Source organism: Nipponia nippon, unplaced genomic scaffold (genome assembly GCF_047370975.1).
Source record: "Nipponia nippon isolate SJK-2023a ecotype South Korea unplaced genomic scaffold, ASM4737097v1 scaffold_22, whole genome shotgun sequence".
Lineage (NCBI taxonomy): Eukaryota > Metazoa > Chordata > Aves > Pelecaniformes > Threskiornithidae > Nipponia > Nipponia nippon.
In genome coordinates this window covers 64,785-309,127 of record NW_028262339.1, presented here as the reverse complement: position 1 = coordinate 309,127, position 244,343 = coordinate 64,785, and the positions used below count along the sequence as shown (strand labels likewise).

General features: G+C 48.5%; 1 protein-coding gene across 3 annotated transcripts; it reads left to right on the top strand.

The window, feature by feature from the left end:
• The first annotated feature begins 37,259 nt into the window (after positions 1 to 37,259).
• ZBTB7C (zinc finger and BTB domain containing 7C) lies at positions 37,260 to 215,731 on the top strand. 3 transcript variants are annotated; one of them, XM_087760369.1, is made up of 3 exons: positions 37,260 to 37,383; positions 206,559 to 207,758; positions 213,161 to 215,731. In XM_087760369.1, exons 2-3 carry the CDS (start codon positions 206,575 to 206,577, stop codon positions 213,795 to 213,797), a joined length of 1,821 nt encoding a protein of 606 aa, XP_087616495.1. In that variant the 5' UTR covers positions 37,260 to 37,383; positions 206,559 to 206,574; the 3' UTR covers positions 213,798 to 215,731. The 3 variants fall into 3 exon arrangements, with proteins under 3 accessions (XP_087616495.1, XP_087616496.1, XP_087616494.1); XM_087760370.1 differs by lacking the exon at positions 37,260 to 37,383 and adding an exon at positions 135,169 to 135,197; XM_087760368.1 differs by lacking the exon at positions 37,260 to 37,383 and adding an exon at positions 166,807 to 166,903.
• Positions 215,732 to 244,343: the final 28,612 nt, after the last annotated feature.

The window sequence follows — 244,343 nt, the reverse complement described above, 5'->3', positions numbered from 1 at the left end:
AATTATTAATCCGAGCACCAATAGCATCGCTCCAGTGAAGGCTGAGCTGCCGTGCAGAGCTCACCAGGGCAGACAACGGCTCTGCCCGCATCCTGTTTCCCTGGCTCATCTCCTCCTGCAGCCCCCCTGCATCCCCTCCAGCCCCCCAAGCCCCTAAGCCGAGAGTCCCCAGGACCAGGATTTCCCAGGGATGCTCCTGGTGTATGAGAGCAAGGTTGAGGGAAAAAAAAGGTAGGATCTGTTCTTGCATTAATGAGCATTTTTTTAAATGCCAGTGCGATTGGGATTGTCAACTTTAACTTGATAACAGTTCATCTCAGCTACTTATTAATAGCAAATCTCCCTCTTTGGATAACACCGGTCTGTGGGAGTGATATTAATGGTGTGAATGTGCTGGCATGTGTAAAGTCCTGCTCCTGGGTGGGCACATCAGGTCCTGGCCCTGAGTGGTGGGACCTCTCCAAGCATCCCGCTCCTGCTCCAGCCCGCTCAAGGCATCCCTGACCTTGTGACATCATTGCAAAATGCCACCAGGCGCTCGCTTCCATCCTTGCTGGAAGGAGGTGGGTGGCAGGGCTGGGGACTGGGTGCTTTGGTTCAGGAGCCCAGATGGGTGCTGGATTAGGGCACACAACTTCCAACTGGAGATTTTGGGGCGGGGAAATGACCCTTCCCACGGAGCGTGGTGTCTGTGGGAGCGTGGGAGGGAGCTGGATTCATTCCTCTATAGGTGGGGGGCGGATTTGGACTGGGATGACAGCAGGGTGACTAAAGGGAAACCCAGGGAACGTGGCACGTGGGACGGGGCAGGGTATGCTGCCTGTGCTGGGCAGCATCAGCCTAGGACTCGGGAAAAGGTGCCATCTCTGACATCTCACTCCCACCCTCGCATGGGTTTGAAGCTCCACGGCCACACTGGTCATGGCATTCGTTATTAACCTGTCCAAGCAGGAAGAAAGAAATTGCAGCTTTAAAGTAGCTGTGGACTTTCTCCAGGAGCTGGCGTGGCTCCAGGTCCAAAGAGCAAAGTGGAGCTGCTGGTCTCATCCCCATCTGGGTGCAACCCTGCTCCCCTCCAGCTTGGTGCCTCAGCCCCTCCGATGTGCATGCTCAGCGGCTCGGCCTCCTCCTTTTGTCCCTGCTTCTGGCTTCATTCTGTTGGAGGGAAACTGGGAAAGGAGAGGATTTCCACTTAAAAGAAAAAAAAAAAAAGAGGAGTTGTGAAAAGCCGGGGATGGAGGAAGGAATGGAAACATCCTTCTTTCAAGGAAAAGATGCTGTGGCTGCTGTTCTGGTTACCATATGCCAGGTAATAACACAAGATGACTCAGTGCTTGGGAAATTAAATTAGCTTTTTATTAAAAGCATGTATTTAGGGAGGTTGTGAGGCATCAGGGGAGTTCCTCCATTGCCGTAGCAGAGGGAATCAAGGCAGGCTGCCTGGCTCCTTATGCTGGCAAGCACAGAGTCCACAGGATGCTGGGAACCATGCGGACAGGCTTGTATCCTGCCTCAGCATCCTCCCAGGGTTGCTCCTGGGACAGCGCTCAGCACCTCTGAGAAGACGTTAAGAACCTCCCTCAGCTCTCTCCCAATTCAGTGGGAACTGGTGGATCTCTGCCAGTGGGAAATGCTCCAGCCTCAAGATTTTTGTCCCAGGAAAATAGCAAGAGACGGAAAGAGCAGCTGGGGACGCAAAGATATTTGAGAGCATAAACTGCAACCAAAAAGATGCCGTGCCAAACTCTGCCCTCACCCTGGCAATACCCTTTAAAATGGCTTAGCAATGATGGGAACCTGCTGCTTCAAAGCGGAAATATAGAATATTTACAAAGTACCTTGCTCATAGCTGCGGTGTGCTGGTAGTTTGGCCCTCCCTTGCTAGCTTGGAGCAAATCTTGGCTTCGCAGAGTGTAGCTGAAGGCAAAATTCAATGTACTGTGTTCTGCACAAACTATATATCCCCTGTGTGGAAAGCTCAGTTATACATACAGATAGGTACTGAAAAAATAAACTAAAGAAGAAGGGAATTCCTTTCTTCTCCCCAGGTATTTCTGGCATAGGTGGGATGATGGGGATGTCTCCCAGGATGGAGACACAGGGATGCCCTCAGCAGGTTTCTAAGAAGTGACCATCAAAATGCCACCGTGGTCACTAAGTGCTTAGATGCTCCATCAGAGACTCCTACAGGAAAAGAAACCCTTAAAATAGTTGGGTCAACAATCTTCCTGCCAGAGTCAGACAGATCATTATTCTGGCCAGGCTGCAGTTGAGTGGAAAGCAAATAGACCTCCTTTAAAAAAACAAATAATAGACCTACTGTAGAAGCAAAGACTGGAGACAGACAAGGTCTTTATTCCTGTCCTGACAGAGCCTGAGCAACAGCTCTGCCCTCCTTCCCGAGCGTGGAGATGTCTGTCCGTGCCTGGGGGGCTGGCAGCGTTGGACGCGGGGCTCCAGCGGTACCTCCTCCACCCAAATCTTATGGGGTGAGATAGCCTGGCTGGAAAGCTAGAGAGAAACTGCAGTGATGGGACGTGAATGTGGCCAGCCAGGACATTTGTGGCAAAAGAGACGGCATGAAGCTGTCAAGACTCTCTCCTATATATGTATAAATCAAATTTCAGAGCAGGGTACCCACAGGTGAAGCAATGCTTTGCTATGGTAAGAGGAGAAGCTGGTTTTGAAACACCAAGTGTGGGGAAAGGCTCCTTCCCCCACTTCTCAGTTATTTTTAGAAGGGCATTTGTATCCAGCGCAGCGATCAGTGCCAAGGCTGTTTTCAAGTCAAGGCTAAATTCACCGGTATTCGGTGGAGGTCTGGAACAGGATGGGTCCGGGCTCTTGGAGAGCTGGGCTTATGAAGACTGTTTTGCTGTAGATGGGTTGAAATCCAGCTCTGATGCCGCTTTCCATACTGCAGATGAGAAGATGCAACTCAGAACATTTGGATTTTCTCCTTGACCTTCCATGTTGCTTAAAATAATATCCCTAATTTCCCATATTTCACATAACTCAGCTGCATAATGGGGCTACCTGGACATAATTCATGACTTTCCTCCCCTGATTCAAAGCTACCTCTTTGGATTAAAGAGGTCTTAGAAATGCAAAGTATGATTACCTAGGTAAGAACAAATTGCCAATTTAAAGGATTGCCTCTGTTCTAGCCCTGAGGAAACACATGGGCATTTGCAAAGGTCAAGCTGCAGAGGAGGCCAAGCCGAGAGCTGGCAGAGGCATCGCAAGGACTGGGGATGTGTGATGAAGGGGGTCGGTCTCTTCTCCCTAGTAATGAGTGATAGGACGAGAGGGAACGGCCTCAAGCTGCGCCAGGGGAGGTTTAGGTTGGATATTAGGAAAAACTTCTTCACAGAGAGGGTGGTCAAGCATTGGCACAGGCTGCCCAGGGCAGGGGTTGAGTCCCCATCCCTGGAGGTATTTAAAGAACGGGTAGATGTGGTGCTCGAGGACATGGAATAGTGATGGACTTGGCAGTGATAGGTTACTGGTTGGACTTGATGATCTTAAGGGTCTTTTCCAACCTTAACGATTCTATGATTCTATGATTCTATGATTCTATGAAGGATGTCCTTCCATCTGTCCAAGGCAGATCTTGTCAGGTGCCTCCTCAGGGTGACTGAAAGCATCTCTGACAAGGACATCAATGACTCTGGGTTTGCTGGAGAACAAATTCAAATTAACCATTGACAAGTGCATTTTGCAGAGACATGGCTGGCCAGGAAATATTCCAGTAACCCAGAAATATGCCTCTCTTCCCCTGCTTGCAAATGGGATTTCTTTCCATAATCCCTTATTGTGGATATTAATTGCATCAGAGGATTGTGATGCTGCTTATAGGGGTGCAGCGGGAGGGAATCGCTAATTGGTGGGGTGGGAGAACAAGGAGGGGAATTTCACTGGTGTTAGGGTGAGGGATGTGGAAAATCCAGGGTGCTGGATGGAGGATGACAGCAAAGCACTCTTCCAGTTTGACTCTCTGGAGAGACCTTATTGCAGCCTTTCAATACTTAAAGGGGCCTTAGAAGAAAGATGGGGACAGACTTTTTAGCAGGGCCTGTAGCAATAGGACAAGGGGTAATGGTTTTAAACTAAAGGAGGGTAGATTCAGACTAGATATAAGGAAGAAATTGTTTACAATGAGGGTGGTGAAACACTGGAACGGGTTGCCCAGAGAGGTGGTAGATGCCCCACCCCTGGAAACATTCAAGGACAGGCTGGATGGGGCTCTGAGCAACCTGATCTAGTTGCAGATGTCCCTGCTCATTGCAGGGGGGTTGGACTAGATGACCTTTAAAGGTCTCTTCCAACCCAAACCATTCTATGACTCTATGATTCTATGACTTGGCCATTTCATCACTCAGTATTATATTTTGTACAGGCAATTTTATTGACACCGTTGATTTTTAAGCAAACTATAGCCCTAAAAGACTACCTGGAATGAAGTAGTAGCAAGAGGACGACTAAAGGATGGTTCTGGAGGAAAGCCATGCTTTAGGCAAGCTGGAGATCTAGCACTCTGGTCCTGGGAATACTTTTCATCAGAAACAAGGCTGAAGAGAGAAGGCTGGGCAGCACACCGAGCTGTGATGGCTGCACCATATGAGCTGGCTCTACCAGAGACAGGGCCGGTACTGCCGTGGGGCTGGTAGCCCAACCCTTGGCTGGAGAGGGGTGGAAGTCAGCATGACTCAATGGGCTTGGATGACCTGGGCTCTGCCACTGGTGATGACAGATGAAAGCCTTCAGTTCTCGGCTTCAGTTTTCTTTCCCTGAAATGGGTACAGCTCTACTTATCCTGTTGGTAAAGTACTTTGTGAGTCAGCTTTCACCAGGTGTAAATCACCAACAGCATTTGTAGAGCTGCCAGCAGCCCCGGGTTAGCAAGGACTGAGAAGGACAGTCTTTGAACATCTGTCTCTGGTCCTCAGGACAAAGTCCTAGGAGAAAATCTTCCTCTTTGGGAAAATGAGAAGTGTCTCAGGGTGTTACAGTCTTGTGCCTCATCTCCTTCAGGGTGGTGGCAGCTTCTTTGCCTGACCTGGGGTTACTCCAGGATCTGGTGGGGAAGAGCATGGAGCCCACCAAGGAGACTTTCACCACACGCCTGCTCGCACCAGCAGCCCAGCTTCTTGCTTCTCCTGCTCCTGGGAGCCCACATCCTCTGCAGTCACCTTCCTGCACCCTCTGTTATCTCCCACGCATCTTCTAATAGTGCCTTTCCTGGCCCTGACTCACCTGCTGGTATGGAGATCCTCCCTTTCCCCCAGAATCCTCTCTCATCTCCGCCTACCAGCAGAGCCACCGTAAACAGGAAGGAGGCTTGCCAGCAAACAGCACTCCAGCACCATTTAAGATGGGATCATGCTTAGCTGAGCTTGGAAAATAAGTATACTTTTGTCAAATAAGTATAGTTTGTGTATCATGTGAAAGGGAGAAACCATCAGAAACCATTCCTTCAAGGGGGAGGACTTACACACCTACCTCCACCAAGGAGATGTGATGTCTCAGAGCACCTGAGTCTTTCATCCTCTTTTTCCCACTGGGCATCTCCACACTATGAAACTATAGTTCTTAAGCACATAATAAAACCCTACTCTGAACAAGGCAACTTGTGGTTTCCACATGCCAGCAGGTCAGGCTGAGCAATGATAAGAGCCCAGGATTTATCCTTGGTCTGCTAATAAACTAAACAAGCTTATCTTCACACAGGCTTTGCTTCTTATCACATCACTTTGGTAAAAATACACTTGGCTGAAGTCCTCCCCTCCCTTCTCCAGGAGCTGCCAAGGGCTGGTACCCCAGTTTAAACCCCTTTGCCTTCCCAGTAAGGTGACTGAGGAGGAAAGGGAAACATTTTTATTCCCTGCTTACTGCAAAAGGTGTTAGAAGAAAAGGGCTTGACACGCTTCTGCTTTTGATAGGGGAAAAAAAGAGATAACTATCAAATTACAAACATGCAGGGCATATGGCAGGTATTTTATCATTCTGTGGCCTTCAGGAATCAGAGCAGGGCAGAGTTATATTAACCATGCTGGGACAGAAATATATACATGTTATAGATATCTTCATATATACACATTTCCCACAGCATTCTCCTGGAGAAGCTGGCTGCTCACGGCTTGGATAAGGGCACTCTGCGCTGGGTAAAAAACTGGCTGGATGGCCGAGCCCAGAGAGTGGTGGTGAACGGAGTCAAATCCAGTTGGCGGCCAGTCACGAGTGGTGTTCCCCAGGGCTCAGTATTGGGGCCGGTCCTGTTCAATATCTTTATCCATGATCTGGATGAGGGGATTGAGTGCACCCTCAGTAAGTTTGCAGATGACACCAAGTTGGGTGGAAGTGTTGATCTGCTGGAGGGTAGGAAGGCCCTACAGAGGGACCTGGACAGGCTGGATCGATGGGCCGGGACCAACTGCATGAGATTCAACAAGGCTAAGTGCCGGGTCCTGCCCTTGGGTCACAACAACCCCATGCAACACTACAGGCTTGGGGAGGAGTGGCTGGAGAGCTGCCCAGCAGAAAAGGACCTGGGGGTGCTGGCTGACAGCCGCCTGAACATGAGCCAGCAGTGTGCTCAGGTGGCCAAGAGGGCCAATGGCATCCTGGCTTGTATCAGGAATAGTGTGGCCAGCAGGACCAGGGAGGTGATAGTGTCCCTGTACTCGGCCCTGGTGAGGCCGCACCTCGAGTACTGTGTTCAGTTTTGGGCCCCTCACTACAAGAAGGACATCGAAGTGCTGGAGAGTGTCCAAAGAAGGGCAACAAAGTTGGTGAAGTGTCTAGAGCACAAGTCTTATGAGGAGCAGCTGAGGGAGCTGGGGTTGTTTAGTCTGGAGAAGAGGAGGCTGAGGGGAGACCTTATTGCTCTCTACAGCTCCCTGAAAGGAGGTTGTAGCGAGGTGGGGGTTGGTCTCTTCTCCCTAGTAACAAGGGATAGGATGAGAGGAAATGGCCTCAAGCTGCGCCAGGGGAAGTTTAGGTTGGATATTAGGAGAAACTTCTTCACTGAAAGGGTAGTCACGCATTGGAACAGGCTGCCCAGGGAAGTGGTTGAGTCTCCATCCCTGGAGGTATTTAAAAGAAGGGTAGACGTAGTGCTCGAGGACATGGTTTAGTGGTGGACTTGGCAGTGCTAGGTTAGCGGTTGGACTCGATGATCTTAAGGGTCTTTTTCAACCTTAATGATTCTATAGGACAGCACGTACACGAGATGGAAATTTGCAGCTGCTGAATAACCAACAACGTGAAGGTACCTATTGACCTGCTCAACATAAGTTAGTTATCCCCTCTAGGACAGGCACTGGTTAAAGATGTGGCTGTTTGAGAGCAAAAGTTCTATTTATTTGCCCCAAAATACACAGTGCACAAAGTCTGAAATAACAGAAATAATGAAAGATCTTCTCACCTGGGTCCGACCAACATTTTTCTCCCCCGTGAGCTGGAGTGTGTTCCTGCAGCTCAGGCACTGAAGGACCAGAGGGGCTGGGGGAGCCTCCTGCCTCCCCATCACCCCTGGGTGCTGCTGGCCACCCACCCCATCCTCCAGTGGCTTGGCATCACCCTGCCATCAGGTTGTCTGACGCATATTAATTTGTTTTCCAAACAAAGCAACACTTCCTGGCCAACAGCCTCCTTCCCCCTCTTACCATCCTTCACTGCTCTCGCCAGAGGTATCTCACCTGTCACCTTTCTTTTTTCCTAGCTCTGCCCCCAAAAGCCTCATTTGACCCCCACACCACGACTAACACGTAGAAAGGAAACTGAGGCATTTACAACAACCATTAAAAAGCAGTACCTGAGGTTCCCTGCATCTCCAGGGTGGTGGGTAGCTTTTGCTCCAGAGCCTCAGCAGTTCATAAACATATCATGCTTTAGCTAAATCAGGTTGTTTTTACCCAAATCTCCTCAAACCATCCCATTGTGCTGACTGGAGGAGACAGGAGGAGCTCTGTTCCTGGGGAATGGCTTCCAAGATGCTGGGCTGGGACTTCCCAGGAACACGAGGATCACCAGGAGCCTTCATCTCCTGCTACTCCTTCCTCATCAGTCTCCCCCCATCAGCCAAGGACAACGGATGAGCTCCAGGTGCCTGATGGCAAATCCATCAATCCCAAGGCTTTCTCACCCTTGAAATTAATACCCAAGAAGGATGCACTCATCCCTTCTCCCCTCTCCTGCATCTCCCTCCATCACCAGCACCTCTGAGTTGCCTATTTCCTAAGTTTCTGGTAAGAAAAAGACAGCTGAAGGACCATTGCCATAAGAGAGCTGCAAATCAAATCATATCCACAACTGCTCGTAGGATGTTTGGACTCGCACAGTGGCAAAATATTTTATTGGGTTTCCCAGTTTAGACAAGAAGCCAGCTCCTCCTTGCTGGGAAGGGACATGTTTCTCCAGGACATCCCTCGTGGGGGGACGTGTGTGCGGGGGTGGGAGCACTGAACACTGAACCCCAGTTTGCTACAGGCTCTCAAATTGCCCATGCTTCTTCCTAAAAAAATCATCCAAATGCTATAAAAAAGAGGCAAGCTTTTTCAGAGCTTTGGCTGTGAAATAAACTTGCTTTTCTATTATGTCACTATAGCACGATGGTGCCCTAACCCAGCTGGGGACCCCTGGGGAGGGATGGTCCCACAGCACCCTGTGTACCAGGACTGGACCGTTTTCCCCAAGGATGGGACACAAGGAGCTGTTTTCCTATGTTTCCTCCCCACGCTGAGTGAGGAAATCCCCTTTGTTTCAGAAGTGACAGTAAAATCTGGGAAGATGCTGAGTTCATCTCACCTTAGCTTTGCTCCTATGAATAAATATTAGTAGGTCTTTAGAGCCAGACCAAGAATGAACAGGCTCAGCCCTTCAGTCAGCAGTTATTCCAGTGTCCCCTCTTCTTCTACTGCTGAAATAAAATGTTTAATTTAACTTAATTTCTAAATTATCCTAATTAAAAAGGGCTAGCAACACAATTAAGTGCACTCTACAGAGAGAAACCGCTTTCTTGAAAGGAAAGTAATCATGAAAGACCTGCTTTTGGACTCCAGATAATATAATTTCCAGCAGATAATGTTTAATTTCTGTATAATAAACCCCTGGTCCCCAGCTGGGGTCCATTCACACGGGCTGAAGTGCAGACAGTTATAGCAATAGTAGGCTCAAACCTTGGTTAGCATCTTTCAGGTCCTGGAGCTGAGAAAAACCTTATTGATTAGAAGTCCATGAAGTTTGCAAGGCGCTTCTAGCCATTTGGAGAAGCAGAGTATTGCCAAGCACCTCAAAATCCTCAGCATCTTCTGGAAAACCATGAGATTTTGGATTCTAGAATAGAATAGTTCACTTGGAAGGGACCTACAATGATCATCTTGTCCAACTTCTCTCCTGCCCAAGTTCTGAGCATTTATGGGGCCCTTGGCAATTGCACCAAGTAAAATCCTTTCTTAATTATATATTTGATCCATTTCTGGATTCTAGCAAGATGTTGGAAAAGGCATCAGATGTTGCCAGAGTCATGCTACAAATCACAGGAGAGCAAGGTGATGGGAAATGATTTTCTCCAGTTTTAAAGAAAAAAAAAGCCTGGTCACCTCTCCCAAGTGACGTATTTTCCTAGGAGGGATTGGACTTCAGAAAGGGCTGAACTTTGCTATAAAGATAGCCCTGAATAAATCTCCTTCTATTCATTCTGTCCAGGACACAGCAATTATAACTGATGAGAAATGATCGAGAAATACAAGGATGCATGGCAGGACATGAAAGATGGACAAATTTAGTTGCAAGCATTTAACAGCAAAGGTAATTAAGGGCGTGGGACCTGGGGCTGTGGTAGATTTCTCATCAGCTGGAGCCTTTCATCTAAGTCGTTTCTTTTTGTGTATTTAATAGAAGCTTCTAAAATAGTGTGCTAGGGCTTAAACAAAACAGTGAGCATTGTATGGGGATTACTGGGTGCGGTCCTTTGGGCTGTGTAAGAGAGGGCATCAGAGGAGACCATCCCTCCTGGCCTTGAGCTCAGCAAGTCTATTCCTGCTCGCCTTGGGAAATATCCACATGCAGACATCGCCTCAGAAATCCTGAATAAATTATTTGGGTGTGCTGGGATGCAAAGGGAAGCATCAAACCTTGTGGCATCCCTAGCTGTGACGAGGCTGTGACCACCCTGGAAGGGCACTGGCCAACTGAGGGCACCAGGGAGAAAACACATGAAGGGAAATAACTCTATCTGGAGAGACAAGAGTTTTGGTTTTTCATAGATTTGAGTTTGTATGAATTAAACGGGCTCTTTGCAAAGGATTTATCCATCAGCCAGATCTCAGGCACTGGGAGTACCAACATCCCTCGCAGTGCTGCAAGCCTGAAGACCAGATAACGTATCTGATGGCCCCAAGTAGCTAAGATACTTCCAACATATATAAGGAGGTTTCTGTTTTCCATCTTCAGCATTAAATCATTGTTTGTGCATGCCTTTACCTTCTGCTGCATGACTCTCATGGTGTCAGAGGGTTTGGCAGAGGTGTTGATAAACCACATCCACATAATATATGGGAATATAGTCTTCCCCATAATAATGGGAATATATAATTCCCCATAATATATGGGAATTGTGGGAGGATATCTCAGAGCAGCAAAGGTCCTTTGTGTCACTGGGGGCACAATACCTCCACCAAGGACCAGATTGAGGAGCTCCTCCTTGGTCCCACTGCACTCCTTAACTACCTCCACGTCAAGCACGTGTCCTTCAGAGCCACAGCCCCATCTTTCCCCATCCCCTTCCTTCCTCTTAACATCAGAACCTATTTGAGACAAGAGTGGGGATTTGGCTGCCTCTCCTGCCCCAGCAGCACCACATCCAACACCACATCCAACGGCAGCTCCAGCTTTGAACTCCGGCGCAGACAAAGCAGGCATCAGCCTTCGAAACCGCCGCCCTGGGCTCCTGTTGCAGTTCATGGCAGGTAAAAGGTGGCGACAAAGTTTACATAAAGCGTAGTTAAATCAGAGCTGGGTTTCTGCCCCTAAGCCGTCGACCGCAGCAGCTGATATTTCGTTGGCTTTCTGTAGGTTTCATTCAATGGTTGGTCACACAGAGAACAAATTATAGGAATGCTTGCGACCACAGTGAGAATAGGTTCTCACTACCGTGACCCTGATATACCAGTAGCCTCCTCTTCCCAGCCCTTTTCCCACATCTGAGCATTTGCCAGCATTTGCCAAGCCCCAGAGCAACCTGAGTCAGGTCCTGAACAAGCACCAAGAGGAAAGGAGTTGTCTTGTTTCCCTGCGGCTGTAGTGCACAGCTTGTTCCAGCCTTGGATGTTTACTGCTCGTGAGATGGAGGTGTTTGCTGACATGGATTATTCCCATTCACCGTCTGGCCTGAGGACACCCAGGCAGAAATACAATTCTTGGTGCACTCACCCGAGTGTTCAAAAAACTAACCTGGAGCCACATTTCTCCATGAATGCTACTGAAGCACACAATTTATTAGACCATTTCTATTATACCATTTCTCTTAGACCATTAGACCATATCCCTTAGAGACCCTCACCCTCAGCATCCCCAGCCATGCAGTAACATACAGTACCACATCCCTGCCTGGTACCCTTTTCTCACACAGATGTTCTTCCCATCACTCCCATGCCCGTCCTCTCTCCGACTGAAGTCCTCTAGCAGTGGTGAAGTGCGGAGTGGACATCAGGACATTTTTCTTTTGGATTTGGGAGGGCAGGGAGATAAATCTCATTTTGGAAAAAAAGAGGGTTTGTTTTGTATTATTTTGCAGGCAAGTCAGCATAACGAATAGAAAAGGCTCTATTTAAGTGCCCAAACACAGGTGTCTTATGCCAGCTGAGACACCCTAAGACATCTGCATGGGCACATGGGTGACACAGGAGCTCCAATACCCTCCTGGACCATCAGTGGGGGAGCTGGGAGACCTCAGAGCTTCCCAGGTGGATATCTGTGTTCTTGCAGCTGAACCAGCTCTAAAACACCTTGGCTCTGTAGAACAAAACCAAACTGTACAAGCCCAGAACAGATGTCTGGGCACACCATAAACTGAGGAAACATTGGAAAGTCATGCTCAATCCACATTGAGGTGTGCACTTTCCCTCTCCACCCTCATCTATTGCAGCCCCCCTGCTTTTCCTCCTGTCTCCACCACTCATCCTTTCTGCACTCAATGATGGAGGGAGGAAAGAGGTCTCCGTGTTGTAGGTGCCAAACCCATCCCTGCACAACACAGCCCTGGGCAGGGCAAGAAGCCCTCCTTAGGAGATGCCCAAGCTCTAATTTGGGCATCCCGGGTCCACGCGGGGGTTGGTGGAGAGAAGCAGGCTCCTCCTTTGGCAGGAATGAGACTCTCCCTGCAGAGACCTGGGACACGATTAGATGCCTACGAACCTCCTCTGTTGTTTGCCTGCCATGAAGCTCCCTGCCCCTTTGACCTCATCAAGCTTTAGGATTTGAGACACACCAAGTCAGCTGAATCCTTTCACATGTATCAGGAATAGTGTGGCCAGCAGGACCAGGGAGGTGATAGTGCCCCTGTACTCGGCCCTGGTGAGGCTGCACCTCGAGTACTGTGTTCAGTTTTGGGCCCCTCACTACAAGAAGGACATTGAGGTGCTGGAGCGTGTCCAAAGAAGGGCAACGAAGTTGGTGAAGTGTCTAGAGAACAGGTCATATGAGGAGTGGCTGAGGGAGCTGGGGTTGTTTAGTCTGGAGAAGAGGAGGCTGAGGGGAGACCTTATTGCTCTCTACAACTCCCTGAAAGGAGGTTGTAGCGAGGTGGGGGTTGGTCTCTTCTCCCTAGTAACAAGTGATAGGACGAGAGGAAATGGTCTCAAGCTGCGCCAGGGGAAGTTTAGGTTGGATATTAGGAAGAACTTCTTCACTGAAAGGGTAGTCAGGCACTGGAACAGGCTGCCCAGGGAAGTGGTTGAGTCTCCATCCCTGGAGGTATTTAAAAGAAGGGTAGATGTGGTGCTCAAGGACATGGTTTAGTGGTGGACTTGGCAGTGCTAGGTTAACGGTTGGACTTGGTGATCTTAAGGGTCTTTTCCAACCTTAATGATTCTATGATTCTATGATTCTACATCCCAAATGCCCAGACCCCCTGATTATGTTAACAGCAGCACTATTGCACAGTCATTTCCAAATGCTTTACAGTCAGATCAAGCCCAAAGCCCAAAGCCCAAGGTTTATTGTTTACCCTACCTACAAGTTAGGGGGACAGAAAATCAGGAAAGGGAAAAACAGAAAAAACAAGCTTCAATATTCAGGTTCTTAACACTGAGTAGTTAAGAGAGTGGGAAGAAGCATATTTTATTTTAAGTAAAAAGTCTATGCTTCTCCATGAGTATGTCCTTGAACAGAAGACGGGATTAAAAATGCAATTAAATGTAGAATTAATATACCTATATATGAGATAATATTTAATGCATACGCTAGATATAACAAAAAAAGATCACCAAGCAAACTGGTGCCTTCGGGAGAGGTTGCCGTTAGCTACTACACTGAACTGGATGATCTCTTCTTTGAATGATCTTGAATGATCACATCCTTTGGGAATTCAGAACAAGCAGATCTCATGCTCAACCCTCTCAGTCTTGAATTAAAAACAATGCTGCGTTTTCCTGCTTTTTTAGCTCTCAAATTGTTTCCTTGCTGAAGGCAGGCACGTGTTCTCTCTGTCTGCTAAGGAAGCCACTGCCATCAGACCTGGGTGCTTCAAACCCTGGCCTGGGGCTGAGCCAGCTCAGGTCCAGGCTTTTGCACCAATTTCCGCAGCAAACACGCTCTGCAGTCAGCCTGGCTAGAGCAGGAATTGTTCTCGAGCGCTGAGTTTAGCGATGAATGGGGTTCACCCTGGCCATAAACTGCTGCTCGTGCCTGCGTATGGGGATGTCACCTCTTGGCAAGAGCCTGGCTGCTATCTGCCAGCTCAGAAAGGCTGGTTTGAGGTGGCATTCAGAGATAAGATGAGGTCTACCTGCTCCCCCAAGCCACAGTGCCCCTCATCCTGCCTCAGAGCTGCTAACGGTCATGATGATGCCCCAGCCAGGACAGCCTTCATCCTCCGGGTCCTCCTGGGCAAACCCAGCCCAGACACAGCATGTGCTCTGGACATGGGTAGGCAGAGGAGGAGAGCTGCCTACTTCATGGGTAGGATCATCGACAGGATCTATGCAAGACAAGAAAAACAGCTGCTACATCAGTGTTTTTGGTATTTGATACCATCTGAGCAGAGCCTTTGGGTACCTTGCAGCACACACGTGCAGTTGTGCACCTCACGGTCATCACCAGGTCTTCAACACCACATCACACACCACAAAGCCCATCTCTGTGCCCTGCACCAGTTATTCCATCTCAGTCTTTGTAATAGATGGGTTGGAAACGGGCTTGTGGCTTGTGTCTGGTGCATCTGTAGCCTGGTGTTCTCCTGTCCCTGTACTCCTGCATCCCAGCAGCCCCCCATGCTGATGCTCCACATCCTGGTGCTCCTGCATCTCTGTAATCCCCCCCCATTCCAGTGTTCCTGCATCCCGGTGTGCTTGCATCCCGGTACTTTCCCCCATCCTGGTGCTCCCCCATCCTGGTACACCCCATCCCAGTGTTCCTGCATCCTGGTGCTGTTGCACCCCAGTACCTTCCTGCATCCTGGTACCCGCCCCATGCTGGTCCCCATCCCAGTACCCCCCTCCCCCATCTCGATATCCCACATTCCAGTGCTCCTCAGCCCAGCACTCCCATCCCGGTGCTCCCATTCTAGTGCCCCCATCCCAGTACCCTCATCCCAGTGCTCTCATCCCAGTACCCGCATCCCAGTACCCATATCCCAGTATCCCCATCCCGGTGCTCCTCAGTCCAGCACTCCTATCCCGGTGCTCCCATCCCAGTACCCCCATCCCGGTGCTCCCATCCTGGTGCTCCCACCCCAGTACCTGCATCCCAGTAGCCCCATCCTGATATCCCACATCCCGGCGCTCCTCAGTCTGGCACTCCCATCCCAGCACCCCCATCCCGGTACCCCCATCCCGGCACCCCCATCCCAGTACCCCCATCCCAGTACCCCCATCCCGATATCCCACATCCCATTGCTCCTCAGCCCTGCACTCCCATCCCAGTGCCCCCATCCCAGTACCCCCATCCCGGCACCCCCATCCCAGTACCCCCATCCCAGTACCCCCATCCCGATATCCCACATCCCATTGCTCCTCAGCCCTGCACTCCCATCCCAGTGCCCCCATCCCAGTACCCCCATCCCGGTACCCCTGTCCCGGCGCCCCCATCCCAGCACCCCTATCCCAGTACCCCCATCCCGCCCCCCCCCCCACCCTCCGCCCCCTCCCGGCGCTTCCGCCCCCCGCCCCGCCCCGCCCCGCCCCTCCCGGCAGCGGCGGGCTGTGACACTGCGGCGCCTGCTGGTGGCGGCCGGCGCGGACTGCGGGCAGCGCCTCTGCCTGCACTCACCTGAACCCCTGCCTGCACCCCTACCGAATCCCCTGCCTGCACCCACCTGAGCCCCTGCCTGCACCCCCACGATGCAGCCCTGCCGGCACCCCCCCACCAGCTTCCCCTTCCAGCCAGGCCTCACACACGGCATGTGGGGCCCGGGGGGGCCCTCACCTGCCACCCTGCCTGCACACCCATGGCTCCCACTTGCAGCGAGATGACACGGGGTGGGCCCTTCCCACCTCAACCCACACGGGGCATCTCCCAAACCGTCTTCTACAGCGTCATGAGGGATGGTGCAGAGGGGCCAGGCAGTGTTAGGGAGCATCCCATGGAAAGGGATGAGAGCAGGAGGGATGCTGAGGGTGGTGGGGATGGGAGCTCAGCAGGTGGGTCTGTGGGGAAGGACCACATCCATGAGCTACTAAGGTGCATGTAAGCCCTCGCACACTGCAGGTCCCACCCACCACATCTCCTCTGCCCCGCAGAGCACTGAGGGAGCCCAAACAGCCACATCCCAGGAGGCATCATGCTGTGCTTTCGACGGCTGTGGGAAGGCCAGCAACCGCCCCATGAGCTGCCGTGAGGGACCATCTGGGACAGGCTGTCTCCTTGCATTTCATTATCCACCGCTTTCCCCGACTGCCCGCAGCCCCTTGGGCTCAGCATCTGCCTTGCTCCCAAACCAGATGCGTGAAATCTGCTCTTGCAGCCCTTTCTTCAGGCCACCCGTCCCTCCCTGCCCATGGTCTTGCACAAGATGAAGTTTTTCCCTTGCACCAGCGAGGAGGGACGGTGTGTTCCTGGCCATCCCCAAGGATGTCCCTTCCCCCGGTGACCCACCACAGGGCCCCACGGCTGTGACAAGCAAGCGGGTCCCCTTGCCACCTCAGTGTCAGACCATCCTGGCAGGGTTCATACACAATCAGAGGAAGGTTTTAAGATTTCTTGCTTGGAGCTTTATCAGGCAGCTCTACTTTGGGGAAAAGTTTAGGAAAAGAAATGGTCGGCAGGGAAAAAGCACTGGCTGATGACGGAGATGGGGACATCAGAAAAGCCCATAGTACCTGCTCCCGTCCCAGCTACCATGCATGGCAGGTTGGATTTACCACCGTTTGTCGGCTGGGCTGGATGTGCCAGCTGCTAAGGGTGCTCCTGTGCTGCCGAGGTGTTCACCACTGAGATTTCAGTGCCCAGGCAGGGTCCAGAGCTGAGTGCTCCCACCTAGAGCAGTCTGGGGAATGTTTCCCCTGCCCAAAGGCATCCTGAGGCTGAAAATATCCTTATGAGATCCCTCCAAGTGTAACTGTGGTCAGACCCACTCCAGACCTGGTGTCAGCCTGGCTGCAAGCTCTGCAGCAAGCTCTGCCCCCGCCATGGGGACAGGTATCATCTCCTAACCCTAACCCTTTAGGGATGGAGACTGCTTGGGGAAATGCTGCCAGGAACAGCACGGTAAGAAACGACCTAGCTTCCAGAAGCCAGGAGTTAAAGGTGTGAATTGGATGCAGCTCCCAACCCAATTTATTCTAACCACCCCTTCCTCTAGGAATACAGCTCAGGGCCTTCCTGAAGCCAGGGAAGAGGTAACTGGGGCTGCAGCTTATTTCAAATAATGACAATTTTAAAGTACAGGACTGCCAGCAAGGTAAGAACTGGACTCAGGCATGAAGGTCTGGTGGGACACTAGGAAGTTCTTCCATACACAGGAGAAAGTCCAGGGCTGTGTCTACGCAGAGCTGGCCTCCCTGCCGGAGCAGCTGGCCATGTCCCAGTGATGCAGCTCTGTACCGGGAAGGATCTGGCCCGGGAGATCTCTCCTGAGTTCCTGTGCATCCACCCAGCAACCCAAAAGCACAAGGGCCTTTGATTTTAAGATCGGGACCTTGCCTCTGCCTGTGACTGATGAAGCTTGCTCAGCACCGGCTGGTGGTCTGCTGGGTGCTGACAGGGTGGGTGGTACACAGGCTGCTCTGCTTGGCCCAGATGCCCTTTCAATGGCCATGGTGCCACACAGAGGGTAGCATTTGGTGGCATTGAAGTGACAACTAGCAGTTGGCGATGGCACAGTTGAGAGCCTCTGGGTAAGGATTAAAAGACAAACAAATAAAACAGATGTCGCTGTGGGAGTCTACTATAGGCCACCCAGCCAGGATGATGACACGGATGAGTTATTCTTTAAGGAACTAAAGGATGCTTCCAAGTCATCTGCCCTTGTCCTTATGGGGGACTTCAACTTGCCAGATGTCAACTGGGAATACCACACAGCTGGTACAAGCAGGTCCAGAAGATTCTTAAAGCATCTGGATGATACCTTCTTGGTACAAGTACTAAGAGAACCGACCAGGAAAGGTGCCTTCCTCGACTTGCTGCTTACTAACAGAGAGGGTCTCGTGGGTGACATGGCGATTGGTGGCTGTCTTGGCCACAGCAACCATGAAGCAGACAAGTTTAAAATCTATGGTACCAGGAGGAAAACTGCCAGCAAGACCTCAACTCTGGATATGAGGAAAGCTGACTTGAGGCTGCTCAGGGAACTACTTAGTAAGGTCCCCTGGGAAAAAGCTTTTGAAGGTGCTGGGGTCCATCAGTGCTGGTCACTTTTTAAGTACAACCTCCTAAGAGCACAGGAACAGGCAATTCCAAAATGTTGGAGGTCAAGCAGGCGAGGCAGAAGGCCGGCTTGGCTGAGTAGGGATCTTATGCTAGAACTAAGACAAAAAAAGAAAATGTATGACCAGTGGAAGCAAGGTCAGGCGACATGGGAGGACTACAGGGATGCTGTTCGCCACTGTAGAGAGGAAATACGCACGGCCAAAGCTCAACTAGAGCTGAAGCTGGCCACTACTGTGAGGGACAATAAAGAGGGCTTTTTAAAATATGTTAATAGCAAAAGGCAGGCGAAAAATAACATTGGCCCATTACTTGACAAGCATGGTCACCTCACAAACAGGGACATAGACAAAGCAGAGACGTTTAATGCTTTCTTCGCCTCGGTCTTCAACACCGATGATGGGCTCTGGGGGTCCCAGAGCCCTGGGCTAGAGAACCATGACTGCGAGAACGACAAACTCCCAACCAGCCCCAAACTTGTACGGGATTTGCTGCTCCAGCTGGATCCCTATAAGTCAATGGGGCCCGATGGGATTCATCCGAGGGTACTGAAAGAGCTGGCTGATGTCATAGCGAGACCTCTCTCAATGATTTTTTCAATGCTCTTGGGAATCTGGGGAGGTCCCAGTTGACTGGAAGCTGGCAAACATTGTCCCAGTCTTCAAGAAGGGCAACAGGGATGACCCCGGTAACTACAGGCCTGTCAGTCTCACCACTGTGCCTGGCAAAATCATTTTGAGTTATTGAAAAACACCTGAAAGACAACGCAGTCATTGGCCCCAGCCAGCACGGGTTCAGCTATCACCATAAGCTCTCTGTGTAGATACAGTTTATGTCTCCACTGATAGCAGTCAATCAGTCTAAAAAAAGGCTCTTTTTCTTGCTCCCCTGCCCCAGCTGTAGGAACACAGCAGCCAGGGTCGCACCCTGGCTGTGCCCTGGCACTGAAACCCAAAAGCCTCGTCCCTTCCTTAACACTTTGCTCCAGGTGCCCACATCCGTAAGGACCTCCTGGCCCTGCACGGAGGACGCGGGCTCCCATCCTTCTCAGCGACTTGCTGGCTTGACAGACAGGATTTAACCTCCCCTCTAGACCCTTCAGAAATGCTTCCCTGTCTTTGCTTGCCAGGGAGCTGCTCCCCGGGGAAGGCTGCAGCCCCCTGCCCCGTGCTGTGGTTGTGCAGGTGGCCACACAGGGGTGCCAGAGACTGCCTGTCTGCAGCCATCCATCCCTCCGCCAGGCACCAAACCCATCACAGGCAGCGCTCTCCTCCTGCTGCAGCCCAACAAACTGTCCCTTCACCATCCTGGAGTCTGCAGACCCTTTGGATCCTGCAAGCTGTAACAGCCATGCATGCAACGCTGCTCACAACATCAGAGTTATGGTCTGCTGCGAGTCTCACCAACCATTTTCAGTGCAGAGAAGGACAGGGAGTACTAGGATCCCCTACAATAGCCCATGGTAGTTGCAAGTCAGCCCTTCAGTAATCCAGGAATAAGGAAAGAATAATGCTGAATGCTGTTTACCCAAGTTCTGTCCCTTTGGAGTAACATTTCACTGATGTGCTATCAGCAGGCATTAAGTATTTGCAGGTAAAAAGAGTTATATAGGGCTTAGAGCAAGTCATAAGGCGCAACCTGTGGTTTTGAGGAAATCCTCAGCCCCAAACCCTGATCTTCAGGGAGGCCTGGGGATGACCAGAACATTTTTTTTGGTCTTCTATGAGGAGTTACAAATCTCTTTCATCAAGTCCCATGAAAGAAGAGTTAACCAGTCCCTGGGATGAAGCTCATTTCAAAGCGTGCATTACAAATGTAGGCTGGAGATCCCCCAGCCGCAAGGGTGGTGCGTTTCGTGCAGCTGAGAGATGCTGCAGGATTCAGCAGACCCACATGTGCTGCTTGTTGTATGCATTCTGCATCCTGGCAGATGCTCTGTCTTTACTCAAAGAACTTGCTGGATGCTCCTTGGGCTCTGCTTGCTTGCCTTCCTCTCTGCTTCCTTTCCCCTGAAAGCTTTGGAGGAAGAAACATTTCCTGGACTGCATTTATTAAAATATACCAATTTTAATGAGCATTTGGGATGCCCAGTTGCTGCTGCAGTGAGTGTGTAGCTGGCCAAACACGTTTGAGCAGAGTCATTGCATAAGGCACCTCGCAAAGGAAAGGAAAAGCAGAGTCAGCTGAAGGAGCTCAAGATAGGGGAGAACAGATGTAACAGCTGGATGAACAAGGAGGGCTTGCTCAGAGGCAATGACAGGGGTGTTTTTATAAGCTAAATATGCGTCTACAAATCACAGAACTCCTGCCAGTACCTTGACCTCTTGTGTTAATGACAAGGCAGGATCTGCAGGCAATTAAATAAGGAGGCAGACTGAAGCGCTGCCAAATCACCCAAATTTATCGTAAGTCACATAAAAACGTTACTTAGGGCCCTGCTGCAGGGATTTAGAGCATTGCGTCTCCTCTTCCTTTTAGAAACACCCCCTCACCCAAAAAACAGTTAGATTTCTAGCCCTCCTAAAAGGTGGGGGAGAAGAGGATTGGAGGAACCTGGAAAATATGAACCAACTTTAACCTCACAGTTCAAAAAAAACCCAGAGAGGAAAGGAGACTTGGAAGAGTTGGGGGGGTAGGGCTGACTCATGGTATTTGAATGCTTGGGGTTGGCAGCGCTGCCTGTGGCATTTCTGTTCAAGTCCAGCCTATGAAATCCTGGAAGTTTTGCACAATCCTGTTAGATGATTTCTACACCAAAACTATGCTTCAGTTCGGAGAGTCCGCCCAGTCCTGCTCCGACTGTGGCTTGTGAAATTGATTTTTCAACCTCTGTTCAGGGACTGAGTGGGAGGATAACTGAAGGCTAACATCCCTGCCATTACCCTTGTCCTCCAGCCAGCGTTGGAGACCCAGAGCAGTGTGCTGGAGTACGGTTTTGGCACTGAACATGAACAGCCAGTTTTCTAGCACACCAGCAGCTCCAAAGGCCACGCAGTTATTTCAGGCACAGTCTGACTTGGGGACAAATCCACAGAAAGTTTCTGTCCCTCCCAGCACTTGTGGCACATTAATAACAACTAACTTCTTCACGTGATGGAGGAAAGCCTGTGGGTTTCACAAGGGCAGGAAGAGGCGTGCTCTTCTGCCTAGATCTCCCAATGCCGGCAGTGCAAGAGGGCAGGAATGAGATGCAGACACCCCAGTGGGATGAGCACCTCCATCCTGATGCTCAGGCACTAAGCTCACTTGCAAAGCCTTGGACCAAGGCTAAGATTATGCCAAGACTGGACCCCTGAGCACCAGGTTTGGAGATCTCTGCACTGTGCAGTTAGGGCAGGGTACCAGAGCTGCCAGCTGGGACCATCAGGAGGAGGTGGAGGCACCAGTCAGCGGGAGCAAGATGAGCTGGGGAGAAGGAAGAAATCAGTGAGCGCAGGCTAGCTATCTGCGTAGGGGATGGCTCAGAGCCAGCTGATTAGATCTGGAGACGCAGGTCTTGTAACGCTACTGTCTGAGTTGTTTTGCTGACCCAAGGCAGCTAAAAATAAAGGCAAGTAGACAAAACATCACCTGCTCTACTGACAAAGCACATATTGGTAACTAAGGGTGGCCTTAGAGAAGCAGATTAGTGTGGCACAGATGGATTCTCTGCAGCCTGCCCAATGCTTGTCCTGCGGCCAAGCACTTCCATAACACTGTTCTGCCTTATCCATGTGTCAGGGTCCTCCCCTGACAGCTTTCCCCTTGCTGGGGCACTGAAAAGGTCTTTCTTTTCTAGCTAGAGCCTTATTTCCACCTAAGGCATAAGTGTATCTTTGGGAGTCCTAACCCTTTGCCAGCTTGAAATAATATATCTAATAGCTTTAGAGGGGGAGACAGAGGAGGGGCAGAAGATGGAGTTTCTTTAAGAAGGTAAGTTTAACTCCCACCCCACCTTCTGCCTCACCATAAATGAATAATCATGGGAAAACACATCACTACAGAGCACCAGGATGCTCCCAGCATCCTTTCAAACACCACATTTATCAGGGTTAAGTGAGACCCCGGCACAGCTCTCAGTCACTGAGCCTCGAAAGATGGAGAGGTAATTTATCACAACCTGCTCCTTCTTCCCCCAGACTTTGCCCTTCACCTGCTCTCAGGGGAGCACAGGGCTCTCCACTATCTCACTGCAGAAATGGGGAAGCTGCCCGAGCCTTAAGGGGCTCCTGAACGCCACTGAAAGCCAACAAGAGTAAAACCTCCCTCTGCTTTTTTTGCCAGGCTCATAAACTGGCCTCTGCTGAGCCTTGTCCTCTACCAGAGCAGCCTGCCTCTTTCCTTGCTGTCTCAAATTATGCATCTCTTCTTTATTCCTCTCTCTTTTTGCTCCTCCTGGGTCTCCTCCTCCAGTCCAGGGCTGCAATTAAAAGTCCAGGTCTCTTCTGTTTCCCATGGGGAGAGTCGCGGAGAGTCACCCCTGCCAGAGGAGGGATTTCAAACCTTCATCTGTGATGTGTCTCACCTCCAGTCCTCGGCCTTGCCTAAACTTTCCCAGCCCTTTCTTGTGGCTAGGAGGAGAGCTCTTCTTAGGATGCATCAAGAGACTTGGGTAAATCTGGAATGCAGGTGCCATTTCCAGCAGTGTATGTTTCCCTGGAGCATTTGGCTGCTTCCTAATGGGAAAATTGTCTGCTAGGATGAATCCAAGGGCTCAAAGCTCTGAGCTCTTTGAAAAACATTATGCCCGAGTCTACCATTTGAGGCAGGTAAGTAACACAGTTTGGGTTGGTTTTTTTTGGTAGAAAAATAAACAGAGCTACAAAGATCCTGAGCTACACAACAGAGCCATGGCAAAATTTTAGATATCTCCCAGGCTTCTTGTTTCTGTCATCCTTTCCCATTTCTTTCTGTTGCACTACAGAAATGCTGTACGCAGATGGAATACAGCTCGCATGAAAGATCCTGTGTATAATATCTTCATGCTGCACACCAGCACTCGCCAATGTGACCTTGGTTAAAACTGGAAGCCATCCCAGATCTTTCTCCTTCACTAATATATTTAGAAGCCTCTGCTGAGCCTGGTAGAGCAGCACTAACCTGCGCACTCACAGGGTGTCAGAATAAATGTGCTGTGATATATAGCTTAGGAATCACAAGGCTACAGTAGAGCAGCAGGCGTGGAATTGGACTGGGTGTGAGGATCCAAGAGTCATCATCTGGACCTTGGGTAACAGTTCACTGAGAAACAAATGATGTACTGCCCATCCCAGAGGCTGGCCAGGAATGCATATGCTGGGTTTGAGGGAGTCTAATGTACTCTGCTGGTGGGAACTGCTCAGACACCTTTCTGAGTTGTACATGCTGATGCTCAGGTTTTTGAAGCCTTGCTGAGACGAATGCCAGGATTAGCCTCTCTTGTGCACTTCCCAAATCCCTTTGCCACTAGAGTGAAATATCTTGGCAGGGGATATTTCTCTTTTGGGAGTGTGAGAGCTGGGAGCAGCAAGCAGGGAGCTTGCTGGGGGAGGTCTTCCCACCCTGGCTGTTCTGGAAGTGCCTGATAATAGTTATGAGTTATTACACTTCAGATTATCAGGACTCAAGGGAAACCTTCAGGTGACAGACACAAGGACTGCCACCACCTCCTGCCAAGACAGATAAATCTGTGTATCACCTTCCTAACCCTTGCTCAGGGAAGTGCCATCTGAAAAGACAGCAGCTTCTCTCACCTAGTTCTCCAGCCCGGCCTGGTGCAACCACCATTTGAACAGGAACATACAGGTGTGATATACTGATACATGCAGGGTAACTATGTTTAAAATAAGGAAGCTGAGAGCACAGGCATAGCTACATAGAGAAGCTTAATGATATCCTGCCACAGCTGAGTAGGTGTAACTGTCCTTATGCATGAGCGAAGCCCACAACAAGCGTCAGGTATTTCAGCCTACTAACTAGTGGTCACTAATGGGAGGGATATAGGTGTAGAGTATATACATAGAAAGCACAGTTCTGCTGGTGAATGGTAACTGGTGTATTTCAACATTCAATCCTTTTGACTATCAGAGACGCACAAGCTTAAAATCAGTTGGGGTGCTGTCTCCTTGTAGAGCCTCACTGATGCCTGCAAAGAACTCTACCTGTAGGCATTGGTGGCATGATTACTTATGGATAAGCTTGGAGGACTCCTCCATAAATAGGGTCTGGCTGGGTGATTGTGGATCACTGAGACAAATTCATTTCTAGCCCATATGAAGTAGGTTCACAAAGGGCTTTTTGTACATGGTGATTTATTGGTGATGAGAGGTATCAGCCTGGTCCAGGCTATATGGAGTTGTATTTGCTGTGTTCACCCATGCTGTGTGTAACAGCACGGAGCACCTCCTCGGTGCTGGTCACAAAGTGATGGTATTCAGGGGCAATGCAGACTTTTACACGCTTCAACTAGTCTTGAAGAACCACCTCAAAGCTCAAGGTGTTCAATTTCCATGCTGGTTTTGTCCCTTGGCCTTTTTCCCAGCAGTATTATCTCCAAACCCAAACCACTTAGCATGTTATTAGTCTGTTCCTGGCTGTGTTGAACCAGCCACCAAGCCCTCTCAGGCACCTGGCAATTGGTACCCGTGCTTATCTGATTGCTGCTATCCACTGGCTGGTTTTATCTGGTCTTCTACTTGCATCTTATCATCGACATCCAACAAAGAACTTGCAGAGCTGTTTGCACTGCACCCAGCAGATCCCTGGCTGAGATCTGCTTGCATTGAGGTAATGTTACATCCAACTGCAGTGAAGCAGGACTGAGAAAGTGACAGCAGCGATAATGTGCTTTACAATGAGTCATTAATAAAGAGAAAAGTGCTCAGAGGTGACAAAGTTCCTATTAAGCTTAACAGCATTAGGCCTGTTTAGTTAAGTTTAGGAGATAATTGCTGTAGTGACATCTTCACATTTCTAAAGTGTAAAAACAACAGTTCCTTTTTGCAAATGTTAAGACATTTCTCTTGGAAAAGAGAAGGGAGGAAGGAACGAATGAATATCAGCTTGAGGAAATGAAGGCACATGCATCACTGAAGAAAAAAATGAGGGTTTTAGCTTGGAGCACATTTAAAAATAGAAATAGGGAAAAAAAATCCAGAGATCTTCTCTGTATGAGGTTGTGTTCCTGCTGGAAGAAAGGGCTGCTCACTGCAGTCAGCCCTGCTTGGGAGTGGTTTGGTACCTCTGCTGCAGAGATAACTCTCCTGAGCATGTTATCAGGCATTGGAAACCTCCAAGGTCACAGCTGCCAGCCCAGGCACCCTGTTAATGCCTGGTTATGGTCTTGAAGGACCTTTTCATGGAAGCTTAAACTGATGGAAGGTGTTGCTGCTGCGGTCCCACCCATGGCCATACGCCAGTCAGAGATGAGAAGTCATGTAGTGAGTCAGAAGATAAATTGGTCCAAAAAAAAGAATCACTTAAACACCATAGAATCATAGAATGGTTTGGGTTGGAAGGGACCTTAAAGATCATCTAGTTCCAACCCCCCTCGCCACGGGCAGGGACACCTTCCACTAGACCAGGTTGCTCAAAGCCCCGTCCAACCTGGCCTTGAACACTTCCAGGGAGGGAGCATCCACAACTCTGGGCAACCTGTTCCGGTGTCTCACCACCCTCACAGTAAAGAATTTCTTCCTAATATCTAAGAATTTCTTCCTAATATCTAATCTAAATCTACCCTCTTTCAGTTTAAAACTGTTACCCCTCATCCTGTCACTATACTCCCTGACAAAAAGTCCCTCCCTATCTTTCCTGTAGGCCCTCTTTAAGAACTGGAAGGCTGCTATAAGGTCTCCCTTAGAATATTTATGCCAAGCCAACCCACCAGACACTTAGCTCAGGGTTGTCCTAGCCAACTACTTACCTCTCCCCACCTTCTACCCCACTGTGTTCCTCCTAGGACATCTCCTGCACCTCCTGGCTTCAGGTGGCCCAGATATTTCCCTGGCCTGAAGAAGGCCCGAGAGCTCGTCTAGTTTTTCTGACTCTACCAGTTGGCCTAATAAAAGATAGCATCTCTCCACACACACCACTGACTTCAAGGACACCTTGCATGTAGCTGGTTCTGCCCAAGATAACCTATCACTCCTCCGTCTTTGCGCTTATCTGTGGGAACAGGGTGTGTGCAGCGGGAGCCTCGCCTGGGTCTCTGGGTTTCCCTCCCTCTTCTGCACCTGAATGTGCTTATTGTTTGTGTGTCTTTGTCTGTTGGAGGGGAAGAAGGAGGCCTTAAATGAATTGGGTTAAACAAGTTTTTCAGCTGCATGCAGGTTAGGAGAGGCCACAAGAACCACAGCCCTTTGAAGTCAGGCTGCTCCTTTTCTTTTTCACGGGCTGTTTTTTAATTCTGACAGTGAGTGATACTTCCTCAGATGGAGATCAATTCACTGAACACAAGAACAAAGGCTCTCTAAACACACCACTAAGGGCTCGCATTGCAATGACATATCATTGATGGAAGGCCAGGAGGCAGCTCCAGCTAAATCATGTTTATAATAAGGGCAAACCTTTCCTCCAGGACCTTTCACACTAAAAAACCCAGGAACTGGGCAAAAATGAGGGCATCTCTCCATTCCTAAGGAAGGAATCTGCCATCAACAGATGTTAGTTTTATCACTTGTATTTACATGTCAAGGTGGCAGGTACTTTTGAAACGCCTGGCCATGTTGATGATGTTTAATCCATGAGAAGACTTAGGGCCCAAGGTCCACAGCTAAGATATGTGGTCTCCAGACTTCACTGATCCCTAGGCAGTGATGCTAAGGAGGCCACTGTGGACCTGGAAACTCCACGCTCATCTCTCCTCATTAGTCTTGGTTTAACTTTCTGGTTTCCTTTGGGTACAAAGAAGGTCCTTGGGCAGAGTCTGCGGAGCTATGCAGAGTTTTCTGTTTAACTTAAACAGCCTTAAGAGCAGGGACTGGGTCTTCCCCTTCTAGATAGATGCCTAGGCAATGAGCTGTAAACTCACATGTTCTCTCTGTCTCTCTCTCTCCACCAGTTAATTATTTTATACAAAACAGAGAAAGAAGCTGAACAAGCCCCACTCCAGAATAACTTGCCAGGTGGCTCATCTCTTCGAAGCTGGGAAGGGGTCTTCAAGGCCTCCTCAAGCATTTCCAGACGGATGCGCTAACCCATGGGTTATTGAGTAAAAAGGCACAGCTTCTCCATGGCACTATTTTGCAAAAAAGGATTAGCTTGTACATTAATCTGCAGGAGGTGGTCCAGCACAGACCCCTCGGAGGAAGACTGCACCTCCTTGCTGCCTCTTAGTCACCTCCTCCCCGTGGTCCCATCATCCCCATGGTCTCATCCTCTCCTCCCAGCCAGCTAAGGCAGCTCACACGAGCAGCCACTCAGGCCGTGACTCCGTGATCAGCTAAGCACACATCCAGACCTGGTCTCAGGATTAGATTTGCCCACTGTCTTTGCTGCAAACACTCAAGCTCAGCCTAAGATGACATTAGGCTGATCTCTGAAGCTCTTCCCCTTGTGGTACAGATGTAGCCCAGCTTTGCTCATGCAGACTATCTCACTCAGGACTGAGGGTCTCCTACAGATGTGGTGCAGCAATGCCGAGTTCTCTTCTAAAACATTTTCATGTATGCAAATGAGGCTCTGCAGTCATATCTTGACACAGGCTGAAGAGTTGGCATCACAAAACTAGGATTTCTTCCAAACCGCCACTGGGCCTCCCTATGGACGTTTTGGAAATGCCAGGACTCTTCCTTAGGGTTTTTAAAGAGCCTTTCTGGGATGAATAACAGAACCTGCAGAAAGGTTAGCATCAAAATAGCTGTGGAGCAAGAGCATCTATAGGGGACGCATAGCCAGGGGTTCAGTGTCACTGAATCCGTACAGCTGTCCTATGGCTAATGTAAAAGTCTGTATTCTGAAAAGGTCAAAAAGGCAATTAAAGAGACAAAAGACCAGCCCTTTCCAGTACTGAAGCAGATGCTCAGCCAAAACATTTGCCTGTAAGATTGTATTTCCTTAAGGTTTATTTACCATTAAGTGTTTTTAGGGATGGGATCATAAAGATAACGAACTGAACGACAAGTATAGTCAGGATTCCTTCACAAATTATTCCCGTTGGGTTAGACAAGCATTTGAAAAGCAAAATGCTTCGTTATGATTTTACAACAGGGGACCCTGAGCTTGTCCCTGGCAGCTCATCTCCGCTTTAACTGGCTGGTGGAGCCAGGTAACCTGCTGGGTTAAGGGAAAGCCGAGCCAAGTAGCCGCACTGAACCAGCAGTGGGATGATTTGCAAGGATCCCTTGCAGCAATGCCAGCTTAAAAAATTTCTTCTCTCCCCACCCTGACTGCTCACTACATCACCCTGTGCTCTTCCGTTGTCCTGGCACTAAAGCAGATCAGCGAACTCATCCAGGTTAAAAATAAAGAGTGAGGGGTTTTGGGGTGAGGTCTGGTGCCAAAAACCAGTTTCAATTAAATTACCTAAATTTTCAAATGTGGTCGTGTTTGAAAATGTTATTTTTAATCTTGTTTTGCAATGAGAGTTCTTTTGTTTTCCCTAGGACATTTACTAGTAACTAATAAAATATGCTGATTTCCAACTAAATTTAACATTTTGCTAAATTTATTGTTATTTTGTTAGGAGGGTATGCGATCAAAGCGGAGATTGTAGAATATTCATCACCAGAGATGAAAAATGGGCCAGAAATCACAGCTAACCTTGTCTTGGGTGTAGGGAACATATGAGATGAACAGCCGAGGTCCCTCCCATCTCTGTTTTGCTATGAGTCTAGGACAGAAACACCTGTTTAGGTCACCATATAAATGAATACCCATTTTTTGAATTTTAAAACAGATATTTTACATTATAGATGTTGCGCATGTATTTACTCATTTGTACCAAATCACAGAATTTAATGGAATTTAACTAAAATGCAGTGGACAAATGAATTATTAATGAGTTTATTCAAATTTATTCCCATGGACCTGGGACCTGAAACCCGTGCCCCAGCAAGCAGTTTGTAGAGGGCCACCCTGTTTTGAAGGATGAGAGTCAAACAGCATGGACGTGGGTTGCTCCCAGCCAGAGCTCTCAGGGATGAAGCGTAAATGTGTTGGATAAAGAGGGAAACATCAGTTTGTTTAAAACCAACTCAAATGAAGAAAGTCCTGTTGTTGGTGACCTGACTTGACAGATGTATGTAGTGACCAGAAACAAGATTTTTAGAACTAATGGCTTTTCACACTTCATTTTTTTTTATTCCTGGAGGATTAAAACACACTTTGCTGCTTATTTCAACAGCCAATTCTTTTCTGAGTCCTGGATGAAGAAGTCATTGAGCTGAGCTAGGCAAGAAAATGGAAATTAAGTAAATAAATAGTCTCCCTGCATCCGTGGAAAAGTAGGCTTCTGTCAAAAGCTGCGGTAGTTCCTCAAGAAACCAGGGCTTCATGTGCTTTGCCTTGACTGTGACTGATCCACTGATCTGGTAGCATTTGCAAATTTCGTAATTAAGGAAATTTAATAGAGTGTGATAAGCCTAGGATTTTCAAGAAGTTGTAATCCTTTATTTTTAAAGGTGTACGCAACTTAAATACAAAAAGCTGCTCTAAGTAAAAACCATTAAAAGAGATTTTTTTTGGTCTCCATCCTGCTGGCTTACTGCATCTCAAGTAGGAAATGGGGATGTCTGATCTGTGTGCAGGGGAGGTCGAAGTCCAGGGGGAAAAATGAGGCTTGTTCTGCTCCCTGACCCGGATCTTGGGTCCCTGGCCAAGCTCTGGAGCCCTCTGGGAAAGGGTGGCTGAACATATCCACCACCTTCCCATGGTGTACTCATCCAGACAGCCTGGCTGAACAGAGAACCCAAGAAAGTTAGTGCTGAGCCAAGCAGCAGGAATGGCATGTCTCAGGACAACCTGCGTGCAGCACAAACATCAAGGGCTCAATTCAGCAGCTTAAACGTAGGTCTCCAATGCCATGTGAGACGCTCTAGGTACTGAGACGGAGCCTGGGGGGCATGACACAGGGCTCACAGGAGACATGTCATGGAGTGGTGGCTGAAGGCAAGGCCAGAGATGGCCTCAAACATCTCATCTAACACAGGAGACCCTCGTTTAGGCAACCCAGAGGCCCATGGGCCTGAGCTACAGCCACGCTCCTCTCCAGTGAGGATGGGAGCCATGCGGGTCATGAGACTCCAGGTGTTGTGCCCATTCCAGTTCACTCTTCCCCTTGCAGGGCAAACTGTCCTGAAACCTGAAAGACTTCCAAGCAAAGCAGCTAGATGGAGCCAACAGAGAACCCCCCAGACCTCTCAGCTAGAGCAGAGCTCGCCTGGCTCCTGCCTCATCCACCACCCAGACCCAGGGGCAGGGATGCATCCAGGGCAGCAGGGGCTGGGCAGGGTATAGGGCTGAGGCTCTTTGTTCCCAGATACCACGTGATGCCTCAAAATACTTGGCACTGTGGGGGAACACGGGCTTGCATTCGCAAAGCTTGGAGCACGGAGAGAGTAGTCATCCTAGTCTCTGCCTTCCTCTCCTCCCCATCACGGAGATGCCATTCAATCAACTCAGGCTACTTAGAATCATAGAATCGTTAAGGTTGGAATAGACCCTTAAGATCACCAAGTCCAACCGTTAACCTAGCACTGCCAAGTCCACCACTAAACCATGTCCTCGAGCACCACATCTACCCTTCTTTTAAATACCTCCAGGGATGGAGACTCAACCACTTCCCTGGGCAGCCTGTTCCAATGCCTGACTACCCTTTCAGTGAAGAAGTTCTTCCTAATATCCAACCTAAACTTCCCCTGGCGCAGCTTGAGCCCATTTCTTCTCATCCTATCCCTTGTTACTAGGGAGAAGAGACCGACCCCCACCTCGCTACAACCTCCTTTCAGGGACTTATAGAGAGCAATAAGGTCTCCCCTCAGCCTCCTCTTCTCCAGACTAAACAACCCCAGCTCCCTCAGCCGCTCCTCATAAGACTTGTGCTCTAGACCCTTCACCAGCTTCATTGCCCTTCTTTGGACATGCTCCAGCACCTCAATGACCTTCTTGTAGGGAGGGGCCCAAAACTGAACACAGTACTCGAGGTGCAGCCTCACCAGGGCCGAATACAGGGGCACTATCACCTCCCTGGTCCTGCTGGCCACACTATTCCTGATACAAGCCAGGATGCCATTGGCCTTCTTGGCCACCTGAGCACACTGCTGGCTCATACTCAGCCAGCTGTCAACCAGCAACCCCAGGTCCTTTTCTGCTGGGCAGCTCTCCAGCCACTCCTCCCCAAGCCTGTAGCGTTGCATGGGGTTGTTGTGACCCAAGGGCAGGACCCGGCACTTAGCCTTCTTGAATCTCATACAGTTGGTCCCGGCCCATCGATCCAGCCTGTCCAAGTCCCTCTGTAGGGCCTTCCTACCCTCCAGCAGATCAACACTTCCACCCAACTTGGTGTCACCTGCAAACTTCCTGAGGGTGCACTCGATCCCCTCATCCAGATCATGGATAAAGATATTGAACAGAACTGGTCCCAACACTGAGCCCTGGGGAACACTACTCTTGACCGGCCGCCAACTGGATTGGACTCCATTCACCACCACTGTCTGGGCTCAGCCATTCAGCCAGTTTTTTACCCAGCGCAGAGTGCACTTATCCAAGCCATGAGCAGCCAGCTTCTCCAGGAGAATGCTGTGGGAGAGTGTCAAAGGCCTTACTAAAGTCCAAGTAGACAACATCCACAGCCTTCCCCTCATCCACTAAGCAGCTCACCTTGTCATAGAAGGAGACCAGGTTAGTCAAGCAGGACCTCCCTTTCATAAACCCATGCTGGCTGAAAAAAACTGCAGCCGGACAGAGGCCTTATATACTTCATACAAGCAAATTAAATTGATGGGCCCCTTCTGCCTCTCTACTGCCTTCTTCCCCCACATCTGTATTTCTTGATTGTACCTGCTAATGGCAGCTTTTGCTACACCCAGGGAAGGCCAGTAACAAGCCCATCTGAGGAACTGGCACCCATCCCTTTGTGTGGATGAGCTTGAGAGGGACTCTCGGCAGAGTTGTGCTACGCTCTTTTTCTCCTGCAGGCAAAATCCTCATTCCCAAAGTAAGCTGCAGCCAATTTACCCTGGCCCAGAGCCTGGGAACAAGAGACTATTGCTAAACTCAGACAGCCTCTTGAACTAGGGATGCTGTTCCGTGCCATTTCCCCCAAAGGCAGTTTGTGTCAACGCCTCCACTCAATTACCTTGCCTCCACTGGATGGCAAAAGTGCCTTTTTGGCATCTGGTTTGCAGCGTTGTAAAGGAAGACAATCTTCTTGCCAGGACAAGAGGCAGGCAGATGCTATCTGCGCTCGAGTCCACAGGGCATGCTGTGGGGCTGTGTCCAGACACCCAGTGCAAGCTTTAGATGTCAGAGGCAGGGTGCCGGGAGGAGCAGCCCAGAGCTCCAGTCAGCTTGCCCTGCATCTCTGCAACGCCACGCTGCCGGGTGGCAAACGCTCCCATGGACACCCCAGATCAGTCAGCGCATCTCCATCACATGACAGCTGAAAGTCCCCTAGACATGCTCCTGAGGCATCCCTGCTTTCCCTCAGAAATTTCCCCTGGGATGACAGCATGGCAACCAAACTCTGAATCTCTTACTGCCGTCCCTGTAGCAGCTATGAGAAGAAACTCTCCCTGCATGGGAAGGCTGCTTAGCTCAGGAGGCGACCCAGTGTTGAGGGCACCTGCCCTCCCTGTCCCTACCACCAAGGAGCAGTGTTCCTGGAGGTGCAGGGAGAGGGTGCCTGGTCCTGTACCTCTCACAGGAGCTTCTTCATCATTATTCTTTCTAGGCCAGCTTGTGTTATCCCTCTCATAAAGAGATCTCCAACAGCACCTATCCATTTCTGACCCCATCCCAACACCTCCGAACCCCTCTGCTCTTCCCAGCTTTCCTCACTTCCCCAGCTCTTATTTCCAGTGCTGGAAGCAGCCATTTCATACTCAAGCCTTTGCGGACCTGGGCTGGAGCATGCCTGCTGCAGCCAGTCCTCGGAGAACAGAGCTGTTAATCTGTGATTGGATCTGTTGAGCACACGCAAACCATGATTTGCAGAGCTTATAACTAATTAAAAATTAAACAAACTTTCCTGGAAGTGGCAAATGGCACTTTTTGACAGCAGGACCAAATTTCATGCTCTTTCTTCAGTACATGGAGGCTTTTCTCTCTTACAGCAGTTCCATGGAATTATTTATTTTCAAAATCTGGGCAAAACACCATGCTTTCCCCTCATTCTTGGAAATGGTCAAAATAGTTTGGCTGAAACTTTCCAGAGAACTTCAGCCTAAGGCAGACATAGAATCATAGAATCGTTAAGGTTGGAAAAGACCCTTAAGATCATCGAGTCCAACCCTTAACCTATCACTGCCAAGTCCACCACTAAACCATGTCCCTAAACATCATGTCTACCTGTCTTTTAAATACCTCCAGGGATGGAGACTCAACCACTTCCCTGGGCAGCCTGTTCCAGTGCCTGACTACCCTTTCGGTGAAGAAGTTTTTCCTAATATCCAACCTAAATCTCCCCTGGTGCAACTTGAGGCCATTTCCTCTTGTCCTATCGCTTGTTACTAGGGAGAAGAGACCGACCCCCACCTCGCTACAACCTCCTTTCAGGTAGTCTGGCATGGAAAAATTTTTGCCCAAACAATTACAGTTTGACAAAACTATAAGCTGAATTAATAGTGCCTGAAGTGCTGGGCTCTGTTGTGCTGATAACTCTGGATATGCTAGGAATTTGCACTGGCCACGGGCATGGTCTGTAAACACGGTGAAGCTTTAGGGTCTTCTGCTCGAGGGGAAGGTAGGGGAGAGCATAGCCACGAGAGGGAGTGCAATTCCTTATTCTCACCATGCGGCACAGCCCCGCTGCTGCTAACGACACCAGCCCTCTGGCTATAAGCTGTGTTCCAGCTGTGGATGGGTTCTGGTGCAGGCCCTGTGCTGTGGCGAGTCTCTCCCAGTAAGAATTACGAAGAAAATGATGAAGCACTACAGTATGCTTGTGTCGCGACTAACAAACGGCCCACCCACAATGCCAGGTTATTTCAACATCACGCATTTTTTTTCTGAAACCAAAAACAGGAGGTGAAAAGTTACAAGCAGATTCAAAGAGGTCTCAGTGCTGGATCTCAGGAATTTGGGTCTGAACACGTGAATGGATCCTAAAAAGGACATGGAGCACAGCATGACTGTCCCACCTCCTTGCAGCACCAAAAGAAGAAGGAAGAGCAGGCCCTGATCTTAAATGGCCACTTGATAGCCAGCGGTAGAATTCAATCTGCAAAGATCCTGGCCTCCCCGAAGACACTAGAAAGACGATGGGCTAGCTCGGGGGAATCAGGCCCCCACGCCATGGTTCCCAACCCAAGTACCTCTATGTGAACACTGGGTTCAGTCTCATTTTCAAAGTGACCAACTCAATGAGGTCAGAACTGCAATGGACTTTTTGCTCCACGGGGGATATAGAGGAGATTGTGCAGGGGACCTATTTGTATCCAAGCAACACCGCAATTGCTGTGTGTTCCACGCATGTTTTATTCACTCAGGGCTCAGGCCAAATCTGAAACACACCATCAAATGTGACCAAGTTATTGTAATATAACAAGTTATGGCCCATGAGCTGGGCTGCTAAATCGTTCCTGTGTGTGCTCATGACCTGTCCATGTGGTGAAGGAAGATGCGTCAGCTGAACTTGCCATGAATGTGTTTTAAACCACATGTTTTTCTTCAGAACCAGAGCATGTTAAGAGCTTATACAAGGTCAGCAGCTCCAAGACAGGTTGGTAACTTAGGCTGCTGGGGTAACAGTCAACAGGAGAGGTTTGAGACAATGCACTTTATCTCGCAATTTGGGTTGTCTTCTAGTACACACCAGGACAGTCACAGCAGCTCAGCTAACCTATGAAGCCACCATATTTCAGCTGTATTGGTTCAGGAACCTAATGCCCCTGAGCCTTGACAGACACAGGCAGGGAAATTTTGCAGGTGCTGGACTAGCCACAAGAGGGGGATCACAGTGAATGCAAGAGATGCTGAAAACTGGAAAACATACTGGAGCCCCAGACTTCCGAGTACCTTCAGGGGCTCCTATGGAGAGCTTCTATAGCTGGACCGTATCCTTCCTCTGGATGGAAAAGGGCTGCTGGTCCTTCATGGCTGCCCACCCCTTGCATCCTTCCTCTCCAAAACCAGATGATACAGAGGACTCACAGTTTTATCATGCGAAAGCTCTCTGTGGTTCTTTGGGTGATATCCCCAAATCCTGCCTCCGCTTCCTGTTGGGAACACACATTCCTGCATCAGCGGAGAAAAAATCTTTCCTTTAAATCTAAAAATGCACTAGTAATGAAGGATTTCCATTGAAATTGGTGAGTTTTGACTAAGTAACGCATTCAGAGTCAGATCCCAGGCTGGATCAGCAGTTAGCAATGGTTATACTTGGCCTTAGAGCAGAGATCCCAGGCTGAATCGGAGCATCGCTGTGCCAGGGTCCTCCACCTGAAACAGATGGACTGCAGAACAACGTACCCTAAAGGAACAGCTTGAAATGGTGTTTCATTGAAAACATTTGATGAAAGTTTGCTGCATCCACCACAGAAATCCTGGAAAATAGTGTGCAAATATGTTGGAAATGTTCTAAACGCCCATGGGGAGGACACTCCCCCCCCGAATAGCTGACATTGAGGGTGAAGACTCAAATACTTAAGAGTTTAAGCTGACAATGTTCTTCCATGACTCAGCATTGTGCCGACTGCACTCAGGGATCTGGTGGGAAAGCACGGAAGCTTGATGATGGGGTAGGCTGCCAGATGAAATAAAAACAAATTGTGATTTTGGCTAGATCTGACTTAAAAAAAAAAAAATCAAAAATCCCAAATCCCCAAAACAACAGCCTGCCAAAGAAAACAACCATCAAAAAAAACCTGCTGTCAGGACCTCGATATTTTTCCCTTTGGAATACCAGTTTTGGGACCAAGTTGATTAAATGTATAAAGGAGGCTTCTTGCTCTCCTAATTTCATGGAGTGAGCCGGATTTAGGTGCATTCTTTGCCTACTTTCTCTGCAAGTCACATTTTATTCCCTCATAGCCCAACCCTTAAGAGGCTGAGGAGTGATATGGGATCATCCCCAGGTTTTGCCAGGTTGGCTTCAGGGATGATGTCGGTATAACAAAACATGGGGCAGGTGGCACCCTAAGCTTGTGATACGCATGAACACGGAAACTGATCCTTTCAGGAAGTTTTTTTTTTTTCTCAGAAGAAAAACTTTTATCTTAAATCCCCTTTCCCAGCGCACTGGAGAACGCGGGCAGACAGGGACAATTAGGAAGGGGATGCAGAGAGGATCCAGACCTGCTAGATCCCCAGGAAAGTGGGGGCAATGCCATTAGATGTACTCCACTCCACCATGCTCTTGCCTGCGAGTGGGACCTGGGGGTCTCGCAGCAGGATGACGATGCTGGAGCAGCGCTGCCGCTCTGTATTTTGGTTTGGTTTTTTTTTTCCCCATCTAAGGGTTTACTCGGCTGGAATTATCTAATAGTCCAGGACACGACAGCTCGCTGCAGCTTTTCTCCAGAGGGCATTGCATTTGCACAGTCAGCCCTGCAAACCTCCTCAGCGGCCCGTGAAGGCCGGTGACCGGTGGCAGGGGGGCTGAAGGTGGACGCCTGGGAGCTCCCGCTTCCCAACAGCACCGGCTTCCCCAAACTCTGCCCGTTTGCTGTGCCAGGGCCTGATGCCAGCCCGCAGTCCAGCTACCCCCCGCTCCCTCAGGCACAGCCGCGGCGGGGCTGAGGGGATCGTGCCTCCACGTCCCGCCCGTGCCCCGCGGGACCCCACTCGCGTTGGTGACTGTTATTCCCCCTCAGAGAGACCTTGAGGGCCGTGAGGGAAAGGCGGGCGGCGCTCCCCTCAGGCGGCCGCCGGCCCCACCCCTCCGCCCCGATTGGCTGAGCCGCCCGTCCGCCGCGGTTTGTTTGGTCGCGTGGAACTGTCAAGCCCGCCGCGGCGGGGCGGGGGGGAGGGGCGTCCTCCCTCCCTGCCGGTCCCACGTGGCAGCGCGCGGCGCCCGACGGGGCGGGCGCGACGGCGGAACCCCCCTCACCCCCCCTTGCGACGGGGCGGGTGGGCGAGCAAGCGAGCCGCGCTGAGGGAAGGGAGCGGGCTACCGACATCCGGGCCCTTCGCTCGCCGCCGCCGGGAGACGCCGCCAGGACGGGGCGGGCTGCCGGTACGCAGGTGGGTCCGCGTCCCTGTCGTGTTCTCCCCCCACCACAACCCCATTCCACAGCCGCCGCCTCCCCCGCGTCGCTGCCACTGCCCCGTCCCGCCCGGTCCCGTTCCACTGGCGGGGGCGATGCTCCCCCTCCGCTCCGCGCCGCCGGGGCTCCCTCCCTTTTAATTTCGTTTTAGACGGTAAGTTCTTGTTATTTTATTTAAGAGAAAGAACGCCCCATTTCCTCCTGCCCGGCCCCATCGGAATTCCCGTACCGGGGGGTGGAACGGGGCTCGGGGTCCCCCGTCTGGTGACCACGGGGGTGCCCCGGCGGGACGTGTCCCCCCACCCCAGCGCCCTCCTCCGCGCCCCGCGTGGACCCTCCTGCGTGGGGAGGCGGTGGCGGCAGCCTCCCCTCCCTCCCTCCCCGGGACCGGGGTGAAGGTGCCCGGTTCTCCCGGCGGGGTCGCGGCACCGGTGAGTCCCCGAGCTGCGGCAGCATCACGCAGAGGCAGAACCGCTGTCACCGTCACTCCTGGCTTCCAGGTCTGCTATTTCCCCCCTTTCTTTTTGTTGAATAATAATTATTAATAATTTTTTGTTGATTAATAATTATTAATAATTTTTTTGAAATTTTTTTTTTTTGTATTGTGGCAAAACTTTTGCTGGAGTTGCTGCTGCCTGTGGTACCTTGTGCTGCAGCCGACGTGATCCTGAGCGCTGCCAAGCGCACACTGACTTATAGGATCAGCTTTTACTTGTAATTAAGGATAAGATGTGGGGGGTGACCCCATCACAGCCCATCCCTTCTCCTCTGCACCTTGCACCGAGGCAGGGACCCAGTGGCTCAGGACCCCCCTGGTGCTGGGGAGTCTTTGGTGGGTTTTTATTCCGGTTATTTATCCGGCTGCTGCCTGAGCCCATGTAAACTCGGAGGTGGTTGCGGCTTGTGCACGGGGTTAGGGTGGCAGCTCGGGCGAGGTGTTGTCCCCACTGATGCTGAAGGGCTTCACACTGTATCACCCTGCCACTTAGGTTTGCCTGGCGCAGGATCCCTCCCCGAATAATCCTGTGTCCTGCCTCTCCAGCAGCGGTACCGAGCCTCGGCGATGCGGTACATCTGCTGGTGTATTCTCCCACTGCGGGCAGGAGCGGGGCTGGCTGCCCTCTGAGGGGGCTGCTTGGAGGAGGGGGACCTGAGGGTCTGCTTGTGTGCCCCTGGCCGTGGTGCCCAGGGGACCAGTGGGCCTGGTGGTGAGCATTCCTGGGATGGGCTCAGCCTGGGTGTGGGGAATGTGGGGCAAGAATCCCTGGGACGTGCTCAGCGTGGAGCGAGCATCCCCGGGATGCACTCAGCCCGGGTGTGGGGAGCATGGGGTGAGCATCCCAGCCAGCGTGGGTGCTTTGCCACCTCCTGCGCTGCTGGCAGCCGTCCTAGCATCCCCAAAGGTCCCCGCTGTCCCCCGGCCGCACATGGTGTGCAGCAGGAGGGGGAGCTCGCACCGTGCGGACTAAACAGGACGGCGAGCTGTGCGGGACAGGGGACAGGCCCAGCCTGTGCAGGGTCCCGGAAGCCCCCCTCTGCCCCGGGCAAGGGGAACCCCCTCCTCTGAACCCCCCTTTCCGCCAGCCCTCGCCGCAGCTCCGGCGGTGAATTTCCTCCGAGCCCTCCTACCCGTATTGTGCTATTGATTGCTGAGCTGAACTTCCTCCTGAAATCATTAAAGCTTAAAAAATTGATGGCACAACAGAGCCCTTTATTAGCTACATAACTTTTCTGGCTTGCTTTCTTTCTTCTTCTTTTTTTTTTTTTTTTTTTTTTAATCAACACAAAAGGGCAGAGCCTGAGCTCAGATTTGTGTCTTGTGTCCGGTTTCCCGCGAGAGCCAGGCAGCATGCCCTCCTCCACCCCAGTTACTCATCAGCACAGCCATGCTGGGCTATTTAATAGGAAAAAAGGCAAAGAAGGAATCAATGTGTGCAGGTTTTTTCTTTTCTTTTAACCTCAGCCTCCTTTCTTTGCAGCCTGCAGATAGGTCTATTTATTTCTGCTCTTATAAATAAAAATATTTGAATGGGGACTGTAATATTTTATTCCCTGTCATGCCCATCCTTTGGTCTAACGGCAACTGAGTTCTTGCTCGGTATTAACTTACCATTTTAGTAACAATTGAGTTTTCCTGAAGGGAATCCCTCCGGGCTGGCCATTACCGTGTCATTGTATAACACAGCAGAAAGATGGATTACCTAGATGGATCTCCTCCAGCGTGACTTCTCCAAGTGACAGACTTCAGCTAATTCATCCCTGCTCCCATTGCAATCGTCACCCATTGGGGTGGGTTTTATAGCTTCTAGGAAATATTTGCAGTATCTCCTGGCATGCAGTTGTAAATGCAGGCGCTGATTTTCCAGGGGGACTGTTGGCAGCATCCTGCTTCATGCAAAGCCCCAGCTCCTGGAGTCAAGTCAACCCCTATGAGTTCTCCTTTAGCGGAGAAATATGAAGTTTTTACTTTTTTTGGTTATTCAGAGAGGTTTTGAAGTGTGCTTGAGTGCGTCTGGAAAGATAAGAAAGAAGGAGGCAAAAAAAATGTACATTTATATATGTGTGTGTGTACGGGAATAAAATAAATCACGCTATTTTGAAGCCAGTATAACATTTTGTGCAAGGATCCCTTAGCGGTCCTGTGCCGGAGCAGGGACCGAAAGTCACGTAGAGGGGACACTGCCTTGCTGCGTGGCCTTGGGCCAGTCATTTATCTTCTCTGCTGCAGTGTCGGTATCTCAGGAGCCTGGCTGCCGGCGCTGCCTGCGTTTTCTGCTAGCCCTGTCTCAATGCTGCATGCTATCCCCCTCCTCCTCACCATAATTTTCATGTGGCTCTTGCACCCCGTTATTTTTAGGGTGCTGCATCAGGGTGGAAACCCTTGGGTGCAAAGCATGCCCCCCAAATGCTTCCTTCCTAGGACAGGAGCAATAGGTGCATCCCTCCGTGCTCCCTGTTTTTCAGAACATCAGCTTGGTTCTGGGTAATGCTGACCGCCCTGCATGCCCCCCGTTTGTCATCACTACAGAATATTGCACACTACTGCCAAAAATGGTGAAGCTATAAAACAAGAATAGCTCAGAGGGGTTTATATTTGCAGATGACACCAAGCTGAGTGGTACAGTCGACACGCCTGAGGGACAGGATGCCATCCAGAGGGACCTGGACAGGCTGGAGAAGTGGGCCTGTGTGAACCTCATGAGGTTCAACAAGGCCAAGTGCAAGGTCCTGCACCTGGGTCGGGGCAATCCCCAGTATCAGTACAGGCTGGGGGATGAAGGGATTGAGAGCAGCCCTGCAGAGAAGGACTTGGGGGTACTGATAGATGAAAAGCTGGACATGAGCCGGCAATGTGCTCTCGCAGCCCAGAAAGCCAACTGTATCCTGGGCAGCATCAAAAGAAGCATGGCCAGCAGGTCGAGGGAGGTGATTCTCCCCCTCTACTCTGCTCTGGTGAGACCCCACCTGGAGTCCTGTGTCCAGCTCTGGGGTCCTCAGCACAGGAAGGACATGGACCTGTTGGAGCAGATCCAGAGGAGGCCACAAAACTGATCAGAGGGATGGAACACCTCTGCTATGAGGAAAGGCTGAGAGAGTTGGGGTTGTTCAGCCTGGAGAAGAGAAGGCTGCGGGGAGACCTTATTCTGGCCTTTCAGTACTTAAAGGGGGCTTAGAAGAAAGATGGGGACAGACTTTTTAGTAGGGCCTGTAGTAACAGGACAAGGAGTAATGGTTTTAAACTAAAGGAGGGTAGATTCAGACTAGATATAAGGAAGAAATGTTTTACGATGAGGGTGGTGAAATAGTGGAATGGGTTGCCCAGAGAGGTGGTAGGTGCCCCATCCCTGGAAACATTCAAGGTCAGGTTGGACGGGGCTCTGAGCAACCTGATCTAGTTGCAGATGTCCCTGCTCATTGCAGGGGTGGTGAACTTTCTTATAAGCCCCCTTTAAGTACTGAAAGGCTGCAATAAGGTCTCTCTGGAGCCTTCTCTTCTCCAGGCTGAACAAGCCCAGCTCTCTCAGCCTGTCCTCATAGGAGAGGTGTTCCATCCCTCTGATCATTTTTGTGGCCCTCCTCTGGACCCGCTCCAACAGGTCCATGTCTGTCCTGTGCTGGGGACCCCAGAGCTGGACGCAGGACTCCAGGTGGGGTATCACCAGAGCAGAGTAGAGGGGCAATTATGCCGTATCGAAAGAGTCTGAGTTTGCCCTGACCGGGGCTTTGCAATTTCCAGAACCAGGTGCCTGAAGACATATTTAGGCATCTAAATCTGTGTGAAGCCCTTCTCCTTCCTGGCTCACCCAGAGCATTCCTGCTGTCCCAGCCGCTGTCCCACCGCAGTGGCATGCTCTCCTCAGCAGTGAGGACTCTGCATTCTCTTCTCCTGCCACGCTCCAGAAGCTTATACGATTTTTTTGGCGCTTTTCCCTGAAGTCATTATTCTGGGTAATATGGTTTGTTTGTTTATGCTTTTTGGTTTTAATCATACTTTTTTTTTTTTTAATTTGTGTCTGGAAAGCTCCAGGGCTTCCTTTCCCCTCCCCGCTCCCAGATGGTAGCCTATAAAAAAAAAAGGAAATATTAGAATAAAAAAGGAAATAGTTCGGTTTTGTAATGAATGAAGTTTGGCTTTTCCAGAGAGGATGTGGGAGAGAAAAAGGCGGGGGGGGGAAAGTGGCAGGTGCGTTTGCAGGGAAGGGTGTGCTCTGCCGTGTATTTTAAGCTCTGCTGGGTCTGTGCCACTCGCTTTACAGCGCTCTGGTGAAAAGGGATCTGGGTCTCGCTGTGCTTTTAATCTCACCGTGACCAGCTTGAAGAAACAACCCTCCCCGGTCTTATGAATCTGTTTCATTTATTTAATTAGATCTTAGTTCTCCGTGGTCATCGTTGGGAGGAGGTACGTTGGCTTATTTACCTAAGCTGGTTGGTCTGAAAGGGTTTGCATTTTTTTTTGGAGGAGGAGGAAGGAGGAGGCGGGTGGGGAGCGGTGGGGCTTGCCAGGCTGCTGGTTTCCTCTTCAGTGGATCTCCAGGAGCAAAGGGAGTTGTTATAAGAGCGGGGCTCAGAAGAAAGACTTCAAAGGGTGAGATGACGCTGCCTGTTCCTGGTCGCAAGGAGAACCGGGAGCCAGCTCTGCCTCCGTTGCAGATGGTGGTGCAATTCCCAGGACCAGGCTCTTGGCACACCCCAGTGGGAGGTCCAGTTGGGACCTCAGTTGGGCACACAGTTGGGAGGTCCAGCCCATCCTGGTGACACCTTGGATGCTGTGGCTCGGGGTGGCAGCAGCTTGCTGTTACCCGTGGCCGTGGTGGTTGTCCACACTCATGGTCCTTCATGCAGTGGGACAAACATCTGGCACAGGTAGAGGAGGTGACACAGGGCCTGGCCACAGATGTGGAGTTAGCCCAAATCCTCATGGGTGCATGTGGGCCACATCAGCCTGCTTTTGGGCATCATGTTGGCTTCATCAAGGTCAAGCGTGTTGGAGGTCCGCACCTTGCCAGACCAGAGCTGGGATATTGCAAATCCACCCACTGCTTCTGCATGGCTCACCAGCAGCAGGGCTTGCACGCTGCCTCGGGGCACAGAGAAGAGGAGTGGTATGGGCTGATAGCATCTCATCTTGCCGTCTATACAAACCAGTGCTGGAGCACGTGCTGGGTGTGCTTGTCGTTCCTACAGGGAAGCAGGTCTCTGGGGCAGGTAGGGAAGCTGTCCCAGGTAGTATAGCTTTATCTGAGTCTGGCTTCGCAGAGAAATGAGCTGATGGCCTTTAGTTGCTCTTGTCATGACTAGGTGTTTTGGTGGGACACGCATCTCAGTATGAAAGGTCTGTCAGAGACTCCTTGCTCTGCCTGAGATGGGGCTTCTGTGGTCCTCTTCTGGTTAAATGCTTAGATGGGTGCTCTGGGGACTGGGGTTCTCCTTCTGTTCATTTTACTGGGGTTTTCCTTGGGATTTGGGGACATCATCTGGTTCCACCTCCTGTCCCCACCTATGAAACACCAGCCGTGATGCTTCCTTTTCTCCTGTGTGGTCTATAGAGCCAGCGCTGTCTTTTGCTGCTGCTGTCAGGCTGCATATCGATAGCATGGCCTCAGTCATGGTTGGCACCTGAATGAATTACTGCAATACAAATAAATAAGAAAAAAAAAATAGTATTTGCAAGAGCGACGGCTTGGAGATCTAACGTTTATGCAGGGCCATTCATCAGAAATGACACCCAAATGTTCTATAAACTCTCACATGTACATAAAGCATCGCTCCCAGGCTTCAAGACAGCATCAACTGTTTAATATCAAAACTACACCAGGGTTCAGGACCCGAAATGAAGAAGTACTGCCTTCACTTGGAACTGCAGGGAAAATTTGGGTCCACAAATAGGGTGAACCCTATCGGAAACTGTCCAGGACACCTCCTATGAACATGATGTGAACATTTTATTTATGTCTTCCAGTAGGGAAAACCAGCAGCTTCATGGCTTATCTGAAAATTGTCACTTCTGCCAGCCAAGCACCCCCAAGAGGAACATGGGTCCTTTTAGGTTGTGGGGTGAACGATGCCCTAGAAAGTCCTAAGTAACCTCACAGAGTACTGATTTGCTGAGAAAAGTGGTGTCTCCCAGCCTGTTGTGGTTACTTCTTGCAGATTTCGGGTCTAGTGCAGATGAGATTCACCAGTCTGCAAGATGGCCTTTGGCCCTGTAGGACCTCTTGGGCTCTGTTCCTGGTGGAAGGGGCCTTTCCAATGCTATCTGAACCTTCTCATTGCATCATTTTTAACAACACGCAGCAGAGGAGGAGGTTGGGAGGGAGGAGAAAAGTTTACTTCTTGCCCTCTTTTTTCAGTTTAATCCAAAAATTATTTATTTTTTTATTTATTGGCTCAGGCCTTCTTTCTCCAGGCTTTGCCTAGCGTAAGACCTGAAGATTTGCATGCTTGATCAAATCTGATGGGAGTAACCAAATCAGCATTAGCAAATGTATGGACCTCAAGCTAATTGGCAGGTGGTAAACTCCATGACTGCAATGAAGATGAGCCCTTCTGTAGAGCATGTTGTACCTTGGCACAGGGACACGAGTAAGAAGCCATTGGCAACTTTTAAATATAAATCCCTTTGGGGGATTTATTTTTAGGTTGCCTTGCTCTGTGATGAACACACGATCAAAGTAAAACCAGAAAAGGGTGGGCAGGAGCGCAGTGACCTCAGCTAGGTCAGCAACGAGCTTGAAGTTAAAGTCCAGAAGATTCACCAAAATTGGTGACTGTTTGCAGCTTGAGAATTAAGTTCCAGAAGTCAATCATGGTAACACCGAGAGGGATGTGAGAGAAAACATTCAAGGTATTCATTGTTGCTTTTAAGCATCTTGATTGTCAATTAAATAGAGGAGAAGAGAAACATGACTGATGATAGTCGCTGAAGTTGCTCAGCAGGGATTTGCAGGCAGCGTTGTTATTGCATTGCTGTCTGCTGGCAGTGCTCCACTTGTCAGCCTTGCCTTTATAAACTGTCCTTTTTTGAATGTTTGCAGCTTGGAGTTTATTTTTGGGGCTGAAATTTGATATTGGGGACCTTGGTCTTCTCTTCAGCCCAAAGGCACCAGGCATTGGTGCGGACCTGGTGTTGGTTGGTGCCCTGGATTGACTAAATTAATTCCTAATATTCTGGTTTAGCACCTTTTTTCTTTTCCCCAAGAAGACAAACACTTCTTGGCCAGCCTGTTGAGAAGCATAAAGATGCCATGTGAAATTGTAAGCGGGAAACAAGCAGCAGGGTTTCTTTAACGATCACCATTTCAAAAGATAAGGCTATAAATGACCCCTTTGATACTGTGCAATTAATATGACGATGCAGGAATTTACTGGGTTCAGGTTGTAAATTTAAAGTGACCAATACTAATAACAGGCTTCACAAAATAAACATCAACTTGTAAATTAATTTAGTGTCAGTTTACAAGTAACTCATTGTATGATTCCTCTTCAAAATATGAAAAAGAGGGTGTTAACCTCATTTTTTGTGACGTTGATACAACTTGAGTATCCCACTTCAGCAGCTTTGTCTGTACGTGTGCGTACATACTCCTGCAGCATCGCCTGTGTTATTTTTTGATGCCTTTTTTTATGTCTTCTATTATGGACCGAGCTCGCAACACTTCTAAGTGTGAGTGATTTTATTCGCCTGGCTAAGCCATTGATTTCAGGAGCAGACCTTCTCCGGGGCTGTGCATGCGGGGTTATTTTAAGACCGTTATCTTTATCAGGTTTTGAATTGTAAAGAAATGCCTGGCCATCCTTGTAAAATACCTGTTTGTTCTTGGTTTGAGCATGCAATCCCAGCTGAAAGCAAGAGGTAGAAAAACTATCACATTAAAACACAGCATGTTTTAAACGTTCATCGGTCTAGGGAGAAGCAGGGAGGAGGAGGAGGATGTCTTCACAGCAGTTGCTGATGTAGCTTCGGAGCTGACCTTATTTATACCAACAGCTAACTGCAGACCTGGGACTTCTTTAGACACATCACAGCCCTGGCTGTGGATGAGCTTACAGTGGTGGCATCTTGGGGCTGGTGATGCTGAGGTGCTTTTCACACCGTGATCCGCATTGGACCCAGACCACTTCCCCGGGATGTGCTTGCTGCAGAGCTGGGAAAAAAAAACAAACATGCAATATTGGAGCTATTTGTCCTGTGGCCAAGCTGAACTGCAGGATCGCTTGGTTTTTGGGGGGTGGAATAGAGGAAAAAGGCACTTATAATTTTGAAACAGGAGCGATTGGGGAGGATGCTGCTGTGCCAAGTGCTGAGCCTCCCTTCCTCGAGCAGCTGTGGATGAGTGTGCCATTGGGATGCTCCTCTTCTGGGAGGTGTAGCTCAAAGGCAGGCGAAGGCGTTAAAAAGAAATAAATAAATCACATCCCCCCGCCAAAAAAAAAATCAGAGGAGGAAATTAAAATCACTTTCCAGTCTTGAGCAAGTTTCCTCTGTTTTGGCAAGAGCTGGCACAGAATCAGAGGGGAAATCTGCTGTAACTTTCCATTGCTGCTGCCCAGAGGTGCCAGATAAAAGGGACCCAGGTGTGGGGAGCAAGGGTAGGGGATTGGGGTGCTGGTGGCAGGATTTTTGGGATATAATGCTCCCCTTCACCCCACCCTGCATGAGGTGGTGATGCCTTCCTTGGCGAGATGAGTAGGGGCACCTTCACAGGTGGTCCTGCTGCATGACTGTCCTTCATGAGATGGACCTCGGGGGCCTGATTTCGGGTGGAGGAGCGGCCGGTGGGTGTGGGGGGGTTAACCACCGTGCGGTGTCGAGCCTCCTCTCCCCCACCTCACCTGGTGGTCTCCCTGCCGCTGCAATTTTGGCCCTGGTCCCTATTGTCTGTCACCGGTGCCTCCTAGTTGCTTGGCAACCCTGGTGCTGTCAATGGGACTTAGTCATTCCCCGGTGCTCCTGTCCTCCTCCTCCTCAGGAATAGGAAAATGCTGCACAGCCAAGGGGGTCCGGCATGGTCACACTCCCCTGTTGGCCCCTGGTTTCCCCAAAATGGGTGTCACGGCTTGCTGGGCTCCTCTCTCCGTGATGAACTCCAGTCACCAGAGGCCAAGAAGCTCTGCCTGGAAGAGTGGCTGCTTGTCGTTGGGGTTCCCAGCCCCAGGAGAGGACCTGGGGAAGCGTGAGGAGCAGGGTCGAGCCCACTCTCCTGCTCTGTTACCTCAAATCCCTGCAGCCCACCTGGTCCCACAGGGATGGCTTGAAACCAGGCTTGTTGGGAGGCTTTTTTCCTTCATTATTTCTTCCCTGGCTGGGCTCTGCCAGGTTGCATCTAGAGGAGTTTGAAGAAACGTTCTGCCTCCAAGTCGGTGAGGGTGGCTGGTCCTCCCCGATACCCTCTCAGTTCTCAGTGCACGTGTGCTGTGGATGAGTACTAAAAGCATTTCCATTGCACCTTTTAACTGGATGTGCCAAATGTTGTATAAACTTCCAGGCAGGCTGCCGACATGCTTGTGTAGGGATGGGATGGGTTCTCCATCATCTTTAGTTCAGGATCGGGTGTCTTCCTGAAAAACGTGCTTTAGCTCCAGTGTCACACGTGGCCCTTATGAGGCTCTGCTCTTTGGGTTGAGGTGAGGTTAGGTCATCTCAGAGGTCCCTTATAGATAAAATCCTGTGAATTAGTTGAAAGCTGTTTGGGATCAGTGAATGTTTTTAGCCCGTACTTGTGATGGAAGCCCACAGAGGAGCTGGAGGATGATCTTGAGGCTGGGAGCAGAACTTGGAGACAGCCCATCAGCTGGACCACTTATCAAACCAGGACATCGCTCCCTGATGAGGCCTGAATTTAGAAATGGCATGCATGCAAGAAGGGAATCTAATTGGCCAATTGCATACTAATTCATAGTAATTACACATGCAAATTAGCTGCATAATTTTGCATTCATTTTGTGCAGGCATTTATGCGCAGCGTTTCCTGCAAAATGCTGGGATGGTTTTGTGCCAGCTGTGGTCCTGGATGGGGACATGCTGGTGATCCTGGTGGCAGGAGAGATCAAGGGTGTGACATGCTCAGGCATGAGAAGGAATCCATTTTTCCATGGGATTTCCAGAGCTGCGTGCTTCCCTGCCCCTGGAAAACTGCTTCACCTTCAGCTCGGTTCATTTGATGGTTGTGGGGGAGCGCAGACATGCAGGAGGGGCATCCCTGTTCCAGGAGATGCTGCTTATTTTCTTTTTTTCATATAAAAAAAAGAATTCTTTCATTCTTTCTTTTCATATAAAAATAAATGAACTAATGACCAAAGGGGCTTTTTTATTTTGTTCTTTAGAAAGCACTTAGACTTTTTAATCTTTGCCGAGTGTGTCATGGCTGGAATCTGCATAGACCTGTGCCTGCTTCATTCCTGCCTGCTTTGCCTGTCTGAAGAAGTCACATTAGATGCGGTTTGCTGCCTCTGCTATCCAGAACCACCGTTATTGCTTCACGCTCCAGAGCCTGATCTGGGATGTAAATCTCAAGTCTCTGTTTTGCCTTTCAGTTCATTGCATCCCGAAGCTTGTGCCTTTACAAGGGCTGTCCTAATGATCTCCAAAAATGTTTCCTAATCTCTGTCTCCATCTGTCTACTTAATAGCTGTGTGTATTGATGGTGGGCAATGAAGATGTTTTGATATTCATCTAGCATGTCCAGGTTACCATGTAAGGAGGAACATCAGGGTTTTCTTTGGCAGGCAGTCCCAAATAAACACCAAGAACATTTTTAGCCACATCACACCACCATATATTAGGTATATGTTGCAGTTTGGTTTATGTTTTACATATATTACAGGTATACTTCGGGAATGCAGGTTGCTTGGTCATATTTAGAGCGTATCTATGGGGGTTTCAGGAGGAATGGGAAGCAGTTCATCTGCACCTCCTCTAAAATAATCTAAAAATGGAGTGCTGTATGTAATAGAGCTGTAGTTGTGATTTTTTTACGATCATCTCTGTTGGAGCCCAGTATGCCTGGAAACTATAAAATAAAAAGTAGTCCCAGTTTTCCACGGCTGCAAATCGCCCATGTTCTTTTCACATGTTGCAACAATTTGTACTTTAAAGGCACCATTTTAGTAAAGCTTTATATTGCATCTCCTGCATTTTAGACTTACATAGTTTTGCAAGAGATAATTGCTTGTTTGAGAGACAAAAAGCTAATTTTGCCTAGGGCTCTATTCTTTTTCGTAACAAAGTTGATCCTCGTTGGGAAGCATCTTGCAAGTAGTGAGTGTTTGGATGAGTCTGGAGGGGAGCGAATGGGTGGACGACGTGCAGGTGTGGCTTGTCAAAAAAAACACAAACCATTTTTCTGCTGCGCTGGATACCACTGCTGAACACCTTTTCCTTGTGTGCTCTGCTTCATTTGATGCTCCAACGTGAGCTCCTGGGGATGGGGACATCTTTGTGGGTTTTGGTAACTCCCATGGTGGGTTCAGCATGCAATGTGCGTCCCCAAAATATTTGCAGTTGCACTTCTCTTTTGCTCTTAAGCTATTTTTGTTAGTATTAGGGGTTGGTTTTATGTGGTTCCAAATATGCAAACGTTCAGACAGGGCAATCTGAAGCAGGCGGCTCCACGCAGCCTTTCAGTGCTTCCCCAGGGCTCCCTGCATTGCACTGGCCCTGGGGCTGGTGGTGCCTTGGGTGGCTGAGGTGGCTGATGAGTGTCTGGTGACTCAGGTCCCGGGGGACACCCAGATGACTGAGATGACCCAGAGGGCTAAATCTTCTCCCCTTGCTGTTCCCCGTGCTCAGGGATGTCCTCTCCTGCTCCACCATCTTGGCCACCTCTCCATCACATCGGCCTTGTGCTGTGGAGCTTCCGCAGAGTCCACCGCCAGGATGATCCTCTCCCCAGCTGCCCATGGGGTCTCCTCCTCCCTCCCCATAGCCAAAGCTCACCTCCAGGTCAGATCCTTCAACAGCTGAGCAAGAGGAGGCTCTGCTGCAGGCACGGCAGGTTGGCTGGCCAGCTACATGTATAGGTTATCAATAATAATTCATTAGGAACGTAAAGGAGGTGGCATATCTGCATGAAGCAGCTTTTCTCCACGGATGAGGGAATGATGCTGGCGGGAGGATTGTGGTAGTTGGCTTTGGTGTGCGATTGGGTTTGGGAAGGGGGCTGTGCCGGTGCCCCTGCTTGCTGCTGTTTTCTGGAGGGACAGTGGTCAGGTTTTGCTCTTCGTTGGAGCTGGAGATGCTCGAGATGAGTCTTCAGGGAGGGCAAAAGGAAAAGGGAATCCTCCTTAATCCAGGCTGAGCACTGCAGAGCCCCATGGGGGAGGTTTGCAGCCCCTCTCGGTTGAGATCTGATCCACATGGAAGTGGCAGACCTTCCATCTTTACCTGGGGTTCACTTCGCTGAGACATACTCAGTAAGGTGACCTTGTGCAGGCTGAGACGCCTGCACCCTTTCTGACTATTCTGCCTCTAGTCTTGGTTCGCAAAAGGGCTGTAGTTCACTGAGGCTCAGCCAGACCTGACACAGGCACCAAAAGCAATCCCCAAGCCACATGCTTGCTCCCAGCCCACCCTCCACTTTGCCGGTGGAGGTGGGGGCAGTGGCAGGCTTGCGCATGAACCCTGCAGAAACAGATGCAATGGAAAAAAGCCAGACCATTTCCATCACGCAACCCACTGCCCAGTTTTGCAAAGCTCACAGCCTTCCAGTTTATATTAAACTAAGGGTGGGGTTGGAGATCTGGCTTTATTTTTTGTCATTCTGATGTGAAAATTTAAAAGCCCTTATTTGAAAGAGGAGCAAAGGTGGAAGCTTTGGGTTTCAGGAGGTGCCCGGTTTTAGGTGTACCTGCAGGGCGTCTTGCTCTCCTGCAGGCATCCTCCATGATCAGGAAAGGTTGCTCGGGCATAGCATTGCTGTAGTTATCGCGGCTCCCGTGGATGTAGCCGTATTAGCTGGAGTCCTGTTAACAGGGAGCTGCCACCGTGCGAGGTAGCCATGCATAGCTGTACGCGTCCCCAGATTGCTGGGTGGCTCTGAGACCTGGGGATGGGATGTGGGTCAGTGGGATGCAAGAGTGTGGTCTCTCTTTTCTGCAAGATGGAGGGAGAGCCCCATCCTGTGTCAAGGAGCTGAGATAAAAATGCCTTAAAGAGGAGCAAGCTCTGACATGCGAAAGAAGAAAAATGTGATTTAGACGTGTCTGCTGCAATTGATAATTTTTTCTTTGCAGCTTCTAGCACTGAGGGCGCCAGCCAGTCCAGGGGTGGGCAGAGGGTTTTATGGCTGGAGAAGGCAGAGGAGCACTGGTATCTGTAGAGGGAGAGCAGACCTTGAGCTGGGCTCAGCACTGCTTTGGGCTGAAGGGATGCTGTGATGTTTGGCACCAGCTGAAGATGGACTTTTTAGACTAGTTATCCTCAGGGTATTCAGGCCCCTGAGCTGGGAGATGGAGATAGGAAGCAGAATAAAGCCCCAATAATCGAAGAGGTAACAGTTAGCAACCTGCTCCTCCACCTGGATGCCCACAAGTCTATGGGGCCAGATGGGATCCACCCGAGGATACTGAGGGAACTGGTAGAAGTGCTCGCCAAGCCACTTTCCATCATTTACCAGCAGTCCTGGTCAACCGGGGAGGTCCCAGCTGACTGGAAGTTAGCAAACGTGACGCCCCTCTACAAGAAGGGTCGGAAGGAGGATCCGGGGAACTACAGGCCTGTCAGCCTGACCTCGGTGCTGGGGAAGGTTATGGAGCAGATCATCTTGAGCGCCATCATGCAGCACGTGTGGGACAACCAGGGGATCAGGCCCAGCCAGCGTGGGTTCATGAAGGGAAGGTCCTGCTTGACCAACCTGATCTCCTTCTATGACAAGGTGACCTGCTTGGTGGATGAGGGGAAGGCTGTGGATGTTGTCTACTTGGACTTTAGTAAGGCCTTTGACACTGTCTCCCACAGCATTCTCCTGGAGAAGCTGGCTGCTCACGGCTTGGATAAGTGCACTCTCCGCTGGGTAAAAAACTGGCTGAATGGCTGAGCTCAGAGAGTGGTGGTGAATGGAGTCAAATCCAGTTGGCAGCCAGTCACGAGTGGTGTTCCCCAGGGCTCAGTATTGGGACCAGTTCTGTTCAATATCTTCATTGATGATCTGGATGAGGGGATGGAGTGCACCCTCAGTAAGTTTGCAGATGACACCAAGTTGGGTGGAAGTGTTGATCTGCCTGAAGGTAGGAAGGCCCTACAGAGGGATCTGGACAGGCTGGATCGATGGGCCGGGGCCAACTGCATGAGATTCAACAAGGCTAAGTGCTGGGTCCTGCCCTTGGGTCACAACAACTCTATGCAATGCTACAGGCTGGGGGACGAGTGGCTGGAGAGCTGCCTGGCAGAAAAGGACCTGGGGGTGCTGGTTGACAGCTGCCTGAACATGAGCCAGCAGTGTGCCCAGGTGGCCAAGAAGGCCAATGGCATCCTGGCCTGTATCAGGAATAGTGTGGTCAGCAGGACTAGGGAGGTGATAGTGCCCCTGTATTCGGCCCTGGTGAGGCTGCACCTCGAGTACTGTGTTCAGTTTTGGGCCCCTCACTACAAGAAAGACATTGAGATGGAGGAGCATGTCCAAAGAAGGGCAACAAAGTTGGTGAAGGGTCTAGAGCACAAGTCTTATGAGGAGCAGCTGAGGGAGGTGGGGTTGGTTAGTTTGGAGAAGAGGAGGCTGAGGGGAGACCTTATTGCTCTCTACAACTCCCTGAAAGGAGGTGGGGGTTGGTCTCTTCTCCCAGGTAGCAAGCAACAGGACGAGAGGAAATGGGCTCAAGTTGTGCCTGGGGAGATTTAGATTGGATATTAGGAAAAATTTCTTCACGGAGAGAGTGGTTAGGCATTGGAACAGACTGCCCAGGGAAGTGGTGCAATGACAGTCCCTGGAAGTATTCAAAAAAATGTGTGAATGTGGTGCTTAGGGACATGGTTTAGAGGTGGACCAGGCAGTTAGGTTAACAGTTAGACTCGATGATCTCAGAGGTCTTTTCCAACCTTAATGATCCTATGATTCTATGACTTGGTGGCTTCCCTTCTGTGCCCAGTACTTGGCAGGGTGTGCTCATGGTCTTGGACAAAGCCTGGGAAGCAGTGATCGGTTCTGTCTTCTAGGTCTGGGCAGCTCTGCTCACCCAGGAGGTCCCATGCATGGGGAGAGTGCCCTGGATGGGGGTGCCCTGTGTCTCCAGGCAAAACCAAATGTCTGCGTGCAGCTCTTTCTGCACCCTGGTGTCTTTTCTCCACTATAAGCTTTGAGTACCTGGACAGAGGCTGGACCAAGCCTTGGATGGCAACTAAATTTAAGCAGGAGATTTTTGAGTCGCAGTGTGATGAGTAGAGAGCCAGGGAGTCATCCTAGGCTCAGCAGAGACCTTTTCACCCTGTTCAGCCTAATTGTCCTCGCTGTCCCTCCAACTCCTTCATTAGTACAGAGGAACATCAGTTGGGGTTGCCTTCCTGTCTGATATGGGTGCTTCTGCTGGCAAGTTGACTTTAGGTTATCGGCTTTTTTGAAGTCCTCTTGAAGTCACACCAGAGTGGATCTGTCCCACAATATTCACTCTTCCCTGACTCCTGCACTCCCCAGTCCATCTTTTGGCTTAATCTAGCCTGATGCCTTTTGAATTGCCCATGGGATGTAGGAGGAATGGAACCATAGAATCATAGAATATCCTGAGTTGGAAGGGACCCACAAGGATCATCGAGTCCCGCTCCTGTTGGACACAAGGAGAACTTGTGTCTATGGACAGTTGTTTAGTTGGGGTTCCTCTGGGGTTTTGTTTTTAATAAGATCTACCATCCAGCAGCAATAGAGATTTTGGGTTCCTTTCAGGGTGGGCTTCTTACCTTAATTTATAAGAAAATGGCATTTGTGCTTTGCTTGTTTTCATTATGCCTGAAGAGAGGAGTGAAACGTGGCCCAGGCATGGAGATAGTTTTGGGTGAGGAATAAAGCGTGAGCTCTGTTACAGAGGAAGATGTGATGGGTGAGATACCAAAACAATAGGAAAAAGAAAGATGTGGGAAGAACGTGTGATACCACGGGATGGGGCTTGAAAGGGTGGTTGGGCATTTGGGAGATGGCTCGTGAGCTGCAGGTGAAGGATCTGACCTGGAGATGGCTGGAGGATGAGCCTCAGCTGTGGGCAGGAGGCAAGGGGATCATCCTGGTGATGGACTCTGGGGAAACCCCACAGCATGGGGTTGATGTGATGGAGGGGTGCCTGAGCTGGAGGAGCAGGAGAGGACATCCCTGCGCATGGGGCACAGCAGAGGTAAGAGTGGACCTCATGGCCAGTGTTGGGGCATTGGAAAACACCATGTTTTCAAGCTTTTCTTTGGAATGATGATAGTGAAAAGTTTTTAAGACTTTATTTTTTGGGTGAGCACAGCTGGGACTCTGCTGTAATCACAGCCCTTTGGGAGACGGGTCTTGGGGAGAACCACCAGCATGGGTACCATGGCTGGTGTGCTTGGTGGCACCTTGCGCAAGGGCAGCGTGAGCAGGGCTGGAGGACGCTGCCTGCTTCTCCCTGCTCACAGCATTTCCCTGGCAGCTTGCTGCACGGAGCAGCAGAGCGGGGCGTTCCTGTGCACTGACTTTGCCAGCCAGCAAAACCCAGCACTGGGTGGCTTTGTGGCCATGATTCGTCGTTAAAAAGCAACAAGCAGGGAGAAACCTGGGGAGCATAAAAGTACAAGCCTGGTGTTAAACCAAACCAGATGCTGCTCAGGCCATGATGCCCCATGGTCCATAGGAGTGAGGACGTGGAGGCAGTCGCCCGTAGCCTGCATGGGGGCAGTGGGGAGGGGAGGGAGCGGCGCAAGCCAGAATAATCCCTTTTTGGGTTTTTTTTTTGGAGCATTTCTGTCTCACCCCAGACTAAAGCAGGATACTGCAGTGTGTCATTTCATCCCTGGCAGCTATTCAGTATGGCACTGTGTGGGCTCCGCCACCCCCTCCCCTGCCCTGGGCACAGATTGCTCCTTGTTCCAGTTGTCTATACTACCCAGGGTTTCCTTTTCAAGTTTTCTCACACCCTTTTATAGCTGTGCAGAAGAAAGCTTTAAAGCCACACAACTAAGGAACCGAGTAGGCAGGAGGGATATCTTTAAAAACTGTGCATGTTTCTCTGCAGAGCCGCGGTGATGGAGATGGGCTGGGTGAGCTCTGGTGCTGCCCTGCACAAAGGCGATCAGGTTCAGCCCTTAAATAAGCTCCTGTCTCATAGCCAAGAGGGCAGCTGCTCATGCATGCTGTGTATCGATGAGTCTTTAAAAATGAGAGCAGCTGCATTTTTAGGTCCCAGTCCAGGCACAGAGGCAGACTGTAAGGACTGGATCCTGAGTGGGATGAATCTGAGCTGGAGAGCACTGGTTGCCCTTGCTGGAGAGCTGGCTCGGTGAGGTGGCCCTGATGGTGAAAGCATCAAATATGGTGGTGTCTCCTACATTTTGGGGATGAGGGAGAAATCCAGATTTCCTGATCCAGGCACAGAATCAGCATTAGGCTGTCCTGCTTTCTGTTTTTCTTGAGCTGATTTGCAGCTCATTTCACCAAGGAACCATCCCATGGGCAGGACCTTTTGCTGTCAGCAGTTTGCTTAGGTGGCAATTAAAACAGGTGACCTAGAGGAAAGCAACAATTCATTACAGCCCTCATTTAGCATGCGATGAAATGCGCCGCATACCTTGTCTTTTGGTCAATAAGTTGTATATTGCACAGAAAAAGTGCACAAGTCAATGTCTTTACATCAAATGAAGGCTTCCTGCAGACTCATTTTTGCTGGAGTCTCTTGGCCTGGATGCCAGATTGCCGCTCAAATGATGGGGAGTGGTATTGTTAAACAGTAACTGGTTACTGAATTATTTAGCTGCACAATTCCTGTAGCAGCAGCACTACCAGTGAACATTGAACTTGCAATTGTCTCAGCTGGGAAACAAATACAGGGTGCTGCAAACTCAGTGGAGCCCGGAGGCAGAATAATTCTGTAGAGGCTGTGCTTTAAAAAGAAGGTTTATGGTTATTTTGTCGATGACTGCCTCATGCAGTGGGAAGTGTATGCTAATCGCTTATTGGCTGCTGCCTTTTAATTTGTAAGCTGAATTCTGCTGCTTTTCTAAGGAAAAGGGAATATTAATCCATTGCAGGTTTCCCAAATTAAAGGCCAGCATCTCCCTGCACCTTCTGAATTCAGCAGTGTTTGCTGCAGATGCAGTTGAGTTGTAACTCATGGGCTCCTGACCTGGGTCCCTGGAGGAGACAGGCTAATTCACAAAGCAACCTAACTTAGCAAACAGAAAACCCCAACCAAAACAGTTGCTATGTCCCCCAAAGCCTTGTTGCAGCAGCTTGCAGCTGGTTGAAGACCACCAGCTCTTTCCACGCACGGTTCGAGACCAGGTGTTGCAGTGGCGATGCTCTTCTTGCACTAACCTAGAGCAGAACCTCACCACCCACAACTCTCTCCCCAGTTTTCAGCTTGGCCATCGCTGAAAGTCCTCTGCCTTTGAGGTGCACCTAGAAAACCCACCAGCAGATACTGTACTGGCAGAAAACCCACTCTCGGTTATATTTGCCTGCAAGTTGCAGCCAGCAGAGCCAGGCAGGAGGCTTTGCACACTGGTGCCTCTTAGTACAAACTCCACCACGAGTGAAGCCCTTCACTTGGAGCAGTTCCAGTTCCTCCCCTGCCAGGCAGTTTCTTCTGTCCCTTTGGTGTCTGTGTGAGTAGGAGTATCTAAGAACTACCTGGTGACTCTTCAGGGTTTGCTTTGAATTGCCCTGTGATCTGGCAGCTTAAACTCTCATTTCTCTCATGTAGGTGCTGCCTGTGTTCTCAATGTGGTGCTCAGGAAGGATGGCATGACCCTGATTCAATGTGTTAGAGGCTCTTCTCTAAATTATTTTGCTTTTGTGGATGGAGGTCGAGTGGGGGGTGGGAAAAGGAGGTGCAGGCTGTTTGCAGGGGCTTGTTCTCAAGCTCCTTGTCCCAGCAGTGCCTGGTGTTTGCTGTGGGATGGGCTGTTCCCTCACCGCTTTGTTATTTGAGTTTGTTTAGCACTGAGGAATTGGGAGGTTCCCCTAATTTAGGGATGGAGGCTGCGATACTGGCCATGGAACACCCCGGAGCAGCAGTGGGTCTCCATGAGCATCCCCAGGGACCAGCAGCTGAAGCTTTCCCATCTCACCATGTAGGCACGACTGCTGGTAGATGCTCTGTTGACTTTTCCAATCACAGTTTGATTATTGCTATTAATCAGTTATTGACTTGCCCCGGTGCCTGGCACACCCAGCACTGGAACAGGGCTCTGCTTTGCTACATGGGGCATAAATATTCTGCTGAAATGTCCCAAAGAGCTGATTTTTCTACTGCCTTGCTCCCATCCGGTCCCACGGCAGGAGGTTTGATGCTCACCAGTCCAGCCCTGCTTTGCTTTTCCTCGCCTTCATGCAATTCTGTTGATGCTGTGTAACCGACAGCAGGATCCAACCCTGTGATTCAGACCTTCCCATAGATGCATAGATTAATCTTCCTAATGGAAGCTGGGCCTGTGACAGCTGTGACTTTCAAACCTCTGTCTGTCTCAGTACCAAATAAACCAGGGAGATCTGGAAGGCTTGTAACTTCCTGAGCAAGTGATATATAAAGCAAAATAGTTATAATTAACTTCAAAGCATGAAACAGTCTGTCTTTCAAGAAAAAAAAAAAATTCCTCCCTAGGCTTGGGTTGAAAATGAGTGGTTTTTGATGTCACATTAGCTGTGCCTTTAAAAAAAAGAAGGTATTTTTTTAATTCTGAATTGTAATAGGTAACTGATAATGAAGTTCTCCCTTTCATAGGAACAGTGTGGTTCTGTCACTGGGGCGAGCTGCTTGAAGCCTGCGTGTTTGGAAACAGGGTGGTGGTTGTGTAAATCAGCATGCGGTCACTTAATTAAACACAATCAAGGCTTTGTGGGTCTCTGAAGACTGCAGCATCGAGCAATGGCCAGAGGGGGCAGCAGGGCTGCTGCTGGTGCAGGGGATGGAGATGGAGCCTTTTGCACAGTTCCTGTATCTATACGTGACCTGCCTTGTAGCTGATAGAGGCGAGCATGGTATGTGTGTATGGAGATCATGGGAAGACCATAAAGAGCTTTAGACCTTGCCCATCTCCCCATATGGATTTTTAGGAGCGCTGCATGGACCCCATGCATGCACCCCAAGCTTGAAGGATCTGGCTGTTGCTTTCCAAGCACCATCTGGCAGCTCCAGCTTTGCTGCCCCACTGTCTCCTTCCTGCACGGAAACGCTGGGTGAGGAGTTTCTTCCGAAACAAACCCCACGTTGGCAAGGCGGCCCCGTCTCCGTTTCATGCATCCTTGCCTTCGGCGTGGGGACGGAGCTTGCATCCCAGGAAAATAATACATATCCAGGAGGCCAAGACAAACATTGTCTGCCTACTTTTTTTTATGACTTCTTGTTCCTCCCAGCCATCAACACTATCCCCTTAATAAAGGACGTTTTGATCTCTGTAGGGGATTTCCTTACTTCTCATGGTTAAAGCTAAGGCAGTTGGCAAGGGGAAGACCTGGAGAGACCGGGGGCTCCTGCTCTCTGCAGCCCTTTTCATGGCAAATTTTAATTTAGATCCTCATTCCAGTTCAGAACTGGGGTTGATGAGCAGGTTTTAAACTGAAAGAGAGTAGATTTAGATTAGATATTAGGAAGAAATTCTTTACTGTGAGGGTGGTAAGACACTGGAACAGGTTGCCCAGAGAAATTGTGAATGCCCCATCCCTCGAAGTGTTCAAGGCCAGGTTGGATGGGGCTTTGAGCAACCTGGTCTAGTAGAAGGTATCCCTGCCCATGGCAGGGGGGTTGGAACCAGATGATCTTTAAGGTCCCTTCCAGCCTGTGATCCTATGAAAAGGACTGTTAGATTTTAGTGGGAAATGTAGGCAGTGCATTTTGATGAAAGGCGAGATGCTCCAGCTGATAGTGATCTCCCCCAGGACTAACCCAGCGGCTGGTCTCATCCTGGTGACTTCAAGTGCAGATGGTGGCCCCCACCACCCCCAGGGCCCTTTGAAAACCCTACCAGGAACATTGGGTAGGTGCAAATAATTCAGTCCAACACTTGGGACAACAGCATTAACACTCTACTTGAAGCCCCAACTCCTGGCATCAGATGCTGGCGTGGGTTGTCTGCTTTGGCTGGTGGAGTGAAGGGGAGAGCAGGACGCACTTCTGCGTTCATGGTTTGAAGGAGAAGCTCATAAACTTGTCTGTCATGCAGACTTAGAGGCAAAGAAGTAATTTGTTTAAGCCATGGGAATTTTTTTTTGGAAACTGCCAGAGGGATTTTGAACCTCCAGGGCTTGCAGTTCCAAGTGTGACAATTAAAAGTTTGGGGTATTTAGTGAACTCTGCATAGCTGTTTTTCCTCTTTCATAGTTCCATCATACCTTCTAATTAATTCCCTTTAATTGCTTATAATTTCCTTTCCTCTTTATTTCTCCCTCTCTATAACTAGTGCTGTCATCCTTTTAGTTTGCCTTTCATGTTGGAGACTCTCTATTTTATTTTGTTTCACTCACATTGTGTCTTGCAGCTATTCCATTCCTGGAAAGCTCTGTCTCCGGAGATAAAATCTAAGTGGATTCAGAGAACCTAAAAGGATCGCATGCTTCATGGCTTTCTCTTTAGTAATATAGGAGATACACAGAACATAATAAAAGATCCATCCTCCTTTGAAAAGGGCCATTTTCCATCACCTGTATTTTTGTGGTACTGTCACGCCATGGATGCTCTTAGTCACCGGTGACAAGATAAAGAGCTTCCCAGTATCTAATGCTGGCGGGTGTCTGAGGCTGAAACGGGCTCTTAGGATGACACACCGTCTGGCTGTATTTTGATTTACTCGCCGCCGCTGCTCTGCCTGCTTTACCCAGCAGCCCCCCCAGATTCCCACTGCTGGGACAGCCGGCATGGGGGCTGGCAGCTTGCTGGCAGCCGTGATCCCTGCCTGGATGGAGGGGATACAGGGAGGATGGCAGGGTGCTGTTTTCAACCAGATAAGGATCTAGCTTGTTATTAAAATTTTGACATTTGTCTCTGATAGCTCTTGGGTTTTATGTGCAGTAAAGGGCACGGTGCATTTTGATTGAGGTACTTTCTAGCCCAGTCAAAAAAACAAAAAATAAAAGCAAGCGAAACTGCTGACAAATGCTCAGAAGAGTCCTAGAGACTTGGATCCAGCCCTTCTTTGCCTCAGTCTTTAATAGTTAGACTAGTTATCCTCAGGGTATTCAGGCCCCTGAGCTGGGAGATGGAGATAGGAAGCAGAATGAAGCCCCAATAATCGAAGAGGTAACAGTTAGCAACCTGCTCCTCCACCTGGATGCCCACAAGTCTATGGGGCCAGATGGGATCCACCCGAGGATACTGAGGGAACTGGTAGAAGTGCTCGCCAAGCCACTTTCCATCATTTACCAGCAGTCCTGGTCAACCGGGGAGGTCCCAGCTGACTGGAAGTTAGCAAACGTGACACCCATCTACAAGAAGGGCCGGAAGGAGGATCTGGGGAACTACAGGCCTGTCAGCCTGACCTCGGTGCTGGGGAAGGTTATGGAGCAGATCATCTTGAGCGCCATCATGCAGCACGTGTGGGACAACCAGGGGATCAGGCCCAGCCAGCGTGGGTTCATGAAGGGAAGGTCCTGCTTGACCAACCTGATCTCCTTCTATGACAAGGTGACCTGCTTGGTGGATGAGGGGAAGGCTGTGGATGTTGTCTACTTGGACTTTAGTAAGGCCTTTGACACTGTCTCCCACAGCATTCTCCTGGAGAAGCTGGCTGCTCACGGCTTGGATAAGTGCACTCTCCGCTGGGTAAAAAACTGGCTGAATGGCTGAGCCCAGAGAGTGGTGGTGAATGGAGTCAAATCCAGTTGGCAGCCAGTCACGAGTAGTGTTCCCCAGGGCTCAGTATTGGGACCAGTTCTGTTCAATATCTTCATTGATGATCTGGATGAGGGGATGGAGTGCACCCTCAGTAAGTTTGCAGATGACACCAAGTTGGGTGGAAGTGTTGATCTGCCTGAAGGTAGGAAGGCCCTACAGAGGGATCTGGACAGGCTGGATCGATGGGCCGGGGCCAACTGCATGAGATTCAACAAGGCTAAGTGCTGGGTCCTGCCCTTGGGTCACAACAACCCCATGCAATGCTACAGGCTGGGGGACGAGTGGCTGGAGAGCTGCCCGGCAGAAAAGGACCTGGGGGTGCTGGTTGACAGCTGCCTGAACATGAGCCAGCAGTGTGCTCAGGTGGCCAAGAAGGCCAATGGCATCCTGGCCTGTATCAGGAATAGTGTGTCCAGCAGGACTAGGGAGGTGATAGTGCCCCTGTATTCGGCCCTGGTGAGGCTGCACCTCGAGTACTGTGTTCAGTTTTGGGCCCCTCACTCCAAGAAGGACATTGAGGTGCTGGAGCGTGTCCAAAGAAAGGCAACAAAGCTGGTGAAGGGTCTAGAGCACAAGTCTTATGAGGAGCAGCTGAGGGAGGTGGGGTTGTTTAGTTTGGAGAAGAGGAGGCTGAGGGGAGACCTTATTGCTCTCTACAACTCCCTGAAAGGAGGTGGGGGTTGGTCTCTTCTCCCAGGTAGCAAGCAACAGGACGAGAGGAAATGGGCTCAAGTTGTGCCTGGGGAGATTTAGATTGGATATTAGGAAAAATTTCTTCACGGAGAGAGTGGTTAGGCATTGGAACAGACTGCCCAGGGAAGTGGTGCAATGACAGTCCCTGGAAGTATTCAAAAAAATGTGTGAATGTGGTGCTTAGGGACATGGTTTAGAGGTGGACCAGGCAGTTAGGTTAAGAGGTTGGACTCTGATCTCAGAGGTCCTTTCCAACCTTAACGATTCTGATTCCTCCCAGCTGCTGAAGGTTTTAAGTTTCCAGTGCTATTTTTTAATTTTCTCCAAGGACTGCGGGAGCAAGCAATGCCCTGAGTACAGAGCTATGTTTCTACTAGGCTATGGTGGTGCTCAGCATCAGGCTCTTTAGCAAAGGTGTTGGCTGGACACCATCTACCCAACAGAGCTAACTGAAGTGGTGGGGGCTTCCTCTGTTCTTTGGAGGAAAAAAATGGCCAGCAGCATCTAATCCCATCTGGAATTGGCCCAATTCCCTACTTTATATTGTAATGCTGGTAAAGCCCTGGAGGAGTTAAAGCTGGGATCACGAGGAGTGTGGCTGGGAGTCAGCTGGGGACTTTGGTGGTGGGGAGTAGAAGGTAGTGCGGAGCAGCAAGGGCTGTCCTGGCTGCTGCAAGTTGGAGATGTGCACCTACGTTAGGGTTGGGTTCTGGGACAGTGTTTCAGAGGCTGGTGGAGAAACTTCTTTGGGCTAATCCAGATGCTGGAACGGAAAGAAACAGCTGAGTTTGGGTGGAAACCATGATAGTGGAGTGAGCAGCGGGAGGAACGCAGTCCTGGGACTTCAGGGTGCCAAGAAGAGTAGTGCTAGATACAAATTCATCTTCTGCCACCAAAAAGGCTGACTCATGCTGCCTTGGAAGTTTAGTATGGATTTTTATTATTATCCTACTAGCAGTCTGAATAGTAGTAGTACTAGTAATTTAGCCTTGCAGGGTCCACAGCCAGTCCTCCCTGAGCCAGTAGCCTGTTCTGGTGGGTAGTCGTCACAGTGAGATGCTGGAGCAGAGCAGGTGGGAGATGTTGAGGGCTGATCCGTGGGCTGCAGGGTCTGGTTTTGGAAAACCTAGCAGGTTGAAGTCCCCTTTTATAGGGTAGTGCAGGGCTGTTTAGGAGGTCTTAGTGAACTGCCTGTCTTTGACAGGGGAGAAGTATTACAGCAAATACTGCTCTGTCCAGGTGGGATCAAGCTATGGCCAGGAGTTGGTGACAGCCAGGTTAGCCCTGGGGCTGTCCCCGCTGTCTAGGAGCCCTGCACTGAAGTGGCTGTGGGCCAGGCAGTCACCAAGATGTAATATTTTGCAATGAGCTGATCTGAGCACTCTGCGCCTTTGCATTTGTGGATGAATCATCTTGGCGAGAGCCGAGAGTCAGTGATCTCTGGAGGCGCTGAGATGGCAGCAGTGCAGGTTGCTGGCAGCCCCAGGCTGAGGGCAGTCGTGGGGGACTCTCCTTGTCCCCATTCTGTCTGGGCATGTCCTTGTGGCTGAAGCTGGGGCTGAGATCAGGGGCGACTGAGGGAGAGCAGCTGGCTGCAGACTTGGCCCCTGGCCCCAAGTGCAGCATCTTTTTCTTGGGATTTTGGGGAATCATAGAATCATAGAATGCTTTGGGATGGAAGGGACCTTTAAAGGTCATCTAGTCCAAACCCCCTGCAAGGAGCAGGGACATCTGCAACTAGATCAGGTTGCTCAGAGCCCCCTCCAACCTGACCCTGAATGTTTCCAGGGATGGGGCATCTACCTGTTCCAGTGTTTCACCACCCTCATCGTAAACAATTTCTTCCTTATATCTAGTCTGAATCTACCTCTTTTAGTTTAAAACCATTACCCCTTGTCCTATTGCTATTGGCCCTGCTAAAAAGTCTGTCCCCATCTTTCTTCTAAGCCCCCTTTAAGTACTGAAAGGCCAGAATAAGGTCTCCCCTCAGCCTTCTCTTCTCCAGGCTGAACAAGCCCAGCTCTCTCAGCCTGTCCTCATAGGAGAGGTGTTCCATCCCTCTGATCATTTTTGATCCCTCCTCTGGACCCGCTCCAACAGGTCCAGGCAGCAGGACCTGGAAATCCTTCTCCAGGGTGTGGTGGGGAGATGCATGTCTCCTCTTCGGCATCTCTGCAAAAAAAGGCATCACAAGAAAGTTTTGGGGAGCCAACCGTGGACTACCACCCATCCAAGAGCTTGGCAGACCCTCCATCACCCCTGAGCGAGATAGGGTGCTTTATTTCCTCGGTAGGAACCAGGTCAACTTCTCGGCCAAGCATCCCTCGGCGCTGTGCTCCCGACTCTTCCCGCTCACATCTTAATAGCTGTAAAGATCGAGGTTGCCAAGGTCTTCCTGTTGCTATAATGAGATTAGATAGGGCAGAGCACTGCATTCCCTCTGCCGAGGGGAGAAAACACTCCCATCCCTTCCCTGGGCTTCACCAGCAACCTTTTTTTCCTCCACCAGCAGCCACTAATTGCACCTGAAAGACACGCTACGTATTTCATCAAAATTAATATTTCATAGCCTTTAAAAAAAAATTATCAAGGCATTTTCTCCTGGAATCAACTTAAGAGACTCTCCGGCTGGAATGAGTTTACAGCGCTAACTGTGAAGTTAAAATATTTATCTTCATAAACACATCACTCGAGTCATACTCTTCCTCACGGGGTAATTAGCAAGAGGCATGTTAGTCCAATCAGCAGGTGCCTGGGAGACACAGATTTGCCTTTTGCTTCTGGGTGTGGTGAGGAGATGATTTATTAAATGAATTTGAGAGCTGCAAGTCTGGCCAGACCTTTGAGTCAAACCGCTGTAGGAAAAAAAACCACCAGCCGGAGCGTTTGCAGGCAGAAGATGGGGCACAGTTGTTTCAGTACGGTCGATGATTTGCTGATGTGGAGGCGTCTTTCCCAAAAACTCCCGAGGATGTAGAGCGACTGACCCGGGGACCATCGGATTGCAGGAGGTAGCTTTTATTCTCATTTTCTTAGTTTTTATTTTAACTTCCGTAGTTTTTATTTTAATTTTCTTAGTTTTTATTGTCATTTTCTTGGTGCGCCTGGGGACTTGGGTTGGTTTATATAAGAATTCGTGGGAGATTTCCCTGAATATAGGAGCACACAGCTTGGGGGATGGCATGTTGTCGTCCCCCTCCGCCTCCTTTTTTGTGTTTGAAATGTTATTTTTGAGGCCATAAAGTTTAACCCTCTATAGTCTGGTACCAAATGGGCTGTGAAGAGGGATCTGTGTGATCTACTGTGTGCGTGTGGGATGGAGGGTTTAGGTAATGGTATGATTTTTGGACTTGAGGCTGTATTTTGTGTGTATTGGGTGCTAGTACCCCAGGACGTGGAGTGGGGTGAAGGACACGTGTTCTCAGTGTCTTCTGGACGTGTTGCTGCAGGGTGCATATCCCAAAGCTCACATCTTTGTTGGGGGGCCAGAGGTGTTCGTGTCCGTAAACCTCTCCAGTCTTGAGACTGGTGAAGAACGTGCAAGAGAAGAGCTAGTGGTGGCCCCGTAGCCTAGGAGAAGGTCCTTGGCTGGTGGCGGTGGTAGCCTGGTGAAGATTGTTCAAGCTGAAGGTCTGTCGCTGTGTTTTTCTCTCTGAAATCCCCTTCTGCTGCCGGGGCCCCCATCAATCGCTTATGCAAACCACACAAGCAATGGCACACGACCTGACTGAGATCATTCCAGGGTCTTGCACCCCGAGTCGATGCGTGGGGCTCACCATTTGCTGCAGCTTGGGAAAGCTGGAGTGGGATTTGCAGGAGAGGTGTCTGATGTCTGCCAAGTTTCTCAGGTTCAGAGCAGAGAAGTGGAAAATGCAGGTGATGCCTGGTTTGTGGCCTGGGAAGGGTCTGGTTTTCCATTCTCTGAGCAGATAGATGCATTCTTAGTGAGAGTTGAGATACATTAGTCTTCCTCTCCAACAGAAAACTTAAATTTTTAGTAAAAATTTAGAAAATGGATCTCCTGAGCAGCATTGCAAGTTATGCAAAGAGAACTGTTATCGGAGATCCAGTTTTCTGTAGGAAACCAGTTCTTAATGGATATTTTCTGATGGGTCCCAATTTGTGCTGCTGTTGACGCTTGCCTGCTGTCTGGCCTTGTCTCCTTGACTCACCATCTGCTGAACTTCTCCCAGATGTGCAGAGGCTTACAGCCAGAGGGGGTTGTCAGAAGATCTTTCCCTTAGTTTGTTTGCAGGATTTGCTGTAGCAAACATTGCTCAATGTTGATTGCCTGGTCTGCTCTACTTAAGCAAACTCATATCTTGATGCTCTCCTTGCACTCACCACTGCTCTTCACTCACGGTCAGGCTGGGAAGCACTGGCTGGTGTTCTCCACGTACTGTCTTCACAGGTTTTTCCTTAGCTCTGTCATGACTTAATCTGATCATCATTCAGCGGTGATGGCTAAATGGCACGGAGTGTGCTCAGCGCTAATCACTTGCAGGAGATGTATTCAAAGGTTACATCCTGGTGGTAAATGTCATGCCCTGTGCAGTTCAATCAGGGCTGATATTTATGTGATCGTGCTCTACCGTGGCGGGTGGAGAGCTCTCCTCCCAGGAAAACCCAGGTATTTTGGTGGCAGCAGGATCTAACTCCCATTTCTGGGAAGTTTTATTGGTTTCTTCCCTGCCCTGTTCCGGCAGATGGTTTTTGCTGCCATTGGGGTTGCAGCTGCTACAACAACCATCCTTGGTTTACAGAAACGCGGACATTTTGAAGGAGCAGCAGCTTTTGCTTCACCATGGTATGGTCAAGAGAGTGAAGCGTGACATGGTAGCATCACGGTTAGTGCCCCAGATAGGCAGGGGGAGGCTGGACCTGGCCAGGAGGATGGTTTCTGGTTCAAGTCCTGCATCTTTTCGATATAAAACGGCGGGGGGACTCCCCAGTATGTGCTCTCTGTCTGGCTTCTGTGCCGGTGGAGGAGCTTGGTGGAGGTGTGGTCATGCATGTGGAGGGGACCGGGTAGAGCCTTGGCCCTGGCATGAAACCCACCCATGGGCATCCAGGGGAGAAAATCTCTTTCCTGAAAGCCACGCGAGCTAAAGGGCATGATTGCCCACAGTGGAGTGGGTTTATTATGCGTTTCAGCGAGAAGAATGTTTTGGGATTGAATGAAACTTGGTATAAGATGCTCTCAGGGGTTTCCAGGGATGTGCAAAACTTACTGAGATTTTTAGGGAAGGACCAAGGGTGCAGGAAGGGAGGGATCAGAGTGGGCTGGGGAAGAACACGCAAGGGAAAATAGAGGGAAAAGGGGATAAAAGCATTTTCCCTGGATGTGGGGATAAGGAGGGAGGGTCACAGCTGGGGTGAAGACTAGATCTGATGTCTGGGGAGGGCGTACTGGAGGCTGGATATCAGGAAACTAGCAGAGATGATGAAGAGGAGGTTGATGGTGGACTGGCAGTGGGAATGGAAAGGAAAGTAGCAGCAACAGGCTGCAAGGGAGCAATTGCATAGGGTGCTCTTAAACTACCACAGAGACCTTTGAGTGTGGGGCATGTCACACCTAGAGTATTTAATCGTGCTTACAGCTGATGAGCTACTTGATAAGCTTTTTTCATACTGCATGACAGAGAGGGAATGAGTGTGAGCAAGATGCTTGGCCCTCATCCGTGCCAAGGGGCAGCAGTTGGCTGGTCCACCAGCACATAGGTACCAGCCACGATGAAACAATCCATATGTTGCTGCTGCATGGGGAATGTGGAAAAGAGCTGGGATATGGTGGGAGAGCAGGGATAGAGGGGAGGATATGCTCCTAACTGCCTTCGGGATCATAGGGGGCACTTGGAGCTGCTCTTGGTTATTCAGGTGTCCAGTTTTTTGGTGTTGTGGCCAGCCCTGATGGCTGTGGTGCTCATCTCCCGCTTCCCCAGCAATGCCAGAAGACACGCATTATGTATGGCCGCTAAAACTCTCACCCTGTTGCTTCTGATTACAGAGAAATTACAGGTTACTGGGCCAGACTGTGCAGCCGGTGATGTCTGTGGGGCTTTGATGCCCTGAGCAAAATTCAGTCAATGATGCATTACTAAGTGCAGGTGCTCGGCAGCAGCCTGACCTCAGCCCCGGAGCTCCTGGTTTATCCAAAGCCTGGATTTCACAGGGAATTTGCAAGCCCCAAGACTTCCCTCAAATCACAAATCATTTGCATAATTTTTTTTTTTTATTTTTTTTTTTGTCCTCCAAAGCTTTGGGCAAGGCATGTGTTTTGGGTGCTGTTTCCCATGACTCAGAAGATAACTAGCAGTTGGCTGTGCTCACCTGGTTTGCTTGCTAAAAATGAATGGAGAGCAGTTCAGGAGTTTGTTTCCTGCAGACAGCTTCTATTTCAGTCAAGTTCGTCTCTCATTATGGACTGTCAAACCTCAGAAATTCCTAACTGCCTGTCCACTCTCTAATTTTTATTTTATTTTTTTTTAAATAGAAAAGGAACATAGCCCTCTTTTAGTAGAAAGCCAGAAATATTCATAAGAGCAGGTGGATTTTGGAGGACTCATCATGTACAGCAGATGAGGATGTGTGCCCGGGTAGCGATGCAAACTTGGTGAGCAGCCCAATTTTTGGCAGTAGACGGTAAGCACTGACAAGTCCCATCATGGGTGCATTAAAACATAGACCTCCAGCTCCGCAGACCTCCCTTGGGTCATTTGTTCTGTTATGTCGTACTGGGAATGTCGTGAAGAGGACGACTGTCTTTTTGCTACATTTAAGACCCACCAAACTGTATAGTCATAATTTCAAAGCTATTGCCCATTTTGTGGTGCCGAAGTGGAAAGGTAGAAAGAATTGGGTGATGAAGATGTTGGAGTTGGTTTGGATTGATATCCAGGCAGGGGTGTTCTCGGTGTTTGAGGAGACGGGATGATGCCAGTAAGAGTCTGTGAGGAGATGGTTGTACAACATGACAACAGGGAGGCAAATGGTGTTAGTTCAGGTCTACAGAGACAGTGCTGCACTGCGGGGAGGAAATAACGTGATGTTGGTGTTAACCTGACGCGGTGACAAAACAATGTCACCACGGCTCTTTGGAGGCAGGACTGCGTGGTGACATCTGATGCAGGGCTGCCCTGAAGCAGCAAGGTGGCTGCCCTTCCAGCTCCCTGTGAGTGCACACACAAGTACGCGTGCACTCACACACGTGCACATGTTTTTTTACTCTATGCCAGATCATTATCCTAGAGCAAAGACCATTATGCATCCCTCTGGCACCTGCTGGAGCTTGCTGGATCAGCTTGGCTTGTAGGGGGCTGAAGACAAGGTGTTGGTGTGTTCCCCATCCCTCCTGCTCAAGGATGAGTCTTCCCAGTATGAGAAGGGCTCCAGTCGTGGGCTTGGGCCTGGCACTGGGCTCCTCTTCAATGCTCTGCCCTGTCCCCAGCACGGAAAGCCCAGCAGTACCTGGCTGCAGGATCCCTGTTGCTCCACATGCAATATTTGCATTGATCAGTTTGCACAGGACGCGGGGCAGCTCGGTGCTTGTTTGCGCTGATCTTGACAGTACCTGGTGATGATTAACCCTCATACAGGTTTTCTTTGGGCAGAGGAGTGGCCTTTGAGGACACGAGCTAAGGAGGGTTGAGGAAGGCAGGGGTACAACAAAAGGTGCAGAAGGGAGGCCTGAATGTGAAGTCGTCTTTGAAGAGATGGCTTGAAGCTGGGCTTCCTTCTGGAGGTGATGCCCTGGGGTCAGTGGGTACACAGGGGTGAGGAATTTCGGTGGCAAGGAAAAGGGAAAGCTGGGGAGGGGGAAGGGAGTGGTGGGTGGTGAGCGAAGGGTGAGGGAAGGCAGCTGCCTGCAAGCTGCAGCAGGCAGGGAGGGGCAGAGTGCTTGACATTCACGAGTAAGAGGGTATTGGGTTTGGCCACTGCTGCCCTGGCAGATCTGCAGAGTTCAGTCAAGACCTGTCATTGGGGAAGCTGCTGCTCCGGGGACGTGTTCCATCACTTCCTCAGACTGGATATAAGGAAGAAATGTTTTACAATGAGGGTGGTGAGGCACTGGCACAGGTTGCCCAAAGAGGTGGTAGGTGCCCCATCCCTGGAGATATTCAATACTCAAGGTCAGGTTGGATGGGGCTCTGAGCAACCTGGTCTAGTTGAAGATGTCCCTACTCATGGCAGGGGGTTGGACTGGATGGCCTTGAAAGGTCCCTTCCAACCCAAACCATTCTATGATTCTATGATTCCTCCTGGGTCTTGGCAGTGGTCAGCTCTTGTCTGCAGGTGGGAACCCTGCTGATTTCCACGCTTGCTGCAGAACAGGTATCTACCCACAGGTAGGGGGTAGGGGGAGGAAGTAAAGTGAGGACAGGTAGCAACAAGCTGATGTTGAGGACTGGAATTCATCCCAGGAGGTGGGGTACCCCTGGGGAACACCTGGGTGTTTCCCTGGTGTGGCCACTACCTGCCTGGGTGACCACGGTGGATCACTCCAGGTTTTGTGTTTCCACTGCCTTGTCTGTGGACCATCTCTTTGCTTTTCCAGGGCAGGGATTGTCTTTGATGTTGCAAGTAAAACATTAGTAGCTCACCTAGCATGATAATATCCCCTCTTGGCTAGGTCTCCGGACCTCTTTGTAATACGGGCAGTGAATTGTAATGATACAACATTCAGTTGATGCCCAAAGCCAGTAGGTTGCAAGTTGTTGTGGTTCTTAAGATCTTCCACCTCCTTAAGGAGGGACATATCAGAAGGTCTGCAGTGCAATGACCCTGATTTGCACTAACTATCCAGACTTTTAGATTGCTGCCTCATAAAACTTGCACCAAATACACGCAAAGTTCAAAATAACAGATGGCTTGGGATTTTCCTCTTTCTTCTCAAATACAAAGGACCCTGAAGTTTGTTATTTTGACCTTTGCAAACTTTATAGAAGGCAGTGACAAATTTGCATGAGTGGGAGTGTCAGCTGGAAGGAAGGAGGTCAGTGAAAGAGTTTTTTTGATAGTGAAAAAGAGACGGGGAGCCTTAGACTTCTGGTCATCCAGTTAACCCAAACTATAGCCAAGGAGTGTCCATTCCACCAGGTTATGTAGCATCATCCTGTACGATCCAGCTGGTGATAGATGGGAATGGTTCCAGAAAAGAGAGGATGTGGGGTATGGACTAGGCAGCATGAGGGAGGAGCACACAGCTCAGCCACATCTGCTGGGAGGCTTGAGCTGAATTTTGTGTTGGTGTTAATTTCTGCTAATGAGAAAACGGCAAGGCTTGAGATCCAGCTGCTTGATGGGTGGGTTGATGTTTTAGAGCAGAACGGGCTTGGATTAATGCAAAGTAGTTCAGATCTGAGAGGGAGAGAGGTTTTGTTCTCCCTTTTAAAACCTCTGTGGGATCTTCACATTTTATTTCTTAATGACTTCCATGGTGTGAGTTCTGCTCAGATTCAGTGTGTGACCTTGGCTGAGTCACTCCAGATCAAGATACATGATCTTGATTTTGATGGGTACCTAAATAAGGGCTGGAAGCCCTGTGGACTTGGTGCTCAGATATGAAGCCCATGAGTTAATCCTGTGTGGGACTACTTGTGCATGTAGGCTTAAGCATGTTTATCTGCTAATTGAATTCCTGTGCTGTTTTTCCCAGCTGGGGGAGCAGAGATGATACTTTTCTCCCAAGTCCTGGGAGGTTTATGAGGCACCTGGAAGAGTGGGGCTGTGACAGCGTGGAGCTTCCCAGAAAAATATAGGGTAATTTGCCGTCTACCCCTTGTGATAGTGATTTGCAAAGTCTGAAAGCTGACTTGAGGCTGCTCAGGGAACTACTTAGTAAGGTCCCCTGGGAAAAAGCTTTTGAAGGTGCTGGGGTCCATCAGTGCTGGTCACTTTTTAAGTACAACCTCCTAAGAGCACAGGAACAGGCAATTCCAAAATGTTGGAGGTCAAGCAGGCGAGGCAGAAGGCCGGCTTGGCTGAGTAGGGATCTTATGCTAGAACTAAGACAAAAAAAGAAAATGTATGACCAGTGGAAGCAAGGTCAGGCGACATGGGAGGACTACAGGGATGCTGTTCGCCACTGTAGAGAGGAAATACGCACGGCCAAAGCTCAACTAGAGCTGAAGCTGGCCACTACTGTGAGGGACAATAAAGAGGGCTTTTTAAAATATGTTAATAGCAAAAGGCAGGCGAAAAATAACATTGGCCCATTACTTGACAAGCATGGTCACCTCACAAACAGGGACATAGACAAAGCAGAGACGTTTAATGCTTTCTTCGCCTCGGTCTTCAACACCGATGATGGGCTCTGGGGGTCCCAGAGCCCTGGGCTAGAGAACCATGACTGCGAGAACGACAAACTCCCAACCAGCCCCAAACTTGTACGGGATTTGCTGCTCCAGCTGGATCCCTATAAGTCAATGGGGCCCGATGGGATTCATCCGAGGGTACTGAAAGAGCTGGCTGATGTCATAGCGAGACCTCTCTCAATGATTTTTTCAATGCTCTTGGGAATCTGGGGAGGTCCCAGTTGACTGGAAGCTGGCAAACATTGTCCCAGTCTTCAAGAAGGGCAACAGGGATGACCCCGGTAACTACAGGCCTGTCAGTCTCACCACTGTGCCTGGCAAAATCACGGAGATTATTCTGGGAGTTATTGAAAAACACCTGAAAGACAACGCAGTCATTGGCCCTAGCCAGCACGGATTCACAAGGGGAAAGTCCTGCTTGACAAACTTGATTTCCTTCTATGACAAGGTTACCCACCTAGTTGACCAAGGGAAGCCAGTCGATGTAATCTTTTTGGACTTCAGTAAAGCCTTCGAGACTGTCTCTCACAGTATCCTCCTGGACAAAATGTCCAGCATACAGCTGGATAAACACAGAATGCAATGGGTGAGCAATTGGCTGACGGGTCGGGCTCAAAGGGTTATAGTAAATGGGGCTACATTGGGCTGGCGACCAGTCACTAGCGGGGTTCCGCAGGGATCCATCTTGGGGTCAGTGCTCTTCAATATCTTCATAAATGACTTGGATGCAGGACTTGAAGGTTTGTTATCAAAGTTTGCCGATAACAGAAAATTGGGAGGAGCCGTTGACACTCTCGAGGGCAGAGAGGCCCCGCAGAGAGATCTGGACAAATTAGAGAGCTGGGCAATCACCAACCATATGAAGTTTAACAAGGGCAAGTGCCGGATTTTGCACCTGGGATGTGGCAGCCCTGGATGTACATACAGACTGGGGAACGAGAGGCTGGAGAGCAGCCCCGCGGAGAGGGATCTGGGGGTTCTGGTCGACGGCAAGTTGAACGTGAGCCAACAGTGTGCCCTGGCAGCCAGGAGGGCCAACCGTGTCCTGGGGCACATCAAGCACTGTATTGCTAGCCGGTCGAGGGAGGTGATTGTCCCGCTCCACTCTGCACTGGTGCGGCCTCCTCTTGAGTACTGTGTGCAGTTTTGGGTGCCACAGTACAAAAAGGATACAAAGCTACTAGAGAGTGTCCAGAGGAGAGCCACGAAGATGGTGAAGGGTTTAGAGGGGAAGCCGTACGAGGAGCGGCTGAAGTCACTTGGTCTGTTCAGCCTGGAGAAGAGGAGACTGAGGGGAGACCTCATCGCAGTCTACAGCTTCCTCACAAGGGAAGGAGGAGGGGCAAGCGCTGATCTCTTCTCCCTGGCGACCAATGATAGGACCCAAGGGAATGGCAGGAAGATATGTCAGGGGAGGTTTAGGTTGGACATTGGGAAAAGGTTCTTCACCCAAAGGGTGGTGGAGCACTGGAACAGGCTCCCCCGGGAGGCAGTCACAGCGCCAAGCCTGACAACATTTAAGAAGCATTTGGACAATGCCCTCAGACATATGGTGTGAATTTTGGGGTTGCCCTATGCAGGGACAGGAGTTGGACTCGATGATCCTTGTGGGTCCCTTCCAACTCAGGACATTCTATGATTCTATGTACTAGTGATCACAAAGGGTATATCCTGCAGGTGTCTCTGATGCTCTGGCTCTTTGCTGATCTGTGGGTGGAGGTGGCTGCTCCACAGCATGGGTGGCTGAGCAGGAGGTGAGCTTGTTCCTGCACTGCCATCACATGTAGCCACTTAAATGCATTTAAACTTGTATCAGGGCATATTTTCTGTTGCAGAGAGCAAACAGCGTGGCCAGTAAGTGCTCTGGCAGTGGGGTCTGGAGCAGCCCTGGCTCTCTCCTTGCCCTGCCAGGTGATGCCTGCAGGCAGGCTGTGCTGCCGGACACTCCTTCCTTTACAACTCTTCCTAGGCTTGTGAATGAAGGGCTGCAGCAGCTTCCTTCGGGTTCAGAGCTGTGCCCAGCACTCGCTGGGAAAAGCCAAAGCCCCGGTGTTGGCTTCTGCCCTGGTTTTCTGAGGGTTGGCGTGCAAAGCTCTCGCCTGGGCTTTGACGTAGCAAAGTGGCTGCCGGTTTTGCATTGGCATTTCAGGGCCCCAAATCCCCAGGAGAGCATCTGAACAAGTTGGTTTGGCTATAATTTTTGCTTTTAGTCAAAAGTCCTCCTCCCTTTCCCTTCAAAACTTTCCTCTGCTCTCCATTTCCTCCACCGAAATCTGGTTTCCTTCTTCCCACCAGGAATCCCTCCCTACCAAGGAAATCCAAGCTGCATATTTTAATGCTTGAGATAGATATAAAATATGATCAAGGGTCCGGGCACCTCCATTTCAAAATGCCTGCAGTGCCTGTGAAGGTTTCTCCAAATAGCTACTGTCTGCAGATATTGTCCCAGAGGAGACTGGCATCTCGGAGAAGGTTTTTTGCAGGAGGTGACTGTGTGCTGGGGTTCAGAACATCATTAAATACAGGCTGGGTGGTTTCTCTCCCATCGATGGGTTTTCTAAGCCCTTATTCCCATCTCACACACCTGGGGTTTATCCCAGGTTAAGAGGAAACAGTCTGGGGGAGTCCCAGCTCGGTACTGCTGGTGTAAGTCATCCTCACCAGGCAGCAGCTCTCATTTTGCTCTCATTTACAAGGGTGCAGCTGTGATTGGTGCTGCTGAGAGTGTCACTTGTGCACGGTAATGGAGGAGTAGTCATGGTTTTTAATCACTTATTCCAAGCGTAATTCCGAGGCTGTTCTGAGTCACGTCAAGAACTGCAAAACAAGGCGTCTAGCCTCTGTCCTTCACATTGGTGACCGATGACATTGTTGCGGCGAGCGATGATGTAGAGCACTCCCAGCCCTACGTGCTGCGCCCTGGTTTTGCACACATAGCCTGGGAAAAATGAGGTGCGCAGCACCTTGTCTGGTAGGGAAAAAAAAATGCAAGGGGATAAACAGGAGCCGAAGGGTGATTTGCAGCAATGACAGTAAGTACAGCTCTTAAAAATTGCCTTGGAGTTGTGTTGCAGGTCTGTGACATAATGTAAAACGCACGCAAGCAAGAAAAGCCACCTGGCAGTCAGAGGAGATGCGGCATCTCAGGAGGTTGCCTTGAAGGCTGTGGTTTAGGAGGCACTGTCTGCTCCCCGCAAAGATGGGTTGCTGTTAGGGAGTGCAGATATATGGCTGTAGGAGAAGGAAGAGGAGGGATGCAATTATGCTCTCTCCTCCACGCAGCTGTTCACCCTCGCAAGCTGACCAGTGCATGGAGGCAGAAAGGCTCGTGAGGGTATTGTACCCTTTAAGCTGTAGTTGCTTAAAGTTTTAGCTGTGCAAGTGGGAAATGAGATGGTGAAACCAGGAGGAGCAGTAAGGGTACAGACCGGGCAGCGAGACCCCAGTGACTTTGCGTCGAGCTGTTAAAATCAGGGTTTTCCTTGCTTTTGGCTGGAATTGCGTGGTGGGGGGAGGGTAAAGGGGATTAGATTTAAGTTGCTTAGTAGGTGTGAGAGAAGCTCCAAGTTCAGAGCATGTCCCTGTCATTGAGATCTGGCACAGTGGATGACATGTTTGTCTAAAAGCTGACCCACAGGGAGTAATCATCAGGTAAGCTACTGCCCACTGATTTCCCATGTGGATACTTTGGGTCTGAAGAGAAAATGAAATAGCTTGCAGGATAACCTGGGACTTCAGACTGGAGCAGACCATGTCATGGGCATCCTGCTCCAGGACTGTCCTCTGGATGGGTTAATGTGGAATATGCAGTACGCCCCCAAGTGATGGTTCTGTGCCTTCCTCAGTTCACCACTTTGTAAGACACTGCATCCAACCCTGAGACCATTCCCCAAGTGACGCAGAACCATTGCTTAAGTTGTGTGTGGAGATGGAGTCGGTCCCCAGGTCTTCACTCTCTCTTCTCCATGTTCACTTGCTTGTCTTCCTTATGGGAAATGTCAATCATTAGACCTTGTTGGGTCAATCGGTGCACCTTCAACCAGACCATCCATCTGAGAGAGGCCCTTTTACCTGAGGGCTCACTGCCCCATGGAGCTCAGCCATGCTGGCTGTCCCTGGTTCAGGGACCTGTTTCTTCTGGCCCAGGAGGGGTTTCTGAAGGAGCCTCCCATCTGTAAACTAGGCAGGGTGGACCTCCAGTGGTCCTGAGTGAGCTGTGCACCAGACCCTGGCCTGGAGACTCAGCTGTCTGAGATGAGCTCAGACATCAGAGAAGTCTGGTGAAGTCCTCTCATTAAACTATACTTTGGGGGTGCCTTTACCTAGTTGAACTGCATGCTCATTAATCCCACATGAAATTTGGAGCGATAGGAATGAAAAAGGGGAAGAAAACTGGAGGACTTGTCCTTAAAATATGATCACTCCTTTGCAAGATGTCATGATGTTTGCCATACCCTTAGCTCTTGCATGAGCTCAGAGTCCTCCTGGCTTCCTGGTGATTCAGCCCTGCATCTGCTCCTCCAAGGTGGAAACGTGATGTTTGGTCTGGTGATGCTCTTTGTCCTCGCTGAGGGTGACCTGCCATCCTCATCCCATGGCTGAGGTGGTGTTTCTCATGTTCACTGACAAGTGCATCTGGTAGTTGTCAGAGCTGTCACTGAGCCATTACGAGATCCCTGCCAGTATCCTCTCTGTGCAGGAGATCTTGTGTGGGGAAGAGAGGAGGTCTGTAGATGGTACAACATATCTGTATGACCACTGTCCTCTAGCTGTTGACTAGAACAGATCATTGAAGTGAAGTGCTCAGGAAAAGCTACATCTTTTCATCCGGCAAGTACAAGTGGCAACCTCTGACATTGCAACCTCCAGGAGGCCCCTAGAAATGGTCTCAAATCTGCAAACACCTTCCTGGATGTTCAAGTCCTGGACCTAATGTTCAGCCAGTGAGATCCAAGCTTAGGCAGGTATGTGTCCTGCACGAACCCATAGCACTTTAGCAAAATGCTGAAGCATTCATTTGTTGGTTATGACTAGCAACAATCGGCTTTAATGGAGAAACTACCAAGAAATTCAGAAAGTAAATTAATGCATAAGGTTGTAATGGGTTTAGAAAAGAAGACAACCTAATAAAAATGCATGTAATGAAGTAAGGCATAAATACCTTCTTCTGCTCCTTAGGATTGTTCCTGGTGGCAGGAAACCTCTTGCATGCTGTCCACAGAGCCAGGTCACATCGGTCCCCACTTGGTAAATTGCAGTGATAACTGGAGCCTCCTGATGCCCCACAGCAGGTCCCTCTGTCCCTCTGGGCTGTAGTCCAGCTAGCTGCTGCAGTGTCAGGCTCAATGGTGATGGGCTGCTCAGAGAAACATCTAGCCAGGACTGTCAGTGCCCTGATATACCCAAGGGGGAGAAGCAGCCTCTTGGGAGAAGGACGAGATTTCTGAGAAGGAAACCTCACATCTCTCTCAACCCAGCAGGCTGGGGGAGATTGGGTTAATGTCTTATTACTGCTAGCCTGCTTGGGAGACAAGGCTGTTTTACTTTATTTTATTTAATTTTGATATTAAAGACATCCTTTAAAGAAGTGTCAGCTCATAGGTTGTCACTTTTATGATTAAAAAAATTGTAGCCACTTGCCTGGGGTATATTCGAGAACAGCAAGGAAGAGACTGGTTTAGATTAATAAGTGAGGGCTTAATTAATTTTCATTATTTGCATAATAGTGTCCTCTAATTAATAGGTAATGGGTAGCCTCTGAATTAATGCGGGAGTAGGGTCTCCAGTGATGCCATTGAAGGAGCATTTCATTGCTGGGAAGTGCAGCTTTGCTTAATCTTTCCAGTAAATTTAGTAACCAGGAGAGCCAAAGGGTGTCCATGACAGTGTTGTGCTGTGCCTGGAGTGGCAGGGACTTTGAGGGACAACATGCATCTTCCCTGAATGCATCAGACCTCAAATGCAGCCAGGGTCTTGTTCAAGTCTATTGCTGGTCTACTGCAGGCAGAGGCCAGCCAAGAAGCTGCCCTTATCTTTTAATCTGTCTTAAGTAGCTTGCAAAGTAGTTGCTTGTATCACGGCCATGGTTTTTCCTCTCTTTTTTTCACTTAAAAGCCTATCATGCTGTCATTTTGCATGCCCCTTCTTCAAATGGCAGATATCTTGCTGATGGTCTAGAGGCATACAAATGGTGCTTGTCTCAGATGTGTGCTGGAGGGGGATGTCTCTCAGGATCTTTCTCTATCTCTGCCTCTATTTCTCTCTCCTTTTTATGCCTTGGTTTTGCTGGCATTTGCGGTAACAGTGGAATGGGATTGCATTGAATGACTTGAGATACAGAGCTTGGCGTGAAGCAGAGAAAAAACAGTGTTAAATTTTGGGGTGGGAAGGAAATAGAAGATGGGGGGCCAGCCTCTTTGCTGGAGATACGTCCTGGCAGTAGCTAGGACTCCAGGCTCAGCGAGCTAGGTGCTGTGCAAGGAGCAAAATGCAATCAGCATCCTGAAGAGCTCACCTTGTGAGATGAGACAGGCAAATGGATGCAGATGTAGAAAAAAGCTGGGGAAGCAATGGGGCATAGATCCAGGATAACTGTTTCTTGGTTTTCCTCTTCACCAAACTGCCCTCGGGCTGTCCCACCTTAATTTTAGTGAGCATTTTGCCCCTTGTCAGTCTAGTGATTAAAGCACTCTTCCCTACATCCTAATGTGCGCTCAGTATTTCCCACAGCGATAATCCTGCTGCCTTCAGAGAGATGATGTGGATGTGGCCTTGGCTCTATGTTGGGATTTGCACCCACTCATACCAGCAGTAAGCTGGGACCTTAGAGCTTATTTATTTTTCTTTCAGTTAATCCACTCCCTCTCCTCAAAGAAAAGCTTCAGATATCTACCCTGGGAGTCTTTACTCTCGTTTTCTACTGAACCTTTATGAGATACCATGGGCTTCAAGTGATGGTTATAGGCTCTGACAAAGGAGAAGCATTGTTCTGACAGACAGCAAGTATTTTGGAAATAAATGACAAAAAAAAAACAAAACAGGTTGTGGAAGTAAAAAATGTCCATTTTTGTTGCATGTGCAGTTGCGAACAATCTCTCCTCACCAATGGCAGCTCTTCAAAGAGGATGCACAATTTGGCTAAAATGGCTCGACTGAGGTAATAAAATTATACTCCCATGCAAGGTCCCATTATTCACAAAGGACATTTGTTTGGATGCAAATTACTGAAGACCTTTCACTGATACCGTGGGGAAAAGAGAAAGTTTTCATGAGCCTCCCACAATTTAGCCACTGAGCAGATTAATACCAATATAACAGCCAAATACCCTATTAGAGCCCATGTCTACTCTATTATACTCCAGGAGCTGTCACTCTTTGGATGTAATCTTGAACAGAGCTCATCAGATACTGCTTACAAGAAAGTACATTTATATAATACCTTAAATCTCAAAATGGGTATCCAGGAACCCCTTTCCCAAAGCCTGGAGCTCTTCCCTGCCATTACTCCTTTGGGAAGTCGCTGCTCACGCATGGGATGTTTCCGAACATACTTCTACGTGAGCAAAATAATTACCAAAATTTCTAGCCATGCCAATCAACAAGGCCAGGACTTATTCTTGCAGAAAAGAGTCAAGGAACCTTTAATGCATCTTGCCTAGAAGAGTGCATGTGCACCAGGTCTTGGAGATGCCACCTTAGTGCATTGGTCCAGTACCAACATGCGCTGGCATGCTCAAGAGTATTTTCTTCACTGCCTTGGTTTTCAGCTGGAGGATTCTTGTTGAAGAAAAGCCCAGAGCTGACTTTATACCAAGAGGTTTTCAGTTTAGGAGTACAGAGAAAAGGAGCAGCCTCCTTAGGAGTATTCCCAGGAGCTGTGTATTTCCCATGAGGTTGCTTTTGCATTTTTTTAGTTGATCATGGTTCAGCAGGTGAAGAGGCAACTTCATTTAATAAGGGATGTTGGCTGAGCTTCAGGAATCGGAAGTTAAAAATCTACAGAAGGGCATGGATTAAATACAGAAATGTGGAGAGTGGAGAAAAGGCTGAATGTGAAGAGGCTTGTTCTGTCCCTAATCTCAAAAAGGCAAGAGGTAAAGGGATCCAGAGAAAGGGCAACAGAAGAGAAAATCGAAATATAGATCTACATTATTTTCTATTGCATTAATTCTTTTTACTGCAGCTGTCTCATAAAAGCAGTGTTTTGTCTTCTTCTGTATTTCATACCTCCCATGACAGTGCCAGGATACCTGCTTTTATATGATGGACAATGGGAGTGCAGTTGGCATTGAGCTGAAGCCCGAGCTGTTCTGCACCTCATGTGGATTTGAGTTCAAATAAATAGTTTGACTCACTCAAGGAGTGAATCAAAAGAAGGAACTTGAGTCTCCAGCCTACAAGCACCGTGCTGTGCAAGCAAGGCATATAAACATGTAAGTTATTCTTTAGTGTGCAGTTCAAGTCTAGTATTTCAGACCTCCCGTAGCCCTGTTCAGGGTCTCGATGGAGGGTGCAAGGATAGTTTGGGTTAGACTCTTTAGAAATCCAGGAGAGTGGAAGTTTGTTGTCTGTCCTAGGCAGGTTGGTTGTCTGGCCTGTTCTCAGCTTTGTCTTTGGTGCTAAGTGCTTTCAGTCTGAGCAAATTACAACGTTAAAAATTAAAAACAGGACAGACACCCCCCCTGAGCTATCACAGCAAAATGGGGATAATATGTTGCTAGTGGCAGGGGACCCTATATTTGGATTTCTTGCCATCAGAAAAAGTTGGTACCTTGCTGATGATGCTTGAGGACAGGTTCTCCTGGCCTTGAATGACTTGAAAACACTTTGCTCCATCAGTCACCCCAGGGAGGTCACATCAGAATGGTGATGTATTAAAGCCTAGCGGTGCAAATTTTCCTTTAGCCACTGTCTATCCAAGCTGACTCAAAAACAGTGAGCGTGGTATCTTCTAGAATGATGGTTGCAGGCAGCTTCACCATGTCGGACAGCCCAAGTTCCTGCTGAGCGTTGCAGCTGGCCTGGGGGCTCTGCTGAGTCCCACCACCAGCCTAGTGGAAAGCAAGCATGGGTGTGACCACTCTCATGTCCCCAAAACCCTTCACCAAGGCCTTTGGTTGATGGATGTGCCTATCCACATGAGTATTACTCATCTGAAGAGGGATTGTGAGACAATAACCTTGTTTGTCATTGCCAGCTGGTTTTGTCATGCCTCCAAAGCCTTGCAAATCACTCATGGCTTGACATGGTCATCTGTGTATGTGAGGAGAAATCGACTGAGAAATTGTTTTTATTATATGTTAGTGCTAGCAAATAAATAATGTTCCCTCTGTCTTGTGCGTGGGGAGACTGTTTTCTTCCATGCCTTCAAATGAGGTGATTAATAACAACCATTAATCCCCATGAATGACAGCAGTATATTAGGAGCAAAGCACATGTTAAAATAATTTGAGAGGCTGTTGTCGGGTCATAGGCTAACCCATTCTCTTCATATATAATGTTTTTATAAGGTGTAAATATTTCTAGGCTTGAGATGTTGGCTGGTGATCAAGTTTTAGGAATCTACAGAGGTGGATCATCTACAAGGGCATCGCAGGGTCTCAGCATCACAGTCTGGACCAAAACCGAACTGAACTTCCAGTGTAAATTAATTCAAAAGTTGAATTTGGGAAAGCCTGGGCTATTCATAAGCTTAAGTTGAATTTGGCAACTGGATAAGTTGAAAATCCCTGGGGGGAGTTAATTTATTTTTAATGTCCAGGCATTTCATTTGAAATGTCGAAATGAAATGTGTCATTTCGGAAATGCCAAAACATTTCCTTTTTGACATTTTCTCAATGACGCTTTTCAACTTTTTGTTTGGAAATGGCAGTTTGCAGTTAGAAGGAGGAAAGGTTAAACAAGACTTGGTACTGAACGAAGACATTTTGTTTTGATTCAAACAAAACATGGAGGGGTGGCAAACTTATTTTTTTTCATGTTGCCGAACCCCTTTCCCTTCCCCCCCAAATCTGTTTCTCATTGACCCAATCTATTTTCCTCCTATTTTTAGCACAAATAGGAAATGTCACCAGATTAAAAAAAAGTTCATTATTCGCCCCCTTCCAGCTCCCGGAGGGCCCTGGTTTGGAAATGGTGAAAACCACTGACTGAAAACCCATGCAGGAATATGTAGAACAGCCCCTTAACATTTGATGATCCTAAATACAGGATTTCATGGTGGGGCTGTAAGGATGCCCACGGTGCCCAACGCAGCATCCCAGCCCACATTGGCCCTCCTAGGCTTCATGATAAAGCAGGCGAGGCCCTGCATAACCCAGTGGCAAAAGCTATTGCAGGATCACTGTGGGGCTGGAGGAGGTGGTGAGGCACCTTGGGGAGGTAGCACCACAGCTCATGGAGCTTTGTCCCAGTTCAGACCACCAAGCCCAGAGAGGCGGTAGATGCCCCATCCCTGGAAACATTCAAGGCCAGGTTGGACGGGGCTCTGAGCAACCTGATCTGGTTGAAGGTGTCCCTGCTCATTGCAGGACTAGATGGCCTTTAAAGGTCCCTTCCCACCCAAACCATTCTGTGATTCTACAGTTCTAAGCCACTGAGCTGCCCGTCCTCTCTTACCACCATCTTCCTACCCGCCTAAAAGCAAACTCCGTGATTTTTTCAGGTTGATGCTTCTTTTTATGGACAGTAGGCTCAGCAGGCCGCTTGGCAATGCAAGGCATGTTTGCCTTTGGCAGGGCTCGTTACCACCCGTCTGGTGGTGGAGTGAGACCATGCTCACACTGGGGACTGCAGCAAGCCATTGGTCTTGACGTACCCTCTTTGCAGGCAATAATGTGTGCTCTTTCCTTAGTGTTTTGGGCAGGAGATGCATCATGCTGCCTGCTGGAGCCCAGGGAGGAGCATCATCAAAATGAGGGATATGAAAGGCTTAATTGGTCTTTGAGGATCAGCCCCCTGGCTCATTCCTGTCTTCAGCTCCTTTCTACTGTAGTCATTCCCCTTGGCTAGAGGAATCAGTATAAAAAAATCCAAGTTGTGCATCTGAGAGAGCTCCTACTAATTTTATTCTGGGTTCTGGAGGAAACAGTGTGATATTCAATAAGAAAGAAACAGATGAAATAAAAACAAAAACAAAACAGTAGGGTTATCCAGAAATGACTCTGAAAATGCTGCTGAATTTCCAAACCAGAGCATGAAATCCTTTGCACTCTTTCTTCCCCCTCTTTAAGCCATCCTTTGGCAATCTGGAGGGGGGCTGCAATTCTCTGTTGTGTTATCAGTCGCTCCAGCGAGGCAGAGAGCAGCCTGCGCTTGCCGAAATACCGGAGGGCTTTTCGCAAGATCATCCCCAAATGGAGGAGCTGAGGACGTTAGAGGGTAGGGGTGGACACATTGACTTCCTTTACCCTAATTAACAGGCGAAGCTTCCAAAATGCATCCCAAAAGCAAGCCAGAGGAGGTTAGGATGTGGGGAGGGGTGAGCGATCCCACTGGAATAGCTGGAGAATCCCAGTGTGACAGAGCTGTCAACGCCATGACGTGCGAGATGGAGGTTGCAAACCTCTGGAGGAACATTTTGCACAGCGTGGGTTTAGTAGCTGTCGTCCAAAGCTGAGATTTGGGAATAACCATGTGTAGGGTGATGGCAGCATCCCCATGGCTTTTGTTTCTTTAATTGCTAACAGCAAGACGTTGCTGTTTGCTGAAGGAGACGGGAGATGCTTGAGTTTATGTTTTCTCTTCTCCCATTACTTTTATCTAACTTGCTTCAATCTTTGCTGCTGAGCTCTGGAGGATTTTTGTGCTTTCAGAATAGACTTAACTAGCACCAAGGCATGATTTTTTTTCAAAGCTCATTTAACAGCGAGACAGCGAGAGGGAAATGTCACCAAACATTTGCTTGGTTCTGCCTACATGTTACAGCAGGGCTTTCAGATGGTTGCCCATATGTGGGGAAACACGTTTTCTGTTACTCATACTGGAAACAACCGTGTTTGGAAAAGGCGACTTGTAGCTCTCTTTGCTGCAGTGCACAAGACAAAATTCATTTTAGGCAGTGAAGAGACTTTCTGTGGCAGCAGCAAACTTTGGATGGGGTCTAGAAGTGATCTGGGAAGTCGATGGTGTAAAAATATACCTGCTCTACATGGTGGTTGTTCTTTTGCTTTAGCTGGTATGGCCCTAATTCTGCAAACATGCTGAATTGTCACCCTGGGGCTGTTCTGTGCAAGTACCTGCTGGACCGGGGTTTGCAAGTGGTTGCTGGTGGAGATGTCTCCACTTTGCACAGTGGGGACAGATATCATAGAATCATAGAATGGTTTGGGATGGAAGAGACCTTTAAAGGTCATCTAGTCCAACCCCCCTGCAAGGAGCAGGGACATCCGCAACTAGATCAGGTTGCTCAGAGCCCTGTCCAGCCTGGCCTTGAATGTTTCCAAGGATGGGGCATCTACCACCTCTCTGGGCAACCTCTTCCAGTGTTTCACCACCCTCATTGTAAACAATTTCTTCCTTATATATCTAGTCTGAATCTACCCTCCTTTAGTTTAAAACTATTACCCCTTATCCTATTGCTACAGGCCCTGCTAAAAAGTCTGTCCCCATCTTTCTTCTAAGCCCCCTTTAAGTACTGAAAGGCCAGAATAAGGTCTCCCTGGAGCCTTCTCTTCTCCAGGCTGAACAACCCCAACTCTCTCAGCCTTTCCTCATAGGAGAGGTGTTCCATCCCTCTGATCATTTTTGATCCCTCCTCTGGACCCGCTCCAACAGGTCCATGTCTGTCCTGTGCTGAGGACTCCAGAGCTGGACGCAGTACTCCAGGTGGGGCCTCACAAGAGCAGAGGGGCAGAATCACCTCCCTCGACCTGCTGATTATATCTCCCCAAATATCTGGGGAGGAGCATCCTCCTCCCACACACCCACGGGCAGGTGTGAAGCACTCATGGATGCTGGGATCTCCCATCCATCAGCTTGGGGACCAAGTCAGTGTCTTTGGGGTGGTCAGAGCTTTCCCTTGCAACTTGTGTCCTTCTCCAAACCCAGCAGTATCTGTGCCAAAGGAGTGCTATCTTGTCTTGCTGAAAAAAACCCCCACCCTTGACGCTATTTAGGGTGCCTGTGATTTTTTTTTTTTTTCTTCTTTAGATAGTGCAAATGGGGAGTGCCTGCGTGGCAGTACAAAGCAGAGAGGGAAATGCTGCTAAATGCTGATTATTTCTTCATGTGGGCATGGCAGAGTTTCAGAGGTCTGGGGAGAAGAGTGTTTTCTGATACTGGAAATGGCTGAGCTCAAAGGAGGTGATTTGAATTTCTCTGGTCCTGAATCTATCTATCTATCTATCTATCTATCTATCTATCTATCTATCTATCTATCTCTGTATATCAGCCAGGGTAGAGCCAGTGGTGAGGCTTTGGCTCACCGCCCCCTTATTTGTGGGATGCTTCTGTTATCTTTTGAGATGAAAGGTGCCCCAGAAATGTAAACCACCGACGATCTGTACTCCTTTTAATGTAAAATAGTAATAATAAATACTATCCTGCTGTTCCCTCATCCCTCGGGGTCACAAAGCACTCCATAAATTGCACTTCAGCCTTTCACATTCCAGCTGTTGGGCGTACTGAGATACAGCCATGCGTGGGAATAGAAGAAATACTATCTTTGGGGCCGTTGCTTATGTTACCCACAGATTAATGCAAGTGGTTTGTATTTCCCTTCACTCCCCCTTATCCCAGTCTCTGATCCACATTGATTTGGAGGCTGAGTTCAGCCTGCAGCAGTTTATGCCTTTATTTCTGTAGAGTCCTTAATAGCAGCCGGCACATCTCGCATCCCTCTGGCTGGGGCAATGTTGTTGACCTGGTCTTTGCTCACCAGGCAGTGGATTGAGGCTTGATGAAATACTGGATGTTCACCTATCCTACAAATGGGACAGGGTCATATTTTTTGCCACCTTGCTTCGCTGCCCTTTCCCATGGATTTAAAACCAGCGCCTGGCCTGATGCAATGCTCAGATTTCCCTTTGGCAGGCTGTGTTCCCCTCCCTCCTTGGCTTGGGTCTTTGCTCATGGAGGAGAGGTCTCAGCCATCACTAAATCATGTTTCCCTTCTGTCAGCTGCACCTCCTTCCCATCCAGCATCCACTCAGAAGATGAGTGTTTTGGAAGGAGGGACGAGTGTGCCTGTGCTCTGATATTTCTCCGTGGGGACTTCCTGGCTTCTCAGCACATCCTCTAGCTCCCTGATTGCCCTTCCTTCCTCGTCCTCGTGCTTTTGGCCAAGGAGAGAACATAAGCCAGTAGGTCAGATGCTGGCCTGGCTCAGACACAGCAGCCTAATTTCCCCAAGAGAAATTTATTTTGTAATTTCATTAGACACCCAAGACCCTTTCCTAGCACTGAACCATCCATGTTTTAGAACCATAGAATGGTTTGGGTGGGAAGGGACCTTTAAAGGTCATCTAGTCCAACCCCCCTGCAAGGAGCAGGGACATCTGCAACTAGACCAGGTTGCTCAGAGCCCCATCCAACCTGACCCTGAATGTTTCCAGGGATGGGGCATCTACCACCTCTCTGGTTTTTTTTTTTGTTTTTTTTTTGTCCTCTGAAAGCAAAGGGCTAAAGATGTAGTTGAGGTTCAGCTGCAAATTGGCTTCCACACTCTTGTTTGCTGGGGCTCCTTTGCCCTTCAGGACTGCCTCCCAAGGGACTCTGTCAACCAGGCTCCTGAACAGGCCAAAGTCCGCCCTCCAAAAGTCCAAAGTGGCAGTTTTGCTGACCCCCCTCCTTACTTCTCCAAGAATGGAAAACTCCATCATTTCATGATCACTATGCCCAAGATGGCCTCCAACTGTCACTTCACCCACCAGGCCTTCTCTGTTCACAAACAAGAGGTCGAGCGGGGCACCTCCCTAGTTGGCTCTCTCACCAGCTGTGTCAGGAAGTTATCTTCCACACACTCCAGGAACCTCCTAGACTGTTTCCTCTCCACTGTATTGTATTTCCAGCAGGCATCTGGTAAGTTGAAGTCCCCCATGAGAACAAGGGCTAGCAATCATGAGGCTTCTCTCAGCTGCTTATAGAATACTTCGTCTGCCTCTTCATCCTGGTTGGGTGGTCTATAACAGACTCCCACCATGATATCTGCCTTGTTGGCCTTCCCGCTGATTCTTACCCATAAACACTCAACCCTGTTGTCGCCATCGTCAAGCTCTAGACAATCAAAACACTCCCTAACGTACAAGGCTACCCCACCGCCTCTCCTTCCTTGCCTATCCCTTCTGAAGAGTTTATAGCCGTCCATTGCAGCACTCTAGTTGTGCGAGTCATCCCACCGTGTTTCTGTGATGGCAACTATGTCATAGTTTCCCTGCTGCACAACGGCTTCCAGCTCCTCCTGTTTGTTGCCCATGCTGTGTGCATTGGCATAGATGCACTTCAGTTGGGCTATTGCTCCTGCCACCTTTTTAGGGGGAGAAGCTCTAGTTCCTACGTGACCATTCTCAGGCGCTTCCGTGGTTTCTAACACATCCATAGCTCTTGTGTCTTTGCTGTTGCATGGCTCTCCATCCCCTACCTCCACTGAGACAGCAGACCGAAGGACCTTGCTAGCACACCATCCATCAAATGTTGGTGTGCTGTCCCCAGGCTTATCTCTATCAAGCCTGGTTTTACCCCTTTCCCCCTTCCAATCTAGTTTAAAGCTTTTTCAATGAGCCCTGCTAACTCCTGTGCTAGGATCCTTTTCCCCCTTTGAGACAGGTGTACTCCATCTGTTGCCAGCAGGCCTGGTGTCATGTAAACCGACCCGTGATCAAAAAACCCAAAATCTTTCTGGAGACACCAGTCTTGGAGCCAGGTTTTGATCTGCTGGCTCTTTCTGCTTCTTCCCTCATCATTCCCTGCAACTGGATGGATAGAGGAGAACACTACTTGTGCTCCTGATCCATTAACCAGGCCCTGAAGTCTCTCTTGATTGCCCATGGACTTCTAGTTGCAACTTCCTCATTGCCTACCTGACAAACCAATAATGGATAGTAATCTGAGGGGCATACCAGGGTAGGAAGTTTTCTCTTCACATCTTTAACCCGGGCCCCAGGGAGGCAGCAGACTTCCCTAAGAAGTGGGTCCGGTCTGCATATTAGGCCTTCTGTTTCCCTCAGGAGAGAGTCTCCTATGTCAATGACTCATCTTTTTTTCTTTGTGGAAATATCCAGATTATCCAAATTCAGACTGGGCTCCTGTGGGCTGGCAGCAGCCTGGGGTACCACAACCTCCATTGTGAAGGTCCAATCCAGCAGTCTGGGTTATTTTAAAGCAGGCGAGTGGAAAAGCCGAGAGAAACACTCAGGTAATCACGCAGGTCCAAACTGTGCAAGCACCTTATGTCATCAAAGCAATTTGGAAATCAATTTGATGTCTGGCAGGGAGGCAGACACGTTGGGTCCCTTCAGCATTCATTAGCATTCAGGTGGCAGCGGTCTGCCAAAGCTGCTTTTTCTGGGAAAACCATTAAAAAAATAAATTGAAGGAGGGGAAAAAAAATTAAAATTAAGCATTAACCATAATTTCCTCTTGTTAAAGGTAACAACAGCCCCAGCGCCCGTCTCAAACAGGGCTGGTTGATGGGTTTCCGAGATGGGGAAGCAGATTGCACACCACAGAAGTGAAGTGATGATCAAATAAGAAAGCAAATGAGGCTCCCCCCTTGTTTTTAACAAAGGGAGGAACGGGGCCAGTGGCAGAGTGGTTTAGCTGAGCAGTTAGAAAATTGGAGGTCAAAGCCTGACATGGCTATTGATGAATCGGAGGGTGATGGAAGAAGAGTAGCAGACATTATGAGTGGGCTGCAGGGACTGAAACATGAAGCAAGATTAAAAGAAGTTAAGTACCTGGAGGTGGTGTGGCTGCGCAGCAGCAAGGCGAATCATAATTACAGTCACTGCATGCTGCAGACTGGAGAGGAATGGAGGGAGAGAAGATTAGAGCGGGGTAAAGTAGGTGTAAGGCAGAGGAAAGGGGTGAAATTCAGGCCATTCTCTCCAGATGCTGAGTTTTGTCAGATTGTGTGGTGCAGCACCTGCTGGTCCTCTCTTTTTGGCCATCTCTTCTTGAGTTGTTCTGTTTTATACCCCGATGTTTCCAATATAGCTGTAGGTCATTGATGAAGGGCAGGATTCTGCTCTGCCAATGGAGGATGATCCTGTCTAAGCCAACCTCCTACTGTAAAGCATCCTCAGGGGGATTGGATTCAACGCTTGAAGAAGCAAATCCTTTGAAGGTCTGGTCTGCCATGGTAGCTCATACTGTGTGGGGCTTACTGGGCAGAGTGTTGGGATGGAGCTGCCTCAGGGCTGGTAGCAGCTCTCAGGAAAGGGTTTCTGCTGGGAATGGTCAGGTGTCAGGCTCACATTGTAGCTTTTCTTGCAGTGGTGTCACTTACCTGCTCTTGCTTGATGAGATTGCCCATTTTCATGAAGACTTTATGAGCTTCATAACTTCCTATCATCACAGCTCTCTTTGAAACTAGAGAGCAGATGATGCCCTGGGCAGGTGATGTACCGAAAGATGTAGATGCAGAGACTTGCACGTATTTTATTAAGCTTGCTTCTTTACAAAGTGAAGCTCCAAATGAATCCCTGACCACTGTGACTGCAAAATTGTCTCAGTGGATCTGAGCATAGCAGCACCTGCCTGAGTCTGCAGGTAGCCTGAGGTAGTAAAAGAAAGGATGAACTCTCCTGCCTCTTACCAAATGATTCAGGGAGCTCAGCTCAGTGGCTTTGCCTTGGTTGGTCTAGACTAACTTTTTCCTGATGATTATTTCAGTGGTTGGAGTGGCAAAGGGAGTGGATTAAGTCTGTTAGCATCATGCTTTTCCATGTTTGCGTTGACTGCATGTTCAATTGATTGATTGAATCCATGATTGCATGTACTCTTTTTTTAGCTTGGCTTCCAAGGAAACAAATCTGAGACCTGGCTCTTTCTTTGTCCACATATCTCCCTCCAGTAATTCTTGAATGATGTTGTGGCTGAGGGTCAAATTTGATGGAGAGCTAGGAAGAATTTGAAAAGCCTAGGTTTCTTGAGAATAACTATTTTGCTAGAGACCCTACTAAGGACCTGAGTGAGGAAACACCTGCAGTGGTATTAGACACCGGTGAATCTGGTGATGGTAGAGCCATGCGATGTGGTTGCCACCCGACTGCAGAGGCTTTCTGGGTGGATGCTTTTAACAAATTAATCCTAAGGGTGCCTGCAGTCTCTGTACAGCCAGACACTCCTAGGATAAATCCTGGACCTAATTCCGAGCTGTCTGGCATCTCATGTAGTCATTCAGCTTCTGCAGAGCAGGGACAAGACGCAGCCAGACTGATGTTTGACTGCGAGGCACTGAGGGATTGCACCTTTTGCATGTGTCTGAGCCAGGCAGACATGAGTCTTGAATCAGATAAAAAAAAAAAAACCCAAAACAACTTGTTCGTTCATTAGACATGACTAAGGGCTGCTTGGGTTAATGGAAAAGTTGAGCAAAGCTTAATTGTTCCTGCATGAAGAGCACATGGAGGAGCTATGGAGGCAATCAGAGGCGATGTGTATAAGAATATAGAATCATAGAATGCTTCTTCATAAGGTGTTGCTTGTGTGCTTGTAGGCTTGAAGGGAGTAGATATGCCAGCATCACTTTGCATGCGAAGGAAGAATATAAAAATAAAGCTCACAAGCTTTTGTTTTGAGGGCTGTCAGTGCCAGAGCAGCCGCAGCAGGATGCTGGCCTGGGATGCTTTGGGTTCAGCTGTGGTCCAGCAGTTTTTTTACACATTTACTTTATATCATGGGATTTTGTACCAAATGAGATACCGTTTGCTTGTGGCAATCTCACTGTGTGCCACTCGGGGCTTGGCTGTCCTCTACGGCTGGCATAGAGCCGATCTACAAGTGATAATGGGTGGAAAGGGCATCCATATGCCTGTGTGCTTTGAAACCCTTTTCAGCTCACTGCTGGTGGAGATGTGGACCAAGCCAGAGGTCTCCAGTGCTGCAGTGGAAGTCGGGCAGTGATGCAGAGTGCATCAGTGCTGGTGACCTCCTCCCTGAAATGATGTCCCGGTGCCTTCTCCAGCCATATCCAGTGACAGAGCAGTAAGGGGCAGCTGCCTTTTCCTGCTGCCCGAGGGTGGGAGGTGAGGGTGGGCAGCCTGCAAGTCTCGCAACAAAGCCTCAGCAAGGGTGTCACCTCCTTTCTTCATCCTCCTCCCTAACCACTTCATCCCATTGCATGGTAACAGGGGTTTTTGCCTCCCTGCTTTCCTCTCCTTTAACCCCTGGTCGCCACGACCAGCCTCACCTCCTTGCTTGCAGATCAGATCAGCAAGTGATGTGCAACTGCTCAGCTGCTTTTTTTATCTGCCCGGGGAAGGTGGGAGAGAGGCAAGGAAAGGAGAAAAGGGTGGGAAAGGCATCACGATTGTTGGGGTGACTGCTCGGGTCCCTGCTGCTGCCCCGAGGGGAGAGGAGGACACCAGGGCGAACGTGGGAAACCACATCCAGCATCCATGCAGCACCTTCCATCGCACCTGTGAGGAGTTAAATAGAGTTTAGTAAGTGTTATATTGACACAGAGAAACATGCTTGATGCAGAAGCAAACTGACTGTGAGGTGGAATGAAAATTTTATGCATCATCTCTTTTTCTTTCTCCCTCTTTAGCACCTCAGTAGCACACATTGATGTTGTCTGGGTGGGTCTGATGTCAGCACTTGGGTCATTTTGTGACTGTTCTTGCTGTTTTCATGGGAGTGAAATGATTTATGTGCATCTTTGCAGATCTGGGCCTTTAGATAATATCTAAGTGCACACCCACGCATGCTGCTACGGCAACATCTTATAGCCCCTGTGTAGAAAAATATTTCCTTTTCATTGTAGCAGTAAAGCTGGAATTTCTAGATGAGACTGATGGTGTGAAGTGCCTAACTCCCACCCAGGTAAATAAGAGTTGAGCACATTATTCTTTCCAAGACCCTTTTGGCCTTTTTGGAAAACTCCTTGGTGCGTGTGTCTGCTGACGGTAGATTGCGGGGGGAGAGGAGGCAGCTGGAGTGTCGTGGTTTAACCCCAGCCGGCAACTAAGCACCACGCAGCCGCTCGCTCACTCCCCCCTTGGTGGGATGGGGGAGAGAATCAGAAGGGTAAAAGGGAGAAAACTCGTGGGTTGAGATAAGAACAATTTAATAATTGAAGTAAAATAAATTAGAACAGTTAAATAGGCAAAGCAAAAGCCGTGCACGCGAACAAAGCAAAGCAAGGAATTCATTCACTACTTCCCATCAGCAGACAGGTGTTCAGCCATCCCCAGGAAAGCAGGGCTCCATCACGCATAACGGTTACCTGGGAAGACAAACACCATCACACCGAACATCCCCCCCCTTCCTTCTTCTTCCCCCAGTTTATATACTGAGCATGATGTCATATGGTATGGAATAGCCCTTTGGCCAGTCTGGGTCAGCACACACACACACACCCCCCCCCCCCGGCTGTGCCCCCTCCCAGCTTCTTGTGCACCGGGCAGAGCATGGGAAGCTGAAAAGTCCTTGACCAGTGTGAGAGCCACTTAGCACCTATTTAGCAACAGCTTAGCACTACTTAGCAAGAACCAAAACATCAGTGTATCATGGACATTGTTCTCATCCTAAACCCAAAACACAGCCCCATACCAGCTACCAAGAAGAAAATTAACTCTATCCCAGCTGAAACCAGGACATGGAGCTTGGGTAGCTTCCCGGTGGCCACTCTTGCTGGTGGCTTTGAAATATTTAGACATCATCCCAGAGCTCCTGTGCTGGGAAAAATCATCCAGCCAGTGCGGTGCAAAGCAAGACTGGCTTGTGGTGTTCGATGTGGGGGATGCTGAGGTCCATCCCTGGCTTTCCTGGATAACTGACTCTCCCCAGGATGGCTACGGGGCTCGAAGTCCATTTTGGGTAGCCCAGTACTGAGATGGCAGCTCTGGCATCCCTCCCTGCTGCCTTCAAGGGCTATATCTCCCCTGGAAGACATTTCCACCATGGTGGTGATGGTGAGATTCCCTTCTGATCCTAGGCTGGGCTCTTGATCTTCAGCAATCAGGTCCCTTGTGCTCAGTGTGCTCCAATGGTGCTGGTTTGGTATCAGGGCTTAAGATTTAGAAGCAGCATTTGGCCCCAGAGTGTTGTCTTGCCCTGGGTAACGCTGAGGGATATTACATGTAGATACCAGGAAGAGATCTTTGAAAGTGTTTTGAAGCCGAGGAGAGAGAGGGGAGGAATAAAATAAAAATAGAGACTGTTTTGTCCCCCCAACCAGCAAAGCAGCATTAATGAAATTCTACAGAGGGCAGAGGGAGGGCAAGCCAGCACAGTCAGCAAAAAATGAATCTGGACGTCTGGAACATAAATATTGAGGGGGATGGAGGAAGTTGAAGACACTGCCCTGCCCTGTGCCATGCCGAGCATTGTGATTTATGACTGCAGTGTCCTAGTTAGGAGAGTAGCCATCCGCATGTGTGCGCGCACACACGTGCACACTCATAGAATCATAGAATGGTTTGGGTTGGAAGGGACCTTCAAAGGTCATCTAGTCCAACCCCCCTGCAATGAGCAGGGACATCTGCAACTAGATCAGGTTGCCCAGAGCCCCGTCCAACCTGACCTTGAGTGTTTCCAGGGATGGGGCATCTACTACCTCTCTGGGAAACTCATTTCAGTGAAACCTGCCCCTGGTCTGGCCAAGGTCTTGCTCTCTCTGATGTCCCAGGATGCCTTTTATCCCTTCATGTCCTCTTCTCCCACCCATGTGGCCCACCCTCTATTTTGGGAGCCACTACATATGCAGTGATGCTATGGCTTTGCTGTGGTTTGGACTTGGAGAAGGATGGCTATTTTTTTTTCACTGCAGCCATCTGGTGTGTAGGGATCATGGGTGGAAGCTGTAAAATTTAGAGCCAGATATCCAGAGCCCCAAAGCTTGGGGATGTCTGGATGGAGCATTTTGGGTTCTGCCTTGAATTTCTGGTTGAAGGAAACCTTGAGTCCTGGGCGCTGCTCTCCCAGAAAGCCGAGGCTCCCAATTAGAAATGTGCATGATGTCTGATGTTTGAGAAGGGGGCCTGTGTGAACCTCACAAGGTTCAACAAGGCCAAGTGCAAGGTCCTGCACCTGGGTGGGGGCAATCCCCGGTATCAGTACAGGCTGGGGGATGAAGGGATTGAGAGCAGCCCTGCAGAGAAGGACCTGGGGGTACTGATAGATGAAAAGCTGGACATGAGCCAGCAATGTGCTCTCACAGCCCGGAAAGCCAACCGTATCCTGGGCTGCATCAAAAGAAGCATGGCCAGCAGGTCGAGGGAGGTGATTCTGCCCCTCTACTCTGCTCTGGTGAGACCCCACCTGGAGTCCTGTGTCCAGCTCTGGGGTCCTCAGCACAGGAAGGACATGGACCTGTTGGAGCGGGCCCAGAGGAGGGCCACAAAACTGATCAGAGGGATGGAACACCTCTGCTATGAGGAAAGGCTGAGAGAGTTGGGGTTGTTCAGCCTGGAGAAGAGAAGGCTCCAGGGAGACCTTATTCTGGCCTTTCAGTACTTAAAGGGGGCCTACAAGAAAGATGGGGACAGACTTTTTAGCAAGGCCTGCTGCAATAGGACAAGGGGTAATGGTTTTAAACTAAAGGAGGGTAGATTCAGACTAGATATAAGGAAGAAATGTTTTACACTGAGGGTGGTGAAACACTGGAAGAGGTTGCCCAGAGAGGTGGTAGGTGCCCCATCCTTGGAAACATTCAAGGACAGGCTGGATGGGGCTCTGAGCAACCTGATCTAGTTGTAGATGTCCCTGCCAATTGCAGGGGGTTTGGACTAGATGACCTTTAAAGGTCTCTTCCATCCCAAAGCATTCTAGGATTCTATGAGGAGCACACAGACTGCCCGGGGCTCTCTTGGCCTTTGGACCATGTCTTTTGAAGGATGATCCTGATCCGAGTGGTGAGAGACACCATCCCAGCCTGGACCTGTGCTGGGATTCCCTTGCAAATGCAGAGCTCGAGTACAATCCCAGGGGAATGAAGCATTCTGGCTTCAGCTTTGCTTTGAGTTTTTGAGGAACATCAATGTGAAGGCTCAGACTTAGGTTTGAGGAGAAGGCAATCTGCACTACTATGCCCAAGGCTGTGTGGGCAGAAGGCAGGAGAGTGAAGACCCTTGTTGAGAGGTACATAGCTGCCCTTAGGTGAGCAAGCATGGAGGCCAAATGGTGGTGGGAGGCCAAGGAAGAGTTGAGGCTGAGCAAGTGTGGAGGCCAAAAAGTGAGTGGGTGGCTAAAAGGTGGTGGGAGGCTGAGGAAGAATTGAGACTGAGCAGGGGGTGGGAGGCCAAGGAAGGTTTGAGGCTGAGGAAATGTGGAGGCCAAAAGAGGGTGGGAGGCCAAAGAAGAATCTAGAAAACAGGGGAAAGAAGGAAATGCTCATTTTTCACTATGGCTACCAGGGGAGTCCTACAGGGATGCGCACTAATACCTGAGCTGTTCAACAGATTCATAAATGATCTGGAAACAGGTGACCAGGGAGATGGCAATATTTACCAACTTTAGTGAATTATTTCAGGTAGTTAAAACCACAGAGAGGTGGGGAAAGGTCTCAGCATCACTGTGGATACTTTTTTGAAATGTCAGCTCAAATCTCAGTCGCTGTCAGAAAGGCAAATTGAATGTTAGAAGTTGTTAGGATGAAGGTTGAGAGGGAAAGGAGATCATGAGATAGGTGGCTGGACTTCATGTTGCAGGAACATCTTGGACAATGTGCAGCCGAATGCAGAAGGAGTGACAGAGGTAAGAAGAATGGAGCAGTTTCTGTAGGAAGACTGGAGCAGTTTCTGTAGGAAGAGAGGCTCAACAATGAGCACCCTTAGGGCTATAAAAAAACCTGTACTTGGAGGTTTCATATAGACAGAAATATCAAACCATGACTGACGTGGAGAAGGGGAGCAGGGAACGGTTTGTTAAGTGTCTCTTTTCTAACCCAGAAATGAATGGCTGTGAAATGAAATTATTTGGCAGCAGGTTTAAAGAAAACAAAAGGAAATAGTTTTTCACACAGCACGTAATTAAAATGGGGAGCTTGTTGGCACCAAGTATTTTGGAGGCCAACGTTATAAAAGGGTTCAAAAAGCAATTAGATGAATTCAAGGCTCAGCGAGGGCTGCTAGCTCTAGGATTCAGATGCAGCCTCTAGCCTGGGAACCTCTCACAGGTGGATGGATGGTCAGCAGCTGGCAGGTTGAGTGGGAAGGAAGCATCTCCATACATTCATACCTTTCTGTACATTTCTCCTGCATATCCCATGTCAGCCAGTTAAAAACAAGGTACGGGGCTAGATGTCCCTTTCTGAAGGTGTTTCTTCCCATGATGCAGACCTGAGTTGATGTGTTGTGGTCCTGTGTAGATTACCCATCTCTTACACTGTGTCCTGCAGTGGGACTCAGTCCTTCAGGTGGTCTCTTGTGGTCTCCAGGTTCATGTAGCTCTGGCAAACACCTGCTAAAGCCCATCTCTTACAGCTATTTCCAGTCTTCTGCTCAGCCTTTTAAACTCCCTGTTGATCTGAGTTTGCTGTCAGCTCCTCTTATTTCTGCTGGAGAGCACAGCACACATGGACTAAGAGAAGGAAGGGCTGGTTGACACGCGACTGTCTGAGCCTGAAGAAAGCTACTGCTGGACCCAGCAAGGTGATTTGCCCATCTCTGGTATTCAGTGCCACGCTGGTCTTTCTGCAAGCTGGAGGACAGCAATGGGTTTGACCTTAACAGAGAAGGGATTTCTGAGGGTGTTCACCATTGTTCTAGCGCTTTTGTTTTTGTGTTATTAAAAAAAATAGCAAAGAGCATTTTGCCAACGTGCATTTGCTATTCCATTCACTAGAAGCAGAATTAGCTCAACGCTGGCTGTATTTGAAGCTCCTACCAACCTCAAAGGACCTCATTCAGTATCCACTTTGTTTCAACAATTAGCAAGACGAAAGAGCATCTGGCATGCAAATTGTATGCTAGGACAAATGCCCAACGTGAGGTCCTGCACTGGCAAGCAACAGTTCAAAACAAACAAACAAAAATATCTCTTTCAGTCAAGAGATCTGCTGTTGGGTTGTCTCCAAATGCCTGTACACTGACACAATATGTTTTTTTCTCATGGTGTCCCTTCAGAGCTGGCCTGTGCAGCAAGAAAAGCTGCTCTGCTGTGTGCATCATTAGTTGATTACCAACTTCTAATCATGTCTGGTGTAGCTGTCTAACGTGCCATGTCTTGGCTGTCATTGCAGCGTGGTGCAACCTTGCGCTAAAGCCAAACCTGCTCATCATTACAGGTGGCCCAGAGAAGTTGTGGATGCCCCCTCACTGGAAGTGTTCAAGGCCAGGTTGGATGAGGCTTTGAGCAACCTGATCCTAGTGGAAGGTGTCCCTGCCCATGGCAGGGGCGTTGGATTAGATGATCCTCAAGGTCCCTTCCAACCCAAACCATTCTATGATTCTCCAGCTTGTGCTAAGGAGCTCCTGCAAACAGCTCTGGAGCGCTTTGGGGTGGAAGGGTTGGGAAGAGGCATGGGACATCATCCCAAAGGCTGATGCTCTTAAGCCCATGATGATGCTCCTTCTTTACCACTGGGTAAATGTCAGGTCCTGTTACGGGGCCCTGTGCAGGAGAAGGGGAGATCGCAGGTTGCCACTCAGCTTGAAAACGCAGGGTGGAGAGGAAAAATGGCTTTTCACTCCTTATCTACTGATCTGATGTAGGAAATGATGCTGATGGGGGGAAGCCACAGCAGCACGTTGCCTTTCTGCAGGGGACCTCCCTGTCCCCTGGTGAGAGGTATGGGAGGGATGGCAGTCCCTACCCACGGAGAGCGCGAGAAGAAATATTTTCAATATTTTCTTAAAATGTATGAAAAAAAATAGAGTTTGGGGTCAATATTGCTGAAGCATCAGTGAAAGGGAGCAGATCTGTCTGCTGGAAGTAGAGGCAGGCTTTCATGGGAGAACGTGGGCTTGGTTGATGCTTTCACGTTTTATTGTCTAAGGCAGCGTTGACCCAGCGGTGGTTGCCATTTGGAGCGTGTAGATCCTTGTGGCAGGGGTTGTGGGTTGTTCTGCTCTCAGGTGTTAAGACTGCTGAGGGAATGACCCTTTTGATAGAATAAAGAGAAAATGAGCGGATGACTAACCAAACAAGTTCTGTAGGTACTTGCTCGGAAAGCAAATGATTGATTTCTTCTCTTGAGGGTTTTCAGACACTCTTCTGCATTCAGCTTTGCTGGAAAGTTAAAGGGAAAACACTGACAAAGATGAAATTTCCCATTCAATTCTCTAAGATTTTTCCCCGAAGCTTGTGTAAGGATCTCTGGAAGGTCAGTGGCAGCTTCTGCTGTGACATGATGGACTCATTTCCCTTTCCCCCACATGTCCCCGTAGATAACCTCGGCTCCAGACCCTGCTGTCGCGGTACAGCTGTGCAAGCGGCAAAGTGCAGATGCTAATTTTTATGGGCTGGCCAAGCCTTCTGCTGTCCCCACACTTTGGCAAAGGAGGCTGCAATTCAGCGTGCGGCATCTGCCGCGGCACCAGGGCGTTTGGCATTGCATGAAAGCCAAAGTGAGTTGCAAGGCCAAGAGGGAGGCAGTAGGGCGGTTAGGACTAGATGCGGCCTCAGGAGGGGTTGGAGGCAGGTCCCGTTGCCTCTTCGTAGTTCCCATTTTCCCTTCTTCTCCATGTCTGTTTGTGTTGGACATCCCAGCAGATCATGCCCTCTGCAGATGGGCTTTGACCTTGGCTGCCACTCAAGCTTGCTCTGCTGGGGCAGGTAGGAATAGGAGGAATTCAGAGCCTTTGAGACCAGCAATCAACCCTTAAGCATTTTCTAAGCATTATGAAGTGTGATTTAAGCCTGATAACTACTTTTTTCCACTGTAAAAAAAAATAAATTGATAATTCAGGGTTGTGGGAAACTGCACTTACTTTAGCTTGAAGTAACTTCAGCTGAGCCTGTTGAAGTCTCTGATCCATCCCCAACCTCCCGAGCTCAGAAAATAAAATTAAAATGGTGATAACAACAATCCTGGTATGCCCTGTGAGAGACAGAGCAGGGCAAATAGCAAGAGTTTGGGGGGTTTTTGATCTTGTAGCTTTGACGTGATTCATGGAAAATAAATGTGCTACAACTTTAAGGCTTTGCCTGCAGCTAAATATAAGGGTGTGCTGGCTCCACCCTGACACTTTGTTAGGGATACAGGCATTTATTTTCTGGGGTGGGTTTTGGCTTTATTTTTTTTTCCTTCTATTTTATTTTTTTGGTGCATCACAACCATGAAATAACCAACGGTTTAAGAGAGTGGCCTTGGAGCATGCAGGAGAGATACCTCCTAACATTTTCCCCATGGAAAATTAAAGGATTGGCACTTAACCAGATCCAAATTTCAACTTTCACGTAAGTGCTGCGCGCTCTCATCTGGTGGGGAGATGATGATGGTAGGGATGAAGGCTTAAGACGGCAAGTCTCTATCTTGACTTTCACGAGTCCCCAGCCTGGTCGATGTTAAACCAACAGTCAGGTAAGCCAGGGGCAGCTGATCATTGCATCACGGGCTTGCAAATGATCAACCCTGAGCAGATGACTCTTCTTTTCCTAAATATTTTTTTTAGGTGAAAACTCCGTGTGTTGGTAAAACTCAGAAACTCAGAGAGGTGATGGCAGGGTGTGTTTTCAATCAGCGTTTGCTCAGTCTAAACTTAGTTAGTGTCTGACTTTCTGTTTTTGAAAGAGAAGCTGGTTTCATCTCCATTTTCTATAATCATCTGTTTATTTTATTAGCTTTTTCAAAAATGCTGTATTTCCCCTGATGCCTGGCCACCTGTTTTATATGAGCTGCTGAAGGTCTGAGCTCTTGTTCTGCTTGTGCAGAGCAGTTTTCTTTCAACAAGCCAAAAGAAACGACACGACTATATACCAAAAAGGGAAAAAAAACACACATGCTGTGCTATTTTGGTAGTAGCAAATTATGCGCCCTACAAATTACCATTGGTTATGAACATCGTCCGTCTGTCTGGATGACAATGTCCTGCTTTCAGACCACCACTAATGGTTAGAGTTAGGATAATACCCATTGAACTCCAAAGCGTTTCCTCTTTTCTGAGCCTTGATTTATTCCTACCAGCAAATGTCACATGTAAGTAGAAGTTTTATGGCTGTATAATGCACAGACTGTTAGGCATCTTATTAGGAAGGACTTGGACTTTTAAAAAATAACGTGAGGTTGTTCCTTTAGTATGTGGAAACTATCAGTTCTCTAAATTTTCTTGCTTGCTGGCTTTCTCTTTTCCTTTTCTCTTTTCCTTTTTTCCACTTTTTCTCCCCCCTTTTTTTCCTTTTTCTCCTTTTTCTTTTTTTCCTCTTTTTTTCCCCTCCCTTTTCTTTTCCTTCTTTTTCCTTCTTTCTTTCTTATTCTTTCTTTCTCTATTTCTCCTTTTTCTTTTTTCTTTTTCTTTCTTTCTATTTTTCTTTCTTTTTCCTTCTCTTTCTTTCTCTTTCTTTTTTATTTTTCTCTTTTCCTTTTCCTTTTTATTTATTTTTCTCTTTTTGATTTTTTCTTTCTTTTTCTTTCCTTCTTTCCAGTGAAGCACAAGTTGAACTGAGGGTTTACTCACCTTTCAATCTTAGCTTCATGAACATCAGCTCTGAAATACCACTCTGAAATCACAGTGAGGACTGTGGTACTGTAAATACATTGAGAAATAGATTAGATTGGATTAGATTATCCGTAAGAATTTTCCCACCTATGGTATCACATGCATATTCAGCATTTGATAGTTTACAAACTTCTTGTCAGCAGTAATAAAAAGCAGTAATTTACACTCCCTCTTCATTCATGCTTCAGGAAGATGATAAAATCCCAAATATTCCCATGTGTATTCCTGTCTCTTTTGTACACTTATTTGTGGTGGCACAGTGTGGCAGGCTCATTGTAAACTGCTTTTCAGGCTGCTTTGCATCGAGAAGCTACCGTATCCGTTTTCTGGCTGATTTTGAGTAAGGAGCAGAGGAGCATCACGCAGACCGGTGCTCCATTCAGTCCTGCATCCCACTGCCCTCCCACCACACGGGTTACCGTGCAGAGGTGGTTCATACCCACCTCTTGACGTGTGGTGGTCTTTTTATGCAGTCTTTAGTGAATGCCATAAGCAGATGTTGCCAGATGTGAGATCGCATGGGGGCTCATGGGCAGGGGTAGGAGCGGGATGAGGCCCCTAGTCCCCCAGCTCGGCTTTGTTGTGTGCATGCACTGGATGAATCCCAGAGTAGGAAGCCCAGCAGGCAGCTCTCTCCTTCTCTGCAAGCCCTCTCTGGACCACAGTGTCCCTTGCAGCCATAGCAAGGGCAGGTTGTGAGCCTTCCAGCTGTGAGGCTCCAGAACAGATGTTGTCTTGTTCCACTTTCACACTACTCGTGGTTTCCTTTCCAATTTTCCTGAGTCACCTTTTTCACAAATGGGATTGAAAGAAAGAACGAGAATGGCACGTCCATGGGGGCAGGTTGGTTTTTGCCTTCCACGCTACCTGGCACATTCCTGTTAGAGAGTGTCTGGTTGGCGTTTCTGGAGCATCTCTCTCCCGTAACACATCTGTGCTTTTCCTCTCTGGGGTCTTCTCCATGCTGGTTATCTGTGCCAAGCAGAGGACGGGAGGTGAGCTGCTTTACTGACTGCCTGGGGAGAAAACAGTACGGTGGCCTCATTCCATGCCGAATGGATCCAGGCATTGCTTCACTTCCATTAAATATATTCATGATGAATTCAGAGACCTCTTCCTTCCTTCTCCTTTTTTCTCCTCCTTCTCCTCCTCCTCCTTCTTCCTTCTTCTACTTCTCCTCCTTCTCTGCGTTGTCCTTCCTTCTCCTCCTTCCTCCTTCTCCTCCTTCTCCCTTCTTCCTTCTCCTTCTCCTCCTTCTCCTCCTTCTCCTCCACCTCTATCATAGCCATTACTGCATACCAGTGCTGCAGCAGGACCTGGGGACAGCTGGATCAGGTTCCAGTGTGCCAGAGGCTGCACAAATCCAGAACGACATTCCCGGCTCTGACTGCCACATCCATGAGCCTTATCTGATGCCAGAGCTGTCTGCCCCTTGGCAGCCTTTGCAGAACGGAGACCCCACGGTGTCTCAGCAGAGGGGTGGTGTTGTGGGACTCCTGGGAGCTGTTGTGAAGGCTCCTCTCTTTGAGTGCCGGGGGTGTTTGTTGCCAGGATCAGTCCCACCATCACCCTCCAGCTGCTTCTATGGTGTCTCAGGGCTTTGGGTGGCCAAACAGGACCTTGTACTTACTGGGTTATTCATGCAAGGGTGCAAGGAAGGTATGAAGCACCTATCATTGCAAAGGTCCTTGCAGAGGGCCCCGTGCATGGGGAGCCATTTTAAACAGGCTTTTATCTGTCACAGTGATGAGTGCAGGATTTGCTGGGCTGCATCCTTAGATGCTTAGGAGCTGCTTTGCGTGGTGTTTCAGGTCATAAAACCAAAGCGCTGTGCCTGGAAAGAAAGATTGCTGCCACAGCATAAGCAAATCTATTGAAATCAGACAACTTGCTAATTCACCCTGTGCAACATGAGTATCTCTCCACCCCTCTCCTGCTTCCCTGGCCAGACAGAGAATGGCTTGAGCATTGCTGCCTTCTCAAAGAGAGGGAAAGGGAAAGAAATTGTGCTTCTAGAGACCAAACAAAGCAGGGGTAATCACTTGGGACTCTGGGGCGATTCCCCATTGTGCTCCCAGATGGGGAATCATGTCCCAAAACTCCTGTTTTGAGTAAAATGGGAGTGACAGCTTCTGTCTGGGTGAAGAGGAACACTGGTCCCAACACCAATGAAGGACTCTTGGAAGTAGCCTGGGCTGATGATTAAGGCTTTAGCCTTAAGGCTCTGGGAAATGAGTTTGCTTGGGTCTCTGGGGCTCAGACAAGCAGCCAGGTGATGACAGTGTAAGGGGGGCTGTGTGATAGCCACACTGAGACCCATGCAGCTGGGGCTGCCACTCAGCTCCCTGTGCCTTGGGAAGTCCTCTGGGGACCAAGCCCCACTCACAGCTACCGCTGGAGAGAGGGTGGGATGTTGTGCCTTGGTCCCTGTCCTGGTTTCAGCTGGGATAGAGTTAGTTTTCTTCTTACTAGCTGGTAGAGCGCTGTGTTTTGGATTTAGGATGAGAATAATGTTGATAACGCACTGTTGTTTTGGTTCTTGCTGAGCAGAGTTCACACCAGTCAAGGACTTTTCAGCTTCCCCTGCTCTGCCAGGTGCACAAGAAGCTGGGAGGGGGCACAGCCAGGACAGCTGGCCCAGACTGGCCAAAGGGCTATGCCATACCATATGACATCATGCTTAGTATATAAGCTGGGGGAAGAAGGAGGAAGGGGGGGACATTGGGTGTGATGGCATTTGTCTTCCCAAGTAACCGTTACGCGTGATGGAGCCCTGCTTTTCTGAGGATGGCTGAGCACCTGCCTGCCGATGGGAAGGAGTGAATGAATTCCTTGCTTTGCTTTGCTTGTGTGTGCGGCTTTTACTTTACCCATTAAACTGTCTTTATCTCAACCCATGAGTTTTCTCACTTTTACTCTTCGGATTCTCTCCCCCATCCCACCGGGGGGGAGTGAGCGAGTGGCTGCGTGGTGCTGAGTTGCTGGCTGGGGTTAAACCACGACAGTCCCTCTGTGTGTGACCCTGTTCCTGGAGCATGGTTGCGGATGGAGTGGGCGCTCCATGCCCTGGTGCAGAGATGTCCTGTCTGGGGCGATGCAGGTGCAGGTGCGAATGTCCTGTGGGAGCCCCGGGTGCCCCAGTCCAGCAGATGCCTCAGGCAGGGTTTCTCAGTGCACAGATGAAATGAGGATGATGAGGAGGAGAGACAGACCAGGGCAGGTCCTGGCATGCAGAGAGCAGAGGAAGCACCACCAACATGATCTCAGCTGGTAGTACCTGGCAGTGTCTGCTCAAGACTGGCCATTTCAAGGCTGCACTGAAGCACAGTAAGCCACTGTGGTCAGTGTGGACTTGTTGGGGTCCTGGCAGCAAACAGGGATGCTTTGGGCAGTAGCTATGGAGATGGCAGCAAATATAAGGGACCCACCACTAAGGCTACTTAGGAGCTGCTTTGGTAGGACAGCCACACCAAGGGGAACAAGCTCTCAAGGCAGTGCTTTGGTTCAGCAGTGGTGTTGCCCCAGCCATGCTGGTGGTAGCTACGTTTCCCAGAAGGGAGAGCATGGAGACGAGAAGCCAGCCTGGATCTCAGGTGGCCAGGGCCACTGGGAAATGCCTTGCTTGAGCTGGGAAGCTGTACCCACACATGCAGGGAGCCCAGAGGGGATGCCCAGGGTTCCCCTGATACCAGGACTTGCTCAGAGTGACTTCATCTCAATCCAGCCCTGGCAGAAGATGTAGCATCAGAAGAGGGGTGAATCCTGAAGGGTGCTGCCAGGCAGCATGAGTGAGGTCCCGGGACAGGACCAAAGTGATGTAGTACAGATGGGAGATGCCTGTTACTTAAAATGAGCCCCACACGGATCCCACTGAGCTGGGACTGGCATGAGATGGCACTAAAGTTTCTTCAGAGCCTTTGTCATTCTGTCTGGGTCAAACCCCTTGAGTAGGAGTGAGGCCCCTCTCCTCCAGGTGACTTTGGAGGAGCTGTGTAATGATTTCTGGAACATGTATATGTAAATCTCTACCTACAGGTCCCTGAACTTTTGGCAGTGGATAGAAATTAAAGGCTGTTTTTGTTTAAGGATTGATGAGCTGCAGCTGATGTTGCTCATTTACACCTTTTCCATCTCCTAATGGAACGGATGCAGTGTCCCCTGGCAACTTGAACAAATGCTCTATAGAGCACCTAAAAAGGGGTGTGTGTGTGTATATGCTGCAGAGGGGGAGAGCACATAGACGTAAGTGTTAGCATTTCTAAGAAATAGCAGTTTTCCTTTGGAAGCCTAGTGAACATCACTTTCCGGGAGTTGCCTAATTTAAATCATCTTTGCTCTGTTTTGTCCTAGCCATTATTTTCATGTGTCATGTTAAGTGCCATGAAGACTCTTCAAGAGGCTTCTTTCTGCTTCTCTCGAATAATCCCAGAAACAGGCACTGGTCCCTTTGTCCGGGGCTCTCTCTGGTGGCTCTCAGTGTTCAATTTGCTGGAGAGGAACCACTTTGTGGAACAATAGGACAATCAGTGCTGCAGTAGCTCAAGTGCTGCCATCCTGCCCTTGAAGAGGTGGGAGAGGAGCGAGGTGGAATCCTGTTTTGGCCATCGCGGTTAATGACTTCTAGGAAAAGCTTTGGTGGCAGCTCAACAAAGGGGATCCTGGCTTGCAAAAACAGATGCTTGCATTTCATTTGCTCTGAAATTTGTTGGGGTTTCGTGTGGTCCGTGGTGCTGAAAGAGAGCGATAAGCTCTGGTGTTCAGGTCTGGATTAGGGCTTGGAGTCTGAGTCCAACAGGAGGATCCAAGCCTTGCGTGTCAAGGCCAGGATGTAGTCCAGCAGAGATAAAGCATTGCCTGACTTTCTTGACTTGTTGAGGAGTTAGCAGGGTCCAGTGGTGGGTCTTCACATTGACACCAGATCCTTGGAGCGGTGAAATACCTCTAAAGAAAAGGCTGGTGAAACACCAGGGACCTGTCAGTGCTGTGGATCCATCCATGGCAGTCCTGAACTAGACAAGCATCTCCTGTGCGTCCTTGGGGATCTCTGCTTTGGGCCAGGGGTGAACCAGAAGACTTCTTGAAGACTCTTTCAGTACTTTGATGCTATAGTCTTTATGTCTTCCTTTGGGGCTGTGTAAGGCATCCTATGCCTAACTCAGCATAGGCTTGGGGGAACTATACCCTGGTTTCTTGGGGAGAAAGCATGATCTCCTACTGGAGTGGAGGAACAGCAGGTGCCCTCATTGTCCCAAATATCCCAAAATATCCAACAGTCCATGTGACTCCGTACTCAATCTTTGTACTAAGCTTTCCTTATTCTACTCCAGCTGCTGCCCTCAGCTTTACCTGTTTGCCCATCTCCTGCCCCTTGTTCCATCAGTTACTGGTCCAGGTCTGCACTCCCAGTCACACACCAGTCTGCTTTGGAAATTCCCTTTGCTGATCAGCTCATGGCAGCTAAAAGTAGCCCAAGTATGGCTTAAAGTACCCTAACGATGCTGCACTGAGATTTAGAAGACTGTTTCTATCTGTCAGTTAAGAACGGCTCTGTGACAACCTTTTTCTAGAGATATTAGGGGAAAAGAGGTGTAAAGATGGAGTTTGATGTACTTTTGAAGAACTCCTTCATGCATTGCCTATGAATGCTTTCTCGTCCAGCCCTCTGGCCCTGGATGTGATGTGATAGAGGAAGGCACCAAGACCGCATGATGGAGGGAGTCCATCCTCTCCCAGCTCTGTCCCGGGAATGGCTCAGAAAGCAGGTGAAGAAGGCTGCAGAATGCAGCTTTTCTATAGGTACATAAAGAAATAAACCATTACGGTGGGAACTATTAGTTAATGCTTTAAAATACATAAATAACAAGGAGGAAAATAACTTTTCAAGTAAGTCTTAAAAGTAGAAGTAAATTTTGATTTTTAAATTTGCACTATGCATACAGAAGCACAGGATGATTGCTTCTGAGTGTATTTAATCCTGAAGCTTGATCCTTACAGCAACCACTGTCAGACGTTGTTTTGCATTGTTTTTTTTGTTGGATGGTGCTGCATTTCATCTGCCATCGCGCTGCCTAGTGCCTTTGCCTGTTGCTTGGCTTTCTTGAGTCCTGCTGGAGTTTCTCATGGGTTTTTGTGGCCTTGAAGCCTTATTAAACTTCTTTAAGGCACCAACTTCAGGAATTAAAAAGAAGTTAAAAAAATGCTATTAAAAAAAGCTGTTGGTGTAAGGTGATTTTTACTCAGTCCTATGTGGCTGGAAGTGTCCCAAGCTCATAAAAATCCACTTAAAGTGTGCTCTGTCTCTGAGGAAATCCCTGTGCATAATATCCCCTTGCATGTTAGCATGGCCCTTGAATATACCTGGGTGCTTTCCATGAAGTCCCAGGTCTGAAATTGGGTGGAAAGCTGAAAATCTCAGGAAAACTGTCATGACAAAATCTGGACATGTTTGTCCCATGTGGTTATGGAAAGAAAACTTGCAAACTGAGCCTCTGAGCTCTCCCAGAGGGTGAAAAAAACCTCCAATGTGTTTACAAGAAAAAAAAGCACCAAGCTCACAGAGTTGAGGGCAATCTCATGGCTTTGGGATGGCCTGAGCAGCCAGTGCTGCAGCCTTTCCTCCTGCCCCCCAGCAGCTCTGGCTGGGGGCTGGCAGTAAGCCAAAACCATGGCTGAGGAGAGAACTTGCCCTCCGGCTTTTCTTCGGAGGCAAGGAAGGTGGATTGTTTTCCGGCGATGAAGTTTCCTATTGAAAAATTGAATGCTTCCTTGTTGCGCTTGTGAATGGGACACCCGGGAAGCGGAGTATGCTGGTTCCAATTACCAGCACAGCGAGGCCAAGTGCTGCAGTCGGGCAGGAATTTATACCTTTTCATACGTACTTGAAAAGATAAAACCTTTTTTATTTTTTTCTTCTTTTTTTTTTTTTTTACATATGTAATGAATTCAAAGCAGGAGCCCAGCCAGCCAAGCTGCCTTTGATTTGTTCTCATATTAATATTTTATGTCTGAATATGTGCCTAATCGCTCAAATTAGTCAAACTTGCTACCTCAGTTGGGCCAAAAAAAATGTTCCTGAGGAATCCAGGATCATTCCTCACTCCCCTTCACATCATCTCTAGGGATGTCTTGTTTATGTCTGGAATTTTCCTGGAAGAAGACCTACTTGGTAGCATGTCTGCAGGGAAAGCTCGGAGTGGTTAATATCTATCCCAACCCAAAAGTGGCACCACGAGATCATCAAGAAGGTAAATAATATTGTGGGTGCATGAATAGGAGTGTTGCTTCCCTTCAGTGGTGTGTCCCACACACATCAAATACTGTAGAGTTGATTTCTGGCTATCCCAGAGAGTTGCTGCTTCTCCATTAACGTCCAGCATTTTCACTTGCTACCTGGGCAAGATTTCCATGTGGAAAGAGATGTTTCTTCAGATACATCAGTGTATGAGCTACAGGGGAGGCAGGAGGGACCAGTGTCTATCGACCATGAAGGACAGGGGTGTCATTAGAAACTGGAAGGGGGCTCAGGAGATCAGGGCTTGATTCCTACCTTGGGCACAGCGTTTCTGTGCAGTGTGTCTTACACGTTGTCTGGGTGATGCTTCTGTACCAGTAGAATGCCTCCCACGATGTGTCTGTCCCACCCATTTGAGGTGGGAACTCTTTTGATGTATGTCTGTACAGTGCATAATGTGCAGTGATGCTGCCCTTGCTTGGGGCCATAAGTCACCTGCAAACCAAATACTCACTGTGACAGTGGCAAGAAATTTGTGGTATGAAGCTCATTCTCTTGGTCTAATTGGTCATAAGAAGACCTGTTTCCAGCGACAGGGATTTCCTGATCCTGTAGTGGTGTGTCTATTTATTAATACCCGTGGCTCATCCAGTCTCTCCTGAAGCCCATGCACACTTGCTCCCGCAAGTCCTTCAGCAAGGAGTTCTGCAGATCCACCATTTGCTGCAGGGAAACCATCTCTGTTTCCTTGTCTTGAACCTCCTGCTAGCTTAATTTGGTGGCCCTAGGTGAATGAAGGGAGACTGGCAGTAATCGTGACGGTACAGTTGCCCATCATGGCAGTTGACACAGTTGATGGCTTGTTTGTTTCATTGTAAGGCTATGAAGAACCAGTCTCCTTTAGGTACCCCAGTGGAAGGGAATTGGGAGGGAGCAGAGGCACTGGTTTTAGGGACTCGCTCCTGACCAGTGGTCTGTATGTGTAGAACATAATGGGAGATAATGTGGCTGTCCTAGGGTTGGTGAAGGCAGGCAGGTTGGTGAAGGCAGCAAGAGAGGGAGGGGGACATAACTGGGCCATAACTGTCATAACAACATGATATATTAAGTCTCATTTTCAATTCCAAGTACTGAAAGGGGGTAGAACCACTGAATCCAGGTGTTGGGATGGGATGGGATCATGTAGCTGCCTGGTTTATTTGTACAAGGACCTGCACCAGTGCTCCTCATCTATAGACAAAACCATGTGGAGCACCATCACTGCTTGCCCTCTGGGACCCCTTCTCCCTGGGCCTTTCCCTGCCTGCGCGGGCAGGGTGGCTGGCCCAATTTTCAGGCAGTGCTTGCTGTAACTAACTGGTGCTAGCTGTGACTGCAGACAGGGCCATAGGCTCCAGCTTTGCATGCTGCCTTCTGCAGATATCTGGCAGAGCACAAAGACCTCATTGAGGTGGCTAGTTTGACTACAAGTGCACACCTCTTCCAGTGCATGCTTCAGGCAGGTGGTGCTGCTGCCCTTCCAAGCTGTTGCTTCCCCATGTTCCTCTTGATATGTAAAATGAGAACACGCGTTTCTATTATTGTTTGCATCCCAGTGTCACCTACTGGTCTTCAAGCAGGATCCCCATTTTCCTATGGGGTTGCACAAAGCCTCAACAGAGCCAAAGCTTGCCCTAAAGAGATGGCAGTCTGAGACAAGGGGCAGCAGGCAGATGTAACTAGCTGGAGGAGAATGAAAAAATAATGATCCTGAATTGGCCATGGAAGATGCAGACGTCCCACCACACACAAAGTAGCTTATAGTATATGGAAATGTTGTGTATACGTCTATATGGTTGCAAAAGATGCATGCTGTTCAGTTGTGTTATTGAGAAATAGTACATGATCATTAGGAGTGAGCTAGAACAGGAACACCTGGAGGGGCAGAATTAAGGGTGATTATGCAGCCCAGCCCTGGCGTTTCTTCACTTTGGAGAGCTACATGGCATAATTTCATCATAGGTTTATATACAGCTAATTGGCACATAGTTTGATATGCAAATAAAACCATCATAAATATCAGAGAAAGATTTAAAGCTGCGCTTTCCACTGTCATGCTACAATCCTTTTTTTCTGGTCAGTCTAATCTACTCGATTACTGCTTTCATCATCTTGTGTTTTGAAGACGTGATATCTCTTTCAAAGAACATCTGTCAGACATATATTAATTAATTAATTTTTCTGCATGGAATGAAAAAACAGGGGTGGGGAACCCAGAGCCCTGAGGAACAGATGTGGTGCATGGCCAAGTAATTATTTTGGGGTAACATGGAGATGTGTCATGTATGGCCTGCGCTCGGTCTATAAAAGCTTCTCTAGCTCTTGGCAAGAAACAGGTTTCCTACCACAGATAGTGAGTTTATGCTAAAGATTAAAGTGAAATTTTCTTAATGTGGGTAATAGAGCATCTGTAATAGACACCATTGAGATATCACTTCCAGACTGAGCTTTCTAGATCAAGGATGCTACAGGCAATGGTGCTGAAGGATGTTTTTAATTAAGAAAATTAAGCTTAAGTAGTTTAAGAATGGAAGAAAGTCTGGATAGAGTCAATATTTTTATGTTCAAGGACAAATTGAAAGTGTAGACTTGTTTGCTGGTAACGTCAAAGGTCACAGCTAGCTTGGGACGCCTGGATGCTTCTCATCTGGTTTACCATGAGAACCAAATTTATTGGGATTCTTGTGTTGTGATCTTGGGTGAATGTCTTTTACTATCACTGTGATTTTTGAATCAGATACATTTCATGCAATATCAAGAAATATGTTTTATGCAAGGGGACTATGACCTGGTGTGTCATCAATATGCACAGCAGTTTTCTTCCAGTTCAGCTGGAGAAGAGCATGGTGTGCAGTTTTGGGGCCAAATCTAGGCCTGGAAGCAGTGCAGTGCATAGGAGTGAATTGAAACGGGGCAATGCATGTGTAGATGCAGGGCAAGGGTTCCCAAATCCCAGAGCGTGTCACTAGCAGTGGAGCATGTCTCTCCATTGGGGACCTTTGGAAATCCTGCTAAGGCAGGGTCCTGTCTGTCAAATCCCTCCTTGACACCTCCTGTTCTCCGGGGATGAGGAGTCCCCAGGCTCACTGGGCAGTCACCGGCCTGGGTGCCCCATTTCTGACCTCATGTGGGAGAGAGGCCCTCAATACTGGACAACAAGGGTCTTCCTGTTGGCAATCAATACATGGCAATGTGCTTTCAGGGGGATGAGTTTTGGATTTCTTCAGGTTGCACCAAAGCTAAGTTTGACTTCCACCATCTGTCTTTACCATCTCTGCCTTTTTTCATGTTTTTTTATTTGGTTACAGGCATCCAGTCCTTCTGATAATGTGTTGGGTGTGGGTTACTAACCTGTCCCTACAGGAGCAACCCTACCTGTGTTTTCCTTTCGGAATAAGGATAAGAGAACATCCATTATCCCTTCTTCTTCCCTCACCTTTTTTTTCCCCCCTTTTTGATTTCTTCTCTTTTCCATCCTCCTCCTTGGCACCTTTTTTTCCTCATCCATTCTCCGGTAGAGCTGAACCCCACTGAAGCATGAGCTCTTCCAGGGGCAGAGGAGCCTGATGGCTGTAAGCCAGTCTCTGAGCACTGTGTCTTTTCCCAGAGAGGTCCCTGGGGGTGGGAAGAGGCCTGGAAGTTGAAAGCTGGTGTGATCCGTCAAAGGAAATGCCTTTTTTTTTGTTGGTGGATGCTTTGTATACTGCATCCAGCTCTGGGGTCCTCAGTACAAGACAGACACGGACCTGTTGGAGCGGGTCCAGAGGAGGCCACAAAAATGATCAGAGGGATGGAACACCTCTCCTATGAGGAAAGGCTGAGAGAGTTGGGGTTGTTCAGCCTGGAGAAGAGAAGGCTCCTTATTGTGGCCTTTCAATACTTAAAGGGGGCTTAGAAGAAAGATGGGGACAGACTTTTTAGCAGGGCCTATAGCAATAGGACAAGGGCTAATGGTTTTGAACTAAAGGAGGGTAGATTCAGACTAGATATAAGGAAGAAATTGATTACAATGAGGGTGGTGAGACACTGGAACGGGTTGCCCAGAGAGGTGGTAGATGCCCCATCCCTGGAAGCATTCAAGGTCAGGTTGGACAGGGCTCTGAGCAACCTGATCTAGTTGTAGATGTCCCTGCTCATTGCAGGGGGGTTGGACTAGATGACCTTTAAAGGTCCCTTCCCACCCAAACCATTCTATGAATCTTGCCTAGAAAGGTTGGACCAGATGATCCTTGAGGTCCCTTCTAACCTGGTATTCTGTGATTCTATGATTCTATGAATCTATGATTCATGTAATTAGACAGTGGACTACTGGTGGGTCCTAAAGGTTTCAAAAAAGTGCATCATTTTCCCCCACCCCCAGCCAAATAATCACAAAACTGCCTGAAGGAGAAAGGGAAAGGATGCTCTTCATCAGCTGGGGATCTGGTAAAACACTGTCTATCACGAGATTCACAGTAAAGTCATGATACTGGCAACGCTAGGCTAAGGATTTTTGTTGGGGCTCGTGGTTTCTTTGACTTGCTCGATAAAATAAAACCTGCTAAAGCACTGGTGGTGAGCTCCCATCTATCTGTTCTCATACTTCCAGCTGCTTCTGCTTGAATTATTCATGTTCGGTAAGTGATCTGCAAACAGCTCTTGTGATCTCCCTGTGATCTGTGTCTGTGTGTGAGACTCACCCCTGCTTAGGTCAGGGCATTTTCTTGTTTCCTTCCTCACGGCAGGGTGTCTGTGGGAATCTCCAGATTGCTCACCGCCTCTTTCTGATTAACCCTCCGTTACTTATTATTTACGCGGTATGATTTGTTCAGCTGTCCCAGGCACGCGGTATTATCACTGGATAAGCGAGAAGACTCTGTGCAAACATCTGTAGCTGTTGCTTGACAAATTCTATTGTAGAAATAATATCAAGGAGCTGCAGAGGCACTTGTAAGGCAAATGTCCTAATAAGTGAATGCAGCACTGTCAGCTTCTCACCCAGCACAGGATGCGTTTCACCTGCATGTGCATCTCAATAGAGCTTTACTGGGCTATGAGAGAGAGAGAGAGAGAGAGAGGTGTGTTTTATGTGTTTGCTTGTTTTCCACAAGGTCTGCTCTGTGTTTATTTTAATTTTTTATAACGTGTTCTGATTTGGTCCTGGAAAGAGGTTTGTAAAACTAGTGAGAAGGGCAGTTTATGGTCAGGCAATCAGCAGGTGTCCTGTTCACTTTGCGATCCATATCATTAGCAAAACAGGCTGTATGCCCACCTCTTCCAGCACACCCACCCCAGAGAGATCTTGGATCTGCCCCTCCAGTATCATCTACTTTATCCCAGCGTACTGTGATAAACCAGTCTGCGTTTTGGGATGAGGACTGGGATGCTTCAGGAGCCCGTTCCCAAGCGGAGCTGGAGCTGATGCTTTGAGCAAGGCAAGGCTCAGCAGAGAGACAGGGACCCCCAGGTCCCCTTCCGCAGCTGAGGGGGGATAGCTTTGGGTGAAGAAAGCTCAATTTAGGGTACCTTCCCCCCTTTGGGTGAAAAAAGCTCCATGTAGGGTACCTGATTTTATACAGTACCCCTGAGGAGGACCTGTACCTTTCCTAGGATATCCCTCACCTATGACATAACTGGAATACAGTAGTGAGTTTGTTAAAATATCCTGCCTCTCTGCATTCTGGAAAGAAGATTTTCTATTAAACCTTAGGGAAATTACTGGCCTTGTTAACTAGCATAGAAGTAATGAACCACAGCAGGGTTACTCAAGAGATTTGGGCCCTGGCTTTGTAAGACTGCATTGTTTCTTTAAATGAGAGAAATAATTTAAGCAAACAAACGAACAAAGACTTTCTGGAAATTAAAGTACAGTATGAATTTGCTCATCTTCTGTTTAATAGGAGCAGCGCAGTGAACAATTGCATGGTCGACCTCAGAAATCTATCCATGGTAACTAGTCACAGGAGAGAAAAATAGACAGCCTGCCACCAGCTTGGTATTAAAGTTATATTTTCTGTTTTTTCCATAGTTGTGGGCCAGTCAGGGACTTTCCATGAGCAATCAGCATGGCAGAAATCCCCTTCTGCTTTGTAGCAACCACCACCACTGAGCAATGAAAGGTCTGATGCTGGTTTTGGCTATAGTGGATTTTGGTCCTAGTTTCCAGTGGGATCAGGCTGGGGCAGACCCTTCCTGCCGAACGCATCCCGCTGGGCCAGGGCTGTGGGTGGCTGATGCCCCCTTGTCCCTTCCATGGCCGAGGCTTTCTTGTGATGGGGCCTGGTGGAGGAACCTCACCTTTGGTTTCATCACCTCTACAAGGTGCTGAATGTTAAATCCCCAGCTGGGTTTGGGGTCTGTGCAAGTCCTGCATGATCCGTGCACCTCTGGGCAAGTCCTGCAAGAGCCTGGAAGAAGGACAGAAAGATGCTGCCAGTCTGGAGTTCGTCCAAAAATAAATAAACCAGAAATACTGGGCCTTTAGGCTCAATCGTGTGTTCCTCAAAAGACATTTTTGGAAAGGATCACTGTGCTTTTGTTCTTCCATTAGGCAAGCAAGGAGAGAGCATTGTTTTCCTCCCCTCGTCTGTTCCCCTTATAGGGGAAGAAGAAGGAGAACTTGGCCACCCCAAGCCAAGCATCTCTGAGGACCTCCCAGAACAAAGGGCCGTATGGAGAAAAGTGCTGATATCCTGTCCCCGTCATCCTCTTCCCTCCCTTCACCCTGCTCTTGGCACAGCCATGCCCGCCGGGGGCTGACGTACTGTGTGTCACTGCCAGCCGGCAGGGAGCACGGAGGGGTGTTTCTAGGCTTCCTCCCTGGAAACCCAGCAAACTTCTCTTATCTCCAGGTTTATCATTTCCTGTAGACTTGGCAAGGCAACCCTGGAGTTTATCTTCTGCCAGGGAGGTTAACTCCGGGATGGTGTTGACAGTGTACGTGTCCACATGTGATGGCTTGGATAAAGCAGTGCTCCTAAGGAACATCATTTTGATGTTCCTGAATGTGGACCAAAGCTCTATGGATGCATCCATCCTGGTGTAGTTTCTCTCCCGTATGCTGCAAGCATCCATCCCTGATCTGCAGAGAATGCCTGTGGGTTGGAGAGCATCTCCCGGGCCATGCTCTCTGTGACCCTTACGTTGGCTCCCCATACAGGAATACGGGGCTGGCACATGGAACTGGGGTGGGTTTATTTTTTTAATTATAGGTTGTATAGGGTTTTTTTACAAAAGACTGGACTAAGACCAACCTATCTTGTTTTGCCCAGGCTCCAAGGCTGACCCTGCTGAGAGCCCCTGACATACTGAACTCTATGGGAGTGGAGACCACTTGACTGCACTCAGCACCTTTCAGGATCAGGCCCTAGGTAATTATTCTAATTCTCTGCCTGTGTGATGGGTGAAATTTGATGTTCTGGGCTATGCAGACCATCTGAAATGACATTCCTAGTTGTCCATCCCATGAATCTGCGGATTTTTTTCCCCCTGAAGGTTGTCACTCTGTAGATCAGTGGCTTGACACTACAATAATAACCACTGTTCCCTCAGAAATAAAACAATATGTCTCCTTTTCTTCCAGAGGGAGAATCACAGAATGGTTTGGGTTGGAAGAGACCTTTAAAGGCCATCCACTCCAACCCCCCTGCCATAAGCAGGGACATCTTCAACTTGATCAGGTTGCCCAGAGCCCTGTCCAACCTGGCCTTGAGTGTTTGCAGGGATGGGGCATCTACCACTTCTCTAGGCAACCTGAATTGCTGGATCACTGTTCTGGCAATGGTCACCAGCTCTTCTGCTTGAGAAGTTCTCCTGAGGTTAAATTGCAGAAAGCTGTAAAACCAAACAAACAAACAAAAAAGTTTTCACTCCCATCAGAAGCAATCAAAGGCTTAAAATATCAATATTTGTTGGCAAGGATGCTTGTTCAGGTCAGACTTTTAAGAAGGCCTCAAAACGTACAGCTGCAGGAGCCTGCTTTTTAAAATAAACCTAGCAACTATTTTCTGCAGAAAAACAAATTGTGGAAATCTTATTTACCCGGGTTCACAGCATCTGCATTCTCTCCTCCAAACCTGGCCTCGTTGTTGTGCCTTTGAGAAACTTTAAATCTTTGCTCCAAGGTGGATAGATGGAAATCAAAGAGCCTAAGGCCAAGCAGTGCCCTGCTCTGCATCCTTGTGGAGATGCGGTGTCAGTCCGGTGCCTTGCTTGGAGGGACCATGGGCAGGGTTTGACCCAAGATTTGTTCTTCCAGCCCAGCAAGGCCAGCTCAAACTCAGAGAGTGAGCTTGAGAAGCGAGGATCTTGGGAGTGAGTTTTAAGAGGAATAAGAAGGAAGCCAGCAGGATGCTGTGGATGTTACTCTGAAACACTAAGGATGAAGGATTTCCTGTAGGGTTGGCTTCCTGAGTGAGATTATATTCCTTACAAAATTCTCTATGCCAATAAAAATATTGGCCAACAGAAGGTTATAATTTTTAACCCCCTCTGTTGGATTTTTTCTACCAATAAATGGGTTAATAAAAACTAGTTTCCCACTGATTTTGGCAGAGGTTAAAGCCCAGCTCTCAAGATCAGGGTGGCGTGAGGGCAGATTGTGTGTTGCTGGCTGCTCTCCCAGAGCATCCTCTCTCTGTGCAGGAACAGAGGGCTATTCTCCATCCCTTGCAGCTCTGTACGGTGACATTTTTGGGACCTAGGCCTGAGGACTTTGACTGGGTTGTTTCCTGTTTTGACAATCTCCATTTCAAATACTCTATACACAGCGTTGTGCAGGGAATTTAAAGAAAAAAAAACAACCAAACACCCCGTATCCTTCTGTCTTGAATATTGTGGTGGGCGGTGGGGAGCTAAGCTCACGTTTCTAATGGGGAGGGAGAAGACACGGATGGTGAAACAGGCTCAGAAAGTGAAAAAGAGGAAAATGAAGCATGAGAAGGAAGATATATGTTCACCATCAGGGCTGCGGTGCAATATTTTTCCCCATCCACTCTGAATTTGTGGGGATGGGGTGCTTTCTCGGTGCCGAAGCTCATATGCTGTATTTAAACAGCTGCTGTCAAAGTTTGGAGAGTAACTAAAACAAAAACGTCACAGGTCAAATGGATGTTTTCCAGTTGACCGGAGTGTAATGTAAATCCTGGGGAAGGAAATAACCCACCAAATATCCACCAGCCCTGTGTCTGTGTCTCCCATCCTGGTGCTGGCTGCTGATGGCGGGTCCTACTAGGACCTGCAACTCGGTGGCAGTGCCAGGCAGGCAGGCAGCTGCCTGCCTCAGCATCCCAAAACTTTCTGCAAGCAGCATCCTCTCCCCAATAATTTTTTGTGCAAATTTAACAGTATCAGATCTGGATTTAGTCTAGGTCAGCGATTCGGAGGATCAAGAGGTTGCTTCAGATGAGCATGGTAGGAGAGAAAACATCTGCCTGTTGAGGGAGCCTGGGCTGGAGGCTCATCCTAAGCCCCTACAACCCATCTTCAGCCGAGGGCTGATCTTTGCTGCTATAAATTCGGAGGATTTGGATAGGCAATGCTCCCGGGGAACATCAAGGCAAGTGCGTCTCCGCCACCACTTCATGCCATCCCTCGCAAAGTCCCCCCGAGGTTTCGGCGTGGCCGATTGCTCTTCGATGTGTTGTAACCTGAAAGTAAGGGTAGATAAAGGCAAAATGTTCTGGGAGTGATGCCAAGCCAAAGGCACGGAATTATTAAGAGATCCGTATCTAGATAATGGATTTATGCTCTTTAACAGCTTTTAAGAGAAAATATAGTGTTTGCAGGATCAGATCAGGATCATCCTAAGAAATAGAGCTCTCCTTTTTAAATTGTATTGCTTTTATTATTATTATTTTAATAATAATAATAGTAATAATAATATTTCCACAGTGAAGGCATATATGAGAATGTTATTTGTGTAGGAACTGGAAATGAACCTGAAATGATCAGCGTATTTTTTAAAGGCACTTTATAAGTCACTCGGCATTGGAAAAGGTACAACTATCCATCAAAGCAAGGCTTGGGGATAAAATAATTAGAAATCACACAACCATAGCAAAGGAAGATTAGTGCTAAAATTAGAAGCCATAAAGTTGTTTTTAGATTAGACTGGAATCTGGGCAGGCTCTTTTATTGTACCATGTTACTTAAGAAAATGCAAGGTGAGAGGTGTGAATTGCCTGCATTTGGTTGTGTTGCAATGGAAATGCTATCGCTAATGTTAGGTGGGATGATCTATGAGATAATTTTCAGGGAAATCCTTAGGGAGTGGAAGTACAATCCACCATGAAAGATGATGAGCTGCTAAAGAACCTGGGTTCAGTGCTGGGCTCTTCTTCCCACTCCCCGCGGACATGGGTGTCCTGTAAGGTTGGTCTGCTCCTAGTTTTGTTTCAGGGTTGTAGTAGCCAAATGCTCACGTTGCATCCAGAAACTGTGGTGGGTTGGCCGGGTGCAGAAGGGTCTGTACCTGCAGGCAATGTGGGTGCGAGTGGGAACTGCTGTGGTCCCAGGACCTGAGCCGGCTCTTTGGGGCCAGGTAGCAACCTTAGATGGGGCATAGCCCGTGCAACTTCATCGCTTCATATATCTGCTGGAGCTCCTTATGCAAGAACAGGAATGAATCCTCTGTCAGAGGAAGGACACAAAAAAGATCAGGGGACAGGCTGAGAGAGTTGAGGTTGTTCAGCCTGGAGAAGAGAAAGCTCCAGGGAGACCTTATTGCGGCCTTTCAGTACTTAAAGGGGGCTTAGAAGAAAGATGGGGACAGACTTTTTAGCAGGGTCTATAGCAATAGGACAAGGGGGGATGGTTTTAAACTAAAAGAGGGGAGATTCAGACTGGATATAAGGAAGAAATGGTTTACGATGAGGGTGGTGAGACACTGGCACAGGTTGCCTGGAGAGGTGGGAGATGCCCCATCCCTGGAAACATTGAAGGCCAGGTTGGACGGGGCTCTGAGCAACCTGATCTGGTTGAAGATGTCCCTTCTCATGGCAAGGGAGTTGGACTGGATGGCCTTTGAAGGTCCCTTCCCATCCAAACCATTCTATGATTCTGTGATCTATTGTGGAGTCTGTATTAGATCTGGAAAGTGTGTAATGCAGTGGGACCAACCTTTACTCTCAGCTGGTGTCAGCTCATAGAGGTGCATGTCTGTCTAGTGCTGGTCTTCAGCCCCATTACAGCATTAGTTTTCAAGGGGCCTCTTTTATTAACACCCGTGCCAATTAAGCCTGTTGCAGGGTGTGTTGTGTTTTGGGGATGGAGACATACCTGATGTGCCTTGCTTCATGTGCTGGGGACATGGCATGGCTGGGGATTTGCTTCTCCCTTGTGGAGGTGCTGGGAGCATCTCTTCACTGCAGTGGGTTGGGATGCAAGGATCTGCCAGCACGCTGGGCAGCGGATGATTTTTTGGGAAAGAAGGAGCAAAAAGTGTGTTCCATTTGGTGTGCGAGGACTTGTAGTGTGGCTGGAGTAGAATGGAAAGGGGGACAAGTAGGAGTGATATGTGACGGCTTCAACGTGCAAAGTGGCTGAACAGACTAAGCCCTTCAGTCTGGAGGAGAAGGAGCTGAGGAGGTGTCTAAGTGGGGTATATAAGCCTTACGTGGTGTGGAAGTGGATAGGGAAGAGTTATTTGTTGTGTCTCGCAGCACAAAAGCTAGAGAAGAACCATTAAATGATTGGGCAGAGGCCTTAAACAGGAGGACGTGCTTTTTTATAAAACATATAATTAAACTGTGGACCTCCTTGCCACAGGATGTTGCAGATGCCAAAAGTATAAATGGCTTCAAAAACCGATTAGAGAAATTTGTGGACGAAAGGTCCATCAAGGGCTGTTAGTGCAGTGCTGCAGGTACAGCCACTGGATTGGGAAGCATCTCAGCTGCTTGGTGGCCATCAGGAGCATATACCTGAAGAAGTGCTCCATGTGTGCCCCCTTTCGTGTACCCCTTGGTCCCCCTCAGAGCTGGGATCTTGGGCTGCAGGACCTCGGGCACCTGCTCTGGTGTCAAACCCGATTCATGCTGGTGGAGGACAAGAAAAGCTGCTTCTGCTGTCCCTTCTCCACTGGGCTTCCCACGGCAAATGCAGACCCATACCTGTAGATTGGACTGGCCGAAACTGGGCCAGCTGGGTATTGTGGGGCCTGATATTCCCTGATACATTAGCAAGCCTTCTCCTGGAAGTTGGCTTACTCCAGCGTGCCCAGCCAAGGCAGAAGTACAGGTCCAGATGGGTTAAGATCCTCCAGTAAAAATGTCCTATCACCAAATTCCTCCTAAGTCCAAGTGAGCACTCCAAGCGGGTATAGGGTAGGGACAAACTGGCATGCTCCATATATAAATGCCTTTGGAGAAAATGTTTCTTGATACTAAGAAGTTTTCTTGTATAGTTGGAAAGGCATAATATGAGTGAGAGGCTGGAGGACAAGGTCAGGCACATCCAGGCATTTTCACCATGGAGGTGGCCAACTAAAGGTCCCTGTCACCCAGAGAAAGGTGAATTCTTCAGGGCTGGTGCCTTGAAATGGGGAGTGGGGGATTTCTGGGAGAGAAACCTGAACTTTATGGGATGCGCTGCCTAAATATGGACAGGACTAGGCGAAGCCCTTCACCTGGTCCCACCAGAGGTACCAAATGAAAGGATCTATAGGTTCCCTCCTGGCCGGGAAGCAGCAGCCCCTCTGCGACCACCCGCAGCATCTTGTCAGCACATGCATTTCCTGGTGCCTGCAACGGGAGAGTGGAGTCGAGCAGACTGCCTGCTCCCCCTGAAACGCTCCCCACCACGCCTCCAGCTCGGTGAAAGCAGGACAACTCCTCATGGCTCTTTGTAGCCCAAGAACAGAGCCTTGGAAAATTCCGGCAGCAGGAACTTTACTAATTTCAACTAATGACTCCGAAATACTGACTGAGGCAAACAATTGGGTACCATCAAAAGGCGAAGACAAAAAAAATGCACTGTATTGTAATAGCAAACAGAGCTGAATTTGGTCTGATGGAGCACCTTTCATATTCAGAGCATTTCAAAGCGCTTTGCAGAGTAATGAGCTGCATGCTGACGGCGGGGCAGTGGAGTTGGTCTTTATGTGCCCAACAATAGCTGGCACAGCCGGTCGAGGAGGACCTGCTCCTGGTGGGAGAGGGGATGATGGCCAGGTTGCTGGGGTTCTCCTGTGCTTTCCTGTTTTTTCAGTCCTGTTAGATATCGAGCTAGTGTTTGGACAGGCACTGGAGGTGATCAGGCAAGAGCTATTGGCTTTTCAGTACTTAAAGGGGACTTAGAAGAAAGATGGGGACAGACTTTTTAGTAGGGCCTGTAGTGATAGGACAAGGGGTAATGGTTTTAAACTAAAAGAGGGTAGATTCAGACTAGATATAAGGAAGAAATTGTTTACGATGAGGGTGGTGAAACACTGGAACGGGTTGCCCAGAGAGGTGGTAGATGCCCCATCCTTGGAAACATTCAAGGACAGGCTAGATGGGGCTCTGAGCAACCTGATCTAGTTGAAGATGTCCCTGCCCATTGCAGGGGGGTTGGACTAGATGACCTTTAAAGGTCCCTTCCAACCCAAACCATTCTATGATTCTATGAAGACCTGGCTGTGATTCCTCTGTTGTCCTGATGCTTCTGTGTCTGTAGCTGAGACGTGCCTGCTGTGTGTCTGTCTAGCAGCAGTCCATCAGCACTCTGGGCTGGGCATGCTGGGGAAATGTGGGGTAAATGGGAGTTGGTTTGGAGGGACAGAGCGGCTTGAGGTACCCAGGACAGTCTGTGAGATAGGATTATTCTTTCCTTCTTGAAACTGTGCAGAAGCCCCTAGGTTTACCTATGGATCTGCTCCTCTTGGCATTGCTTAGAGGGACAGTGAGCTTGGCCTGAAGGACTGGGAAAGAGTCTCCATGCTCTAGCCTCCAAAAGCAACCGAGCTACTTCATCCTCCCAGGAGTGTGGCAATATTGGTGCCTAGTCCTGCCTGTGGATTTACCTGGTCCTAGGGACCTGCAGGTCCTTCACATGTAGGTCTGCACTCTTGATGAGCTCAGTTTCTCTGCCCTTCTTTTATCTTTGGGGAAACAGAGGTTGAGAAACATGTTGTGACTCACATGAGAATCCCTCGGCACAGCTGGGAATAGACCTTGGCCTCCCAGGTCACTGTCTGGTCCTCTAATCTTGCGGTCTCCGTGACAGTTTCATGAAGGCCCACATACGACTTCAGCTCTTTAATTTTAGCTGAGCCAGAATAGCACTGGCACAGCTGTGTGAGCAGATTTCTTAGTCCTGAAACCATTTCTGTGGCAGGGATATTTCTTGCCCCTTGCAAGGGAAGGAAAAGGTTAATTACATTTTTTTCCTTTTTTTTTTTTTTCCTTTTTTCTTTGGAAAAGAGGAAATAAATGTACTTACCCCACCCTAAGGGGACTGCACAAATCTGTCAGCCCTTGGCGGGTGGGAGCAGGCAGCTGGGCTGCGTTAAGGAAGTAGTCCTTGGGAGGGAAGGGGCTGGGGGCATGGGTGGGGGGGCTTGGCTGCCTGCCTGGAGCTGCAGGCAGGGAGGGGGATGCTGTACTGGGCTATATTTGGAGAGCCCAGGCTGTAACACTCTCTGCAGAGCCATGGGCACTTGTGATGAGTTAATCTTACCCAGGGTTGGAATAAAAGGTCTGCAGCAAAGCCTGGTTTGGGGTTAGGAAATGAGCTCGGGGGTGAGGAAGGAGATCTCAGACCTTCTCCCGTGTGATCTGGGTCCTTCACTACACCAGCTCCCTGCTAACCAAGATAACCAAATTCCAGCAGCCTCTTGGCTTTGCTGGAGGACCGTGCTGGGTTGGTGTTGGGTTCATTGCATTTCCCTCATCCCAGCAGAGAAAGGAGGATGGGAAGCAGACTGAGATGTGTTGGAAGCCTGGAGTCTCCTCGCCCTCCATCTGTGTTTCCATGCCGCCTGCGCTCCAACTGGGTCGGGCTGATGTAATGGCAAGACTTCCTCTCGCAGGCAGCAGTCTCGCGTGCTGTCATCCCGCAGCAGGGATTTGATGGTGTGCAGACAGCTTTGCTGTTTCCCCTCCCGTCTGCCTCGCGCTGAGGCTGGCCGGGGCTGCTTTCCAAGCCGGGGTGTCTCAAAGGGCCAGTTGAGTGGCAGCGGTAGCAGATGCAGGTTCTCCATGATGATCCAACCTTGTGTGGGTATTTTGGTACCACTTCTGAATTAATGCTCAAAGGAATATATAAAGACTCAACATTTTAAGTTTCTTTGGGAGATGATTACAATAAAAATAAAGTCTCGTGTGGTGGAGCCATAAGGTCAAAGCAAAGTAGAATCATTGAGGTTGGAAAAGACCGTTAAGATCATCAAGCCCAACCGTAAACCTAACACTACCAAGTCCACCACTAAACCATGTCCCTAAGCACCATGTGTACCCATCTTTTAAATACCTCCAGGGATGGGGACTCAACCACTTCCCTGGGCAGCCTGTTCCAATGCTTGATAACCCTTTCAGTGAAGAAGTTTTTCCTAATATCCAATCTAAACCTCCCCTGGCACAACTTGAGGCCGTTTCCTCTCGTCCTATCACTTGTTACCTGGGAAAAGAGACCAAGACCTACCTCGCTACAACATCCTTTCAGGTAGTTGTAGAGATGATAAGTAGCAGGGTTATGTCTTGAAACAACTCAAAGCAACTTTCAAGCTTCTTGTCTTGTTGAGCTTCAAGGCATCTAAATTTAAAGCTATCATGCATATAACACCAGGTGTGCTGTTTGCACAAAGCCTATCCAAATCTTTCCCATTTTGCCTTTATATCAGCTGGGGCTGATGTGAGTAACCTGTACTCATCTTTTGAGCATAGTAAGAGGCAAGTCAACTCTGGAGGCTCAGCAGAGCCTGTGCACGGAGGAGGACCAGAACTGAAGGTGGAGATGATGTTGGTCCTGCTGGTGTGCTTCAGGTGGATTTACACCCTCCCGCTCTTAGCCAGATGGATGCTTTGCCCGTGGTTCTCTTTTCAGCTGAATGGTGCAGTAGGGACAGGAGGGAAGATGTTAGGAAGGCAAGAAATGAATTTATAATCCCAAGCCAGCACCGCTTGGTCTAGGAGAGCATTGATGGAGCCTCGCTGGTGTTTTCCAGTGGAGGGGCAGACCTGCTGAGCCTGCACATCCCCATGGGGGCTGCAGGAAGATGGGGTGCCTGACGATGAGGCATAGCCCTGGGGTGGAAGGGGCTCTCTCTGCCCTCTCCGGCACAGCTCTGGGACAAGGGGCCCATCTGGATTTAGCAGAATGGGTTTCCTTGTCTCCTGTCTAGGATTCACCATCTGTTTGAGCTTTTAATATTACTTCATTCTCCCTCCCTACATCCCACACCCCTGTCCCAGATGTATTTGTTTAAGTGGCTTTAATTAACTTACATTTTCCTGTGCGTGACAGCTCCTTGAGGTTTTGGTAGCTGTTTTCTGTCCTTCCACAGTTGTCACTGACATGTAGCACTTTCTCTGCAGACTGGCCTTCAAGCCTACTGTGTTTTTTCCCTGCTCTGCGGAATTATTTTAACATACTGGAAGGAAATGGTTTCCATGTGAGCCTTGTTACACACACTCAATTGATTATTAGGTGTGATTTTCCTGATCCCTGCTGGTATCTATGAGGATTTTGAGCGAGGAAGCCGGAGAGGCGTAGGATGATGGTTTAGGTCAGATAGATTTATCTTCACGAGTGACAAGACAGATAACTCTGGAGTGGCATGGCTACAGGTGTTATCATTTGGGTGTCTCCTCAAGAGTGAAGGTTAATGTCTTGCCACTACTAATCCATCACGGTGTTATCTACAGGATTTATAAGTCTTCTTGTGCCTTTCCAGCAACAGCGGGTTCACTTTTCTGGAGCTCAGAGCTATGTACCTGCTCCCTGGTTGCAGCAGCCATAGCAGTCATGTCAGCAAGCCCCTGCTCTCCTGGGTTCGTTTGCTTTTAAACCCAATGTTAGGAATAATCTCTGCTTGTTATTGTGTAGTTTTGCACTTTCCCAGTGGAGGAAGGTGGGGTGGATGGGGGCAAGCCCAATGTTGAAGTCCTCTCCCAAGGGAAGGCATCAGGCAGATGAAGGCAAGACAAGCCCTGATCCTGCCTTCCCAAGGATCACCCTAAGAAATGTGAGCAGGAGGATGGCAGGGAGCAAAGAGGGACTCAGATCTTAAAGTAAAATCTCTTTAAAAAAAAAAAAAGGAGCAATAAATACAACAAATTAAAATAAAAAGGCAACTAACATGAGTGACAATTGTACAGTGTCAGATAACACCACATCCTGAATTCCAGTGGGATAGGAAATATGAAGCAAAAATCGCTCAGGTGCTTCTAGATAGTGATAAGGAAAGCAATTCCCATTTACCAGTAGAAATAAAATAAGAGGTCCTGATAAACCCTCCATGACTAGACTGGATTAGGGCTCTAGCTGTGAAAATTCATTATGGGCATGCAAAAGAATGTGTATCTTGCCGAGCTAAACTGACTACAAACACCATTTATCTGGAGAAGAGCCAATTCACTCAGAATAAATAGATTTCTTTCAAAGGGAAGGGGGGGAGAATCTGTCAGAAATCTGTATCCCTGCCTTGTCATTTGTTATGCAAATAAGTCTCACACCTTTCTAAACCATGAAGGATGAGTTTGTGTTGGAAGAGCGATCTTAAGCTGTTCCAGTGACTCCAGGGCCAGGAGCTGCTGATTTCAGGAGGGCTTCTGGTGGCGAGAAATGCCAGTCCTCATCAACGAGGGTAATTCAATTTGGTTGGATGTTTTCAGAGTTCCCATAAACAAACCCATTGCTTCACGTTATTTTGTATTATTTATGATATTTTATTTATTTTATTTTACTTTATTTTATTTTACTTTATTTTAATTTATTTGCCTCTTCTCTGTAGGAATGACTTTGTATCTGGGTCATGTGCAGAAGGGAGCCTGTGGCACATTCTGCTCTGTCCTTGTCTTCAGCTCTCTTCCTTTTGGTATCAGCGCCAGTTAAAGCTGCATCGCTCTGCTGGGTAAGGCTTAGTGGAACAGGACACATTTGAGCTTCAGTCCGTGGTTGACTCTGAGGTGGTTGTAAGTGGCTGCAGAAGCACTTAGCATGGTGTGCAGGGACCAAAACATGATCTAACACCTTTTGTTCTAGCAATTAGTATCTCAGGATGCTAATTTTAGAAATAGAATTGAGCTGGTAGGAGGCGCGAATAGTGGATAAAAACTTGATGTTCCCTTCGGTGGAGAAAGTGTTGAGCCAACATCAAATGAATGAAAAAAAAAAAAAACCAAAAAAACAAAGAGAAAAATATATCTAGAAGGTTTTCCTGACAAGAAGGTTTTAGTTTTTGGTCCTGTATTTTGGAAAGGCTCCTGATGAGTCATGTGGCCCCAATTCGGTACATGTGAACAAAGCTCCAGAGGTGGAAGCCTGACCCCACAAACCCACCAAGCTCCCATCTCCGAGGCAGACTCTGAGCATGATTTGGGACAAGTGGGTCTCCTCTCTAAGGCAACATGAAAGTCAGGGGGATGCTCGGAGAGTAGAGGAATCCAGGTGGGACATTGTACATGTTCAGAAGCAGGTTGTAGGACACACAGAGAACCTGGGCTATAGAAAAGCACATTCAAAGGACGTTCCTAAATGCTTGATCCCAGATTTCTCAGGTACCTTCTCCATCACAGCCAATAAGGGTATCTGCACTGATTTCTGGCTCTGGTGATCTTAGGAGACCACATCAGTAGATGGCTTCTGGAGGGGAGAGGGACAGGTCCTTTGATGAGCAGGAGGGACTGACCACCTGGCATCTGCTGTGGCCAAGGGGGAAGGCAACGCACGTTGATGTTGGCCATCGCATGAATCTCTCGCATTTCTTCAGGGGCATTTTACACTTGTGTTTTGCCCTCAGCATTTCTGCAGCGCTGGGCTGTCTGGGCTCTTGCAGTGCTCTGGAGTGATTCTGCTAATGGGATCTGACCTGATGGCTTTGCATGTTTTAAGTAAATTAAACACAGCTGTTAGGAAAATCCAGTAATCTTAACAGCACCATGGCTCCATTGTCTGCATTGTAATTACAGCAGCAACTGCCTGGAAGTTCTACTTTCTGGTTTATTTTTAAATAACTTCTGAGCTACCCTTTGATCAACTGCTTCATCCCCGAGTCCTGCCTGTCCTCTTCCTTGTTCTGGGTTTAACCCTTGCTTCTTCTTCAAGCATCCATCTCATTGCAATTTAAGTCAGTCACAAATGCAAGCGGCTGATTGCAAAAATTACACTCTTCCCTTAATATATCCTGCAATTTTGAGCTGAGGATGAATCTGGGGAGAATTTTAAGCCAGAGCTTATGGGGTGCGTGAATACCGCAGGCATTCAGAGAGCAGTGTTTTATGGATGCTGGGGAAGCGCATCTTGAAATATGCAGCTTTTTCTGTTGTTTCAACTGAAATCCTTTGTAGCCCTTCAGAGAGATGGGCTTTCTGTCAGTGAACAACACTTTAATCAGAAGGGAAAGGAGTTAGTTTTATGTAGGAAGCAAAACTAGGAGCCTAATTAATTTTCCCTCATCAACCCATGAGTGGAACCCACACTTGCAAGAGCGAATGATCAACTCCCAGCACGGGTGTAGCTGCATGCTCCTTCCCTTCATTAAAAACTCACACCATCTTCACTGCGGGATCTGCACGGGCTTAAATTTCTGGAGGAAACCCAGGCTCAGGGAAAGGACTTAGGGGTTTGCATCAGAGCCTGCAAAAGGGCTCAAAAACCAGATGAATTTTAAACATGTCCCAGTGCAAGGAGGGAGGTTGGCTCAGCATGATGGGATGCTGGTCCCACCTCGAGGGCACCAAAACTACAACTCCCCAACTGTGCTCAAGGTCACATCATATTTGGTTATAGAATCATAAAATCATAGAATCATAGAATAGTGTCATGGTTTAACCCCAGCTGGCAACTAAGCACCACACAGCCGCTCGCTCACTCCCCCCACAATGGAATGGGGGAGAGAATCGGAAGAGTAAAAGTGAGAAAACTCATGAGTTGAGATAAAGACAGTTTAATGGGTAAAGCAAAAGCCGCGCACACAAGCAAAGCAAAGCAAGGAATTCATTCACTACTTCCCATCGGCAGGCAGGTGTTCAGCCATCTCCAGGAAAGCAGGGCTCCATCTTGCATAACGGTTACTTGGGAAGATGAACACCACCACCACTCTGAATGTATCCCCCCCTTCCTTCTTCTTCCCCCAGTTTATATACTGAGCATGACGTCACATGGTATGGAATAGCCCTTTGGCCAGTCTGGGTCAGCTGTCCTGGCTGTGCCCCCTCCCAGCTCCTTGTGCACCTGGCAGAGCATGGGAAGCTGAAAAGTCCTTGACCAGTGTAAGCACTACTTAGCAACAACTAAAACATCAGTGTGTTATCAACATTATTCTCATCCTAAATCCAAAACACAGCACTATACCAGCTCCTAGGAAGAAAATTAACTCTATCCCAGCTGAAACCAGGACAAATAGTTTGGGTGGGAAGGGACCTTTAAAGGTCATCTAGTCCAACCCCCCTGCAATGAGCAGGGACATCTTCAACTAGATCAGGTTGCTCAGAGCCCCGTCCAACCTGACCTTGGATGTTTCCAGGGATTGGGCATCTACCACCTCTCTGGGCAACCTGTTCCAGTGTTTCATCACCCTCAGCATAAATCATGGTTCTGGCTGCCTTTCAGCCTGCTGGTACCTAGGATGAGCTGTCTCCTGGAGACCTGAGAGTACTTCCAACAGAGCCATTTACCAGCTTGTTTTCCAACCTGACTTCTTTTCTCTTCCACCAGGCTGGCCAGGATAGGCAGATCTCTGCTGTGATGCCCTGGTCTGCTCTTCCACCTTTTGTCTGCAGTGTGTCATCGTATATCCGTGTCGGAAAGCAAAGCGGGTGCCTATGCGTTTGATCTGGGCGAAAGCACTGAGTGAGTGTGATTGGGGTTGTAAAGTTTATGAGATTCTGTTTTATGGTAAATTTTAAATTGACTTTGCAATCAGGGGACATTAGAGTTTGTAAAGGAAAGTCGGTGTGATATGTTGCAGAACACAAGGTGGTAATTTCCCCTCTTATATTGATGCTATCAACAGTAAAGAATGAAGCAGCTGCTTCTCAGAGGATTGGTTTTTTAATGCATTCGATTTATGTAATTTATAGACTATTATTTGCTATGTGGGGTTTTTCCCCCTTTACTGGCTTTCCCTCTCCCTCTGTTACTAGAATAATGCAGCACCATCTTATCTACCACTTTTCATCTGTAGATTTCAAAGCCCTTCCCAACCACAGCCGACATCATTGTTTCCATTTTCACACAGGAAGGGGAAAATTGAGGGCTGGAGATGGGAAAGGATGTCAGCCCAAAGACACAGCCAGGCCACTCCTCCTCCTGAGCACCATCCATGCACTCATTTCTCCCCGGGTTGGGAGGGATGAGCTGTTTCAGGGCATTTTTGGCTGGAAGGCACAGTCCCTGGCAAGCCCTGGTCCAGCAAGGAGAACCCTGTGCCACCGCTCTGCCTGTGTGGCACCCTGGCATCTACCTTGGGTGCTGCCATCATCTACCCACACTGGCACCATCAGGATCCTACGAGCCAAAGCACCCTTTATCCTCATGTGAGAATGAGTTGCCATTAAAAACAGCAATAATCATCACAAACACTCTCCTAGGCAATGAAACATCCGCGTGTGCCAATGCATGATAGATGTGCCTTTTCAAAATATGTTTGCCAGGTGGGCTTTTCTTCAGAGACATGGGTGACTTGGTTCCTTTGGCTCCAGTGGGCTTCTCCAGGACACTGCCCTATTTGAGGCAACACAGACTTTCAGCAAGGCTCAGGCTCTGACATTGCTCTATTAGTTGACAGAAACGAGGTTTTTAGCTGAGCAGAATATTTTCTGGTGAGGTGGGATTCATCTGTCCCAATTTAGATACCTGGAAGGTAGCCACCTCTTCCCTATTTGCCTGGGCTGCCTTCACCATTGATGGAGAGCAGTAAGCACAATTTCAGTGGTGTGGTTTCTCTTCTCCTGAGGTAGGTATCTAGCTGAGATCAGCTGGATCTTGCCGTAGCTTCTCTCCTTTGCTGATGGACTCTAGCTATCTAGCCCAGTCTAGCTAACTAGCATTTTTCTGCAGGTACCTAAGGGGTCTATGACCCTGGGTGTCTCCTTCCCACCACACATTTCAATATCTCGAAATAAAACTGAATGGCTGGAAGGAGAATTATCCCCAAAAGGCAGCGTGGCATGGGTTTTGCACACCCGATGTTGTGTGCTCTGGCGTTCCACCATGGCTAGGCTCTGTGGTTGCACTGCAGGTCCTGACGCACCATGGTCAGATGTCTTCTTACCTACCTCCATGCATCTCCAGAAGGGATGGGGCCACCCCGGTCTGCCTACCTGACCAGTGAGCATTGCTAAAGGAAGCTATAGCTTTATTTTTGCAGATGATGAAGGGGCCAGTCTGTCATTTCATCGCTATCAGGACACCTTGGATGGTCAGGCTGGCATGGGAAGGCAGCACTTCATAGTTTTCTCCTCATCTTCACTGAAGGCAGGGTTCACCCCCATTTCTCTCTGACAACATGGCAGTGTTTGCCTGCAGCTCCATATTTTGCTTGCAATTACTAAGCCTACTAGAAAATGGTTCTGGCACCTTTCTAATTCACTGATGTGTCTGGTGGGGTCAAAGACTCTTGAGAGCATATGAAAGAATTGGGCAGAGTCCTCTGGGAGGAGCCTGGGGTCACCTGGGTGTGAGGGGAGATGTGAGATGAGCTCGTCCCCAGGCTTAGGTTTGTTCATTAAAGCTGAACCACAGCAAAGGTGTTTTATGATGTTTGGTTTTCAGATATGCCAAGAAGATGAAAAAACCTGATTGCAAAAGTCCTGGACATTTTAAAGTAATATTTGATGGGGATTTATTGAAGATGCTGTAATACAGTCTGTAGCAGCATCTGCTTACCAGATTAACAGAGGGCTTGCAAATGGCACTTTGGAAGCAACCTCCAAGATTATTTGAAAACTAGAGAGCAAATTCCATTTGGTGAATGATTCATGACATGGGTTTGCGTATCAGTTGTTCCTTCTCCTTTCTTTGTCAAATTTATTCTCTTCAGTGATATTATGCAGGAGGCACACAAACTCTGTAACCATCCTGGAAGTGTTTATGTGCCAGGACTGTGCCACTCATCACAGCAGGGGCCTGAGAGTGCAGAGCTGGAGGGCATCCGCTTCTAATGCAAATGGGTTTTATTTTGGAGCTGTTGAAACTTGGACCAGGAGCTGGAGGTGGGCTGCAGCAGAAAATAACAACATGAACTAATCTTCTGTTGTAGCTGGTGGATACTTGCTCAGTGCAGTCAGAGGAGTCTGGAGGGTGTTTCACACCCCAGAAGTAGATACTGATGTTTGAGTAACTGAATAGCTCTTGCAGACACCCCAGATTGTGCTGACTGCATCCCCGTGGACTGCAATAAGAGCTGGGAAAGCCAGCACCCATGGAGGTCATGATTCAGCTGCTAGACATAAGTGTCTAGTTTTACCCTAAGACATATTATTTAGCCTCCAGCTGTCAATCAAGAGGGATGCAGGTCCAGGGTCATATCTGGCAAAGCCAAGCACAGGTCTTGGATAGCTTAGGGAGTCCAACATGGCGATGGGAACCTGCATTTAGGCAACTAAATCCAGGATTCACAGGTGGGCACCCCAACTGAGATGCCTTAATATGGAGCTGAATCCTACCTGGCATGCCAGGGACTGGTGCAGATTTATCAGGCTGTCCCTGGCTGTCAGATCAGGGCTACACTCTGCTTCAGGTGAGCTAAATTCTGACTGCTGGCTGGTCCGGGCTAGAGCACGGATGGACTCTTTGGAGGATGGTCCATTGGGAGTATGTGAGTGCTTGTTCTGTTGAGGGTAGGGTTGTCCCCAGTGTAGACACCCTGGAGAAGGGCTGTTTCTTCACGTGGGGTTGACTTCAAGAGTAGGACAAGCATGCCCCATCATCAGGCTGCTTGGGAACCATCCTTCCCAGCTCTGCAGCTCACCCCAGCCAGGGGATGGAGAGGTCAGTGTGCTAAAGAGAGACAGAAGCTCCCCTTCTAGAGACACGTGGTGAGAGGAACGGACCCAGAAGTGAGCTGATGTGGCATGTCAGTGATGTATTCGAGGAGCGTAATTAGAAACCTTAACGTCATATCCAGGAGGGTGTGTTCGATTCATCTAGAAACCACTCCAAGAAGCTAAAAGGGATCTTGTGGCTGAGGGGAAAGCCACAGGCAAGCCTGTTTGCTTTATAGCTTTTCATCCCGCGTGTGTTTTGGGAATGGGAGAACGAAGCCTGAGCTGCTCTCGGCTATGCCCATCCTATTTTGGAAAATGCTACAAGGGCACCAGGGCATCCTCTCTGGCTGCCTGTTTGCTGGCTCAGAGGGTGGACCACGCGTGTGGCTGTTCGCAGGCACTGTTCTTCAGGCCCCTCTTCATGGCAATGGGTTAATGAAACTGTAATTCAGGTTCAGCCTTTGCTCAGCCCAGAAGCTCCCATTTATAGCCTCACCCCATGAGGATTCTCCTGAGCCTCAAACAGTGATTTTTTTAGATGTTGTGTTGCAAGCTGTTGTGTCCCTGAGTTCTCCTTGCCATGGGGAGAAGCCGCAATGCAGGACTCTGCCTGTGGAGAGGAGGAGACAACTTTAGGTAGAAGTTAAAGCTGAAGCCCAGCATTGCTCAAGGGAAATGCGGTGCCAGCCCCTGCCCTGACACCGGGAGGAGGTTGTGCATTGACCTTAGCAGAGCTGATGAGCTCTGGCATGAAGCCAGAGCGTTGCAGGATTTTTGCAGCCTTCCCTGGGAATTTTGCCCAAAATAAAGACGACGGTGCTCACCCACATGGGCATGTTGACAGTGGCCTGCATTAAGCTCTTTGCCCCCTTGCTGATCACTTTTGGCTGTTGAGCAGCAAACGAGCCATTAGTTGTCAGCGGTGGCAGTTACTCATCAGCTAATGATCTGAACTGGGGCCAGGGCTAAGGAAGGAGGTCGTGCTTAAGTGCACAAGGTCAGAGCAGCTGGGTGCTCTCAAAAGCAGATGGACTCATTAGCTGCAGAGAAGTCCCCTTCTTGGGGCTAATCACGGCCCCGGAGCTTGGCTAGCCTGCATGGCTGCAGTCACTGGGCTGGGCTGCAGCCACTGTGTGCTCTACCAGTCACCTGTGCTCCATGCATTGCTTACTGCCTCAATGTCCTCCTACTGATGGTCATAGAAGCCTGAAAAAGAAAAATACAGGTCATCACAAAGGTTACCCTTTGTGGGTTTTCTCTGTTCCTTGAGTGTGCAGGCACAGCAATTATCTTACCAGTTTAATAAAATGGGTAGGGTGGTCAGAGCCTCTTGGTTCCTCGATCCTGGGACAGTCATCCAGGTGTCAACCTGACTTGAAAAATGTTGTTGGCACTTTCCCATGAGAGAGAATCCCATAAAGGCTGACACAAGATCGAGGTGGATACAGTCTCCATATAAAAGGAGGGTTCCCAGTTGCTTGCCTGTGCCATGGGTAGTGGGAACTAGTGCTGGTGGACCCTGCCCCAGTAAACCCATGCCAAGGGCTGCCTGGAGAAGGAAAGGAGGAGATGCTGGGGTGATTGATTCAGTCAGGATCTGCTTGGGGACCCCAGGAAGAGGAGGCAGCGTCTCCATCTCCAGCTGACCCGTGATAATAAGTGTCTCCTTGCCTTGGTTTCAACCTTCTCATGTAAAATTTACTGAATGGGAATGCATTGTGTTGGCTCTGCCCATGTCAAGTGTGGCAAATTCAGAGACCGCATGCAATAAACGGCCGTTACCCCGCTTTGAGTGACTCCCAGTTGACTGCACACCACTAAGCCTTGGCAGAGAGGTCCCTTTTCCCTTGCAGCTTCCACTAGTTGGTGGGAACCCCTTGATCCTGGCCAAAACTCAGGTACAAACCCAAGTTTAAGGACATGTGTGAGCTGGTGGTGCCATTTTGGGGAAAATACCCCAGATCATGAGCTCATCACTTCTTTTGCATGCAAATACCGCTTCTCCAGCTGACTTCTGAACTACAGGAGCAATTTCCAGCTATGCACTCCCATAGCATGTGTGCCCAGCTGCCCTGGTCTCGTAACAGCCACGGTGGTCTTCCTCTCTGTCCTTACTCAGGAGGAGACCTGGGCTACCACCCCCAGCTGTACTAGGGGGGCTCTGGACCCCGTTAATATGATGGCTGCCTGCTGGTGGGAGTCTCACACCTTGAGGTTGTGCTGAAGCAGAGTCAGGTCCCTCAAAGCATGCTCATGCTGATCTCCTTCATCAGCCCTCTGAGTCCTGCCCACCTCCAGCCCAGCTGCTGGCCACCTTGTCCCTTGCCAGCCACCCCGTAGCCTGTGTTAGCAGCCATCAGCGTGTTTCATTATCTCCTCTGGCACATGCTGGTGACAGTCCTGCTCACCTAACACCTCCTGCGTGGAGGTGTCAGCTCCCTGTTCAGAAATGCCAGCCTGCTGTCTCCATCATTTGCAAGTGCAAAGTGATGGCCAGGAGCTTCTGTAGAGCTTTGTTTTTCCAAAGTTTTTCCCAAGCTAAGAGGGGAGGAGGATTTGTACAGGCAGAGCTGGGGGGATGCCAGTCATACACCTTCCCCCTCTGCACCCCATCACTTGTGGGACCTGGGTTTGTTGTGGGCACCACTGCGAGTACCACCGAGCTACCACTGACAACAGAGCTACGGGTGTAGGAAGACCTGGGAAGTTGATAATCCCAAAGGGACCAGGGCATAACGTTTAGCTGGGGGGTGGGATGGGTGAAGCAGCCAATGCTGCTTTGATGGGATCCGTTTCTGGACTGTTCATCTCCCAGCTGTCACAGGAGATGAGATACAGCGGGAGGATGGGTTGGGTTTGCACCTCCATGGCACAGTGTTGCTAGGTGATTTTGTGATACAGGCATCAGGGAAAGGTGATGAGCAGAGAAACAGCTGAACTGACCGTGGAAACATGGGTGCTAGAAGAGCAGGAACAGGCCTGGTTCGGTGGTTTCTCATCATCCTGGCAGAAGGTTTCTCCAGAGCCAGCTCTTCTTAACGAGAAGCTCAGTTCTGGATCTGATGAAGATTTTTGTTTTTTTTTTTCTTTTCTCTCCGTTGTTCCTTAGGAAATGGTCAGAGCAGCAAAGGGAGCATCGCTGGAGATTTGAAAAAAACCCAAGGGTACTGGTGAGTACGCATTTGGGTTTGCTGAGCTAGTGGCTTTGTGGGGAGAGCTGGTGGCTCCTCACAAGCAGGATGCAAGTTGAGGAGTACGAAGTGGCTGTCCTGATGTCTTTCTGGGGTCTTGGGGATCTGATCCTGCCCTTCAGTTACTGGGGATTCCTGCGGGAGAGAAGGTAGTGTGTCGTGTTGATGGATCAGCACAAATCAGCTTTACCACTACCATGATTCTCTGTTATTGTCAACAACCGAACCACTAATTGCTCTTTCTGTAAATCCGTAGAAGATGCTCTCATAAATATGTGTGTTCTCCGTGCTGCAGTGCTGGAACGAGCAGGCGGCAGATATGCTGGCAGCTGCACGGGAGTGTGCTGAGCAACAATATTTGTTAATGCTTGGAGTGCTTTTGGCTTTTTTTGTGCTTGGCCCCGTTGCAGACCCAGTCACAGGGCTGCGATCTGGGTGACATTTCAAGGTCCTCTCCAGACCTGTTTTCTGCAGCTGTCATGCGGGAGGCCGTGGCTTGGGTGTTTGCCTAGAGGTCTTGAATAGGAAGAAAGGAGCATCCTTTTATTGTCATGCTGGTTCGGATATGCCAGAGCCAGATCCTGAGCTGATGTTGCTGAACTGAGTTACCTTGTATTGCACCAAGTGGGAGGCCAGTCTTTTTACACCATCTTCTCATGAGCAACTGCCTGGTTTGCACTGGCCAAACCCTTAGCAGAGCCGTGCTGTGAGTGCCCATGGGTTCCCATCCATCAGGGACCAAATCCCCATGTCTCCCCTGGACCCCACACTGCACATGCATTATGGATGCTGAGGAGCACCTTGGTGCTGGTTTATCAGAGAATCATAGAATCATCGAATGGTTTGGGTGGGAAGGGACCTTCAAAGGCCATCCAGTCCAACCCCCTGCAGTGAGCAGGGACATCTTCAACCAGATCAGGTTGCTCAGAACCCCGTCCAGCCTGGCTTTGAATGTTTCCAGGGATGGGGCATCTGCCACCTCTCTGGGCAACCTGTGCCACTGTTTCACGACGTCATCATAAAAAATTTCTTCCTTATATCTGTTCTTGGGTCTGTGCTGTAGCCTGGACTATGTGGACGTGCAGAAGTGGTGCTGGTGGTGGGTGGATCATGGGGAGATGTGGATTTTAAGACTCAGCTAAGCTCCTTATGATATAGATAAGAGCTTAGATGAAGGGAAAAGGTGATAGAAGCAAAGATGAGAAGGGGCTTCAGGAAGGACTCTCCTTCAGACATTTAACAACATAGAGGCCCTTTATAGTCAGTGGGGATGTTTTTAACTCACGTTACATCTGATCCACCCTAGGATGAGTGAGAAGCCTGTCCCTCTCCTCTGGCTGCAAGAGCAGCCCAGGTGAGGAGACGGTGTGTCTGCAGGGCCACCTCCCAGCAAGGCGGGCAGGGAGGGTTCTGAGACCCTGCTTCTCCCCAGCACCCCTCCCAGCAGAAGAGCCTGAGAAGCGATGCTTTGTTCCCAGGGATCATTACTGACTCCAAGACAGGCGCTAATCAGGGCCCGGAGCAGAGATCAAACTCCTCTCTGGCTCCCACACCTCCCACTCCCTCCCTGCTGCCTCTCTGCAATCAGCTAGAAAATAAACTCAGCCTATCTTCCTAGGAGCAGCAACCCCCTCTCCTGTAAACAAGGCAGCCTGGAAGGCCACTGGCCACAGAGCTGAGTGCGATCACCAGCCTGGATGTGTTGGACTGTGCCCCCTCCCCAGGGAGCCCTCGCACCCACCTGCTCCCAGAATCCAGCTGCGTTTCCTCTTCGTGCACCCCAGCCCCTGCACGCCTGGCAGAGACGGCGATAATGGTGGGGACCAGCAGGTATCTATCTGAAGCACCGGGTATTTTATAATGCTGGCTTTCCTGATTTACAACCAGTGGGGGTTTGGTCCCTCGAGCTCCTACAATCCTGGAGTGATTCAGCTTATTAAGCATCTGTTTGCACTGTCCTTCGCATTAAATAATTGGCTCCTCAGCGTATTTGAGTTGGAGGGTATCTAATAATCCTGTGAACTATCCATCAGGCTCTATTATCATCTCTGCACTCCTGCGCCGGCTGCCTCGTGTCAACTCTGCCTGGGGTTTACAAATAGATTTAGTTTCTCCTGCAGTTTTGCTTCTTTTTTCTTTCGCTCTCTCTCAAAGGAGCAGTTTCAGGCTCCTTACAATTTGTGCAGATGCTCCCGTTGGCTGCGACAGCATCTTTCTGTTGACTCGTGAGCGATGGGTCCCATCCTTGTCCTGGCTCCGCTTCTGCCAGAGTCCCCAAGCAAAAGCTCTCATTTGCCGCAAAGGAATAGAATCGTTATCTCGATTGAAAGAATTTCCTTTTCCAACCTACAAACTGATAAACCATCACATTGTTGGAGTGTCCTTATTGGCTCAGAGAATTTGTAGGACACACAATAATGACCTGTCAACTCCCCTCTGGCAGACCAGCACCGCACCACTCACACTCAGGGCAAAAACCCCATCTGTCTTAATGGTATTTTAATAAAGATACTTAAGAGGGCTCCTAAAAAGCCTCCTAACCAGATGGGTAATGTGCGAGCTGAGACTTTCTCATATTATTTTTGGTACCTGGTGCTGCCACCTCCATCCCAGCGATGGGAGAGATGCTCACCGCCTCTGGAAATCAGGCTCGTGCTCACCTCCCTGAGTCCGCAGCATCCTGGGAGAGGTGGGTGGGATAGGAGATCATATCCCCGTGGATCAGATTTGCTTTTAATGCTAATCCTGCTGGAATCACACCCACCAGAGCCAGGGGCTGCGGTCAGATGTGTCCCCCTCTTTACAGGCTCTGGAGCTGCTGCTGGATGTTTTGCCAGTGTCAGGAGAGACATATCTAGGTTTTGCTCATGCAAAATCAGCTTCTTCCTTTTTATATAGCTTAAGAAATGGTCTTCCCGGTGAAATGTTTGGGTTATCAAGACTCTGAAGTATGTTTTAGGCTGACAGGCTGGGATTGCAGACATACCAGGGCATAGCACTGGGGCAGGCAAGGGGAGTCATAAAAAAAGGACCCGTCTCTCTTACAAATATCTTCCCGTATAGTCTGAACACTCCTTTTCTGTCGTCCTAGAGGCATCTTTTGCTCCTAGGGTGTAAGACATGCAAGGCAAATTCAAGCAGCTTCAACCCATTTAGGAGCTCTTCAGCCCTTACATTGAATTCTACCCCTACATTTCAAGATCGCCCTTTAAAAAATCTTTCCTAGTTCTAACCTGTCAAGAGGAGATTGATAAGAGGAGATTAATATCCTAAAATAGCAGCCTTGGACTTTTGTAAAAACATGTCAGTGTGATTGCCTAAAGGACAAAAACATTTAATTTTCATTGTACCAAAATGTGTTTGCTTTTGCAAGGATAAGTTTCACTTTACATCCTTGTCCTGGGTCCTGTATATTATTGGGCAGGAACCATCTCTAAACTAGCGAGCTTGCAGTGTAAACAGAAAAAAAAAAAGGTGAATTATTCTGGAACAAGAGCTATTAATTCTGGTTAACATGTGGAGGAGACCGATGCTGGATGGTGTAAAGTGACCCATCAAAGTCCACATACCTTCAGCAGAGGCAGAGACCTGGTTATCTGAGACGTTTGCAGTGTCTTAAAGGCTACAAATTTTACTTCTCCAGAAGATGTGACAGCGCTCCCATGTAACCGTAAGACAAAAACCTCACTGATTTCTGCGTCTGTGCCCTAATGTCATTACTTTCCCTCTTTTGCAGATCTACATAATGACATTCATGGTCACACACACAACAAAAAAATACTTTATATAAAGAAAACTAATCTGGCTTCAACCGGCTCTCGCCTCTTGCTGCAGTTACCTCCAGACCCTGGCTCGCCCAGGGTGAAATGAAAAGGGGAGTTAATGTAGCGGGGTCGTTTCTCACTGCTGAATTGGTCAGCCATCTACAGAGCCAATTTCTGCAGCTTTTCAGTGGTGTGGCAGACCCCTGGGTAATATTTGCCTGAATAGAGCCATAAGTCTTTAAGCTGTATTGCTAGGAATGGCTGTTTTATCCTATGCATCTGAGATTTCAACCCATCAGACATGGAGCAGGTCAAGACTCTCATGCCATTGTGTGCATTATAGTGAACAGAACAGAATATGCTTGATAAAAGAGAGGACTTAAAAGAAATGCTTCTTTAGACCTGCAACTTTCAAAAGTCCCACAATGCATCAAAGACCCCTCATACAGACTTTGAAAGGGGCGAAAGGCATTACCTAATATTTGGAGGAAATTAATAATAAAGCATCCCAAGTGCCGGGAAACTAATTTAGGAGTGCACGTTGCACTGTATTGCCTCTGCTGGATTCGCTCCCCAGAAGAGTTGCTAACAAAAGATTTAAAAAAAAATAAAAAATTACATTTGTAGACCAACTTTTCTGCCTTTAAATGCCCCCTTTTTTGTAATGTTTCCTGTTAAGAGTTACTTATGAAAAGATGAAATGCAGCCCGTGCTGCAAACACCAGGTGTCAAATGAAGCTCGGGAGCCCATAAGGTTTCCCACCATTCCCCTCTCCACCGCAACCTTTTGTTCCTTCGCACTGAAAGCATTGCTTGCAGGATGCTTGCAGGATGCTGAGGCACTACCTGCTCGTGGAGTTTAATGATGTCTTAGGGGGGGAAAAAAAACCCAACCTATTTGTGTGGCCTTTGCTTTCGTTCCAGCAGAACCACCTTTGAGCAGAGTCGGGACCGCTCTTTTGATGACCTGTTGCTCCTTGCAGCAGGAGCTGGGAGCCTGATGCCGTGCTGAAAGTACCAGTTGTGTTTCTGGTGTCACCAGGGTTGCTGAAGGTGCTGTTTGGAGCCTGAAATGCTTCTTGCCATTACTTGGTTTGTTAGATGCAATGGTTCATCACGCAGTGGTCTCCACAGCCAGCAAGGCTCCTGTGGGACTTGGGAGCTGCAGAGCTTGTGTGGGTTCAACTTCTGCCTTGTATCGTGAGACGCAGTGCCAGGTCCGAGTGTGGCTGAGGGGACATCCACCCCATTGGGACTGGTGGGATTGGACTGATGGCTCTGGGAGCATGAGATTCAGCGGAGGGGAGGTTTTGCTCGCCGGGATAACCTGCTCCAGAGCAGGTTTTTCCCCTGAGAATTAAACCCCGTGGCATGCAAAATTTCTCCAAATCCCATGAAGTGATGAGAGATGAGGACAGCTGAGCATCCTGAGGACATTTGGGCAAGAAGGGCTCTGCCAACATGGGAGAGGGGCTGCCCGAAGCGGGGAGGGGGATTCGAGCTGTGGTTTGGGGAATTGGCTCTGAAAGGTGTCAAGGAAAGAGGAGACACCAAGCAATGCTTGAGAGAGAATTATCTGTCGTGGTTTAACCCCAGCCAGCAACTAAGCACCACACAGCCGCTCGCTCACTCCCCCGCGGTGGGATGGGGGAGAGAATCAGAAGAGTAAAAGTGAGTAAACTCATGGGTTGAGATAAAGACAGTTTAATGGGTAAAGCAAAAGCCGTGCGCGCAAGCAAAGCAAAGCAAGGAATTCATTCACTACTTCCCATCGGCAGGCAGGTGTTCAGCCATCCTCAAGAAAGCAGGGCTCCATCACGCATAACGGTTACTTGGGAAGACAAACGCCATCACGCCCAATGTCCCCCCCTTCCTTCTTCTTCCCCCAGCTTATATACTGAGCATGACGTCATATGGTATGGAATAGCCCTTTGGCCGGTCTGGGTCAGCTGTCCTAGCTTATGCTCTCCCAGCTTCTTGTGCACCTGGCAGAGCACAAGAAGCTGAAAAGTCCTTGACCAGTGTAAACTCTGCTCAGCAAGAACCAAAACATCAGTGTGTTATCAACATTATTCTCATCCTAAATCCAAAACACAGCGCTCTACCAGCTACTAAGAAGAAAACTAACTCTATCCCAGCTGAAACCAGGACAGTATCCACCCCTTATTCCATACCATTTACATCATGCTCAGGTCCCACATTATCCAATACATCCTCATTAACCACCACCCCACTTATTTTATGGACCACCCTGTAAAATGTCTGTAAAATGTCCATAAACATCCACAAATGTCCACATAATGTCCATTGAGTTCATTTAGTCCGAGACTTTGGGCTCCATCTGTGATGGTGGTCACTCAGGACAGGAGAGGTGGTGTGTTGCGTGGAGTTATTGGGCACCAAAGCCAGCTCAGGTTGGGTCACTGCTGCACTTGCACTGCTTCTTGTAAGGCTTCTTCTCCATTGGTTCAGGTGGTTCCTGGTATGGTAATTCCTATAACATGCAACTCAGATCATGGGTTACAACAATTTAAAGGTATTTCCATTACAATCTCCACCCCTGGCCCCTTTGGACCAGACCATTGGGCTTAACACTGCAATGGACTCCTCCCCTTGCCCCTGCTCCGGCTTGGACTTATCCACAGACTGCAGTCCCTTAGGGGTTTACCTGCTCCAAGCGGAGCCTTGTCTATGAGCCACAGTCTCTCCAGGGGTATACCTGCTGCGGCATGGATTTATCCACAGCCACAGTCACTTAGAGGTGCACCTGTTCCCACATGGCCTTCTCCATGGGCCACAATGCTTTCAGAGATATACCTGCTCCAGCGTGGCCTTGCCCGCAGCCACAGTCTCTTCAGAAGTAAACTTGCTCCACCGTGGCCTTACCCGCAGCCACAGTCTCTTCAGAAGTAAGCTTGTTCCACCATGGCCTTACCCATGGCCACACGCTTTGAGGTGCTCCAGCATGACCTCATGCACAGCCACTGATGCCTCAAGGTGTACCTGCTGCAGCATGGACTTATCCACAGCCACAGATGCTTCGAGGTGTACCTTCTCCAGCGTGGACTTATCCTTGGGCCACAATCCCTTCAAGAGGTATATCTGCTGCGGCACAGACATAACCATGGCCACAGATGCTTCGAGACATACCTGCTCTGGCATGGGCTTATCCACGTCCACAGACGCTTCGGGGTGTCCTGCTCCCGCATGGACTCATCCACAGGTCACAGTCCCTTCGACTCGAGTTCACACTGGAGTTCCAGCCTGTCCAGTACAGCAGCACAGAAACAGCAGCGATGCCCTGGCCATCTGCCAGCCCAGGCGCATGGCCATTGCTGTTATCAAAATGTTCCCAGGCACAGCAGAGTAAGATGATAAGCAGTTCAGCAAGCAGCAAAAGCAAAAAGCAGCCACTAACGAGCACTAGACTCTAATATACAGTAAGGCAAGCAAGCCCCATGGCAAGTACAGAAGCCTGCCGGTTAATACCTAAACAGCACTAACAGCTATAAATTCGATCTAGCACATTCCAGTTAAATCTGTCGTTATCTCGAACCCTTCGAGCCCCGCGTTGGGCGCCAAAAAGGACTGTCGTGGTTTAACCCCAGCCAGCAACTAAGCACCACACAGCCGCTCGCTCACTCCCCCCTGGTGGGATGGGGGAGAGAATCGGAAGAGTAAAAGTGAGTAAACTCATGGGTTGAGATAATGACAGTTTAATGGGTAAAGCAAAAGCCGTGCGCGCAAGCAAAGCAAAGCAAGGAATTCATTCACTACTTCCCATCGGCAGGCAGGTGTTCAGCCATCCTCAAGAAAGCAGGGCTCCATCACGCGTAACGGTTACTTGGGAAGACAAACGCCATCACACCCAATGTCCCCCCCTTCCTTCTTCTTCCCCCAGCTTATATACTGAGCATGACGTCATGTGGTATGGAATAGCCCTTTGGCCAGTCTGGGTCAGCTGTCCTAGCTATGCTCCCTCCCAGCTTCTTGTGCACCTGGCAGAGCACAAGAAGCTGAAAAGTCCTTGACCAGTGTAAACTCTGCTCAGCAAGAACCAAAACATCAGTGCGTTATCAACATTATTCTCATCCTAAATCCAAAACACAGCGCTCTACCAGCTACTAAGAAGAAAACTAACTCTATCCCAGCTGAAACCAGGACATTATCTTAACCATCAGCAAAATCGCCTGCAACCCACGGCCGTGACCTGAGCAGGTAGCGAGGCAGAGGGCTGGCTGTCCTCCCCGCCCTGCCCGTGCCCATCCCCGCTGCCCACACTTGTCACATCAAGCTCCATTTTTACCATCTGTGGAGATCAGTTAAATTTGAATCCTCTCTTACCTGCTTCTCCCCCAGGCCACAATTAATTGAGGCCAGGAGGGCAGGCAGGAGCGCTCAGGCAATATGTACAAGAAGAAGGGGATGTTAATGGGTCACCAGGGCTGGATAGAGATGGGGATGGGGATGATGGGCAGTGGGGAGGCGGCAAATCTCCTGCTGGCCCCGGGTGTGATTAAAACCACAGCTTTGTGTCCAAATGAATCAAAACCAGCCTCCCCCCATTAAACTCCTGGTGCTGGGGCTGCTGTTTCAGTGGGACCTTCTGGGGTGGGAGGGTATTGGCGGGGTATTGGGATGGGGGAAGATGCCTTTGAGTTATCGGTCGTTGCAAGGCTGGGGGATGGCGAGCTTTTAAAAAATGGTGTTTTCACTCATCAGAGCTCAGCCAAGCAGCCCTGTTAGGCTGGGCCTAGTTATTTCAGTTATCAGAGTTATCTGAGAGGCTGCAGATGCCCCATCCCTGGAAACATTCAAGGCCAGGTTGGATGGGACTCTGAGCACCCTGATGTAGTTGAAGATGTCCCTGCTCATTGCAGGGGGATTGGACTAGATGACCTTTAAAGGTGCCTTCCAACCCAAACCATTTGATGATTCTATTTAGCATTTCTCCACTGCATCCTTCATGAATAGGGTGCACTCAGTCACTGGCTCAAGATGCTGGTGGTCTTGGCCACAAAGCCCAGTTAGGAGATGAGGCACAAAAAGTGGTGTACAGGGGATGACAAATCAGTTCCCAGCCTTTCCACTGCCTTTTTCCCTAACACCAGAGAGCCAGGCAGCAAAAGCCTGGCCTGTCTTTGGCACTGCGGCAATCAGAAACGAGGATAATTTCTCATGGAAAGGGGATTTGGCGGCACTGCAAGGGGAGGTTCATGCCCTGCTTTAACAATACGTCAGCGTCCGGGGACTTTTTAGTCTTGTGCTTGGGTTTTATGATGCATATTACTTCTCTTTTAATTTTTATTGCTTCACTTTAATTTTTGATACAGTGCTGGAAGCACCTCTGTGGGCAGAGGCGGCTCTGCTCACACTAACTGTCACCTTGTGGCTTGACCTACATTTAAGCGAGGGGCAGAGAGGAGCCGGACGCGGGCTTGCCAGCCCTTTAGCGCGGTGACACCCCTGCCTGCGTCAGCGTTAGTGCAGGCAGCCTTTGCCTGCCTGCCCACTGCTGCGAGCTGAGAAGTTGGTCTTGCTGATCTCCCGTGCCAATGCAGCGGTGCCAAGGGCAGCTACATCTGTCTTGGTGACCTCCTGGACAACCTCTTAAACTTGAGCTTGGGCAAAGAGTCACCCTGAAACGTGTGCACCAGCAGAGCTGGGAGGAAGAGCTTGATCTGGGTCTCTTCTTGAGGTGAGGCTACAGAAAACTGGTGGCTGTTGGGCTTGTGGTGCTGTTTGCTCCCAGCCCTGTGCTGGGCTGCATTGCTTTCTCCTGGTCTTCAAGCAGAGTGTGGCAGGATGTGATCTTTTCCTCTGCAGGACATCTCATGCAGGGTTCTCTGGTCCATGCTTGGGTTCCTAGGACATTGCTCAGCCAGGTAAGCAGGCAGGGATTGCTGCTGGCTGGCCCTGGTTTCTTCCTCCCAGAAGATCAGATGATGTTTTCTTCTCTTCTGTGCGGGTCATCTTTGCTGTAGTCCTGTTTCTGGTTTGCTACTGGTTGTGGACAGAAATAAAATCTCTAATGTCACCCTGATATATAAAGGTAGTAAAATGTGGAAAACTATGAGGTTCCTCCGGGAAATGTTAACAACTCAGAAGCACAGGGGGTCATCCACCCTCTCCTGAGCTGGAGCCCTAAAGCCCTGTCCCCACAGGTCTGCTGGTGGCTCTTGTCTCAGAATAGTTCTGGATAAGATGTGCTATCAGGGGAAACAAAGGGAAGGGATTTATTTAGCTTTACTGGGAAGCTGGCATTTTCCAAGCTTCTGGGGTGACTTCTGTTAAGGAGACAGTTGGACTGGACTGGTTGGCACGTTGGTGTGAAGGGACACCCGCCCTGGGTGTCTCCTGGGGCTCAGTCCACTCCAGCTGATAACTCATGTCATTTAGGAGAGATTTTGCTCCTTGCTGCTTGCATTTCTGCTGGTGCTCTGGGACAGATCCAAACCCCACCGACATCAGGAGAGCTTTTTCACTGACTTCAGCTGGCTCCATCCTCCCAGGAAGAAGATGTGACACAACCCCCGTGTAACAGTTTATTCCTGGTGACAAGTGCACCTTCCCCAGTGACCTTTCACACTGCCGAACGGAGGGAACGGGATGCCGGTCCCCTCCCAGGCAGCCCAAGAGCAGGGCTGTCAGAGCCGGGGAGCTTGCATGCCGTTAAGCGAAATCCTCCCTGCAGTACCCAAGGGACTTGAGTGCTGGTTCAAAAGGTTTCAGAGCACTGTCAGCTCCTGTTTGGGGCTGCTGTGCTGAAGGGAGATCCTGCCAAGAAGGTCATAGGCTGAAGCAGGCTGAATTTGAAGCGACTGTGGTTTGAAATGGTCTTTCAGGTTTGTCAGCCCCAGCAGAATTTAACTCACGTAAGGGCAGCCAGGAGCCTGGGGTGCATCAGGTTGGGCAACCAGCCAGCCAAGGATGGGTGTCCTTGCAGGTGACATAGCTGGGCCCTGTGCTTTCTCCAGCAAGGCAGTGCTCCAGTTTATCTGCAGCAAGGGAGAAAGCGCGGGTAGCCACAGGAAAGGAAGGAACAAGGACATCAGCCTCAGCGTTGTTTGCCACAGTGTGTGCTGAGGTCCTTCTGATGGCAGCAGAGCAGTAGGGATCCATCCATTCATCCATTCATCCATCCATCCATCCATCCATCCATCCATCCATCCATCCATCCCTGTGTCTATCTATCTAGTCATATAGTTTCCAGACCATGGGCATCCTTCCCCGTGTGTGTGGGTACATCCCTTTCCCCTCTTCTCAACAGATCTGACATTTGCTCATGTCAATAGTAGAGCCTCCATTGACCTCCACGGCGCAGGGTGAAGCTTGCTGTGCTTGTCTTCCATCAGCATTTCATTTAAAACATAACCAGCTCATGAATACTGTTGCTCCAGGTTTCTTCATCAAAACACCTTGTAAAAATATTTAGAATAGCTTTTTACCAGAAGCAGCAGAGCCTGGCAAAAAAATGGGAATTTTTCTTGGTATGGAAAAACATCCCCAACCAACCAAAAGCCAATTTATTCGGGTGGAGCAGAGACAATACAACAACTTCCCTTTTGTTTTGCAGTTCACAGATATTGTTATATTCACACCTGAAATCTTTTACTGAAAATCCAGCATCATTTCTTCCCCTTTTGCCCAGGGAACTGGTAGATTTGAAGTGGCTTCATCCTTTCTGGTTCTGCCAGAACTGATTACCGCAGAACAGGTAGCATCAGTGGGTTGGGAACCACAGCCTGCATTTCATCGCCTACCAGAAGTCCCATCCGTCAGTGGGAGCTGAATAGTTCTCCTCTGCTAACAAAATTATTTATTTTGACCTGTCATTAAGGATATTCATGCAGCAGGGTGAAAGGTGGGAATGTTCTATGCTTTGCGAGTTTTACAAGCCCATTTTGTATTTGTCTCGGTGGTAGAGGAGTGGTAAAGAGCTCTGTGCTTGCGCCTGTTTTGATAAGTGAGTTTTGGAAGAGGTTTTCTGTCATAGTCCATCTAAAACTGTGGGGAAATGCCATTCTAAAGGCTGTTAAAACACAATTGCTCGCTGATTTACACAGTCAAGGGGTGCCTCTTTCGTAGGAGATGTATGCTGAATAAAAGCAGTTCAAGTGGTGCTTTTAATAAATAGATAATGGAATGGCATTTTATCTTCTGCTTTAATCCGTTATGTTAGCGTAAGGTAGCATATCCCTCTGATAGATTTTGAGATAGCAGAAACCGAAAGTCAAACCACTTTCTTCTTATTGCTCTGAAGCCAAATCGCACACTGGTGAAAGGCATTGGGTTTGCAGCACTTGCAAACTGGGATTTTTTTTGCTGTTGAGCAACGATGGATGGGTTTAGTTGGGTCCCACCAGGCTGGTGTGCAAGGCACTGATCATAGAATCGTAGAATATCTCAAGTTGGAAGGGACCCATAAGGATCATCGAGTCAACTCCCTGCTTCTCACAGGATCACCTAAAACTAAATGATATGACTAAGAGTGTCATCCAGATGCTCCTTGGACTCTGACAGGCTTGGGGCCGTGACCACTACCCTGAGGAGCCCGTTCCAGTGACCGACCACCCTTTCGGTGAAGAACCTTTTTCTAATGTCCAATCTGAACTTTCCCTGATGCAGCTTCATTCCATGATGCCTTGGCTTTGGCCATGGGGCTGTCACCTTGCCGGCTGGCAATGCTCCTGCTTCACATCTTCAGCACCATGTGTGGTCCCCTCCAGCCCCCGGCTCCCATGGATTTGGGTGGGAAGGGTGCAGAGCTATGGGGAAGGAGGTGGCTCTGTGGGAAGCTCCTCTCCAAGCGCTTGGGCTTCCCTGGAGGCTCCAGGTCACTGGGGCTGACTGCTGTGAAGCTCAACAAGCAGTTGGCTGCCGGGTTAGGAAAGAAACGGGACACTTTGAGAGGCAGGAAAAAGGTCGTTTATCCAGTCACTGCTCATCCTTACTAATTCATTGTTTCCATTGAAAAACCAACACTTAGCTGCCTCATGAATGAACCTAGTGTTTGTGCCTCCAAAAACAACTTGGTCCAGTGAAAAATAAGAGCTGCTTTCACCTCCTGTCTGGTCTGCTGTGCTTTTTTCCCCCTTGTTTTCTTCCACTCGCATCCCTCCTGCCTGGGTGGCAGTCTGGGTTGTCCCCGTGGAGTGGGGCTGGAGGCTGCAGGCTGGAATCATAGAACCATAGAATGGTTTGGGTTGGAAGGGACCTTTAAAGGTCATCTAGTCCAACCCCCCTGCAATGAGCAGGGACATCTGCAACTAGATCAGGTTGCTCAGAGCCCCATCCAGCCTGGCCTTGAATGTTTCCAGGGGTGGGGCATCTACAACCTCTCTGGGCAACCTGTGCCAGGGTTTCACCACCCTCATCGTAAAAAATTTCAGCCTGGGGGCTGCTCCATGAGCACAGAGGACCCCTCTGTGGGTAAGGTTTGCTGGACTGAGACCGCAGAGGCTCTCGCAAGCCAAGGGGGATGGGAGAGCTTGAAGGATAGGGTTTGGAGAGGGAGAAGTGACTCAGCTACATGGCAGGAGGGATGTCAAGGAGCAACGGTGGTGGGGAGATCCAGATAGACCTGGGAGGCTTTGGGTGGGGGACAGTGGGGCTGGAGGGTGACCCGGTTGCTGTGATGGGACCGAGAGGTTGCCCAGCCATGGCAGCTCTGGTGAGCAAACCCTCTTCCAGCAATGTCCCCACTGTGAAAGGGCAGATGGAGTGGAGGAGTGGGCTCTGCTGGTCTCCTAATGCAGTTTAGCAGCCGGGATTGAGGAGAGCTGGCACCATGTCAATAGTGAGCTATCCGAGGACCATCTGTGAGCGAAGGGCAATGAGAACAATTACCAGCCAGAGGAAAAAAAATCACCGAGAGAGAGAGAGGCTGGAAAAAGCTGGGGAGGAGGCATAGAGCCAAGCAGAGGCAGAGAAAAGGGGACAGTAGCATCTCTAACCTACTGAGCAGCCAGAGAAAGTATGTTGGATGTTTTTGATCTCCCTATCTCATAACACAAGGTCTGTTTAAGGAAGCAGCTGTGTCCATGAGAAAATGCTCTCCCATCAGGTTGGGTCTGTGAAACTTGCTGCCACAGGATGCCTCCAAAGCCAGGAACTTAAGACTCAAATAAGGCTTGGATGTTGTTTGGGAATGGCAAAGAAAACAAGAGCTATAAATTATCAGGAAGACATGAGATTTGGAAGGGGGATTAGACCTCCTTATTCAGGGTTTAAAACAACCTTGAGCTGGTTGGGGTTGAGAGAGCACCTTCCTGGAGGCACAGCTGGGGTTTGGTGCATCAGCCTGTTGGTGTTGGGCTGTTTTGGGTAATTGGTGGACCCTGGATTTGGCCTAAAACCATAATACCAGGTTGCTTGGGCTCTTCAGATCATTGCTGGCCTTGTCCACAAAGCTTTGCTCCTGGGAATCCTGCCAGTGGGGAGAGCGGCTTTGAAGCTCTTCCCAGGGTAGGGAAGAAACCAAGAAAAGAGCAGATATTTCCTAAGAGTAATCTGGCTGGTCCATTTGGTACTCCCAAAAAGGCTGGTGAGATGGCACAGCACTGAGGAAGGCTGTAAAAGAGGGAAGTGGAGTAATCAAAGTAGAAGGTGATTAAAACCCAAGTAAAATAGCAGCAAGGATGGTCTCAAGGGAGGGAGAAAGTCTGTCAGGGCTCCATAGGGGAGGGTAAGCAAAGGGAGGCTGGAAATTAAAACAGGGCAATAATAGTCAAGCATATCTGCAAGGCTTTGGGAACTAGGAGTAACGCTAACTCTGAGCTGCAGTGGCTGCTACTCCAGGGAAGGAGGATGGGACCGAAATGTTGATTTGTTAAATGGGTAGAAATAAATTGGTGTATAAACCTGTGACATCTGTTTCCCCTGTCTGAAGGCGAGAGCTGTGGTTGAGCCTGGTTAGGCTGATGTTAACAAGGTTTGCTGAGGTTTTGCAGGTTTTTTTTAAGCCAGCCTTCCTTTTGGATAGCCCTGCTTATAAACTCCCCTTCTCTATAATGTCAGTGAAATGAAAGGTGGACTGGAGGTGGAGCAGGTGCTGCTTTTCTGACCTCTCAGTTGTTTCATGCCTCTCTTCTCCTACAGCCCAGGAGTGCTGGGGAGGGAGAGGGTGTCTGCAGGGATTAGATAGCACAGCAGAAATGGACTGACTGGGTCACCTTATCCCAGATATCTCCAGTTCATCAATGTCACCCCAACCCTGACCTGGTTTAGGCTGCAAGACCCCCCAGAGCCCGTTGTCCTCCCGGTGCTCTTCCCAAGTGCCTCCTTTCCTAGAGGGGGTCAAGGAGTCCTCGTCTCTCTCCCCCTGCATCCCACCCAGCTGCAGAACAAAGTCCTCCCCGTTAATGAGGCTTGTTAGGCTAACGTGGGGGAGTGCACATGCAGGGCCCCCCTACATCTCTCCTTCCCTCCTCCCGACCATTTTAGCCATTGCTGCTCCATCCTTCAGCTGGGACAATGCCTGCTCCAGCAGTCGGAGTGAGGGGAGTGTCACAGTGAGGTGCCACCCGGCAGGCCACTGCGCTGTCCCCAACACGAGCAGGAGCATGTGCTGTGGAGGAATACACACTGTCATCACCATCTGATGGGGTTTGGAGGCAGGTGAGGGAAGATGCTGCCCCAGTTTTCAGTTCCCACTCCTCCGCTGAGCTTTCTAGCAGGTTTTCACCGCACCCACAAACTTTCTAACTTGAGCAGCATCCAGGAGTGGGTTGTGTAGGTGTGACTTGGTGTTTGAACGGGTCCGACTTTGTGTTGAAATGGCTTGTAAGTGCCCTCACGACTAGCTGTGGTTGTGGCTGATGGGGGGCAGCTCTGGCCCACGCAGGTTTGCTATGGGATCGGAGCCCTGGGCACCCACCATGGCCAGGACCCCACCTTAGCCTGGAGCAGCCGACGTTTGGGTGTGGGGTATAACTCCCAGCTAACACGGCCAAGCCACCCCACCACCAATGCAATGGGTGGAAGGGCTGAGCTGCTTTCTCTTCCATGGTGAGCTGAGCATGACCCACGTGGAGAAGCCCTTAGCAAGTTCAAGCACTGCAAAATAGCTTTTCAATGTAGAGTGCATCTCTCATGATTACACTCCCCAAAGCAACTTCTTTTCATTTACCACATCTTGACCTAAAGACCTGTCCTGGCAAGAGAAGATCAGGTGGAAACCATGGTGCTCCCCTGCTTCTGTAAAGCTCCTAATTGCCTTTTTGTTTCTTTGCTGACTTTCTCTGTTCCCATTATCTCATGATGGGGGAGTTTTTTAAATAAGTAGGTTTGGAAACAGCAAGGCCACAGAGATAAGAGCCGTCTCCTGCGTGCAGAGATTCATTACCTGCTCCCATCTAAGCCAGGAGAGAAGCAAGCCTGCTTTTCTTTTCCTTTTTGTTAATAAAAAAATGCGACACTGGGAATTTTTTTTAAATCATATTAAAGCACAGAAGGACTTGAGAAAGGGTGGGGGCTACAAACTAGTGCTGGACCAAAAAGGGCTCATTAAAATACAAATTATTTAGGAGAACAATCTGGAATGCCATTATACGAAGTGTTACTGACTCATTTTCATTTCACTGAGTCCAGCCTGGGGTTTGGCTGCATATGATAAACGAGTCCATCCTACTCCTCCTTCTCCTTTTTTTTAAATATGGAGGGGGGAATATGCAATTACAATTTCAATATCTGTTGAAAAAATCAGGTCCCACTGGAGCAGTCAGAGCCAGATCTTTCAGGAGCACTTGGAGGGAACACAGGCACCCCCTGCCTGCTGGGATTTGGAGTGCAGCCATAGTGAGCTGGAACCTCATAGGGCCAAATCCTATCCCTTTTGGGTGAGTGATCTGACTCCACAGCAGCACCCGGGTCTCACACATCTCCCTAAATGTGAAATCCCAGGTCCCAGCCGTTTACTTAAAACTGTGCACCCCAGTGAGCACTCATGGTCCCTATTGCTGAATTTGGGAGGGTGCTGCAATAGGGTGCCCGGACCAACCCTGACACAGCCCCTGCTTACGCAGCAACACCTGATTGTGATACTAACCTGCCTGATGCACCGGCTGAGTAGGGGTTTTAAGACAAGAACTGTTTGTCTGCTGTGGTTATTTAATCCCCCCCCCCCCCCCCCCCCCATAATTTATCTGGCTGTGCCATCTTGGGCTCAGCTGCAGAGGGGGGATGTTCTGCCTTGTCGAGCATTAATTGCAGCAGAGGAAAAACATGCTGGCCGAGCAGGGAGCTGGGGTGGGGGCGAGGAGGAAGGTGGGAGTGAAGGTAATATCTTTTTTGGAGGGATGGAGTGCTTGTGGTTGCGTTACTCTCCTTGCCCCGGCTGCTCCTGGATGCAGAGCCAGGGAGGAAGAGGAGGGGGGAGGCAGAGAAGGCAGCGGGCAGGCAAGGCAGCAGGCAGCACGGGGGGGTCCCTGGCAGGGCTCTCACCCACCGAGGACTTTGTGCAAAGCACGGCTATTTAAAGGCACCCTCGGGAGTGATGCCACGGCGATCCTGCCTCCCCTTTAGTGCAGGGGCACAGCAGCAAAGTGCTCGAGGGCAGCCACAGAGATTTGGGTGCTGCTGGTTTTGGTGCATCCTTTCTAATAAGCCCAGGTGAGACAGAAGAGGCAACCAAAATCGGTGGCTTTCTGGGGAGATGGGGTCTTCTGTGAACGGCTGGCAGCTTGGGTGATGGGAACAGCAATGGGGAAGACAGTCCTGGGTTCAAGGACTGTGGCTGGTACCTGCCGTATCTTCCCAGTAGTGTTCACAGCTGAGACCCCAGATTGTCTTTTTTGGATGAGCACCACCAAATTTTTACCTTGTGTGTGGGCAGCCCAATGAGGTGGCTGCAGCTTCCTTGAAGAAGGCTCCAGCATCGGTATGGATCACCTCACCAAAACTGCGTGTGGTGGGGTTCAGTGATTTTTAAGCCCAACTGGCTTTTTTTTTTGCCCAAGTTGGAAACATTTTGTAATGTCTAGCGTTAGATAAGACTTTGATTTAATGCCTTATCTCTTGAATTCACCTTCAGCAATAACAATGTATTCTAATCCTCTGCTCAGGTGTTGATGGATGGGGCCTGTTTGGGTTAAACATCTGGGATCTGAATTGTTGACCCCTTTCTGTCCCTGAAGCAAGAGCAGTCAAAGGAGCCCTTGAGTAATGTTGTGAGCAGCAAGTTCTCCATCACTGGTTAGTGGCAAAGTCAAATGGAAACGTGAAGCCAGGGAAGTGGGGTGCCCTTAGCCAGAGTTTATCTCTGAAGGTTTAGGACACATGCAGTGGTAAGAAGCCCTCTGCAAATCCTGACAGATGGAAAAAAATAGGTTGGAAGCTAAACCTGCTTCCTTGAGTGGGTTTCAGAAGGACAAAAAAAATCTTGCTTTTGTGTAAGGCTTTTTCCCAGAGACAGTTGTCCATCTCCGCTAGGTTGGTGCATCTGGAGCTGAGTAAGCCTTTGTGCTTGGCTTAGGCTGGGATTAGGGAACAAACCTCCCAGGTCGCTCTCCAGGTGCCCGGTGGGGTCCTCCCTGGGAGGTGCCACAGAGTCAGTCCTGTGTGAGACCCTCCTCCCTGTCCTTGCTGCCCCAGGGTTCTGCACTCTCCCTTCGTGCTGAGGTCTGGGAGAGCAGGGAGGGAGCAGCAGCTGCAGGGACCTCCTTGAGGTCCCACAAGGTTGCCTAACCTTCATGTGCCTGGTGTGGTCATGAGATTGCTCAGGGCTTTCTTGGCTCTTGAGACAGAGAGGTTTCCCCTCACCTTTTGCATGATTGGGCAGGTTTGGTCCCTTCCTTCCAAAGCAACTGCAGAAGCAGCAGAAAGAAGGGCAGATACCAAATTGCCCTTCCAGACCCAGGAGAAGACAGAAGTGAAGGCTGGGAAGGAAGCCCTGCTCCTATGACCTGGCTTGATGTGTCCAGATCACTAAGGGACCTGTTCCTTGCCCCTGCGGTGCCCTGAAGACCAAAGACATGGACCTATGCTTGGGATTTGAGAGTGAGGCACACATCAGCCGATGGGCGTGCACCCTCCTCTCCCCTGCAGGGCCCTCTTCTGCTCTGAACCTGGAGAAAAGTGGCCTCCCATGAATTTGCAGAGCCCCACATCTCATCTCCAGGGTTTGCCCAAGCAAGGGATGGATGTTGGCTGGCCATGCCCAGGACAAGAAGCTCTTCCCACACACCATGTGCCCCTTGCCCTCTGCCTTCACCCTCCTTGTGCAGGCACCTTTGCACCAGCTGCCCATCACTCAGCCTTCCTTCTCAGTACCACATCAGCCACCTGGTCCTTCGGGCAGCGCTGTCTTTGCTGAATAACTTCTGTTTTTCTACAATGGGAGAGTAGAAATAAAGCACAATAAAATTGAAGACATGGTAGCGCATGACTTCAGGGGGAGCTGGATGATGCCTCAGAAAGAAGGTGGTACCTGTTGAGGGAGAAGTGGTGATGCCAATGGGATGCTAGGGATAGTGTAAGGGTTACTGGTGTAACTAACTGGGATGCAGAGAAGCTGCTTCATGTAGGGTTGTTTAAGCATTTCCATTTTCTCCTGCTAAAGGTTTCTAAAAACCTTTTCTTTCAGCTGCTAAGTTTCTGGTTTTGGAGTAGCGAAGACGACCTAGATGCCCAAGTCTGCAGGGGCTGCCCACAGGGATGCTCACTTCTGTGCCTGGCACCCCTGCGCTTGCCTTTGAGGTGTCGCTGAGGTGTTCGCCCATGCATTAAGTGTTGTGTTTTCCCAAGGGGCAGCTAAGGCTCGGGGATAGGAAAGGCCAGATGGAAGTATTCCTGTTAATTGATTTCCTTGGGGTCACAAAGGTCAGCGTCAGAATTAAGCCCTGTGAGGAGAACAGAAAGGACTGGTCTGGGTCATGCGTCCTCTCCTAGGCAATGGCCAACCCCAGGTGCTGCAAAATCCTGCAGTATGGAGTCACTGATCCCAACCCCTCTCATCCCAGGCTCCGATTTACCTCCTGATACCCATCCAAGGATTCTTCCTCAGAGATGTTGGGGTGTGCGTAACATCCAACCCTCTGCCCTCCTGCCAAGTCAGGCATCCATGTCTCTCTGCAGGGATGTGGTTCCCCACTACCACCTGCCACGGTGTCACCTCCCAGTTTCTGCATCGATTCTGAGCATCCCACCTCTGTTTTTTCACTGACTGTCCTCTTCTCATCCTCTGAGGTGGAGTGATGATCCCAGCCAGATGCTTGGCTGCCATCATCTCCGCTCTGCTCAGATGATGGCTTGGCCTCTCCTATTTGTGTAGCACATAGCTGATTTATCAGCAGCGATGTTATATTTGCTTCCAGATAAGAAAATGCTGAATATTGGGGCTGGGATTGAGCCTTGTGAAACCTCCCTGGAAACAGTCCAATTCCCCTCTGCCAGTTATTTGTTGAGATCAGCTCTGAATCCCCTGCACATGTGCTTTATTCTTGTCATACGGCACTCATTTTTTAATCAGCACGTCATGTCATAATAAATCAAACACTGTACAAAAGCCTATGTATATTATCTCTAGGCAATTATCTTTATTAACCAAACTTGTAATCTCCTCAAAGAACAAAATCAGCTTTGTTTGATGTGCTGTGTTTGCTGCAGAACCTCTCTGATGAGCATTAACCGTATTCCCATCCTTTAATTCCTCTTCTGGTTGACTCTCAGGAGGGTTCCTATTATTTTACCCATGACTGATGGCAGACAAGCCAACCTGTTCATCAGGCCATCCTGCTTGCCCCTTTTGCAGATCAGTGCAGCATTTGCATGCTTCCAGCTGTCTGGATCTTCCCTGGTATTCCAAGATTTATTAAAAATTAACATCATCGGGCCAGAAAGCTTCTCAGACATCTGTTGGAAGGCTCTTGGGAGCAAGTTATCCAGGCCTGCTGATTTAAAATTGTTTATCGCTAGTAAATGCTGTTTAACAACCTCCTTGGTTACTAATGGACTAGAAAGTACTTTATCCTCCTCATGTGATACAAGCATCTCATCCTGCTTCTTTCCAAATGCGGAGCAGAAATATTGATTGAACACTTCTGCCTTTTCTGCATCATTACTTTTCTCCCCATCTGAGGCTGCACTACTGATTTATACAAAGGCATTATAATATTTCCAGGATTATTTGCTGTTCCTTTCCATATGCAGCCGAATATCTTGTTGGCTTTACGGCTGCAGCTGTGCACAGAGCAGAGGTCTCTGCCATGCTGTCTCCATTGCTGGGAGGTCCCTTCCTTGGTTTGACACAATTTAGGACCCTGGAAGGTGCCTGAGGAGCAGAAATTCCTCTCTCTGCCCTGCATCGCTTTGCATTTATTAAGGAGGAGTTATTAATTTGCTGTACTGTTGCCCATCCATTTGGGTTGCTGAGCAGTTGGACCACCTCCAAGAGCTCCAAAACCATTGGACCCCCCAGCCCTTCCACAAAGGATGACCTTTGCCCCCAAAACCCTCAGATTTTTTGAAGTCATGACATTCTACATCTGTTAACCCCCTCGCCTCCATGTTGCCATGCTAATTTTAGGTTAGTCATCCATGGATGGACAAGCCTTCATCTCTCCAGTTTGTGACTGCTTGCTCTCTCCCCTGACCTAGAAGAGAGCTGCTATTTCTTTCTCCCGTCTTAACTTTGCCCTTTTCTTTTCCTCCCATTTCCCCAGCTTCCTCCTGCTCAGGGTTTCTTAAACAATAAATCCCAGGGCTTGGGACAGGGAGAGCAAATGCACTTGCTGCTGGGGCAGAGCTCTTCCAGGGGTTCCTCCTGCAGGTAGCAGAGCCCTGGGACTGGTGTTACCAGTATGGGTGAGATAGGGGTGGTAGGTACCCTATAGAAAGGGCAGCCTTATTTCCATCCACAACCCATGTTCACCGATTCCTCTCTGTTTGCCGTTTCGCTCACAACTTCGAGCAGCTCTGAGAGTCGAGGACAACGTGAGTTTCTCATGCACAGAAATCTAGTTTTTTCTGCCACAGTGCTCTTATCCCCTTCATAGCTACTGATTCAGCAAGGTGGGAGGCAATGAGGGGGCTCTGACCTGCAATTATTGCACATGCTGTGGGACAGCGCCCAAGGATGCCCGGGTGATGGGACAGCCCATCCACAGCATGGCAACATCATAGAATCACAGAATACCAGGTTGGAAGGGACCTCAAGGATCATCTGGTCCAACCTTTCTAGGCAACATCGCTTGGGGCTGTTAATATTTTTGGCTGATATGAATTTCTTCTTGTGTTGTCCATGTTCATATCGCTCCCCTTAGCACCCATGTTGCAGGACCACATGTATCTGTTGTCATTTCATAGAATCTTAGAATCATAGAATCGTCAAGGTTGGAAAAGACCCTTAAGATCATAGAGTCCAACCGTCAACCTATCACTGCCAAGTCCATCTATACAATGTCTTCAAGCACCGTATCTATCCGTTCTTTAAATACCTCCAGGGATGGAGACAACCACTTCCCTGGGCAGCCTGTTCCAATGCTTGACCACCCTCTTGGTGAAGAAGTTTTTCCTAATGTCTAACCTAAACCTCCCCTGGCGCAGCTTGAGGCTATTTCCTCTCGTTCTATCACTTGTTACTAGGGAGAAGAGATCAACCCCCACCTCGCTACAACCTCCTTTCAGGTAGTTGTAGAGAGCGATAAGGTCTCCCCTCAGCCTCCTCTTCTCCAGGCTAAACAACCCCAGCTCCCTCAGCCGCTCCTCATAAGACTTGTGCTCCAGACCCTTCACCAACTTTGTTGCCCTTCTCTGGACACGCTCCAGCACCTCGATGTCCTTCTTGTAGTGAGGGGCCCAAAACTGAACACAGTACTCAAGGTGCGGCCTCACCAGGGCCCAGTACAGGGGCACTATCACCTCCCTGGTCCTGCTGGCCACACTATTCCCGATACAAGCCAGGATGCCATTGGCCCTCTTGGCCACCTGAGCACACTGCTGGCTCATGTTCAGGCGGCTGTCAACCAGCACCCCCAGGTCCTTTTCTGCCAGGCAGCTCTCCAGCCACTCGTCCCCCAGCCTGTAGCATTGCATGGGGTTGTTGTGACCCAAGGGCAGGACCCGGCACTTAGCCTTGTTGAATCTCATGCAGTTGGCCTCGGCCCATCGATCCAGCCTGTCCAGATCCCTCTGTAGAGCCTTCGTACCTTCAGGCAGATCAACACTTCCACCCAACTTGGTGTCATCTGCAAACTTACTGAGGGTGCACTCGATCCCCTCATCCAGATCATCAATGAAGATATTGAACAGGAACATTTAATCTGTACTAAAGAGGTTTTCATATAAACACATTTTCTCCCACTATCAGTCCAATCTCATGCTCTTGAAAGGGCAATCCAGTTACACATGGTGGGCTTAGATAGGAAATAGGAGGATCATGTTTTGGGTTTGGTGTTTTTTTCTTCCCTGGGTCTGCTGTTTGCTTTTTTCTTGGTTGGATATAGAAAAGTGGGGTCTGGTGGTGAAGTCTGGGGGTACGGAGGGTGAGCATGGATAGCAGGTGTATTTTGTTGCCCCATATTGTCCTCATGGCAGGCTCCAGCCCGTTCAGACGGGGAGGAGGTGGGCACATGGCCTCTTTCTCTCTTCTCCTTAGGTGAAGATGGGGCTGTGCCGGCTCCTCCTGGGCATCGCTCACTGCTGGCATTTCCCCCTCCAGCTTTCCCCAGCATGGGGAGAGGGGAAACTCGGGGCCAAGGGGACCCGGCAGTGCAAAGAGACCACAGGGTCCATCTTTTAATCAGTGCAAGCCTCAACCGTCCTATCCATGGCTTTTCTCTTGAGCAATCTCCATCCCTGGTCCAGCTCTCCACAGACACATCTGTTACCAGCAGAGGTGTGTATCCCAGTAGTGAGATGCTATGGAAGGGAGATGCTCACAGATCATCCATCCTTGCTCATGGAATCATAGCCTTCAAGTCCCTACTTTGGGAAGAAAGCCAAACTATTTTCTTTAGTCTAGCAGAAAAAGGCTTATCATAGAATCATAGAATGGTTTGGGATGGAAGGGACCTTTAAAGGTCATCTAGTCCAACCCCCCTGCAATGAGCAGGGACATCTGCAACTAGATCAGGTTGCTCAGAGCCCTGTCCAACCTGACCTTGAATGTTTCCAGGGATGGGGCATCTACCACCTCTCTGGGCAACCTCTTCCAGTGTTTCACCACCCTCATTGTAAACAATTTCTTCCTTATATCTAGTCTGAATCTACCCTCTTTTAGTTTAAAACCATTAGCCCTTGTCCTATTGCTACAGGCCCTGCTAAAAAGTCTGTCCCCATCTTTCTTCTAAGCCCCCTTTAAGTATTGAAAGGCCACAATAAGGAGCCTTCTCTTCTCCAGGCTGAACAAGCCCAGCTCTCTCAGCCTTTCCTCATAGGAGAGGTGTTCCATCCCTCTGATCATTTTTGTGGCCTCCTCTGGATCTGCTCCAACAGGTCCATGTCTTTCCTGTACTGAGGACTTGGTGTCATGAGATGCTCAAAAACTAGAGCTGGGCACGTTCAGGCAAAAAAAAGATGCAAATTTTTAAGATACTGAGACTAATAAAATGCTAGAAACACTTCTCAAGGTTCAGGGCAAGACTCCCTTGGTTTGAAATCTTTCAGTCAAGATTGCCTCTGCTTCTAAATGCTGGAGGGCAGGCAGGAATGAGGGCCTTGCTGCAGAAGTTACTGGGTGAAGTATTTTATTTTGTATGAAGCTGGAGGGCATAATACATGATCATAATAGTCCCTGTTGCTTGAAAATATCACTGTGAAATAAAACTTTGTTTTGTAGCCTAAATTTCTTATGAAGTGTGGTCTGAAATCCATGCATAGAGTTAGCCCAGATGCTAAAACCTTGAATAATGGAGTGAATATTAGGAGGAATAAGAAAGGAGGAAAAATGTTCTCCTGTAAAGTTTGGGACAGCAAGGGATGGGGATGCTTGGGGAGCAAAGATGCAAGCTGTGACGGAAAATACTCTTGCACCCACTAAAGGGAGATTGATCAGTTGTGTTCAATGTTGTGTGTAGCTCGGGTCCTCCCTCCCGAGCATGGCGTGAAAGCAGAGGAAATAAAAGCTTGGCTTTTGCTAAGGAAAAGAATGACCCACAACGTCAATTTTTCTGCGGGAAGAATGGCTGAATTCAGTGTTTTCCTTTCTCACTCCATCCTGCTGCAATGCTTCGCTATGCGGCTGGGCAGGCCGGTGAGCAGATAATGAATCTGCCGAAATGTGGTTATTGATATAGCTGAGATCATTATACTTAAGGGTCTTGTGAGCTTTCCCATCTAAAGGGGCATTTTTCAGAAGGTTGCGGTCATGACATAAATAGTCTCATTTTGTATGAAATCTCAGCTGGCGAAGTCCTCAGCCTGGGAGCATTTTTTTAAATACATTATCAGGAAGGTAAATCAGGTCAGCCATTTTTTTTTTTTTCAGCTAGAAGTAAAATGGTTCATTTGCCTCTCACTATTAATGTGATATTCTGCAAGGTGCTGTGGCCTGATCCACAGCTTTTGAAAGCAAATGAGATTGTTTTCACCTACATCGGGAAGCTTCTGCTAAATTTATTCCTGGATAAGGATAACTTTCTGGATTGTGGAAATGAAAGCAGGTGGTTTGGGCGGAAGGTTATCAACGCCCAGAGGCTGGCATGCTGGTTATGATGGGCAATTTGCTTGGTTGTCCTTAGCCCATCCACGAGTGGCATGGTGAGAGCAGACCCAGCAAGGAGTCGAGGCTCATTTTGTGCGAGAGCACAACAAAAATAACCCATCGAGAAATTACGAGGCAGGGAAAGTGTTTCAAAAGCTGCGTGTAGCAATTGCACTGGGGCTGTGAATTGTGCAAAAGTGATTGCAGTGGAAGTCAGGCTGAAGTCTGCAGTCATTACTAGGGTCTGGGTCTTTGCGGATGCTCTCCACCTCCTCCCTTTCATCCCCCAGCAAGTTGTATTTGTATCACTTAGGTTTTTTACCACCCATCTCAAGTTTGTTCTGGGGCACTGGGGAGGTGTTGTGGTTTAACCCCAGCCAGCAACTATGCACCACACAGCCGCTCACTCACTCCCCCCCAGTGGGGTGGGGGAGAGAATTGGAAGGGTGAAAGTCAGACAACTCCTGGGTTGAGATAAGAACAGTTTAATAATTGAAGTAAAATGAAATAGAATGATAGTAGTAGTAGTAGTAGTAGTAGTAGTAATAATAATAATAATAATAATAATAATATAATACAATAATAATGTACAAAGCAAGTGATACACGACACAATTGCTCACCACCCCCTGACTGATGCCCAGCCCGTTCCCGAGCAGCAATCCCTTCCCCCCCGGCCAACTCGCCCCAGTTATATACTGAGCATGACGTCATATGGTGTGGAATAGCCCTGTGGCCAGTCTGGGTCCGCTGTCCTGGCTGTGCCCCCTCCCAGCTTCTTGTGCGCCACGCAGAGCATGGGAAGCTGAAAAGTCCTTGACTGGTGTAAGCACTACTTAGCAACAACTAAAACATCAGTGTGTTATCAACATTATTCTCATCCTAGATCCAAAACACAGCACTCTACCAGCTACTAAGAAGAAAATCAACTCTATCCCAGCTGAAACCAGGACAGGAGGGTTTTTGGCATTGGGGGTGGCAACATGTGTAAAGTAGATGTTCAGAAGCCCCATGTGGTCTGGACCTCCCTGGAGGTCTTCATCTCACCTCATCTTCAGCTGCTCTGGGGTGGGAGAGGTACCTCTGGTAAAACTTGGCACCAATCCATCAAGATCTGCAAAGCAGCTCTTCGATCCACATCGTGCCTACATCCATTTGTGTTTAGGATTCATCCTACAATCATTTATTTTTAGTAGCCCTTGCCCAGTCCCAGCCCTGCACAAACACAAGCCGAAGTGGACTTGAAAATCTTTCCCGATAAAGACAAAGGGAGGACTGAAGCATTAAAACCAAGGAAAGTGACCTGGCTGCTGCCTTCAGGCATCTAGCCAAGTAATCAAGCAATACATCAAGTATTTGTATAGGTGTGGGTTCAAGGAGGAAGATGTGTGTGCACTCCATTTGCAGCATGTGCCCTGGGGAGCAGGAGCTGGTATCATTCCCTCCTTGCTGGTGGCTTCAGGGATGAGATGAGGTTCCTGGCCCCTGATCTTCAGCACTGGGAATGACTGTTACATCAGATGAGCTGGCTACGGCTTCGTTTTGGGGGACAGAGGAGACTTTAATGCGTTTAGCCTTACAGCAACTCTCCGATGCCATGCCACCAAGCATTCCACGTCCTAATCTATCACCCTTGAAGATGATCTTCCTCTCCCACCGAGCAAGAGAATGCACAGGCAGCGGCTCTGCCCGGCTTCATCTTCTTTCATTAGACTGAGAATAAGACCCAGTGAGGAAAGGTAAATGTTTTCCAAGAAAAAATACAGGTTTAATTCAAAGTTTGTGTAGATGTTTTGCCACATTCTTGCCAACGTGGGTTCTTTCTTGTTCCCTTGTGGCACCATGAAGCTGCAGGGGAGCAAGAAGGACTGGGAGATGTGGAATAAGAAGGACTGGGAGCTGTGGGTCCAGCTTCACCCAGAGGCTGCATTTCCAGAGCTGGTACCAGTCCCTGCTGGAGCAGGTATACTGGGGGAAGAGGGGAGGTCAGGGTACAGCTCTCCCTCTGAGAGCTTCCCAATGAAGCTATATGATGTAGCAAAATCCCATCATATAGCTGCACATACAGTGTGTATATGTACATGTACACCCTGTACACCTACACAATACCATCTTGGCTATTTCCAGCCCTATTCCTCCATAGAAATCAAACGGTGTATTCATTTCTCAAGGAAATCTCTGGGTAGCATAAATGACCCTGTTTCCATTGATGACACTGGAGCCTCATTGAATTCCTTCATCCACGTTAGGCAAAGTACTGGAGATCACTTAGGATCGATCTGGATTATGACCATTAAGGTTTCAAATATGAAATCACTGAGACCGGCTAGATTGTTTTAGCAAAGCACTTAATCAACATTGGTTTTCACTGATTTGCTTTAGAGGTTGTTTTTTTTTTTGGCTAGGAATATTGTGACAGCAGCTTTGCATGTACACATAGCCTGGATCAGCGAATCTGCCCAGTCCGTGGCATGGGGTAACTGGTAATTCAGCCTCTTGCTGAAAACTGCTCCTCATCTGCAGAGCGTGGGGCTACTAGCAAGGAAATCCCTTTCACCGGTCACCCATTCACCCTCTCCCAGTGTCCACAATCGCCTTTGAAAGATGAAAAACCAGCAGCTCTTACTCAAGCCATAAGCACAGAGACCTTCTTAAACTAGATGGGTTGTTTCCCCATCCTCCTTCCTCCTGACCTGGTGGTACCCCAGCAATGAGGGTGTGCATCAAGGTTGTGGGCTCACATCTCTTCCTTCCATTTACTCTATCACCTTTAAAATAAGGCCAACATTTGGAAGCACTTAGGCAAGGCTTAACTTTATTGCCTGGAGAGCTGTGTTGAAGTTAATGGGGATACGTACCATAGCAAACGGAAACGCGTGTGGGTGTGTGGGATAGACACCTTGGAGAAAACCTCACCGGGCTTTTCCAAGTTTCCCATTTGCAAGCAGTTTCTTGTGAGATTTGGAGAGAAATATGTTGCTGGGGTTTATGTCTTACCAAAATTAACCTGTTAAAAAAATAATCTTTTTTTTTACCAACAGGTTTTGGCCATGAAATAGGGATGTTTGAGGAAGAAAATTATTTTCCTTTGAAAAATGTGACTGGTGCAGCAAATCTTGTTGCGGAAAATATCTTCCTCTGGCTCTCAAAGAGCTGTATTAACTGAGGTTGGTTATTGGGCTCCAACTAGCAAAAGTTTTAAACTGGCCTGAAAAACTCAGGTTCAAAAGGAAAAATTGCAAAAATTCACAAAACACAGTTTATTCTTTAAAAAAACAAAGAAACAAACAAACTGTAGAAAGCAAAACTGTGTCAAAATTTATTTTGCCCGTGAAGATCTTTACATTTGATTTACATTTATATTTTTCTGATTGGACAGTCATCCTTCAAGTAGTCTTTCTTCTGGATAGCTTTCCATTCAATGTACTTGTAATTAGAACTTTCCTGACCTGGGATAAACAATCATTTTTCTATTATATTTTTTTACTAGATATTTCCTGTTGTGAACTGAGGTGGGGTCTGGCACAACTCTTTCTTCGTTTCTTTCTCCTGATATTCTGATTTCACACGCTGTTAGAAGTAGTTTAGTCTCTCTTCCTTTATAGTCTAGGACACCAGTTCATCCCTCTGTTAACAGTGATAAAAAACTGGGAACCAATTTCACATGGAAAATGGGAAATAGTTTCCAGGGTTTAGTGGGGACCTATTGGTCTGCAGTGGTTTTGGACTAAAAGTCATTGCTGAGATGTTTCAGTTGTCACTGTCCCCCCGCCAAGTATTCTTCTGTTATGAAAATGTTGGGTTTGGCTTGCAGGAATTTGGGGACATTTTTCATCATAGAATAATTTAGGTTGGAAAAGACTCTTAAGATCATTGAGTCCAACCGTAAACCTAAAACACTGCTAAGTCCACCACTAAACCATGTCCCTAAGCACCACGTGTACCCGTCTTTTAAATACCTCCAGGGATGGGGACTCAACCACTTCCCTGGGCAGCCTGTTCCAATGCTTAATAACCCTTTCAGTGAAGAAATTTTTCCTAATATCTCCCCTGGCACAACTTGAGGCCGTTTCCTCTTATCCTATCACTTGTTACTTGGGAAAAGAGACCAACCCCCACCTCGCTACAACCTCCTTTCAGGTAGTTGTAGAGAGCAATAAGGTCTCCCCTCAGCCTCCTCTTCTCCAGACTAAACAACCCCAGCTCCCTCAGCCGCTCCTCATAAGACCTGTGCTCCAGACCCTTCACCAGCTTCATTGCCCTTCTTTGGACATGCTCCAGCACCTCAATGGTGCTGGGGACATTTCCATAAAACCATCTTGGGAAACAGCACCATGAACAATGCGCTTCAGGAGCATGGGATGGACGTAATTCTTTCTTCAACACGTTGGCTTTGGTGGATTGATGGAGGCAAGCCGTTTTGATGGGGAAAAAAAGTCGGTTTTGTGGGAAATGAAGAGTTGCTTGGTTTTGTGCTTGGGGAGCTTGGCCAGGGTGCAGATGGGTGGTTAGATGGGTGCTCCCGTCCCATGGGGGATGCAGGCTGTGGGAATACCAGGAAAAGCAGTGGGTGGCAATTGGTGTTGCTCTCCGTGACGGCTTGGCAGTCACTGGATGCCGTCCAAGTTTTGCTTTACCCTTATCTGGGGCCAGACATATTGTTTGCACCGACTTCATTTACTGATTTACCCAGACACTCCTTAGAAACCCAGTAGTCAGAGGAATTGCAGATAGTGGTTTGGGTGTGGAGATGGAAGCAGTATATTTTTTTTACTACAGACCAAGAAAGTGTGTAATAAAAGTTTCAAAAGTAATTGTGCTCTGAGCACAGAGCTCTTCCAAGCCGTGTCTGGGAGTGCCAGGTTGCCCCAGGCTATCTTACAGTTGATTTTGCCTCGTGCTTCAGAAAGATTTCCTTTGTATAAACAATTTTGGTTGTGATTTGGGCTTTTTTTAATGTGCTGCTTTAAAGGAAAACCAGCAGAAAGGCATGTAACGTGGAACTCGGTGTCCAGCTGCTATCATCGGATTTATTGTGTTAACAAAAAATCTGTATTTCCTCATTGTCATAACACCTGTGCCAGAAAGGAACTAGTATTTTATTAAATGCAGGGTTTAACTTAATGCTCTGAGATGTGGCTGCTTAATTCGGGGCAGAATCTGAGGAATGAGCTGATCCCTCGGGCACCCAACGAGGAGAAGAGGAGGGACCTGTTATTTATCACTCAACACAATGGCCAGCCCTTTGGGGTTGCACGCATGCCAGCAAGCCGGGCTTAGCCAGGTTAGGCTGCTCGCGGCGGCGGAGGCGGCACGCTCTGCTGAGCCAGGCTCCATCAGGGTGACTCCTCTGCAGGGGACGTCCTCATGGATGGGGACCACAGGAGGTGGGTGTGGGATGGGGTTGTTGGCCACATGGGTGCAGCTGAGGTGCCCAGGAGGTGGCTTCCAAATCTGGGTGCCGGGGGGGCTTCAGAGCCCCGTGCTGGGCACTTGGGAAGGGTTCTGAAAGTCACTCGTTCCTTGGACTGGCCACCCAGTTTGGGGTCTTGTCACCTGGACAACACAGCGAAAGGGGCCTTGGGTAAGCAAACCCCCCCTTTGAAGATGCCTTGCCTCCATCTTCTTGCTCGCTTGTGTCATTCATGCGCAAAACCTGACTTTTTTAGTTAAATTATATCCAGTTCTTTTCCAAAAGAGGTTTTCATCCCCCCCAGATTTACCTTGTCTCAGCCAAATGGGTGCATGGTTTGCAGGGGAAGTGGAGCAGATCTGTAGGAAAGTCACCCATGGAGTCACCTCTGCGGTGGCAAATCAGCGCATGGTCAGGGGTCACTGGTTGCACCAGAGAAAGGCTTGGCCCACCAAGTAGAAAACAAAAAGGATGCAATAAATCTGCTTTAAGAAAAATGAGATTTTAAAAAAAAAACAAAAAAACACAGAACAAAACCCCAAGTTTTTCTTTCCAAAGAACTTTGTGTGCTTGTTTAAAAAGGAAACATGAAAAGATCCCAGTAAAATCAGTCCATGTCCCGTGTGTTATTTAGACATTAATAGTACAGGTGGACGAGGAGGGCTCCATGCCAAATACTTTTGGTTTAGAGGGAGTGGTGGGAGTGAATTCTCCTAACCGCTCCTAGAAAGGCTTAACTTTCCACACACAAATCAATGACAATCTCCACTCGGCTGCAGACACCCAGGGAGCGACGCTGCCGGATTCCCCATGCAGCCAAGGCAGGCAAGGGGAGGACGAGGGTCGGCACCCAGAGCGGGAAGGTGGGTCGGATGCTGTACTTTCAGCTTTCAAAATATGTGATTTTCAATTTTTTTTCCCCTTTTAGGGCTTTTGCGGTTTATTGAGGGGAGGGGAAGGCACTTGAATTTCATGCTTGGAGGCTAATCGTGTTCGTGTTAGAAATCTTTGGCGCATCGTAGCGATCCTCTGTACTAATCTATTGCCTTTTACATGCGTTTTTAATTGCTGTTTGAACTAGAACCTGTGATTCTCTTTCTGATTTCCTTGCTTGGTATCTTGAATCTTTACCAAGCCTGGAGATTTTGGCTGTGTATCAACACCTGTACAATACAACTTCTCAATTTGCGGGTTTTTTTTTTTTTGTAAGTCTGGCTTAGTTATTTGTTTGTTTGTTTTAAATAGGAAATATCAGTGTGAAAACACATCTGCTAACATCTCCTGCTGGGCAGGCAGAAGGGCTCTGATGAGGCAGATGATTAGTATTTAGAATAGAATAGAATTCTATTAGTATATATATTCAATTCTGTTCTATATTTTAGTACTTATTTATTAATATTTGTTTTAAAGTTATTTTTGTTTCGGTTGTTCTTTGCAGAAAACTTGCAGAAAAAAACCCACTCTCCTCTTAAATAGCTAAAATGTCTCAGCAGATTTAATGCTGGCAGAGAAATCGCGATTAAAGACAGGCTGGGAAGCGTGGTCGGGATGAGGCTGCTGCTTGGTGCAGGATTAAGCCCGGCTCAAGCCGACCTTGGCCATGCCACAAGCAGGGATTGCATGGGGAAACTGGAGGTGCTTTATCTGGAGACCCCCTACCTGGAGTTTGGGTTTAAATCTCAGTCTATCTCGGGAACTTTTTGCTTCTTTACTAGCAAACAGGACACAGCAGGATGGTATGTTATACCCAGTTAAGCTTTAATATTTTTATCAGCTCCTTCTTGAGATCAAATGCTATTTCAGCAGCACAGACCGCCTCTCCAGCTCCCCCGGTCCCGCGTAGGTAATTCCCAGAGCCATGCTGCCGATAAAAACAACAGCCATGGTTTTGTTTAAGGTTGGGCTGAATGAAAACAGGAGGGGAGGAATGTGCTCAGCAAAGGAGGAACCAGCACTCGGCCATCCAGGTGTTGCTTTCTGGAGCTTGTTGGGTGGACGGAAACACTTGGCGCAGTTGTGTGTGGACCTGCAGCTTGTTCTGCCCTTGAAAAGGGGATGTGGCAGCCACCTCCTACTTCACCCAGGTACAATATTTGGGGCAATGAGACTGAGTGGAACTTTCCCCTCCTTTCTGCTTGGTGGAAGTGGGATTGGATGGAGGTTTCTCCTCCTGGGAGGATTTGGAGGTTGGGAGCAGCAAAGGCAGCTGGGTCTGTCTGAATCCCAGTCACCAGGAGTGGATGCCATGGGCACAGCCAGCCCTTGCTGCCTTCAACATCTCCAACACCCCACGCTGGAGAGCAAACCTTTTGTGGGCTTCTTGACATGTATCCTGGTGTTATCCGTGCCATGACAGCCCAGCAAATAGCTCCTGGAAAGGCAGATGAGATGCTTTGCCATCTTTCCTCTGTCTTCCAACACCTTCCATCACTCCCACCACCGCAAAAAGGACATTTCAAACCCGTGCTCAGGAGCAGGCAGGATTTAACACTCACTTTATGCTTGTGCTTGACGCTGTTTACTTCAGGTGCCAGGCAATGAGGAGTCAAACCCGGCATGTTTAAGCACTGAGCAAGCATTAGCCGTACAAACCTGGGATTTTCCAACGAGCCCAGGGCTGTCCGGCACCTAACTCCCTTAGACTCCTTTGAAATTCCTCCTCTAATTAATAAATAAGTGGCAAGTTTCACTGACATAATTTCAGAGCTATTGCTCTTAATTAAATAGCAAGCTATTAAAATAGTTTCAAAACACTGAAGTCTTCCCTCCCCAGTTTGTAGTCCTGGTCATATTCCCATTAAGTGTCGCCAGTGGAATGTTTTTATAAATTTGGAAGTAATTAGAAAAGGTGAAGGATCTCAGACCACGTTGAAACGTGGCATGTGTGGATAATCCTAGCAAATGGGGCAGTGATGGGAGGACTCATCCCTGCCCCTGCTTCTGCCCCTGCCCCTGCCCCTGCCCCTGCCCCTGCCTGTGCCCTTGCCCTCCCGGCAAGATGGGGATGGGAAAGCAGCATCACACCAGGTCCCATCAGCGTGGGGCTGCCCATGCAGCCCCACATGTAATGTATATATTTATGTATAAATATATATATATTATAAATGTTCATATAGTATATAAATTTATATAATGTAGAATGTATATATATTATACACTATTATATTAGTGTAGAATGGTGCAGAAGGGGCAGCTGGTGCCCAGCTACACCACGCTGCAGGTCGGGTCAGCGAGGTAGCTGCACGGTTTATTTTTCTTTGGCTGAGAGCTTTAGCAATGAATAGAGGGAGGGGATCCGGGGCTGGGATGCTTCTGCCAAGAATGATTTGGAGGCCTCTTTATATTAGTCAGAGCTTTTTTATTCCTTACTGGAAGCCTGAGAGGAGCTGCGCGCCCGATGGCAACGTTGCTCACAGGTCTGCATAATTTTCAAGTATCGCTCATGTGAGCAGCTTGCCTTAATTATAGCTTATTTCTCACTGCTGTTGGATTGCTTTGTTCCTTGTCCCTCAGAAAGATGTCCTTGCCCCTAAGGAATGGGTGTGTGGTGGTTGTGACTGATTTTTTTGGAGGGGGGGAAGGATGCCATATCCCAGATGGTGGTTTTACAAGGGGCTCGATGTGCTCGGCGGCTGCAGAAGAGGAGGAGGGGATATCCCACACCATGAAGGCTCTGTGCCATCTCCGTGTGGGTCTAGGCAGGCACGTGGATGTTGGGACCATCAAATGACTTCCACCTCCCAGGGTGTGGGGAGAGGCAGAAAGCCGACATCGCCATCCTTCACCCTGCCCTGCCTAGCAGGGAACCAGTTTGGGAAGTGCCTCCATGTTGCCCGCGGATGAGCCAGCCCAGGAGGAGGTAGGAGACCACTTTGGATCGAGATCCTGGCACCGCTGGAAGAAGGCAGGGTGGAGGGATGGAGACCAGCCAGCTTCCTAACTATGCAAACAACCCACACCCATGTTTGGTGTTTATCGCCGCCGAGCCCGTCACCATGGTATCTGGGCACCTTTTGCCAAGGTGAGTTGAAGCTGATGGAGCATATCCTCTGCCAAACCCCAGGCTCTCTAGGCATGTGTCTGGGAGGTCTCGCAGATCAGCTGGATCTTCCGAAGTTACTGCTGCTGGGATAATCCCAGTCGTTTTGCTGCTGCCTTTGGACGCCCTGCCGCTGCCTGCCCCATCCCTGGCCGGCTCCTGTCTTCTGTGAGCTCGTGAGCTTCTCAAAGCAGGTGCATCCTCACCTCTGCCATGGGGTTTCCTTACACTGTGTCGTACCACGGTGCCAGGCGGGCAGCCAGAGAGGTGGCTTCACAGTCCCCTGTGCTGGGACTGCTGCCTTGATGCAAAATTTGGGCCCTTCTCCCCGACATGGCTGTGGCTCTGGGCTGCTGGGGAGCAATCCAGAGGCTGGTGGTGCCTCCAGGAACATATGGCGTCTGGGCACATCGTTGGGTGACCAGCTGGTGATCTATCATGTTCTCCTCACTGTTCATGTTCTCTATCACTGTTCTCCCGTGGTTTGGGGCAAGTTTTTCCATCTGCCGCTAGCAAAATGGAGGTGAGAAGGTTTGATGGCCTCCCAGGAGGAAACTGGAGAAGAGGGGAGAGGAGAGGAGAGGAGAGGAGAGGAGAGGAGAGGAGAGGAGAGGAGAGGAGAGGAGAGGAGAGGAGAGGAGAGGAGAGGAGAGGAGAGGAGAGGAGAGGAGAGGAGAGGAGAGTGGAGAGGAGAGGAGAGGAGAGTGGAGAGGAGAGGAGAGGAGAGGAGAGGAGAGGAGAGGAGAGGAGAGGAGAGGAGAGGAGAGAAGAGAAGAGAAGAGAAGAGAAGAGACTGAAAAAAGAAAACAGCAAAGAGGAAAGAAAAGCAAGGCAGAGTATTTTTTCTGCAATGTATTTAGCTGGGGGGAAAAAAAACCGAACATTTTTATTATCAATGTTGAGCAATTTCGAAATGGGAAATTTCCCCTCCTGCCCTACTGGCAAGTCGTTGCCCTGGTGGTGTGCGAGAGGAGATGAGTCACATCGGCTAATCCCTGTCTCCTGATTGCCGTGTCCCTTCCAGGCCTTCTCCCCATCCTTGCAGGGATGCAGACTTCTGGTGCAGCTGCCTTTCTTGCACAGAAATAATCGGTCAGGGGATGAAACTCGAGGCAGCCTCAGATGCATTTAGCAGCTTCTTGTTTCATAGCGGCTGGCCAGCGATTGCATTATGGCTGCTTTTATAGTCTGCGCCAGGAGACAGAATGCCAGCTGAAAGGGGACTCTGAAGGTCCACCTCAGCCGGGATTAATGCCTCCATGCCACGGCTGGAAATATGAAAAGGGGACAGATTGCAAAAGAAATGGGTTAGATTTGCTTTTCTTTATCATCAGGTCTTTGTGCTGTGAGCAGGTCTTGCTGCCTCTGTCTTTAGGGAGGTGTTGGATGAGACAACATGGACAGGTCCCAGCCCCTTCAAGGTGCTAGGTGGCTTTGGGAGCTGCAAGGGAACATGAGAACATCTGAACATCCCAGGGCAGAGAAAAAGATTGTGATTTACATCCAGACCCAGGTTTGGTTCACTTCTGGCAACTTCTGCCCTCTTAGTCCTGTCTGAAGAGAAATTAAAGAGATTAGCTCCTCCGCGCCTTAATTTCCCTGGATGTAAAATAAGTCAGTAGTCACCTTCCATGGGTCTTGGTCTGGTTTTGAGAGGACTTGGAGATGCTCTGGCTATAGGGTGGAAAAATTAATGCCAAGTGTTATATCGAAAGAGGATCAGAGATTTTACTTTCATGGCTGCAGAGGAGCGGGCAGGTTGCAATATTCCAGCAACTGTGCACATGCACTTTCCAAACAGTTTTGTTGCAATTAATTACAGTGTAATTAAAGCAGAATGACAGTGCTAACTAAGGGCAAAATCTTGTGAAACAAACAGTGTTTGGGCTGATTTTGTAATTGCTCCAGGTTCCCCAGATACAAATTACACTGTCAGGGCTCCTGATTTATGGGAGAGCGATACACGCACAAATAACTCAGGGAAAGAGCTCCCTGCCTGGGTTGCAGGTGTGGAGGTCCGTGCCCCATCGGTTCTCCTGTGGGTGACCCATAAAGTGTGTGGTTGTCCTTGAAGTGTTTGGTTCTCCTTGAAGTATGTGGTTCTCCTTGAAGTGTCCCATGTCCAGCAGGACACGGGTGGCACCAGCTGTCCCCCTCTGCCCCATCCCCAAGGCTTCTCTTGAGGTTTCCTCACCAGGGAGGTGGCAAAGCTGCCCTGGGCACAACGCCATCCTGGGCAGAGGGATACAGCCAGCAACAAACCACCAGTAGGAACATGGTGGGCAGAGGGATCTCATCCATCCATGGTGGTCCAGCCTATGGGACAGCATGGCCGATGGCACAATTTAGCCTTTGGGTCCCAACTTTTTCATGCTTGGAGGAAGTCTCCATGTGGGTGAGCAGGCAAGGCTTGACTTTGCTAAATCGCAGACAGATTGTGCTGCCTGATCCTTCTCTGGCTATCTGGTGGGGCAATGAAAAATCACGCTGGAGCAGGGTGACTCAGCTGGGGAAGGAGACCTGCAAAGGGAATACAAAGAGGTTGTACCCTTATCTGCTTCTCCGAAGGGGACCAGGCATTTTGTTTTAAAGCTTTGTTTCCTCTGCTCCAGTTTCCAGCAGTCCTGGGAATATCGCGCTTTGTTTTCATGCAGGAAGTCCCTTTCCAGATTAGAGAGCTGCAGTGGGTGTTTTCTCACCTTTAATTAAAAGGAGTGAAGCTGTGACTTTTTAGCAAAGAAATCCTGCCTTGCAACCATTTGGAGGTCATTTAAGTTAATGCATTTCAAGAAATGCAAACAAAAACCCCAAAGTATCCAGACATCGCTGCCTGGAGTTTAAAAATAAGTGAGGTGCGCTTCTGAAAAAGTCAGGAGATCAAGTGAAAAACAGCAAGATAAGCTAAAAGCATCAGTTCTTACAGTAAAACAACTCTGTGTTCATTTTTTACCACTGAATGCTGGGGTTTGGGCTGTGGGTCACTGTCTGCTGGTGTCCCAGTGCTGGCATGAGCCCACTTGCTCACACCAAGGGCTCCCTGCGGGATTCAGCCAGGGAGGGATAATCTCTTCACCAGCCACCACAAAATCCCACGGTGCTCATGGACATCCTTCGCTGTGAGTCACAGGTGGCTTTCCAGGTACGCCGTGATGGTTCACACCACCATCCCGGCTGCGGCTCAGGGTTGAGCATCTTCCCCCAGCAGGTTTTGGTGCTGGGTACCAGTGCCCCCCCCGCCCCCAGCACATCCCACCAGCAGCTGGGCTCCTGCTCTGAATACTAAATCCTGAGACAGAGAGAAGGAGCCCGTATGCTGATTTAATTTGAGCCCGTGCTGCTCTTATCCTGGTTTCAAAGTAATTGTCTCTCTTGTCCACAATTTTCTCTCCTTACATTTCACTGCATATTTATTAGTTTTTTGTGAGGCTATCTGCAGCCACATTAAACCAATTTTCTCCTTGAAATGTCTGACCTTTGATCTGCCAGCCACTGCCTTTCGGAGCCAGAAAAAGAGTCTTTAATAACGTGTCACATGAAAGGCTCCCTGCAGAGCCTGTCACTTGCACATCCAAACTCCAGTTAATAAAGTATCGGATGAATCAATTATTGCCTAATAATTGTTACCTATATTTTTGTGCTAAACAAGGAGAATATTTTTCCCCTCTTTTCCCAGTCGCTTTATAATCTCCCACCAGAGAAAACTAATAAGGCAAATGCATGTACACAGCTATAACTAATATTTCTCAAGCAACATCTTCAACCTTTGTAGCTGGTTCTGATCCTAGCAGACGCGGGGTTTTTTGCAAAGGTGTTAGCCTATCTGGGTGCATCGCATTTTAGGAGTCCCTGCAGCATCCCTCCGTGCTGTGCTGTGTGCTGTGTCTCCTTGGCCCCTCCAGCCCTCTGCAGCAGGCACAGGAGAGAAGAGCGGGGTTAGTGGGTTGCAAAGTGCTTTGCTGGGGATGTTTCGGCTGTTTTCCAGGCAAGGGCAGTGAGGCAGGGGAGTGTCATGACTTGTCCGTCACAGCAAGGTTGGAAGCGACCACCCCGAGGGCTACACTCCTCACCATCACCTCCCAGCACCCTGAGCATCTCCTGGTGTCCTTGTGCATCAGGGCTGGATGCTCCTGTATCATCGCTGGAGGACAAGCGTCCTGCTCCAGGGGTGATGCCTTACCTCCTAACCCATGGAAAGGACAAGGTGAGGAGAGGACCCCTTCCAGTGGGTTGCTGGCACTACTGGCACAGCTGGCTCTCCATGCCATGAGACTGGGCAGCTCACATCACGGTTGTGGCTGCATCCAGCTGCACTGGGCACCTTTTATTTTACATTCTTATCATATATTTGAAGTGACCAATATGTTATCTCTTACTGCTATGGAGCTGTCGAGCTCTCAGGGGTTTTGCTGAGAAAAATAGAGGCAGATGTGGCCAAGCCACTGTTGAAATAAGGATGTGAGGACAGGGCTGTTGGGGTGCAGCATAGCTCCCTTGGGGGTCTCTGCAGCCTCTGGGCACAAGGTGCTGCCACCCTGAACCCCAAGAACTCATCTGTAGCATCTCACACTGGGTCTGAGACCCCTTTTTGTCAGGCTGCTGGCTCTCTGCACCTGGTTTGGACTGCTTTTATGGATGATGGAGAATGTTGTTCAGGTCCTCATGGAAGCCAGAGCATCCACGAGGCCCCAGGGCACTACCCAAGCAGTGGAGCTTTGCTCATGATTCGGGGAAAGATCTCCCTAGCACTCCCGACCTCTCCTCTGGTAGGGACATTGATCCTGCTTCTGCTGAAATCAGCAGCGAGACTGGGTTTCACAGGGGTGAAATGGGCCAGGGAAGTTTAATCACAGCAATTACAGTTTCTGTCACCTGCAAGGTTCTCCGATGCATCACTCTGAAACAACGTCTTGCCCAGGAGCTCGATTTCACTCCCAGTGACATCTCTCCAGGGCAGGAGCAGGCAGCCATCCGGAGGGGAGCATGCCTGGGTACATATCCATCCTGGAGGTGGCCTTGGCAACACACATTGGCATTTATGTATTATTTATTTTCCCTGACGTTTTTCATCTCTTACGTAGTTGCTTAACAGCACCAGGCTTGCACAAAGTGATGGAGAAGGGCTGAAAAATGCAGGAGGCAACCCAGGTCTCTTCTCTCTGCTTTAATTTTCCTGGGATGAATTCTCACTTGCCATATGGGGAAGGACGTGCTCCTGACATCCCCAGCCTGCAAAACACCGCAGCGTCAAGCAGAAGCAAAGTCTCGAGTTTCAGGGGAAGAAGAAACCATCTGCATTGCTCTCTAGCACATCTGTGCTGATTTGGCTGTGAGGACTTGGTTGCAAGCTTGTAGGATTCATCTTCAGAAAGGCTGGTATTAATTGCCATTGAAATGGTAAGCATTAAAAGCTGGGCAAAGAAGAGGTGAATAAAACTGAGGAAGCTTGGAAATACTATGGGCTGATAATTCTTTCCGTCACTCGAGAATATTAACAATGTTGATGGTTAAAATCGTTACTGTAGAAGGCCATCTGCTAGGCTTTGCCCAGCATGAATTGGGAGGGGAGGTGGAAGTGAACATCGCTGGGGAGGTTTCAGGCCAAATCCCAAATCTGAGACGAGATTCAGATGGTCCTGAAGACCTTCATAAACCTGCATTAAAAAATAAAGGTACCAAACCAGATCTCATTCTCTGCATTGTTGACTGCATTTCGGATAGAGGCACCTAATCTACCTTCCAGCTTTAATACTGGCTCACGCCTTGTGCCTTCATCTCTGCTTACCCAATAAAAAAGTCATGATCGGGGCACATTTTATCCAGGACTGTTTCCAAGTTGTGCTTCAGAGGGGAAGTTAGCCTGAAACAAGACAGGGATGGGGAGAGAGAGCTGCGCTAGTCCTGGCCATGGAAAGCCACACCACCATATTGACCTGGAAGTCCTGTCCTGGAAGACTCTGCAGAGACTTTCATCTTGTCCTTGGGTTTCTCAGAAATCAGCGCTTTGCTTTCACACCTTCCAGCAAGGAGAGCTGTGGACTTGTGGGTTGATTCCCCTTAAAATGATGCTGTCACTTATACCTTTTTTATATTTGACAACCTGCAGTGCCCAGGCAGGAGCATCCCAGCTAAGACGCTCCACATTATTTCCCAGCCCTAAATCCACGGATGCTCAGCTCGTGGCCCCCACTGTACCCCATCCATGTGAGCGAGGAGAAATTCAAGCCTTTTTGACCTTCAGTTTTCCTTCATGGGAGATGAAATTAATACTCTCTGCGATACCTTGCAGGGATGCTGCTGGGATGAATTAGTTAATAGACCAAATCTCGCTCGCCTGCCTCCATGAGGGCAATTGCCGTGTGGCTGAGTCTAACATTCGCCTTTCCAATGACCACAGGGGACTTTGGGTCGGGACTGCTGGGATTTTGCCACGACTTGGGTGGGAGCATCCTGCGGACCCCACCAGGATCTGGCCCTTGGGTGGCAAAGGGCTGAGGCTGTTGCAAAGATGCCGCAGATGCCTCCCTGCAGCCCTGCACCACATAATTTCCAGGCTCGCAGTGCTTTCTCTGCAAAGGTAGATTTGGTTTCTATTAATAAGGGGATAATAGCACGGGAAACCTGGCTACAGGATGGCCCGTACCCAATTATCATGGTCGCTGGGCTACAGCAGCCGCTTCCCTGCAATTATCCCACCACGCGCTGGTGCAGCGCAGCCCTCTGCATTTTATTCTTAGTAACAGAGCCCCGGGCAAGGTCAGGGGGGTCCCTGCAGCAGACAGTCCCAGGTTGGGGGATGCGGGAGCTGAGATGGGAAGAGCAGAGCCACCTCAGTGTCACTCACCAGTGGAGGAGTCGGTGGGGGCAACATAGGAGCGATCTCCCCCCAGCCCCAGTGGATGCGGCTAGAAGGCTGGCAGCAAGGCAGTGCCCTGTTTTGTCCTTGTCCCAAGACAAGTGGTGCAGGGGGGTCTGGTGACCTCTCATGGGGCACATTGGCCACTGTGGGGTCCATAGCAATCAGCCTCATTTTTTGGGGGCACAAAATCCCTGATCCAGTCAAGACATGGTTTACTGGTGGACTTGGCAGTGTTAGGTTTACAGTTGGACTTGGTGATATTAAGGGTCTTTTCCAACCTAAACGATTCTATGATTCTATGATTTAAGACTGGATGTGATGCTTGGTCTTGCTCCCAGTATAAAACAGGTTGTATGGAAGCTCTGGCTGTTTTGCATCCATTGGGAATTGGCCCATCCAGTTTAGCAAGCTGACATGGGAATCACGGACGCAGGAGGGACAAGGGATGGTTTGGGGATTGAGATGTGGGGAATCCAGGGTAAGTTTCTTTTCCAGCACATTCCCTATGCATTTATAGGAAGCCACTTTGCTTCGTTATCCCTCAGCTGTGTATCCATAAACATGGGTAATAGCCTGACAGAGGGATGCAGCAAGAAGAAACACATTACTGCCAGGGAAATGCTCAAAAGCAAGCTACCCAAATCACTCTAAAAACACAGAAGACCCTTCCTAAACCTGTGTTGGTTGTGGAAAAGCAGTGAATGGAAAATATATGTCAAGGCTAAAAAGTGATGCTTAAAGGGCAGGAATAAAGCCTTTCTCGTGAGAAAAGCCCAGCTCTAGTCTGTGCTGTTTCAAATTAAGTTTTTGGTTTCCTAAAGGCAGCAGACAATGCTTCACTCAATTCTCTCCCCACTGTCATTAAAACTCGAGTGTGTTGTCTGGATATAGTATTTTGCCCTACCTTAAGAGCTCTAATCTTTTTAGGACCATTTCTTGCCGCTATCTGCAGACACTCGAAAGCCTTCTCAACCGCGGAGTGAAATACAGTCCCTGTCTCGGGGAGCTTTACCTCCCCTTTGTCTTCTGGAAAGACAGAGGAAAAATAACCACTTAACAAATCTGCCAGGACTGAATTTTCTCCCCACCTCCATCTCCCCTTTTGCAGCTATCATTTGTCGTGGGTTGCTTTCTCCCAGTGCCACCTGCCCGTTGCAGGGAGATGGCAAGGAGCCTTTTATTGTTTGCTGAACAATTCCCTGCAATTTGCTGTTCGTTATTTCTTCTGGGCTTCTTTAATCCTTTTTTCACTTGCTGCTGCTTATTTTTAGCTCACATGCCGTTCTTGTTTCTTCCCCAAAACTGTTTATGTTTTGAAAAGCCCCACTTTGCTGCTGATGGTACCTTTTTTTGACCATCCCTGGTTGCCTGAAAAGCCCTCCCTGCCTTCTCCTTCCCCCAGCGCCCTGCCAGGCTGGGTGTTGGATGCAATGAGCTGTCATTCCCAGCTTCTCTGACTATCCCTGTTTTTCCCTTGGGAGTTCTCCTCCAGCCTTCCCTGGAAACCCACTTTTCCTTCATGTCTGAATCATTTTGCTTTTATTCAGTGAAAATCCCAGGTGAGCTGTGGGAATGCCGAACTCCCAGTGATGGCACCAGCCCAAATCCTGCCATCCCAGCTCCTTTGGGTGATCTACGCTGTCCCAGTGCAAACCAAAATCCTCTGGCTTTGCCGACTGCCAAAACGCTGCCACTGATGGGCTGAGCCAGCCGGCTGCCGAGCTGGTGCCACCAACCACGCGATGTGGGCGTAAGGTCCAGCACGTGGCAACCACCTGGCATGGGAAGCCCACATGGTGGCCCCAATCTGGAGCCCCTCTGAGCTTTAGGCTGCCTCTAGTCTTTGGATAAACCTGAGCCTTAGGCAGGAGCCAGCTGATAATCTAGGTAAGGTGGTGAGTTAGGATTTGGAAGAGCTAACTCCAAATTTTGGCTCTACCATGGGCTTCCTCCATGGCCTTCAGCACATCACCGAGTATCTCAGTTCCTCATCTGTACAAATGAGGTAATCTCTTCTTTTCTCCCACTGTTTATTTGGAGCACAAGCTTTTAGGGACAGATTGCTGCTTCTTTCGTCTTGCTTATACAGTGCCCATAAGGGGATGAGCATCCCGCTTGTAGCTCGAAGACACTGATGCAGTATAAATGGTCACTGCAATTAGTAATAATAGTAGTAGTAGTAGTAGTAGTAGTAGTAGTAGTAGTAGTAGTAGTAATAATAATAATAATAAAAATAATCCCTGCACCTTGCACAGTAGAAACTTAGTCTCATTTGAAGATGCTCTGAGCTGTCATCAGCAAACAACAGTAGTGGATATTTTTATTTCCTTGCCTGTACATATGCTGGAAGGGCTATGCTTTGCTCCTGTTACTTGGATCTACAGCTGGAGAATTAAAATCCCTTCTCTTGCCTACAATCAGGATTCAGAAATTCAAGCAGGACTTTCTTATCCATACAAACATCTGATCTGCCCCAATTGACTGCCCTGAAGGCAAATAGCAACATCCAGTGTAATTCCCTTGTTCTTGAGCTATCCAAACTGTCCCTGCTGTGTCAGCCATGAAGATATATTTCATTTCTCCCTGGCGGTCCCGTCTCCTCCCTCGTTAATATTGCAACAAGCATTCCTCCTCGGGAGCACCGCCTGTCCCTCGGGAAGGCTTTCAGCTTCCCTGTTTTAGGCAGGTATATGGCAACTCTACTAGCTCCATCCTTCACGCGGACACAAAGCTGGTAGCATCAGGTCTGCCTTTTTCCTGGGATCACCCAGAAGGTAGATTTATCATAATCTTCATCTGTTCTTTTTTAATGAACAGGTGAATTTATGTTGGAAAAGCAACTTGAATTTTCTGACCTCAGAAATGATTAGCAATAGGTCTGGAGACACTCTCATTTTAGTGCTCTTTTGTTTTTCCTCTAAGATGCCGCTGGCGGCTGGAGGTACAACCCTGGAGCTGCATCTTTAATTGCTGTTTTCATGAGCCTCACGGCAACTGCACTGTGCTCTAGGGAAAAAAAAAGCAGGATCTCTGTTAATAACCAACTGGTCTCACTGCCAGTGTCTCAGACTGGCAAAAAAGAGTTATTTCTGCTATCTCCTAACAGCAAACTGGTTTTCTCTGTTGTCTTTCAACATCGGATGAATTCTTGCTCCCATTTCCCTCTAATAAGTGCTATTTTGTTTCCATTATTACTCAATAGTAAAATCTTTTCCTGTCGACTTTACCAGAAGTAGATTTACAGCTATGAAAATAAACTTGGGCGTGATGAGATCTTGTCATTTTATTATCTATAAAGCACTTCGCATGACTTGTAGTTATTAAAATGTAATTATACATTTAGATTTTTCCATCATCTCTGTTTGGTGCTTTGTTTTGTTTTTTTTTTTAAGCGGGAAATGATGAAAACTAAGAAATCCATACTTAATATAACTCAAAATATAACTGCTATTGCCTTTACCCTGGCTTCTTCCAGAAGAAGGGCAGAAAATAATCACTGTGTGCTGTGATGGTGCAGATCTGCCCAAAGTGACATTCATGTTAAGACACATCTTTGGGGGTTTTTTCATGCTCATGGAAAATGTTGGCGTTTCCTCATTTGAGATACGGTATTTACTGATTCTTACGCGAGGCTGGATGTTAATTGTCGTCGGAGGCTCTGGGTGTGGGCAAATCATTGTATAATGCCCACACCCTTCGGGTGGCTTAGGGTGTGGCGTTGTCTTTGCCTCACCGTGCAGTTTTCAGATGTATTATTACCCAAAAGTAACACACCCTTCCGTGCTTCGTTGTTTTTATTAGGGATTGCTCTGAACCAGCGCTCCAAGCACCCGGCAAAGCTGCCGTTGGATGTGGAGCTCATAACTCAGGTTTGCCTGGGCTTCCCACTGGGTTTCCCTGCGGAAGAGCTCTCACTGGTGATGCTTTGTGGTGGGAGCAGGTCAATTGGAGCGTCACCTCCCTACATGAGTGATGGGCACGTCGGCATGTAGCCAAAGGCATCTGTCATTGTTGGAGACCACCAGGGACTTGGGCTCATCTTACCTAGGCTGAGCTCCTAGACGGGGCTTCCTTAGATGGAGCTTTCTGTGATGAGTAGCAGTAGGAGACGGAGAGGTGGGAAAGGCGGGTATTTCTGTTGGGACGGGACAGGGCAGGAGACAATTACCCCTTTGCAGAGGACTTCTAGCCTGACCCCTGTTTTAGGGACTTTGGTGGACTTGCCCCATGCAAGGGCTTTTGAATTTGTGTGCTGTCCCGCCTCAGTTTCCCACCTCTCTGTGAGACAAGGATCATGATAACTACCCAACTGGTGGATAACTACGCACATGGTGCAGGCTCCTGATAGTGGCCAATATAACCAATTCTTCCTCCAAATGAAGCCTTTTCTTGCAAACTGTTTAGGAAAGAGATGTCCCATTGAAGACCCCACTTCATACATCCCATATGATCTTTTCCATAAGCACACCAGATGTCACATCTTCTCCACCCTGGCATGGCCACCACGGTGGCTCTTCCACCATCTCCACCTGGCCAGCCCTCAGGAGCATCCGTGGTGTCAGTGGTGACCCTCCCCATCCACGGTGATCCCTTTGCTCACCTCTAGGCCGCTGCCATCTTCTCCGACCACCCAGTTCTTCTGTGAAGGGTTTTATTACTTTTTCTTACCTGAAGCAGGGACTGTATTTAAATGAAACACATCCAGGGCAAACTTGCAGAGAAGTCTCACCTTTCCCCGTGCCACATGATTGAATAGGGGGGCAAAGATGCATCCTCCTTATTAGAGTAATATAATTTTCCATCTCAAATAGGAACCAGGGATGTTTTAATGATTGGGCTCATTAGATGGACTTTCCACTTAAAGTGTCTGTCTGGCAATTAAGGCTGGGAAAAGCATGACTGATGACCACACCTTCTGTGACTTAATGGGGAGTCTGAAGGCTGATCTTATTATCACACTGATACAGTCTGTGATAAAAAAGAATTTAAGATACTCTCCTGAGATTTATTTGCCCATTAGGAAGCTGCCAGGAGAAGGTTAAGGGAACTCATAAGGTCAAAGCTGAACAGAGAAAAGTACTAAACGCTTGGGATCTGGGTGGGCTGAAACCGGAGGACACGGTTTCTGCTCTTTGCTCCGCTACTGACCTGTTACGTGGCCTTCACCAAGTCACTTTGTTTCTGCTTTCTTTCCGAGTTCTTTACTTTCATCACCTTGGGTGGGCACTGTGGTAGCCCTGCAGATGCTTGATGTAATGTCACCGTGGCTTTGTGTCAGTGGCCCAAGTCTCCACTGCCATCCGCTGCTGGAGAGGCACATGGAAAAAAATCGTGTTGAGTGGAAGGAAGCATCTGCAGTCAGGAGGAAAATGATGGTGTTTAGGGCAGGGACCTGAAAAAGGATATGGCAGAATTTCCATTCTCCTCCAAGAGCATCCTCATGGGCCCTCACTGATTCCCTAACCTATTCCGTCCGCTTTAAAACATGACCCGCTGTAATATTTTACTTAAGCTTGGTGTTTAATGGGCTGGAACTTATTGTAGAGCTCACTGTGCTGGCTTCAAACCTCCTGTTGGGTACCATTTTACTGACATTAGCTTGCCATAGCTTGTCAGTGATTTTAACTGTGCTGATGGGTTGAACGCCCCAGGATACAGGAGCTCCTCTTTCAGCTTTGTACTTAGCTGTAGCTTCCTTAAGTACAGTTGGGAGAGATAATTCAGCCAAATATGTTTTAGTACAAAGTGAAGTTTTTGATGGCAAAAAAACTACCGTGCGTGTGGGTCAGTTTTGTCAGATTAACAGAGGGATTGTGAAGAACAGAAGCGTTTCATTTCAGCATCTTCAAAGGAAAAGTCCTGACTTTCACAGGCGGTGTGATTTGTTTGCCTCAACATTTCCTGTGTTTTTAATTAAACAGACACCCAGAATTTAAGGAAAACATTTGTTTCAGGCCAAGCAAGTAATTTTTTAACATTTTTCAGTTCCACAAGGGAGAAGCCCTGCTCACTCCTACCCTCCCGCTCCCGTGAACCAGAAAAGCCTCCTCTCGTTTGCTCTGCATCCTTTGCAAGGGGGTAGCACTGACTCCGGCCTCAGTTGGGTCCATTAGGAAAGCAAAGAGTCCCAGACTTCTCTCATGGTCCCTTTGTGCCAAATTGAGTGTTAGGAGGCAACCCCCCCCCCCCCCCCCCGCCATGTATTACTTAGAATTGTGTGAAAACTAAATAATTGAACATTAAGGCATTGGCTTTATGTCTTTTAAGGAATCCTTTTGAAGTTGACTCTTTTGACCTTCGAGGCCCTGCATAATTTTTCCTTCTCCTCTCTCCTCCTCTTTGTTGTTCCTTGCACTCCTGTAATCTTCTCTCCTGCCTGCTTCCTTCATCTCCTCCCACCCTGCTCCGTGACTCCACTTATCTGTGCTCCGTGTTTGAAGTGCTCGGTGGCTCACGCAGCCAGCAGCCTCCTCTCCCTCCGCAAGCCTTCCTCCCAGCTCCTCTCTGCTAGGAGCCTCTCCTACCCACCTTGTTTTCTCCAGCTGGCATTTTACCTGGGCTCTTTCCACCCCTTGAATTGCTTTTTTTCCTCCCTTCCATTGGGAAATGTCAAATTAGGGGACCTGCCTTAATCTTCTGGCTGGCCAAGTGCAATACGTCCACCCACAGCTTTCAGCAGGGGATGGGCTCTCTTCCCTCTCTCTGGACAGAAGCAGGACTCCACCCTCCCATGCTAATAGTGTAATAACTGTGTGACCTTCCTAAGCTGAATCCACATCATGTCCAACCCCACTGCCTTCTCTGTTGGCCTCATGGTCTCCCCACGGGTGGTCGTTGGGGATGTATGTTCCTACACTGTCCAGCACACAGTGGGGTCCCAGCATCCCATCAGCAGACTTGAGAGATGCTCTAATGTCAGAGTTTGGAATAATTCAATAAAAGAGGTTTCAGCCAGTGAAAAAGATCATTTAGGTAGTATATAAAAATTGCTACAGAGCTTCAATTTTACCAGTTCAGGGAATGGCTTTCTCTGTTTACCAGGAGTTGTAGCTTTGCTGGAGTGAATGGGAGGACTCAGCTGACTTATCATAGAATCATTGAATGGTTTGGGTTGGAAGGGACCTCTAAAGGCCACCTAGTCCAACCCCCTGCCATGAGCAGGGACATCTTCAACCAGATCAGGTTGCTCAGAGCCCTGTCCAGCCTGGCCTTGAATGTTTCCAGGGATGGGGCATCTGCTACCTCTCTGGGCAACCTGTGCCAGTGTTTCACCGCCCTCATCAGAAGAAATTTCTTCCTTCTTTCTGACTTAAATAGGACAATCAGTCTTCTTTCTAAAGAGTAAATTTAGCTCTGAATAAAGGATGCGTACACATGCACACACATGTTTCATGGAGATATTTAGGCGTGAGAGTGCTGGAATTGGAGGGGGAGCAAAACTCTCACCCTGCATTTATCTGGGCAAGCTTTTCTTGCTTATTCCCCAGGAGGAAAGAATGTGGATTTGCTCCTGGTGCACGTAAATATTCATAGTGATTTCACGAGGACTTGAATTTCTCCTGCAGCAAATGTATGAGCTGAGAAAGGGCAGCAGTGGTTGGTTTTATGAAGAACTGCTCTCCTTTCTTGCCAGGGTACAGAGTTCATTTTTCCACTGACACATCTCTGACAAACACCCAACGAGAGCGTGGCATGGGGAGCCAAGTGATTGTGTTGTCATGGCAAAGACTAGTGAAAGAAGAGCAAGATTTATATCGTGGCTGCTCAGAGGGTTGAATAAAAATGGCCCAAAGCCAGAAGTCATGCAGGCATGGCTGATACGGTCTTCAGTTTTTGCCAAGTGTGGGCTGGTTGGTGGCTTATGTGAAATGGGCTGCATCGTCTTGGTCCAAGTCTTGGTGGGCATGATTCCACATAACAGAAACCAGCCATACAGTTGACACTTTTGCTGACAGTCTTAGCAGAAAGACAAGTTGCTGAATTGGCCCCAAAGATGAAAAAAAAAAAAAAAAAATCCAAAGAATTTTGCAGCTAGAGAAGCGCTACCTTCTACCAGGGAAACAAGAAGAGCAGATGACCCCAGAAAGCCCAGCACAAACACACACGACTGTGGTCACGTATTTAATTTACCCAAAAGCAATGAGGGGAGGGCTTTAGGTTGCTCTCTGGAGATGTGGCCTGAGGTGCAGGTCCCCTGAGTGCCTGTGGTTGTATTATTTCATTCACCTCCTTTGTGCCTCGGCTCCCTATCTGCAAAACTGGAGCATGGAGTGAGAGAACGGTTTCGGTGGCAGGGACCTTCGGAGGCTCCCAATTCAAATTCCCACTCTAGGTCAGGCTCATGCCTTTGTGTGCGTGAGTTTTGAGCATCTCCAAGGATACAAATCCCAACGTCTCTCTGGCTTCATGGTTCAAGGCTTGACAAGCCTCTTACTAAAATATGTTTTTCTTACATCTGATCTAAACTTCCTTTGCTGGAGCTTCTGTCCGTACTTTCTTGTGTTCTGAGAAGAGTCTGACTCCATCTTCTCTATAGTTATGCATTAGGTAGGTAGATGAATAAAATTAAATTCCCCCTTAACCCCTTCTTCTCTGGGCTGAACAAACCTCTGTTCTTACCTTGTGTGCTCCAGCTCCCTAACGTCTTGGTGTACCTCCGCAATGACAATGTCTGTCTGGAGAGCCCAAACTGGGCCACAGCTGTGGTCTCACAAGTGATGAATAGAGGGGCAGGATCACTTCCCTTGACCTCTGGGCAGCAGTTTTGCTAATGCAACTCAGCATGTGTCTGGCCATCTTCACTGCAAGGACATGCTGCTGACTCCTGGCCACCTTGTTGGCCACCAGGACCAGCAGGTCTTTTTCTACAAGGTGGCTTTCTAGCCGAACACAGGTGGTGCGTGCTTCCTACCGAAGTGGCACGGACAGGAATTGCCAGGGTCTTGGCAGAGCTCAAAGGGTGAGGAACAGACTGACCTGGGAGATGCAAGGTCTGGAGGATCATACGGGTGTGAGCTTCGCCATGTTGTGTGTTGCTGGCTACAGCAAGACTTGGCTCAGCCTTCCTGTTTGAAAGCGTGAAGCCCGTTAGCGACTAAGACGTGAGATGGCTGTAGGAGCAGGAAAACACTGTAGAAAGCCTGAGGATGCTTTGAAGCACTTTTTTTTGGACTCAGGATTGTTCTTGTTCAGAGGAGGTGCAGCCTGTGTAGCCGCTGCAGTTGTTGATGCGGTACCTGCCCTGTGAATATAAAAGGAAGATTTCTCTCTCCACCGCTGCCCATCCATCACCTTTCACAAGCCTAGAAGCAAAAGGAAGAGTAAAAAGAATAACAAGAAAATAAAGAAACATTGCAGCCAGAAAGCCATCCTCTGTGTTTCAGAATTCTATAAATTATGCCCTTCCTTTCCTCTTTAATTGCCAGGCATATAAAATATGCTTGCAGCAGAATCATATTCTTCCCATTAAAGTTTCAGAAGAGAAATACAGGTCCCATCTGCCTGTTTAGCAAAGCAGGGCAGTGCATGACCATTTCTTTTTTTTTCTCAAAATCTGCTTTATGGCAGGAGTTTTCTCTTTTAGGACTGGCCATTCATTTCATTTTCTCATTTCAGCATGCATTTTCACAAGCAGCCCTGTCTTTATTCTCACACAGGGCTTTCTCCAATGCCTTCAAACTCAAATGCACCTAAAGAGCAGAGGTGCAACCTGCCTGTGATGATGGTCAAAGAGAGATGAAGGTCATTTAGGACTTCAGCAGGGTTGCTAGAGGTGGATTTCTGCTCTGCGGAGAGGACAAACACTGTCTGAACAGCAAGAGTTGGCAATAATTAGAAATTAATAAACTGGATTGTGGAGGCACCCACATGCTTCACTGTCATCCATCCCTGCTTGCCTCCAAGGGTATTTGTATTTATTTTGTGTTGGTCTGGATTTGGCGTGGGTATGAGATCTCGGGGACGGGTTCTCTGTGTGGTGTTGGAGTGAGTGTGGCATCGTCCCCTGCCATACAGCAACTGTCCCCACAACTCACCGGTGCAAAGGGCACGGAGAGGAGGATGCATTTGCGTGCATAGTCCCTCAGTGTGTAGGGTCAGATGGCAGGATGGGTGTGTGTACATCCGGGGGGACCTGTGCCGTCTCTGGCTGTGCACATGAATGGGGAAGGCCTATACCTTTTGGAAAGCAGTGAGGAATGAGAGTGCATGACAGCCTCCGCTTCTAATTCAACCCACTGGGTCTTCATAGAATCATAGAATCACAGCATGGTTTGGGTGGGAAGGGACCTCTAAAGGCCATCCATTCCAACCCCCTGCCACAAGCAGGGACATCTTCAACTTGATCAGGTTCCTCAGAGCCCCGTCCAGCCTGGCCTTGAATGTTTCCAGGGATGGGGCATCTCCCACCTCTCTGGGCAACCTGTGCCACTGTTTCACCACCCTCAGCGTAAAATATTTCTTCCTTATATCCAGTCTGAATCTCCCCTCTTTTATTTTAAAACCATCACCCCTTGTCCTATTGCTATAGGCCCTGCTAAAGTTTGTCCCCATCTTTCTTCTAAGCCCCCTTTAAGCACTGAAAGGCCACAATCAGGTCTCCCTGGAGCTTTCTCTTCTCCAGGCTGAACAACCCCCCAGCTCTCTCAGCCTGTCCTCACAGCAGAGGTGCTCCAGCCCTCGAATCGTTTCTGTGGTCTTCTCGATACCTGTTCTGTGGCTTATCACGGGTTACATGATGCATGTGCAAAATGGCTTGAATGATTATTTATAGTGCTGCACCCTTAGAAATCCCTCCTATCCAGCAGAAGGACATGTCCCTCTTTTTTACCATAAAGCCTCATTCTTATGCAGTGGCATTCAGAGCAGAGCAAATTCAGAGGACCAGGGCTACGTGGCTGCTTTTTCTGTGCCTGGAGATTTACACCCACATTCCCGCTGCCGTTAAAGTTGCCCTGCTCAAAGTATAAATCAGACCATGCTCTATTAGATGCCTTACACATTCCCAAGAAGTCATGCGTGGTGGTAGAAGGGTTCCACTGCAAAATGTTGCTGGGGGAATACAGCCACAGAGGACTTATATTCTCCTTTCCTGATGGATTCACCATAGAAGAGACTTTTTTTTTTTTTTACCACCTTGGGCAAGAAGCTGTTTGGTTTGATAGAGGTTCAAATTTTATTTTTAAGCAAAATATGAGAAACGCAGGAGAGGAAACCGCACTCTGTTCCTTAAAATAAATGAAAGAAAAGACAGGGCTAGAAAAATATTCTCTGATGCACGCACTTTGTGAGCATGTACCTTGGCATATGCAGCATTGAGGAGCTCTGAATGTTTAACTGGATTGTATCTTTTCCTCTATAAGGTGTTTTTTTATAAGGCTTGTTTGAGCTCTTGGGCTTACGAAACCCTATAACCAATCTCTGCATGTAAAATGCCAGCAGCTCACATCGAGCTCTGACTTTGCAATACCATTTGGAAGAGGGAGTGGAAACCAAACCTAGCTCATGACCTACCTGAGCGAGCCTGTCTCCGAGGCCATGACTCAGGAAAAGGGAAAGGGGAAAGGTGTGGGCATTTTGGCCATCCATCTCCCCTTAAAAACCCCTCCTGTTGCTCCTAGGCAGTCATTCCGCCTGGCTTTTTCTTCTCCGTGCTTTGCATCCCCTATGCAAGCACCCAATTCAGTGCTCAGCCTTCAATAGCGATGGAGGGAGACTTCAAATCCCCACTTTCACTATCCACAAAGGCTGGAGCCACCAGCATCCAGCTGGGCAAGGGGAGCAGCCCTGCTCATAGCCTCCCGCACCTACATCTCTGCTCCACTCGCACACACACCCACAGCACCATTACCTTATAATTAAATCTCTTTTTCCCCAACTGGAAGGATTCTGCTATAAACAAGGGTTTTCTCTAACCATGACTGTGTTCGGTGAAGGGCAAAGAGCTGCAATAACTCAGGGCTTTGTTCTGTGTGCAGCGAGCAAGTCCCTCTGCTTGTCCTCAGGTATGTCAACAATGCAAGCATAACTCCCCTTGACCTGCCATGAATCTCAAGGCAGGGTTCAGAAATAGAGGCAGTGGTCAAAATGGGGCTTAAGTGCATTTATAAATATTTTGAAGTATCAACTTGGAAAAGGAAAGTCCCCGGCGTGCTGCAGTGGTGGTGTTTCATCGAACGCTGGTGCGCAGCTTTGAAGTGCAGCGTTGGAAAGCTGCTGGGTTCCTGCCCATTCCTAGGAAAGGCTGAATGGAGATATATATGTACATAAAAAAACACGTAAAATGCAAGACAGCATTTAGGCTCCTTTTTGGTGAGTGTCTTCATGGACAAACGGGGAGAAGAAATTAAAATGATGCAAGGGGTATTTTGCTAATGTGATGTTGTCCTGGTTTCAGCTGGGATAGAGTAAATTTTCTTCCTAGGAGCTGGTATAGTGCTGTGTTTTGGATTTAGGATGAGAATAATGTTGATAACACACTGATGTTTTAGTTGTTGCTAAGTAGCATTTATACTAGTCAAGGACTTTTCAGCTTCCCATGCTCTGCCAGGTGCACAAGAAGCTGGGAGGGGGCACAGCCAGGACAGCTGACCCAGACTGGCCACAGGGCTATTCCATACCATGTGACGTCATGCTCAGTATATAAGCTGGGGGAAGAAGAAGGAAGGGGGGGACGTTCAGAGTGATGGTGTTTGTCTTCCCAAGTAACCGTTATGCGTGATGGAGCCCTGCTTTCCTGGAGATGGCTGAACACCTGCCTGCCGATGGGAAGTAGTGAATGAATTCCTTGCTTTGCTTTGCTTTGCTTGTGTGCGCAGCTTTTGCTTTACCTATTAAACTGTCTTTATCTCAACCCATGAATTTTCTCCCTTTTACCCTTCCGATTCTCTCCCCCATCCCATTGTGGGGGGAGTGAGCGAGCGGCTGTGTGGTGCTTAGTTGCTGGCTGGGGTTAAACCACAACAGATGCATATGTGAAACAACATAATGTGGATTAGAAATGCCAGAGATGGGAGGTAAGGTGGGTGGACGGAGAGGTAGATGTTTCCAAATGTCTGCTTTTATTGTGGCCCCTTAACTAATGAATTTTCCTCTACTAGACAGAATTCACTGTAATATATTTAACCAGAGACTGACATATCTGTGCTGTGAAAGGAGATGCAAAATACAGACAGTGAAATGATGGGGAAAGTGGGGTAAAATGCTGATGTTTTCTCACCCAGGACAAAAAGTATGTCCTGAAATAGTGTGAGTGATTCCACATTTTTGCTGGTGCTCTTCAGGACATTTCCCAAACACACACACACAGAGCTTCCTCCAGTCCTTTGCTCAAGAGGTGGATCAAACCTGCACCTTGGGGAGAGTATGCAGAAGCAGCCTTCTGCTCCCCATGCACGTGCGATGCCCTTCTCCAACACATAGGTACTTGGAGTTGCTGTTGTGTTAGATGTCTGCATTACTTTTTTTGTGTAAGATAGTGAGAGCAAAACAGCTGCTCCATACGATACTCTCTGTCTAGGAGCTGAGAGCCAAAACCTCCGTAGGTATGGAAATGTTGCACTGCACCACGAGGTTGATCTGTAACATCCCATAGGTTTGCCTGGAAGTTGTAGCACTTTAGCTAGACTGGCCTAGTTATACTTGTACCGTTTCCCCCTAAGCGATGCAGTCAGAGCTGTACAGATGTTGCCTTACACATCCAGCTGTGCCAATGGGAGATGATGCCTCTCTCCTGGAGGTTCCTGCCTCTGTCACTGTGCTGCTGGAACCATCCTCCAGGAGCACCAGCCAAGTTCCCTTCATCCAGCTGCCCATAGCAGTTGGAAGAAACCTGGTTGCTGCTTTTTCCCAGCAGAAATTGGGATTTTCATAAGAACAACCTCAAAGGCAGAGCTGTGAGGAGTAGTTACCTCTGGCCTGATAGTGGATGAGAAGCTGGGGGTCCTTTCTTATGCTTCTAGCACATCTTGGACCAGGAGAGAGCATCTGTCCTCAGTCTTCAAGTGCATATATAGTCCTTTGTGTGAAAGGGAATCAGCCACAGTGATATAAGATGCTTTTATAATGGTATAACTGTCCCCATTCCAGCTCTTGTGCCCATGCAGCTCTTTCTGTAAGTCACAGACTAGCTGCAGATCCCATGCCAACATCTTCATGGTGGCACCAGCACAGAAGCTCACTGTAGGACGGTGCAATTTGGATCCATCTGCAAGACTGCCCTGCAGACCACTGTAACATCCTCGTCCTCTTTGCACTCATGCAAATCCAGAACAGCATCAGTTAAATCCCTGGAGTCAATCCATAGTTACACCAGGATAAATAAGAATGCGCTTCACCTGGCAAAGCCCAAAAAAAGTGTAAAATCCATCTGTTCAGCTCCAGCAAGGCCAAGTTCTGGCTGTAGCCAGCAGCCTGTAATTCAAAGACTCCTTTGGACATCCCCTTTGAGTCCTGACATGTGAGCAGCTTCCCTTGAAAATGTTTCCTTGTAAAGCCTTTGTGAACTTTTGCATGCATTGATGTTATGGTTATCGCACATGTAATTTCATCTGGCATTGTAATGACAGCATGGGGAGTTCAAAATGTAACAGTAAATATAGTTGTTAGGGAAAAAAAAATCCCAGCCCATCATCCTGAATGACTCTTCACGTCATGGGAGCGATGCAGACAGACTCCAAACACCATCAGCATTTCTGGGTTCCAGTTGGAAACTGCCTGGATTTCAGGACAGGCCAAAACAAACAGGCAAGACTGTCTCTCTTTACATGACAGGGCTGCATTTTCTCCTCCTTTTCCCTGTTTTTTTTCTTTTTGAAGGGTCACCCCTCTAAAATCCCAAAGAGGGGAGAGGCTGGGTTTTTTTCCCTGCTTGCTTGGGCTGTTTTCATAGCTGATGGCATGATGCACCCCTGATCCTGCACTCACGCCCAGCCAAGAGCTGAATCCTGACTTGAGCCTCAGTTATTTTTGAATGCTGTCAGTTTGCAATGCTGTATTGAAGGGTCATTTGCCAATTCCATTATAAGTCTCATTTACAACTCAGCTGTTTTAAATTGAATCAGACTGTGAGTTGGCGTGCGCGCGTAGTCAGCTGGGACATAGGACTTGCCTTGCTTGGGGGCCTGATCCCGCAAGCTCCTTCCTTGCTTGAAGAAGCATTGGTTGAAAAATTAATCCTATTGATTTTCAATTTTTTTTCCATGCGTTTGAGCTGAAATATCTAAGCAGTAGATATTTTTCTTTTCCTTCTTCCAGTTTATATCTTGGAGAGAGTTCTGCTGGTTTTTTTCTGTTGATCCTCAACAGCTTTGACTATATTTACCAAGCTGGGCATGGGTGGGCCCCACCGAATCGCACAGATTGCTCAGGCGGGTGAGGCTTTGCAGGATCAGGGCTGAGCTGACGACTCAGCTGCCGTTTAGCTTTCCAGCAGGTTGGCAGAGAAACCAGGGGCTTCACGCACAGAAGGATTTGAGATACAAATGAGGTCTGAATGTGACCCCTGATCTTCAGTTAAATTGCTCTGTAACCTTGACAGCTGGATTAAATCATCTCCTGAAGATAGCGAGTTGCCTCTGGATATTCGGTGCTTGGGCTGCACTGTAAGGTTATGCTCATATATTACCTGTGGTCTTCAGAGAGCTCATTAGTTGGTTGGTTTACATACAAGAAGTCAGGATGAAAGTCTTATCCCCCTTTCCATGAGTGTCCTCTGCTGAAGTCTGGCAGTATTTCCTCCAGAAACACCCAGCTCAAGAGTTAGAGACGTGATGCACCTCGCTGGGGTTTCAGCGTGGTGGGGATGTCTTCTCTTTCAGAGAAGTGTTGGCTTGCAGAAAAATGATCATAAAATCACAGAATGGTTTGGGTTGGAAGGGATATTTAAAGGCCATCTAGTCCAAACCCCTGCCATCAGCCGGGACATCTTCAACCAGATCAGGTTGCTCAGAGCCCCATCCAACCTGGCCTTGAATGTTTCCAGGGATGGAGCATCCATGACGCTCCTCGTCGGGTCCGTGATGGATGGGGAGACGCAATATTCACCCCTCTACAATGGAGCTGGGGCTGTACATGACTCTGAGGAGACATTCATATGGGTAAAAACTGGGTGGATTTGGTCCCTTCTCTGAAGGCAGGGACTTGAATTTTTGTCCTATGTTGGGGTTGACCGTGTCAGCATGATCCAAGCCCAGGGCTAGACTTCTGCCCATGGTACAGACGATGGGGTGGTGGTGCTGGAGGGGCTGTGTCTTTGCAGGCTGGATCGCCGTCACAGCACGAGATGCTCTGCAGAGGCACCTTCCATGAACATGTCTCTACAAAAGCCACTTTATATCCACATGGGAGCTGTTCTGGCCCGGCTGTAGCAAGGGAGCTCATGTCCTTAGAGCTCCAGGACTTAAATGGCAATTGAAAATGAATGAGGCTGCAAAGGCTCTCATGAGAGCCAAGCAGGAAAATAATATTTTGGGTTATGCCAGAGGAAAATAGACCAATCTGAGGTACTGCTCTCATAAATACTCATGGGACTGAGAGCCTAATGAACGCCAACATGGTGTAAGCGGTGGAGGGCAAGGTGGGAGGCAAAAGGTGAGGCTGAACTTGTGTTATGGGGCTTGGCCCAAAGCAAGCTGGATTTGAGAGATGTGCTAGCTCCTGAGGTTGTCCTTGTGAGAGGTAGGACGAGGCTTCTGCCACTGCCTTGGTGTAAGGCTGCAGATGCCTTGGCCACATGGTGGGTCCGGCAGTGGGCACGTCTTGGCCAACGCATGGGGACGGGGGCTTTTCCTGGAGGGATGATGCTGGGAGATGTGACAGGGACCAGCAAGAAACTCCCCCAAACAGGGATGCGCATGACTGGGGATGCGCAGTGATGCTGCAGGGGAGCTTGGGGAGGGTCCGGAGGAGCAGCCCTGCCTAGGCAAGGGGTGGAGCACAGCTGCTGCCAATCCCACCGCCGCTGAGTTGAGCCTCCCACCCCACCGCTTCTGGAGCCTGCCTGTACCTGCTCCCAAGCTGATATGAAGCCTGCTCAAACACTGCACCGCCTTCTCCTCGCATTGTTTTCTGTACCCCACACCCAGCACCGAAATAATGATACCCCCCCCCCCTTCCCCACCCTCCCACGGTGACTCAGACTGGTGAGCAGGCACACATCTGCTTCTGATTTAACGTGCTAGCACTCTGACCCTTTTATTTTTACTCCCAAACTCCTCCTTTTGGTGGCTTTCTCTCTGGGGGCGAGGGGAGAGAAGAAAAGGGGGAGCTGGATCCCCATCCTTTGCCCACTGTTTTTTGGAAGCACCCAAAAATTTATTTAGTTTTGTTTTGGAGCTGTGTTTTTGTGCAAGCTGGTGACAGCCTTACCCAGATCCATGTCCAAGTCCCTCGCAATTCTGTCCACTCCGGAGGGACGCCAGCCAAACCAGTTTTCCATGGTTAAGCTGGGCACATGTTTCCGACGTGTTGGTTTTTTTTTTTTTTTTCAGGAAGCAAACCCACCCAGTGTGTGCGCGCCGTTCAACAGGAGCCTTTTTTAAATTTCTTTTCCTTTTCCTGGCTCTGGAGAAAAGCAGAATGAGAGGGAGCAAAGGGGCCTGCCGGTTCTCCTGGGAGAGCTCAGAATGGGAGGAAATAACTTTTTTTGCTATTTTTAAGGCTGTGCTGGAAGGAGGTACTCACCACCGATGGGCTCATGGGGTTGTAATCTTGTGCACCCATAGGGATGTATCACATATATATATATCTCCTATATAGCCCCCTATAGCAGTGGCTGGGCAGCTTGCACAAGGGGGAAGGTGGTGTTGGAGGAGAGCAGCTGCAAACACATGGACAGAAATGCCACCAACAATGTCATGTACCTTGTGGACCCTCATCCAGGTCATGTCAGAGATGCTGGAGGGACCAGCAACCTGATGCTCAGCCAGTCCAGCTCTGGCATGGGCACATCTCTGGTGGGGATTTTCCTCTTGCTCTCTTTTTTTCCTCTTTTTTTTTTTTTTTTTGCAGAACACGGCATGGGAGGGGGGACATGTCACTTGAAGTGTGAGTGAGTTTCCATGAGAGTGGTGGTTGCACAGGATGACTGGAAACTCTTCTGTTTCGCTTGACATATTCCCCCTCTCATGGGATTTCTATGCACACACAAGCACACACATATAATGTGTATGTATGTGTGTGCATATAGATACATAGGGAGGGGAGCTATTCAGCCAGGATCATTTGCTGTACCAGTGACACCGCATTTAAAAGTCCCTAAGCACTGGAGCATGGCCAGGAGAGCATCAAGGCTAACACGGAGTCGTGTAGAAAGGGACCTCTGAGGGTTTCCAAGAAAAAGCCCCATAACTAACTGGATATTGAGCACCTCCAGCCTCGCAGAAACCACAGCAGAAAGGAGCAGAAGGGACCTGATGCCCAGAGCACCATCCCCTCAGGCTCCAGACCTCCAAGGAGCTGCTTGGGTGGCTCAAATGTGACCATCCTATAAAGGCCCCTCCTGCAGTACCTGCCTAGACACTGTGGTTAATTAATTTGCCCCTGCTTTGTGCTTAGATGAAGCCCTCAAAATGCCATCTGGAGCAAGGCTGTGCCTTTGATGTAGCTAATTGTTTATGTTTATTTGACCATTTATCACTGGGATCCCCTTTTGCCAAAACCTGCTCAGCATGTCAGATGGGACTTGTCATGCAGCATTCAGACTTAATCAAGCCAGAAGTGACCCAAAGCTCCTGATTTTGGAGATTTATATAAACTCCAAAAATGGGAAGCGTGCTGGGTAATTTAAAGAAGCTGGAAAGAAGAAACCAAAGTGAAAACGTGGCCCTTCAATTATAGGAGGCATTGAACTCTACTCTGCCCCTGCCAGAGCTCCTGTTTGCATTTATCTGGGGTCCAAGAACTGGTGTCAAGGAAATAGGGGAGCCATGGGGCTTGGTGGTGTGATGGCATCTTCCTGGCATTAGTCCTGCAGCGTGCAGCGCTGCTGGGTGGCAGGTCCCTGCGGGCTCACCCAGAGGCAAGGTGCTGATCCACCAAACTTCATACCAGAATCTGGGGGCTCATTATAAAATTATGTTCAGGTCAGCCCAGATAAGGAGACCCTGGGGTATATCTAAGGGGACGCTGGGGCTTTTCAGATACCTGGTGCCTGCCATGATGACTGACAAAGCAGAGAGGAGAGGAACTCAACCTGTTCATCATCACGTGCCAATGGAGGGGCCAACTTGAGCAACAAGCCCATAGAGGAGCTGAGGCCAGGAAAAATGGCCTTATTTTAAAAACCCCATGGACTGGGGTTGGGTCCTGGTGGTCATGGAGCAGCAGCAAATTCCCATTACAACCAGTAGCACCCAACCGTTCAGCTCACTGGGGGAGGATTTGATTCATAATTTGCATTTTCGCCAGATTGTATCTGTACATAAACAAATTGTTGAAATGCAAGGTGCCTGGTGTAGGCTCTCGGTAGCTGGAGCTAACCTGCAGGGATAGATTTGTTGAGAGATGCATAATATTTGCTGCAGTACATAACTAGCCTTTAAAAATTCCCAAGGATGGATTCACAAAGGGCACCGGAGACACTCATGCCTCCACACCTCAACAAGCGAATGAGTGGCACCTGTAATCACTATTTATCTTCTTAAGCAAATGGTCCTCATGATACTTCCCAAGTGATGTCGTACCAGAGAAATACAGCAGATCTCCAGTATTGATGTGCCCCAGGTCTTCTTGACTGGCTGAACTTCTGTATGAATTTTGGAAACTGGGAAGGGTGGCTGTCAGTAAAATGAAGAAGGGGTTAAATATGTTGTTGTCTGGATCGTTGGACACGCTGGAGGTAGTTCTCCAACACCTTTTATTTTGGGTTCCCTGATGGAACTTCAGGTGAGAATGGCTCTTTGATAGCCTGCTTATAGGAAACTAGTAGTTCCAGCACAAAAATGTCAGTTTTATATAGTACGTGTAAATATATATGGTTGACACGGGCTCAACTTGCCAGCCAGATGTTGGTAAGGATGAATCCTTCTATGCCCAAGGATTTTGTTCAGAGATTATTATTAATATTGAAAAGCCCAGTAGGTAATGGAGAAATACCAGGCTGAAGGTCATCCGTGTGATCTCAATCCCTGAAGTGTAACCACTTTAATTATATGATCAAACCACGCTTGACTTCCGGGGCAATTCCTGCTGGTAGGAGCCGTCTCACGCATCCTTGGCTCTGTGGAGGCTGGCCAAAAAGGGTTGGGCTGTCCCCCTGGGGCTTCTTGGCCATCCCTCTCCTCCCAGAATCAGTGGGAGGTCTTCATCTGTGTCAGCGTCTCTGGGGCTCTGGCTGGCCGCTGTAGGCAGCCTTGGCACCGGCATCCTATGAAGCATCTTCTTAAATTGTACTGACCTGCTCCATTTATGGAGCTGCTCCCTCACCAGCAGCCCTGTGGAGTGATGCCACCTCTGCAGCCACCTACAGGGCTTTCTCCCCATCCTTGCTGCAAGCAAGCATCTTCCATGGCCAATGTGACCCGCTTTGCATCCATCCTCGCCAAGGCATCTCTGCCCTTGCCTACTTTGTCCAGATCTGAGCAAAATCCATGATTTTTTGGGGAGGAACCCTTAGGTTTGGGCAGATGAGCTTATTACATACCGCTTAAAAACCAAACTCCCCCACCTTTCCCGGCTCAACCCTGTACTCCCCAAGCAAGACTGGTCCCAAGGGGAAGGCTGGTCTTAGTTATTCGAAGCTGGGGCAAGTGCTCAACCCAGCAGTAAACCCCTGGTGCTATTGCTAGTGAGCCGGTTCCCTCCCACAGCATCATCTTTGGGGCTGCAAAGTGGCTCATCTCCTTTAAAAACCTGATTATTTCCTTGTGAAGGAGGCAGTGGTTGGTGTCACCATGTTTTCCTCATCATTTCAGGTATCTTGCAGGGAAGTGATTGAAAGGCAAGGAGTGCTCTCTGCCCCACCTTCCTGACGGAGGGGAGAAACGCTAGGTACTAGGGTGGGTGGTTTAATAACATGTTCTTCTGGAGACAAGATGTTCAGAGGGGAGGTGTGCTTAAGGAAATATTTGCCTTTTTTGGGTTTTACACCTTCCTTTTTTTTTTAATTAAAAAAAACCCAAGCAACTCTCTGCCTGCCTTTCAAATAGGCTTTTAGGGATCCCAACTCCTTCTTGGTAGGAAAGAAGAGGCATCTTCCAAATCGTAGTTGACCGTTTGGCGAAGGCAACAGTGTCATCCCCGTGGGGATGGCTTTGGCTGGGGTGTCAACATGGATGGCTTCACCCAGGGACACTTGCACAAGGGACTTGCTCAAGGTCATGGAGCAATCAGTGGATGTGGGAACAGAGCCCCAGCATCCCTATACCCCCAAAATAACAACACGGCTAAGGAGCAAAAGCTATCAATCACTGGTCCGCATATCCCATAGAAAGTAGCTGTAATTTTGACAGATTAGGGTAATCTCACATGCACATCTTAATTGCCTCATTATGACAAGGCACAAATAAACCTAGGAAAAAAATCAAAAAATGCATATATTTATGGGCTGGTGGATGTAGCAGGCAGGTCTACATACACAGGACCATGGGTAGATGCAGAGGGAGAGCAGCCAGCCCACCCTGGGTGCTGCCTCTGCTCCCGCAGCCTGGAGCCAAGATTGGGAAAGAGGAGCAAGTAGCAAAGCAGCAGAGCCAAAGTGTCTGTCCCTCGGGGTGCCGAGTGCCCTGGGCAGGGGAGGGAAGGAATTGGTGGTAAAATGGGGATGGGCAAAGCCGTTGAGACCTCCTGCTGATTCAATACTGGCCTTTCAGTACTTAAAGAGGGCTTAGAAGAAAGATGGGGACAAACTTTTTAGTAGACCCTGTTGTGATAGGACAAGAGGTGATGGTTTTAAACTAAAAGAGGGGAGATTCAGACTAAATGTAAGGAAGAAATATTTTATGCTGAGGGTGGTGAAACAGTGGCACAGGTTGCCCAGAGAGGTGGTAGATGCCTCATCTGTGGAAACATTGAAGGTCAGGTTGCACGGGGCTTTGGGCAACCTGATCGAGTTGAAGATGTCCCTGCTCATGGCAGGGGGGTTGGACCAGATGGCCTTTAGAGGTCCCTTCCATCTCAAAGCATTCTGTGGTTCTATGACTCCCTCTCCTTCCGCAGGCAGCATGTGGGATAGCCAGGGGTGCTCAGCACCCCAAATCCAGATCCAGCCAGCTCGGAGGTGTTTTGCTGGATGGCCTCATGCTTCAGATGTGGCGCTCGAATCCCTCCTGGGGTTTTGTGCCTGGAGAGACTGAGTGTGAAGGATGCTGTGTTGGGCTGGCAGGACTGGGCCGTGGAAGAATACTTAACACCAAGCCTTGCCCCTGGGCTTGCACCCCAAACCCCGCTCCGTGCACAGGCAGGGTGAAGGGAAGAATTGGAGACACCATTTGTTTTGCCTGGAAAAAATGTCATTTTGACACCGGCAGCAGGCAGAGACCAGCCAGAGCCTCAGGCTCCTTCCTCCGTCGCACTGAATGCAGAATGAGCTCAACATGGCCGGGCAGCTGCTCCCCGGCTTTCCCCGGGGTGCTCCCATATCTTTGGGGTGGCACTCCTGGGGAGAGCCCAGCGCTTTGCACACCAAAAAGAAATGTGGTCAGGAGCCAGCTCCTTCCCGTGGGGAAAATCATAGAAAAGAGAAGGCCAAGCAATGCATATTTTGAGAAAAAAGGCTCTGAGAATCTCTATACAAATATAAAATTCTAAAAATATAAAAATATTAGCATATAAATATGTAAAAATATAAATATAAAATATAAATATAATATCATATCATATATAATAAAATATAATAAATATAAAAATATACACATATTAGAATATTAAAATATTAAAATGTTAAAATGTTAAAATGTTAAAATGCTGCATGTTATAGTAATGATGCTACAGGCTAGCGTACAATTAAAGGCCAAAATTGCCGTGTCCCAGCTAAGAGTCAGGTTTTGAAGCATTGTCCCCACAGATGGAGCGGATGGGAAGGGGACATCCCCAGCCCTGAACCAGGAGACATGCATTGCACAAGCCTGGGCTCTTCCTGGCAGCTTTTATCTCCTCCAAGGGCCTGGCTTTGCAGGGCATTGTTGCTGGAGATGAGGAAGCAGATGGTGTCGCGAATGAGCAGTTAGGTCGCTTAAATAATCACCACCACAGATATTTGCAAATAGTGATTTACTTTATAAAAGGGTGATTTAACAAAGTTCAATGGCAAGGTTCACTCTGTTACTTATTAAATGAATGGAATATATGGAGAGAGAGAGAGAGAGAGGGAAAGATTGAGGTAGAAGGTAATACAAGGGGGGAGTAAAGGAGGCCCTCCCGTTGAGTCACGAGGTTCAGAATGGACCCCCTTGTTTTCTAAACTCCTTCTCAGAGAGGAGCCTAGGTGTGGCTGGATCCGATCCTAGTCTCAGACTTGGTCAATGGTTTATGCCTAAGGATTACATGTATTTAGCAGCAACTTAGGGTTTGTTCACAGTAAGGAGAGAATCACAAGCATTTTGTGGTAACTAATCATTGGTTACTCTAGCATCTACAAAGTGATTAAATAAAGCTTACCACAGCATTCTCCCGGAGAAAATGACTGCTCATGGCTTGGAAAAGTGCACTCTCTGCTGGGTAAAAAACTGGCTTGAATGGCCGAGCCCAGAGAGTGGTGGTGAATGGAGTCCAATCCAGTTGGCAGCCAGTCACGAGTGGTGTTCCCCAGGGCTCAGTATTGGGGCCAGTTCTGTTTAATACCTTTATCCATGATCTGGATGAGGGGATTGAGTGCACCCTCAGGAAGTTTGCAGACGACACCAAGTTGGGTGGAAGTGTCGATCTGCTGGAGGGTAGGAAGGCTCTACAGAGGGACCTGGACAGGCTAGATCAATGGGCCGAGGACAACTGTATGAGATTCAACAAGGCTAAGTGCCGGGTCCTGCCCTTGGGTCACAACAACCCCATGCAACGCTACAGGCTTGGGGAGGAGTGGCTGGAGAGATGCCCGGTGGAAAAGGACCTGGGGGTGCTGGTTGACAGCCGCCTGAACATGAGCCAGCAGTGTGCTCAGGTGGCCAAGAGGGCCAATGGCATCCTGGCTTGTATCAGGAATAGTGTGGCCAGCAGGACCAGGGAGGTGATAGTGCCCCTGTACTGGGCACTGGTGAGGCGGCACCTCGAGTACTGTGTTCAGTTTTGGGCCCCTCACTACAAGAAGGACATCGAGGTGCTGGAGAGTGTCCAAAGAAGGGCAACGAAGTTGGTGAAGGGTCTAGAGCACAAGTCTTATGAGGAGCGGCTGAGGGAGCTGGGGTTGTTTAGCCTGGAGAAGAGGAGGCTGAGGGGAGACCTTATTGCTCTCTACAACTCCCTGAAAGGAGGTTGTAGCGAGGTGGGGGTCGGTCTCTTCTCCCAAGTAACAAGTGATAGGACAAGAAAAAATGGGCTCAAGTTGTGCCAGGGGAGATTTAGATTGGATATTAGGAAAAACTTCTTCACTGAAAGGGTGGTCAAGCATTGGAACAGGCTGCCCAGGGAAGTGGTTGCGTCCCCATCCCTGGAGGTATTTAAAAGACGGGTAGACGTGGTGCTTAGGGACATGGTTTAGTGGTGGACTTGGCAGTGAGAGGTTAACGGTTGGACTCGATGATCTCAGAGGTCCTTTCCAACCTTAATGATTCTATGATTTTATGATTCTATATTTGTATCGATACACACACACAATCACACAGTAGGCCTAATAAAAGAATACCTCTTAAAATCCCTCGCGAGTTTGATATGCGCAAAGATACCCATCAAAAATTTCCCTCGAGTTCAGTGAAATACTCACTTCAATGATTGTCTCAATGGGTGAAGGGTTGAACCTCAAGGAGCGAAGGGCACTGGAGATCAGCCCAGATCCTGTTGCCAGGCCTCCGTATGCAAACTTAAGAGGAGTTCGCAGCTCTGAGAGGCGTCCCACTCAGAGGGAGATACTGGCGCAGCCCGCTGCAGTCCAGAAGAGCTCAAAGGGTCTCCCGTGGTACCACTGTTTATAGGGTTGTGAGATGATTAACTTTAGGCATCAATAAATTTCCATTCTGGCCACAGCTGTGGTCAGTTATTGCTGAGTTCTCATTAATCTCAGCAAGGCAGGTACCATCCTCCCGTACCGATCCGCCCAAGTTATGATCCACAATGATGTGTTCCCAAGCTGTCAGGGGGTGACTGATTATACCAGGTGGGATCAAGGCAGTCTTGTTCCTCACCTCAGCCATGCAAGAGTGCCTGGTACGACCAAGGGGCGCCTGATCACCAGACTCATTGCTTAGAGGCCAAGCCTTGACAGAAGTCCTTGTGATCGTAAGGTGGTCCAGAGGAGGGGGGGGGGGGGGATGCACCACCACAGATGGGAGAGGGCAGTGCTGATGAGGAGCCCTCAGAGGTCACAGGTCTCCTGCTCCTGGCTTTGAGCAATACTGAGACCCAGGGCAGGATCCTGTCCCACCTCGGCTCTGGCACATCTTTCCCAGGGCTCCTCCGAGCTGTGGCAGTCCTCCATTTCCACTCATACAAATGAATATAGGCAATATTAGTTCACTTTATCTATTTTCTATAGATGTATCTCTACCATCTACTGGGTATACGTCTATTTTTTACTTATCGCAATGCTAAATGAGCATTTTCGCCTCTGTCTCTGATATTTCAGTTTTATATTATTGGTTTTCAGAGGCTGTATTATACGGAAAGAGGCTTGAAGTTAAAAGGAGACGTGAGAATAAAGCAACCAAAAAATAAAAGTAAAATGTAGAAGGGGCTTTTGAGCAGCAGAGTGCCCTGGATGAGCTTTGGGTCACCCAGGGAGTGCGCATCGGAGGCGGTTTGTAATATTGCTGCCGTCCCTGGCTTGTGTCTGGGTTGTATCAGCCACGTTCAGGCAGGCAGCGAGGTTAGACCTCGGCATCACAGCCGAGACCCCTGCTTGCATCTGCCTACATCTGCCTACATAGCTCCATCGCGCTGGTTGCCACCCCAAGCTGGTGAAGCACCATCCTTCCCAAAAATGGAAGGATTTTCACCCAAAAATGGGACAAAGCTCAGCTCCCCCCATTCCCCCTTTTCTCCTGTTGCAGCCTGAGGTGCCTAAGCTGGCAGCACTCGCCATGTGCCTGTGGGCAGCGTGGGGGAAGTGGTCCTGTATCTGAATAGCATCTCCCAGGATCATTCTTTTATAAATGGGGCTTTTCATGGCAAGAAAGTAATGAATGAGTTTTAAGCATGCCCATAAATGCAATGTTTCGAGACGTCATCTGCAGAATACATTTATTTTAGGTGCCCTCCACCCTTCCCCCCCCCCACACCCCAGTTTATTTCAACAATGCTGTAATTTTCTATTATAAAATGGGATTTTTCTGTTTAACTCCATGTAGTCCATTCAGCATTTGCATGTGTGTGTGCATGCACTGGTGACATTTGTCACCATCAGATGCTATTTTTAGGCCCCTTATTCTTGAGGACCCCACCCTTGGCTTGGGGAGGGGAAGGGGGGAGTGCAGGAGGAGGGAGAGGAGGGAGAGGGAGGAAGGAAAACATCAGCCTCAGCTCAATTCCAGCCTGTGGCCGTCAACCTCCCTGGGGGCATGGGAACCATAAGGTCATTTCTCAGGCTCGCTGAGCTCCGGAGCTGTCAAACCACCCTGCAAGTTAATAAAATGCAAATGTATGGAAATGAATGGGCTGTTTCAATTCCTCTCCCTCCCACATTTAAATAACATGAATCACCTTCAATTTTGCCAGCATCCTGTAAAGTTACTGGCTTGCCTAAGTGCTTTGGTTAACAGAACCACATCTCGAGAGGACCAGGAGGGGAAAAGAAAGGAAAAGGAGTCCGTTCCCACTGAAGGGAGCTGTACATCTTTTTAATTTATAATCACATATTCCCTGATCTTCTAATTCCATTTTTTCTTGCTTCCTTGCTGCTGAGTGAATAACCCACAAATTAGGGAGGAGGGAGTTTAGTGTCTGGAAAAAACCTCTATAAAAACAATTGTCAGGGTAGTCTAATATTCTGCTTTTCTGATCTTTTGCACTTAGGGTGATCTGGCAATAAAAGATCAAAATAGATTCGTAGGAAGACATATTCCTTCACGTAAGGAGCTCCTTTAACAGTAATGCTCCTTCCAAACAAAAATAAACGAGTAGAAGATAAATACAGCAACGGAAATTTAATTGCTCATGCTTATTATTAAGGACACAAAGCCCTAAAAAGGAAGTTGTCTCTTCCTCCCCGGCTCAGGGGTTATTTATTATCTTACAGTCCAGTTGAAGAACACATCAGATTTACTTTCATTTATCGGCGATTTTCAAGGAAGATTTGATATGGAGCCGGTCGGGCTGGTAGAGGAGCGTAGCTAGTTAACATGGTTAAGCACAGCACACTGTAATGAATCAATTTGTTTCAGACAACAGACATCATAATTAGCATGGAGCTAATGGGCACACCAGGGGATGAGGGGCTGGAGCATCGTTCCCTCAGCTGAAAATGTCGGTGGCTGGAGCTGAGGGGGGCTCGGAGGGGTGTAATTCCCCGTTCCTCTCCCCAGCTCTGGGCGTGGGGAGGTGGCTGGAGAGGGCTTCCCATGGCAGGGGCTGCCTGCCAGCCCCCTGCGAGGCTTCACTAGCTAAGGGACAGCTTGTCCCCCTCTCGGCGTTGCTCCCACTGGGCTGGTGGTCCGTAATGCTTCCCGGGGTGTGATCCATCGAGGTTGCACCATCTTCCCAAGGCCTTCGCTCTCCGGCTCCAACACGGCGGGTATTCGGCAGCACTGATTACATGTGGGGAAGATATCTGCAAGGTCTCAGCTGGAGATTGACCCTACGGAGGGAGGAGAAGGAAAACGGCGTTCCTCTTCCCCTGGGAACATTTGCTGCAGAGTCAGATCCCGTCTGCGGCTCCCCAGCCTCCCCCAGAGGTTACTGGCTTGCTGGCCAAGGTGAAGCAAGGATTTCCCTGGACAACCTCCATCAGACCAGGGTCTTTCCATCCCCGAGGGCTGGAGGCAGGTGGTAGGGTGGGAGCCAGCCCCTCACCATGAGGTAGACCAGGTCCCCACAGCTGGTGGGAAGGAGGTTTGGAGTCAGCACAGCCAGAAACTGAGCAGGGAAGGACACCCAGGATGTGGCGGTGGATCCCAGGAGAGATGCGGAGGTGGCATGGGATGGGATTGGGAACCTGCCAGAGATGCAGAGGGTGGGATTGGGAACCTGCCTGATGGTCTCAGCCTTGCAAAAGGGGCCGGAGTGGGGCTGCAGTTTTACTTACGTGTACCCTGGGCTCTCTCGGAGATAAACTACTTGGCTGTGAACTGAGTGTCTACCTGCAGCAGGGCCACAAGCCAGGGCTCGTAGAGGTGACACTGCATGAACACATGCTTTGTGTCCTGGGGCTTTCCAAAGGTTTAGTGTATTTAAAGTTTTTCTGGCTGTTTGATGTATTCTGTGAATGATGGGATTAATGTATTCATCGCCTGCTGGAGGAAGTTGCTCTCCTTTCCTGGGATTTCTCATGTGGAAGGGCTGCTGGAGCCATGTGAAAGAGGAAACATCTTACAGATAAAAAAATGGCAAAAAAAAAATCAGGTTTTCCTTTTGGGTGTGGGCACTTTGCTTCCGAATTCCCCTTTGAAGCTGGAGCTGCTCTAGCAGGGGAAGGTGTCTGCCAGGTGCACAAGGCATTTGATACCATGCTAACAAGTCCAAACAGGATTGGGAATGGAGCAAGCTCAGCTCATGGGTGAAGACAGCAGGCAGCCATCTGCCTCCAGCCAGGCCCTTGCTCCCTGGCTATCTTTGCCTGAGCATTTAGGTACACTATGAAACACAACTCTTCGCTTGCCTCCCCTGTTCCCAGATCCCTTGGGAAGACATCCCTATGCGGGTTGTCCACATGCTGAGGTGACATGGGATAGCTTCCAGGCATGAAGTAGCAGGAGGACACAGAACTGGAGACCTGCTGCCCCCATAAGGACTGCTCTCCTGCTGCAGCAAACAGTCATGACCAGCAGTCCCTCCTATTTGGGACATCCAGTTGTACCAGTCCCAAAAACAACACTTGCGTAGATGAGATGGGCACTCCCTGGCTCGTCTTGCTTAAGTGCTGTAGGTGCTGGCTCTTGGCAGCGTGAAGCAACACAGCATCACCCTTTCCCCACGTAGCTCCTGGCAGGGCAAATCCAACATGTGCCTGGAAAGATGTTGGCTTTGGGAGGATGTGGAAGGAATGTGATGGGGAGGGAGTCATTGCACAAAGTTCCTGGGGGAGGGATGTGAAAGAGAAGAGGGAGCTTGTGGTGGTTATGAAAAGGTGAATAGGGTGGGAACTGAGAAGAGAAGGATGGAGAGAAAGAAGGAGACGAACAGATGTGGAGGGAAGCAAGGGTTAAATCACAGAGGACCTGGAAGGAGTTAAAGGTGACATGGAGATGCACTGGGGCAGTGCAAGCAGGAGGTGATTACAGAGGTCCAAATGAGGCAAGGGAGAGGAGGACACCAAGAGAAGGCAGGGTCATTTTGGCATTATTGACTGGGAATCCCCTGCTAATGCTCCACTGTCTGTGTTTTGTCCTAGGGCACTAAATGAGAATATGGCCAATGGCATTGAAGATCTTATCGGGATCCCATTCCCGAACCACAGCAGTGAAGTCCTATGTGGTTTAAATGAGCAGCGGCATGACGGTCTCCTCTGCGATGTCATCCTTATTGTACAGGACCAGGAGTACCGGACCCATCGGTCTGTCCTTGCTGCCTGCAGCAAGTACTTCAAAAAACTCTTCACTACCGGCACTTTAACAGACCAGCCCTATGTTTACGAGATTGACTTTGTCAAGCCTGAAGCACTTTCTGCCATCCTCGAGTTTGCCTACACCTCAACCCTCACCATCACCACCTCAAATGTCAAGCACATCCTCAGCGCTGCCAAGATGCTGGAGATCCAGTGCATTATCAATGTATGCCTTGAAATCATGGAGCCCAACAGAGATGCAGAAGAGGAAGATGACAAAGAGGACGAAGATGATGACGAAGATGAAGATGAAGATGAGGAGGAAGAGGAGGAGGAGGAGGAGGAAGTGGAAGATTTTGTCAATCAGGAGAACCTAACCGATGTCCAAGAAGTAAGCTGTCACCAAAGCCCTTCTAAGTCTGATCTTACCGAAGAAGCATATACAGAAGCACCTAAAGACTTTCCAAATCACTACCCAGCCAATAACTCCTCTGGACACTTGGGTGTGATACGAGACTTCTCCATCGAGTCCTTACTAAGGGAAAACTTGTACCCTAAGGCAAACATCCCAGAAAGGAGGCCCGCTCTCTCTCCTTTCGCCTCTAGCTTCTTCCCCCATCTATGGAATGGTGATTTTAGCTCCTTCTCCCAGCTCACGGAGCCACAAGTAGACAATGGCCCCTTGGATCTGGTGATCAAAAAGAGGAAGATCAAGGAAGAGGAGGAGAAGGAAGACCTGCCTCCATCTCTTTTCCCTAATGACTTCTTCAAGGACATGTTTACCAACACCCCAGCAGCTCCCTTAGGGCATATTAAGGCAGAGACTGACTATAGCGCTTATCTCAATTTCCTAAGTGCTACCCAGTTTGGAGGAGTTTTTCCCCCATGGCCCCTGGAGGAAGAGAGGAAGATAAAGCCCAAGGCGTCCCAGCAATGTCCCATCTGTAACAAAGTCATCATGGGGGCCGGCAAGCTGCCCAGGCACATGAGGACCCACACAGGAGAGAAGCCGTATATGTGCAATATCTGTGAAGTCCGCTTTACCAGGTGTGCATTGGTTACCTCTGCCACGCGTGGCTGTGTGCAGGGGGGTGAGGGTGGTTGAAGGGGCCACGTCATGACCCATGGCTGATTCCTAAGCTAAACATCTCTTTTTCCCCAAAATAAGTAGCAAAGAAAGCAGGGCATGATCTCTGTCCCTTCAGAAAAAAACGGAGGAAGGGAGGGTGGAGGAAGAGAATGAACCTACTGATTTTGGTGGGTTGTGGATCACATCCACGGCTCACTGGACCCATCCGCTCGCTGGACAAAAGCTTAAATAAGTAACAGGATATTTTCAGCCCCACCATAGTTCACCACAGTTAAACCGGAGGGAGCTGGAAAACAGATGGTCAAACAGCCAAGGAGGCTTCATCTCTAATGTGCTGGGAGATGCATTGAGTTGGGAGGGACATTTAGCTGCGGGATGTAATTAGTCTGGGTTAGCACATTTTGGCATCAGTGTAGACCACAACCAAGTTGCACATGTTTAGACTTGACAGTGTCTGGGCTTTCTGAGGCTGGAGCCATCCTAATTATTATACGTTAGTAGCAAGGTGGGTCTCGGTCTCTTTTCATAGAATCATAGAATCGTTAAGGTTGGAAAAGACCCTTAAGATCATCAAGCCCAACCGTTAACCTATCACTGCCAAGTCCACCACTAAACCATGTCCTCGAGCTTGTTACTTTTCCCAAGGAACAAGCGATGGGACAAGAGGAAACGGCCTCAAGCTGCGCCAGGGGAGGTTTGGGTTGGATATTAGGAAAAATTTCTTCACCTAAAGGGCTGTCAGGCCCTGGCACAGGCTGCCCAGGGCAGGGGCTGAGTCCCCATCCCTGGAGGGATTTAAAAGACGGGTAGACGTGGTGCTTAGGGACATGGTTTAGTGGTGGACTTGGCAGTGATAGGTTTACAGTTGGACTCAATTATCTTAAAAGTCTTTTCCAACCTAAATGATTCTATGATTCTATGATTTATCACCCCGAACACTGGCCATCCAAGAGCCTGGCACCTTGACTCCCTCCATAGTCAGTGGAAGGAGACCAGCCCCCTTCAGAGGGGTAGATGAAGAACGAGGATGAGCAGGGATCATCCCAGACCACAAAGACAACCTGTGGGGCTTAGATTAGGGCACTAACTTTTAGGTATCTCAAGTTAGGCGAGACCAGCCCCAACATGGGCTGCTCCAAGGCAGGCATGACCAGCCAGATCCACCCTGGTACCAATTCCCAGCCTTTGCACCTCTCTTCACCTCAGCAGACCCCTCGATGGTTATAAATTGGAGCGGGCTAGGCAAATCTAATGCTACAGCTTGCAACCCTTCTCTGAAAAGCTAGGCAAATTTAATTGGTGAGCAGAGACAAATAGATTCCTGGACCTGCTCTTGCTGGGTATAATTAATATCTAATGAGTACAATCTTTACCATAATAATAGAGCTTTCTGACAAGAGCATGGTATTTCAGCTCCTGGCTGCATGTGAGAGAGCGAGCTCTATTAGACTGGGGTGAGCAAACCAGAGGAAAATAATATGCACAGTAGGCAAAGGCGAGCTCCTGACAATGGCCAGACACCTGGGATGCTCCCGCATTCAGCCTGTCTTTTCTTCTTCCATCCTTGTGATAGTATTTGAGTGGAAGTTATGCAGATGATAAGGGTTTGACGTGAAAATAAATTTCCATGCTCCGCTCCATTAACGCAGCAGACACTGTACTATAATGCGGGGAGCATCGTGCCTTGGGCGGGCATACGCGAGGTGAGCCAGCTCACCCTGGTATTTGCAGGGGAAAGGCCACCGCCTGGTGCTAATTCCTGCCTGCAGGAATTTGGATCCAGCTCCTGCTGGTGCTGCATCCTCAGGTTAGCACTGGGTCGTCACCTCCGGACAGGCTGGGAAGAGCGGGATGGGTTCAGCCCGATGAGTGTGGCTGCATCCCGGGCTGGAGGGACCACCTGACCAGCCCCATCCTGCGGTCCCCACCATTCTCCTGGGTGTGATGCTGTGGGTGCTAATTGCTGACGAGGAAATAGCTTGGCTTGATCCATCACTGACACCTTCTCCATGATGGGAATACTAGAGCTGAGCCCTCCCAGAGGGCTCCCAAAGTCCTTTACAAGCAGCATCGTTGGCTTCGTTTGGGGAAACTGAAGCATGGAGAGATGTTGGTACTGACTCACAGTCACTGCAAAGGTTAGTAGGAGGGTTCAGGTGGGAATTCAGGTGTCCTGACCCCTAATCGAGACAGGTTAAATCAGCATCTTGGAGGTTAAAAGCTCCAGGCAGAGATGGCCCTAGCATGGCCCATTACTAATGCAGGGTTAAACCTGACAGCTTCTACATCCCCCCATATGCTCAACAGCTTCTCAATACAAAGCATAGGGGTAGGAGGACTTTAACCCAAGAAAATAATCACACAGAAAATTGGGACTAATCCAACGGTGCAGTCTCCCATCATCACTCATGAAAACGAAGCTGTTCGTTTGGGTCACTCCACACAGAGCTGAAGGCTGGAGGGTTTTTTCCTTCTTTAACACCCTGAGGAAAGTGGAAATTTGAAAACATTTATTTTTAAATGTATTTGGGAGTATTTTGAATAGCACACAGCTGTTCCGTTTTGTTTGGGTTTTTTTTTATAGCCATTTTCAGCATTACTCTAATGTGAGAGCTCTCCTTTAGGGGAAACTGTATTTAAGCAAAGTGGAGTGATTGAGATGTAGAAAGAGATTTCTGCTGGGATTCCATGAACGCTGCCACTTGTGTTACATGTTTGGCTCTCGGTGGGAGCCTCATGCTTCCCAAAAGCATCAGACTCGCACCCACGGCAGTGAGCGGTGCCTTCGCCAGGGAGGTGCAAGCCCAAGACCCCCTTGGGGTCCCCTGGGAAACAGAGGTTCCCAAATGGGATTTCTGAATGAATCATTATTTCTGCACTCGAGGAACTGTGGAGGAGCAAATTTACTGGGGGAAATAGAGAAAATATATTTTCCTGGTGGGGAGTCCCCTAACCTCCCCATCAGATCCCTTCCCCTTCACATCCCATGGCAAGGACCCCACATGCACCTGAATCTGCCACTCCTGACTCCCAGGAACATCTGATCGCAGGAAGCAGGACTTCATTTAATAACTCATTAATTTTTTCCTTAAACAAGGTCTGTTCAGCTTCTAGTCTGCTGTTTTACCCTGCTAAAACGCTGGAGAAAACTGCAAATATTTCAGCTTTTCCACCAAGACAACCCCGGAGTGCTCAAGGAGAAACTGTTCCAGCCAGAAAGGTTAACATTATTTGTTCCTATTATTTGTGTTGTGACAGCTCGCAGAGCCCTAATCGCTCTCCTAATGCAATTGCATTAAGGTTATTCACACACACAGAGTGCGGTTCTCCTTCAGAGAGCCTGCGAGCCGAGATCCCATCTCGCAAAGCCTGTGTTTCCCATGCTGCATCCTCCCCGGGGTGCCTCACCCCGACCGGAGCATCTCAGCTCCCCCAGCCTCTGAGCTTCTCCAGGTAGAGCCATAAAAACTCTCTTCCATCCCATGGAGATGCTGCCGGGGCAGGGAGGATTGAGTTTCTCCCTGTCTGCCGCCAGAGATGGGTAAAAAAAAGCTTTGCCTGTATTTACATTATACAGTCCTGGCACGCTGCATGTTTATTAGGAAAAGCGATCCTGCTAGGTTAAACATTACATATATAGGTTTAAATTATATTATAGGTGGGGCTGGTAGCTCTGCTTTATATTAACATTTCCCAACACTTTGCATTTCGAGCCCCTGCGTTCATCTGCTTACGACTTCGCTGTGCATTATCCGTTTGGGATGAAATTTTCCACGCTGCTTTGTCTGCTGCTGAGAACTGATTTCAGCCCTTTCAGGGGACATGTACCCTTAGTAAAATCTTGGGATAACAGCAGCTTTGAAAATTGCAGAATGGGAAGTTGGGATCTGGCCCTGGGCTTGTCATGGGGATGAAGAAATGCTTTTTTTCTGTCTCCCCCAAAATTTGCATGAACTGTAAACTTCATGTGAGCTCGTTACAACCTCTGTACAGTCAGGGAGCATCTCCACTCCCTGCACCGCCGCTGCAGATGCAAGACCAAGCTGGGACCGGTTTCCCAAAGGCAATAAAGCATCATCTGGTGAAGAAGTGACTCTCCTGCTAGGGATACTTCTCTGCATCCTTGATCCCAAGGGACTGGTTTGTAGGGATGCCCATCCCAGGGCTGCACTCCTTGCGGCGTGGCCAACACTGGCGTGCTGCCAGTCACATCACCGAAAACTATTTTGAGATGCACACGGGCAGGGTGGCAGAAATTAGTGCAAAGGCAGCACCTTGCAAATTTTGAGGGCTTGACCTGCCAGCACAAATAGATGGTTTGGGTGGTTTTTGCTTTTATTTTGCATGCTCACATATTTTATACATAATAAGGTCATGACTCCATATATTCTCTGTATTCTTAGCCACATTACTAATGTCTTGGAGGGGTCATACTGAAAGCATTTCAGAAAACAATGTACATTCTCCCACTTTGCTATTTACTTACTTGAACTCCGCTCATGCAACCTAGGCAGTGTGCTTGGCTCAATTCAGCTACAATCATCAGCTTCGCTTTTTATAATCGTATGCCTGTGATTTTTGTAGACAGCAGAAGGAAACACTTATTCATTGGAAAAAAAATAGTGATTGGACTGCCAGCTTGGGAAAATATTCTTGCTGCTCTTACATGTTCCCCTTAAAAATAAAAAACTATTATTTGTAAATAAGTGCTATTGGGATGGCTATTATGCTGTCCCATGGCTGTATTTAAAAACCTTCTCCAAAAGGTGCATGAGGCTGGATGTGTGCGTCTTGGCCTTGGAGAAGATGACTGGGAAGGACAGCAGGTGCAGAGCGCCTGGGCACTGCCTGCACCTCTGCCGGCTTCACCCTTTGTGATGCTCCTGCTTCAAATGAAAGCTCCTGAGACACCCAGTGGTCAGTGCAAGGATAAAAGGATGGGAAAATCAGCTCCAAGAGGGACTTTGTTTAAGCAACATTGCCCCACAAGCTCAACTAATTGCCTTATCTGCAGGCAGGAATACAGCTGTACTTATTTAGATATTCCTATGTGTTTTGGCTTTATTGCAGAGGATTTTTTCCTCCAGTATAGGCTGTTCTGGACTCTTTGGGATGGGCTGCAAACTCCTGACATGGAGGGCTGTGTCTGTACGATGTTTAGGCACTGTTGCCTGGGGAAGGAGGAGTTGGATGCAAATGCCAGCCTACGAGAGCATCCATACATTGGGGCAGTGCTGCAGCTGGAAGGGATAAGCTCTCCACCTTCCCATCGCCTTTCCCCCTCTCCTGATCCAAGGGGCAATCCCAACCACGTCCCTTCCAGCCCACACCACCTGACTGAGCACCTTTTCTTTTGCAGGCAGGACAAGCTCAAAATCCACATGCGGAAGCACACAGGGGAGCGGCCATACCTGTGCATCCACTGCAATGCCAAATTTGTGCACAACTACGACCTGAAGAACCATATGCGCATCCATACCGGCATCCGGCCCTACCAATGCGAGTTCTGCTACAAGAGCTTCACCCGTTCTGACCACCTCCATCGCCACATCAAACGCCAGAGCTGTCAGATCGTGCGACCCCGGCGAGGACGCAAGCCGGCGGCATGGAGGGCGGCTGGTTTGCTCTTTGCTCCCAGCGGGCCGCCCGTGGAGAAGAGCTTTGTGATGCCGCCGACGTTGGAGGAGATGAGCGGCCACCTCGGCGGTGCGGCCATGTGCCTTCCTGGCCCCAGCCCCAAGCACTTTTTGAGCGGGGCCAAGACCGCCTTCAGCCTGCAGGAGCTGGAGAGCCAGTTTGAAGAAACTCAGATGAAGCTCTTCAGGCGAGCCCAGCTGGACATGGAGAGGAACGCAAGCATCTTCGCCTTCGCCCTGGGCCATAACGAAAACCTTGCTGCCCAGTCCTTCTTCCCCCTTCCCGATCCTTGGAGCACGGGCTTCAGCAGCTTGGCAGGGCTGGGCCATGTGGTTCCCATCTCAGAGGCGAGCAACTAAACCTGTGCCTGGTCCCACCATGGATCCTCTCCCTTCCCAACAGGGTGACCGGCTCCCTCAGGGTCCCTGCCTGCCCTTTCACATTGTCTGGCTCCCAAGAAGCTCTTCGTCCCCTCGCCACCATGGCCTGCCATGGGGCTTGGGGCATCGGGCCATCTCCAGGGTGAGTGGGTGGGTGGGCAGGTGCTGCGCCCCATGGCCACCGGCACTTTAGACTCTGCGATGCACTTGGCTTTGGGGCCATGGGGCACTCGCTACCCCATCCAGCCACCCACCACCCATGGCTCTGTCCAGGAAGGCCAGGCCAGGACTGCTGCTCTCTTCAATGCTCCCAAAAATGTCACTTGCCTTAGTCCAGGGCATGGCCATCACCATGAGATGGTTCTTCTGGGGGAGATGTTCCCCATTTTTCACCCATGGGGCCTGCTGAATACCAACAAGCTGTCCAGACTTGGTTTTGATATGTTACATTCCTTGGCCTTTTTGGTCAAAAGGACTTTCTTTGTTTTTTTTTAATTCCCATGTCTGGCAACAAAATTTATTCTACAAGGGATAAAGGGGAAGGTCAAGCAGCCACGCTGGGAGGGGGAGGATCCCAGCCGTTGCCTTTCTCAGCAGTATATCAGATTTGCAAGGCTGGTGAAAGCCCTGCTGTGCAGGATGAGTTGGGACCCTAAAAAATTAAAAAAAAAAAAAAAGAGATAGAAAATCACTCACGAGCAAAGCTGGGTGGAAAACAAGGGTTTTACTTATTTTGGTTCTTTGGCCATTTCAAAATTTCAGAAGGAGAACCAAAGCCTATTATTTTGAGTATTTTAACTTCAGTTGCTTGAAAAGGTGAAGGAAATTTTTTTGAAGGATCAGAAATGTTTCAATCCTGAGCTTTTATTAAACCCTTGCTTTGTGAAAATAAACCATGTGGGAATTTTGAAATGAAAAAGTCATTACAAACCAGAGTCAGAATTCACTGCCGCTGACCATTCTGAAATGTCTGGATTTGTGTCCTTAATTCCCCCTAATTCCTATATATATTTTGATGACAAAAATTTACAAAACACTTGCGTGTCCCCGAATCTGCAATGTTAATGGGAAAAAATTGGGTGTGCAAATATCCCTGCTGCTTGTCTCAAGGGATCTTTGTGGAAAAGAAGTCCACTAAAGATGTCTTGCAGATGAGATTGTCTACTTGCAAACAAGTAGAAATACTATTTCTTCACCATTTATTGGTTCAAAAGATGAGGCAGTAACATATGATGGAATGCTCCAAGCTGAAGGTTGCCCATGGTGGCCACCAGGTCTGGGGTCCTCCCCAGCAACCCTGCAGACTCTGGCCTGGCCACCCCTATCTAATATTTCTTTTGAGGCCAAAAAAGTGTCAGATTGGCTGGAATCACCCCATCAACCTCCTTCAGCCCCTAAAAACATGAGCTACTCTCAAGAACAAAAGCTTTTGATGGCCATCTGTCTCTGATGGCTCCTCTCAGATGTGGTGGGACCCCAGTTTCACCACCAACTGAGACGGCTTGCAGCGGGTGCCCTGGGAAGCTGGTTTTACACGAAAACAGCTCTCAAAAACATAGATGTTGCAAATTAGGGCTTTTTCTTTCTCTTTTTACTGTTACCTTTCAACGTCAGCAGAATCAAAAGGAATGAGAGGACCACAGGTTCATTCATTTTTTGGTTTGCCCATTGATGGTGCCACTTTGAAGCGGTGGATGGGTGAGGGTCTTCCCACCAGAGCATGGCGGGGACACAAGGGGTCCAGGATCCACAGCCTCCCATGAGGGCGTGGAGGACTTCTGCTCTGAAACCATCCATAGCAGAAAGATCCCAAGGAACTGCCCAATGCTCACTTACTCCTCCAAAAAGAAATCCACAAAGACTCTGTGTGCAACAAGTCAATGGAGAGGGAAAAAAAAAAAAAAGAAAACAAAAAAAACTTCTTAAAACTGCATAAAACTTTTTTTTTTTAATCCATATCAACTTCTTACACAAGCAACGTTTTGCAGATGACTTCAGGTGTTTTTTTGTCTACAATTTGGAGTCATTGTAAAGTATCCAAAGATGCCGAGTACTGTATAATCTGCAAGGACTTGAAACAAGGTGGTTTTTCTGTCTCGATTTGTTTGTTGGGTTGTTTTTCCTATTTGTCTAGGGGGGAAAACCTTTGCAATTTTTCTATTTATAACTATTTTTATGTGATTGCTTTATGTACAAAACAATGGAAAAAATCAAAACAAAAAAGGAGAGAGAAACACACACACACAAACAAATTTGCCTTAGTTACTCACGGGACAATCACCCTTAACTTTAACTGAGCTAGAAAGTGGATGAAAAGAAGAGACTAGATCCTTTTATGTATTTATTAAACTGTATTAATTGATGCTCTTAAATTATTAGCAGGACTTGGTTCTCTTGCCTGTGGCCACACTGAGAAGGCTAAGCCACTGCAGATGCTGAGCTGCCTCTCTCCTCGGGCCAGCGTGGCTATCCCCGTGGCCTCAGGTCTACGGATGGTTGATGGACACACAAATTTGGTGTTTTCCAAAGGCACCTTTGGGAAACCCAAAATAATCACGCATTAATTAAGCATCTAGCTGGTACAGGCTCCAGCCTGAGGGGGCTGTTGACGTTGCGATACTGATGATGATTAACGAGTTACGGTTGATTGATTTTCCCTTGTTGCACTGGGTTGGGTTGGATGGAGCCAGATGCTGGCGGCAATCATGTTTTGGAGTGGGGAGGGAGGACTAGAGAAAACTCTATTTCTTCCCATTTTGATGTTGTGCGGTGACTCCAGGCCACAGGTATCCACGTGGGACCCTGGCTAAGCACGGAGGTGCCTTCCTGGGGCTCTGCTCCCCTTCCCCAGCTGGGACAGTCATGATGAGCACCAAGCCTCGGGCTGGAAGGATGCGGGGCTCTCTCCCAGCTCATGGTGCCGTGGCTTCTTGTTCATCTTCTCACCATGGCTCCTAGAGCCTGGCTGCAGCAGGTACCGATGAGCACTGGGCTGCATCAAAAGAAGCATGGCCAGCAGGTCAAGGAGGGGTGATTCTGCCCCTCTACTCCGCTCTGGTGAGACCCCCACCTGGAGTACTGTGTTCAGCTCTGAGGTCCTCAGCACAGGAAAGACATGGACCTGTTGGAGCAGGTCCAGAGGAGGCCACGAAAATGATCAGAGGGATGGGACACCTCTCCTATGAGGAAAGGCTGAGAGAGCTGGGCTTGTTCAGCCTGGAGAACAGAAAGCTGCAGGGAGACCTTATTGCGGCCTTTCAATACTTAAAGGGGGCTTAGAAGAAAGATGGGGACAGACGTTTTAGCAGGGCCAGTAGCGATAGGACAAGGGGTAATGGTTTTAAACTAAAGGAGGGTAGATTCAGACTAAACACAAGAAAAAAATTTTTCATGATGAGGGTAGTGAAACACTGGAAGAGGTTGTCCAGAGAGGTGGTAGATGCCCCATCCCTGGAAACATTCAAGGACAGGTTGGACGGGGCTCTGAGCAACCTGATCTAGTTGCAGATGTCCCTGCTCATTGCAGGGGGGTTGGCCTAGATGACCTTTAAAGGTCCCTTCCAACCCAAACCATGCTATGATTCTATAAACACAGCTGACACAAATGCGAGCCCTGTAATTCGTGTTGCTGCTCAGGAGTTGCAGAATTTCCTTGTTATTTTTGAAAGAGGTGCAAAACCCTGGGAAATAGGTTCCAGGTAGGAACGGTGGGACTCATCCCACGTCATTCAGCCATTTGCAAGTGAAGTAACAGACACCCTGTGCACACTGAGACATATACATGTTGACACTCTAATTTTGGGTGTCCTAACCTGCAACGTGATTTCCAGTCTTCCTCTGAAGCCGTCCTAGCTCTGGAGGGAAGCAGGTACTGCTGAAGGGTGATTCACCCCACCTATGCTGGACCTCCCAAGGGTGGGATAAATCACCTTTGACAGCACCTGTCTGTCTACTATCTACCAGTGTGGTTTAGAAAAAATTAGCTTGGACTCAACTGCTTTCCTTTCCCATAGCTACAGTGAGATAAGGTTAACCATGGGGAGGGATGTTCCCGTCACCGCAGCTCCCTCCTCTCTGTTCAGCTGATGGGGCAGTCCCTGGCAAAGCCTTTCCCAGGAGGATGGGATGCTGGCACAGCCCAGCGACCATTCCCAGCTCGGTTGGCTTGACTTCTTCTCCGTCTGTTTTGACTCAGTGCCATGAGCACTGGGAATGCAATGGTAAATAAGGGCCCAAGTCCATCCTTCCAAGCCAGGGGATCAGGGACTCGGGCTCGCTGGTCATATACCCCACTGCAACCCCAACAAAACAACCCGAGCTCTCATAGCCGTGAGTTATTTTCCTTCCCTCACGCTCCCAAGGAGCACTCCACAGCATCAGGTGCTCGGGCGGAGGTCTGGACCTGCAGTCACAGTCCAAAAATGTGGCTTGAGAAGATGGAAATATCAATCCCCCTCCCAGGGCAGGCGGTCAGTCGTTGAGCATCTCATTTGTGCTCAGAGCCTGCAGGACCACGGCAGGGTCAGCACATAAACAGTGTGTTTCAAAAAATACAAAATGAAAATTAAGTTAATTACTTTTTAGCTCTTTAAATACATTTAAAAAAAAAAATCTTGTGGCTTTTAACCCCATTTTATGCTCATATTCTGGTTTGCTTATAATGCAAAAAAAAAAAAAAAAGATTTGCAAGGGGAGGGTGAAAAATCTGAAAATTGCTCGGAGGAGCTGTGCACTAATCAGACACATAAGAATCACAGAAAGAAACCAGCTTCAGTAAATGCTTGTTAACAGCAACATATGGCTACGCTCTTGCTCCTGAACAGCTGCTGTTATCTGCTGGATCATCCAGACCACGGTGGGGGAAACGGTGCCAAGGTGATGCTGCGCACACAGCATTTGCTTGCACCAGGTGTTGCTGCAAAAGGAGTATCTCCTGTGTATGAGCGGCATGGAGCTGGATGGGCAACTCCCCGCCCTCGGCTCGAAACCCTTTGGCAAGCGGTGCAAGAGCCTCTTCCTCCAGTTGTGCAGGAAAAATGAAATATCAAAAAAATAAAAAAAAAAAAAAAGGAAAGAAAGAGCCTGCACTTTGTGAAGCGAGAGGCTTTTCCATTTGGCAGTCACCTGCAGAAAAAAAAAAGTGAATAATTTCTTAAAATACCCCCTAAAATGCTTCAGACCTGAATGTGTGGTCCTCAGCCGGACTCCCAGTGACACCAGTGGGGCTGCAAATGCTGCCCCATCTCTGCTTTGCTCCTGCCCTGCCCACAACCCCCATGGGACCTGCCATGCCCCCCATCCCAGGCATTTTCACACCCATTTTGGAGTGGATTAGTGCTTTATTTACAGTTTTCTGGTGCCCTGAAACTGAAAGATTGTGTGGTTGCAGAGAAAAGTTTTAAGATAAGAGAGTAAATGAAGCAAGACCCCAACCATCTCATTTTAAGAAACTGCTGTGTTTTGCAGCAGGTTGCCCATGGTTGGGTTTTTAGGGTCTGCCGTTGCCTTTTGGCACCTCTGACAGCCTGCACCTCCTTGGTCCGCATGTGACTTTCTTTCCAAGCCAAAAAAAAGGGGAAGAAATGAGAAAAAACCCTTCTTGAAGATACACCTACTCTCCCCATGTAGCCCAAGCGAACGCAGCCCCATCCCACCTCCCAGCCCTGCCTCCAGGATCCCCGCCACCCCGACGACAGGAGAGAAAATACCTGTGGCTTGGAAATGCCTTTTTTTTCCTTGTTTTCCTGTGTTGAACTGATGACTTGCACTAATTGCTGTAGGGCAGGATACTGTTAGGTTTCTTTGTTTTGGTCTCTTGTTTGGTTGTGACTCCTCTTGGCTAAGAAAATGGCAGTCCTATACACGTACCTGCTGCACATTTTACACCCCTGGAGAAAATAAACTATTACCTGAAGCAGTGAGTGGCTCGTGTATCCTTAACGCTGCTGTGGGGCTGGGGGCCGGAGAAGTTACAGCATCAAATGATGGTGAGATGGGTGATGGACCACCTCGTGGTGGCCCTCCAGGGTGACCTTTCATTTGGTATCTGGGCTGTCACCACATGGGAGTTTGGGCTGAGGAGCAACTCCTGGTGATGTCCGATACCCCAGCATGAAACCTGTCTGCAGAAAAAAAAAAATAAACACAATTTGGGGCTTTTCTCCCCATTTCTGCTCATCTGCTTTCTGCAGCTCCCTGGCACGCTCAAACTTGCACTGCCCTCGTGTGGTGGCCTGATGACAGCTCTGCCACCGGGACGATGCTGGGGACATTGGTGGTCCGGTACCTGCATCTGGAGGTGTTTTGGGGGTCTCGGTTGCACCAGGACAGGCACAATCCTCCATCACCTCCCGTCATACCCAGCTGCATCTACCTGCCAGGCAGAGGAAACACAAAGCTCAAACACATCAAGATGGAGTTTAACAGTTGGACTCGATGATCTTAAGGGTCTTTCTTTTCCAACCTAAATGATTCTATGATTCTAAGAGTTTTCTGCACCCCAATTAAACACAACCAAATAATTAGGCCAGTGAGGTTGGGAACATCCCACCCACAACCATCGACGACCTCACAGGGACCCTAATTTTGAGAAGGTTATTCCCTGCAGCCCAAGGGTGAGCTGGGACTGGACCCTCTGATGCCCAACACAGCCCTGGCTGATATTTCCCTCTTCCCCTCATGGTACCACTGATAATATTGCTCAGTTCAAGTGAGTAAAGGGAACAAATATAAATCTTCTGCAATTGTATAAACCTCATTTCCTTAGGAATTGAGGCTAAAAAACATAAATGCAAATACCAAGGAAGAAGGTAAACAGCAGCGCCAAGCTACAACCCCCCTTTATAACTGGAAGTTTTATTTTATTTCTTTCTTCCTGCCACGAAGACACTGACTGAAATGTCACAAATCTGATCAGGCTTCCTAATAGTTCACGCAGCGCCTTGAGTCTCAGGGGTCATCTTAAATTCAGGCAGCCAATTTGCAGGCAGGCGATGCAAAGCACGCAAGGCGCTGGCTTGCTCAGACCAGGCAGGGATTGAGGTTTTAAGGACAGACCCTGGCTGTCAGCTAAAACCCTCCTCTGCTCTTGGGTAACCTCCGGCAAATCCTTATACCGATGGCTGTAAACCTGCCTGCCTTTAAGGTGTAGCTGTTAACTCGGTTTCCGTAGTAAACAGGACAGTGTTTTCTTGGTGGGACCAACTTCTGCAACGTTAGCTGGAGTTTTGCATCATTTAGGAAATAGTTAAGGCTTCACTCTTGAGTTCTCAGAACCTGGGTTCTCATTTAAGCAGCTTTTATGAGATGTTTCTGGCCCTCGCTGTTGCTGGGAAGTTTTAATGAGAATCACTGAAAAATCAATTGGAAATGCAAAGTTCTCCCCAGATGCTTTGCATCCCACCAGCGTTCACAACCTTTCTGAGACATGGTCCTTGGATCCGAAGCGAAGGTGAGCAGTGATTTGCTCTGAGCGCTGCTGCAGGGATGCAGGAGCTGGGTTGTAACACACTGAAATTTGAAGACAAGAGGTGGACGAGGAAAGCGAAGAGCGAGCAGGGGCTCCACAGGAGGTGGAAGATGATCTCCCACGGGGAAACGGTGGAGCTGAGGGCATTCACCACTGCCGGAGCAGCAGCCCATGCGTAGACGTGCTCCTCATCCAGCTGGCCAGCCTCCTGCTCCTTTGTGTTTGATCAGCTCAGCCGATGACAAAAGTTATTGTAGCTCCAAGCACCAGGGATGCTTTTTCCCTGGAGCAGAAATAGCCAAGCTGTATAATATATGTACCTAATTCAAGGTAGATTCAACAACCCTAATGTAAATACATATTGCAGACCTACATACATGTAATATGTGTTTAGCTGCTATCCTCGGTAGATCTCAGGTAGAAGACAGTATTATTTCTCCTTTTTTGGGGGAAACTGAGGCACGGGGAGCCACAGAGATTTATTCATGGTTCCTTTGCAGCACACAGGTATCTGAGTGTGCGCTGCCAGCCTACCCTTTACACATGGTCCTTGCACAGGTGCAAATCATCACTGGGGAGTGGTCAACCTTGGCAATGGCTTCATTAGTCTGTTCAATTTAATGTTAGGAGGGAGCATCCCCATGCATCCTCATCTCCTTGTCTCCAGCATCCCTGTCCGATACAGTGGGCCACTGCGCAAATCACCAGTAAGAAAAAAATTTGGAGCAAGAGGGAAAAAGAAAGTAACCAAGAGAGGACTTTTTTGAAGGAGACCATGCTAAGACGAGCCAGTGAGAGCAGCAGGTGCCATCAGGGACCCACGCGGCCATGGCTGGTTCAGGGGACCATGCTCTGCATTAGCAGGCATCTGCCACGAAGGTTTGTTTCCAAGGGTGGAAGGCTGCCACACCAGAGATAAATGTCTATGTCCCACCCGGTGATGCTCTGAAGCAACTGGGCAAGAACGAGAGAGAATGAAACATAGGGATGACTCTGAATGCCGATGAGGAAGAAAACCCCCTTCCCGATCATCAGAGTAAAACCCAGCAGCAGGGAGCGGATGCAGCCACTGCCACCAACCCCCCTAATTGGGCAGGGATGTCTGAAGCACAGGATGTGATCATGTCACACACGTGGGTTACTTGTTTGTGGCAAACGCGTGCACCCGCCGCGCGGAAGCCTACACCACTCCACACCAGCTGCTGTGTTAACGCCCCATATGTCAGGCCATATGCTCGATCCATCCAGGGAGGATTCTCGTGTGGGCTTTAAGGGGAAGAAAAGGGACATCTGAGCATGTGGGAGCAGGTATGGTTTAGAGAGGCCTTGGGGACTGGAGATGTGGGTGTCAGGGAAGGATGCTCAGTGGGTGTGAGAGCCCCCGCGGGAAGGTACAGGGCAAGCGACTCCGTGCCCAACAGCAGCAACAGGCCCCTGATGTGAAGCAGCTAAAAAAGGAGCTGGAAAATGCTGAGGGGGTGTTGGAGGGCACCACTGACCCTTTGCAATGTGTGTCTCTAACACAGGTTGGCAGGAAGTTGGACATGCAAAATTTATGATGAAAAGTGATTTTCAAGACACCAACAAGCTTTGAAAAATATCACATTGGAAATCTGAAGGTGCTTGGTGTTTCTGCACATTGGGAGCATCTCCTGCCTGGGCGACAGCAACAGCATGGACGAAGGAAAGGGATTCAGCTCATCTAGGTCAGACACCTGCAGCAGTGACACCACCATCTCAGCTTGCTGTCTACGTTCTTCCTGTAGTCAAGGGGAGAACAATCCCTCTCAAGGTAAACATCTGAAATGGATCAAATAAACTGCACTTTCAAAGTCCCTGTTGCTCTCCAGTGGCTGGGAAAGGAGGACGTATGTCTTGAGTGTCCCCTCTCATGCACTGTCCCTTTGCTTATCAGCCTCCTGCCATGCGCTCTCCACCTGGCCCTTTGCATGGAGACCCAGCATCACTATAAACTCCATTCAAGGCTTTCACTAATCGCCACTGAATAGCCTGACACATTTAAATGCCCAGGATGGGATATTGCATGGTACTAAAGGCAAAATTCCCTGTATGGCTCAGCAGAGCAGAGAGGCAGAAGGCTATGGGTATGCCAACAGCTTGTTATATGCCAGATGAAGGGCTAACGAGGGCCACGACCAGCTGAAGCTCCACAGGTTCAGCCCAAAGCACTGAAAAGGGGTATTAGGCTGTGCTGAATTAGTCCTAGATCCTCAGGGAAGGAGATAGTGGGATCCGCACCTCCTTCAGCTCTCACCATGGGGTGAATGGGATTTCTCCTGCATCCTTGGTAGCTCAGCCAGATATGGGTGAGAGAGGATACCTGCATCATTCAAAAGGTTAGTTAGACTGTTTGAAAAGCAACTTTTTGGCCTGAAAAAAAAAAAAATCTGTCAATTTATCAGAGTCTTGGCCTCAAGCAAAGCAGGGGACCTAAGCTAGGTTTAGGGGCCTCCCATTACATTTAATAAACTATCTTGTGTCTTGTCCCACCAGCCTACCCCAGGCATGCTGTGATTCCTAGCCCACAGCTGTAACCTGTTCCATCTCCCTGCTTAGAGAGAAACTCATTTAATTTCAGTTTGGGACTGAGACTTGGGCTCCTTGAGGGAAGGCGGCTAATCTTTCTGCCTTAGCTCCTTTATTTGTAAAATGGAAATGATGACTTTATCCATCTTTACGGGCTGCGGTGAGGATTACTGCTTAATCTGAGACTCTGCTGCGCGCCAACGAGGCAGCCCGGTGTGAGAGCACGTATTAGCCATATTGATTGGGATGCTGCTTCCCTGCTATGGCTGTAATCACTCCAAGGATGCGGCGGGATTTGCGAATGGAGAAGGGCAGGGAGGGATTTAGGAGCTAATTTCAGTGTCAGGGTGAGTAGGGGAGCAGGTACATGCTCATCCCTGTTGCCAACTGGGAAGCAGCTTGCTCAGGCTGAGGTGGGGAAATTTAACTATAAGGAAAGATGAGTCTTGCTGTGCCCTTAACCTGTGTGCATGTACTGATGCTCTCATGTGTGGGTCCACTATCGGCCAAGACATGGGAAACATCTCCAAGCATTGAAAAGCATGAAAAGTGCAAAAGCTGGAAGCAGGAGGTGACAAAGAAGCTATAAGAAAAGGCAATTGGGGAGCTGGTGGGACAGCAGGGGTTATAGGAGTCTGGAAAGGAGAAAAAAATCAGGGGATGAGGGGATGGCAGGGATGTGGTTTGAAAAGAAAGCCATCTCCTTTGCTGTCCCAGGTCCTCTGCACTGTGGGGCAGAGTGTGGTTTTGAGAGCAACCACCAGCCTTCCCCCTACACCACATGCATTAACTCAGCTGCACCCTGACTCCAGCATGTCCATATGGTGCACAGGTTGGGCCAGCTGCAGGTTATTCTTTTGGTGGATGGGCCAATGATCAGTGTCCCAGATCCATCTAGAAAGTATAAGCTAAGGTCTCCAGAGCCCTCTCTGCCAAGCTTTTTCAGGGGCTCTCTCCCCTTGGGCAGAGAGTTTATGTGGACAGAGATGTGCTTTGGTCTCAGAAGGGGGTTTGAGCTGGGACTTAACCTGATAGTATAGGCAAACCCATTAATTCAGTCTACTTCACTGTACATGCCCAAGTCAGGACACCATCTTGTCTCCTGATGTCCTGGAGAAGCCACAGGGGCACCTCCTGGATAGATGTTGAATTCTGGGTGAGCAGAAACTCCTTTGGGAGTTGCTCATTTCCCCCTCCCAGCTGCAGACAGAGCAAGCACAGCACTAGCTCAGGAGGACAAAGTGAGATGGGATAAGTGCAAGTCAGGGGCTTGCAGGGGAGAGGGCCTAATGGAGGGATAAATACCACTGAACATGCCAGACTGACCTGACAGCCAATCTTTTCTTCCTGTTACTGACAAAATTTCCAACTAAATGATTAAGCACAAAACTTGATTTCTTTCCCAACACAGTTGTCACGGGTAACATGGTTGATAATATCCAGAATGCAACCAGTTTAGGTGCCCCACACCAGTACCCTGACCAAAGACCTTTTGGTATTTAAAGCCACCATCAGCTGTTTAGCACTTTTCTTCCAATATCTGCCCTTGCTCCTGTTGCTGTGACATCCAAGGGAAAAAGCTCAGCCTGCTTCATGACTGTTAATTGCTACGAGACGCTTAAAATCCCAGCGATGCCATTGTGTACCACTAAGTGAAGCCTGGTTGTGCTCAAGGACTTGGGCAGTTTTCAGAAACTGACCCCAGTATGGGGGTTTTTTGGTTTGCTTCAGGTTTGGAAACCTGGTCAGAAAGGAGAAGGTTTTTCTGGTAATGCATTAACCCAAGACATGTAAAATCTGTGCTCAGTTCTCCGCCCTGCCCAGACTTTTGGCATGAGCTGGGCTGTGTTGTGTCCACCTATGGCAAACAAGGACTCTGCGATCTGGCCATGTGGTGTTGGGTTGGATTGACAATGGGGCTGGACCATCTGAGCTCATTGCTATGGCATCCCCAGGTAGTCATTGCAGATTAAACAGGCATTTTTAGGGCATGGTTCATCTTATCTTCCTTTAAATGTCATAAATGGATCATGCCCCAAAGTGCCTGTGGTCCTCCGCTGACTCCAAAGGGACCCCAGAGTCTCTTGCTCAAGTGCAGATCTCCTTACTAAGATATTTAAAGCTAGGGTTGATGAATCCCACACTCTGTAGATGCCAAAACTAACCCTGATTTCAGGTAGTGCATCTAGGTGCTATAGCAAAACGAACAGTCCTCATAAAGGTTCTTTTGCCCAACCTCAACCCTGTCCTCTGCTTCAGCTCAGAGCCCCTCTGAAGGGGTACAAAGTGCTTGTTCTGGGTTGCATGCCTGAGGGGCTGCCATGGGAGCATGCAGCTGGGGCAGTTTGCATTTTGAGCTCGTCTCCTGTAAATTAAAGGATCCAGCTGGGCAGTTTTGCCTTGGACATGCAGGCATAGAGGGAGGAAGAGCCCCTGCAGTACTGTGAACATGTAAGCACCAGTCCTGCCTATGTGAGAGACAAAATCTAGCCGTGCAAGCCTTGAGCTCAGTCAAGGAAACAGGACAGAGCTGCAGTTGTCTCTGTTGGTGCGGGACCACAGCCTAAGAGGATCTGCCTGTGCATATTGTCCTCCAGCATTTTCATAATTCATCGTGGTATGTCTGAAACAAGCTTCCGGCAACATGTTTTTGTTACTGCCCTTAAAATAGGATGCAGAAGGAAAGGTTTATGGGAGATAATTCATTTTATTGGCTCTTCTGCGCCAGAATCAATTGCAGCCATATTTATTGCTCAGGAAAGTAGAGATGAGGTAGATAAGGGAATGTCTTTGTTTAGGGCAACGAATCATTTATGTTGTAAATTCCCCAGAACCTTCAAATTTGAAGGACTGATTTTGCTTCCTTCCGTGTCCAGGGAGTGAGATTGAGCCTTAACCCTTGTGTGTGACTGATGTTTTATGACTTTCCCATCACTGTGATCATCTGCTCAACTCTTCTGTAACACAGAACATAGAATTTCCCCATGTAGGGTGGCTCGGGCTACCTATAGAGTTGGCATCCAGGCTACTTTTGTGTGCAGTGGTGAGAGGTCTATCCAAGGAATAACCCATCCTGTCCTATGACAAATGTCTAAGGCAGAATAAAACATAAAACTGACTACAGAGGGAGCTTTGACAAACAGCTTTGATGGCTAATTTTCCATCTGCTAAGACAGGGGTTACGTGTCAAACCCATAACTTCTAGTTGAGCTGGAAGAGATGGTTTTAGAAAGATACCCTGAAGAACATGGACTAAAAACATCCCAAACGTCACTAGAAAGTGGCAGTTTCTTTCCCAAAGTGACTTTCCCCCAAGCTGTAGGGTCCTGACGAGTATTAAGATTTGTGTCCCAGGAAATCCCTCATATCTGCAATATTTATATTTCCTAAGAGGACAGATCTGTTATTAAGACCTATTCTGCCCCTGGGGTGGGCACCGCTACCTGCCCACCCCTCTGAGAGCCTGCACCACTGTGCAGATGGCACGTGCCCTGCTTCCCAGGCTGGGAATCAGACGTTTGTGTAAGCCTTTGCCGTGGAGACGGAGGATGAATGTTGGTTTATCAGCCTTGCTTGCTGGTGCTCTGGAGCAGAGCCGGAGGGCTCTTGAGCATGCATACACTGATGTCCCTTGGACGATCTCTTACTTCAAAATGAGGGGGGCGGGAGGGAAAGATAGCGCAAGTCAGAAACTGTAACTTCAAAGACAAGCTGGGATGGGAGCCTGTGCCAGCTTATGAGAGGAAAACCAGGGATGTTTTCAATTAGTGAGAAGGTAAAACACATGGTTAGACTGAATAGCAATGTCCTTTCATAGCTCTCTTCTAATCAAAGAAAGGACAGTTGTGGGGGACACTGGCATTCTCAGTGGAAACTATTATGTCTTGGGAGAAAAAACATCCTTGTATTTTAATCAACTGAGAAATAGGTCCATAAATCCTTCTGCCTTGGAGAGGCCCTGATAGAGCAATGAGTCCTTTACATGAGACATCAGTGTTACCAGCTCTACAGAGGAGAGGACTGGTGGCAAACTCAAGTTAAAAAGGGAGCCTATGGGGGAGGAAAAAAAAAAATCTGTGGCCTAATCCTGCCTCCACAGAAACTAATGTTGCTCTAAAAAATCCCAGTCGCAGAGTGGTTGTCCAGTCTGAAGGGAGGTCACCAGCAGATCTCAGCTGGACCATTCAACATATGCAGAGGTTCCTTCAGAGCATGAAAAATAGGTGCACAGGCATTTTCAGGGAATATATATTTTTTCAGAGTAGCTGAATGCAAAAAGCAGCAGAGAGCTCATGGTGTAGAGTGAGCAGGCCACAGGATGGCAGATGAAACTCAGGCTTTATAAATGACAAGTGCTGAATGTGGGGGGCAGGAAATGATGCCACTGCAGTGACTTGGGTGATTTGGCCAGAATCTGACAGATGATGACAAACATCAGCAGTGGCTGAAAGTAGATATTCAGGGCTTGGATTTTGGATGTGGACACCTAAAATAGGATTCAGCTGCCTGATTTGGCAGTGATTCATCAAGAGCTGCCCTAGTTGCCCTAAGCATGGCTCCTGTAATGCCAGTTCAGTGACTCTCAGGCCCCTGTGTCTGTTGGTGCATGTTGCCCTTGCTCTGGTCAAGGCTGAACTATGTGCTGAAGCCCTCACATGTCCCTGCTTCTAATACGCATCTTCGCATACAAGATACAGCTGAGGCAAAATACAAATAATAGTGGGGAAAAAAGGATTTCACTGTTTTCTAATTTTTCTTTTGAAGTATAAGCTTGCCGGTCTTGCTTTCCTTCCTTGGAGGAGCAAGGAAGGCACAAGCCTGTTCCCCCTCTTCACCTGCCCTGCCTCCAATTTGCAGGTCAGCATTCATCCAGCAGTTGAATTTTCAGCTGTCACAGAGGCAGAGAGGAGGGAAAAAACAGCCTGACAGATAACTAAAAAGACACCTGTGGATCATTCACAACTGGACAGCCAGAGATGGAAGCTGCTGGGTGAGTAATTTTCACTGGCAGAAGTGACCGAACAGTAGGCAGCGTTTCCCCTTGCTCGGTGTTGAGAGTTGTCAGACAGCTGCTGAGATGGTCTGTAGCTTGTGCTGGAAACTTCTGGGACAGAAGAGGTCATTCATCAGCTGCTGAAGGGTGTTAGCCCTCAACTTTTCTTGTCTTCCTCAACATGGCCCTGAAACTCATCTTCTGTGGATGGGAAGACTTAAACACCTGGGCACTGCCTCCTCCAGGAGGATACTCTGCTGTCCTGGTGAAGCAGCTCTGTAAGGCAAGAGTTTAGCATGTGTCAGGGCCTGAACACCAAAATCTTTTAATCCTGCATCTCCCAAATCTGCTAACCCCATCCATGCTGTTTGCCTTCCCTTCTCCTTCCCTGCCTCATTTTTTTCTTCAGTATTTTTAACTCCCATTTACTCCAGTCCTCAAACCAAATAATTACCCCTCCTTGGCTACATGAACAGCCAAGACTGGATTACATTGGTTAGAAAATGGTAGGTCACAACTTTTTGAGCCAGCTGGGAGATGTGGAAACTGGAGGAAGGTCTGGGCAGTGTTTGACATAACTGTGCTCCTGTAGGCTCCAGGCTAGTGCTGGAGCTGGGCAGCAAGATCTGCACCCTGCCTGCAGCTGGGGAGGGATCACGTTGGAGGGCATGGGAAGGCACGGATTATCACAGGCAAAAGGGTAAAAATCTCTCTTTGCCTTGTTTCAGCAGACTGTGGTTTACACAGAGGCTTCAGGCTAGGAGGAGGAGGAGAGTGCCAGCTTACCATGAGGTTAGATTTTGGTGTAGGGGGGACATTCCCCAGCAGGCATTGGCCATAGGAGGCATCACACTACATGCACACCCCTTGAGTCACCACTCCTTGGTGTTAGGATTTCTTTTCTCTTCCCCAAACCTGCAATCACTTACAAGGCAAATCATTACATTTACTCCATTCTGGTACACACTGACTCACGCTCATGTGCTCCTTAGCAAAGCTTAGACCTGTTTCTCCCCCATCACTGCCTCTCTCTGCCCACTCAGCCATGGAGCAGGTCCACAAAGGCTTCCACTTGCTTGCATCCATCTGAGGCTCTTCAAGCTCACATAAGGGAGAGGGAAAGGGCTGAGCCCATCTGTGCTGTAGGACTGCACTGAGTGAGAGGCAGAGCTCCAGCTCCCACCACCAACGGCCAACAAGGTGGCCGCATCATGCTGCATGACATCTTGTCTGGTGGGCTGCAACAAAACCCTAAAGTTATTGCAAGCACTGAGTAAAAAATTAGGAGTTACAATTATGTTGTATGGCAACAGGAACTTCATATTCATTCACAGCCAAGTGCGTAATTTTGGTCCAGCCACTTTGCACAGCCTGGACTTGGGGCCAAAATATGGTCCAAGTCCAGCCAGGTCATAAGAACTTTGGGTCCATTTTAAGATATGCCCTGATTCCCCTTCTCCTGATGATGCCAGAACTTAGTGTAAGTTTACACCCAAGCATAAGCAAGCTCGGTCTCGTGCATAACCACTAGCACAGCATCTCCTAGCTTTTATTGTGTTGCATCAGTCCTCAGATGGATTTCCCATGTGCTGCCTCACTAGAACTGCTTTAACAGCATCTCTGGGCTAAGTGATAGAAGAGACTTTGGGGTGTCCATCAGAAAGGTGGCTGGCTACAGCCTCTACCACAACCCATCTGTGTCCGTCTGAGCCAGATGCTTCAAGACTTAGTGCACACCTGGAACCCTCTGAAGTAGCCAAGATGCTAAATTCACAAACCAAGGTCTGGTATGGAAGCAGCTGGGGTTACATTAGCACCAGGCTGCACAGTGGGGTTTTTCAACACTGAAAACTAAAAATAGAGACCAAGTTTGCTTTTGATCAATCAAGAGAACAGATATTTAAAATTCGATAGTTAAAGTCATTGCAAGGTAAAGTAATGCTCCAAAGAAAATTTAATGAAAGATAAACCTATTCTGAATGATACAAAAGAAAAAAGGGAGTAATTACTTAGCTAAGCTATAATTTCATTCACTGTTATTAGATGGTGTCCTGGTTTCAGCTGGGATAGAGTTAATTTTCTTCCTAGTAGCTGGTATAGTGCTGTGTTTTGGATTTAGGATGAGAATAATGTTGATAACACACTGATGTTTTGGTTGTTGCTAAGTAGTGCTTACACTAGGCAAGGACTTTTCAGCTTCCCATGCTCTGCCAGGTGCACAAGAAGCTGGGAGGGAGCAGAGCCAGGACAGCTGACCCAGACTGGCCACAGGGCTATTCCATACCACATGACGTCATGCTCAGTATATAAGCTGGGGGAAGAAGAAGGAAGGGGGGGACGTTCAGAGTGATGGCGTTTGTTTTCCCAAGTAACTATTACACATGATGGAGCCCTGCTTTCCTGAGGATGGCTGAACACCTGCCTGCCACTGGGAAGTAGTGAATGAATTCCTTGTTTTGCTTTGCTTGTGTGCGTGGCTTTTGCTTTACCTGTTAGACTGTCTTTATCCCAACCCATGAGTTTTCTCCCTTTTATTCTTCTAATTCTCTCCCCCATCCCATTGTGGGGGGAGTGAGCGAGCAGCTGTGTGGTGCTTAGTTGCTGGCTGGGGTTAAACCACAACAGGTGGATTTAGGTTACTTGCTCACTCAAGATTAGAGATTTGAAGTACATGGCTGAAATCCTCTTTCTAATCCAGAATTGCTAAATCCTTGGGTATTTCTCCATTATCAGATTGATTTGCATCGATGTTCATGTTTGGGACATAATTTCAGTTCTCTACCAAATATTTGTTCCTTTCTTCTCCCCTAAAGATAGTCCCCTATTTTCCCGAGACCAAACACTGTAGAAAAACCAACAGCACCAACTCCTCCCAGGTTCCCCAAGGTTCCCAACACTTCATACCTCAGCAGGGTGTTGTAATTTCAAATTTCAAAGCAAATGATAATTAATTATATCAAAACAAAAGATGCCAACAACATGAAACCACTTGAAAAAGAGGTTGGTTGTTTTTGTTTGTTTTTTTTTAAACTTTAACAAACTTGTACACAGACTTGACAAACCTTCTTGTTTGGATTGCTGGTACCAGAAATGAAATCTAACCCGTGCCCTGTTGCTCGGTCCCTTTCACCTTGCCTGGTCAAGAGCTGTTGCTGGACGTGTGGATGTGGCAAAGGAAGGAGGGAACAGATGGACCTGGTGCTCCAAGAAATGGGAGCTAAGCCTCAGCTGGTCAACTAGGGTGGCCCTGATGGTGTCAGCAGTTATGGCAATTTATGGCAGGGAAGGACTTGGTCCTGCATGTTTTGGAAGAGGATTTACAGACCCTGTTCCTACCGGTTCTCATATAAACCCATTTCCCTTGGTGATATAGGTACTTGGGGAACTCCATGAGGTGCTGCCTCCCTGTCCTCATCATCATTAGGGGAAGAGGTGAATTATCTCTGGGTGAGCACTACAGAAGATGGAGTAGCTGGTGATTTCGGTTTGCACAGTCAAGGGAAAAGCATCATGTCCCCTGATTCTGCTCACCGATGTTCAATCCGTGGACTACTTTGGGATAGCAGGATGTCACTTCATGTTCATTGCCACATCCTAGCAACTGAATCTCACATCAAGACAGGGAGCAAGGAGTTAACTAAGTTTTACGCTCAGAGACCAGCTGTGGGGGACCATGTTTAGGCAGCTCTTGAACTGTGGCACTTACTAACCTGCCCATTAGTATTGCTGGAAAAGGCATCCATATTTTCCTATGTAAAGTAAAATAAAATCAAGAATTGTATAGAAAAAAAAACAAAAACACTTTTCATCTGGGGAAAAAAAAAAAAAAAAGTCCAGTGGAGATTTACATCCAGCCCTTTTGTTTTTTCAGCTGTTTAAATGGTCAGGGTGCAAAGGGAGTGGTTGGGTGCTGCCCAGAGTCATAACCACACTGGTTAATGTTTCAGTGCTCAGTCACGTCTGGTTTCTAGCTGTTACCTGCTCTCACTCAACTGATTTTTAACTCACTTGGCATTTTCCATGCGTGCGAGATGCTTGGTTAGATCCCTTATGCTGCGTGTGTGGAAATAAAAGGCCAGCTAAGAACAGGCAAGTGATTAGGCATTAGGTGAGGTATAATCCTCCCTAATCACATTTCTAAACCTGGTAGTTGGAGGTAGGATTAGAGTTATTAACATGCGGACACTAAAGCATATAATTTATTTAACAATTACTGGCTCTTTGTGAAGGGGGGTATACACAAGCTGCAACTGCACACCAGCTCCTCCATCTCTTGTGCAGGATGGAGCTGCTGCCAGTGACAAAGCTAGCAGATACAGCTAACTGTCCACTGGCACAAAGGGCAGCAAAATAGGGGTTACCTTGAATATGAGCAGAAGCAAATCTGAAATCCCCCTATAGGAGCATACCTGACATCTAGGTATTAAGCTGTGTAAATATAAATAAATAAAATATCATAGGGTAAAAAAATTTAGCCAGTGTTTCTTAGTCTTTTATTTTCCTGAACATGCTGTAATATAACTGTACAATAGTTTAAAAAGCCGGAATTTGCAGGATGAAGAGCAGGAGGCAAAGGCAACAACTGGGAAGTAGCAATGTTGTGCAAGAGCAGCAGGGAAGGGAATTCCAGAGGTCCTGGACCAAAACCTGTCCCGAGTTTTCCCAACTCAGCTGGGCACTACAGTGTTACACCAGAGATTTACGTGTCAGATAGACATCCTGGTAGTCAACAGGTTTGTCTTTTAATTCTTCAGTCTACTGTGCCAATGTACCTGTCTGCCTTTGGAGAACTGAGGTTTGACCTTGTGACTGTGCTGAGGATGTTTGGAACAGCAAGGTCTTTTACCCAATTTGTAAAATAAATCTTAAAAATAAAAATCTGTGCCCCAGCCTGTTGCCTGGTATGCATTAACCTACTGAAGGGATAGTTCCAAGTTGCTCTAAGAAGGACATCAGGTCTGCTCGGCAGCAGAAGGACAGGATGCCAAAGCCTGGAGGCAGCTCAGTCTGATCCCAGGACCATGTAGATGCAGATGGGAAGTCCCAGAGAAAGCCCAACACACACAGCTCCCTTGTCCGTGCTCTTCGGCTGCCACAGTCCCTGGTAAAGGCTTGGTCCTGGGCCAGCTGCACTCCTCCAGACAAGTCTTGGGCATGGTTTGGGATTTAGGTCAAGCCAGGGACCATTTGCAACAACATTTTTCATGTGCCCGCCCTGTTTTGAAAGCCGAAAGTCTAATACTCTGGGTGTTGCTCATTCCACGCCAGTTGGCATCTCTGGCTGCGGCCACTTGGCATGGTACGTACACCATGCGCTGCTCCGCACTGGTATGCCAGATGTGTTCACAATGCTGTGTGAAAGAGAAAACAATACTGCTGTGGTCAGGTTTAGACCAGGTTTAGACCGCACATGCTCTGCTGGGTGCCTGGGGCCAGGCTGGCAGATTTGAAGCATCCTGAGGTATCTAAAAATTAAGAGGCTCCCTTTATAGTCAGTGCAGAATAATAGGAACTCCAGGGGGTTATTCATCCCACCCTAAAACAAGCTCTAAAATAGGCCAGATGAACTGTCCTCTAGACGGGCCTCTTTTCCTGATGACTGTAGAAAGTTTAGTAACTTAGACTTTGACATCTAACTTCTAACATTGGGTGAAGTGCATCCAACCATCTGTCTGCAGGGATAAGGGGCTGGTGTTGGAGGTAGCCTCAAGGCACCCCTCAAAAGACACTATAGATCTAGCCTGTAAATCCCACAAATGCATTTTCTTGTGTACATTATAAAGCAAAACCATGTTCCAAATATTCTTGTCCGGGACTGTAAATGTACCAGCACGGCCAGAGAGGCTGGCCCCGTTTCTCTGATCTCCCTTCTCTAGGCTTTGTTCTTGCCCCAGACAGTGGCCATGCGATGCAGCTCCTGGCTCAGAGCACGGAGATCTTTCAGGTAATGCCTTTTATGAGCGACCTGATGGCTTTGCCAATGTTTCCGGCTGAGACTGTAATTGGGCCATGTCATAGATTTGAGTCATATCAGCCACTGTTAAGTCCTCATGCTCAAAAAAGGGCAAAAAGTCAGGAGAGGGGAATGGCAGGATCCCTTCATGGCGACAATCTTATCTGTCTGGAACTGTAAATGGTGCTGGGATGATTCTCTTGCTCCTCTCCATTCCTCACCCTTTTGCTGAGAAGCAACCTAAGAAGAGAAGCAGACGATATGTTTCAAAATAGATGTTTTTCCAAGCCACTAGCCTTCATTTTTAAATTTATGCCAAGTGTAAAATGTCATGGCTTTTCTTCTGGCTTTATCTAGCAGCAGGAGACCATTATCTACTGACATTACCAGTTAAATAAGTGCAAACTACCTGTAACTGCAGCATTGCATGTGCCTGGGGAATTTATGTAAGCCTGAGCTGATGTCAGGGATGGACTTTGGAAAAAAACCTAGAATGTCTTAAAGAGGTAGAGTTGATTAATCAAATCATGTCTTCATCTGAAAATGTTGTACCTACCACTGACACAAATAACCTTTGAGACGATGATTGAAAGAGGATTCACGGGGAAAATATTCTCCCCTATCATTTTGTTAACTTTGTGCATTTGACAGCACATCACTGCGTCTAGACAGTTTCACGGGTAGGCTGACAATCAGCTGTCTGGCACTGACGTGGTAGGTAGGACACTACATACGCTTTTCCTCTGGTTCAACCAGAGGAGAAATAACAGGAACATCAGCTGAAGGATGAGAAGATAGCAGCCAGGAATGGATAATCAGGAAGAAGCCCAAGCACACTGGCTGTCATTTCTCCAAGCATTTCCAGGAGAGGACTATTCATACATGGAGCATCATAGCTGCCAGTGCCCATCAGCAGAGTCATTAGGGTTTGTGCTGGCCACTTTTCTTGGGCAGAATAATTCCTGGACTCAAAGCCTGCTCGAGGCATGTCTCCTCTGTGTTTCTTAAGGGTGGACGGAGTTCAGACTGACACTCCCCGACTCTCTCCCTCCCCACACAGTGTAGTCACCTGTAACGCCAAGTTTGGTGCATTGCAAAACCGACCCAGGACCTGGGTAAGCAGCCAGCCCTGAACTCTGTCTTGCTCTGGTTGCAGCACTCGCAAACCCTGAGCTATTGAGTTCAATCAAGAAGTTTTCAACTCTGATTCAATTATAGACACGTCTGGGAAAAGGCTTTCCAGATGATTCTTCTGTTTCCTTTAACTCAACAGGGCTTTTTTCTCACTGGTGGGCCAGAGGCAAGCTGAGCTTCATACACAAAATTTAACAGTAATAATTGCACCCAATTCAAGGTCCTTCAAGGCTTCACATTGTGATAAAGTCACCCATCAGGACCACTTGGGGCTTCACAGGGCCAAAATTATCAGTCTCTGTCCTGCAAAAGCACAAACATCTATCACTAAGGAGAAGCCTATGTTACACTCAAGACAGTTAAGGTCAAAACTACACACAGAGGGCAGCTGGGTCCTTGAGTCCAAAAATAACTGCCAAAACTTGCCTTAAATCCTTACCATCAGATTTAGCTTTTAAGTTTGTGCAAGACACTTGCATTCATTCTGCAAAGGAACACACAATGTCCTTGGAACATCTCTAATATCATGTCTTGCCAGTGTTTGAGGTGCAAACTGCTTTTTTTTGCTTTAATCTTCAAGCCAGTGGATAGGAACCAAGACAGGGACATTACTGTTTGTCTTCAGTTGCTGTAGATTACAAATTGCTGCAGATTACTGTTTGCATAGACTTGGAAAGAGATTTATCTTGGAATAAACACATACAACACTATTATTGGACATTAGCCTCTTTCATTTGTTTCTTGCTCTTTGCAGATCACTGCTTCTATTTCAGTTGCTGCTTCTATTTATTTGTGCATGGCGTGCATCTTCCATGTTTTCTAAGGCTTTCATCTTTTGTAGATCTTTGTTGCCCTGTCCCTTGCTGTGACATATATCAACAGGCTGATTAAGTTCTGAATCTGACTTTTGCAGCCTATGTGCTCTGCTTTCCTTATCTCTGGTGCTTAACACTATATGATCTGTAATATGTTTGCTTGCAGTTGTGTCAAACTTGCATGAAGAAGCTAACTCAGCTAGACTGCAGTTTCAGATTTTGTTTGGTTGCATCTATCAGAAGACATACCTCTCTATTTCCATTTTCACTAGCAATACTACTCTAAGGCATTTAAGATCTCATTATTGTCTGACCTTTCTTCACCTGTAAATGCTAAGGTCTGAAAAATCAGAAGCTGTCCTTGCCTGTGGCTGTAAGCTGGGAGTCTTTTCCTACTGCCATGTTTCATAAATATTGACAAATTACTTTTATAGAGCGATCTGCACAGTGCAGTAAATGTAGTCACTCGGATTGGTGGTTTTAAGACAGCTGTCTCAAGGAATCAAGGCTGCACATCTCAACTTTAAGAGTGGGGACTGCATTTTGGAAAGCAGTGACTTTAAAAAGGATTTATAGGTCACTGTTGAAAACACTGTGAACATATATTCCCGGTTTTACATAGCAGAGGAAATGGGGCCTTTGAATCCATAAGCAGAAGACAACTCAATAAAGGCAGAGAAGTGTTATAACACTGTAATGTATTAAAGGACTGTTCATGGTTTCAGTGTCCATACTTCAAAAAGGAAGTTGTAGACGTAAAGAGGATTCAGGATAAGCTCTGAATTTTGAAACCTCCTTGCGGTGGAACACCAAAGAAACTCAGTTTAGTTTGCTTGTTTAAGAAAAACACTGAGGTGCAACCCGCTCCCAGTCACCAAATACTTATATGCAATAAAGATTTCTCTGTAAAGACATCAGCCTAGCAAAACAAAACCAACAATAAGGTATAATGAGATCTAGTGGCATGAAGTTGAAGCTAAACAGATCCCTTACAGATAAAAGAGAAAGGCACCCATTTTCACCACACCAACTTACCAGGCAGTTGGTGGATCCCTTCCACCGCAGGTTTGTTGAGCTGCCTTTTCCATGGCTGATATGCAATAGCTCAGAGCTGCAAAGGTTATAGGCTCGAAAAAAGATTCTCTGGGGGAAATTATTTGGCCTTTGAAATGAATAACAGAGTAAATGGTTGTAATGGTCCATCTTAGTCATAAATTTGAAGACTCTAGTAAACGTTGATTTTTAACCTCTCAGTGCCTTAAATCCTGCAGCTAGAACATGGCATCAGGACAATATCCTCCCACATATTGGTGAGAAGCTGGTCTGTATTGCCAGAAAGCCACTTTCTGAGTACAACAGGGCAAAACTTACTTTTGCAGAGAGCAGATTTTGCTGTGCTGAGAGAGGACATGTGCCCAGCACCGGCTTCTTGCATCAGCTTGATCCCAAGCTGGGAGAGGACAAATAACAGCTGACTCTTACACACCAGAGCAGACTCTTACACCTCAAACAGCAGAGCCAGGGATGACTCCTTGAGTTCTCCCCAACATCCTCTGTAAATACAGTGGCTGTCCACAGTGTCGTGCCAGGGCTGTCCAGAGAGCTCCTTCTTCTGTCACCCCAGTTGAAGAAATCAGCCTGCCTCCCTGGTGATGCGGGGTGCCAGGGATGGAGGCTCTAACACAGACTTCCCTGTGGATTACACAGAAAAAGCTATCAGTTGGCTTCAAGTGGTGTTAGAAGGATAGAGATTTTTTGCATCAGTTATTCATCATGATAAATGCCAAGAGGTGAAATAAACAACGTGACAGTTTTGTAATTATAAAGTCCCAGTATATTTTTAAGGACTAATTTTTTGTTACGGCAACATTTTTATTTGGTGATAGCTTCACCTGCATAACAGTAATAAATGTTTTGTATCTCTAAATAAAACTATGCAAGAAAGGATTTTTCAGGTTCTTTGAATTCTTGCTTGATCTATTCTGTCCATCAGAATAACAATAACTTTTAGAATGATATTGTCATAAATCATTAGTTTTTGAAAGCACAAAGAGAATGTTCAAAATCTGTAACTAAAGCTCTGCAAGACCAATAATAACATCAAGAAAACTTTTACCTCAAAGGATTCTAAACACTTCATCAGCTAATATAGACAATATATACAGAGATCACTTCCAACTCAGCTACCAATCTTGCACAGATGGTGTAGAAAACTGGGGTAAATCTCATTGAGACTAATCTATACAAACATATGCTTAATTAGCATAGTGCATCTTACACAGTGTAAAACAGAAACAGACTGTATTGCAATAACTGATCACAGCATAAATTGGTTTATTTTGATCCTTCCTAGGGAGGTACAAACTATTTTTTTATTTTGCAGATTTTACTGTAATGAATTAATTTCAGCTTGCTGGAAAAAGCAAACAGAAAAAGGAAATAAGGATGATAGAAAAATTAATCATACCAAGGTTTACATTTATGCTGAATTTTGTTCCTGTGACTGATCCTCCTACCTTCAGCTGGCTTATTCACTGCATAGATTTAAACATGTACACAAATCCTTGCTGGACCAGGGCCTACCATTAATTCAGAAACAAAGCTATTGTCCCCTAGGCTTACTCACAAATTACGCTTGTTTATTTAAGTCAATAAACTTGTGTAAATCTCTTTGTAAACAAGGCTATTTCACTTTAATGATGGCTTATTTGGGGTTAGCATAAATGTGTTTCTGATCAACTTCAACTAATCCAAAATAAAGGATGTAGACAAATGAACGGTGTAGTATTTGGAATAATAAGAAAGGACAGAGGGATAACCTGAGAAAAAAACAGAAATGCTGACAACATGAAAGGTTTCTAACCTGTAAAAATCAGGAAAACAGAGGCAAGAAAAGCCTGTTTCAGTGACTATTGACAACTGGGAGTGGACATCCCCTAGCTAGCAGTGAGTGGAGGGGGTATGTCCTAATGGGTCCTCAGGGAGCTCACATGGGGAGCCCCTGCCCCTCCTTATCTCGGAAGGGAGCAGCAAGGTGCTGCTGGACCAGAGGGAGGTCCTGCAAAACCATCTCGGAGGCTCCGCAGTCTGCTTAACTGCAACCTCTGCTGCCAGCCAAGCATAATTAAAAAGTGTTTTGAGTTCAAGCAGTGTAAGACATTACCGTTCACTGGCAGTGGCTGACACACCTAAAGTTAGGCGTAAAACTAAGGCTTTGAAGCCAGGAGACTAGCACAAAATCGAGTTCACCAACCTTATGTATAACATCCATGATTGCATCTGAGCTACCAAGCTCCCTAGATGGATCCAGGCCTTCAGGATTTTCCTGTAGCAAGATCTTACTGCCCAATTGCATGAAAGCCCCCGATCCATTTCAGCACAAAGTAAAGCAAGTTAACGCAGCCTCAAAAGAATTCAAAATTCAAGTGTTTGTCTGGCTATGCCAAAGCTGCCTCTCTCAACTCACTCTGCTCTTCGTTACTCAGGGCAACTGGGTTTACGTGCAAATAGGCACTAGGAATTAAGATAAGGTAGTTAAATCATTTACTCATCAGAATTATACAGTGTAAATGAGGAATGTGAGCAGATATATAGATCTTCTCGTGTTATGAATTTCTTACAGGAGATGTCACTTCTAAGGATTACTGTCTAACTCCATTCCATCTGATAAATGTAATGTCCTTTATAACATAAACACCAACCAGTTTGTACTACGATGGGTCAGAAAGGCATATCTTTGCTTTTAGTGCATTATTTTGAATACTAGTTATTTCTTAAGTCCACTTTGACAAGGGTATAAGACAGACACAGCAGGCTTACATCAAGGGCTGTCAAATGTGTTTGCACTGTGGGACTTTCCTTTTTTTTTTGCTTTGCTTTGAAATCTCCTAACAGCCCAGTCTGAAACGACAGTGATTTATGTAATGTTGGAAACATACTTCTGCATTTCAGAAGAGGTAGTGAACAGATTTGAGTTTCAACATTTCAGAGAAATTTCATTACTGAAAAGATAAATAGAAGAGCAGAAATATGAAATGCCTTTTTATGTATTTTGCTGTTACACCCAGCCTTAAGTCACAGCTTTTTTAAAAGTTTGAGGAGTACTTGGCCCTTTGCCCATATTTAATCTACTATATGCCAGTATGACTGAGTAGAAGTTCCTATTCATTTTGGAGATTTTTATGCCTCATGCAATAGCTTCCTTTTCATTTATGATGTTAAAGCTCTTCTCTAGTCACTTCAATGCAATGCCTGTGTGGACAGTATGCCAGCAGTTAGTCGTCTTGAAAATCAACTGACATGCTCCTCATCACATGGTGGGAAAAGCATAGCGTGGTGTCCTCTTTAACCCTCTTTGTGCTGCCACAAGAAGTGACACAGAGTGAAGCTGCTTACAACTTCATGTGATTTAAGGAGAAGTGGTTTAAGCCCATACTTAACCCTCTGAGGTTGCGGGAGACACAATCTTGATCCTCGTCAAGTTGTTTCATGCTGTTACCTAGACGGGGGGGAGAGTTTTTGCAAGTGTTGCAGTGTTCACCCCTGTGGCAGGCAGTCCTACAATGACATGGAAAGGCTGCTTTCATGCCATTTGGCCATGAAGTAATGCGGCATGAAAGGGAATCTGTCCCTCTCACAGTTTCCAGAGCCAGCTCCTCTGTGCGCCATTCTCTCTTTCATAATCTTTTGCAGATTTGTGGATGATGAAAGCTACCTTCACATAAGTTGAGAGAGAAAATAACATGCTCGAATGGCATTTACAGTACGCAGGGAAGCAGCAATGCAGTCACTGATGTAAGAGACAAAGCGCTTATTGAAGTATATGCTAGTGCTTCAGCAGAATGAGCTAAGAAATCTGGGAGCATTTAGCAGTGGTTCTCCATGGATTTATGGTCATTTTTGTCATACATTATTTCCTGTCTTGAATATGCTGGCTGATCTTTATGTATTGCAACTCTGTTCAAAGCTCTTTCTTCTTTATTTTTTCAGTTTAACAGGTCATTTTGACATATTGGTAATAATGACCTCAACACAAAAACTATCTGCTCTGCCTCCAAGCCCTGCCTTCCTAGCATTGCACTTCACACTTGTCTCCACCTTCATGTAGTGATATCTGATAGTGTCGGGTCATTTAGAAATCCTAAGTGTCTTTGAAGTTATCTGATATTGGTGTTGTATTTCTTTTACCTCTTAGGGGATTTGGTCACAGCCTTTGGGAAGTCAACATGTATTCTCTGTAGCATACTGCAGCCAGCTACCATTTCATCATGTTTTCTTTAGTTCTTAGATTATTTCCCTTGTTCTTAGATTCTTTCCCTTGTTCTTTCTAGCAGACAGGTGACTGTGAAATATCACTGTGCTGTTTCTGTCTGTCTGTACAAGAACGCCGTTTGTGAGGATGTTGATCCCTCTGACACACGTTCACACACCTTGCAAGAGATGCTGATGCTCTTCCACTGCGGTTTCAAATCCAAATGGGACTGTCAACCATCTGTACCCAACCGCTAATGTCCAAAATGTGCTGAGCTGCATGGTTTAGTTAACAGTATCCAGCTTTGGGACTGGGCATTGAGTTTTGCTGTTTCTTTGTTTTTACCAAATCAGGTACTATTTCTGCAGTTGCAGGTGTGTGGCTGGGAGCCCTTTCTAGAATGGTGTTTAAGTTGCAGATGCACATCTTGCCTGGCTTCTCCACGGCAACCATGCTTCTCAGGTAACTTCTGGGCTCTGTGATTTGCAGCCCCAATGCCGCCTTCTTCCATTTGCTTTATTTCTCCTGCTGCTTGCCACTTGCTTTCCTAAAGAAAGGTGGTTTATGCAAATGTTGGGCTTTTTTGTCAGAGCCCCCAGTATAAGCTTGTCAACCTTCCAACCTATTTCAACCAAACCTAAGAGACGCAGAGCTTTTGGAAATACAAGGTCTGTCAAGTTTCATAGCAAACATCGGCCACATTAGAAAAGAAAAACCTTGTAAGTGCTCCACCTGGGAGAAACGTAGAGAAAGCTCAGCCCTTATCAGCACTGTTTGGCTTCCTTGGCAGTAGAGGAACGGTGGGCAGCTGGCCAGCCAGCACACGCATAGCCCTGAACCAGCCATAGCCTGTGCTGCTCTGTGCCCAGACCGCAAGCTGGTAAAAGTAGGTTGGGGACATAGAAGGGAGCTTTGGAAGTATCAGAAGTTAGCCTCGGGGATATAACTGGAGAGGGGGCTGTGGATTTATTGCAGTGGAGAGGTGAAGGGAATGTCTGACACAAATCCACAGAAAAACTGAGCTTAATTAACTTGCTGTTCATAGAAAAAAATTCTCTCTGAATGCAGTGAAACCTCCACAAAGCAAGTGCTGTGCTGGCTGAATAGCCTGTATCTGTTTCCAGGTACAACCCGCCTGGAACACCTTATCTTTCAAAAACATGATGATAATCTGTTAGAAGCTCTGCATTGTCTTCAGCAGGTATCTTCTCCATTTTACTGTTGTGTTTATTTCATGACTGGCCTGAATCTCAAACTGATGGAACTGGAGGGAAAAAATACAACAGAAAACCTGAATAAGCTACATGTCTGCTTCAAGCTGGGAAAATCCAAGCACAGACAAGGCAAGAGGGAGATTTCTGCGAGTCCACGTCTATCATTCTGTCAGAAGGGCTAAACGATGGGAGAGGTGCCTCACCTGGCTCCTGAGAATACCAACCCTGTTGAGATGGGATACATGCCCAAGAAGCTGAATCACACCACCTACGTTACCGAGTGCAGAAAACGTTTCAGTCTGGAAGAGGAGCGTGCCTCTGGAAAGCAAGCTGTTACGCTGGTGAGATGGGACCTCAGGTATAAGAGAAGTGGCCTACAGTTGAGATATACGCAGGGTGGGATAAGGAAAAGTATCAAAAAGTGGAAGTGAAAAAACAGAGCATCTCCAACAGACTTACAGCAAAGCAGGAACAGACCTTTTCACCCAAAGAAACCCCATTAAACTCCCATCTTGTGGCTTCCCACTCATGCTTTGGGGAACCTGCCGAGCATCACCGCAAGGACCTCTGTAGACAAAGCAGCAATGGGTTTTGCATGCTGGTGGGTCCCCAGCTGCCAACAGGTTCTAATTTACTTGTGGTGAGCCTGGGCATTTACTTAGGTGCAGGAATTTGGTTATATTACATCATTACCACACCACAGGTGGTTAAAGCTGTCAAGACTCTACTGAAAGCAGTCACTAAAAAAAACCCCAAAACCCCAACATGAGAGGAAAACTGCTCTCTTAAGAGCCATTGAATATGAGGGGGGTAGCCCCCAAGCTGGTGCAGACAGCAGCAGGCAGAGGGAGGCTGGGCAGGCTTCAGGGTGGCCTTATCTCAGCGTCACACCTTGGGGACCATCAGGATCACAGCAGCTCTGCAGGGCCCATCCCAGCCTGAAGCTGTATGTTATTGCAGGAGACAAAGCCTCGGGCAGTTTAAATCTGTTTCGGGATGAGATCTGGGAAACGGGGCCTGGTGAGGGGCCGGGGGAGCAGGGCTATGCCACCCTCAGGCCACAGCTGTGGGGACAGAGGGGCGTTGTGCCCCCGAGGGGCCGCCATGGCTGCCACCCCACACCAGCCCTCTGAGGGAAGAGGTTTCATCC

Bases quoted from the DNA above. Each gene is read 5' to 3' on its own strand.
- ZBTB7C (XM_087760368.1), top strand. From the start codon at position 166,851: ATGCAGCCAAGGCAGGCAAGGGGAGGACGAGGGTCGGCACCCAGAGCG. The intron at 166,904-206,558 runs GTGGGTCGGATG...GTTTTGTCCTAG, and splicing joins TCGGCACCCAGAGCGGGAAG to GGCACTAAATGAGAATATGG. The intron at 207,759-213,160 runs GTGTGCATTGGT...TTTCTTTTGCAG, and splicing joins TGTGAAGTCCGCTTTACCAG to GCAGGACAAGCTCAAAATCC.